Source organism: Oryx dammah, unplaced genomic scaffold, assembly GCF_014754425.2.
Source record: "Oryx dammah isolate SB20612 unplaced genomic scaffold, SCBI_Odam_1.1 HiC_scaffold_20, whole genome shotgun sequence".
NCBI lineage: Eukaryota > Metazoa > Chordata > Mammalia > Artiodactyla > Bovidae > Oryx > Oryx dammah.
In genome coordinates, this window is record NW_024070204.1 from 36,094,597 (window position 1) to 36,373,666 (window position 279,070).

The 279,070-nt window shown below is 39.2% G+C and overlaps 2 protein-coding genes across 6 annotated transcripts; both read right to left on the reverse strand.

Annotated features, from left to right (window-relative positions):
* Positions 1-11,552: 11,552 nt before the first annotated feature.
* FYB1 (FYN binding protein 1) lies at positions 11,553-184,256 on the reverse strand. Of its 4 annotated transcripts, none has more exons than XM_040262371.1 (19): positions 183,945-184,256; positions 108,220-109,381; positions 58,953-59,109; positions 48,067-48,113; positions 45,723-45,742; positions 45,255-45,289; positions 44,146-44,266; positions 40,985-41,144; positions 40,344-40,488; positions 35,225-35,247; positions 34,094-34,160; positions 32,944-33,081; positions 31,281-31,306; positions 29,296-29,362; positions 26,344-26,434; positions 25,173-25,335; positions 16,813-16,846; positions 14,437-14,468; positions 11,553-13,654 (listed from the first exon to the last, which is right to left on the reverse strand). In XM_040262371.1, exons 2-19 carry the CDS (start codon positions 109,352-109,354, stop codon positions 13,632-13,634), a joined length of 2,484 nt encoding a protein of 827 aa, XP_040118305.1. In that variant the 5' UTR covers positions 109,355-109,381; positions 183,945-184,256; the 3' UTR covers positions 11,553-13,631. The 4 variants fall into 4 exon arrangements, with proteins under 4 accessions (XP_040118305.1, XP_040118301.1, XP_040118304.1 ...); XM_040262367.1 differs by lacking the exon at positions 183,945-184,256 and adding an exon at positions 181,401-181,494; XM_040262370.1 differs by lacking the exon at positions 183,945-184,256 and adding an exon at positions 128,243-128,422.
* Positions 184,257-203,564: 19,308 nt separating this feature from the next.
* C9 (complement C9) lies at positions 203,565-265,000 on the reverse strand. 2 transcript variants are annotated; one of them, XM_040262795.1, is made up of 10 exons: positions 264,924-265,000; positions 248,562-248,661; positions 248,014-248,158; positions 247,642-247,789; positions 240,811-240,949; positions 227,314-227,589; positions 218,497-218,737; positions 215,568-215,693; positions 213,038-213,216; positions 203,948-204,171 (listed from the first exon to the last, which is right to left on the reverse strand). In XM_040262795.1, exons 1-10 carry the CDS (start codon positions 264,998-265,000, stop codon positions 203,956-203,958), a joined length of 1,647 nt encoding a protein of 548 aa, XP_040118729.1. In that variant the 3' UTR covers positions 203,948-203,955. The 2 variants fall into 2 exon arrangements, with proteins under 2 accessions (XP_040118728.1, XP_040118729.1); XM_040262794.1 differs by lacking the exons at positions 248,562-248,661; positions 264,924-265,000 and having other exon boundaries at positions 203,565-204,171; positions 248,014-248,401.
* Positions 265,001-279,070: the final 14,070 nt, after the last annotated feature.

Consider the following 279,070-nt stretch of genomic DNA (forward strand, 5'->3'; position numbering starts at 1 on the left):
AGCAGAGCCTACCGTCTAGCTGAGGTGCACGGGCTTCTCACTGTGGTGGCTTCGCTTGTTGCTGAGCCCGGACTCTAGGGAATGTGGGCTTCAGTAGCTGTGGTGTGGCTCCCAGGCTCAAAGCACAGGCTCAATAGTTGTGGCCCATAGGCTTAGTTGCTCCGTGGCATGTGGAATCTTCCAGGACCAGGGATCAAACCCGTGTCCCCTGCATTGGCAGGCAACTTCTTACCACCAGGGACAACCAGTAGTTAGATTTTTTGAAGAATATTTTAATATTAGGTTTTAACAAATTGTGTCTAATATTCCTCATTAACTTTTCTGACCTTTGTAAATTTCTAATTTGTATTTATGTTTTTATTAATCTTTTCCTTTAGTGTTCCTACAAATGATAATTAATTCTTTTAATTTGCTACTATCATGGAGATTTTTAAAAATTATTATGGCTTCTTTTTTAATAATTTATTGGTGCTTTGGGCTTCCCTAGTAGCTCAGCTGGTAAAGAATCTGCCTGCAATGCAAGAGAGCTGGATTCAGTCACTGGGTTGGGAAGATCCCCTGGAGGACAGCGTGGCAAACCACTCCAGTATTCTTGCCTGGAGAATCCCCGTGAACAGAGGAGCCTGGTGGGCTACAGTCCATGGGGTTGCAAAGAGTCAGACACGATTGAGCAACTAAGCACAGCACAGCACAGCACACTGAATTCTTTAAATTTTTTGTAAAAAGTGCTCAGTCTTGAAATTATCTGGTCAGATAGGAAGCAAAGTTCAGCATGAATTTAGCGGAAACAAACGTGAAGCCCTGGAAATGAGACTCAGAACAGATATAAACGAGACCTTAGCACATGATGGAGAGTTGGTCTTGCATTTAGTGAAGACAGTTGAACCAGGCAAAAGTGGTCTGAAGGAGGAGCTTAATTGGGGTGGGGGAAAGATTCACATTTTCAGGTGGATTCAAAGAATTAAACATGGAAAACAAAAGTTCAAACGTTTGGAAGTATAGAATAGCTTCATGAACTGGTAATGATTAGAGTTTCTAAAATAAGATACGCAAGGACTTCCCTGTGGTCCAGTGACTAAGACTTTGTGCTCCCAATGCGTGGGACCGGGGTTCAGTCCTTGGTCAGGAAACAATATCCCACATCCAAAAACTAAAGATCTTGCATGCCACAGCTAAATATCCCACATGATCCAACTAAGACTTGGTGCAACCAAATCAATAAATAAATATTAAAATGAAAAGAAAACAAATTGGAGATACCAAATGGAGAGTTTTCTTGTGCAGGTATCTATTCTTGTGGAGGATGCCCCATTCTAAGATTTAAAAGTACCCCTCCTGGATTATAATGACAGAGAGAACCCTCATATGTGCTCCCACAGAAAGTGACATGAATTTTCACAACAGCATTATTTATGATGCCAAAAACTGGGAATAATCAAACTTAGATGGCTGTTTAAAAATAGAAGTATCTGTGATTTGTTTATTCAAAGAATGATATACCTCTTCCAAACATAATGAGGAGTGACAAAAGCAGGTTGCGGATAAGTAAATATAGTATGATACTAGTTACATCAAATTTTAACAAATAAAAAAAATAGTTACTGATAAATTTTGAAAGATACCTACATATGTAATGAAAGTATAAAGAAATACTTGGGAATGACAAACACCAGAATCAGGCACTGTTTTTTTCTGAGGAGGAAAGGAAGAAATAAAATGTGATTGGAGTGAAGCACACAGGGAGCTTTACATATATTTACAATACTTTATTTAATGATAAAATTCACTTTTAAAAGATGGCTGAGGGAGAAATAAAAACCTGTTATACCATTATTGTAAATGTAAGATTTAAATATTCAATGACATTTATCTTTAGATACTAAGAAAGTTTAGATGAACAAGAAAACACCATCAACTTATAGTCATAGCTTAATTGTGCATAGAAGCCTTGCTCTGATTGCTTACCCACTTTATACCCTAGATGAAGTTTAAATGGTTTTAGCCTACTTGTGAAAAACAAATCTACTTTCAAAGGATATACATTTATTATCTTTTGATAATAAAGATATTAAAAATAATTTGTTCTAAGTTCTAAAGGCAAATTTGAAGTGAAATTCTTCCTTTGTTGGCCTAAAAACAAATCTTAATCTTGTACAAACAGTTGAAACAAGTGTAGATACCTAAAATTGACTGCTTTGAAAGAAACAAAAACTAGGCTGAATGTGTAAATTTTGATATGTTTGCTAAAATGTCCTTCACTATATATTATCTTTTTTTTCCCTGAAGTTATTGTAGACTTAACAGTTCATATTCTTCAAGCTTACCTAACAATAATTACATTTATATTTCAGTCTTGTAAGTCTTTCTCTTGAAACTGGACTCTGTACCTTACTCAGTGCTAAATTTTCTGTTTGTCATCTGTTTTATAATAAAAAAGAACCAACAGTGTTTCTAGTTTCTGACCACTTTGTGCCCTAGTGATAATTTTTATGTCTGCCTTCCTTCCATTTTTTAGTGTTCAGGAAACAGAGGGAGAAGTATGTATCAGATGCACATGGAAAGCAGGTTATCACAGTAACAAGAACTCGGGTGCAAAGTGCAAGCCTCAGTGGCCATGTAACTTGGGGAAAGCACGGATCATCTCTGAGCCTTGTTTCTTCTAGTTGAATGAGCCAGATATAGGGCTGATGATAGGTTGATGATGTAGGTTGATAAGGTTGATGTAGGGTTTAAATGGGACAAATCTCATAGCACTCAGTTCAGTCTAGTACATGGGAAACTTTCAATAAATGTTAATGAATGGTGATGATGATGACAATGCAGCATATATATACTGAAAAAGTTGGCTTAAGGTTCAACATTCAGAAAACTAAGATCATGGCATGCAGTCCTATCACTTCATGGCAAATAGATGGGGAAACAGTGGCTGAGATTATTTTGGGGGCTCCAAAATCACTGCAGATGGTGATTGCAGCCATGAAATTAAAAGACGCTTACTCCTTGGAAGGAAAGTTATGACCAACCTAGACAGCATATTAAAAAACAGAGACATTACTTTGTCAACAAAAGTCCGTCTAGTCAAAGCTGTGGTTTTTTCAGTAGTCATATATGGATGTGAGAGTTGGACTATAAAGAAAGCTGAACGCAGAAGAATTGATGCTTTTGAACTGTGGTGTTGGAGAAGACTCTTGAGAGTCCCTTGGACTGCAAGGAGATCCAACCAGTCCATCCTAAAGGAGATCAGTCCTGGGTGTTCACTGGAAGGACTGATGTTGAAGCTGAAACTCCAATACTTTGGCCACCTGATGTGAAGAGCTGACTCATTTGAAAAGACCTGGATGCTGGGAAAGATCGAAGGCAGGAAGAGAAGGGGATGACAGGGGTTGAGATGGCTGGATGGCATTACCGGCTCAATGGAAATGAGCTTGAGTAAATTCTGGAAGTTGGTGATGGACAGGAGGCCTGGCGTGCTGCGGTTCATGGGGTCTCAAAGAGTCAGACACAATGAGCGACTAAACTGAACTGAACTGAAGTCAATCACATACATAATTATATGTAATTATCTCACTCTTTTAAACAGTGAGATTGGATGGCTTTACCATTTCGATGAATGTATAAAAGACAGAATAATGATAAATAGGCTTATAATGAACATTCACCTTTAACTGCCTCTCAGCTTATTTACCCCGTGTACATTTGGTGACAGATGATGCTGTAGCTGAACTGATTCGGGGTGCTGACAGGACCCTGACAAGCCAGGACAAACCCTTAATGATGTGAGGAGGGCTTGCTTTACCATTTGGCTCATAAAATACACACTTTTGTATCCTTTGCAATTTGATGAGAGAACCACTATTTCTGGAGGAAACTGATTTCTGATCTATTCTTGGTAAATTTTCCTGGCAGGTGCACACATCCCTCAGCTACTTTAAGAAGTGGCTGCTGTAAAAAAGAGTGCAATAACGCCATTTACATGGATGAACCTAGAGATGATCATACTAAGATATGACGCAAACGAACTTATCTACAAAACAGAGACAGATTCACAGACATAGAGAACAGACTTGTGGTGCCAGAGGGTGGGTCAGGGGAGGGTTGGACTCAGAGTTTGGGACTAGAAGATGCAAACTATTGTACGTAGAATGGATAAACAGCAAGGTCCTCCTGTACAGCACAGGGAGCTCTACTTCATATCCTGCAAAACACTATAGTGGAAAAAATATATTTAAAAAAGGAATCGCTCTGCTGTACACCAGAAACTAACACAACATTCTAAGTCAACTATACTTCAACAACCACGAAAAAATTTTTTAAGTGGCTGCTGAAGTTCACAGCTGTATCTCACTCCAGTCACCTTGGCCCAAAGGAACAACGTTCCCCCGAGATGCATTGGAGAATGAGATTGGGAGAGGAGGAAGACTCTGGTAGCCAAAGACTGTTGACAGGGGAACACAAGCCCAGATGCCTTGCTTCAATGAGGGATGAGCATTGCTCCAGCGCTTCCTTGCAGCATCCAGCTGAGCCTGGGCTGCACCTGTATCCGTCCGTGTCTTTGCCTGCCTTCTTTCCTGCACTATCCTGTTTCCTTTTTCCTTACAGATTTCTCCTGGGAGATCTTCCTCAACAGACACCTCACAGAAGAATTCCAGTCTCAAGTTCTGTTTCCAGAGGACCCAACTTAAGAAACCTTTCTAGTAAGTCTACCTTGATAGCCATGTTAGGGACAGGAGAGATTTTTGTCTTCTTTCTCTTCTAGACGAATGCCCAGAAAACTTTATATGTCACTGAATGGTCTGGGGTTTCGGTTTTCTAGTCCTCTATGTTTCTAGTCCTCTATTTCTTGGAAGTTAGTAACCAGCATAGCTTAGCTTACCTCTTTTACATCTATACATATTAAAAACGAGAAACCAAAAGAAAACTTTGGTCCCCTGAGGTGTCTGGGCTGCAACAGACACCTTTTCTTAACGCAGCTTTTACCATTTAGGGTGAAACTCCGACAAGCATATCATATTAAAGTACAACAACCTAACTTTCATCATAACTTTAAAGTTTGCTTTCAATATTACTGCTAGCAATATGATGGTGAGGGAAGCTTCAGTAGCTCATGGCATGTGTTTGTTAAATCAAAAATTTGAAAGGTAAGAGAGAATTTACATGCCTGAATAAAATTCTTCACCAACTTAAAGTTTTGGAAAAATATTAACAATATTTCAAAGATCTATTTCTGAGAACTGAGATAAGAGGGTTGACATTGGTGGTCATAGAAAGTATTTCTTTGCTCACCTTTGTTTATAAGAATCTGACCACAAATGAAGAAAATAGCTTATCTGACCACAAATGAAGAAAATAGCTTATATTAGCAATTGAATATCATTCTCAGCTGGGCAAACCCCAAACCACAATTTTGACTAGATTTCCATTCCAGGACATGGCATTTGCAGTATATCAGAGGCTAAGGAATTTGTATGCATTAGTTTGTTTATGATTGTATTCCTATTAGACCTCTCAATGGCATTTGGTGTTAAAATGGAATCTGGCTGTAACAGACACTAAATAAATTTAGTCCACCATTTACACAAAAAGACTCACTATTGGCAAGTTGGGTAGCTATACAGTGGCCTGTGTTCTGTCTCATTGATTTCGCATCATAAATGGCTGACATTGCAGATGGACCACATGGGTCAAATCTGGCCCATAATAATTTGGGATAATAATTAGGGTTAATTTGTTAGGTCTGAATAGTGCTTTTAAGAAAACTTGAATCAAAAGTAAAAAAAAAAAAAAAAAACACCCTAGGAAGTATATAAACCTTGACATCACTTCTTTTGAAAAATTGAAGACTGTTGACACCAGACTCACAATCCATGAGATTTGAGTCATACATCATTAGCGCTCAGGTGAGAACCAGATGTTGCTGTTCAGTTGCTCAGTCGTGTCCGAATCTTTGTGACCCCATGGACTGCAGCATGCCAGGCTTCACGGTCCATCACTATCTCCTGGAGTTTGCTCTAACTCATATCCATTGAGTTGGTGATGCCATCCAACTACCTCATCCTCTGTTGTCCCCTTCTCCTCCTGCCTTCAATTTATCCTACCATCGGGATTTTTTTCCAGTGAATTGGCTCTTTGCATCAGGTGGTCAAAGTATTGGAGCTTCAACTTCAGCATCAGTCCTTTCAGTTCGGGGTTGATTTCCTTTAGGCTTGACTGGTTTGATCTTGCAGTCCAAGGGACTCTCAAGAGTCTTCTCCAGCATCACAGTTCAAAGGCATCAATTCTTCAGTGCTTAGCCTTTTTTATTGTCCAGGTCTCACATCTGTACATGACTACTGGAAAAAGCATAGCTTTCACTATACAGACCTTTGCAGGCAAAGTAATATCTCTGTCTAGCTTTTAATACACTGTCTAGCTTTTCTTCCACAGAGCAAGCATATTTTAATTTCATGGCTGCAGTCACTGTCCACAATGTTTAAACTCAAATTGGGAAATTGGAGGAAAACTTTAAAAATGGATTGATTACACATGTGTGGACAGTGTGTGTGTGTGGGAACCATAAAGTAAAGAGCAGTACCCTGCTGCTGCTGCTGCTGCTGCTGCTGCTGCTAAGTCGCTTCAGTCATGCCTGACTCTGTGTGACCCCATAGATGGCAGCCCATCAGGCTCCACCGTCCCTGGGATTCTCCAGGCAAGAACACTGGAGTGGGTTACCATTTCCTTTTCCAGTGCATGAAAGTGAAAAGTGAAAGAGTTATGTCCGACTCTTAGCAACCTTATGGACTGCAGCCCACCAGGATCCTCCATCCATGGGATTTTCCAGGCAAGAGTACTGAAGTGGGGTGCCATGAGCAGTACCCTAGAACCAGTAATTTTAGGAGTGACTACAGTCTTGGCCAAAGGAGAGGGAGAAACAGTGGAGCCAGGGAGGCAGCGCGATGGAGAAGCCTGTCTGGCAGAGCTGTGACTTCTCATGGAGGACACACTGAGCTTGTGGACAATGCCTCAGGGAGGAAACCACAGGAATAAATAGCTAAACTTCACTCTCTGTCCCTCTGAGTGTCTGCTAGTGCTCCTCATAGGCTGAATGAAGCTAAGTGAAGGGAGCAGCCCATAAAGGGTAGTCCTGAGGGACACAGAGAAGAACGAAGAAGATTGGAGCAGGGATCTGCATGTCCAAGTAGGAGATTCTCAGTATAATTAGCAACTCACCCCTGTAAACAGGGGATTCCCCTGTAGCTCAGTCAGGAAAGAATCTCCTGTAATTCAGGAGACCCAGGTTCAATTCCTGGGTGGGAAAGATTCCCCTGGAGAAGGAAATGGCAACCCACTCCAGTATTCTTGCCTTCAACCCACTCCATGGGAGAATCCCATGGACAGAGGAGCCCGGCAAGCTATAGTCCATGGGGTCGCAAGAGTCAGACATGACTTAGCAACTAAACCACCACCACCTGTGGACAGAGCTTATATTCCACTGTTTGCCACAGTCCCCACCATTCCTTATTGTCCTCATACCAAAGATAAGTATCAGTTGCCAGTGATCATCATGTTGACATCATGGTGTTTCTTATAGGAGAGAACCATCTCTCTATGTCTCTATCAAAAGTGAGCAAGGAAAGATAGAAGAGCAAATTGTTCAAGAGAACTCAAAATATACAAATATCTATTGATACATTTCTTATCAAGAAATATTGCTAACGTGTTTAATATGCAAACAAAATACACATTTTTCTTTCATACATATACATGCACACATACATACCTTGGCTGCTTTACTCACGAGGTCAGGTTTCCTGTTCTTGGCAGCACTCTGATTTTTGTATTGGGAAATTATCTTCCCACCATTGAATATAGTCTTGCTTGCAAGGATGATTTTTGGTGACTTTCTTTAAATTGGGAGTCAAAGAAGTAAGAGCCTCCCTGCCCCCACCACGTAAGCAAGTACATGACTTAACCACAGTCAATGGATTTCTCTCTCTAGGGACTTTGATTCCATGAGTGAGTTATGCAAAGGCAACAGTTAATTTATGTTGCTTGCAGCCAGGAACCCTGCATTTTTATCTAAACTCGAGTAGGAAAACCATTAACAAGTTGGCGTTTAAACATGCCTTTAAAAAAATTATTTAGTCATTTTTAGCTGCGGTGGGTCCTTGTTGCTGAGCACAGGTTTTCTCTAGTTACAGTGAGTAGGGGCTACTCTCTAGATGCAATGCACAGGTTTTTCCTTGTGGTGGCTTCTGTCATTGTGGAGTATGGGGCTGTAGGCTGTATGAGCTCAGTGGTTGTGGCACACAGGTTTAGTTGCTCTGTGGCATGTAGGATCTTCCCCAACGAAGGATTGAACCAGTGTCTGCTGCATTGCAACACAGACTCTGAACCATTGGACCATCAGGAAAGCCCCTTTTTGACATCTGGAAAACTCTTCTAATTCAATAAGTTGTGAAGACACTTACAGAGGAATTGTTGCATGTGGAAAACCTCCCAAAGATGAGAGGTACCTGTTGCACATTCATTATTTTGCCAAATTTGTAGTTAAAGCTGAAGACTATGACTATGTCCTAGCCTACTCTAGGAGACCATACACACAGCCTAATATTTTCCTTAGTTAAATAGGGTGAAAACTGTCACTGAATTGGAAAATAGACTTGCTGTTCAGTTGCTAAGTCATGTCCCATTCTTTGTGACCCCATAGACTGCAGCATACAAGGCTTCTCTGTCCTCCACTATCTCCTGGAGTTTGCTCAAATTCATGTCCATTGAGTAGGTGATGCTATCTAACCATCTTATATTCTGCCTTATCCTAAAGAAAGTGAAAGTGAAGTGAAGTCGCTCAGTCATGTCCAACTCTTTGTGATCCCATGGACTGTAGTCTACCAGGCTTCTCTGTCCATAGGATTTTCCATGCAAGAATATCGGAGTGGGTTGCCATTTCCTTCTCCAGGGGATCTTCCTGACCCAGAGATCGAACCCAGGTCTCCTGCATTGCAGGCAGATGCTTTACCCTCTGAGCCACCAGGGAATCCTAAAGAAAGGTGAGCACCAAAGAATTGATGCTTTTGAATTGTGGTGCTAGAGAAAACTCTTGAGAGTCCTTTGAACTCAAGGAGATCAAACCAGTCAATCCTAAAGGAGATTAACCCTAAATATTCATTGGAAGAACTGATGCTGAAACTTCAATACTTCGGCCACTTGATTTGAAGAGCTGACTCATTGGAAAGACTAGATGCTGGGAAAGATTGAAGGCAAAAGGGAATAGATGCTTCTATTATAAAAACCAGGATGACTACCTCCCTAGGTGTTTTAGGAGATCTCAAATAAAAAAAAAGATGTCCATCCTGTAACCTGAAACTCAGATGTAGGAACTGGACCTGGTTGAGACATTAGGTTTATTTATTATTACATTATTTATATTTATTGTGTTAAATCTTAAGTGTTTCAATGTTACTTCCAAATTTATTGGTGTTGTTTAGTTGCTAAGTCATGTCTGACTCTTTTGTTACCCCATGGACTGTATCCTGCCAGGCTCTTCTGTTCATGGGATTTCCCAGGCAAGAACACTGGATTGGGTTGCTATTTCCTGCTCCAGGGAATCTTCTCAACCCAGGTATAGGGGTATAAAACAAGTAAGGCAGATTCTTTGCTTTTGAGAAGTTCTGCTTAATGATAAGTCACTGGACATGAAAAGTGAAGGAGCAGAAGCAGAGAAACTTTGGGGTTTTGAGCTTGAGTGAATGGATGATTGATTTGTCATGGAAATAGAATCTATAGGCGGAATCATCAGCTGAAAGGGAAAAGAGGATGAGTTCAGTTTTGAGTCACATGAAGTTAGAGGTACTTGTGGGATATCCACAGAACCTTGACTTGAGAGTAATTGTAGCGGAAACCAGACTGCGGTAAGTTGAAGACTGAATATAACTTGAGAATGTAGTAGAGGGTGAATAGGGGCCAGGGCTTCACATTAAATTCGTATTTGAGTGAGTGAGTGAAGTCGTTCAGTTGTGTCCGGCTCTTTGTGACCCCATGAACTGTAGCCTACCAGGCTCTTCCATCCCTGGGATTTTCCAGGCAAGAATACTGGAGTGGGTTGCCATTTCCTTCTCCAGGAGATCTTCCCGACCCAGGGATTGAACCCAGGTCTCCCGCATTGTAGGCAGACAATATTTAGAGTTAATTAAAAATTGATTGAAACCAACAAGAATCTACTGTGTTGCGCAGGGGATTGTACCCAGTGTTTTATAATAATTATCAAACAATAATTTAATAATAGATTATATACATGCATAACTGAATCACTTTGCAGTACACCTGAAAACTAACACAACATTGTAAATCAACCATACTTCAATTAAAGAAAATTGATTGAAACATTTCTTCACCAGATATTCTGATTCAGTTGATCTGAGGAGGATGTGTATTTTTACAAACTCTCCAGTGCTACGGTGGTCCGTGCAGGTCTTCTGGAAAGCAAACACCAAGATGGAGTGAAAATGCAGCAATATGGGAGAGGCGGGAGGGGCAAATACATGTGTCAGAGGAAATGGGAGGAAGGCAGGGAAGGCTGGAGGAATCAACAGGGAGCAAGGCAAGTCTGAACCCAGAAAGGGAGGAGGAAGAGATGGTTGGGGCAAAGCATCTCAGAGTGCTATGATGGTAAGGAAGGGTTAGCCAGGCTGCTGGAAGGTTTTGTATCTTTCAGGACCAGGCCTGCCACACCCAATTTCTGGGTACATGGGAGCAGTCTATCGGAAGGCTGGCATTGGTAGGACTGGGGCCTTTGGTTAATTAAGCTCTCTGTGGATGAAGGTCCATGAGGCACATTTTCCTGGCTGCCACACATAATCTACTTTTTTGGGGGGCTGAGGCACATCTCATGTGAGGGTCTTTCTTCCTTGACCAGGGATAGAACCCAGGCCCCAAGCATGGAAGCATGGAGACCTAACCACTAGACCACAGGGAATTCCATATACCATACCACTGAAAGACAACAAGGTGAGGAAAAGAAGATAGAACAGACTGTAGTTAGAGGGGTATTTGGATAGTAGGCAAGATTTCCTGTTTTTCTAGCAGGAAAGACTTTAGTATGTTTGTAAGCCTAAAGGAGGGAATTTGCATAACGGGAGAAAAAGACAGAAAAGAGGAAATGTAGGAGCGAAAGAGGGATGGGGAAGAAGTGAGACAGGGAGGCTGAGAATGAAATAATTGTGAAAGAAGAAGACTCCAGAGAAGGCAGGAAAATGTGAGATAACAGGTTGTGGCTTTGACTCGGAGTGGTGATATCTTATTTTCTGGGTTAGTATCTGGATATGGACTAAGGTTGCACCTTGCAGGATATTCGAAGCATTTGCACTTGGTTATCTCAATTTCTATCACAAAACAGGAAGCAGGTCTCAGGGACATCAGTGGTGGAAGGTTTGGTTTGAACCGGAGGTATCCCATCCTCTGAGGCTGAAGCCAAAAGAGATAAGAATGGGCTCAAACACAGTCTTATACAGATATGGGATCAAGTTGTGGGACAGAAAACCTGCTAGCCTTGATTTCTGAATAAGTAGGAGGCAAAGTTATCTGTGAAGGTATTATTTATTTGTCACTCTTCTCACATGACAAAATTCCTTATGTAAAACCAAAACAGAAATAATATTTAGTATATTAAAATTAATACTTCAGATATTTCCTTTATATTAAGGCAATTACCTATTACATAAATCTTTCACAGGCATGATCTGTTTCTTTGCATATGAACCAAAATTCTAAAAGATTCTCTTGATATAATTTAGCATTTTTAAAACTGACATTGTATTGAGTTTATACTATTCTCAGTCAGAAGAAAAAATTACTGGAAACATACTGTCAGTGTATTCTGTATATTTGTTACCTGATTTAACAAACAAAAACCACATTTGGATGACGTAATTTTATCTGGTTTTGAAGTAAATTCATCACATGAGCAAATACTGTCTCCTTCTATCAAAAATTAGGCATCAAAATATTTCATAATTGGAAGAGGTCTTTTAAGATCAGTATCTTCTAATCTGGGGGCCTCAGACTAGAGGAACGATAGTAGTTGATGATCTATTTTTACATTTCAAAGTACCTAATAAAAATCTCACTTAACCCATATGAAGACTTTGAATTCCTTTACAATTACTTGGAATTATTTCAATTCAGAGAGGCTACTCTTCAGACTCTCCAATGGGTGGGCCTTTGCAATATTAAAACACGGGTAATGCATTAATCATTATTTCATCACTGAATTTTAAAAATCAGGAAAAGCTTCTAAAGCACAGGGCTAGGGCAGAGGAGGATTATAGAAGTTAACTGATAGTGAAAACATTGGGAAAAACTGACTTAGTCTAACCCTGAAATTTGCAAATGAGATAACTATTAATAGGAGGAGGATTAATAATTTATCCAATATCACATCAAGGTTCATTAATAGCAGAGCCAGAATTAGGATTTGCTCAATTCATATTTTGTTTGTTTAGTCACTAAGTCCTGTCTGACTCTTTTGTGACCCCATGGACTGTAGCCAGCCAGGCTCCTCTGTCTATGGGATTTTCTAGGCAAGAATACTGGAGTGGGTTGAAGTTGAAAAAGTTTCCTAATATACTTTTTTCTTGGGTGTTAGGTCTCTTCAGTTTGTGTCATGTTTAGTGTTAGCATTTGGAACCCAAATGAGTCACATTTTTGGGGGGGATTGTTTTTGGTTGAGTATGTACTAATATGAAACACCCCAGCCCCAATGCTAGGATTTTTTAATTTGTATGCCCTCTGTTGGCTAACTTCCCAGTAAAGTGGTTTAAAGGTTTTTCCATAGAGGTAACTGAAAAACGAAAACCTTTAAAAGAGTCTTCATAGCAAAGAGGTGCATTAAAGGCTAGTTACTTTCAAACTTCATTCTTCATAATTTTAAGGTAGTCTTCATTCATATCCACTCTAGTTATAAGAGTACTTTAAACAGAATTATACTGTTAGCATACAATTCTACAAAAAAGAAAACATTTTAGACTCTTCACCGTTTTAATCTTAGGTGTGTATAGGAAGTGCATACATTCTCATCAAATAATTAAAACATATTCACAATTAACAAATAGAGACAAACTTTATACAAAAGTTCCACTACTACTATCATTTTTAAAAACATTTAACCCACCAATAAGAGAGGAGACCACCCTGCCTTTTAAAAGCTAGGTAATTTGAATGGAGAATATAAGATATGATCATTAGAAGTACAAACAATAGTTTTCCCTCCTAGGAAAAGTCTAAAAATTTCCTTCCTTATATTTTTTGTTGTTCTTTATGTTTCTTTAGACAACTCAGTCATTTCTTCTCAAATGATTTTTTTAGGAAGAGTTGTCTATTGATGGACTAAAAGAAGTGCCTTCATTGTAGCTGAGGCAGAACTGGGTTTTTAATATTTCTTACATCTCATAAATACAGTCTTCTAAGATGTTGATTAGGCAGAGCTATCACTTTCCAAGTCCAAAATTTCACAATGTATAAAAGTAATTGGAATTTTTGGATAAAAGTACTAAGTAGCTTTGTGCATTCATTTTCTATGGTACTCGATAACAAGCCAATTAAAACCCAGACTTCACAGTGATGTCAAACGAATGCAGCAGAAGGACCAAAACTGAGAGCTAGTCATTGTCATAGATGCAACCTGAGAGGAGAAAACAGAAATTTAAATTAGTTACACAAAATACATATTCTCTAAGTGTTCATACATTGGAAATGTAAATGACTCATACTCTCCTGGTTTAGGATTAAGAAAAAGTAGAATTGGCTCACTTTGTGAAAAAGCAGTTAAATGGAAGACCATATATTTATTTAACACTCATTGCTTAGTGTACTTTTCCAAACAAAGTTTCTGGACAAATCTATTCTCTACCAAAATGAGACTCAGGGTTATTTAATCTGAAACTTTATTAAACATACATTTTGAAAGTAATTCTGGATGAGGCTGAAAATATTAGGCATCAGTAAGAATCGTATATTTAAAAGGAGACTAAAAGGAACATTATACTATGCTTCATTTCAGGTGAGATTAAATTTTTAGATTGTAATTTAGAAGTGTTCAATGCTTAGATAATACTAATAAGTAATACATGTTATGAAATATGTACCTATTTACTGTCTAAGCACAAATATTTTTTGTGGATAAAAGCAATTTTTATTAAGATTCATGGTATAATGAAAAAGTCACTAAATATTTTTATTCTTTTATTTTCAAAGGAAATGAAGAGATTTTCTCTTGATTTCCAGTCATTTACAAAAATAAGTTTTTTTCATTATACCAAGGTATTTACATTTCCTAACATTTTCAGCTAATTCAAGTTCTAATCAGATTGGAAGGCTCTTATTAATCCAGTAAGCTATTTCCAGTATATGTAAGAACAGTAAATTCACCATTCTTCCCTGTGGTGAGTGCCACATGAGACTTACCATCAGCAATATCATCATAAATCTCTCCATCACTGTTAAATAGAAAATAAATTTTACTTTAATGAAATAATCTTCTTAATATTAAAGTAACATTAGGTTAAAAGTTTAATAACATAATTCCATGTGATACAAGGCATTTAAGGATGAGAAGTATTATGATGATGAGTATTACGTGTTATACATTTATAAATGGGAAGAAATTTCATATACATCTGGATCCCCTTTTATTGACTTAATCTAATCTTCTGTTTCATTCTTAAACACACACGCACACACACACCACACACACAACTTATTCCATATCATAGACATACAAAATAGTGAAAACATGCCCCAAGAACACAGACCATGCCTTATTCATCTTTTAATTAAACTATAAGCCTAGCATATATCTGTCCTTGGTTAAGAAATGTTTATTGAACTGAACAAACTGAAAAATCAAAGCACAGTACTCTACTGGGGGCCCTCATCCAAAACTCTAATGAGTTCTTTATGTTTGTTAATATCAGATGTATACTACTTTCATGTGAATTTCAAGTGTTGAAGGAAATACAAAAATATTTGGCATAGGAAATGGGTGTATCATTTTCACAATATTTCTAATTATAATTTGTAAATATTAATTAAAAATATATAAGTATTAGTTACAAAATAAGCAGCCAAGATATGGTTCATAGGTGATTCTTATGTTACATAATTTAAAAAAATGTTTGTGGTTATAGGCAGCATCCCTAATAATAGTTTGTGACTTTTACACATTTTAGGTTTTATCTGATCCTGAATCTTTGTGACATATTCTATTCCATACACACGCTGAGTCCCTCCTATGTACCAGGAGATTTATAAGTAAGACACAGCCTTTATTTCTAGAAGCTGATAAGCTAATGGAGGAGAGAATGACATGCAAGTAATTAAAATAGAGTTATAAATATTAATAGAAACTTGAAATAGAGGACACGGTTTTGAAGTGCAGAAATGTGAGGTGAGTTTGTCACATAGTCCAGACCTACTCGTGGTTCCTGTACTACCTTTGTGCATTTAGAAGCAGCAGGCTTTTCAAATTGCTGCTAATCATGGCAGATGCTGTGAGTTCCCTGTGTCTTCTGTTTGAATCCTTTTTCTGAGATTGAGGAAGGATTTGGCTAATGGAAATTCAATACTAATGCAAATAGGATAGATTTTTTTTTCTACTGTTCATTCAATAAGCATTTATTAACTGTTCACTTCAATAGATGGTAAAGCAATAATTACTTATAGTACACTTTCTGAATTCTCTCTAAATCATTCTGCAATAATCACTGATGAAGATGTGGTCCCATTATTTGTCACACATTCTTTCCTTGACATTTGTATCTTTCATAGAGTAAAGCCCATTTAAAAGTCCAATGTCTACTACTGTGATTAATGCTCTGAAGAAAACAAAAGTGTTATGATTATTTTTCTCTTGATTCTTTACTAGTTTGCTGACAGAGCACTTAACCTGCAGTTGTCTCTTTCTGATGGTGTCAGGTTGTTTATGGATACAGTCTGTGAATCCTCCTTGATTTCTTAATTATGCCGAATTCTGTATATCTCTGGATTGGTATATGACCTACTGTGATAATGGAGCTCATTTCTTAGGCTGGTTTACTTGGAACAGAATCTTATAACATTGGGGCGGGGGAGGGAGAGGGGAGTACTCTGTTAGCACTAGTACCAGACCGTGACAATGTCCTATTCATAAAAATAGAAGAATCATTGACCACTATCTTTTCTTTTTGGCATGCTTCCAAACAAGGCAACTTAATATTCTATGATGCATGGCGTGAGTAAAGAAAAGCCCTCAATTAGGAGCCAAACTATAAACTGTTAACAGGTGATATTTGTACCTACTCTGCAGAGCTATTGATCTCTGATCTATCCAATCAACTGCATTTTTGTTGTTTTGTTTTGTTTTGGCTGTGAAGCATGTGGAATCTTAGATCCCTGATCAGGGATCAAACTGATAACCTCTGCATTGGAAGGTGAAATCTTAACCCCTGGACCGCCAGGGAAATCCCTCAACTACATTAATAGCTAGTGAAAAGCAAAGTATTAATGAAAGTGCTAGCAATTTTGACCTGTATCCAATGTTGCTATGTCTGTCTCCAATGAATATATAAAACCAGCAATGATATAATCATGAATGAGAAGGACTCCTCTTTTAGATTTAAAAGAGTGACTTAAAACTAACTTCATCATGGATACTACCATATTGACATTAGCATAGAGTATTGTTTTAAAATTTATTTATGATAGTCTAGTAGATTATGTTATTTAAATGATATTAAGAATCCTTCCTAAAGAAAAGAATATCATTCTTTGTGAAAGTATAGTAGGAGGAGAAAATAGGCTTACTTGTCCACCAAGTAGCTCCGGAGGACATAACCATCTAAGGAAGAAAAAGAAAATATATTTTAGCAACAATATAAACTTGAAAACTCTCTGCTATTTTTAAAGAAATTGAAATAGAATTTAATAATTAAAAGAATATCATAGAATATATTGAATAATTATATCTATCTCCAAATATGACTCATTTTTATGTGTCCACTTTTCTCTTTCTTTTTTCTCTCTCTCCTGTTTTCCGCCATTTACAATAGTTGCTCCTTCTCCCTTAAATTAAAAACCAATATTTTCTTTTCTAAGCTACTGTATGTTGTAGTCCAAGCTTCTTTTACAGTTTAATCTGTTTCTTCAAGGTGTTGCCCATGTGGCACAATTTTAAGAATTTATTAAGCATAATTTCTCCAGTTATAAGAGTAGGTCACGGGGGTGTGTGCTTAGTCCTTCAGTCATGTCTGACTCTTGGAGACCCCACGGACTGTAGCCTGCCAGGCTCCTCTGTCCATGGGGATTCTCCATGCAAGAACACTGGAGTGGGTTGCATGCCCCACTCTGGGTTGGATCTTCCCAACCCAGGAACCAAACCAGGGTCTCCTGCATTGCAGGCAGATTCTTTTATCAGCTGAACCACAAGGGAAGCCCAGGTCATGGGTAGGGATTTTAAATATCTCCAGGTCTAAGACTTAACTTTTCAATTGTTTTTTACACTGAACAGTCAGAATTATATTCCACTCCCCTTTCAGATCCGCAATCTAGTGGTTACTTGCAGGAGTATGCATTCAAAAAGGTTTCCAAACAGCTGTCTTATAAACAGTGTGAAAGATCTTTCACTATTGCTTTTGCCGCTTGACACAATGTCAATGTTTGTATTTTCATCTTTGATGGAACAAATAATTATTAGAAGAACAGATATCAGAGATTCCAGTGATTCCTCTGTTAAATAGAAAATAGACATTTTATACAAGAAAGCAAATTATTTTTTTCCACTTTATTTTTGCCCCTCTTGAGCAAAATACTCCTAAGAAAAAATACGGACTATTTTTCACAAGAAAGTGTCTGCTGACATCTAATTAATTTACTAGCCTTTATAGCTGTTAGTTTTGTGTTAGCACCTAGTCACTATTGCTTGCTTGCCATTAGTACCGTTTATAGTTTTGCCAATCAGCGTCTAAATAATTTCTTGCACTGAGTCAATTTATTGGTTTTGTTCCACCTCAGATCTGGTTTTGGGTTCTAAATCAGAGTAAATGTGTAAAAAATGACAAAGCAGGAAGTTCATAAATGAAAATTAATACCAATGCTAATAAACTTACTTAAACATATTAATATCATATTGCCACTGACTTAACACACAAAAAGTTTAAGCTAGAATCATATAACTGAAATTGTGCATTAAAATTTAAGGAAACAAACTTTCCCTTGAAATATTCCAGGGTAAAAATACTCCACCAAATATTCTGTCAAGAGATTCACCACTTTTTGATAAAAATTTTTATTAAATTTTTAAATCTTATTTTATAAGAATCATATTTGGAAAATAAAGAATCAAAGTTATCTTTGAATTGCTGTAGCATAGAGGTAATGAAGCATGTGTCAAAATCATAAAAACAGACTAATATTTTTCTTGGAATATGAAAAAATTAGGCCACATTATACCTTCTATTTTACTTCAATTAAAGCAGATGTGGAAAAAGTTAATATAAAGGTCATCTAAAATTAATATCTATGATCCTTGGATTGCCTTTGATTCCACAGTTCTTTCATTTCACAGTAACAAACTTAAAAAATTTTAAGGTTGGACATCATCCATTTAGCATGATTTTTAAAGGGGGATAAGCTCATCTTTAACAAATTCAATTCTCTGTGCATCTCTCAAAAGAGAAACTCTGCAAATAACAGACTTTTAGAACAAACTGCAGATTTTGTATCAGGGTTCCAATAGTGGAAATCTATCTTTACCTGTACCTGTGTTTAGGGCTAACATAAAGTGTGAACCATTTCTACAGACAGTAAGAGTCATAAACTTTATTTTTTCGTTAGTTAAAATTGATGGTTATATTTTCATTTTTAATTTTCTCTTAAAAACAAATTGGAAAATAAAACAATACAAGTGTTCCCATGATATTCATGTTTAAATTAATAATTTAAAAAACGACTGAAGCCTTCAGTGATGAAGTCAATCTCTTTGTTAGTTGTCTGGGCTTTGTAAAGTATCTGAACTAAAATTAAAATGTAGACAATTAGAGAAATATATAAGAAATAAGAAAATATTGCCAAAGATTGGAATTATTCTGGCATCAAATATATTTGTTGTCATTTGTAAAAAATATTTAGAAGGTCAAAAGAAACTAGATCCAAAATAAAGAATATAATCCTCATTTTGGAAATTAAAGGTTTTTATTTTCCGGTGCTAGAGGAGCCTGGCAGGCTACAGTCCATGGGGTTGCAAGAGTCAGACATGACTTAGCAACTACACCACCACCACTATAGGACATTTATTTTTTAAAAACTCAATTATGCTAAAATTGCGTCAACATGGATAAAACACTATCTGTAATTAGGTGTAAAACAGTACTTTCAGTGATCAAAGTTAATAACTCATAATACAGTTTAATTACCTAATCTCACAAAATTAATTATAAAAAATATATTTTCTTAGCTTCTCAAGCCTCTATTACATTTCCTCCTATATCTTGTCTGTTCAAGAGTTCTAACCATTTTTTCGTTTGAGGAAAGCACTAATGTTGCTGCTGTTTTTGTAGTTGTGAGATACATAAACATCAATGACTGGGAACATTATTTGAGAGCGAACATATTAAGGGGTTGGAGAAGGGTTGGTCCTGCGCTGCTCTATTTTAGTTCCCTGAAATGATGTGATCATTTAGGGCTCATTAGCTATAAAATTACTATTAAATAGCATTTCTACAGGGTGAACAACTTTTAATACAGCATAGGCTTTGCTGTCTAGTACCTTTAAAAATCTCTGCTAAAACTTCATTATATTAGAAGCATGATTCACGACAGTGTCAAAACAAGTGTCTTACCATGAGTTTTTATACAATCTCTCCATTATAGTTCCTAGAAACAAATTTTTGTTTGCGGTAGAAAATGTTCTCTTTGCTCACATGTTCCATGTACAACCATCATAGGGAACATTAATGAAAAATACAAACAAATGAAATAAACAGAAGACTCACCGTAGTTCTGAAACATGCAGAGGAGCTGCTGTGTTTAGTTAGCTCTATAATATGATGGACACTGGCACACCAGGGAGTCTCATATATCATGTGAGATTATTATTTGGAAACTTCACATTCATAGAGCAGAACATAGAACACAGTGGCTTGACACAAATGCTTTAAAATATGCGGTGGGGTAGACCTAGTTAAGAAAGTCACACTCACCCCGTATACATGCCAGTTAATTTCTTCCCCTAACGTTTACTTGCTACAGGTCAGATGTGTCCTAGAACTAATGACTGACCTTTCTGAAGGGTGTTGTGAATATAAAATTACCAAGGATATACAAAGCCATCTTTGGAATAAAATGAAAGAAATCGTTGTTCTAATATTTTCAAATTTTTTACTCAGTAAAAATGATGAATTGTATTATTTCCTTATCATTTCATTTGTCGTAAGCAAGGCCAGAAATAAAGTTAAATTTACTCACTTTGGCCTCATGCAGTTTAAAAACAATAAAGTCACACTGCATACTTTTACCCAGGCAAGTGAAACAATGTCCAACTTCAAGAGAAAATGCTCATAGTGGAATAGAAATTAAAAATGAAATGCAGTATAAAATGCTAAATATAAATTATTATCCTAGTGTATTAGAAATGTTCTCTTTCCTCTCTTTTTCTCTCCCTACTTAGTTTTAGGGTTTCAAATCAGATGAATTATTAAATTTCTGAATAAAAATTTTTTTCTTCAGTTAGCATGTGTTGTTTTAAAATGGAAAACAAAATTACCGAAGCAAAGAAATGATCAATTGGATTGGGGACATTCAAAGTACCTTTAAAATTCCCCTTTCTTTGATGCCCAAAGGAAATGGAGAACATTTTGACTACAAATAACTCAGCTCATGTCTCATTCCACACATTTTTGTAGGGAAATTTTCTCCAGTGACAGGAGGTGGGAAAACTCCAGCTTATGAGACATTGAGTTGAGGAAAATGCACAAATATTATCAAGAAATTCTAAACATTTGGGAATGTGCCATCAAATATATATTTAAGATCTCAGTGCCGCTACAATATGCTCTTCTACAAGTCTGTGGGTGAGACTTTTTCAAATGTGCTAATGCCAGTAAAACTGGTTTGTACTCTACTCTACAGTGAGAAGGGATTACTGTTCCTGCTTTAGCCTTGGATTTCTATCATTACAATTATGTTTAAGTAAACTATAGTTTTCTCATTTTTTTTTTGCCAGATTAAAAAAGAATAGAAAGTAAAATGTTAGGATCACCATGGTGCTGGATTGTAAATGCTATTACTGCTAATTACATGTAGAAAAAGGAAAGGAAAGATTTAGAGTCTCTCAAATGATACACAACAAGTGAACGGAATCTCTAAGGCTAAGACAGAGAACTTGTGTCTTAAAACAAGTTAAACTATTCAACAGACTTCTTCCCACAAATGTCAGTATGTCAGATTTTCATCTGGTTAAACAATTGCAGTCTCTAAATTCTTATACTCAATTCAGCGAGTCCCAAACAAGGTACCAGGCAGTGTAGAATGTATTGGCAACACAATGTTGAGAACATTTCATTGAAGTTACTCCCAAACTCAGAATTTAATAAGAGTAATATGTTGTTAAAGCAACAAGGACAATTGCAGCAGTAACAGTAGTGGTATGGTAGAGCAAGGAGAGATTAATTGTGTTAGGGAGGAGGGAGTGAGTGTGCTTCCAATTTTAGATGACAACTGGTTTGTTTTTAATAGATAATTTATGGGCATTCCAAATAGAACAAAATAGTATAGAAGGATGAAATAGCATAATTTACTCAGGGAATGACAAGTCAGTAGTCTGTATTTCTAAAGTATCACCTGTAGATGGGAAATAGTTGAAGAGGGGAAGGCTAGATCATAAAGGATTTTATATACTAACCCTAAAGGCTTCATGTTTTTAAAAATAATATTCGGGTAACAGTGTGGTGAGTGGACTGGCTGAGAGTAATGGTAAGGGAGACATATCTTTTGAAAGGTTATTGGAATAATCCAGATGAGGGAGGGTTAAATCCACACAGCAACGGTCCCAAATCCTATAGTGATATTTGAGGAATGGATCAGAAATTAAGAAAATTTAAAATGTCAAGGATTCAGTTCAGGGAAAGAATAAGGAGCAATTTTGGCAAAATTAATAAAGATAAGAGATTTGGGGAAATAAAAGGGGAATGAAATAAACCTGATCATTGAATTGTGGAATAATGCAATTGAAGATGCTTTTGATGGCCCTCCCATATACTTTCACCTTCATGATTTCAGATTTGTGGGTCGACTTGCAACTGATAGTAATTGCATTTTCTATTTATTTACTGATGACTTTTTTTTTTTCTGGCTTCCAGAACTCTCTTTGTCTGCTTTCTCAGTGTTCTGAATGACTGGCCACACGCCCAGGGGTAGTCTTCAATTCCCAATGGACAGGAGTTGATGTATAAATATCCCTATTTGTTTCCCACCGGATGGGATAACACTGCTGCTTGAGCCTGCCAATGTAGAAATAAGAGATGTGGGTTCAATCCCTGGGCCAGGAAGATCCCCTGGAGGAGGGCATGGTAACCCACTCCAGTATTCTTGCTGGGAGAATCTCATGGACAGAGGAGCCTGGCAGGCTACAGTCTATAGTGTCGCAAAGAGTTGGACACGACTGAAACAACTGAGCGTGCAAGCTCCACCTGCCCAAGTGATACCTCTTTTTGATAACAAGGTTTTATTAGCTGCCTTCTCTTCCCAGTCTACTCTGCCACTTGCCCACGGGAGTTTCTCAGACTCGCCTTCCAACTGGGGAGGCCAAACTAACACACAGTCCAGGCCAAAGAAAGTTTTTAAATAAAAAACAACTAGTTCACAAGACGTAATAAGATGATTTTCATTCTGTTTGAAATGAATCCCAAACCACCAAAGAATTGAATTTGTTATTCGTGAACTTGGGAACTGTAAACTACATTGGTCCTACACCAGGAAAAAAAGAAAAAGATAAAAGTAACAAGGAACCCTTGATTTTATCATGTAATGTTTTCACTTCTCATTTTTAACAGATGATAAATTCTTAAGAGGATGGGAGCCCTCCGGTATTCATAGTAGTATTTAGAATGATTGATGTCCAAATAGAAAATGACAGCAGATTACAAATTATCCCTGAATGGCTGCTGATTTTTCTCCTGTTTAAGGTCTGTTGATTCCTAGATAGGAGTCTGCTCCAAAGTTCTGTTCTTGATGCTGAATCTACATCTGCCTATCTGTATCTATACATGTTTGTTGCTGAGGTCATTTACATCCTGTTACTCAGAGTCTGTTCTGTGGACTAGCAGCATGAATCATGTGAGACCTTGGGAAAACTCCTCACCTCAGATCTACTAAATTAAAGTCTACATTTTTAACAAGAGCTCTGTGAAGTGCATGTACTTTTAAGTCTAGGAGCATTGCTCTAGATGGGGTCTGTTGTTAAGGACAGGAATCTCTGGACAGCAGGTCAAAATAAGCCTGAAACTTGTCCTCTGGAGAAAGGTCCATATAACAAGCATTGGAACAATTGTCTACTGTGAAAAATGTGACATAGTTGGAAAAGCAGAGGGAAAGAAACTATCACCTAGGCCCATCATCCTGTGCATGCGTGCATGTTCATTCACTTCAGTTTGTCCGACTTTCTGTGACCCTGTAAACTGTAGCCTGCCAGTCTCCTCTGTCCACGGGATTCTCCAAGTAAGAACACTGCAGTGGGTTGCCATGCCCTCTTCCAAGAGATCTTCCTGACCCAGGGATTGAACCAGCATCTCTTATGTCTCCTGCATTGGCAAGTGGATTCTTTATCTCTAGCATCACCTGGTAAGCACCCCACTCCATCACCTTAATCAGCCATTATTAGCATTTTAGTTTTATTTACATATTTTTAAAACATGGCTGTAAAGAAATCCTATCCTTTATTAAGCAGGCTTCTTATTTCTGTTACTAATAGATCATGAGCATTTCCTCATGTTATCATAATCATCCTGGAAAATATTCGATTTGGTATATTCATGATAACTTTAATAATTTAAAAATCTTGAGCATTTAAAAAATAGTTTGGCAGCCTTTTAAAGCATGCAGTTATCCTCATTTAAGACTATTCCTTAGAGTGTGTGTGCGCAAATCCTGGATTGAGTGGGGGTATTCTTTGTCTCCTGCAGCTTTGTCTTCAAATGATCTCCCGTGACCTCGTCTTAACACTACATTCCCCTGCCTGTTATCCTTTGTACCCACATTCCATTTTTCCCTTTTACAGCCAACCACACCTTGTCCATAAAAACTTTAGGTCCATTTTCCCCACCCTTGAGTCACTGTGTTTTATTCTTAAAAGATCCATTTTGGTTCCTGTCCCTGAGTCACCTTCCTGTCATTAAAATTGAACTTAAGAGTTTTCCGTGCAGATTTACTGGGCTGATATGGGACAGCCAGGCTGGCTATTCAGTTTTAAATGTGGGACATCATAATTTTGACTTACTCTTCCCTGGACTTTAAATGAAATAAGCTACCTTTTAAAATTGGACAAAAACATTTCCATCTGTCAGCGTAAGTATCTGTCAGAGAGGAAAGGACTGTCTTGTATTTATTTGGAAGAGTAGGTTATATTAAATGTGCCAAATAGGAAATGAAAACAAGTGAATTTGCAAGGTAGGAAAACTGGAAATGCTAGGTGTGACATATGAGATATAATTTTAAAACCAGACCACAGCAAGACTCACTCAGTTCTTTAGCACAGTGGTTACTTTAGTGTACATAGGAACAAACTAGGGAAGACGTACAATCTCTGTCTGACCCCCAGAGCTCATGACTCAGCAAGTCAAATGTGGGGCTAGGGTATTGCGATTGTAATAACCGCATCAGAGTTTTCTGATGCTGGGGGTCTGTGGGACCATATTTCCAGAAACACTAATTTGGCATTATCTTTGCAACTCAGTGCCAAATATAGCAGGTGGGAAATGAAAAAAATTAAAATGAAATACATTGATTCCAGCCCAGCAAGATCTCCAGTTTCTTAATGTAAATTTTCCAGAATTTACAAAGCATGGAATTTACAAAGCATGGAGCAAAAAAGAGTTTGGAGTGATCACTAATAAAACTTGTTTAGCTGTTAAATGCTGGAGCATCATATTTCTGAAGAGTAAGTAGTGACTTACATTTTCCTTCTTCATTCCTGCAGAGAACTTTTGTATCATCTGTGTTTTGTATAACTTCCAGCGATTCTCCAGGCTTTATCTGTAGATCTCTGTTGCCCCACTTTTTAGAAGATAAGGAGGGTGCAACTTTGGTGGAATAGAGGACTCTAATTTCACCATCATACTGGAAACATAAGGGAAAACATTTATTATTGATTGATGTGTATTATTAAAGTAATTCACTTATTGACAGACTTATTAAGAAATTTTGTTAAAAATTTCAGCAAAATTTCATTTTGTTAAAAAAAAAACTAGTTCCTTGTTATCTTTTCAAAAGATAACATAAGAAGATTAAAGAAAACTTTTTTGGAGAAAAATCACTTGCAACCTCACCAACCTAAAATAATAATTATTTTTAAATTTAAAAATTTAAGATGTACATGCATTGATTTGTCACACTCATTTTCTGCAAAATGATTACTATCAAAACTTCAATTCTATTGGTTCAATCACTTTACATAATTACCATTTCTTCTTTGTAGTAAGAACACTTAAGATGTACTCTCTTAGGAATTTTCAAGTATGTAATCCAGTATTGCTGACTATAATCACCATGCTGTAATTAGATCCCTAAACTTACTCATCTTATAACTGAACATTTGTACTCTTTGACAAACAGCTCCCCCTGCTCTCCACCTCTGGTGACCACCATTTTACTCTTGGTTTCTGTGGGTTTGGTTTTTTTAGATTCTACATATAAATGATATTATACAGTATTTGTCTCTGCCTCTTGTCTGACGATTTACTTAGGATAACACTCTTGAGGTCCATCCACATTGTCACAAATGGCAGGACTTGTTTTTCATGATTGAATAATATTTCCTTGTTTTTCATGATTGAATAATATTTCATATCTCTCTATATATCACATCATTTTTAATCATTCTATTTTTAGCTTACCTTCTTATTGAGTTTCAAAGGACAGCTAAATTTAGATGGTTACCACAGTATGTATATTGGGCATGTACAAGAGTTTGCTTAATTTCTTATAGGAATAAATCTAAATCTAAAACAAAGTTTGTAGAAAATAAAGGTGTTGTGATGGATAACTGTGATATTGATAATTACACAGATAAACATCAGTTTTTTCATTAGGGCTTGGAACTTTGTATGATATTTAAATGTAACATACTTTAAATTTTTTCCTGAAGTCTTTTTCTTCTTTTTCTTGCTTTTTTAGCTTCTTAGGGTCTTTTTCTTCGGCTTTGGTCTTGGCTCCTTGACTAGGATGGCAGAACATACATAAAACAGCATTTAGTTTCAAAACATAAAAAGAACAGTGTATAACGGAGAATTCATAGCATTACATTTTTGTTAAATTTCATTTTCAATTAATTTTTTTCTTAGAAATCTAGTACATTCACTGTGATAAATGATGACTTTTCTTAATGTAGAATATTCTTCAAGAGAGTACAGGCTGAGTTAAAATGGAAGTTTGAGATTATCATGTTGAACAATATAAAATGACTGAAGTATAGTTTAAATATTGTTACATATCAGCAATTTCAGATGATCCAACCTATTCTTGAATCCCCTATATTTTTCAACCCTTCCCAAATAATCAAGTGGTTTGGTTAATGTCATAGAAAAACCTTTTTTTTAAAGAAACATTAAAAAAAAAAATTTGACCACGCCATGCAGCTTCCAGGATCTCAGTTCCCTGACCATAGATTGAACCCGTGCCCCAGCACTGAAGGTGCTAAATCCTAACCACTAGACCATGAGGGAATTCCCCCTCAAAGAACACTTTTTGAAAGACTGATTTTCATGGTTTAAAAATTTATCTATATATTAATTTTTTATATCTACTTAAAGTGAAGCCAGGGTTCTATCTCATGATACCAACTAAAGTCAATTACTATAAGAGAAGTCAACTCATCTAAGCTAGTGATTCTCTAGCCTGGTCACAAGTGGGATCACCTGGGAAGTTTTTTTAAAGATACCACTGCCCTTGTCTAAATCCTAGAATTTTTAATTACATTAAATTAATTAAAAAATCTAATTAATTAGGTTGAGTGAGGTCCAGGTACCAACACACATATTTTAAAGCTCCCAGGTGATTTAATCTGCAACCAAGGTTGTGAACCATTCCCCAGGATTAAATATGGTTGCTAGGAAAGGCTGTGAATCTCTGTAGGAAGGAATTTTAAAAAGCAGAATATCTGTGAATAATGACAGTTTTTAAACACTGATATTAATTTTTATTTTGATTACCTAAGATAAAGCTTTGTTTGTAACTGAGCTATTTAAAGTTGAGTTTATTCACTGGGAAGTGAATTAGTATACACTGTCCTGCCCTAAGCTCTGCACTGTCCCTCAGCGCCTTCTGTCTGCAGGCTTCCCTGGTGGCTCAGTAGTAAAACATCTGCCTGCTAATGCAGGAGACACAGATCCCATCCTTGGGTTGGAAAGATCCCTTGGAGAAGGAAATGGCAACCCATTCCAGTATTCTTGCATGGGAAATTCCACGGACAGAGGAACCTGGTGGGCTACAGTCTATAGGGTAGGAAAGTGTCGGACCCAACTGAGCAACTAAACAATACAATCTTCTGTCTGCTGGTGTCCTGGGCAGTGATGGAGTCCCTGGCCCAGATAAGCACACTGGAGCAATCAGAACACACACAAATGTTAAAAAGGCCCCACACGTTCTCTTTAAAGATAGTTTATTGAAATTTATTTTAAAAAATGCAATGCTATGTTAGATAATACACAATTGTCTAAAACTCTGAAAACAAGAATGGGAAATAAAATAGTCCATATTGCATAATGTTGAATCAGCTGGGGCTTGTTTTGCTTAAAGAAAAGGGCCAATGGATGACTCTGGGTTCCTAGAGAGCTATTTAATGGAATGTGGTGGCATTTCTACAGTAATATTAAATACAAAAATGCATTTAAAACTGTCAGGGATAGAAGTGACTTCCCTATGGTGAGGACTATTAGATTTTTCTTTTCACGGAGCACTAAAAAAGGAGAATGATTCTCCTTTCACATTTCTGGTGTGTTTTGCCTGTAGAACTTATCTTCATATATCAATAACAACATATTTCCCCCTCAGTTTCTTTGATCTTGACACTGCATCTTGTTCTGTAAAATTAGTTTAACAATGTTGGTAAAAAATAAATATTTACTTAGAGTTCACTCATGCATTTTTTACCAGTACAGCTCAGAATACACCACTTACTATATTCCACTGATGTTACTTTCATCCTTTAACTGATCAATTCTGAGATCTTTTTATTCATCTTTCCTTTTTCTTGGAAAAGTTAAAGGTGTTCTTGCTTTTAGCATGTTATCAGATCATCTCACATGCTCACTGGAGTACAAGAAAGCATTCTACCATGTTACATTCTATTTCAGAAGAATTTTCAAAAGGTACTCCTCTAGTATTCACTGATTTTAGATTTTCTTATAATTTTTGTCTAAAATTAAACTGAAGCCTTAGGGAAAATAAAGAATGTCACTATTCACTGTTGATTGCTTTTGTTGTTGTTGTTAGTTTGAATGGAACCTTTGAGAATCTGATGCTTTTGTAAACATATGACATAACTTTTAAAAGTCCTTTCAAAATACAATTTTTGCTCTCATTTTTTTCACAAGAAGAAACAATCCTCTTGAGGAGGACAGAGGAGGTTTGAAGCAGGTGGGTTAGGATTTGAGATACAAATTAAGCAATGTCTTCAAGACAAACAACATTTGGGAAAAAGTAAAAATAAAGGGAGGAGATGAATTAGTGAGATCAATTGCTACCAGGCTTTCAGATATTCTCCCAGTGAATGAGAGAATAAATGAACGTAGACATTGGTGGGTCACAGGGCAGAGGACGACCAGGGGACCAGAAGGACCACTGGGGAAGGGGGAAGGGGAAGGGAGAAAAGTGGGGGAGGGGAGAGAGAAAGAGGAGGAGGACCTGGGCTATCCATCCATTCACAAACCTGGCAGAGACAGCAGAGCTGGGATCAGGGAGAGGAGAACAGAGCCAACAGGATGGCACATAGAACAAACGCACCCCATTGGGGTTTTATCCAATTGAATGTTCTTCAACTGTTTGATTTTTATTACTTCACTGTGAGAACCTTTTAATTACCTTATCTCTATTGGAGGAGGAGGAAAATCAGAGGCATCCACATCATCATAAACTTCATCTCCCATGTCTAACAAAAGACAGAATAGCAAATGGTGAAACACTGTTAGTGGACATTTTGATATGAGCATTCAGTGATATTTTTAATATAAAGATTGTTTTGAGGATAACAAAATAACTTTCCCCGAGGTCTCTGTACATTTCTGCTGGATGCATCATCTATTCTTTAAAGGGGAAAGATTTTTCTCTTCCTTGAAGCATGTGTTAAAATTCCCTCAGCAACAACAACAGTGACAATCATTATAACTACTGTTATTAGGAAAAAACCCTCAAGTAGTGACTGAGATTATTTGAAGATCCACAAGTATGATGAACGGCAAGACCAGTTGATTGCTGACAAACAAGTCAATATTCCTGGCCATCGGCAGCAGGTAAAGATATCGAAAAAGTACTCAAGAAACTTCCCTGTGGGGTGCTATGTTAATAGCTATCATTTTACATATATGCTATGTCTTTGTCTATGTATCTATCTACTTATCTATTGATTTGTCTATAACTCTTTTTTACTCACTGATCTTTTCTTCATTAACTTTTACCTTATAGTAATATTACCTGTGGCACTACCTGAAAATAAAATGTGCTTGTGATACCTGAACATTTTGAGAATCAGTATTGGTGGAAAAGTGGCTATGACCTTAACTGCCTCAGGGATTTTTCCAATCTGTAGACACTTTTCTTCCTTCTAGACTTGTTATTAAAGTTAGAAGGAGTGCTGATCCTTTCCGTACCTATTAAGTTGCCCCACAGCAAATTAAGCTGAAGAGATGGCTTGAAAGGAGTACAAATGTTTTAAGGAATGATTAGCACAGAAAGCTTAAAATGCTCTCTAATAGTGGCAAGAATTTGATTTTAACTCCCCCCTTCTGTATATATGTACACACATATACATGCTGTATTTATATGTGCATATTTTCCTTCCACTCAGATTAACTAATTTCACAGCATAAAAACTTGTTCAGCTACCTGAACAATCTAGAATAAATATATAAAAAATAATGACATATCACTGATATTCAGAAGAGGAAAAATTACTGTTCCATGCACATGCACTTAAGACCTAATTAATAAAGACAAAATCAAAACGAGCAACACATTTTTACTTAATTGATCACATTTGTTCCATTTTATACCTACTCTTTGTGGAGCTAAGTTTCTTGAGTACTTTTTAAAAATTATAAGTTAAGATATAAGTTCATCATCAGTTATTAATCAATTTGAGCTAGAGACTTACATATTTTCAAATTGTTAGATGAAAACAAAGTCAGATGAACAGTCTTCAAGAATTGATTATCTCTGTGTTTGGTTTGCTTTTTCAATTTATTTATAAATTAAAATAAACTTTTTGAAAACCTTGAATATTCTTGCAAGATATTTTGTTTTGTTCAAAGAAAATTTCAGAAAAATCCTTTAAGTCTCAGCAAGGGTAAAACATAAGATGATCAAAATTGTACAAAGGAAAAACTATTTGACATTTAGCAGTGGAAAAATTTCCAAAGACAATATAAATGATACATTTTTAAAAATCAAAGAAATTTAGATTCATAAGGATCTTGGTTGCACATAGTGTGGCATGTGTTTAGAAATCTTTTTGCAGAAATCTAATACATCAAACTCTAACTAAATTGGGGTGGGATACATTAGGATTGTTGGGGCCATCTCTACTCATTTGTCCCTTTCTCCACAGTGATCCTGTGACTGGAAGAACTGTTTAAAAATCACTGAAAGTTAAAAATTTCCTTTTCCCACTATTTTACTTTTGAGAAACTGTGACCATCCCAGGTGAAGTTACTTGACAAAGTTACACAATTTATTGTTTTCAGAGTCAGGACTTTAATTCGGATAGCGTGACTAAAGCAATCGTTTCTGCTACCCTATCTGCAAGAAGTGAGATTTAAAATATATTAACACAATTAGTTTTTATTACTTACCCACTTGTTTAGGAGGAGAGGGGAAACTGGAAAGAAAATGAGAACATAATTATAGTCAGACCAATATAAATACAGAAATTGGGTCTTTTATTTAGGAAAGGCATGAATAAGTAACAGCCTTGAGGCTTATAAAGGCTAATTAACCTGTTGAGTATTTTTCCTTTCTCATCCTCCGTTTCTCTGCTGAGTCCCAAGTTTTTGTCAATCAGTTTGGAATTTAGCAAGACTTTTTGTGAACTCTGGTATTGGCCAAACAAATCAAGAATCATGACATCCAGTGGTTTATTTTTCTCACAGCCATTGGACCAATGTTTTTGAATTTGTTCTATGAAGTTTGGGCATATTATCATACCAGAGTAAATGAAACAGTCTAAATATTTCAGAGTCATTGCAGTGTAGCTCCGGATGAAAACTGTTTGACTCAAAGAATAGAAGTGTAGAGTCACAGCAAAAGTCACAGGAATCTTCATATGACCATATGGTCATATGAAGATCACAGTATGACATAATAGTGTTTGATAATATGCACACATATATCCCCAAACAGAAGAAAGGTGAATAAGAGAGGAATAGCCACCGAAACTAGAGAGTGAGAACTTATTAATAGAAGTGATTTGAAATCAGGATTGGGTGACTTTTAGTTGCAACAGAAAAAGACCTCTGTTTTTATTACTTTCTGAACTTTAAACACACAAACACACATAATTGGAAGAATGGTGCACAGTTACACTGAAGTGTGAGAGGTCATTAGTAAAAGTGATTTAAAATCAGAATTAGCTGGTGTGTTATTGAGCAAAAAAAAAAAAATTTGCTTTTATTTCTAAGTGAGGACTACATTTGAGTAATGATACATGAAGAGATTTGCTACGTTTACTTACCATTTTAAGTATCTCGCTTATTGAGTGTTGTTTTAGTGTCTCATAAAAGGATTTAAAATTAGGAATTCTATGTGTAATTGACATCTTATAAAGACTTCTGTTAAAGTGTGGTAAGTCTATTAGCATATATAAAACAATGAAAATTTGAGTGTACTTAAGGTCCTTCAAATTTATACACATGGAACTTATACTAAAGGATTATTTTTTTATAGAAAGATAAAATGTATGCTTTAGTCTTATTTATACAAACTGAAGATACTTAGAATAATTTTAGTATAGGACAAACATGTAATTCAAGTGGAATTAATATATCATTATTGTGAAAGTTACAAAGACTTTAGACACTGTATTTAGAGAAAATAAATTCCAAATTTTGTCCTTTTTTTTTCCTATAAATTAACTTTTAAAAGAGAATGTATATTTTGAATAGTCAGTATAAAATATTATATAGTAAAATGTAGTGTTGGAATTCTGACCTTTTAGATGTGATTTACAGCTTAAAAAAAGGTCCTGCTGAATGGAGGGTGAGTGTATGCGTGTGTGTGTGTGTTTGTGCATGTTTGAATGGAAAACAAAATACATTTTTGATGTATATGATGATCATATGTAAATGCATGAGTTTAAAAGTGACACAATAAATGAGACTAGAATGACTAATAGAAAAACACATTAAAATTTCTTAAGACTGTCCGAATTTGGTTATTGGTTATAAAATATTAGTAGCATTTGATTAAATTATTAGTGTAGTTATTGTGCACTGGGTTTGGTGGTTGTTTGACTCTTACGATGAACCTTCATCATTGTCTGACTCAGAGTCTTTAGGTTTCTCTCGTATACTTTTCTTTTTGTCATCTTTTCCCTTTAACATCTTCAAAATCCCCCAGGACCAGGTGTTACTCTTCTCTTCAACCTGTAGCGTGGAGCTTTGGAGCATGCAGGCATTGATCAGATTTTTTATAATTATACTGTGTTGATCATTCAGGCTGTAAGCTACTTATTGTATTCAACAAGATGAAGCTATTAAGTTTATAAGTCATGGTCTTTGAATACTGCTGTGACTAGGTAAATAGTAGGCAAGTTATTTTCTCCTATTTGGTAGATTTCTTAAACCTTGTTTCTTAAGCCAGTGAGCTGAGTCAAAAGTTTTAAACATCGATTTACCTTTGCTATGATTAAAAGTAAGTTGTTATTAGATTAAAATTTTTAAATATGTATTTAAATTAAAAAATGCACCACTTCAAAAGTTTAAACACCTAAAGGATTAAGTTTTCAATATTGCCACATATAGCCACAGATAAACATATGATCTCAATTTATTTGGATTGCTTACAACTGTGATTATTAAACAAGGGCTTCCCTGGTGGTTCAGATGGTAAAGAATCCACCTGCAATGCAGGAGACCTGGGTTCAATTCCTGGGGTGGGAAGATCCCCTGGAGGAGGGCATGGCAACCCACTCCAATATTCTTGCCTGGAGAATCCCCATGGACAGAGAAGCCTGGCGGGCTACAGTCCATGGGATCCCAAAGACTTGGACACGACTGAACGACAAAGCACAGCACAGCACATGATTATTATACAAAGGCTAGCCATGCAACTACAAACTTTCCAGAGATTGTCACAAAAATGAAGTATTGATTGATAAATAAATGATTGGGAAAGGTTTGAATACTTGTAACCCTTACCCCTTTTCCATTTCACTCCTTTTGACATAGTTGTCAAGGTTCCAAGTGGTATATTCCAAATAATATACCACTTCATTTGAAGTGTGGAATAATTACAATTCCTCATTTGCCATTGCTGTTAATTAAACATTTTTGGTTATGTAACAGGGAATGCTACTTCCTGCTTTTTATTCTAACTAGAAATCAAAACTAGTGACAATTTTAGTATATACAATACTTTGCAAAGAGGCAATTAAGCTGATTATTCTTACCCATCAGCAGCATCCTCCTCTTCTATCCCATCATAAATATCATCATCTGGGGGAGGTGGGAACATCCCTTCATGTGAATTAGGGGGAAAAAAATCTGTTAATTTTGTAATTTGGTCACAAATGCTCACTCAAAATTTGATAATAAATGTCTTATGCAGAAATAAGATATAGAAAGCACCTTATTTTCATATCAATTATTTAAATTAAAGTAGCTTTATTTTCCCACTCTTACACAGAAGTAAATTAATTTTTTAACATCATTTTATAAGGAATTCTTAGAAGTGAACTGTAAAAATATGAGGGATGATATAGAGTACTGTGCATTAGAGTTGATAGAAGTGGGGGAAATAACTGAGAAAAAGTAAAATTAAACAGAGGATGGAGTTGAAACTTATTGTGGAAAAAGAAGGGAAAAGTTGATAAGAAAAACTTAATTAATACTAAGGAGACATTCAGAAAAAAGCATTGATCAAGATGTAAGTAAAGGAAAGCAAATGAAAAGTGACTCTCTAAGCACTGATGGGAGCTGGGATAAAGAAAAGAACGGAAGGTGACTTTTTCATTTCTTTATTTCATTTCATCAAAGGAATATTTCAAAAGTTAAAGCCTTGCTTGATTTGTTATCCTATGTTTGCTATTTGACAAGTATTTATTTAACCAATGTTCACTGACTACCTCCTTTGTAAAAATATGTACAATAAAGTTGAAATTAGATTTTTAAGATGAGAATTTCAGCACTGCCAGGTATTAGCAACCCTTATTTTGTTGATGGGATAATGAGAAGTCTTTAGGAGTCATAGCTATGGTGACTATGTAAGGTCTCATCCAAATAGGGACATTTCTGAAAGTGAAGGGGGATACTACTAGAAATTGTGCTCAGACAACTGCACAAATCAAGACTGCCCTGGGCGCATGGAAGTGGAATCACCCTATGACCCGTAACGTGGAAGAAAGAAGTGACTTGCTCAGGGTCACTCAGTGGCCAGGACTGGACTCCATGCTATTGATTCCCAATCTATTGTTCTTTCTACCACATTAAGATCCCCCTCCTTATTTGCAAACGAGCATTTTGTCAGTAATACACACAAGAACGTCGAAGACTTGAGAAACTGATAAAAGCGGGTATCTTACCTCCACTTCCACTCTGACTGTGGCTAGGAGAAAAAGAGTAGACATTAATTGATATATTAACTATTTAGCTGTCAGGAAAGGAAGTACATATTGAGCAGTTAAATGAGAGAAAAAATAACATTCCAGTCAACAGTTATCAGGATGTTATTTACAATTGTCAAGATATAAAAACAACCTAAATGTCCACCAACAGATGAGTAGATAAAGAAGACGTAGAGTATATACATGATAGAATGTTATTCAGCCATAAAAGAAGAATGAGATTTTGCTATTTGCAACAATACCAGTGGACTTGTGGGGTATTATAATTAGTGCAATAAGTCAGAGAGACAAATACTGTATGTTGTCACTTATATGTGGAATCAAAAAATAAAACAAATGAATAAATATTACAAAACAAAAAGAGACACAGATATGGAGAACAAACTACTGGTTATCAGTGTTGGGGTGGGGGTGGGAGTTTAAGGAGTACAAACTACTATGTATAAAATAAATAAACTATAAGGCTGGATGTCATCACTGACTCGATGGATGTGAGTCTGAGTGAACTCCGGGAGTTGGTGATGGACAGGGAGGCCTGGCGTGCTGCGATTCATGGGGTCGCAGAGTCAGACACGACTGAACGACTGAACTGAACTGAAGGATATATTGTACACTATAGAGAATATAGTCAATATTTTATAATAACTTTAAATGGAGTATAACTTATAAAAACACTGAATCACTTCTATTCCTGAAACTAATATAATATTGTAAATCAGCTACTTTTTAATTAGAAGAAAAGTTATTAGATGTTATATGTGAAAAGGAAGAAAAATTGTTCCTTATTGTAATAGATGAGTAGTAACAAAGCAAAAAAACAAAACAAAACTAATAAGGATCAAGTGAGATTCAGTACTCCATAAAGTTTTCTAAACAATGATATTGTTTGTTTCTAGCATTTTACCATAAGGCAATTTTCAGATTATATAGTATTGCATCACTCCGTAGATGGACTTATTAAAAAAAGAGAGTATTATTCTAGAACCGTTACTGCATTGAATTCATTTTCCTCTCAATATCTTATAATGACAGCATTTAACTTCTAGTCCAATAGCATTACAGTTTTGTTTTGTTTTGTTTTGTTTTTGCAGTATAGGATTCTGCATTACATTTTTTACAAAGGGAATACTTAAAAAAAATTTGAAATCCTATTCATGGGGCCTTTGTAGAGTGTGGCTCCTAATTCTCTAAATCTCTCTTTCTATAACATTCTATACCTCCCCTCTTTTAAAATTGTTTTCTTGCCCATTTCCCCACTAAATTGTGAATTATGTGAAAGCAAAGGAAGTCATCTAGTTCATTTTGCAGAAGAAAAATTGAGGCTCTGAGAAATGAAGTGATACGACCATGTCCACTTTTGATTAACTGAAAAAATGAAATAATTTCAGGGTCCTGCTTTCCTGTATGGACGACATCATTTTTACTACACCTCGCTGTGCCCTCTGTGTCATCATTTTTGCCTTTTAGATAATCTTCCAAGAACAGATATCTGATATTACAATCGTATAATATATTTATACATCATATGTGATCCTTAACCTTTAAGTCAGAATAACTTTAAAGTCTACTGCTAATCTAGAAATAAAAAGTATTTTCACTAACGGAACTTCGGAGAAAAACATGCTATAAATGTCTTAATATACAAATAGAAATGATTTTTTATGAAGCTTAAGTATATTTGCTACTTGCTTACAAACTATTTTCACACTCACTGTCTTCAATGCTTTCCTCTGAGCATGAAGTAAGCATTTAGAACTATGAGAAAAACTGCAAATTTGGGTTGGCTGCCACTTCTGGCAAATACAACATATTCCACCTTGGAGACTTCATATCCAATTTCCAAAGAATTGGGTGATCACAATCAGGAACAAAGGCACTATATATTATTTGAATTCTAGAGCAGTTCTTCATTTTCTCTTTGGAATATAAACCATTGATCTGGTGAGCTAGAGGGAAGGAAAGGAGAGTGTGAGAAAAGACAAGGAAAGAGAAAGAGGAAAGGAGAAATGGCAGGAAAAAGGTTGGGAAACACACCTAGAAGAAAAGTTTTTTATATGATGACTTGTAATTTCCTTTTGTTCAACTTTTCACTTTTATTACAAAAAACTGCTTCACTGAGAAGAAAGGGAGAAGAACAGCTGCCAGGATCTGTGCTTTTTAAGCCTCCTGTCTGCTCTCAGAGTGTGAGGTATACAGTTGGATCTCCTAACCCTGGAGAAATTGGGAACGAGCTGGTCAAGAACCTCCTGATAGGAACCAGGAGGTATATGGGGGAGGGAGAGGAGAGGCTGGTGCTTTCTCTTATTCTTGCCGGAACAAGCTGCCAGCTATACTCAGCATCTCTCCTTGTTCTACTAAGGACAAAGCATGTTCTGTTATAAGATCTCTGCCAGCAGCAGCTGTAGTTTCAAAAAAAAAAAAAAAACACAAAACAACTTGTGTAGAAGTGATGTCTCTTCTTCCATTTTCTTATTAAATATGCATAAAGAAGGAATCAGTTCGCTCAGTCGTGTCCGACTCTTTGCGACCCCATGAATCGCAGCACGCCAGGCCTCCCTGTCCATCACCATCTCCCAGAGTTCACTCAAACTCACGTCCATCGAGTCCGTGATGCCATCCAGCCGTCTCATCCTCTGTTGTCCCCTTCTCCTCCTGCCCCCAATCCCTCCCAATGTCAGAGTCTTTTCTAATGAATCAACTCTTCGCATGAGCTGGCCAAAGTACTGGAGTTTCAGCTTTAGCATCAGTCCTTCCAATGTAATAGATGCTAGTAAATACTGTGGTGCTGTACTTGTTTAAAATATTAATCAGTGAAGCTATACACTTCCTCTAACCCCATTTTATTAAACAGAAGATCCCTTTTCTGCTACATGTTTACTAACTGGAGATGTCTCGTAGAGTTGTGGAATGTATGGTGGTGGTGGTTTAGTCACTAAGCTGTGTCCTACTCGTTGCAGCCCCTGGACTGAATGTAACATGCCAGGCTCTTCTGTCCATGGGACTCCCCAGGCAAGAATACTGGAGTGGGTTGCCATTTCCTTCTCCAGGGGATTTTCCCGACCCAGGGATCAAACCTGGATCTCCTGCATTGGCAGGTGGATTCTTTACTGCTGAACCGCCCTGTGGTATGTACAGACTAGTTAAAATGAAAAAGGTAATGGCATTAATTTGGGAAAGTCACTTATTATGAAAATAATGCTTCATTTTAAGGATATCATCCCTTTTTTGTGGATGTATTTATTTTTTGAGTATTTTCATCAGTGTAAATATATATATATATCTCACTGCTGCTGCTGCTGCTAAGTTGCTTCAGTCGTGTCCGACTCTGTGTGACCCCACAGACGGCAGCCCACCAGGCTCCCCCATCCCTTGGATTCTCCAGGCAAGAACACTGGAGTGGATTGCCATTTCCTTCTCCAATGCATGTAAGTGAAAAGTGAAAGTGAAGTGGAGTTTTTTAAATTCCAAAATAAGAGAAATTGTGTTTTTTTTTAAAGATAAAAGACAAACATAAGGTATAGTGAAGTAGTTCAGTCGTGTCCAACTCTTTGCAACCCCATGGAATGTAGCATGCTGGGCTCCTCCATCCATGGGATTTTCCAGGCAAGAATACTGGAGTGGGTTGCTGTTTCCTTCTCCAGGGGATCTCAGGCAGACTCTGCCATCTGAGCCACCAGGAAAGCCCAACATAAGGTATATATACTGATAATATACATGATAAGACACACTCATGTCCAGAAAATTCTGTAACTCTAAGAATATGGCCATTTGGAACTCTGGTATCAAATTTGACATTTGCTAACTTCAAAGTAGGTCAAGGTGTTTCTTATTACTAAGGTCAATTTACAATCTGTAAACTCCAGTGCATACATGGGATGTTTTGATATGTATTGCATAATTTATGATCATAATATGTTAAGACAGCATTGCTATCAGTCATTTTAGAATGATGAACTGCCAGAAAGCAATATAAGTTTAACTGATGCCATAAGCTCAAAACCATAAAAGGGAAATTTAATTCTTTATATGTTTCATAACTATTAGTTTTAATAAATATTAATATATTTCTATTTTGATCTTTTTACATTTTTAGAATGCTTAATAATAAAAACATTTTTTGCTTTGAAATTTGAGTTATAAAGAATGCAGACACATTTTTTTCTCAAATGAAGATCTTGCATAGATCATGTGGGGAGGTTTCCCTGTTTCACAAAGTGGGCATAAAAAAACGAGGATTCTTCACTGGGTTGGAGATTTCCCTTCTCCTTTTCCTTCAGTTTAAAGAGATTATGGCTCTACCAGGAAAGGGAGATATTGGAGGAAAGAAGGAATGAAAGGAGAACAGAAAAGGAAGAAAAAGAAAGAACAAGGAAGATCAGAGCTAGGAGAAAGAGACAGAAGAGGAGGCACTATAAAGGGAGCTGGAGACGAGAAGGAAGAGAAGGAAAGTACGAGAGAGAAGTTTGCCCTCCCCTTTGATTCCTCTAGAAAGGATGTCTTGATCTGTCCCTCTGCCCCAGAAAGATGGTCCTGTAATTTTTCCAGGGAAGGTCACAAGTTCCAAAGGAAAGTTGAACCCTTAGTTGATTGCTAGGGATCATAGCAGATTGAGCTTTTACATTTTTACTCTTAAAGAGCAAAGTTGTCATAAAAAAGCATTTCTATTTGTTATATTTTCAAATAACAATGACAAATATATTTAGACTCAGATTTCAGAGAAAGCTAACTTTTATATCTCATGCTTCATATTTTACAAAGTCATATGTATTCTAGGCATATCCTTAAAGTCAAATCAGAATGAATATTGCAAAACAGTATTTTGGATTGACAACACATCTGCCAATGGCCCATTACATTTCAAGCAGTATTTAACACAAATAGCCAGAGTAAAATGAAAGACTATAGAGTTTCAAATGAGTTATCATCCATATTGAAGTGATTGTAAATGGTAATTTAATTTAGTGATAGAAAGTAGTAGGAAATTAGGAAAGTAAAATTATAGCATCTTAAAACCCACAATCTCTGACAAAGAGATAGTTTGATTTGATTTGCTTTCCAATTTGTTTTTTACATATACCTGCTAACATTTTCCTGCTCTGCAACGTCATCATACACTTCCTGGTCATCTTCAAAAGGTCTTGACGAAAGAGCACTGAGACAGCCTTTTTTCCGTTTCAAGGAGTCATAGTCAATCTCTACAGCTGTTGTTTTAATATAGCCATCTACCAAAAGGGGAACAATTTATATTCAGATAACTAGTTTAAATATCATAGAGTTGTAAATAAAATATCAATTATACACTTTCTTTTTACATTTTCCCTTTATTTCTTTGCTTGCAATTCTGACTTAAAGACTTGTTGACACGTGCTTCACTGTGCTTTGTCAAAGTCTCATGATGTTGTGCTTTGGGGTAAGTCTGGAGTCTGTTTTCAAGGTTCTAAAGAGATTCAGAAGAAATATTTTTGCTTTCTAACATCAATGAAGAACCTAATGCTCTTTACTCCTCCTTGGGATATTATATTTACATTTTTTCCCATCTAAAAATATTACACAAATGAGGTGAAGATGGAGCTATGCTTGTCATTTAAAATCTTCCTATTTTTGTCTATTCTGTAACATACTCCCAACTGAATGCTTGTGACTAGCTTTGGAAGAATTTTCACATTAAGATTGGCTCAAAAGAAAACACTTTGAAGTCTTAGAAAAATATGCACTCACATGACCCCCTGGCTGTTCTGCCCAGCCATTTTCCTTCAGGGTTGTCTGTGATGCGAATTATTTCAATATTCTCTCCTTGCTTGAAGCTCAGTTCATTCTTTCCTCCTTTGACATCACAGCAAGCTTTTGCTTGATGGATGACTTGAATAGGGCCTGTTAGCTGCAAAGAGGGGAAAAAAAAAATCACAACCAGCTTCTTACTAAGGAATGCAGTTTTGAAAGACTAGGTCCACTACTTGCTAACCTGCTTATTACCAACATTTACAGAACCAGAAGTTGAGGGTGAATGTTATTTCTGGTGAGGGTTCTTATAGGAGGGGCTAGGGGAAAATTGCAGAGGTCGGACAGAACCAGCAAAAATAGGTAAGCACGTGTTCAGGGGCCAGGAGAGAATGGCAGTGATCTGTTGACCTTGGGAACTCTGTAGAAGATTTGAAGAGGAAGTGACTGAAAATCAAACACCACTTATGTATGCGACATCCTGGGTGCTATGTGTTCTTATGGGGTATGCTGGTGTTCTGCTTATTAGACAGAGGTTATTTCCACCTCTGCTTTGTGCAATTATTCTGACGGTTCTCTGCAGGCTTAAAATAGCAAGAGAGAGAGGGTTAGTAGTGGTGGTAGGTTGTACTTGTGAGAAAAACATTTTCTTTCCTTTTTTTCGACTTCATGGTACTTGCTATCTATAAACTTGGAGTAGACATTACCTGCTATAAACAAGATAACAGTTTAGAAATAGCTTTGTGAATAAATATAAATAGCAAACCAATATTATGTGATGTTTTTATAATTAATATCCTTAAGAGTACAGTGGTTTCTTGACAGCAGAGGAGTAATCTAGTTTAGAGCCCATGAATCCTAAAGTCCTATTTCCTAATCTTTTGTCTTTTCAACAGAATTTCTTGAGTCTTTTGATATGCAAATATGCATCATGATTTTTGAAGAAGCTCTACTTTATTTATTGAACTTGTGATGTGATGAATTGTGAGATACCATCATTAATTATATACTATCAAGAAAGTAAACTAGCTTGATTTAAACTTTGATGTGCCAACAATGTTACAATGCATCCTAATTTCAGAATTTTAAAATGTGAAATATTTTGTCATAGAATTAATGAAATGTGGAACTGTATAACAGTTCTCACATTTATTTATTTAAATTTTTTAATTTATTTTATTTATTTATTTTTTAATTTTATTTTTACTTTATTTTACTTTACAATACTGTATTGGTTTTGCCATACATTGACATGAATCCACCATGGGTGTTTACAAGCTCCCAATCCTGAATCCCCCTCCCACCTCCCCCCCCATATCATCTCTCTGGATCATCCCCATGCACCAGCCCCAAGCATCCTGTATCCTGTATTGAACATAGATTGAACATCTATTAACAATTTTGTGGAAGGAATATAGCGTGTGAAGTCCTAGTCTTGACAAATGTTTGAGTTCATGTTTGGTGGTGTGATTTCATATCTTATCTTTTTCTTACTAACAAATATTATTTGAATAAATGAGTGAAACCATCCAAAATTGGCTTCTCCAAAAAAAAAAAAAAACAAACCAAAAAGAAAAGCTTCACATAATTCCTTCATAACTATAAACAACCTCTTCATAAAAAGTATGTTATAAAGATTTTCATTTAAGAAATTAATTTTCCATGTTTTCTACTTGAAAACTATGAACATCGGTAGCCATACATTCTGTATGAGCAAAATATTTTAATAGTCATATTGCAATCTTACTTTTGCTTATATATAGTAAGCAAAATTGACTGAGAGCCTATAATAGATACCACATATTATTTTATTTAATCCCATAACAAACTTTCAGGAGAAATATTGTCTACTCAGTTTAAAAATAAGAATCTGAGGTTCAGAGAAGTTTAGCAATATGTCCACTATTATATAACTCACAAATGCAGCTGGAATTTGAATCCACATCTGTCCAACTGACTCTAAGTTTTACATTTGCCCTGCGCCTGCTGTTGCTTCTTTGTTTCACTATGGTCAATATTCTGGGAAATTATATATAAGCCAGACTTTTATAACTCAAACCATATATTAATGCTCTGGAGGAACTAAATATTTAAAGGAAACTTGATATGAATCCTTTTCAAAGTGAAGAATAGTTTTGTGACTAGATAATCACTCTAAATATAGCTGACATACCAGACCCATACCAGATGGGTCGTGTCGTCAAAGCCTAGCTAAGAGAGTATAGACTGCAAGTATAGTGGTAGTGGTGGTAGCAATACGAGTCATCCAGTTAGAATGAAAGATCAGAGAAGACAGAGGTCAATGAGGAAGAAGGAGAAACAGAAGGTATGAGAAGTCAGCATGTACACAGGCTTAAAGTAAAGGCACAGATGTGAGTCAGGTGTAGACAGCATCAGTCAGGGCGGCTCACGGAGTTTTATTGAGACGGGTCTGCTTAATCCAGACACTTCTGTCCCATGCACCATGATAATACATGCCACAGGGATATGTATGTGTGTAGTCCTGAGCCCATATTTAATCTCTTAGTTGCTCAGTCGTGTCCGACTTTTTGCGAGCCCATGGACTGTAGCCTATCAGGCTCCTCAGTTCATGGAATTTTCCAGGCAAGAGTACTGGAGTGGGTTGTCATTTCCTTCTCCATGGTATCTTCCCGACCCAAGGATCAAACCCAGGTCTCCCGCATTGCAGGCAGACACTTTACCGTCTGAGCCACCAGGGAAGTAGGTTAATATGAAATGCTCAGTCATGTCCAACTCTTCGTGACCCCTCGGACTGTAGCCCATCAGGGTCCTCTGTCCATGAAAATTTCCAGGTATGATGAAACACATAACGAGGAGAGTCAGAATGGATTTGAGTAACTGAGTATTCATTCACCCAACAGACATAAAATTTCTTGAGTTCCCACCTTATTTTGTTTAGATTTTATCCAGATTATAAGCCACATATTTTATTTGGATTTTATTGTGTTACATTTTTAGTGCAGGGATAATGGAGTGTAGCAGACAAAAACATTACTGTTATGAAGGAAGTTACTCTTTAGAAAACAATGATTAAGTAGTTGTCCAACTATGTAAGGTTTCAAAAAATGGTTCCCCCTTTTGTGTGAAAGTTATAAAAAGAGAGGTTACTGTTTTTCACCCATCAGCAAGCAAGCTCTTACTTTAAATTTCTTCTTTATTTCTTGTTCTTTCTTTTCTCTCTCTTTCTGTTCTTTTTTCTCCAGCTCTAATCTCTTCTTTTCCTCCTTTTCTCTTTTCTTCTCTTTTTCTTTGGATGTGTCTCTGTGGATAAAAATTTGGTTGTTTCAGCACCTGCAAGCATTTATGTGTTAGGGCTCAATATTTAGAGAGGTTCCTACCCCAAACAGAAGATAGTATGTGGAACAGAGGTGAAGGTACAAAGCTAAGTCTTGTCAAAATTCCTGGGTGTATGAGACTCTTCTTAAAACCTGCAGGAGGCATTCAAAAGAGGATGCCTTCCAAAGGTCCTGCTACTTTTACAACCCCTGAGGGCAAGTGGAAGGCATTGTTATAAAGGTTCCTGCAGCCTGTCAGCATGAATACAATTAACCGCCCCCACCCCACCCAATCTCTCTCACAAGAGTTCGCTCACTGGTACAAGTTCACATATACGTATTCACTTGTACTCATAGGTACAAATCTTCATTTAGAAACTTTACTCAGTATTAGCTGAATTCTGAGTGGGGAAGATTAACATATTTGAATCAACAAAAGATAAAATAAGAGAAAATGCTCATTTTTATTTTCACTCATTTGCTAAGAAATTTCTTAATCCTGGCCTACGCAGAAACCCATTTGGGAACTCTTTTTAACATTTTTCTTCTCAAGCAGATTAAAACTTTGGCATCCAGTGCTGTGTTAAATCGTCTCTCAGAGCTGAATTTTGAGGTAAAGTACTGCCTAGGTGAGGACATTGTAATATATACACAAATTCATTTGCCCAGACACACGGAGAGCAAGAAATACCGATTCCTGGCCCTGTAATTCCTTGCCTGTGGGCTGTCTAGTGGGTTGCAGAACTCTGACCTCTCACACAATGGCATTTTAACAGAGTCCTCTGTAAAATCCTTAGACAAGAAAGGAATCTTTAGTCCTTTGTATTGAAATAAAGGTTATCATTATATGCCGGTCACTTGAACAGCTGAACTTTCCCCCTCCTAGTATTGAATATCCATTCATTCTCCCTCATACAAATTCTTATATTCATCTTAGAAGAAAAATATCATGGTAAAAAAAATGTTGCTCATACATGTCTTCATATGTTTCTCCTTCACTCTCTTGTTCCTGTCAAGAAAAACATTAATTTAATGATTTACTGCAATTATTCAATAAGGGAACAAATATATACTACATTGCTCAAGTACTCAGTAAAACAAACATACATTTGTGTGTACATTTTGCATATTTAATTTTTTTTTTTCCTTTTTGGAGACAGGAAGCACAGAAAGATTTCATTTTATATCTTGCTATGTAATTCAGATTTGTAGCCAGGCTTCAGTTTCTGTTTAGCATAACAAAATTACTGAGTCAGTGAAATGACTGGTGTTTAATCTCTCAAGCATTTCGGGTGAAATAAGATTGCAATGGAAAAATATTACCATTATTCTTAAGAGTTTTCATTTGTTGGTTTATGTCAGTAGAAAATAAATCACAGTAATTGTTACATATTCTAGTTACAGCAATATAATATGAGAAGAATAAAAAAAGAGAAACTAACCTCATCTAGATTTCCAGTACCTGAAGTGTTTAAAAAAAGGGATAATAATTAAGAAGTGCTTTAATAGAGGATTGTTAGATGTAACATAATACTCAAAACAGTTCATAATGTTAACAGAATCTATACTTTACCAAAGGTTTAGAAGTAGAGAATAGAATATGTGGTTTAGATCCTTACTATGGCTTTTCCAAACCTTGTAACTTATTATAAAATCATTTCATTAGCTTTCATAAAATAATGCAAAAGTGAAAAAAACTGAAGACACTCTTTAGTCTCTTTACGAATGGATGCTGTAAGCATCCACATTTGGTTTTGTGGGCTTGTGTGGAACACAGGCTTTACCCGAAAATCACAAGTTCACACTTTTAGACTCATTTGTTCCCAATGATTTGCTTTCATGTATCAAAAAGATCAAGTTAATTAGATTTTTTAAAAGATATTTTACTGCTCAAGCGTTTAATAATATCAACAAATTTTCAGGTATTAAGACATCATCTAAAACAATAACAATAAAAACCATGTGGAACTGATACATGAATGAATAGACCAGTAGAATAGAACAGAGAGCTCAGAGACAGATAAAATTTACATACACACAAATAGGAACACACCATTTGTTGTTGTTTAGTTTCTAAGTCTTGTCTGACTCTTTTGCAACCCCAGGGACTGTAGCCTGTCAGTCTCCTCTGTCTGTGAGATTTCCCAGGCAAAGAATACTGGAGTGGGTTGCCATTTCCTTCTCCAGGGGATCTTCCTGACCCAGAGGTCAAAGCCAGGAACATTATGTACACACAAACACACTTATGTATGAAAAGACACAAACATACCAATAGAGTTAACATAGTAAATGTGGTATTATAAATTAATGAGAAAAGGGTGAATTTCATAGTATCATAATGGGAAAACTGACTTTGTACATGAGAAAAAAAATCTAGCTTTCTACTAATTCCTCAGAAGTGGACTGCAAACAATCAAAGACTTAACTATAAAGGATAAAGTTAAATAGAAGATAATATTTTTATTTCCTAGGGATAGGAATTCTTAAATAAAACTTTAAAAGTACAAATTACAAAGTAAGTATTAATAAATTTGATTATATCAAAACATATTTATGTTCAATGAAGGACAGTATGGACTAAGTTAATAGATAATGGACAGAATGACAGAAGATATTTGCAATTCCTAAAAGCTGCTGCTGCTAAGTCGCTTCAGTCGTGTCCGACTCTCTGCGACCCCACAGATGGCAGCCCACCAGGCTCCCCCATCTCTGGGATTCTCCAGGCAAGAACACTGGAGTGGGTTGCCATTTCTTTCTCCAATGCATGATAGTGAAAAGTGAAAGTGAAGTCGCTCAGTCGTGTCCGACTCTTAGCGACCCCATGGACTGTAGCCTACCAGGCTCCTCCATCCATGGGATTTTTCAGGCAAGAGTACTGGAGTGGGTTGCCATTGCCTTCTCCACCCTACAACTGACATGGTATTAATATCTGGAATACAAAGGAACTCCTGCAAGTCATCCAGAAAAGGATACCAACCCCAAGAAAAAATGGTCAAGGAATTGGAAGTAGCAACTTAAAGAAGAGAAAACCACAAAGCCTAATAAACAAGTCAAGGTTTTGAACTCAGTAGTAGGCTGAGATATGAAATTGAAACAAGACACTTTATACACAGAAGATTGGAAACAACTGGAAAGCTGCCTCTGCACTGGTGAAAGGCAAGCATCTTGGAATCTTTATGCGCTGGGATGGGACTACACACAGATGAGCTCTTCTGGAAAGAACTCCAGTACTACTCAGTCAGAACGAATATGCCATAGCTTACAAGCAGTCACTCTACTCCCTGATACACATCTTAAAGGAAGGCTCTCAGAGGTTCACATGGGGATATGGACAAGAAGGTGCATTGGAGCATTAATATCATTTCCGTAATAGTAAGTTGGAGGTGAAATATGCATAGGATGTGTACCATGGAGAGCTGTGCAGCAGTTAACAGAAATAAATTAAATATACATATATGCACGGATGAGCCTCACAAAACACATTAGTCTGAGTGTAAAAAAACGACCAGAATGAGCTATAATATACTGTTTATGCAAATTGAAATATATACATATACACATACAACAATACACAAAGAATGTGTACAAAATACATATACACACTAAGTGCATTAAAATATTTTACGCCGATGAGACAGGGAAGGAAAGAGAGTGGGTCGTGATGAGAAAAGGGAATAAATAAGTAAAACAAGAGGACTTGCATGGACTAATGATGATAATGACTCATTAATGACCCTATGAGAATAATTAACTTGAACAAAAAATAAAACATCATTTGCCTCTTACCATCAGAGTGCATGACACTATCTTGATTTTCCTCATTTACAGGGCCTCTGAAAACAAAAGAGAGGAAAAAGTGAAAATGGGATAAGTAGATGCTCCTCTTACAATGAAAAAGAAAAAAATAAAAGGATTATTTAAAAATAACTCTTGGGCTTCCCTGGTGGTCCAGTGGTTGGGAATCTGGCAGGGGACACATGTTTGGTCTGGGAAGATCCCACATGTTGCAGGCACCTAAGCCTGTGCGCCTCAGCTGCTGAAGCCATGCTCCACAACAAGAGAAACCACCAGCACGAGAACCCCATGCACTGCGCTAGAGAGCAGCCTCCACTCACCACAGCCAGAGAAAGGCAGCGAGCAGCAACAAAGACCCAGTGCAGCCAATAATAGTAATAAAAATAACCAAATTTTAAAAAAAAGATAAAATAACTCTTTTCTCTTTCATATCTACTATGATTTAAAACTTCAAAATCAGTAGAACAGGTTTTAGCTTTGTACTGACACTGCTACTGCTGCAAAAAAGTGGAGAATTGGGGAACTTGTGTCCAGTACTGTCCATTCAAAGTGAGCACCTACAATTAATCCATAGTTTCAGGGCAGTAATATGTTTTTCTGTTAAAAAGGACAGTATATCAATAAATGAATTCTGAGTTCTGAAGGCAGATAATTGGCTATACGGTATAGATTTCAAAGGCCATTATTTTCAATCCTGGCTCCTCCCCCCTTTCTAGGTATTCTCCACCTGGCTTTGCTTCTATCAGTTGTGGCTTGGACTCCAAGGTGCTTCATTTCAAACCACTTCACTCCAAGTACTCATAACTGTTATCAATACCTGGGCCCCACGAATCCCTAATGATTTATGGAACCATCTGTATTTTCTATTTCTATTCTTGGGTTGATCAGCACAGCTGGGGAAAATTGCCATCTTACTGATTTGGGAGATTACAAATAATTGACATTCAGTCTCAGCTGCACTCCCAACACTATCCTATAATCTTGTTACACCTTTTTCCTAGTCAATCTTCTCTGACATCATTCTTGATAACTATTCAAGACCTTCACTTCTTCCCTTAAATCTCCTATTTCTCTCCTTTCCTTTATCATTAGATGATTTTGTTTCTTATTTCACTATTTAGCTGTTATTGGGAGTGAACTTTCTTAAGAAAATATGTTCCTTTAACTTCCAAGCTTATCTACAATTACACCCATTCTTACATCTCCAAAGTTCTTCTTTCCATCTGTGTTCTGAATGCTATCTGAATGATCAGTTATTTCATTCCTTTTATTCCTTTTCTTCTGTGTGTCATCATATCATTTATTTATTATTATTATTGTTCTTCTTCTTTCACTCTCCATCCCTAAATATCTCACTATAGTAAGTCCTCTACAAACAAATCTTCAAGTTGCAAGCTTTCAAAGATATAGAAGTGTGTATGTGTTTGCATATCCAGCTATGTCAGGAGTAAGTGAAATTGCAGCTTGCCCTCCGTCTCCTATTGCTGATGATCCTTCAACTCTGCTATCTCCCACCTCTTCTCCCTCCTCCAATTAGTATCTCTTCCTGCCTGTTCACTCAATACCAGCCTCTGTATGTCAGCTATTGTAATGTTTTAGGGTATTTTGAAGACACTGTACCCTAAGTGTAAAAAATTTTTTTTTTTACTTTTTCTGTTTGTTTTTTATGTATTATTTATGTGAAAATATTATAAACCTATTACAGTACAGTACTATATAGCCCATTGTGTTAGTTGGGTACCGAGGCTTGCAGTTACAGCCTAAGCAATACTTACAACCTAGGTTAGAACAAATGAACTTATGAGCCTCCTCTCGGAATGGACCTTGTTCATATGTAAGGGACTTATTATACTGTTTCCTCCCTCAGCCCAAGTTACTCTCATTCATAAAGAACACACATTTCTCTTCACCTTTCTAAGTTCTACACATTACCACAAGGAGATCTTCTTCTTCCTAGTCCAAGTGGGAAAAACTGTCCGTACTCACTTTACTGGCTCTCCTCCCCTTTGTCTCTTCATTGACTGCAGTCTAACTTTCTTTGCTAATCCTTCACTGAAACTACTCTTACGGCTATTTTGCCTTCCTGGAGCTTCTTTTGATTCCATGAGAAATCTCTTCTAGCTCCTGTCTTGTCTCTCTGGTCTCAATCCCACAATTTTTTCTGTGGGTTAGTTTCCTCTGACTTCTCTTTTAATGATGGTGTTCTTTTGTGTTCTTGTCTTGGCTTCCGCATTTTTTTCCTTCTACTTTTGCGCCTAGATGGTCTTACATTCTCACATGCTTCCTCACCTTCACAAAGTATCTTAACGTTGGTGACTTCACACTGAAATGTCTAGCCCATAGAGAATCTCATATTCTTTGTTTCAGACACATCTATCTGTCATCTGCCTATCTATATATTCATCTTTTTATCTGTGTTTGTATGTCCCACTGATGGCTCTATATTAACATCCATGAAGTTGAGGTTTTCCTTTCTCATTTCAGCCTAAATCTATTTTTCCTACTCAGTTTCCTACCTTGGTGAATTGCATCACAAATTCACTTCACCACCCAAGCCTCACTCAAAAAGTGAGAGCCTTTATTTCTCACTCTTTTACAGTGCTATGTCAAATTAATCAAGTTCTGTCAGTTTTACATATTGAATGTCTCCTATAATACACTTTCCCTTCCATCTCTCTCCCCTGTCCTGCTAGACACAAGATCAGGATTCTACCATCACTAGTGTGGAGCCCTGCAGTGGCCTTTGGGATAGTCTTTTAGTAAGGAGAATTGTGCTTCATTTTTTTCTACCCTTAAAGTCCTTTCTTTGTTCAGCTGCCAAAGTGATCTTTCTAAAGTGAAATTAATACCATTTGAAGAATGTGAACGGGAAGAGCCTTGCTATCACTAAGGCCATAAACAAGGCTTAGTGGATGTCCTTGTGACTCTGGAAAAAATACCTTAGATACATATATGTAGTCATAAACTTTTATCTAATAAATTCACTTAAAAAACTGAACATTTAAAAATTAACATATATGCATAGCTTACTATCTAGGTAAGTGTGAATGCCCAGTGAGATTGAGCATGCCATAACACTTGTTTTTCTTCTGAATCTTAGAAGATTCAGAATTAAATACAAAAAGGATGAAGTAATTCAAACCTGTGATACAAAAATCTGTGAAGTAAATTTTCTAATCATTGGGACAATAATGTATGTTCAGTATTTTAAGTGTTTGTTATGTTTAAGAAATTTGTTACATTAAATATTTGAGTTAGGCTTATTATTTTAGTTGAAAACTAAGGACTCTTAAGTGTTGAATGTCTATGATTGCTGGCCTCACAAAACAGAGTTCCCTAAAACTATGAGCTCCTGATTAAAAAAATCCACCATCACTTAGGAAGGAGTCTTATGTCTTACCTAAACAAACAAACAAGCACATTTAGAAAATAGAACGAAATTTGATCAAGCACTTGTCTATATACAACAGCCAGTTTACAGAGGAATGGGGAACACATAAGCTTACTATAAGGAAGCAATCAGCACAGTGTAGACTGTGGGCAACTATAATGCCCACCAACAACTTGATGTATTCAACAAATAACTGCAATAAGTAAAACGGAAGTAATACAAGAGGAACCTATAGCTTGAAAGAGAATTGCAAAACATATAAGCCACAGACTTTGCTTGGATTCTTACTCAAACAAACAAAAAAACCCACACAGGATTTAAGAGCCAACTGAATAGTGGCTTGATGTTTTATATTAAAACAAAGGGTCTGTTTTTAGGAATACCTCCTGAAATATTTATGAATGTAATTATATGATGTTTGATATTAGTTTCAAAATAATATGAGATGAGGGAAGAGGGTATTGTATAGATAAAACAAGATTGGTAGTGAGCTTATAATTGTTGAAGTTGGGGAGGGATATATGGGTACTCATTATATTATTCTCCTTGCCTTTTATATGCTTAACATTTTAAAAAATAAATATGTTTCTTTAAAAGTATCTGAAAAATCCAATTTTAAATGCAATTGGATTATTTAAAGGAACTGGATATGATTTAATAGATTTATGAGTTATTTACAAGTTCTTGGGAGGGTTTTGCTGAGTAAAGTTATGAAATTTGTTCAGTCAGGCATCAGAAATGCTTAAAAATAAAATTCAGTATGTAAATTCATACATGCAATGTCAAACATGTAAACGAGCTTAATTACTTAAGTTTATTATGAGCATAAGTATTGATATGAGAGAATTTAGTCTGAGTTGTCCAATCATTGATCAAAGATCCCCCTGAAAATAATCATTTTTATTGAAATAAAAATTACTGGGTGTATAAATAGCATAACAAATTATGTGCATTTAAGTACTTAAAATAAATTAGGCCTTGTAACTATCAACTTTAGTAAATTGAGTATTAATTAAAAGCATAAGATGTAAAACACCTCAGACATCAAAATACATTGACATCCTATAGAATAAAGTCTATTGTCCTTTTCATAGTGTACAGGTCCTTAAGATCAGTCCTGCTCTTTTACAGTTTTATTTTTCATATTTCCTCTTCTTACATTTTCTTTTCAGATAGTAACACTGAATTCACTTATTCTCTGAAGACTGGTTTCTTGTTTCTCCATGCTTAGCCCAGCTATTGGCCTTCTCTGGAGAAATCCTCCCTTCTCATCATCCCCTGTGGAGGCCTTCCTTAATCTTTAAGATTCTCCTTAAACACTCCCTCCTCTGTGAAGTTATCTCAATTCTCCCAAGCTCATGCAGTTGCTACCTCCATATGTCATACATTGCTCACTATAGAGACTATTCTGGATTACTGTAATTATACAGCAGTTACTTGCAGGTCTCTATTCCTTCACTTCATTTCACTTCATTCCTACTATGAGACCGTAAACCCCTGGTATGATGAGATTATGTCTTTGTTAGTTAATTTATTATTATGACTGTCATTTTTAGGAAGCTGTTCGAATAATTCTTGTTAGGTATAGGACTTTTGACTAAATTAATGCTGTCTTAGTAACACTAAGAAACTAGCATTTATTACTAAAGCAAACTGTTTATTATTTTTGAAAATAATATTAAGTTAAAAAGACTACTGGACTTGCAGTTAACTTCCTGAAACACACAGAAGAGTAACAAATATTTGCAAAATGAAGATCTGTGTAGCATGCTCATTCATATCTACTTACACTTAATTCAAACCATTTATTACTTATAGATAATGTTTACATGCATGCATATATTCATGGACCCAACATTATAGCATTTAAATTTTAGTTTTATATAGGTCTCAATTCAACACATATAGAACAGCAAAATATTCACTAAGTATGAAATAATATTAAGAATAGGAATAACAGTGAAGAATAAAAGGAAGAAAGATGAGGGGGAGAAGGAGGTGAGCGCCGTGGATAGACCCAGATCAAACTGTAAGAAAAAAAAAAAAAGTGTTACAGGCATTGAGAAAAGCCAAACAGAGAGAAACAGACAATCAATGAAACTAGTCACAACCCAAGTCCTAGAAAATGAAGCAGAGGGAGTGGGTGAAAAAGAAAAGGAGGCTTATCAGTTGTTACAGTAAGGATGTCTATACAAGAAGGTCTTCCGCTATAGTTCTTTTTCTACTTTAGCATACATAATTAAAAAAGAAAAGCAAAATTAATTTAATGTTATGACTGTCATGCTCAGAAAGCTATTAGAGCTCTATTTCCTGACTTTTAAAGATGGGAAGCTATTGACCTTTATACCTTATTTGCCATTCATGACCTTTATTCTGTGACTTTAGTATTTGTCAGTTTGATTTTTAAAGACAGAGGAAATCTAAGTGACACTTTGTTCCACGGCTGCCCTCACAGAAAATGAAATCCAGTGAATTTTTCTCTGGAACATGTCTTCCTGTATTTAACGCATGAGAAATTATACAATTATGATGACTTGTTTAAGCCAATGGACTTAGGTCTGTCTGGGAGTGCATGACTGATATGGCAAGTCTCAAACTCCAGAAAATGTTAAATATTTCTAACTAATAAAAAAGGTTACAATTGTGAATTCTTACATTTCCTCTAATTTTAGAGCCAGAAAAATCTTACACTTAGAATGACCTCAAAATAAGATCTGGTTAAACTTTCCTTTCTCAACTTTAGTCATTTCCATTAGTTATTATTTCTTATTATTTCACTTTTCCTGTCTCATTACTATTAATAAGCATGTAATTTGCCTTGTATACTAAAATATTCCACTATTGGTTCTATATTCATATGAATAATCAGTTACATTGTTAAAATTATAATTACTTTTTTTAAGTGGCACCAAGAAATATGTTACCCTAAAGAAGTTGATTTGAACACTGAAAATGATAAATGAGCTCTTCTGACCCATTTCAGTTCCTCTTCCGACATCTGAATAAAATAGAACATGGAGCTAGCTGCTTTCTGACCACTAGGTGGGGAAACAATACAATTTAAAATGCACTATAACTTTGGCTTCAACTACTTTCTTTTAAAATATGTTTATTATTTAAAATTCTCACTTGCCTCCAATTCTTTACATTCTTAAGGAAAATTCTGACCTGAACAATATAATCACAAGTGATTTCTGGGAAGTAGGCAGGTCATAATGGCCATGTGATCTTCTGAAATTCTTTCTTTGATCCACATTAGAACTTCTTTTCCTTGCCTTAAGCAGCACAGACTCAACACCCTCGGGGGATATGTGAAGTTTATCAGTCATTTGTGCCTCTTGAGAGCCAGTCCCTCACCTGAGCACTGGTTCTTTTTCTAACCCTTGGTTCTAGGAATGTACTTCCTCTGTGATCCTAACAGTGTCTGACTTGACGCATGGAGTCTACGCTCATGACAAACATGTATTTATAACTCAGAACTCCCTTCCGGCTCTTCACTTCTTACACCTAATTGCCTCCTCAACATCTCTGCCTGCATGCACACCACAAGCTTTGCACAGCTGGGCTGTCCTGATTTTCCCGACTCCCAAACTTGCTCACATTCAGCCAGTCTCATTCAGTTATGGACGAATCATCCTTGGAGTTACTCAGGCTCAGAACCTTGGAGTCGCCCTGGATCCTCTTTTCCTTTCATACCCCAAGTCCAAATTCTGTGGTCTCTACCTTCAAAGTACATCCAGAATCTGGGCCCCTGTCATCATCTCCACTGCACCATCCTGGTTAGAATATCTTGCCTGCGTTTCTGTAGGATCTGCCTAACTGGTTTTCCTTCTTCAACATTTGCCTACTACCTCTTTTCAGACAACAATTAAGGCAATACTCACAAAACGTGAGCCTGAAAACATCACTGACTGAGCAACTTCACTTTCACTTTTCACTTTCATGCATTGGAGAAGGAAATGGCAACCCACTCCAGTGTTCTTGCCTGGAGAATCCCAGGGACGGGGAAGCCTGGTGGGCTACTGTCTATGGGGTCGCACAGAGTTGGACACGACTGAAGCGACTTGGCAGCTGCAGCAGCCACTCAGGCTCTTCAGCATTTCCCACGTCACTTAGGATAAGAGCCATCATCTCTATCACGACCTGCAGGGCTTGCATGAGTCTGTCTCTAGTACACTTTCCATCTACTCCAGCCTCAGTTACCGCTTTCCGAGTCCCTAGACATTCAAGGACTTTGTCCTGTCTGTCCTCTCTGATTAGAATGGTCTTCCTCCAGATATGTGCATGCTTTAATGCCTTTACTGCCTTGAGTCTTTTCTCAAGTATAACTTCCTATAAGGGGAGCGACCCTCATTTCTCCTTTTAAAGTTGCAACACACTGTCCCCAGCCCTCACACCACCTAACCTACTCTACTTTATCCCATATCACTCGATATTTCCTAAAATTCTATATCCTTTACTAGTTTCTTATTTTTTCCCTTATGTCTCTTGCCACCTGCTTTATGTGAGTAGGGATCTTTATTTTGTTCACTGATATTTCCTGAACTTCTATTACAAAGGCACGAAGTGGTGCCTCACAAAATCATTACTAGAAGGGAGGTGGTGCAAAGTAAAAGCACAGAGACACCCATCTTTCACAATTTTACTTAAAGATCATTCTATAAATTTCCCTCTCACATGAAATATAAATTTGTGAGTCTGACTATCAAGACCCATTTTACTTTCATTTCCTCTTTGTGTCTTTTCTAGCTTCCCCTACTTGGGGGAAAGTTTCCAACCTAGATATTTCTTCATTTTGGATTTTACTTGGGCTCTCTGATGGAAGCCTGAAAGTCTTACACCAAATACCACATTTTTACTTTTGAAAAAATAATCTTCTGACAGATATTCCTTAGCTTTCATCTTCTGATATTTAACTTTTAGATGTGACGGTTCCAGCGTTTCTAGGCAATGTAACCTATAAATTCTTGTTTCTCAGCATCTTTTTTTTTTTCTGAGAATATACATTTTGAAGAGTTGGTAACTCTTAAACGAATCAGATTTTTGAATTAGGAGTCCTTAATAAAATGGAAATAAGGATGAAGTTAAGTTTATTACAACTGATGGATTTGGCTAATTTCTGATGTAAGTAATGTTACAGGCAACAATTTGAACCTGGTTGGTTGGTGGACTCTTTGTGACTTTGTAAGAATTTCCTACAAATGTGGGAAATTGACCAACATCGGTAGCATGCAGTGGTTAAGGCTTCCGGTCTCTTTGAAATTTGTTCTTCCTTCTACAACTGTGTATTCCTCACTTTATCACAGTGGATTCTAGGGGGCAGGTTTACAGAAAAGAGTTAACGTAGCAGGCCTGAAGCTGCTATTTTAAAAAGAATCTTCTACCAAGATAGTCTGTTGGCTTATATCTGGGAACTCAACTTCTAAAGCATTCCTTGCACTGATAGGAAAAGTTGCCTAATGATAAGAGTGCTTTGCTGTGCCAGACTGTATAAACAACACGACTTATGGTGAACACCTGCTTTACTTCTAGAAGTCTGGTATTTTGGTAGTTGCTAGGCAGAAGGTGCCTAGGTGGCAGCTTTCAATAGAAAGATGACTCTAATAGGCTTCCCCAGGAAGCAATGTCACACATGTACTGCATTTTTGTAGCTAGAGAAAGGAGCAGTTTTACTCTGTCCACTGCCAAGTTCAGAAGAGTATGACTAGGATAAATCTTAGCCACAAGTACTCCTGTATGCTAGGTCCTGTGTGTCCTTGCGGTTGATCACCAAACTTAGGACTGGTCCTGGGGACTCTCAAACAACAGGAATAGTGATAAACCCACCTCAATGATTTCTTCAGTCAAAGAATTACCAGTCTTTTTGCCTTATCAAGAATTCATACTCAAGGTATTTACTGAAATTTCTCACTAGAATTACACAGGATCCAGAAGCCTAATTAAAGCCATCTGTTGGGATAGAGTCATTATAATAAGCCTCAAAAGTACTGAGATCAAAATCTAATGGGTTAAATTCTTCAGAGTAGGATAAAGACATAGGATTTAATACATGTGAAAAGAAAGCAATTTATACAGAAATCAAGTTTATGTAAGAGCACATATTAGTTATTTTAATTAAGTTAATATTTATTTGACACTCATTTGTTAGTAGGCAAATGGCTCATATTCTGCTTTGGTAGCTGGCTGTCATATAAACTAGGATTCGTAAACTCGAATGCCTGGAAGGGCATGTGGTTAACATAAATGTAAAATGCAGGTTGTAAGTAAGATAGTAAACTGCTCTAACATCTTCTAGTCAGCTGGGGTTCTGCTTTTAACCAACAGCACCCCCTCACTCCCCATCAAAGCCTAATAAAGTGAAACGTAGCACTAGCCACCCATGACAAGTGTGTTTTCAACTCCTGTTCTAAACTGTAATTATCAGCATTGAAGGAAAGCTGTCAATCAGACATGATATTAACTGAGTCTATCATAAGGATTATGGACATTAAGTACTTTAGATGTAATGAACATCAATCTCGTAGGGGATTGAAGTGAAGGAAAAATAACTGTAGCTAAATATTTTTGGCATATTTGTGGTAAAGGATAACCAGGCCAAACAATTTTTTAGAAGAAGAAATAGAAGATCTACTCTGACTTGCCAACAGAATGTATGCTTGCCATTGTCTATTTCTCTTTAAAACAATATTTCATTCTATCCTAGTCTTCTGCTTGTTTTTTTTTTTTCAACCAGCTCTTCTGGTAAATCACAGATAAAGAGCCTGTGCATAACAACATATACAGTTTTGACATGTCTAAAAAGTACCATCTAAGGAAAGTGAGAGTGGCTTGAATAAGTTTCCTATTTTTTAAATACACAGTCAGAAATCTGGTTACTTAGAGAAATCCTCCATTTTTTTTACTTATAGGAGGTTATTCAGCAGAGTGGTTTAAAGTATACAGGGGACTCAGACTGCTATTGACAGTCTGCTATTGAGAGTCACTTAACCTCTGTAAAGTTCCATTTACTCATCTGTGAAATGATGAAAACACTACCCACTCAATAAAGTCATAAGGATTATATATGTAAAGTGCCTAGCACATTACAGGCTGCCAATAAAATATGGTGGTGGTACTGGTGGTAATGATGGTGGTGATGAAAATGATGGTGGCAGTGATGCTAATGGTAGTGGTGGTGGAAATGATGAAGGTTAAGGAGATGGTGGTTGTGTTGACCTGAAGAATGCTTCAGAGCTTCTAAAAAGGCTCTAGAAATTCTCCTCAAATGAACTCTTAACGGGAAAACCATTGCCAAAGCAGATAAATAAGAATTGCTAAAGGATATGGAGGTGTGATAGCAGCTTGCTAAGCCGTCTCTTCTCCCTGCTAACTGACCACTTCGTAGCTCCACCAGAGTCACATGGAACCCTCAGCACTCAGCCAAGCAAAGTTTGAAAATTCCTGACTAGAGACTGACAAAGAAATGGTGAAATAATCTTTTGCTTACTTGAGGTCTAAGGGAGGTTTAATGTTTCTGGGAGGTAGACTTGGGGCTGGCAATTGTGTTGGGTGAGATGCTGGCAATGGTGGTTGGCTGGATGGATGGGATGGTGGAGGTGGTGGCAGGGCAGTTGTTGAGAAAGTCATTGGTCCTTTGTTGGTACCTACGAAGCAAAACAAAAAATACTGTGAATTAAGACAAATCTTCACCATGCAAGAACTGACCATTCCAAGTATGCAGAAATGAGGATTTTAAACATAATAATGAAGGAAATGCATTGTAGGTTGAATTAATGCTTTAAAGAATTTAATATGCTCAGTATCACGGGACATAGAGTTTTAAATGTTCCATTTCTCCCCACCCCCCACCACCCAGTTTACTGATGTATAATTGACAAATAAAATTTTAAGATATTTAGACTGTATAATGTGATGATTCGATACATATATATATTGTGAAAGGTTTCTCCCCACCAAGTTAATTAATATATTATCACTTCACGTATTTGTCTTTTTGGGAAGGGTGGCGAGAATACTTAAGTTGTACTCTTTTAACAAATTTCAGTTATACAATATAGTGTTATCAACTGTAGTCACCATGTTCTGTTTTAGATCCTCAGACTTTATACATCTTACCCTTTGACCAACCACGTCTCCTTTTCCCCCCCAACTCAGCCCCTGGCAACCGCTTTTCTACTGCTTATATATTATACAAAAAGTTTCCTAATTCTTTTTAGATATTTCTGCCTCTCTTATGGTAATTATTAAAAATACTACCCTCTTAGGAGCCTGGCTACAGTCCACGAGGTCGGAAATAGTCGGACACGACTGAGTGACTTCACTTCACTTCATTCTCTCCTCACTATCATAGTCCTCTTGGAGTTTTAAAAATTGTCCAGTCCCTACCCCCGTGACCTGTGACATTCCTTGACAGGAGAAGATCTCACAGGCCCAACTCATGTTTTCTTTTGCCAGCCATTTTTTTGGGGGTTGAGGTAGGGATAATTAGTTCCCTTATAAATCTGATAAATGAAAATTTCTGATTACATTTATATGTTAGAGATATTTTTGTCTTTTTGTCATAAAGTTTTTTGATATTAAGGCTAACTACTTTTCCTTGAATTCTATTAGTAAATTTTTTCATGGATAATTTGTCACTAGTTACATTTAAGAAGGCCTTCCCTACCCTGAGAACACACAATTATTAACCTTATATTTTCTCCCGTTTCTCATTGGATTCATGTTTTTACATTTAACTTTTAAAAATTATTAGCAATTTATTTTGAAATTAGATGTGAGATCAGGATCTATTTTTATGGGTTTATTATTGTTCTTAAGTCATTTACCAATGTCCCAGGACCATTTGTCTAATAAGGTATTATTACTTACCTCTTCTTTCATAAAACAAATATTAAAAATTCTAGTGAATGAGACTGATGAAAATGCAGCTTGTTATTTTAATTTATAAATAATATGGTTTGATAGAATCATAAGTGACTTGAAAGCTTTACACAAAGAGAGTAAGCCACTGTGAATGGATATTAATAAACCACTGGTGGTTTAGTCACCAAGTCGAGTCCGATTCTTGCCACCCCATGGACTGTAGCCCGCCAGGCCCTCTGCCCATGGGCTTTCCCAGGAAAGAATACTGTAGGACATAGCCATTTCCTTCTCCAGGGGATCTTCCTGACTCAGGGATTGAACGTGGGTCTCTTGCACGGCAAGCAGATTCTTTACCGACTGAGCTACCAGGGAAGCCCCAACAAACCATTATCCAAAGAGGAGAAAAATTATTTATTAGCCATTTTGACATCTTTTCACGGAAAATGTTTTGACAAGTGGGAGACCCCACCACATGAGAGTGATCTATGGCCTAAAGGTGAGAAATTATATACATGGTTTGGGGGATGCTGAACTGGGTAGACTAGAACCCAACCTACCCTGAACTCCGTGTGCTACGGATTTATCTTTACACAGGATTAGGAGGCTTTTTGATGGGGCCGCTGGGGGCGGCCCCCTGCTCTTCTTCTTGCCGGGCATCAACTCCCTCTTCCCTGGTTATAATAACTTGAGCTGTCCAGAAAGTGGGGTGATTGCCTGGGCTTGTAACTCCAAGGGGTCCTCAGGGAACTACGACAGCCATCTCACCACCACCACCAGAGGGCGTGCCTGAGGGCGCAGTCAAACCAGAGGAAAGGAGAGCTGGGTGATGGAGAATTGGATGGTTTGTTTTTTCAAACTACTTTTGGAAAACTGTTAGAGGTAATCTGACGGGCTAAATGAGACACTAAACTATCAGTGTCTTGTTCTTCATTAAGCTTGAGGGAACACACACTAAAGTATTCTTATGTTACACTAGTTTTTAGCAATGGGATATTTTGCTTTGCAAAATCTATGATCACTTTCAAATACTACAAGGAATATATTTGCATGCATACAAAATAATACTAAGGAAAAGCATCTTAGTTTTTTAGGGAGGCAAAAAAACAGGTAGACTTGCCTTACTCTAATATGATTGGCTGTAAAATCTTAATGTAAACTTCAAAAATTGTGCCAAAATATAATTAATAATATCAGAATTCTCAAAAGCAAAAATCTAGTCTGATGTCATGGAAGCAAAGAATGGATATTGAATTATAATAAAGCAAATAAAAAAGAAACAGAAACAATAAATCTATAGGAAATTTCTGAGATTAATTCTAACATTAATAAATCATTTTTTTGCTAGGAACCATTTTAGGCATTTTGCACATGGAATTTTATTTAACTTACATAACACTTCTTTGGCTATTTGTTGTCTAGTTTCCATTTGATAAGTAAGAAAACTACCCAACTTCAGAGAGTCAGTAAGCAACAGAGATGGAATTCAAACTTAGCCAGAATATAAAACTTATTTGATATCTTATGATGTTTGTGCCCTTTCTGCTGTGTTCTGTCCATGCTCTTAAAGTCATGAGATGGAAATTATTGCTAAGTTCAAATGGACGTACTAACAGATTTTCAGAAGTCCACCTTTTCTAATTGGTGCTTTGCCTCTTAGAGAAATATTGAACAACTGTTTTCAGTTTTATTAGGGCAATATTAACTCTGGAGACTATAAAATAATCTAGAAAGGAATTCAAATAAAGTGGTGTTTTGGATACATGTTTCAGAATTTGACAATCAGATAGCAGGAAATAGACATCCAGGAGTTAGTGGAAAATAGGCCCCCAAAGATGGATGACTGATACAGGTTAACAGGGCAAAAAATGTCTCATGATTTGGAATTGAGGAGCTTGAAATAAAATCATAAAAAGATCTAAAATATATGAAATAAAACAAAGGGAAAGAACAACAAGTTTAGAATTTAGTTAGTATCAAGAATTAGAAACTAAAATTTGAGAGTTAACAACCAAAACTCTGATCAATCTATCTATCTATATATTTGGGTCTTACCCCTCAAGTCTCAGAGATATCAATATTGCCTAGGTAGTCTGTGGCTTTACAAGAATTGAAAGACCATTTGGAATTTCTTCCTCCGAGAAATGTGCAGGGATATGGGCCACATGTTAGCAGACAGAGCAAGACTACTGGACAGTCCAGGACCGCTCAGTTGCAGTGAGCTAAGCAGGTAAATTTATATCCTACTGCCCACTCTCATCCCAAGTCAGATTCAGGAATTATGTTCCTGGACCTTTTAATAGGAGCTTAAGGCTTAAGGCCTTAAGTATATTTTCACCCTGCTTATTTAACTTATATGCAGAGTACATCATGAGAAATGCTGGGCTGGATGAAGCACAAGCTGAAATCAATATTGCCAGGATAAATACCAATAACCTCAGATATGCAGATGACACCATTTATGGCAGAAAGCGAAGAAGAACTAAAGAGCCTCTTGATGAAAGTGAAAGAGCAGAGTGAAAAAGTTGGCTTAAAGCTCAACATTCAGAAAACGAAGATCATGGTGTCTGGTCCCATCACTTCATGGCAAAAATAGATGGGGAAACAATGGAAACAGTGACAGATTTTATTTTCTTGGGCTCCAAAATCACTGCAGATGTTGACTGCAGCCATGAAATTAAAGATCCTTGCTCATTGGAAGAAAAGTTATGACCAACCTAGACAGCATATTAAAAAGCAGAGACATTACTTTGCCAGCAAGGTCTGTCTAGTCAAAGCTATGTTTTTTTTTACAGTAGTCATGTATGGATGTGAGACTTGGACTATAAAGAAAGCTGAGCACTGAAGAATTGATGCTTTTAAACTGTGGTTTTGGAGAAGACTCTTGAGAGTCGCTTGACAGCAAGGAGATCCAACCAGACCATACTAAAGGAAATCCTGTCCTGAATATTCATTGGAAGGACTGATGCTAAAGCTGAAACTCCAATACTTTGGCCACCTGATGTGAAGAACTGACTCATTGGAAAAGACCTTGATGCTGGAAAAGATTGAAGGTGGGAGGAGAAGGGGACAACAGAGGATGAGATGGTTGGATGGCATCGCTGGCTCAATGGACATGAGTTTGAGTAAGCTGCGGGAGCTGATGATGGACAGGGAGGCCTGGCATGCTGCAGTCCATGGGGTCACAAAGAGCTGGACACGACTGAGTGACTGCACTGAACTGAACTAAGGCTTCAAGTAGATGCTGGCCATTTTGCTAAAAAGCTGAATGGGAGTTTGACTTACACCTAGTTGTAACACTTGAACTTCCACAAGAGATGTAATAAGTTTGATAATAAAATTCTTAACCATAATTTTAAAGTATGCCTAATAGCAAAAACAAAAGAGAACTGATCGTACTTACAGTAGGGAGCAGTTCATACTGGTTGCAGAAAAATGGGAAGAATTGTGAACGAAGGGGAGCGAAATTGCAGAACTGTCTAGAACATGAAAACAGCTCTCAAAAATCTGGGAAGTTAACAACTTCTGATTTGAATTTTTCATTCTCTTTAATTTTGGGAGCTTAGTAGAGGCCTTACACAAGTCATGTGCTCTGACACATGGGTGGAACACTAGGGCCATTTTACTTGGAGGAAATGCCCAGCAGGGGCCTCCATGAGTCTGCCATCAGTCCCCAGGGGTTATCTGCCCTGCCCTGAAGGGTGGTTCCAAGTTCACTGAAACACCAGCTACCCAAAGTGGTGACGTTATGTCAGGATCTAAAACTATAAATGGAAAAGCAGAATTGAAGGGGAAGGGAAGAATGAGTGGGGAGAAGGGGAGGGGATAATCAATGAAGAAACTTTGACAGTGGTAGTATACTTATATATAGAAAATGGAAATTGTGTTATTTCACAAACTTTGTACTTGAGATTTTTTTTTTTTAATAAATACTGGTTCCTGGTATTGTGACAATACTCTTGTAATGTAAAATCTATGAGGACTCAGGAAATCTACCCCTTAGATTCTGACATTGATGACTTTTGATGAAGAAGGTGCTTGTAACCTTCACGGTCCACGAGGTCTAGGGAGCAACTTGAGTTGCGTTTCTGGATTTCCTTTTCAATCCATGGATTCCTTAAGAAAACCAAAGATACTATGAGGACTTCTCTGGTGGTTCAGTGGCTAAGACATCACATTCCCAATGCAGGGAGCCCGGGCTTGATCCCTGATTAGGGAACTAGATCTTGTATGCCACAGCTAAGAGTTCGCATGCCACAACTAAGGGTTCGCATGCCACAACCGAAAGATCAAAGATCACATGCACTGCAACTAAGCCCCAGTACAGCCAAATAAATAAAATCAATATTAAAACATCCCGAAAAACAATGTATCATATCATCCCCAACTGCCATAAAACCTTGACTGTAGAGTTAATTTCTAATCATGATTTTGTTGGGATGTCTTAGAATTGAGTCAGACGTTAGAAAACTGATTTTACCACCAGCTTTACACCAAACAGTCCTTTATCTTCAGCAAATCATTTAATTTCCATGTGATTTAATTTTTCTACCTGTCAAATGGGAGTGGTATGACCCCAACTATTTCATAAAGGTTTAAAGATTAGATGAGCTGATATGTATCGAAAGCATCTTGAAAAGTCTGAAACATAGTCATAGTATAAACATAAAAGATGATCACATAAGGATGAGGGATGTGACAAATAAAAATCATTACTGAGCTACCCTGACTTGAGTTATTTTGAAACCAATAGTTTGAATTTTTATAAGGTCTTCAGCTATTTATTGGGGAATTATTATGTGCCTGCCCCAAGAACTGATGCTTTTGAACTGTGGTGTTGGAGAAGAGTCTTGAGAGTCCCTTGGACTACAAGGAGATCCAACCAGTCCATTCTGAAGGAGATCAGTCCTGGGTGTTCATTGGAAGAACTCATGTTGAAGCTGAAACTCCAATACTTTGGCCACCTGATGTGAAGAGCTGACTCATTTGGAAAGACCCTGATGCTGGGAAAGATTGAGGGCAGGAGGAGAAGGGGATGACAGAGGATGAGATGGTTGGATGGCATCACCGACTCAAAGGACATGGGTTTGGGTAGACTTCGGCAGTTGGTGATGGATAGGGAGGACTGCAGTGCTGTGGTTCATGGGGTTGCAAAGAGTCGGACATAACTGAGTGACTGAACTGAACTAAACTGCCCCAAGATTTAGCCATTGAACTGGCAATGTGGAATATAAACTTTTATCTTCTATACACCTGCGTAGGTCGACATATGGCTATTGTTCATCCAAATGGGACAAAAAGCTCTAGCAATTGTCTGGTATTTCCTGAGTCTAGGCTGATAAACTCTGCACTAAGAACAATCTAAGTGTATATTAGCAATTGTCTGCCCATGCCAGTCATTTACATCTAACTAAACACAGCTTCTTCAGAATCTGGTCTCACTGAGACCTTATCACATTTACCATAAGAGTTGTTTAAAAGCTCCCCACATTCCCGGACCCTCTCACTCCCTCCTCATTCACCACGGCTACTTTACCTTTTATTTTACCAAGATCATGGAGAACACTCTACTGGACCACCCCCATTTGTTCTAACTTAAAACCTCCTTTCATCTTGCTTCCCTTATTTCCTTTGCCTCTGATTCTCTGGTCATTCTTACCAATACTAACTGCCATTCTTGGTTCATGACATGCCTGCTTTTTTCTAGACTTTGCTCCATTAATCAATAACTCCTTCACTTTCATCAAGTAAAAAACAATTATTAAGCACTTACTCTGTGCTCTGGACTGTCTTTACGATGCACTTCCCATCTTAACGTGGTTTGATCTCCTGTATGTTAAAGAAACACAACAATATCCTTACTTCCTTGTCCCTCACTCTAGTTAACAGCTGCTGTTTCTCATTCCCTTCACAGCCACATTTCTTGAAACAAATGTCTTATATTTGCCACTTCTATATATATCTTTATTGTGCTTCCGTGGCTTCATGGCCAAAGGAAGAATGAAAAGTTCTGGCATAGAGAGTTTTGAATTTGAATTCAGACTTCACCACTCATATTCATTTAATTGTTTACTACTCAATTTTGGGCCATGAGTAAGCTGCTTGACATCCCCAAGTCTTTCTTTTCTCATCTGTGAAATACATATACACCCACCTTGCAGAAGCATCTGGACATTATAGTTCTTAATAAACATTCTTATTCTTCAGTTCAGTTCAGTTCAGCTGCTCAGTCGTGTCCGACTCTTTGCTACCCCATATATTGCAGCACGCCAGGCCTCCCTGTCCATCACCATCTCCCCGAGTTCACTCAGACTCACGTCCATCGAGTCTGTGATGCCATCCAGCCATCTCATCCTCGGTTGTCCCTTTCTCCTCCTGCCCCCAATCCCTCCCAGCATCAGAGTCTTTTCCAATGAGTCAGCTCTTCGCATGAGGTGGCCAAAGTACTGGAGTTGCAGCTTTAGCATCATTCCTTCCAAAGAAATCCCAGGGTTGATCTCCTTCAGAATGGACTGGTTGGATCTCCTTGCAGTCTTAGCTATCACTTAATCTGGCTACATGTCTCTCCATCTCAACTGTAAAAACCAAAACCTTTTCCTCAAACCAATTATGAATAATTAGGATATGCATAATTAGGATATCAGAATGTACTAAGAATCAGGAAGTTTAACTCCTTATTCAGCCCTTCAGGTAACGAACAAACAAACATCGCTTTTACTTTCTTGATTCCTGTGTGTGTATGCTCAGTCGTGTCTGACTCGTTGTGACCCCATAGACTACAGCCTGCCAGGCTCCTCGGTCCATGGAATTTTCCAGGCAAGAATACTGGAGTGGGTTGCCATTTCCTTCTCAATTCTTGATTCCTGAACAACACCAGAAGCAAGTTTTCAGCATGGGAAATGGAATGGTTTGATAGAAAGAATACTTGTGCTGGAATCATTCAGATCTAGGTTTGACTACCAATCCCAACTTGTAGTAGTTGTAGGGCACTGGATAATGTATTTTGCTTTTCTGGGTTTTATATTCCCTGCATGTTAAAATGAGACTACTGCTTCCTAACATGCAGGATGGCTATGAGAATTAGAAATAGTATGTACCTACTATTTCTACGCAACAGGGGTGTTTGCTTAAGAAGTATCCTAGCATCTAGAACCATTTTTTTTCTACATGGGACAGGCTCTTATTAAACCTTCAAGGGCACATTTATGTCTCTATGTGTAGAGAGACTAGGATAATCAAACCTTACTACACTTTTTTTTCTTTTAATTTTTGTTGAGACATAGTTGATGTATAATATCGTGTTAGCTTCAGGTATAGCCTAGTACAATTTCTTTTAAAAATTTTCTAGGGACTTCCTTGGCAGTGCAGTGATTAAGACTCTGGGCTCCCAACGCAGGGGGCGTGGGTTCAATACTTGGTAGGGAAACTCAGAGCTACATGCATGTGTGATCAGTCGTTTCACCCGTGTCCAGCTCTCTGTGACCCTATGAACCATTGCTTGCCAAGCTCCTCTGTCCACAGGATTCTCCAGGTGAGAATGCTGGAGTGGGTTGCCATGCCCTCCTCCAGGGGATCTTCCTGACCCAGGGATCAAACCCGTGTCTCCAGTGTCTGCTGCAGACTCTTTACTGCCGAGCCACCGGGGAAGCCCAAAGATCTACATGGCAAGGCCACACACAAAAAAAGTTTTCTAAACTTCCACTTGTGCTTGAAACAACATGCTATGCTGCACTTGTGACCATTTTGCTACAAGCAAGCTTCTGACAAGCCACCTGTTTTTTTTAAGCGTCGTGTGGTTGCCCTGCTTATACTCTGGCTTGACACCATGCAGCCGAGTGCTGCTGGGAGAACTCTCTCATCTGTATACAGAGCACTCACACATGGGTTCTTATGCTAATTTTATGTTTTTTAAAGTTCCCATAAATTATGTTGTCACTTTTAAATTTAATCTCTTCCTAGTTAAATAGTAAACTGAGGGTGGGTCTCCACTGTCACCATCTGTGTCTGCCCCACAACACTTTACATCTATCATACATAGCAGGGTATTTCATGTCTTACTGATTCGGACTTTCTTTTTCCCTCTCTTTTCCCTTTAGGAAAAAAAATAGTTGAGTGTGGAATAAATATATGCACAGTAAAATGCTTAAGAAAAGATAAGAGGGAATACTGAAAAGAAACATCTCACATTCTAATCCCATCTCCCATTTTCCAAAGACAACTGTTATCAGCCTCATATGTGTCTTTCAAGAAATATCCCATGCATGTTGTCATATAAATTGGACATTAGTACATACAGTATTCTGTACTTTGCTCTTATAACAAACTTTTTTAGAAGATTTCTCTTTACTGGCACAAATAGGGCAATGAAATTTTCATAACTGCGGCATTCTCCATTGCATAGATTTAGTATAATTTATTTGACCCATCTCATAATTGATGGAAATTTTGATTATTTTTTTGAAAATTATTTTATCAAGTAAGAACTATATTGGTTTAAAGAGTATACTTCAGGGACTTTCCTGGCTGCCCTGTGGTTAAGACTACCCCCTCCCAAGGCAGGGGGCACAGGTTCAAACCCTGGTTGGGGAGCTAAGATCTGTGTGGTGCAGACCAAAAAGGAAAAAAAGGAGTACAATTCTATGGAATCTATATGTTTGTATTAGTGCAATCAATCATCATCCTAATCTAATTTTAGGACACATGAATCACCACAGAAATAAAGCTGACCTATTATTTTCCTCACTCCATCCTCTCCCTCTTACTCCTGCCTTAGGCAACCACTGATTTACTTTTGGTCTCAGTGGATTTGTTTATCCTGTGTTCTTCATATTAATAGAATCGTACAATATACGGCCTTTTGTGACTGCTTTTTTCACTTGGTTGTTTTTAAGGTGTTTTTGAGGTTCAATCATGTTGCAGCAGATATCAAGATTTCATTCTTTCTATGGCTGGTTTATATCCCACTGTATGGATACCACATCTACTCATCTATTTTTCAGTTGATGGACTTTTGAATTGTTTTCATTTTTTAGCTGTTACAAATGATGTTGGTATGAACATTTGTGTACAAGTCTTTGTGTGGACATATGTTTTCATTTCTTTTTACTATTAATATATGCCCAGTATAGAATTGTTTAGTAACTGTATGTTTACATTGGGAACTTTAGTTTGTTTTGTATTTTTTGATATCTTTGGATTACTAGACAAGAACAATTACAAAATTATTCTTGTACTTGTATGTTTGATCACAAGTCTAAATATATGTGTAGGGTAAATTCTTAGAAAGTGGAATTCATGGATCGAAAAATAGAACATTAAAGCATTTTGGTAAACAGTGCCATTTGGTAAGAGTTTATCAATTCATGTGTCTTCTAACACAGGAGGATTACACCTGTTTTACCATAACCTCACTAACAGTGAGGTATTATCACATTGTTTTGGTCTTAATTCTGATATGTAAAAAAATGCTATGACATTTTATCTTGCACTTCAATGTTTGCAAGTGGTCTTAAGGATCTGTTCATATGGTTATAAGACATTTTGTGTATATGTGTGTTTCCTTAATATAGTATGTTAGTGATACAGCACTCTATTTAATTAAATTGCTGAAAAAAAGAACTTACTCTTCTATGATTGACAGTTGATCGAATACATTGCTGTTTGATCTAAAATAGAATATCATTTACAATATAGGCATTCAAGTAGATATTGCCATTTATGTCAAAGCATCTTACAAGTTTTCAGAAGATCTTCAGTAGCTTTCAAAGGTAAGAATTTGAAAGTATTTATGAGCCTATCTGGGTCATAGGCTTAGAAAAACTAGTTTTGCAGAATTCTTTTTCTTGCCTAATTCAAAGTCCTCTATTCTTATCTTCAAAGAATTTATAAGCCCATAATGGATGTAAACCCACAGAGGATGGGAAATTTTGGAAATCAATTTAGTTGAAAACAAAGTATTGTAACTATATTAGTGAAAAACTCTTTGCTTTGAAAGCAAACTACCAAGAAAATGTTGGTCAGCTTAGAATATTCCATCAACGTGGAAAGAAAAGTAATACTGAAACGTTCCTGTTTGCATAGATAATTAAGCAGAAATTAAAATGAAGGTGAAGAAGTAGAGATCAAAACAAATACAATCAATTAGAGGAAAATAAGTAAAGAAAGGCTTTGATCACTGTGTTAAACTTCCCCCATCTCAGATCTAACTTTAACATTCAATGTCTCTGAATCTTTTTTAATTCTTAAAAATTTACTTCCCCAATAACTTTGTTGGATATTCACAATTTATGTAGTTATTTTTATAATTAGATGTAATCTTGAAGCGTTAAATGTTTTTATTTATTTTCAGTTCATAAAATGACATGAAATTCAAATCGGGCAGTAATTTGACTGAAGATTGCTGACTTCTGAATCTTTCTTTTTAAAAAAGGTTAAGGGATTTCCCTGGGGGTTCAGAGGTTAAGACTTGAGGCTTTTACTGCCAAGCCCTGGGCTTGATCCCTGGTCAGGCAGCTGAGATCCTGCAAGTAGTGCCGTGTGCGTGTGTGTTAGTCATTCAGTTGTGTCCAACTCTTTTATGATCCCACGGACTGTAGTCCACCAGGCTCCTCTGTCCATGGAAATTCCCAGGCAAGAATACTAGAGAGGGTTGACATTTCCTTCTATAAAATATTATATTAAAAGGAAAAAAGTCAGTGTATAGGAAAAGTTTTTTGTCAGAAGTTGATACTTACAGAGTACCTTTCTTGTGTCTAAGATAGAGTGCATTGGGGCAGAAGACAATAATTGAATTTCTTTTCTTCAAAGGCTAAAATTTTTAAAAAAATATACTTAAACTTATATAGGAGTAAAGGAAGTCCTACCAGAACTCAAGGTTTAGAAAAGTCTCATGAACTGATTGACATGTTGAAAGGATAGTGAATGTTTGAGTCAATCCTCATTTTTAAAATAAAAATCAACATAACCCAGAAATATAACATCTATGAGCAGAGAAGGAGTAAACATTAGTGATGCAGGGATAATATATAGCTTCAGAATATGAGCAAATAGAGGGACATCTAAAGTAGATACTCCAAAGTCAACTTTCAGTGGAAGCCAGGCAGCAACATGCATTTGCATGTATTGCTGGGAATTGACTGGTGAGCAGGAAATTCGAGTCGTCTTGATGGGGTCACTGCTACAGGATTCCAGCCTACTGTAAATACGTGGAGAACAAGTCTAGATTTTTCTGTGAAATCTTCCAATTTTTTAATATTGGCAACTAAGTAAACAAAACAAAACAAACACATCAAACATACACCCCCACCCACCCCAAACTCTACTCACCAAATAAATCTCAGTTTTGGATGACTTTGTGATAGATGTGGAATATTTTGTGAAAATTACTTTGCGATAGATGACTTTTTTTTTTTTTTTAAGTAAGAGGAAGTGCTATAAAGAAAAGGACTATTAAGGGAAATTGCCTGATCATAAGTTTATCCAGGAAGCCAGATTTTTCCTGCTAAAACTGTAAGGTTTTGAAAGGGGTAAATTAGATCATCAGACCAAGCAGATGTGAATTGAGGAGAGAGAATGAGAACTGCCAGTAAAGAAGGCAGAACTTCCTTGTAGTGCATAGACAGAGTATGAAGTGACCAATATCCAGTATAGCTGGAAGCACAGCTGTGTAGACAGAGTGGTTTAACCAGAAGGTTCAATTCAGTTGCACGCTCAGTCTCCCCTCCCCTGGAGGAGTACATGGAAATCCACTCCAGCATTCTTGCTTGGAAAATCCCATGAACAGAGGAGCCTGGTGGGCTGCAGTCCATGGGTTCGCAAATAGTCAGATATGACTGACTGACTAACACTTTCATGCTTACATTAATTTTTTTTTTTAGATTTTCACTAAAATGATAATATAATTAAAAATATATAGAGAGGATCTAAGGGACTCTGAGAATTTCCAAAAGCCTCACATTGAAATACACTACCATGACAGTTCACAACTTAGTCAGATTTGGGAATCACAAATAAAGATTTCTCCACCTTATTTATCTCATCTGTGTGCTTTGCTTAATGATTCTAACTGATCAAACAATACCAAGTTTTACTGTTCCTAAATCTAATTAATAAATTTCTTCACTATTTTATGCAAAGTAAATAATATATCACATTTACATTGTGCATCTAATTTTGTATGAAGTCCAAATATAATAGTAAATTGGTGACATTAATGTAATCAATATAATATTTAACAACCACTCAAATTGATTCCTATTTTGTGTTTTCTTACTCCCTGTACCTTGTATGTGAACAGTTTATATCAGTGTTACCCATGAAACATATTCTGAATTCGTCTTCTTGTCTCTTCCACCCTAGTCCAAGCCATGTCGTTTCTCACCTGAAAGTCTTCTAATCAGTCTTCAGATTTATTCTTATATGCCTACATTTTATGCTCCACACAGCAGTCAAAGAGGAGTCCCAAAATGTAAACTAGATTATAATATTCTTCTTCATAATGCCTCCAATTTCAGTGGCTTCCTATTATAAATTCTGAAGTATGACCTTCTAGAACCCAAGGAGTTTGGTCAGTGCCAACTGTTACAGCCTCATCTTGAACCACTCTCCCTTCACATAGGTATTCTAGCTGACATAAGGGCTTGCTATTTCTTTAACCACATCAAGCTGATTCTTGCCTAAGTAATTGTCACTAACTCCTTTCTGCTCAGATATTCCTTTCCCATATCACTGTGTAATTGGATCCTTTCATCATTCATGACTCTGCCTAAATATTATCTGCTCAGAGACGTCTTCATTGACAATCTCATCTAAAATCGCTTTACCTTGTCTGCTACCTTCTCAATCACTTGGTTGCATCATTGGTTTTATTTTATTCACAACACTAAGCATTCTCTGAATTTGTTTATCCATTTATTTGTGTTTTATCTGCTCTTCCAACTAGGATGTAGGCTATATGAAAGCAAAAACTATATACATCATTCTTATTGCTGTATTCCCAGGCATAAAACTATTTAACTTGTGGACAATGAAGCAAGATAGTGCTGGTAGCCTATAAGAAGTCATATGTGAAACAGCAATACCAGATGCAGATAATATGACTTGCTAAATGCAGATTTTGCAACCATGAAAGTTAGTGATACTGGAATTTTAGCATGATGAAACTGGGGAGGGAAGGATAAGGGGCTTAGTAAAACCCCATTTTGCTCTTTCCACATGTGTCAAGAATTCACAAATGAAATATTTTATGTCCAACATATAATGGACACCAACCCAGTTATCTTGAGGAACTAGGAGATATAAGAAGCTATGCTCATCTAAACTCTCCCAGTCTGATTTCTTCTGATATGTTTTGCTAACACTGTATTACTTATACTTATCTTGGTAAACTTTAACATCTACAACTTGTGTTATAGTGTTCATTTTGACTAAACTTCTAATGCAGTCTTTTGTAGGACTGCTCAAAGGGGCACACTTAACCTAGATTGTGGATAACACCCTTGTTGAAGGGCCAACTGCTACTTTCAGTCAGTTCAGTTCAGTCGCTCAGTCGTGTCCAACTCTTTGCGACCCCATGAATCGCAGCACCCCTCCCTGTCCATCACCAACTCCCCGAGTTCACTCAAACTCACGTCCATCGAGTCATTGATGCCATCCAGCCATCTCATCCTCTGTCGTCCCCTTCTCCTCCTGCCCCCAATCCCTCCCAGCATCAGAGTCTTTTCCAATGAGTCAGCTCTTCGCATGAGGTGGCCAAAGTATTGGAGTTGCAGCTTTAGCAGCATTCCTTTCAAAGGACGCCTAGGGCTGATCTCCTTTAGAATGGACTGGTTGAATCTCCTTGCAGTCCAAGGGACTCTCAAGAGTCTTCTCCAACACCACAGTTCAAAAGCATCAATTCTTCGGCGCTCAGCTTTCTTCACAGTCCAATTCTCACATCCATACATGACTACTGGAAAAACCATAGCCTTGACTAGACGGACCTTTGTTGGCAAAGTAATGTCTCTGCTTTTGAATATGCTATCTAGGTTGGTCATAACTTTCCTCCAAGGAGTAAGCATCTTTTAATTTCATGGCTGCAAACACCATCTGTAGTGATTTTGGAGTCCCCCCAGAATAAAGTCTGACACTGTTTCCACTGTTTCCCCATCTATTTCCCATGAAGTGACGGGACCAGATGCCATGATCTTAGTTTTCTGAATGTTGAGCTTTAAGCCAACTTTCTCACTCTCCTCTTTCACTTTCGTCAAGAGGCTTTTTAGTTCCTCTTCACTTTCTGCTACTTTAGAAGCTAAGAATTATATTTAAAGAAACTCCGTAAGTTAGAGATATTTAACTAGAAATCATTAAACAAGTACAAGCAAGTCAATTACTTAGTGACCAAAAAGTTAGTACATGATGGGGAAGAATTAAGGTATGTACAGCAATCACAGAAAAACTTTCAGGGTTCCCTTATTTCATTATAGGTGATACATTAATAAATTATATAGCATAGCTACATATTTACATCACATGGCTATATATTTATATTGCATAGCTATATATTTATATCACATGGCTATAGTTTAATAAGATCTGGCTATGCTGGGTCTCAGTTGTGGCATGCAGAATCTCTTTTTTTAGTTGCAGCATGTTGGGGTCTAGGGATCTACCATGGATCAAACCTAGGCCCCCTGCACTGGGAGCATGGGGTCTTAGCCACTGGACTACCAGAAAAGTCCCTATTATAGCTATTTTGAAACTTAAAATAGTTAATATTTTTAGATGTTTCAACTTAAATATCATCCTTAGTTCTAAAAAGAAATCACCTTTTAGGCTGTTATTAACTTGTCAGACTTTTCTTGTTCAAAAATTGAGTATAAGGCTGACTATTGAACTTGGATCTGTAGCAGTAGTTTTCAGAATCTAAGAATGACTTGGTGCATATTTAATAAACAGGTTCTAGGAACCCATCTTTAGAGATTCTGATTCAGATGTTCTCAGATGGGGGCTCAGGGATCTGCATTCTTGCCTAGAATCTCAGGGAATTCTGATGCATGTAGACTATGGACCATGCTTTAAGAAACACTAGTTTTGCTATTGTCTCCTTTAAAGAAACAGTGAAACTCAAGCCAGCAAATGTTGGTACTACTGATGTGGTAAAAGGTTTAGATTAAGATAGGAAGAAATGTTTTACATAGATTGCTTAAGGAATCTTAAAAAATAACTTAGAGATAGCATTTATCCATTTTCTTCTACTTAACATTGAACAATATTTCTTAAAGTGTAGACCCAACACTAGTAGTATCAGCATCATTTGAGAACTAGTTAGAAATAGAAATTCTCAGGCCCCATCCCAGATCTAATGAATTTAGAGATTCTGGGGGTGGGTTCCAGAAATCTGCATCTTAACAAGTTTTCCAGGTTGTTCTGACGCACGTCAAGTGTGAGAATCACTGGTGCAGACTAAACGGTGGGGAGCTGGTATGATTCGAAGGGCAACAGGGTAACATAGAAGGCTGTGAAGAGACTGGTAACTTAAGTAGTCATTGTGCTACCAAGGTGTGCAACCTGTTGCCTGGATGCTGGATCCAACCGGGGCTAGACCCCAGTACCTGGAGTGTGCTATTATCACAAATTCTCTTTCTTAAAGCACAACTTGCTTATTTTGTTTTTGACCCTCATATTGGCTACTAGCTGATGCTTTCAGTTTGTACTTTATTTTCAGTTCCTTCTGGTTATTTCTTGTCCTTTCTGTAGGAATCAAGCCTTACAGGATCCAACCATAGTTGTAATAAGAGAACCTGGTGATTATAAAACAGGGAAAATCTCATTAAGATGATACCACACTGAATTAGGAGGTTGGGCTTAACATATACACACCAGATCTTCCCGACCCAGGAATCAAACCTGGGTCTCCCACATTGCAGGTAGACGCTTTACCATCTGAGCTACAAGGGAAGCCCCTAAATGCAAAATAGGTAACCACAAAATCACTGTGGATGGTGACTACAGGCATGGAATTAAAAGATGCTTGCTCCTTGGAAAGAAAGCTATGACAAACCTAGATAGCAAATAAAAAGCAGAGACATCACTTTGCTGACAAAGGTTCATATAGTCAAAGCTTTGGTTTTTCCAGTAGTCATGTATGGACGTGAGAGTTGGTTCATAAAGAAGGCTAAACCACAAAGAATTCATGCTTTCAAACTGTGGTGATGGAGAATACTCTTGAGAGTCCCTTGGACATCAAGGAGATCCAACCAGTCTATCCTAAAGGAAATCAGTCCTGAATATTCATGGCAAGCTGAAGCTCCAATACTTTGGCCACCTGATGTGAAGAGCCAACTCATTTGAAAAGACCTTAATGCTGGAAAAGATTGAGGGCAGGAGGAGAGGGGATGACAGAGGATGAGATGGTTGGATGATATCGCTGACTCAATGGAGATGAGTTTGAGTAAATTTCAGCAGATATTAAAGGACAGGGAAGCCTGGTGTGCTATAGTCCATGGGCGTTCAAAGAGTTGGACACGACTTAGTGACTGAACAACAGCAACTAACCACGACCTACGGTATAGCACAGGGAACAATACTCAAAATTTCGAAGTAGCCTATAAGAGAAAAAAATCTGAAAAAGTATATATATACATATATGAATCACTTTGCTGTATACCGGAAACTAACATGACATTGTAAATCAACCATACTTCAATTAAAGAAAAAAAAAACGTAAAAAAAATGATGATACCACATTACCCCTTTTATAATTGGATGGCTGGGGAAATAAGAAGTAGGGGTGAAGGGTGATAACCACAAAGGCGAAGATCAGCAGATAACTTTAGGAGATGGCAGACTGAAAAGATTGGAGAAAGGAAGGCAAAGTGATTAGGAGCAATCTTTAATGAAATTTTATAGAATACTGACTACCAGTCATCTCTCCATAAAGGAAACAGAACCAGGCAAAGTTAGATTCATGAAGAAGATAGAATTTATTTTGACTACCTATTTGCAGCCATGAAATTAAAAGACGCTTACTCCTTGGAAGAAAAGTTATGACCAACCTAGATAGTATATTCAAAAGCAGAGATATTACTTTGTCGACTAAGGTCCGTCTAGTCAAGGCTATGGTTTTTCCAGTAGTCATGTATGGATGTGAGAGTTGGACTGTGAAGAAGGCTGAGTGCTGAAGAATTGATGCTTTTGAACTGTGGTGTTGGAGAAGACTCTTGAGAGTCCCTTGGACTGCAAGGAGATCCAACCAGTCCATTCTGAAGGAGATCAGCCCTGGAATTTCTTTGGAAGGAATGATGCTAAAGCTGAAACTCCAGTACTTTGGCCACCTCATGCGAAGAGTTGACTCATTGGAAAAGACTTTGATGCTGGGAGGGATTGGGGGCAGGAGGAGAAGGGGACGACCGAGGATGAGATGGCTAGATGGTATCACTGACTCGATGGACGTGAATCTGAGTGAACTCCGGGAGTTGGTGATGGACAGCGAGGCCTGGTGTGCTGTGATTCATGGGGTCGCAAAGAGTTGGACAAAACTAAGCAACTGAACTGAACTGAACTGAACTGATCCTATACCTTTCTGGAGCAAAGAGCCTAAGAATTAGGCTATTACGTCTATTTCTCAAGACAGCCATAAAATTGTAGGACTGAAAGTTCTTGTGAGTTTACTATTTTTGTGCCTTTCACATAATTTGGCATAGAAAATTTGTTGATTGATTATGAAGCTATCTTCCTGCTTCTGCATAGAACTTTGAAACAGAGAATAAGAGAATCACTTATTCTTGTCAGCCTTGTGGGTGACAAAGCACGGAATATCTCTTTAAAAATTCCTCAATTCTGATCAAAGATAAGAAATTATCTGAGGTCCAGTAAGTTTAGTGATTCATGAAGGAATGCAAATCTTAAAATCATGAGGTCCTGATAAAAGAATCTTGTTTTCCTTAGTCAAGTCTCATGTTCTTTCTACCATCCCTGGAAACAAAATCTCTCTCTCTATATATATATGTAATTTGTTTCTAAACCCTAAAGTGATGAAATTTTAGCATCTTCCTTTTGAAAGTTTTTTCAGTATCTCAACATTGAAATAACCAAAAATATACATGTTACTGTCCAAATGAAAGAAGCAGCTAAGGAGAGACTAGACAAAATAGAAAGTCAATAACTAACAGACTTATACGTAAACACATCAGGCAGAACTATTCTCCAGTAAAGAAAGTCTCCCAGTTGTTTTTTTGTGAAAGGGAAGACTGTTATAATTCCCCAAAGTCGTGAGTATATGGTTGCTCACTCACATGTATGTGTGTGCATGTGCGTGCAGAGATGATTCTGGGCGTGAGCGAGGCTGATAAATAACTTCCGGGAAAGAAGGGAATTATTCATAGCTAGATCTCTGGAAGGAAGGAGGAGCTTAGGATTGGAAGATAGAGCAGAGCGGAAATTGACCCAGGCAAACTCTATGTTGAATATTGAGTCTTCTTTGTGGATAATCCAAGAAAATGTCAAGGAAGGGACTCAGTTGGTGGGTGGAAGGTCATGTGTCAACAGCAATCTATTTGATGGGGTTTGGAGAAGACCTCAGTTGATCGATGTCGCTGATATAAGCAGAGAGCTGGGTTTGATTGTGTTGAAATGGTTCTGAGGTGAGAATGTCTCACATGGGCTGGAGCATGGATATGTGATGGTGGGAAATAGTGAGGGACTTCTTTGGACTTCATTGAGCAAAACCCCTGCCGTCTGGAGACAAAAAGAGAAGGAGGACGAAAGTTGCTGCGATAGTATAACATGTGGAATTGCCACTCCATAAGTTCATAATGAGTTCAACTGTTAGTGTGTCTTTTACGTGCAGGTTTCCTACTACATAGGATGTTCCCAGAAGATTTTAAACTGAAGACTCAGACTGCAAAGTGCTCTGCTTGACCATCCTGATAGGAGGCTAGGCAGAAGAGAATATCCACGTGCATCTGCTCAAGGGTCCAAATGGAGGTGGTTGGGCAATACCAGCTTCAAAGGAAGCATTTGGAATTGAGGATGGGGGTGGGAGAGGAGGGGTTGATTTTGGCTGTTCCAGTGGCTAATGAGTGCTACTTGCTTTTCAGTGTCTAGAGATCAAGGAGGTGTGTCTCAGGCTGCTGGTGGCATTCCAAAATTATGAAGACTTCATTTTATACATGAGATCCAGGGGTCTCCAGAGACTGGTGCAGAGCACAGAGCAGCCCCATCTAAATACAGAAATGTAGCATCTTTGCCCCATAGTGGCCCCCTCATGCTTTCCCTCTTTCATTCACAAAATCCCAAGTTACTTCTATCCACCCAAGGACGATATAATTATAAAGGCACACTGACACTGCTCCACTCCCATAATCAGCAAAAGCAATTCTATATTTTCAAACAACTAAACATATAATAACTCCCCACTCTGGATGATCATACGATTAGTCTTCATTTAGCATCAATGATTAGGGGTGGCTTTACTATGAAAGTGCCAGTTTTTGAAAAGATAAACCCCTCTTATCTCTCCAAACAGTCATAAATGGTAGGAAAAAGAAAGTTGGAAACTTGAGAGTTTTTCAGAAGTGAGGCTTTTTGCTCGAGTTAAAAATAAAATAGAAATAGCGACACAACTTCCTGATTTTCAGATTCAAGTCATTTCACGTGCTAGTCATTTGGTTTGCCTTCCCAAGTCTACTTTAATTGAGATGGTGTAGGCAGTGAAAAGTGTACCCGTTAAACCACGACGAAGTTTCACCTTGAGAGACAGGACAAAAACAGGAAGGTAAGAAGTCAGCCTAATTTCCAGAGACTGAGAAGTTACAATTTTAATGAGGCATTATGCACCCATGGGAGGAAGGTTGTAATCCTTCTCTTATGTAGTATTTGTGACTTTAAAAAATGTGGACTCTGGCTCAGGAGCTCTGGCCTTGGCAACCCTAGAAGATCACTTTGTGACAGCTGTCATTATTTCCAGCCATTCATGGCCTACACTTACTATTTCAGGCCCATCCTGAATTTAGTAACATGCCACAGCGGCCTGCAGGCTGGAGCCTAGACACCTATCTGGTTTCCTGAGGGCTGTGGCTAACCTCTGAAGTTTATTGTTTCTGTTGCTGCCTTCTTACTGCCATGCCCCTGCTATCCAGACAGGTCTCTATTTTCCTTCAGGAATTAACAACCAGTCTTGAGATCTGAGACCCACCTATTCCTTTAATTTCAGATTTTCAGAGCTGCAAGGCACCTCAGGGGTGATCCAATTCTACCCTCTCCTTTCGCAGATGAGAAGGTGGTCAAAGAAATTACTTGTCCAAGATCAACTAAAGTTGACAGAGTTGAGGGGAACTCTTGACATTAAACCCAATTTTTATTAACTGCAGGTTGATCAGTTACTACTATTTATGGTGCTGAAACTGGTGGGCATCATAGAATCAGGGAACCATTTAGCATGCAAAACTACCTTTTTTCCAGTAAGTTTTTAACCTTTAGCATTACTTTACTTCCAGCCTTTGAACCTCAAATTTTATATTGAAAAGGGTGCCACCAAAATCACCAATGTCCTTCCTCACCTCTCTCCTGTCCCTGAGGTTGTATGTGCACATGTGTGTGCTCTCTGAGAGAAGGTGTCTTACACAGCTGGCTCTGAACAACAAAGTTGCTGAAGCTGTTAGAAGCTGCAAGAATACCCACTTCCTACTTTACTGGTGACATATTTTTGCAAAGCTGTTCTCACTCAGCTTCCCCATCTCAAGCAAATTAAGAGTTAGAACAGTGACTTCAAATTCCTTTTTATGAAGTTTCTGCTCTGTATAGTAAAACAACTTAGCAAACAAAATATTTTTCACCAGTGAATTTGAATTGCATTTATCTCATGCAGCATTTCCTTCACAGCTAGTTCCTGGGAACATTGGTCCTACTGAGCTATTTTGAGAGAGGGAGGGGAAAAAAAAGAGAGGTCTGTGGTCAAATATGATTTGGAAATTGCTGCAAACTATATTCTCTGCTTGATATTCATAGTGCTCAGTAGTATATTAAAGATCTGACATTAAAAAATTGCCTTTCCTTGCAATATTTCCCAAGCACACTTGAATTGCTTTTCCCCATAATATTTATTAAATCCTGCAGAACTCTCAGTAGATGGGTAATTCTGAGAAAACATTAACCTTTCATTATATCTCAGTGTTCCAAGCACTGAATGGGAATACATTTTTTTTAAGGCTCAAATATTAGAATGCAAAATAAGATTCTGTAGTCAAAAGGCTCAGGGTTCAATTTTGGCCACATCTCTTCTTACTAGTTACATAATTTTGGGTAAATTACTTGTTTCTGTTTTATTGACTATGCCAAAGCCTTTGACTGTATGGTTCACAACAAACTGTGGAAAATTCTAAAAGAGTTGGGAATACCAGACCACCTGACCTGCCTCTTGAGAAACCTATATGCAGGTCAGGAAGCAACAGTTAGAACTGGACATGGAACAACAGACTGGTTCCAAATCGGGAAAGGAGTCCATCAAGGCTGTATATTGTCACCCTGCTTATTTAACTTCTATGCAGAGTACATCATGAGAAATGCTGGGCTGGATGAAGAACAAGCTGAAATCAAGATTGCTGGGAGAAATATCAATAACCTCAGATATGCAGATGACACCACCCTTATGGCAGAAAGTGAAGAAAAACTAAAGAGCCTCTTGATGAAAGTGAAAGAGGAGAGTGAAAAAGTTGGCTTAAAACTCAACATTCAGAAAACTAAGATTATGGCATCCTGACCCATCACTTCATGGCAAATAGATGGCGAAACAGTGTCAGACTTAGTTTTGGGGGGCTCCAAAATCACTGCAGATGGTGATTGAAACCATGAAATTAAAAGATGCATGCTCTTTGGAAGGAAAGTTATGACCAACCTAGATAGCATATTCAAAAGCAGAGACATTACTTTGTCAACAAAGGTCTGTCTAGTCAGGGCTATGGTTTTTCCAGTAGTCATGTATGGATATGAGAATTGGACTATAAAGAAAGCTGAGTGCCAAAGAATTGATGTTTTTGAACTGTGGTGTTGGAGAAGACTCTTGAGAGTCCCTTGGACTGCACGGAGGTCCAACCAGTCCATCCTAAAGGAGATCAGTCCTGGGTGTTCATTGGAAGGACTGATGTTGAAGCTGAAACTCCAATACTTTGGCCACCTGATGTGAAGAACTGATTCGTTTGAAAAGACTCTGATGCTGGGAAAGATTGAGGGCAGGAGAAGAAGGGGACGACAGAGGATGAGACGGTTGGATGGCATCACTGACTCAAGGGACATGAGTTTGAGTAAACTCTGGGAGTTGGTGATGGACAGGGAGGCCTTGAATGCTGCAGTCCATGGGATCGCAAAGAGTCAGACACAACTGAGCAACTGAACTGAACTTAGTTTCTGAGCCTCAGTGTCTTCATTGCAAAATGGGAAAAATTGGAATGGATTATAATATAATATCAGGAGAAAAGGGAAAAAATACTGGTAGAATATCCAAATAAAATAAAGGAACATGAGCAATACTTGGGTTTTTTTTTAACTACATGTGTGCATGCTAAGCTGCTTCAGTTGTGTCCAACTCCCACGCTGTGGACTGCACCCCACCAGGCTCCTCTGTCCATAGGATTCTCCAGGCAAGAATACTGGAGTGGGTTGCCATGCCTTCCTCCAGGGGATCTTCCAGACCTAGGGATTGAACCCATGTCTCTTGTATCTCCTGGAATGGCAGGTGCATTCTTTAGCACTAGTGCCACCTGGGAAGCCCATTTTTTTAAACTACACCAAGATAAAAAAAATACAGAAGTCCTGTCATTATGTTTCTGATAATTATTTTTAATCTTTAAAGAAATATTGCTTGGGAATTTATTATTGGATGTGATAGGACAGATTTTTTTTTCCCTTAAAATCTTTTACCATATTGTAATAGTTTTCTAACAGGTAGCTGATAATTTTCTCAAAATCTTAAGAAATCTCTAAGAAAAATATTATCTTGTAGAACACACAGAAAATTTGCCTAAATCTTAAAAAAGTCTTCCTAGTTCTGACTCCTAGTGAATTGGTTCCCAGAGAAGGTTGTAAGTTGTTTCCCTTGGAAGTGTAGGTTAAACACTTATTTCCATGCTATCTAACAAGAGTCCTTTTAGCCCAGGCTGATAGCAAATAACATTTGTAGGGTACTTCCTATGGGCCAGGCATCTATATTCTCAAAGTTCTGCTTTTGGAAATATTCCTATAATTCCTCAAAAACTTAGAGGTAGGTAGCCTTATTGTTCTCATTCGTAGATGAGGAAACATGCAGATTATTATAACTTGTCCAACGTCTGACAGCTACTGGTGGGCAGAGCTGGGACTGACACCCACATAGCCTGGCTCCAGAAAGCATGTGTCTAACTGCTACGCACCGGCTGAATGGCAAACTCCTGTAGGGGAGCAAGAGACATAGGGTAGAGTAGAAAAAGAGAAAATAAAGAGATGAGATTGTTTCCATTTCTAGGGAAACAAGAACAGTGTGTAGGATTTAATCTTTTCAGTACTTTTTTGTATTTTCCACACCTCGTCACTTCTCCCACAGATACTCTGAGTTACGGAAAAGTCCACCGTGGGGCCCCTGTCAGCTCTCATTTCTCTCCAGATATCTATACGTGCTCATCTCCCTCTCCACCAGCCCTTCTTTTCAGCCTCTTGCCTCTTCCCTCTCCAGTACTCTTGCCTGGCAAATCCCATGGATGGAGGAGCCTGGTGGGCTGCAGTCCATGGGGTCTCGAAGAGTCGGACACGACTGAGCGACTTTACTTTCACTCTTCACTTTCATGCATTGGAGAAGGAAATGGCAACCCGCTCCAGTGTTCTTGCCTGGAGATTCCCAGGGACGGGGAAGCCTGGTGGGCTGCCGTCTCTGGGGTCGCACAGAGTCAGACACGACTGAAGCGACTTAGCAGCAGCAGCCTCTTCCGTCACTGACCTGATTGACACTCTTTTCTGAGAGGGCTGGGGGTGTCTGCTTAGATGTCAGTTCCTCCTCCTTTAATTCCCAAGAATGTTATGACTCACAGTACCCAGTAGCCGGTGCTCTCCTCTCCTTAGAATGTATCAGGGAGAGTATATGTGCCCACTGACTTGTCCACGGCTCCTAGCACGAGACTAGTGTCAGGAGAACAGTGCAGCTTTTGTTACCTCTCTGGCAGGTCCCTAGGGTCCCACACAGCACCTGGCACGTGCTTGGTGCTAAAGAACTGTCTGTGGCTGTCCACAACTGTTGTTATTGTTGTCTAGCTGCTAAGTCTTCTCTGACTCTTTTGCGACCCCATGGACTGTAGCCCTCCAGTCTCCTCTGTCCATGGGATTCTTCAGGCAAGAATACTGGAGTGGGTTGCCATTTCCTCCTCCAGGGGATCTTCCAGACCCAGGGATTGAACCCGCATCTCCCACATTGGCAAGTGGATTCTTTACTGCTGAGCCATCAGTGATGCCCCATTCCCCAATGATTCACCATGTCCAAAATAATTATCCCTCGCCTACAATTTCCTTCTTCTTTGTGCTTAAACAGAAAAATCATGTTTGACCTTACATGCCACTGGGATAAAGGAGGAGGAGTATGCTTCTACTCAAGTTTTGCCTCTTCTGTCCTGTTCCATGTGCCTCATCACCCCTCCTGGGCCCTCCCCTGATGCTTAATTTCTATTCTGACCCTCCCATCCTTCTGTGTGACAAGGCAATCCCTTGTAGAAATACTGATGAACAAATACAGGTTGGGTGTTGACTAAGACTTGGGAAAGTTCCTAAAGTGACCAGTCCCAGAAAGACTATGTGGCCAGAAGGCTCAACAACATCATGGTTATCTGGCCAGGTATTCTGGCCCTTGAGGGATAGAAACACAGATGCTATAGCAACAGATGTTATTCCTGTTACTGTCTCCATGAAGTGGTACCTGGTGGTAGGTGCTACCCACTGAACGCTGGTCTCATTAAAGCTGAGTGTAGTAGAGACAGAAGGCAGCTCGGGAGGACACCATCTCCTTTCTACCACTCCTGCCTTTCCTCTGATTATGTTCTAATTATGGGTAATAAACCCTCTTACTGAAGCTGTCTTATAAACCAGGTTATATTATTCTCTGCTTCCAAATTTCAGTAGTTATCTCACCAGTGTAAGAGATTACATAAGTGATTTTTTTCTACATATTTGGGAACAGAAGTTTAGATATTATCTTGCTCAGTTACTCATTCATTCAAGCAGTGCTTACCAAGCACATAGTACAAAGGCCTTTGGCTCAGTGTGAGAGACTTGAGGATGAATAGGGTATGGTACTTGCTTTCACAGAAGTCACAGTACACAAGAGTTCAGGTACAGAAATAACTAGCACCATGTAACATGTAATTGGCGTGATATTGTTGGTGATATTAATTCAGTTTTGGAGATGTAACTGAGGCACCATTAGATCAGCATGTTCGGTATAATGTTCTGGGATGATGAAAATTTTAAAATCTGTGCTGTCTTATACTATAGTCACTAGCCATAGATGGCTACTGAACATTTAAAATGTGATGATTGCAACTAAATAACTACATTTTAGATTTATTTGGTTAAAGTTAAATTGCTCCCTGTGGCTAATGGCTACTGTCTTGGACAGCACAGATCTAGATAACAGCGTGTCAGACAAGCAGAAATGTAAACACTCAGAAAAGCACTGGGCCCCAAGAGTCACACTGAGCTATCAACAATGTAGAGAGAGAACTGAAACTGCTCTGAGCACCAGACCCTTGTAACTATCTGCCTTTGTGACAGCTCAAGGACTCTCCTGATTGAATGTGTTCAAGAGAAAGATCATGATCTTCTCACATAGCTAACCCATCATTTTCTAGTCGATGTTTCTCTCTGATCCACTCTCTTTTTCCACCTCCACTGCCACCTCTTTTGTCCAAGCTCCTGCCTGGATTACTGCAGTGATCTCTTACTTCTTTATATTGTTTCTAGAACCATCCTTCCCAAACATCGAATCTAGCCAGGTCATACTCATATTTAGGCAAAAGTCCTAAGTCCTTTACATGGTCTATAAATATAAAGTTGGACCCCTGCCTACCTCCCTGGTCCCCTCTTTTACTGCTCTTATTCCTTTCTCTCCATTGCAACCTCACTTACCTTCTTTTCTTTTTTTTGGTCAAAATATTTTACAGCATCATTCACTCATTAAAAATGTTTCTTTGAATTTTTGCCTTTTAAAAGGAGTAGCTAAAAAACTTAATATTTAGCTACTAGCTGTTTTACACACTTAGGAGCATGTGTCAGAAATCTTTTTTTTTTTTTTTAAACTTGAACTTTTATTTATTGTGGTAAAATGCATATAACATAAACTTTACCATTTAAACCAAATTTTTCTCCTTTTTTAAAAGCTTGAAGATTTACAATGCTTTAGTTTTAGGAGTTCAGCGTAGCAATTCAGTCATATATATATATATATATATTTTTTTTTCAGATTCTTATCCCTTATGAATGCATGCATGCTAATTTGCTTTATTTGTGTCAGACTCTGTGACTCTATGGACTGTAGCCCACCAGGCTCCTCTATCCACAGGATTCTCCAGGCAGGAATACTGGAGTCAGTTACTGTGCCCTCCTGCAGGGGATCTTCCAGGACCAGAGATTGAACTTGCATCTCTTACTTCTCTTGCATTGGCAGGAGTGTTCTTTACCACTACTGCCACCTGGGAAGCCCTCTTTTCCTTATAGGAAGTTATAAAATACTGAGTGTAGTTCCTGTGCTATATAACAGGTCCTTCTCACTTTCCTTCTTATTGTCCATTAAACAATGCTAGTGTGAAGGGAGAGCAAGTGGCCTGCACAGATGCTATTAATGTGTGAGTGTGTATGTGTGTGGTTAAATATTATCTACCATTGCCATTTGGTTTCACTAAAATTTGTGGAAGCTCCCAGAGGCACTGTGCAGGTGCATCTAAAAATAGATGCTTTTATTTAAGCCTGAGGTCTATATCTGTTTAAAACAAGTTTTAATTAAACAGAAGGCTTTCAAAGGGACTCAGGTTATGTACATCATTTTAACTAGGTTAGTGTGACCTATGCAGGAACAATGTGGGAAAAGTAAGCTTATTTGAGCACCATCATATCCCTCACTAACTTGTTCATCACAGGCCTAAATCAGGGTAAAAACAGGGAGCCATAATTTAAGATCTTTGAAGGTCAGAGTATATAGCATGTGGGTGATGTGAAATTTTAGTAAAATAAAGTACCCAGCTGGAGGCAGAAGAATGAGTAAGAGAAGACTTTCTTCACAGCATTTCTCTAGAGTAGTTGGCACCTTGGTTTGATGTATTTTGTGTTATTGTTTCTTTTCTGTTTGTAGTTGTTATTAATTTTTTAGGCGCTTCAGGAAAATGTCATTATCCTCAAAAGTTATTCAGGACAGAATTGTCTTCTTAGGCAAAAGGAAACAAGTGTGGGCAGGCCTAGTTCTAAGCAAAACTGAGTTGACAAAGTCCGTCTTCAAAGGTCCCTGTGTCTCCTCTTTGCAATTGTTTCTCCTTTTAGGTACTCTCAAACTCTGGTCCATGAAGAAAAGTTGTTATATTGAAGATGTCTTTTGCCACAACCAAAATCAAGCATAGTCTATGCATTTACCTGTTTGGGCCTATCCTAAGAGCACTTGACTCTTTTAGGAAGATTGGCTGAAATCCCTAGCATGATGGGAGAATAAATGCTGTCCGGAAGTTTTCTCTGATTCTACACAAGCTGACTGACAAGTGCCAGCTCTAGTAGCACTTCAGGCCAGCCCAGCATCTATGACAAAGTTGTATGGAATGATGGTTCAGGCCACCTGCCTGGTTTACCAGTTGTCCTTTTCTTTGATGTCTCTACCTTTCCATTCCTACTCTATCTGGGACTTACCTAAGGAAAATGAGTTTCTAACATTGCTCAAAACAAGCCATTGTTTACTTTAAGACACCAAAAAAGGCCTTTCCCAGGTAAAAAAGGGCTGATTTTAAAAAAAGAAAAAAGAAGAAACAAAACAAAACAAAAAAGATTTAAGTTTTCTCTGTTGTCAACGTGCATAAGCATTTCCTGGGCAGTCATTAAAAATGGAGATAACTTGGCCTCAAAGCCAGAAGTTCTGATTCAGAAAGGTGGCTATGGTGGTGGTAGAATTGTGAGGCAGCAGTGGTTTTGAGTTTTGTAAAGTGCCTAAACCCGTTCTGATGTAAATGGTCAACAGGCCACACCTTAAGAAGTGACAGGTAAAAAGAAAATTTTGTGACAGTTGTCAGGTGAGCTATTCTGAGAAGATGAAAATTTACTTCTAATGGAAGACCCAGTCTGCCACTTAGCAACTTAGAAGAAAACCTAATTTTCAATTATTAGAGAAAACATATTAATGTATTATAAATTGATTTGCGAGGCTAATTTTGTGACCATATGAGAAAATGTGATTAAAACTATCTAAAGCAGATAGCTTCCAAAGTTTTAGGTGTATTGTAATTTAACAAATTGACTGATGAAGTCTAAAACATTTTGGAATGTTGTATGTGAAATAGAATAACAATAAGTTAAAATAATAAACAATTCAAGCATTTTAACCAAAAGAAAGTTTGGTGAACTTTCTTCTACAAGGAAGTATACTTATCCTAATTAAATCAGTAATGTGGTTACCTGTTTAAATTATTTTAAATTACCAAAAGGTAAAAACTTGAAAACAAAAGTTAAATGGGTTATTCTGGTGAATTTGAATATGAAAATAAACTATTAGATAGTATAGTTAATTCAGCTCTCTCTTTTCTATTCACTCACAGAACACAAAAAATCCCAAGGAAATTTCCAAAAAGTTTTTACGTTGGGCGATTAGTCCATTTGAAGACTATGAAAAGACTCTTTTCATATTTGCAGAGAATATTAACAAATGTGCTACTGCTATTGCAAACTGGGCTTTTACTTAAATATTCTTTGTTGAATCAAGATGCTGAAGTAACTTCCATCAGTTCACTGCTGTGACTTAGGAAAAAAAAAAAAAACTCTTTAGTAAATGCATATATCTTTAGACAGTTCATCTTGTGCCCCTAAATTTGTTTAATAGTGAGTGCTATAGAGAGATACCTGATGAATATATGTTTTGAATGAATGTTCATTTAAAAGTGAGAGACTGGGGGGAAAGGCAAGCAGGGATAAACTGGGAGGTTGGAATTAACATATGCAAACTACTATATATAAAATAGATAACTAGAAAAGACCTAATGTGTAGCACAGGGAATTCTACACAATACTCTGTAATGCCCTATATGGAAAAGAATCTAAAAAACAGTGGATATATGTACATGTATATATAGCTGATTCATTTTGCTGTATACTTGAAACTAACAAAACATTGTAAATCAACTATATACTCCAATAAAAAATTTTTTTAAATTCTCCACCAAAATAAAAGTGAGAGATGATGCACAACCTATTCTGATCTATATACCTATAAAATCTTATGGAAATTGTGTCAATTTTACTTATCAAAGATTAGTTAATTTTTATCCCATGGGCATCTTTTGACTAATTTATTGATTTCCCCCCAAGTAAATGGAAAGCACTTCAAGCAAAAACAATTTTGACCCAGCTTTTATTAACCTGGATTCCAGATTATATACTTTTAGCATTTATACCTTAAGTCTGGAATCCAAGTAAAAATCCATTTTTGAGACTATGTAATTTTTACAATGCCAAATAATGAATTATGTGTCCCTTTAAGGTGCTCAGATACATTTTTCAAAGTTCTTTCTTTAGATCTTATAAGTCCTTATAAATAGGGAAGAGTACTCATTATATGTAAACATTGTTTTTCTTGTAACATAATTCAAGAAGCGAAAAGCCCACGTAAACAATTATCTTCTTTAAGATGGTTGTCATTTATTATTACCAGGTGCAAGCTCTACACTGACACGTACATACTATCAACACACAAGGATGGTTGAATTTTTCACTGTTTTCTACACTGTGTAAATTCAAACTTTAGATGATTCTTTTAAGACAGCCTGTTAAGCGCTTTTTCTGATCTTGATGCTTTACAACAGTTAAGTGGCTTACTAATGTTTTCCTCTTAGATATATGATTAAATGTTCCCAGTCAAATGGTTGGTGGATTACCCACCCTAGCAACTCTGCTCACCTCAAATCTCTAGAAATAGTAGAAAAGATTATTGATGAAAACAAAGAAACTGTAAACATACTGTAAAGCAAGAAAGTAAATCCACAATGGACCAGCCATGAGGAATCCCTAAAAGCCATGAAAAATCCCTAAAAACAGATTTGAAGAAGAGATCTACTTAAAGAAGAAGTGAAGTGAAGTGAAGTGAATTCACTCAGTCATGTCTCTTTGCGACCCCATGGACTAGAGCCTATCAGGCTTCTCCATCCATGGGATTTTCCAGGCGAGAATACTGGAGTGGGTTGCTATTTCCTTCTCCAGGGGATCTTCCTGACCCAGGAATCGAACCCGGGTTTCCTGCATTGCAGGCAGACACTTGACCCTCTGAACCACCAGGGAAGAAACAGAAGCTCAAATGGACCACAAGAGAGAGGGCTATGAAAGAGTCAGAGAGCTCTACGCTCAAAAGACAGAGATTGCTGGGGGCAACAAAGGTCTTTTGGGGAGTGCCTGGAGGGAATGAAGCGGTATAAGTATGACCAGAAATCATGGGAACAATGATGGAGTTCTCGGGTGGGAGAAGCTGAGCAGAGCTCCAGAGGTGCAATACCCAGGAGGAAAGGGGTGTCCTGGTGAGGACAAGCCATCAAGGCCCTGTCCCCCAGCACTCAGCTACTCCCTCACTCCACTGAACCCTGTCTTTCCCCCAGAGCCCGCTGCACAAAAACAGAAACAGCAGTCTAACTAAATCTCCACTACCAACCTGCGCACAAAGAATCTCCCCAAATTCAAGAAAGGCCAGCGCCAAGAAAGGAGGACTCTGTAGTGAACAAATGGTTGAACTCACACCTAAGAAGACAGCAATACTTGGATGCAGTATAACTGCATCTCAAAGAGAACCAAGTTAAAACTGTGAAAATGAAAATCTTGCATGCTGCATGGAAGCAAAATAAAAAGTGATTTAAAGTCTGCAACAACTGGATGATGTTCTTATTAGTACTGGTTGATACCTGAGGTGACTGCTGATGAGTCACTATTTTTCAATGAGGTCTTTATTTGAACATTATCTTCATTTCTCCTTTAATAAATGTAATTAAATTTCTGCTAATGATCTGAGTCTTCAGAATACATCAGGAACCTTAATAGTATATTTTATACCTTTTCATCGAATCCTCACAACAATTCCGTGACACAAAATTGATTTCTTATCTCCATTAACAGATGAGAAAACTGGAGGCTTGAGAAGCTAAGAACCCTCCTTAGGGTCATAGTAAGTAGTGGAGCTTGTACTAGACCCTGAGTCTCTAGCAACAGATCTTCTGCTCTGAATTCTCCTTGATGAAAAACAATTGTGTAAACACTTGCATTTTTCAAAACCAAAAAAGACTACTGTCTTTAGAATACATTTCACTTTCTCATAGATCACAGGGTGTTCAGAGCGTTTTCTGCAAGTTCGCATACCAATTTCAACAGCGAGATTAAAAAGAAAGTTTCCAGCTTACAAAAATATAGTGACAAGATTGAAAAAAATCTGTTGTTTTTTTTTTTCCCCATGCTACATCTACCCTTTCCTTCTCTCATTAGGCTTATAAGAGCAGGAATCTGTCTGCAGCATGAAAACTTGAGACAACTTTTCTCCAAACTTGCATGGCTTTGAACATCAACTGAAACAGCACTACAGAGGAAAGTGAAGTGAAGTCGCTCAGTTGTGTCTGACTCTTTGCGACCCTGTGGACTGTAGCCCTCCAGGCTCCTCCATCCATGGGATTCTCCAGGCAAGAATACTGGAGTGGGTTGCCATTTCCTTCTCCAGGGGATCTTCACCACCCAGGGATTGAACCCAGGTCTCCCGCATTGCAGGCAGAGGCTTTAACCTCTGATTCCTTTATTTTAGGACAAACATTTAGTTTTCTTTTGCCTTGGCTAAATTTCTAAGTTCTATGTGAACATAGGCTTATTTTGAAGGTTAGCAAATTAACATACCCAGAGAAGGTAATGGCACCCCACTCCAGTACTCTTGCCTGGAAGATCACATGGGCGGAGGAGCCTGGTGGGCTGTAGTCCATGGGGTTGCTAAGAGTTGGATACGACTGAGAGACTTCACTTTCACTTTTCACTTTCATGCACTGGAGAAAGAAATGGCAACCCACTCCAGTATTCTCACCTGGAGAATCCCACGGACAGAGAAGCCTGGCAGGCTATAGTCCATAGGGCCCCACAAAGTCGTGAGGGATGAGTGAAGTGACTTAGCATGCACAGCACGCACAAGGAGGGGTAACTAGGCCAGTACAGTTGCACTTAGGCACTAATCAGATTCAGAGCATAGATACACCCAGTGCTTTTAACTCTGCTCATCTCTTGGCCCTCCTGGTCAGTTTCAGTGGAGGGGACTCACAATCCCCAAGCATGGAGATCTCCCAAGGAAACAAGTGTGGCCACCCTAGGCAGGACTGTAGGCTCACCTGTTATTCTGGCCGCCATCAATATAGTGGTAGTTCTTACAGTGATACACAATTGTTCAGGTTTCCAAAGTCTCTTTATCTGAGCACTTGCACTTTTCCCTTTGCCTTGAGTACCACCAATGGGGCTTCCCAGGTGGCGCAGTGGTTAAAAACAACAACAACAAAAAAAACAGGCCTGGCAATGCAGAAGATGCAAGAGATGCGGGTTTGATCCTTGGATCAGGAAGAGCTCCAGAGTAGGAAATGGTAACCCACCCCAGTATTCTTGCCTGGAGAATCCCACGGACAGAGGAGACAGGGCTATAGTCCACTGGGTCACACTCAGTGTGACTAGAACACACATACACATACCACCAGTAGTGCTATATAAGGTTTTTTAATTTGATGAATAGTAACTCTAAGTGGCATGTGAAACACAATGCTGAGCTAATCTGACAGCCACTGCAGGGCAGAGGGAAGAAAAGAAATGGAAAGAGAAGAGAATTGAGAACAGAAAAAAGGAAGAAAGGGGATAGAGGGAGCAAGCGGCAAGAGCCCTTGGTGACAGGTGTTCCGTGCGGGTACACTGCACTCCTCCAGGCTGGCCGGCAGCCGGGGTGTACCAGCCAGCTGGTGTGTATGATTTAACCACCAGCCTTTAAAACAGCCTAACTAGTTGAAGCTCCTGAGGGTTCTAAATGCCCCCAGTCACCCCTGGATATCTCTGTCATCCAGCAACACACAGGTTAATGCCTGGTACAGGAAAGACTTTCAAAACTCCAGTACCAGCCACCTAGATGGTAGATATTTGAACAGCACCTTCTCACTTTCCCTAAGCAAGCAAATTTTTAAGATCAACACTTGGATACTATTTGTTTACTTAGATCACTCAGTCACTTCCAAGTTTTGATGTAATCACTAACTTCTAATATCCTGTTTCATTGTTGCAGTATTCCTTTTGTTTACAGGAAAATACCTCTGGCTTAGAAATCCTTCCTCTTCCATTAGTCCCTTTACCCCTCCCTGACTGGAACAGTTCTCATAAACAGCAGTATATCTTAACTGTGGTCCAGAAACAACTTGCAACAGAACCACTTGGTAATGTTGATAACTATTCCGATTCTTGGGTTCTATCTCAGGCTTCTTGAACTAGAAGTTTCAGGGGCATTCCTAAGCAATTTAGAGTTTGAGAAACTTTGAAGGACTAAGACCCAACTTTGATGTTCTCTTCGTTTCTTCTGAGTATATGACATATTCACTGTTGATTGGAACGCCTATCCATTTTGGTCATCTTTTTCTTTAGGACCCATTTAATGTCACAATGATCTGGAAGACATGTAAGGGACATAGGTTTCCATGGCTGTCCTTGTAACATTTTAATTCAGGCAAAAGTCTGAAAACTTGCAAATCCCAGCTCTGACAGAAGAAAACCACTCTCCAGCACTCTTAATTTTTTAAAAATCCCTGGTTATTAGACACTGAAAGTAAACAAAAGAATAAAACTACCTGACTGACTATAGTACCATTTGGAACAATTCAGTTCCTGTACTTCTATCAGGACCAACCAAACTCTCCTGGATCTATTCTATTCATCATCAATTTTTTTTCTAGTAATAAATTGCGTATCAACCGCAATATAAAATAAAACCATTTCCACTGTCCCCACCCCTGGCCATCCCTTCCTGCAAACTCCTTCCACTCTCAAGAGACGGTGAGATGGCCTTTGAATACAAAACTCCTGCTTATGTGCAAGGGAAGACCCCAGCTGAGTTCCAGGATTCGGATTAGAGACAAGTGAACCTTTGTGAATAAGAAAATGGAAAGAGTGTTCTCATTTTTCTTTACCATTGAGAAAGAGGAGTCAAAGAAGTGAGGAAAAGAAAGAAGAAGGTGAGTCACTGTGGTGGGGACAAAAGATTGAGTTGCAAAATGCCCAATTGGTTTTGAAGAATGATGGTTGCCAAAGTTCCATCTTACACCTCTAGCCATGTTAACTGCTGTCTCCACACACACCTTCACTGAAGTCTGTCACTCATGCACACTCTTGCTTTCAGTGAGTGGTTCACAGTAAAAATTAAAGGAAAGAGCCAGGTCTTGTTTGGGTGTTGTGGTATGGAACAGGGTCAGGGCGGCAGTTGCTAAATGATCCCAGTTAGACTCAGGAGCGTAAAGCAAGAAATGACCTTGAGAATTCAGGTCACGTGGGTTATTCCTTTATCTTCTGAGGGGACCATTAAATTTGTCCATGAAACCTAGGTTGGCATTTGGAATGAACTTTATCCAGATTTTTCAGGAGCATGTTAGCAACTTTTATTTCCTACTTTAGCTTTTTCATTTCAAAATCACGTTGACGCATGTATTTAGCCGTGCTTTCTTAGTAGTTCAGAATTCAGTCACCTCTTTGAGCCTCACGCCTCCATAAATCTCAGCTTTTCTGCAGGTTTTATTCCCCAGGCTTCACTGTCCCCAAAATAAAGAGATTTGTGATGGTGGACAGGGATAGAAAAGAATAAGATTTTTTAAAAGGACACATAGCTTAGAAGATGAGAATGAAGAACAAAGCAAGAAAATAGGAGGGAAGCTGATGGTTGGGGGAATGGTGGGCAGAGGAATGTTTGTGTTCCTCTAAAATTTACATGAAACCTAATCCTTATTGTGATGATATTTGGAAACTTTGGGAGGTAATTAGGTTAAGAGAGTGAAGCCCTAGTGAATGGGATGAATGCCTTTAAAAAACAGACCCCAGAGAGCTTTCTAGCTCCTTCTGCCATGTAAGGACACAGAGAGAAAACAGCCACCTATGAACCAGGAAGTGGGCTCTCACCAGACTCTGAATATGTTGATTCTTTGATCTTGGACTTTCCATCCTCCAGAATTGTGAGCAATAAATGTCTGTTGTTGCAAAGTCACCAATTGATGATATTTTTGTAATAGCAGGCTGCACTGCCTAAGAAACTATGTTCATTCAAACAGAGGGACTATTAGACAATCACTCAGAGTCAGTAGAGAAAGCAGGCATTCCTAAGTGGTAGATAGCGATCAAGCAGAAGATAGTGATCTAGAAACCTTACATGCCACTCAGCCAGAGCACGACTAACTCCTCCTCTTGAGGGCTGAGAACTCAAGTCTTCAGAGGAATCAAAGATAGTTTCTTAAAGCGTGAGATTTCCTGCTTGTCAAACTGTTTTTATCTGGTCTACAAAATCCTCTTTAACTGACAGTAACATGAATGACTGAACTGTATTTTATAGACTTGCCTAAAATTCCTTCCATATAAAACAGCTTTTGAAAGAAAATAGCTGAGGAGCCAGTCAAGGCTGTATTGTGTGTGTGTGTGTGTGGTGTGTGTGTGTGTGGCCTTCTTACCCCATCTAGATGAACGAGAAGCTAAAGATTTGAGAATAGGGAGAAGTTGGGGGCTAGACCCTTAATAACTGAGAATACGTGATGTATCTCAACTTGTTTAAGGTGACCATTTGGAAGAGAAATAGGAACGATTGCAGGATTTAAAAACAAACCACTGAGAGGGGCTCTTTTTGGCATTGCTAGAGTAATGCCTAGAAGCTTCTTTCCCCACCTAACAACAGTTGAACAACTTTCATTCTAGATGAGGGGAACAAATACTCAAACACTCCTCGGATCTCTGTGATATTTATCTGCCTTGCCGTTTTACAGGGACAGATTTTTAGCTGCCTGGTTGCAGCAATCCAATCACCACAGGGGTTGCTTCAGAAAATCAGATGATCTATCTTATTGCTCTAAGTAAAGAAAACCAAGAAAAGAGAGTGGCGGGTGTTACGTGGCAAGAACTTCCCTGTGCCCCTCTCTACCTCAACAGACCCACTGTGGCCCCTGGAGAAACACCTGCCTGGTTGCCTGGAGCACGCTCGCCAAAAAAGCTGTTGTGGTGTTCAGGAACACAGCTGCAGAGAGATGCAGACTTCTGTTAACAAATGCAAACAGCTGATTCTACAATGCAAGTTCTTGCTTTGGGGAAAGAAAAACCTCACATGGGTTTTTGTACAGATTGTTTTTTTCGACAACAGATGTCTCATCTTCGGTTACTTTTTCTTGATAGCATCTTTGGGTGTTTTTTTCTACCTGTGCTTTGCCAGACAACATGAAGTATAATCTGTTTTCTTTAGCGGCAATTTAAATGGAAGAGAAATAGGTTTCTTGCCTACGTATTTACTAGTTAATATGTCAGTTGGATTCTCCATCGTATGGACTTTTTTTCTTTTCTGTTTCTCACATGTTGGAAAAACAATCTATTGTTCTAGATGGTTCTCTGGGCTTTAGAACCATGCCAGACCATCAGGATTGTGCTTCAGTTCACTTTAGTCACTCAGTCGATTGTGCTTACTCTATTAATAAAAGGATAAAATATTTTCAGGTATTTTTTTTTTTACAAAATCAAGTAGCTGAATTTCTGCTCATAAGGCATATTTTGCTCCTCTGGAGCTATTCTTGTGTTATCAAAGTTAATTCATTTTGTTTTGAGAATAAAACATACATGCACAGAGAGGTATTTTTTGCATTCGAACTCATCATATTCAAAAATAGCTATTATTGGGAGTTAAAAAAGGAGCCTTCAACGGCAAATGAATATCATGAAATTCCAATTCTTTGAAAAAAATAAAAAGGGTTTTCTTTGGCTGAGAGCTGAAGAATTGATGCTTTCGAACTGTGGTGTTGGAGAAGACTCTTGAGAGTCTCTTGGACTGCAAGGAGATCCAACCAGTCCATTCTGAAGGAGATCAACCCTGGGATTTCTTTGGAAGGAATGATGCTAAAGCTGAAACTCCAGTACCTTGGCCACCTCATGCGAAGAGTTGACTCATTGGAAAAGACTCTGATGCTGGGAGGGATTGGGGGCAGGAGGAGAAGGGGACAACAGAGGATGAGATGGCTAGATGGCATCACTGACTCGATGGACGTGACTCCGAGTGAACTCCAGGAGTTGGTGATGGAGAGAGAGGCCTGGCGTGCTGTGATTCATGGGGTCGCAGAGAGTCGGACACGACTGAGTGACTGAACTGAACTGAACTTGGCTTGGATTGGAAATTATTTTAGCAGATTATATGAAGCAAGGGATCTCTTGTCCAGCAACCTGGACTGAATGTATGTTTGTCCCAATCTTCCTATCTAAGGTTTTTAAAAACTTTTTAAAGTGCAAGCACAATTGAAATTAAGGAAAAGCTTGTAGGTATTTGATTATGAGACTCATATATATTTTTATTTGACTCTTAGCTGTGACTTTATTTTTTACCCCCTTCTGTCCTCAAGTAAATTGCTATTTCATTTTATTGCTTTTATCTCTATGGGTTGCATGTTTAACTTTTGCCAGTTTTATTGAAATATAATTGACATACAGTACTGTGTAGGTTTAAGGAGTCCAACAAAATAATTTGACATATACAGCATGAGAAGATTACCAAAGTAAATTTAATGAACATCCATTATGGAATAAATAAAAATTAAAGAAACAGAAAAATAGTTTTTCCTTGTGATGAAAACTCTTAGGATTTACTCTCTGAACAGCTTTGCATGCTTATTTAAAGAATTAAATACTGTTGACCAAATTTGTTATATAGTAAATAATTTTGTATGCATTTCATACTTTAAGAGTAAGTGAGCCAGTCAGTCATTATAAAACAATATACTCATTTATGTTATAAGTGGCCATAGCTTTTCTGATCTAGCACACATATTACGTGAATGCTAATATAATGCCAGTTGATTGGGCAATATTTCCATATTTTGCTTTGTAAGTGGCTTTAAAATATGCCAATTTCTGCCCCTTGGTCACAGGAAGAATTATTATATCAGGGTAAGTAAGTCATGGTGTGTTGCTCCAAACTGGGTTTTACCGAAATTTCTCTTCTCATAATGAGGAAAAGCAACAGTCCGTCTTACAGGCATGGTGACTATCACTGAAAGGAAGCTTTTTCCTGTGAGTTAAATGATAAGAATGGATAATTGTGTCAAAATTAATATTAAAAGGCTAGTTGGTGTCTGAGCCATTAAGAACGAATTTTGATGCCCCAGCAAGAAAACAGGAACTTCAATATTCTGAGGGGACTTTTGGTGGTGACAGTGACCCTGGAGAGGGGGACTCTGCCTTCCCCAGGAGTCAGCCAGGTGGTCTTTCCCTTTTCCTGGTTCATCTTCCTAGCCAGTATTCAATTCCTCTCTTAGTCTAAACATAAACTGATTGGGTGCTAAGGCTTAAAATATGACTGCTCTCAGGGTATTGTAGTCAGTAGAGGTCAGACGCTATCAACTGTCTGAGGGAAGCCTCCATCGGGTAGCCCCCTCACCCCTCCTTGACTGTGTCCTGAAGACTCCTCAGAATAGGAGACTTGGGGTGGGGGGGTAGGAGGGAGTGGTCATACAAGTGTCCATGCCCGTGAGCCCAGTCCAGAGGGTCCACAACAAAGCTCTCCGTAGGCACTCAGCGTCACATGAGTTTCCTTTCTGCCATCTTGCTGCCTGTCCTGCCAAGGGGTGAACTTCACAAGGTCCTTTTGGAAATACTGCTGACTCCTGGATTATAGCTGAAATACTTAGTTGGTATTGAATAATGAGGGAGGGACTTATAGGATGTCTCTCTTCTAATTACCAAATAAAATAGGAAAAACGAAATAAGGCAAAATAAATATTCTCCCAAACTCAGTTGTAGCCACTGCACAAGAAAAGGAAAATAACTTCATTGAATAAACTTTTAAAATTAGTGACTAAGGGAAGAAACAGAAGAGTCTGGTGCCACAGGAGGCAAGTGAGGCTTCTCACTTGTTATGTGGGCTCAGAAGCAAGATGGGATTGTGGTGGTGGTAGGGGAGACAGTTATTCTAGGGAAACCTATGGATGCTCCCTAATACACACCAGGTTGGAGAAGAGGAATGAATAGCCTGGGGAAGGTCAAGGCAAAGTCTGTAGTATGAAGCCCTAAATACCACAACAGGATTTTCCCAGAGACAGAGCGCGGAATGAGCTGCTATGGTTGGCCTTGTCTGTGCCCATGCTCTAAACAAGATGTCAGAAAATGGAATAGCATTCATGTTCCCTGCAAAGACTGCCCTCAAGACCAGCACAGCTCACCTTCGTTTTGCAGGTGAGCTGATTAAAAGCAATACTCAGAACTCAAATCACAGCTCTGAGGGGAAGAAACATCTATCACACTGGATTAAAGTGAGTAGATGCATTTGTCATCTATCAGTCAGATCAAAAGAAGTGGTGACCCCTCCATGTACATGGACCAGAAAATCTCTGAGAACTAAGAGGAATATCATCTCAGAAAATACTGGTGATAGAATGACTGACACAGATACATCTTGGCTACATTTTAAACCTTAGTAAAGACAGAAACTTCCTTTGGAAATCCAGACAGAAAAGCAAGTCATTTTCAAAGAGGGGAGTTCAGGGTGGTTTCATATTTCTCTACTGCAAAATTATATGCCAAGATATAAAAACAAAGACCATGAAGATTGTTTATAATAGTGATAAAAATAGTGGATAAAAACACCCAAAGCATGCTTTTATAATACAGCAGGGGATAGGTTATTGAAGAGAACAGGGATTAGACTGAGGAGCTGGTTTATTTTAGAAGAACAAAAGAGGTTTAGACCTTGGAGAGGAAAGACCAAGAATGAGAAGATCATAGTATTCGATTCAGCTTTTTCAGTGTTCTGAAATAGCGAGATGTTTCAGAGGAATTTTCCTGGGATGTTTTTAGGTACCTTGTTCTTAGATTCCAAGCACAAAGCAGTGTAGTAATGCTTGAGGAAATCCTGCTGTAAAGGATCCACTCAGCCTCACACTTCTTAAATGTGCTTGAGCACTGAATCCCTTTTTCATGCAGTGGTTAGGATCAACACACACTGATATCAAACATTTTCAAATATACAATCTAATAAGGTAATTTTAAGAGAATACACGTAAAAGGAGAGAGAAAGAGAAGAGACATGAGAATTTCAGAGTCTGTGATGGAAAATCTTGCCCCTCCTAGAAACAAGCGACTAGTTGATGAAAATAACCCAAGCACCTTTTGGTTCCAAGTTAGTGCAGAATGGATTAGTTAAAGTGATACAAATGGAGAGGGAGTGGGTCAGCCACATCATTAGCCCATTGTTATTGCCCACTGGAACTCTGGCCTTACCCCTTCAGTTGTCAAGATGATGAGGTAATCATTCTCTCTCCCTCTCTCTCTCTTTTTTTTTTTTTTTTAATATTTATTTATTTGACTGCACTGGATCTTAGTTGCGGCATGAGGGATCTTTGATTTTTGTTGCAGAATCTTTTAGTTGTAGCATTTAAACTCTCAGTTGTGGCATGTGGGATCTAGGTCCCCAACCAGGGATTGAATTTGGCCCCCTATCATTGGGAGAATGGAGTCTTAGCCACTGGACCACTAGGAAAGTCCCTGAGCTGATCATTCTTAAAACTAACATATGGAAAGATGAGTTTTAGTTTCTCTCTAGCTTTAAAAACAAGACCAGAAAAATGGTTGTATTGAATGTTTCCTGGTAGGTTTTATTAACCCCTATATGCACACCTGCAGTCAAGCTAGGGGTCCTTAACAACTCACACTTTGCTGTGAGGCACACACATTGGTGTCTGGGAGGAAGGCCTTTCACTACTAGTTCAGAAACCAAAAGGAACCACAGAAAAGGTTAGTTCAGAGAACATTTTGATATTTGGATTTTTTTTTTAAGTTTAGGCTTTGGTACCTTCAATGATTCTGGAGAAAAGAAAAGCTATTCATCCCATGCTCAGAAAAGTAACAGGTTATTTTCAAGCTATGGTTACAAGTAAGTAACGGAATAGATCTACAATACGGGTCATTTCGTATAGATATAATATTTATTTTGTATCAAAGCTTCATTCTATTGGGAATAATTCTATTGGAATGGGTTATATAGTTTGTTAAAAGTAGTTGTTAAGCTATAGAAAGTATTCAGTATCACAGTAATCCAAGTCTATGCCCCAACCAGTAACGCTGAAGAAGTTGAAATTGAGTGGTTCTATGAAGACCTATGAGATCTTTTAGAACTAACACCCCTAAAAGATGTCTTTTTCATTATAGGGGACTGGAATTCAAAAGTAGGAAGTCAAGAAACACCTGGGGTAACAGGCAAATTTGGCCTTGGAATGCGGAATGAAGCAGGGCAAAGGCTAATAGAGTTTGGCCAAAAGAATGCACTCGTCCTAGCAAACACCCTCTTCCAACAACACAAGAGAAGACTCTACACATGGACATCACCAGATGGTCAACACCGAAATCAGATTGATTATATTCTTTGCAGCCAAAGATGGAGAAGCTCTGTACAGTCAGCTAAAACAAGACCAGGAGCTGACTGTGGCTCAGATCATGAACTCCTTATTGCCAAATTCAGACTTAAATTGAAGAAAGTACGGAAAACCGCTAGACCATTCAGGTATGACCTAAATCAAATCCCTTATGATTATACAGTGGAAGTGAGAAATAGATTTAAGGGCCTAGATCTGATAGAGTGCTTGATGAACTATGGATGGAGGTTCGTGACATTGTACAGGAGACAGGGATCAAGACCATCCCCATGGAAAAGAAATGCAAAAAAGCAAAATGGCTGTCTGGGGAAGCCTTACAAATAGCTGTGGAAAGAAGAGAAGTGAAAAGCAAAGGAGAAAAGGAAAGATATAAGCATCTGAATGCAGAGTTCCAAAGAATAGCAAGAAGAGATAAGAAAGGCTTCCTCAGCCATCAATGCAAAGAAATAGAGGAAAACAACAGAATGGGAAAGACTAGAGATCTCTTCAAGAAAATTAGAGAAACCAAGGGGACATTTCATGCAAAGATGGGCTTGATAAAGGACAGAAATGGTATGGACCTAACAGAAGCAGAAGATATTAAGAAGAGGAGGCAAGAATACACAGAAGAACTGTATAAAAAAGATCTTCATGACCCAGTTAATCACGATGGTGTAATCACTCACCTAGAGCCAGACATCCTAGAATGTGAAGTCAAGTGGGCCTTAGAAAGGATCACTACAAACAAAGCTAGTGGAGGTGATGGAATACCAGTTGAGCTCTTTCAAATCCTGAAAGATGATGCTGTGAAAGTGCTGCACTCAATATGCCAGCAAATTTGGAAAACTCAGCAGTGGTCCCAAACTGGAAAAGATCAGTTTTCATTCCAATCCCAAAGAAAGGCAATGCCAAAGAATGCTCAAACTACTGCACAATTGCACTCATCTTACATGCTAGTAAAGTAATGCTCAAAATTCTCCAAGCTAGGCTTCAGCAATACGTGATCCGTGAACTTCCTTATGTTCAAGCTGGTTTTAGAAAAGGCAGAGGAACCAGAGATCAAATTGCCAACATCTGCTGGATCATGGAAAAAGCAAAATAGTTCCAGAAAAACATTTATTTCTGCTTTATTGACTATGCCAAAGCCTTTGACTGTGTGGATCACAATAAACTGTAGAAAATTCTGAAAGAGATGGTAATACCAGACCACCTGACCTGCCTCTTGAGAAATCTGTATGCAGGTCAGGAAGCAACAGTTAGAACTGGACATGGAACAACAGACTGGTTCCAAATAGGAAAAGGAGTACGTCAAGGCTGTATATTGTCACCCTGCTTATTTAACTTCTTTGCAGAGTACATCATGAGAAACGCTGGGCTGGAAGAAACACAAGCTGGAATCAAGATTGCCAGGAGAAATATCAATAACCTCAGATATGCAGATCCCACCCTTATGGCAGAAAGTGAAGAGGAACTGTAAAGCCTCTTGATGAAAGTGAAAGAGGAGAGTGAAAAAGTTGGCTTAAAGCTCAACATTCAGAAAACAAAGATCATGGCATCTGGTCCCATCACTTCATCGCAAATAGATGGGGAAACAGTGGAAACAGTGTCAGACTTTATTTTTGGGGGCTCCAAAATCACTGCAGATGGTGATTGCAGCCATGAAATTAAAAGATGCTTACTCCTTGGAAGGAAAGTTATGACCAACCTAGATAGCATATTCAAAAGCAGAGACATTACTTTGCCAACAAAGGTCTGTCTAGTCAAGGCTATGGTTTTTGCAATAGTCATGTATGGATGTGAGAATTGGACTGTGAAGAAGGCTGAGCATCGAAGAATTGATGCCTTTGAACAGTGGTGTTGGAGAAGACTCTTGAGAGTCCCTTGGACTGCAAGGAGATCCAACCAGTCCATCCTAAAGGAGATCAGTCCTGGCTGTTCTTTGGAAGGAATGATGCTAAAGCTGAAACTCCAATACTTTGGCCACCTCATGCAAAGAGTTGACTCACTGGAAAAGACTTTGATGCTGGGAGGGATTGGGGGCAGGAGGAAAAGGGGACGACAGAGGATGAGATGGCTGTAGGGCATCACCGACTCGATAGACCTGAGTTTGAGTGAACTCCAGGAGTTGGTGATGAACAGGGAGGCCTGGCGTGCTGCGATTCATGGGGTCGCAAAGAGTCGGACATGACTGAACGACTGAAATGAACTGAACTGAACTGATAGAGAGTATGAATACTAAATTCCAATTAGACTTTGGTGGGAAGACAAATTTAAACAACTAACAATATATTATTTCTGTGCTCCAAATAGATAATTTTAAATAGACTGTTCTCTGTCTACATAGATCTTATTTATGGTATTTGTAGTATTTATGGTGGTATTTATAGCAAAACAAAAAAATGACAATTTTCAACCAAAGGACAGAGAAAAGGAGAAGGATGAAGATTCTGTGGGTTTCATTTATGCTTGATTTATTATTTCATAATATCTTATATTTCAAGAGGGGAAAGTAGTAGGAGGGTGATGAAGGGGTCACAGGCTCTGAAATCAGAGAGATAGGAGGACTGTGCCCAATGTCCAGGACCAATTTCTGCACCTAGTCACATTGTTGATTTGGGCAAGTCCCCTAACCTCTCTGAGCTTTAGTTTCCAGGTAGAATTCCCATTTCCACTGGTTTCTTAGGAGGAATAAACAGGGGTAACATGTATCTAATATGTAAGAAGTACTCAATCAATGATAAGCATTCTTTTTATTTTTAAAGTTTTTTTTTTTGATGTGGACCATTTTTAAAGTTTTTATTAAAATTGTTAAGAGTATTGCTTCTGTTTTATGATTTGGCTTTTTGACCATGATACATATGGGATTTTAGCTTCCCAAACAGGGATTGAATCCGTGTCCCCCTGCATTGGAAAGCACAGTCTTAACCCCTGGACCATCAGGGAAATCCCCTTACTGGCTGATATACTGGACAAAGATGATAAAAGATGGAAGGTAGATTTGGGAAAGAGGTTTAAGGAATTAAATGTGAACCTGGAAAGGAAGGAATCAGGTAGAAGGCTAAGAAAAAAGTTCTAGAGTTTTGAAAACCTACAGAGTTAGATGAAGCTTCAATTAATTTGAATACTATGATATACTTTCAAACTCTGGTATTTTTTTAACCTTCCTAAACGGAACGCTAAACTACTTAGTATGGAACAATAGCAGTGGTGGGATTAGGAGTCAGCAGACCTGACTATTAAGAAATTCTCTTTGTTCAGGAAACCAGTGTTCGTTTTTGTGATACATATACAGAGTTAATTTCTGCAGCACTGTTTTGAGGAGCAAAAGTTTGAAAATTATACAAATTGTTATATCAATTAGGCAAGTCATCCATTTACCGGAATATTAGGCAGCTCAACAGTAACCTCTTATTAAAATGTGTAAAGATAGGCAGAAATTGTATTTTCATTTTAAAAATACAATCAAAGGATCAAAGCAATGCATACTGAATTTTATTTCTTCAGTAAAAGGCAAGAGGATTAATATCTATATTTATATTTGCTTGGGTAAGCATAAAGAAACTGGACAAATATACTAGAAGAGTGGTTTCTGTGGAGACCCAGCAAATGGTGGAGACTGACTAAAAGTGCTTTTCACTGTATATCATTTTATAGTTGTTTTTGAGCCAGATATAATTTCTACTTAAAAAATCAATTAAAAATTAAATGATTTTTAAAAATTGTGATTGCTGTAAAGGGGTGTTACTCAGAATTAGTTATGAATTGGATTGCTTTATACTGACAACAACTTGATGTCAGTTCAAATAAGATTGAGTTTTGAATTTATGGTTACCTTGGGGGAAAGATGGGGGAAAAACCAGCTAGGGAGCTTGGGACTGACATGTATACACTGCGATATTTAAAATAGATAACCAATAAGGACCTACTGTATTAAGATAGGGAACTCTGTTCAATGTTATGGGGCAGCCTGGATGGGAGGGGAGTTTGGGAGAGAATGGAGACACATATATGTATGGCTGAGTCCCTTTGCCATTCGCCTGAAACTATCACAACATTGCTAATCAACTACACTCCAACATAAAATATTTTTTTAAAAAATTCAGAATCCCACCTCCCACCAAAAAAAAAAAAAAAAAAAAAGATTGAGTTTTGATTTCTGGAAGAGGTGGATGAAGAGGGAACAGTTTGAAGCTTAATATGTATCAAGGAATCAGAGGGTAGAGCTGGGTTACATTGATGAGAAGATTTAGAATCTTAACTGTGTCATGGGACAATTGAGCAGTGGGGAGGCACATCCAGATGGGGACAGGGTTGCAAAGAGAAGGAGAAAAAGGGCAAGAATCAACTTGGCTTCCTGAGCAATTTTGCTTGAGTCTCTGGGAGCTGTATTTCACTGAAAATCAGCTCCAGGCTGACCTTGCTGGGATTACAGAGCCAAAAGAGGGCTTCACTGGTATTTCAATAGCACAACAGCAGATGTTTGAGTACCACCATTCAAACCAGACAGTGCAGTGGAAATAAAGATGGCGGATGTGGAAGAAACCCCTCAAGGATTTCTATTTTGCATCAGGACAATTTTCTTTGACATGAAATCAGAACCATAAAATGGTGGTTATGATAGCTCATTTTCACCTAAGACACCGAAAAATTAAGTCAGGGAATTAGAAATGGTCCTTTAGAAGATTAAAAAAAAAAAAACCCCAAACATTGCTGAGTTATGGATCAGTATTAGAACTAGTGATCCATAACTCAGAAATGTTTGGGTTTTTTTTAAAAAAAAATCTTCTAAAGGACCCTTTCTAATTCCCTGTCTTAATTAGAACCAGCACATGATGGATGACACATAAGGACTCATTCTAGAAAACAGATGATGGGGGGGTCACTCCAAACTTGTTTCTATGTGAGTGATTAATGGGGCATTTGATTACTAATCTGTGGTTTTACATAGAGAATACTGATCTCAGGAAAATGACATATTGCAAAATGCTTCTACAGGACCAAAATAAAACAAACTACCTTTATACTCAGAATTGCTTTAAATAGATCACATTCTTGTAAGTAAAAAGATATATCTAGTAGTGGTGTGGTCACTTGTAACCATCCTTTTCCTTTTCTCATGATAAACAACAATTGCACATTCTTTGCCTAAGGTCTTTATCATTTCAAGCATAAGTGAGCTTCTTTCATCCCTCGGAGGGTTACCAGTCTTTACCAAGTCATTCAGCATCAACTTTTATTGTATGCCATAGCTGGGTGGTAACATTTCTGATAGAAAATTAAACTATTTACCCAGAAGGAAAATAATGTGTCCCTCTGTCTGGCTTATTATCCTAAAGTACTACTTTATCAATCAGGAATGTTCAGAAAACTTCATGCTGACTGAAAAGCAGCAGCTAAAATATAAAACAGTAAGTGCCATTTCATGAGTCCTGTGCATCTCTTCTTTGAATACTGGACTTAGGAGACACATGATAAATTTGTGGACATTTACAATCATTTGTAACAAGGTTTCTCAACCTCTGCTCTGTTGACATTTGGGCCTGGATGATTCTTTGTTGGGAGGAGCTGTCCTGTGTTCAGTAGGGTGTTTGGCATCATCTCTGGCCTCTACTCGCTGGATGCCAGTAGCGCCCTGCAGCTGTGACAGTCAAATGTCCCTCGGGCTCAGCCACTTGGCTCGGAGGTTTGCTCACCTTCTAATGCCTTTGTGGTACGAGAGGGAGCACACCTCACTCTTAATTCAACAGAAATGAAACCCAACAAAGGAAGTAAAGGAATTGGTCATCATTAAGCAAGACTGCCTAGTAATCAAATGGCTGTATTCCTCCCCAAGCCCCCAAATCAGCTCCCTCAAGGCACTTCCTCACAGAATACAACGAAGGATTTCAACTCTCAGATGTCCCAAACCAGATAAAAGAAACCACCAAGGAAAAGTCATCATATACACAGGAGTCCTGGTGATGGAATCATTCCTTGTTACAAATTTTTACCCAGAAGCTAGAACACCCTCTGATGGGAAGCAAAACATATGAAGTAACAAAGGAGAAAAGAACTCACTGTTTCCAGAAGTGGCTTTTCGGAATTTCGACAGGTCAACGTGGGGTGGTCTGCTGGGTTTTGGTGGAGGGGGTCCCAGGGTAAACAAGGAAGGCAGGGGTTTCTGCTTGGGGGTCGCTGAATTCTTGTCCCCCTTTTCCTTGTCTTGACTTTGGCTCCAGGGCCCTGTCGATGTCAGCTTCGAAGGGGTCTTCGAGAACTTGCCTGGAGGAGCCCCAGAGGCCGACTCTTCCTGAGTAATTTTACTCAGGAAGATGTTCTTAGCAGCGTCCATCTTCCTATCTTCTCTTTTCTCTTCAGTATTTTTTGGGAGGCCTCCGGGGGCCCCTCTGTTTGCAGCAGGTTTCAGAACAACTCCAGGAAAAGGAGATACTGACGTCTCACCTCCATGCTCTTTATTCTCTGGCTCTTCCCTGGCTGGTTTCAAAGGGCCAGACTTGGCCTTGGCTGCCAGGGGGGGCAGGGGCCCTCTCTGTAGGGCTGCAGTCTTGGTGGGGCTCTCCTCTTCCTGGGGATCCTCTGTATTCATGGGTGGCTTCTGGCCAAAGACAGGTTTGGGGAAGAGGGGCTTGGGGTCCAGATCTTGTGAGGTTGACAGAAACTTGCCTTTTGCCCCAGCCAACTTTGACAAGACTTGTTTTGGTTCATTTTCCAGGGCTGGAGGCATTGACCCCGGCTTGGGGCCTGGTTTTAAGTCATGGTCTTGGTTTACACTGGGAAGCGAAGGTTTAGTCCCAGGAGGCCAGGGAAATGCAGGTTTGGCATCTTCTTTTGGTAAGTTGATGGGCTTGGGGCCTGCAGGTTTCAGAAATCCTGCTTTCACCTCGGAGTCTCTGGTGGCCGAGTTAGCCTGTGGTCCAAACCTGGGACTCACTCCCGTTGGCTTTAGAAATGGGGGCTTGGGCTCCTTGTCAGGCTTTTCCTCAGGAGATGGTTTCACCCCCAGAGGTGGCTTGGGGGATCCAAACTTGGGCGAGTTGCTCAGTCCTGCAGGAGGGCTCGCATTTCCTTGGTTGTTGAACAAGTTCTTTTTGGCTTGGACTCCTGAAGGAGAGTTTTGTCCTGGGACCTTGAAGGGCCGGCTGTTGATAGAGACCTCCTCCGTGGGGTTGCCCCCTGTGTTAAACTTCGCCATGAGGGACTTCACATCTGCTTTTCCATCCTGCAAGCACAGGGAAGAAACACTTGCTGAGAGCCTGAAGTCTCACTTGCACAATTTAAAATACTACACTTTAAAGGTTTCCTGGTTTGAGGCCTTCAGCGTTGCTGATTGGTTCACGAGATATTGTAACATTTATCTTCCTCTATGGCAAAATAAGTTGTGAGACTTTCTTCAAAGGGGAGGGCTGTGATACACAGACTTCTTTTTTGGTTGTCTTAGACTGACTTGGTATTTTTGTTGTTGTTAAGTCACAACTTCTCTTTCCTTCTTTCCTTTTACTGTTTCTCTAGCTCTCTTGTGGGATTTACTCTGAACTTGGTATTTATCTGTTTTGTTGAACTTGAAAAAAATGTGAAAGTGACTAACAAAAGACTTCTTCCATATTTTACAGCTGAGGCTCTTAAAGAGAAACTGCATTTCAAAAATGAAAGCAAGCTCTTCTGTAAATTTAGGTTGCATGCTTTATACAGCATAGCCACATTTGACATCTCTGTGGTTTTCGAGCCTGTTCTTGTTCATATGTATATTTAAGTCCATCTGTTTGCTCACGGGGAGATGTGGCAGAAAAACCCACTCATTTTTATATATAAGCAATAAAGTGAGTTTTGTTTTACTTATTGATACATATTTAGTATAAATGATTCAGCTGGAACCAGACTAGCAGGCCGACTGCACTTGTTTTCAAGGGGTGTAGAGTCTGGGACACTGGAAAGGTGAGGAGGAAGGGGCTAGAGACTCTCATTTCCAGAAGCTGGTTTCTCCAGTCTGCTGCTACAGCTTTTGTCCCTCTTGTCTAGAATCAGGGTGTTACCTAGGAAAAGGGTGGGCTGTCACCTTCTCTGAGACTATAATCCTAAGTAACCTGGAAAAATTCATGGTGGGTTTCCTTTTTTCTCCCAAAAGCTGGGAGTTGAACTTTTGTAGTTCTTCCAGGAAATTGAAAAAAATAAAATCACAGGTAACCATGACAGTTTCCATTTCTGTGCTTTAAAAATTCACCTAGAAAGGTTTTCTTATTTCCCACACTCACCTATCATTGCCACATGCCCGAGCATATTTCTTCTCTCAAGGCCCCACTCAGATACCAAGAAACCAGAGGTCCTCTCTGGTTGGAAAGAACTGCTTTCTCCTCTTAAGTCGTGTAGCACCAAAGGCACTGTGATATACCCCCACGTTACTTTCTTTCATAATAATAAGAGCTACCGTTTAGTGTGTAAACACATGTGCTTGATTCTGAACCATGCATGTTATCTATGTTGCCCCATGTCATTGTTTTGAAGGATGGCATCGTTTAATTCCATTTCATAGGGAAGAGGACTGAGGTTGAAACTGCAAGAGGATGTGATGGTAAGAGCATGGGAACTTGGTTGCAATCCTCATTGATTCACAGGGCCTCAGTGATACAATCTATACAATGGGGATAATAGCGACTATCTGCCAGAATTGTCATATGTGTTAAAGATGGAGGTTGTGAAGTGGATCCGTGACCCTCAGCCTGGGCTCAATGAAAGGAAACTACTCTTATTAGAAATGTTAAGTAGCATATTCAAGGGCTCACAGCCATAAACTGTAAGGCCAGAGATGCAGATTCAGGTCTGTCTTGGGCTACAAAGTCCAGAAACTGTCTCATTTTCCTTTGTATAGAACCCCTGCAGTTCTAATATATTTGGGGAATTGTTCAGGTTGACACTGAGCTGAATTCTGTGAATGGTGATTTTTAAAAGAAATGGTCCTTTCGTTAAGAATTTCTCTCTGTACTAACCTATAATGTGTGTGTACTTGCAAGATGGAGCTTAGGAACCTAGATAGGAGGAGAAAATCAAGTGGAAGCAGCATTTTCCAGGTTGATTTTACTCCTTTAATTTATTAGCCTATATCCAAGTTGCTGAGAATATCTTGCTTTCTACCTTGCCTCCTTTGACCATTTTTTTAATCCACATGATTTTCTCAAATCCTCAAGAAATCCCTGGGTGTAACAGGCAGGAAGACCAGAGAACCAGGGAGAATCTGGTTGCTGGAAGAAGGAACAGGTGAAGACAAGTTCTGCCTTTGCCTCCTGAGATCATAGCTGTGGAAGACTTTAAATCTTAACACAAAATGGAAAAAGAATTATTAGTACAAAAATTTCCTCAGTTTGCTTTCCTCTATTATGGGACTAGTAAAGCCATGTCATAGGGCTGTTAGGAAGATAAAACAAATCAATATCTGTAGGACATTTTAAAGAGTATCTGGAACTTGGGAGGGTTTCCTATTTTTGCAAAGCAAGTGAAGCCTTGGAAATACATAGTTCACCTCTCTCACTGCATTGGTGACAGAACAGAAACCAAACGGTTTGAGTGACACCTTTTTTAGTCACAGTAACCTCACATCTTGGATTTTGGTTGGAGTGGGGTGGGGTTGGGGGAAATCCATGAAACACACTAACCCATTGTCAAACCGCATGCCCTGCTTTTACTTTAAAAATATGGAAGTGGTTGATTTGGAATTGTAATTTAAGTCCCAGGTGCCAATCCAGACCCAGAATGCAGTGTAACATCAGGGTTAATAGCCCTGGCTCTGAAAATACTGACTTGGGTTCAAACTTCGACCCGACTACTTACTTACTGTGTGACCTAGAGAGTTACTTAACCTTTCTGAAAGTCCATTTTCTTCATCTATAAAATGAGAATTGTAACAGTACCTATTCCTCACTGGGTTTTAGTTTTTTTTAAAAATAAAAGGATTAAATGAGTTAATGCATGTAAATTTTCTTAGACCAAGAATTGCAACATAATATACATTCTATGATTATCTGCCATTGTGATTTTTTTTTTCTAACTCACTAGTCACATAACATCATTTTCTCCAAGTGACCAAATTCTGAAGTTACAATCATTAATGTTATGTCCTAATTTTATATCAGTGTGACTGAAACCAGCATACTGCTGGGTAACATTGTAAAGTTATGATGTTTGAGTTTGGCTTACCTCCCCACCCCTCACCCTGTGCCCCCCAAACTTTAACTGGTTGTTGAAGGACAAGGAAAGAAAGAGCCACAGATTAGCAACAGCACCTGTGTTTACTAATACTTCCCCGGTGGCTCAGTGGTAGAGAACCTGCCTGCAAAGCAGGAGACCCAGGTTCAATCTCTGGGTCTGGAAGATCCCCTGGAGCAGGAAATGCCAACCCATTCCAATACTCTTGCTTGGAGAATTCCATGGACAGAGGAGCCTGGTGGGCTATAGTCCATGGGGTCACAAAGAGTTGGACATGACTGAGTGACTAATATGTTCACTTTCTGAATGGCTCGAAATCCACAACTATTAATCTATTATATGGACTACTTAGGTTTAGAAGTTTTGGTTGTTATCACTCTTAGTAAAATTTTCAACACCCAGGTTCACCCTTCATCTTAACAATAATAGTTGAATTTCTTCCTTAATAATAATGATAGAAAGGCAAAAATGGTTAAAATTTTGTTTTTTTTTACATTCTCCCATATTGATTTCATTATAGACTGAATATTCATTCCATTTTCTAGGGCTCTTTTTACTTTGAGAAAGTTAAAAAGAGGATAAGAACAATGTATTTTATGATAAAGGAAAAAGTAATCCTGCTCTAAAACCTGACTCTCTAAATCCTCCTGGCCCAGGTCTAGGAGGGTCATATACCTAACTTAACAGTACAACACAAGTTTATGCTTATTGTTCTGGAATAATGATTAATAATGCTCCCTTTTATTCTCAAAATTGACCGGCTTTAAACAATAAATTGCATGGAGAGCTTATTCAACTCCTCTCTAGAGTCAGTCAACCACTGTTATCAGTTTCTTATGTATGTTTCTAAACTATGTCTATATTGATAAAAATGTATATAAATAAACACACATACATATTTTCTGTCCCTATGTTTTGTACATGTGGGAAGCTCTGCTTTGTACTTTACTTTTTTCCTGTGTTACACACCAGCTCAGCAAGATAAACCATCAGTAGCCATTCTGATTGGTTCCTAAGTGAGTGTAGTTGTTAAATACTTTCAGTATCAATTCTGCTTTTTTCCCTTAACAATTGATCCATATCAGTGCCTATTACTTACACAGCTTTTTAAAGCCTTACTTTATTTTTTACAACAATTTTAGATTTATGGAAGAATTCAGAAGATAATACAGAGAGTTCTCACATAATTTACATCATTTCTCCTATTATTGACACCTTACATTAGTTTGCAGGATTTTTTAAACTTTTAATGATTTAAGGATCAGGCTTCTGCTTATCCTTAAGAAAAGATATTTCAGAATCTACTGTAGAAGATCTCAGAGTTTAAGATATTTTAAGTAAAACAAACATTTCACCTCAAATTACTTAAAATTTATTTTCCAAAGTTATTTGATGTAATTTGCTATTTTTTTCCATCTGTTAATATATTTGTGCAGATCTTTCTCCACTTATGACGGGGTTTATCACTGCCGTTAGTTGCTAAGTCTTGTGCAACTCTTCTGCGATTTTATGGACTGGAGCTCGCCAGAGTCCTCTGTCCATGGGATTTCCCAGGCAAAGGCTCTGGAGTGGGTGGCCATTTCCCTCTCCAGGGGGTCTTCCTGACCCAGCAGTCAAGCCCATGTCTCCTGTGGCTCCTGCATCGGCAGGCAGAATCTTCACCACTGAGCCACCTGGGAAGCCCTATGATATCCCTATGATAGGGCTGCATCCCAATAAATCCATCACAAACTGAAAATACCTAAAGTGGAAAGTGTATATAATTCACCTCACCTAGAGCACATTTTAGCTTAGCCCAGTCTCCCTTAACTGTGCTCAGAATCCTTACGTTAGCCGTTAGTTGGGCTAAAGCATCCAACACAAAACCTGTTTTATAATAAAGTGTTGAATATCTCATGTAATTTATTGAATACCAAACTGAAAGAAAAACAGGATGGCTGTCTAGGTACAGAGTGGTTGTAAGTGTAGTGGTGTTTAACCTTGTTTACCCTCCTGATTGCTCAGCTGACTGGGAGCTCTGAGCATCACCTGAGGGTACAGTACCACATATCACTAGCCTAGAGAAAGATCAAAAATCAAAATTTGGTTTCTGCTAGATGCATAATTATAATGTTGAACAATTTTAAATTGAACCATTTTAATTCAAGGAATGTCTGTACAATGTTTAGCCAAAACTACTGCCCTTTGCGCTATAATTACATAGATGTAATTGTAGAAATGTTCTTGATAGAAGTTAATTTCCTTTAGACCTCATATTTTCCCCTTCCTGAGAATTATACATCTTCACTGATATAAACTCAACATGTTTTCCACAGTCCCTGGGAAGATGCAAAAATCCTTTAGCTACATCCTCTGAACTTCTAGTTAACAACTCCAGATTCCCAAAAATGTTTTTTGCTTTTAGCAACTTACATAAAGGCAGTGAATCAAGTATATACACTTAAACAAAGACTGAGATGGCATTTAGGACAGACATCAAGAAATTACATATCAAGAAAATGTTTTCTTTTGTAGCTAGTTCATCTACATATTTTCATATGGAAAAATTAGTAATACCCTATCACTGTTATTGGTAACTGGATTTTGCTTGATTTTAAATATGTCTTGGATATTAGGTTAATCCAGTGGTTCTCAAATTGGGGCAGTTTTTGCAATGTCTGCAAACGCCTTTGATTGAAATGGCTGACTGAGAAAGTGCTCTTGACAACTCATGAATAGAGGCCAGAGCTGCTGTTAACCATCCTACAATATCCAGGACTGACCCCTGAAACTAAGAATTATCAGTCCCAACAGTGCTGAGACTGAGAAACTTTGAGCTAATCCTCTTACTCCTGGATTATTAGAAACATCTTACCAGAAAGCCTGTTTTTAATTTTTATAATGCAATACACTCTAAAACCTACAAAAAACTGTAGAGAAACTAAATAATACAAGAGACTATCACTAGATTGTTCTCAAAGTTCCTTGTCTTTCAAGTCTCATTTTTGTAAAGTTTCACTTGTAAAACACAAGCGAAATAAAACCCCCACAAATCTTGGGTAACTAATGGATTTAAAATAATTTTGAAGATTTCTTTGGTGATGCAGTGGATAAGAATCCGCCTGTCCCCTGTGCCAGGGGACACAGGTTTGATCCCTGATTTGAGAAGATTCCACATGCCACAGAGCAACTAAACCTTGAGCCACAACTACTGAGCCTGCATGCTGCAACTACTGTAGCCCGAGTGCCTAGAGCCTGTGCTCCTCAACAAAAGAAGCCACTGCAATGAGAAGCCCGTGCATTGCAACTGGAGAGTAGCCTCTGGTCACCACAACTAGAGACAGCCTGCAGAGAGCAACCAAGACCCAGCGCAGCCAATAAATAATAAAATATAAAATAACTTTGAGCTTGATTTTGCTTCCTTAAGATGTGGTAGTATCACTTTTGTAATTAACTCATGAGGAAAATGAACCCCTAGTATGGATGCTCTTATTCTTTTCTAAATGGAGACCATGGAATAAGAGAAGAAAATGATTTTACTTGATCACATATAATGCTTTTAATCATGAGGAAAGTTGGCAAATAACAATAGTTTATTCAAATCTTTCTCTATGTCTCTGATCCTCTTTGTTCTTTCTTGAATCTCTGATCAATTTTACCACGTATAGATTTTCTTTTTTTATTGCTATGTTGAGATAACATATCATTGCTCAAATACGGTCTGAATTGTTGGTTCTACCTGTGGAACAAAATTAGTTCCTACCACTGTCGCTATTGCCCAGAACAGAACCCCACATAGAGTGATATCAGAGGATAATATGAGGCTGAGAGGAGATGCATATGTAATGGGAAAGTATTCCAGGAAGTCAGCCTTACTCCTGCCCAGTGAAGAGGGAAGGAGGCAGATGAGGGGTGGTGCACTGCACGGGAGAGCCCAGCTCCTGCCGAAGTGATGGCTCATGTTGTTCAAATTTAGGATCCACTCAGCCCAGGACTGACCAGAAGTATAGCAAAAAGACTGAAAAGATAGCACATTCTTCTATAAGCCAGATAAATTTACCACCCCCGAGGTAAGACTAGGCTGGTGAAAATTTGGATTAGACTCATGCAATTCAAACTTTCATAGAACAATAGTAGTATTTAGCTTCATTGATTTCTGTTGCTTAGATTAAAGAAAATAAAACTATATTCTTCAAGACCAAGCCAAGCCTTCCCAAACTTCACACACACACAGATAAGTTGTTTTTTCTCTTTAAATAGACTTGATCTGCTATACCTAGTAAACTTGGAAAAGAGAATTTTTATTTTGAGGGGGATGCAGTTATTTAGTTTGCAAATAAATGTCTTAAAACCCCTTTTTGTTAGAAATTATATAATAAAATGACTTTCATTGTTTTTGATTGTCAGGATAGAGTTCATGGCGGCTGACTAAAAATACAGTACTTATGACAGCTTCTCAAGATGGTAGACAGCAAGTTCTACAATAGACATTGAAACTGAAGTAAAGTCTTTTCATCTCTGTTAACACTGTCTAAATATTTAGATGAATCATAATTTATGTATTTAATGTGTGTACTCTGTTTCCTTAAGGATTTGAAAAATCAGGGACCTGTTTTTTTTTTCCTCAAAAATGTTCCCCCTCTGTCTCTCCCCACTCAAATAAGGACTCCCGTATTTCCTGACACATTTCTTTTCATAACTGCTAATTTATTTTTATTTAAATATTTAAAATATTTTTACAATGTTGTGTTGAAAAGTGAAACTTTAAGTCACTCAGTTGTGTTTAACTCTTTGTGACCCCACTAGTGAGCCCACTAGGCTCCCCTGTCCAGGAGATTGTCCACACAAGAATATGGAGTGGGTAGCCATTCCCACTCCAGGGAATCTTCCTGACCCAGGGATCAGACTCAGGTCTCCTGCATTGCCAGAAGATTCTTTACCATCTGAGCCACCAGGGAAGGACCTAATGTTGTGTTGGTTTCTGCCACACAACAACACAAGTCAGCCACAATTATATGTACATAAACATACTGGCTGATCGGCTGAATTTGTTTGAATTTCTCCATGATTGATCACACAGATGATAGTAAGAGAAACGATTTTCTTAGCTTCTTAAGGAGTGTTGAACCCAGCCATGAATCTGTTCTCAACACCTCCCTGTCTGCTTCACGGCGAATGGGCTGTTATGGATTCCAGCTGGCTGAGCCTCTGATGCTGAAGGGAGCATCAAGCCCCTCTTTAACAGGATGTGGGAACGTGCCTCTCACCACAAATTGAGTTCCTGGGGCAGGAGAGGGCTGCTACAGGCTGGTCAAAGCCCAGGGAGGAGGGGCTGGCAGCGGAAGAAGCAGTGGCAGCCCCCACTGTGACGACCCCTTACATTTTTGTCAGCGACTTGCGAAGGTGGAGAGGGAACGGTAGGTGGCCCACCTCAGCCTCGTGTTGTGAGGTATAATGTAGTAAGAAAACAGCTGGCACGAGTGGGGTCTCTGGTAGCTGTGTGTGCCTGGCTTCCCCCCGGAGGCTAGACTGAGCAGCACCTTGGCAGTAAACCTCTCTCGATGCCACTCTGCATCACCACTCCCTCTTCTGTGATCTCAGGCACCTGCTGCTCTGCCCTCCTTCCTGGTTCCCACTGGGTTCTCCCTTCTGGGCTGAACTGAAGTAGGGGAAGGCCAGGTCACTCAGCAATTGGTAAAGTTTAGCCGGCGAAGGCCCATCTCCCAAATGCTGAGTAACCTTGAACTCTCCAGGTATATTGATCGGTTCGGCTTTTGTGTTCCCTTTGTCCTGAAAGACCAGGTCTGAAAATCACCATCACTTTACAAATTAGAACCTTCAAACATCTTCCTGGTTATCGACCAAATAGCTCCTGCATAAGTACAATTTTGTCTTTGGCATGGCCTCTGATGGCTTAACCATTAATGGATGAGGAAATTAAATATGACTCTTTAAGTATTTCTGAAGTTTGTTCTGTAAATTTTTGACTTCTTGATGTTAGTGGAATGCTGATAGGATGTTGATAATAAACAGTTCTAAAACCATGGGTTTTTGTTATTGTTTCATACAGTTTTTACAGCAAATTTAGCCCACATTTGCTTAGGATATAATTCATTTCAGTTCAGTCACTCAGTCGTGTCCAGCTCATTGTGACCCCGTGCACTGCAGCATGCCAGGCTTCCCTGTCCATCACCAGCTCCCGGAGCTTGCCCAAACTCATGTCCATTGAGTCAGTGATGCCATCCAACTATCTCATCCTCTGTTGTCCTCTTCTCCTCTTGCCTTCAATCTTTCCCAGCATCAGGGTCTTTTCAAATGAGTCAGTTCTTCACATCAGGTGGGCAAAATATTGGAGTTTCAGCTTCAGCATCAGTTCTTCCAATGAATATTCAGGACTGATTTCCTTTAGGATGAACTGGTTGGGTCTCCTTGCAGTTCAAGGGACTCTCAAGAGTCTTCTCCAACACCACAGTTCAAAAGCATCAATTCTTCAGTGCTCAGCTTTCTTTATAGTCCAACTCTCACATCCATACATGACTACTGCAAAAACCATAGCTTTGATTAGATGGACCTTTGTTGGCAAACTAATGTCTCTGCTTTTTAATATGATGTCTAGGTTGGTCATAGTTTTTCTTCCAAGGAGTAAGTGTTTTTTAATTTCATGGCTGCAGTCGCCATCTGCAGTAATTTTGGAGCCCCTCAAAATAAAGTCTGTCACAGTTTCCCCATCTATTTGCCATGAAGTGATGGGACCAGATGCTATGAACTTAGTTTTCTGAATGTTGAGCTTTAAGCCAATTTTTTCACTCTCCTCTTTCACTTTCATCAAGAGGCTCTTTAGTTCTTCTTCACTTTCTGCCATACAGGTGGTGTCATCTGCATATCTGAGGTTATTGATATTTCTCCCAGCAATCTTGATTCCAGTGTGTGCTTCATCTAGCCTGGCATTTCAAATGATGTACTCGCCATATAAATTAAATAAGCAGGGTGACAATATACAGCATTGACTTACTCCTGTCTTGATTAGGAACCAGTCTGTTGTTCCACGTCCGGTTCTAACTTACTTTATAACAAAGCCTTTGTTGTGTGGATCACAACAAACTGTGGAAAATTCTTAAAGAGATGGAAATACGAGACAACCTGATCTGCCTATTGGCCTGCACACAGATTTCTCAGGAGGCAGTTCAGGTGGTCTGGTATTCCCTTCTCTTTAAGAATTTTTCACAGTTTGTTGTGATCCATACAACAAAGGCTTTGGTGTAGTCAATAAAACAAAAGCAGATAATTCACTTAGCCTGCATTAACTATATGAAATCAGAGGGTAATCTCTGAGGAATTTACATTTTGTCTAATGAACTTACAGATAATTGAAGTGTTTTTTTAGATCTCTTTCTGGGGGCTTATTTGGATCTTAGGATAATATTTAATGTGCACATGGTAATACAACATAAGTCATTTCATTTTTCTGTGTCTCCAAGTGTCACCCCAAAGAAATCTTATTTTCATCTACTATTTCTAATGGCTATTCTATTTTCATATAAAAAAAGAGTATGAACCAGCAAAAGAGAACACACTTTGCCAAACACATGAAATTTGAAATAAAACATTCTTGATGGCTGAGAAAGATACTCCTTGGCATAGGAAAAACAGGGCAGAAATGTTCTGTTCTTTTTTTTTCTCAGCCCCCACATCCCTCTCAACACACGTAAACACACGTTGACACCAAGCCTGGAAGTTCCTTTCTGCCCTTGACGGGAAGTTAGAAACTGAAAGGGCAAGGTCTACATGGAGTGGGTGGGGGTGGGGAGAGGAGGCCATCTGTGGGGTTTTCTAGAGACTTCCTTCCCAGCATTGAGAAGTTCTGTGTGACAAGAACCACTTAGAAGAGGAAGATTTCAACAGGCCCATCAAGACAGACAGCAGCTAGCTGCTGGTCAGTGAGGGACCCAGAGTGTGATTTGAGGGGAAAAAAAAAACCTAGACATTAGAAATGGAAGGTTATTGGAGATTCACATCCATCCACAGAGAGATGGATGATTTTTGAAACCTTACTTTACAGAATATGTGGAATCCTTCCCTCATATCTCTTTCTTCTCAACCCATTTCTGTCCCATTTCTTTTGAACTTGGAAGAAAAGGCACTCACTATTTTTAATCAGGATTAAATAATATAATCACTCCACAGTCCTGACCTCACTTGTTTTCGTCTCCTGGAAGTCACAGCAGCAAGACCCTGCCATGAAATGAGCAATTTCTCTCATCTTTGTTGTCATGGGTTCTTTACTGTCGGTTGCACCTTTTCTCATTAAAACTCTGATGTTCTCAATTTCACCCTTTTCATGGTGTATATCCTGCTCTTAACACCTAGCCACTCTCTTTTCTCAGGCACCCTCAATTTTCCAAGGTGCTGCATGACTTCAGCTGCTCTGGGTTTTCACATACCCACTCATACATGCATTTCTTTATTTTCTCCAGAGGGTCCTAGTGATTCCTTGCTAATATGTTAGTTCTGGTATGTGGCACTTTGCCACTATCTAGTTCAAAATCTATGCTTTACCAAGATTATTTATTTAGGGTACAGATGATCTCAATATTTTTCTTTGTTTGCTTGTGTATACAGCAAAAAAACATTCTGGAGTTTGGTATTTTATACCCATTACTAATTCTATTATTAGAACTAATAATCACACTTAAAAACAAAAATTCCACGTGTAATATCTCATTTGATCTTCCCAAAGCCTGGTAAATTCTTCTTGTTATAGAAAGGTATACGGAGTTCAAGCACATGGTAGAACGGAGATCCAAACCCAGACTTTCTACATCTCATGTTCTCCTTACATCATAGAATCATGACTTTCTATCCTTCTTGTGTAGTTTGTATTTGGAGTTTAGAATTTCAGCTCACATACAGGACTTTTTGTTTCTTTTTCTAATCCAAAAAATTTCCCACCAGACCCTAGTAATTTACCCTTCAAGATCCCTTCATCATTGCAGATGATGTGTTAACATCTGTTCTATCAATACCCTGACATGAACAAGGAGAGAGAATGTGACATAGGGGATGTAGGTCTCCGGCCAGAATATTCTGACTGGTTTTGCAACATCACAGATCACCTGGAAAGGGGAAACAGCTAAGAGAAGACAAACAATGGTGCCTGCTTTTTTTGATGTTTGGTCTAAGTGTGTCTGGTGTAGGAGTCGGGGTTTAAGTAGATGACTATATTAGATCTCTTTCCCCTCAAAGAGCTGTTCTCTACAGTCAGTGACGTGAGTCCTGTAACTGTCGGTTTAGGGGTCTGGAGCACCATTCTGGTTTATCTATTGTCCTCTGGGGCTAGTGTTGATTGTTCAGCTGACTGAAACTTCAAGTTTACTACCAGAGGGAAGTTGAAGAAGGATGTGAACCAACATAAAAAAAAATGCTTTTATATTTTCACACAATGAGATTTTTTTTTTCTTTTTATCTAAGTTACAGTGATTGAAAGAGCAAAATCAAAATGACTCCACCCTTCACACCATACACAAAAATAAATTCAAAATGGCTTGAAGACTTAAATAGAAGATGAAAAGTAAGAAAAGTGTGAGTTGCTTAGTTGTGTCCGGCCTTTTGTGACCCCATGGACTGTAGCCTGCCAGACTCCTCTCTCTATGGAATTCTCTAGGCAAGAATACTGGAGTGAGTAGCCATTCCCTTCTCCAGGAGATCTTTCCAACACAGGAATGGAATCTGGATCTCCTGCATTGGCAGGCAGATTCTTTACCACTGAGCCACCAGGGAAACCCTCCAAAATATACAAACAGTTCATACAACTCAAAAAATAAAAAAATAAAAAAAAACCCAATCAAAAGACCTAAATAGACATTTCTCCAAAGAAGACATACAGATGGCCAACAGGTACATGAAAAGGTGCTCAAGACCACTATTAGAGAAATACGAATCAAAACTACAGTGAGGTATCACTTCATACCTGTTGAAATGACCGTCATTAAAAAGTTTACAAATAATAAACACTGGAGTGGATGGAGAGAAAAAGGAATCCTCCCACACTGTTGGTGGGAATGTAATTTGGTGCAGCCAATATGAAGAACAGTGCGGAGGTTTCTTAAAAAGCTAAAAATAGAATTACCATATGATCCTCCAAATCCACACCTGGGCAAATATCTGGAAAAGATGACCACTCTTAATTTGAAAAGATACAAGCACCTCGGTGTTCACTGCAGTGCTATTTATAATAGGCAAGATGTGGAAGCAACCTGAGTGCCCATTAACGGATGGATAAAGAAGATGTGATATATATATATAGCTATATCTGTATATATCGATATATATATATTCCAACATATACACAATGGACTATAGCTTAGCCATAAAAAAGAATAAAATAATGCCATTTGCAGCAACTTGGATGGACCTAGAGATTCTTATACTGAGTGAGGTCAGTCAAATATCATATGATGGTGCCTATAGGTGGAATCTAAAAAATAATGAAAATGAACTTCTTTGTAGAACAGAAACAAACTCACGAACATGAAATTCATGGTTACCAAAGGAGAAAGAGGGAAGAGAGATAAATTAAGAGTACAGGCTCTCCTGGTGTCTCAGTGGTAAAGAATCTGCCTGTTACTGCAAGAGAGGGGGGTTTGATCCCTGGGTCAGGAAGATCCCCTGAAGAAGGGAATGACAACCCACTCCACTATTCTTGCCTGGAAAATCCCATGGACAGAGGAACCTGGTGGGCTACAGTCCACAGGGTCACAAAATAGTTGGAGCTGACTTTGTGAGTAAGCAACAACAACGATGAGATTAACAGATACACAGTACTATGTGCAAAACATAAACGACAAGGCTTTACTGTAGGGCACAGGGAACTATATCCAATGTCTTATAATAAACTGCAATGAAAAATTATATATTTATATGTACATATATATATACACCTGAATCAATTTGCTTTACACCTGAAACTAACACAGTATTGTAAATCCAGTATACTGCTACTGCTAAGGCGCTTCAGTCGTATCTGACTCTGTGCGACCCCATAGATGGCAGCCCACCAGGCTCCCCCGTCCCTGGGATTCTCCAGGCAAGAACACTGGAGTGGGTTGCCATTTCCTTCTCCAATGCATGAAAGTGAAAAGTGAAAGTGAAGTCGCTCAGTCATGTCTGACTCTAAGGGACCCCATGGACTGCAGCCTACCAGACTCCTCCATCCATGGAATTTTCCAGGCAAGAGGACTGGAGTGGAGTGCCATTGCCTTCTCCAAGTATACTTCAATTAAAAAAAAGAAAATGTCTCGAAAGGGAGGAAAAATGGTATTTCAATAATATCAAGCTTATATGTAAACATCTTACTGTTCAGATGAAATTTCGACTCAAAATTTTTTTTAACTTCTAGAATATTTTAAATGCACATGTAAGTGTGACTAACACGTAACAGTGGACCAGTGTCAAATTTCGAATATGAATAAAAACAAAATCGACTTAAGAAGTATAAGCACACTTGTCACTGACTAAAGTTATTTTTTGACTGATGAAGTAAATGCAGATATTTTGAATGGTCTGCTTTGAGGTTGAGACAAGGAAAGAGGCACAGGGTGTGGTGGAATCACCCTGGGGATTTTTTCAAGCTGCACGTGCTAAATGTCCCAATGCATCCTGTTTTGTTTCTTCAAAGATTTCTTTATGGAGAATGACCAGCCCAGCCAGTACAAATGGGAAGGTGTGACATCACCTGGTGTATTTGGACACAAAATGATTCAAAACCACTGGGACCTTGGATCTCTCTTGCTCTTATCCTCACATGTTTATTGAGTTGCTGAAATTCAGTGGCAAGGATTGGAATGTCTCTGGGGGCTACTGTGATTCAGCATGGGCTTCCCTGGTAGCCCAGATGGTAAAGTAACTGCCTACAATGCAGGAAATCTGGGTTTGATCCCTGGGTCAGGAATATCCTCTGAAGAAGGGAATGGCACCCCACTCCAGTGTTCTTGCCTGGAGAATTCCAGGGACAGAAGAGCCTGGTGGGCTAGAGTCCATGGGCTTGCAGAGTCGGACATGACTGAGTGACTTTCCCTTTTTTTTCACTGATTCAGCATGGGTGAATGGAACTGAGGTGCAGAGGCTGACTGCTTGTCTTTTTAAATTTCTGCCCTGTCTTCTCTACTCAACGGAGTCGTTTCAGTGGTAGCAACCTCAAAATATATGTCCATGTCTCAGAACCTGTGCATGTGACCTTATCTGAAACAGAGGGTTTTGTATAATTAGGATCAGATGAGGAGATCATCCTGATTTACCCGGTGGCACTAAATCCAAGGACTCGTGTCCCTGTAAGATAAGATACAGAGGAGGAAAAGACCAGAGAGGATGAGAATGCCATGTGAAGGAGGAGGCAGGCTTGGAGTGATGCAGCCACAGGCCAAAGAATGCTGGAGGCTGCCAGAAACTGTGTGTGTGAGTGTGTGTGTCACTCAGTTGTATCTGACTCTTTGCAACTGTATGAACTGTAGCCTGCCGGGCTCCTCTGTACATGGAATTCTCTAGGCAAGAATAATGGAGTGGGTAGCCATTCTCTTCTCCAGGGGATCTTCCTGACCCAGGGATCGAATTCTGGTCTTCTGTATTGTGGGCAGATTCTTTATCATCTGAGCCACTAGGGAAGCCCCAGAAGTTGCCAGAAGTTGGAAAAGGCAAAAACTGGATTTTCCTCTAGAGCCTTTGGGGACAATGTAGCCTTGTGGACACCCTGATTTTAAAACTTCAGCCTCCAAAACTCTAAGAGAATAAATTTGTGTTGTTGTTAGTCACCTAGTTTGTGATTTGTTATAGGATCCACAAGGAATTAATACACCCACCCTCACAAAGATCCAGGATGCCTTTGTTCTGATTACTCTAAATGTCTGAGCACCTGCATGGGTGCTGTTTAGGATGAAGGGCAGGAAGCATTGTTTCATAATTATCTTTTCTGGGCCACCATAGTTATCATCTCAGAGCGAGGTGTCTCTAGTGGAATGGTCCCTGGCTTGGAACAACAGAATAGAGAATTATTAATACTTATATGCAGTAGGTGAGTTTCAGTGGCATTTACAGGCTCTTGGAAGCAAGATCAGTTACTAGTTTAACCAACATGGGTGGCACAGACTTAGCAACACTACTAATAAAGTACATATTGAATTTGTACAGCTCAAAGATTTTGTTGGTTTCCTGTCATGTTAAGGAGGCTAGTTAGCAGAGATAAAAAACAAAACAAAACACGTTCTGAACTCTTCAAATGTATAAGAAATCCTAGACCAGCTTCTGACGGGGGAATATTCTTCAGTTTCTAGGACTTTCCATTGGGTTCTCATCCTGACCAAATATATACTTGGTCTATTCCTTGTGACTGATACAGTGGTTGCAGCTATAGTTGCTGCCTATTTCTCATCCGCCAGCAGCTGTAGAAATAAATGCCTGGGAGACGCTTGACTCTGGGCTTTGGTAAAAAGAAAGATCAAAATGAATCTTAAAGGTGGGCCAGTTTTAATGGGAAGACTTGCCTTAGATTTACAGTGTTTGAGAAAGAAAAAATAACCTTAATGATTAATGAATTCAAGCTCTTCATTTTGCAGGAAAGGAAAGAGGATATGTGATCCACCCAAGGTCACACAGCTACTTTTGGGCAGAATCAGAATCTGGTTGTCCCGTTTGCTCAACCATTGGGCCCACTGTCCTGCACCGCCTGATCTTTGAGATAGCAGTTTCTGGAGCATCTTCCTCTTAAAAACAGTCATGACAATAGATAATGCTCTGGATTGCCTTCTTTGCTAGGAGCTCATAATAAACCACAAAGAAGTTATTGTTATCCCCATGTTATAGACAAAGAAACCAAGGCATGGGGCAGTTCAGTAATTCACTCAAGGTCCATAGCCTGTGAATGGGAGAGGCCCCATTCAAACTCATTTCTTGATTCTGGAACCATGGTCTTAACCAAAACCCCTGGGACCACAATTTTAACTTTGCCAGTGAACCACAGTCCTCTTCCACATTTTCACCCAGAAGCAGCCGCTACTAACGCCTCAGACCAATGAAAGATCTTGTCTACTTCCCCTGATTTTCTCTCCTTCTCTTTTTCTCCCTCACCCCACCTCACTGCTCTCCTTAACATGCGATTCCAATAGTAGAAAGAAAACATGATTTTTAAGGGACAGTAAGGCTAGAGGGCTTCCCTGGTGGCTCAGCGGTAAAGAATCTGCTTGCCATGAGGGAGACCTGGGTTCGATCCCTAGGTCCTGCCCCTGCAGGAGGGCATGGCATCCTACTCCAGTAGTCTTGCCTGGAGAATCGCCATAGACAGAGGAGCCTGGCGGGCTACAGTCCACGGGGTCGCACAGAGTCAGACGCGACTAAGCAGCAGCAGCAGCAACAAGGCGAGAACAAGCTTCAAGGCAATCGCTTGCACGTATTTAGCCTTTGCGCCACTAGGTGGCGGTGTGACTACTCAATGAGGCTGCTTTTAGAATGCCGGAGCTTTTAGAATTTTTCCCCCAAACGGGCTTTACTAAACGCTGAGTCTAGAGCAGGGGCCTCTGGATTCCTACAGGAGCTGGGAAGCCTTAGAAGTGAGCTGGTAGTTAAATGGATGCAAATAACAAGCAGAAAGCATGGATCTGAACTTTTAACATAATTTTCCAAGATAAATGGAATCCTTCCCAGACATTTCTGTTTGAAACAGAAGCCTAACTTCTTCAGTGTGTCCCATGAATTTACACTAAAATTCCATTGATATTCATGATCATCTTTAATGGAGCATTTTAAAAGATATAGTTTTATTGAAAGGAACCATCTAGTCCTCCTGCCCCTCATTTATCATTAATTTCTAGGAGCATCAGAATATCTAAAGTTTGTGTCCTGCCTTGTATATACATGTTTTGATCAACCTAAAATGCTTCCCAACAGTCTCTCAGCCTGTACATAAAAGCAAATGCATGATTTGGCCTTATGTTCATAAACCCATCTATTTTTCTACACAGAGTAATCTCTAATGTCAAAATATTAAAAGCGGCACATATTAGTGATCTTTAATAATATTTATTACTATTAATACCCAATAAGTATATATAATTTTATACTCACAACAAACCTAGGAGGTAAGTACTATTATTATTCTCATTGTTTTAGCAGAGGAAACTGAGGCACAGAGAGGTTAGGCGACTGGCTGAGTCATGCAGTTGGTAGGAGGCAGAGTAAGAAGTCCATTTTAATTACCTCATTGTAAGTTTAGTTAAAGAGAGTGGGGAAAAAGCACTGTGATATTTTCATGAGAGACCCCAATTCATACAAGAGGGCCAAAGGCACCAACTAAATTTTGGATTTCCTCAGATGACTTGTAGCCCTTGCCATTGGTCCCACTTTGCCACAATTTCTTTTGAGAAGGCAGGGTTGATGGTAGCATAACCCCCTTTCCCTAGTCTGTGTAGGAATTTCACATGAATCCCCACTTCCTGTCAGCTCTTCAGCTTTGGGGAAAAAAATGAAATTTGCTCTTCATCAAAAGTGTAAGACCAGGCTTGTCAGGAGCCAAGACTGACATCAATCATCTGTGCTCAATTAGGACTGTGGTTCCGGTTTTGTTTCAAGACTTCATTTAATGCTAGCAACAGCAGACATTGGAAGAGCCATGTATGAGAAGCCCCATCTAGAACAAATGACAGACACATTTTTATCTGCTTATCACCCTCTGGCTACAATGAAATTGAGCTGTGGTGTCTGATGGCCACCTCTTCTGCTGTTTGCCAACAAAACATGCCTTTCTGTCAATGATTCCAGCCAGCACAATCTGTGCTGCCAGAATTTGGAGGCGGTACATTTTCCTGCTGGGAAAAAAAAAAATCCCGTGTTGATTTGAAAGAGGAAAACTGGGCAGAGCTGTTACCTGACTCCTGCAGAATGAAGTGGGAGGGTGGTCTCACTGAGGAGGTCTTCCAGGGGCCAGGGACTGGACCACTCCTTCCTTTGGGCTGTTGTGTCTGCTCAGGAAGGAGAGTCCAAGCCCTGTGGCACTTTCTGAGCCCTGGCAAGGAGACGTCCAGGGGAACGGTTGAGTGAGCCACGCTTCCCCCCACCCCACCCCACCAGGCTGATTTAGACAAGAAAAGTCCTCTTATGCCCTCAGGATATTGAGTAAGAAGGAGGAGGAAGAGGGGAACTAAAAAGTGTCTACTCAGTCTGAAGGCTTCTGCTGACATTCCCGCCAAGCATGTGATATTTAAAAGGGTGAAACCAAGTCAAGGCTCTCCTGCTGCCCCTATGGCTGTCAAAGGGAGGAACCTGGAAGGCCTTTGGTTCCGTAACCTCCTTGCACTCCCGGGATTGTCCGCCTGCAGTGGAAGTCAAGGACGGGGAGCTGTGATTAAGGAGGTCCTCTCCCTAATATTTGGGACCATATTTGGGACCCAGTTGCATCTGTGGTTGGGAGGTGAATTGGGCTGCTTGACTCTAGGAAGCTAAGGGGGTGAAGCAGGTGGAAAACCCAGCAGATTCACTCGTCTGCTCTTGGCTACTTTTTTTCAAGCTCTGGAGAAAATGGGGTCTTCAAATGACAATCTATGTTAAGAGATTATCATTGGCACAAAATGGGATTATAAGAAATGGTAGCTATTAATCTCCCCTATCATTCATTCATTCATTCATTCATCACTCATCCACATTAAGCATCTACTCTGTGGACCAAGCACTGTGCTAGCCTCGAAAGGTGAATGAGGCAAATCTCTTCTTCCAAGTGGTCATAATCTTGTAGAGTTCATGCTGGGAATGGGCACTTTTCTGCTTCAATAATTTTCTTTTCTTCCATAGGCTTGACACACTTTGTATGCCCAATCTGACTTATGACCTGTTTTACAGAGCCTCGAACTAAGAATGGGTTTCACATTTTTAAAGAGTTGTAAGAAAAACAAAAAAGCAGAAGAACAACAATAATCCATGACAAAGACTGTGAGTGAGTGAGTGATAAGTTGCTCAGTCGTGTCTGACTCTTTGCAGCCCTACAGACCGTATAGTCCGCCAGGCTCCTCTGTCCATGGAATTCTCCAGGCAAGAGTACTGGAGTGGGTTGCCATTTCCTTCTCCAGGGGATCTCCCCCCTCTAGGGACTGAACACCAGTCTCCTGCATTGCAGGCAGATTTTTTTACCATCTGAGTCATCAGGGAAGCTCTGACAAAGACTGTATGTGGTCTGAAATATTTACTATTTGGCCCTTTGCAGAAAAAGTTTGCCAACATGAGTTCTATAGGAAGAGAATTCTTGCTTTTCAGCCAGGCATACAACTACACCAAATAGGATATTTTCCAGCCCCTCTTGACACTAGCTGTGGCCATGTGACTGAGTTCGGGCCAAGAGGGGTCAAGGTGGAAGAGATCTGTAGAGCTTCTGCCTAGTGCTCTTAAGCTGGGCCTGTGATGCTTTTCTCTCCTAGAAGCCTATGCAGGCCTAAGCAGCTCAGGTTCATTGATAACTAGGGCTTATTAATGCCCTGGCAATGGCAGAGTCAGAGTGGAAGGAGGCTGGACCCTGGCACCAGGGAGCACCTTGACCATCCCTGGATTTTACTGGATGGTTACGAAGGAGAGAAAGAGAGAGGAGAAAAATGTGAACTTTTTAATTAATTAATTTATTTTGAGCTGCACTGCATGGCATGTGGGATCATGCCATGTTCCCTGACCAGGGATCAAACCTAAGTCCCCTGCCTTGGAAGTGCAGAGTCTTAATTGCTGGACCACCTGGGAAGTCTCCCAAAATGTTAACTTTTAAAAGTCAGTCTTATGTTTCCTCTCCCCAACAACTTCTTCCTGATACGCAAAACAAAACAAAATCTGCCATGACCCAGAATGTGCCCCGTCTTCCTGGAAGATACTCCCTCTCTTTTCTTTCACCTGGTTCACTCCTGCTGGTGCTCCAAAGCCCAGTGTAGATTGATCACGTCTAACCTCAGTCCCTAAAGACCAGCGAAGGCGGCTGGCTTCCCTCTGTCTTCAGAGCTTTTAGTTGTTGGAATCCGTTTCTCCCTCTAGACCTTGAGCTCTTTGAGGGTGGACTGTGGCTTCTTTGTCTTTGAATCCAAGCTTCTGGTATGTACGTGTCTGTCACACAGAAGGCACTTTATAAATATTGTGAAATGAATTAATTTATTAGAGGCCAAGGGTGGCTACTTGGGGAGGATGCTTTTTTAATGCATTTATCTCAGGAAAAGATGTGTAGCAGTGTCTGCCTCTGAGGGGTAGACATAAATTTAGCTTTCCAAATGAGAAGAAATAGACACACTTAGAAAGATTATATTTTAAAAATTGAATGTTTGATTGGATTTGTGCTTGCTGATAGTGTCTGAATAGGTTTGAAGATTTAATAATAAAAAGCCATGAAGTCAGTTTAGTAACATGATGATTTGTTCCTGAAACCAAGGGAAGTATAGATACTTACTCAAATCTATCTTACTTGAGATGATCTTATCATTATGTAATAATAAACACTCAATTTCCCCCTTATTTTTATAAAGTCTTTATAAAGGAAATATGTGCAAGAATATATTATTTGCCAACGATAACATAATAATGATGATAAAAATGTTATTTGCGTCTCCCTTTCCCCCTCTATCTTATGTAGGTTGTAATCAATAAGTGCAGAAGCAAAAACCACTGTTTTTGGTGTAAACCTCTTTTACCGTATGCTCTTGGTATATGTAACTAATTTTCTGAGCCAGATAATTAATATAAGGCTTTCAAGACATCATATAGCGGTAGTATTTTTCCTCTTCATTTAGAGGAAAGAATACAAGATAAGAGGGGCCTATTTTTCTTCACATATAGTCCTTCTTGAGATGGCATTAACAGAAGGCAGAGCTGGAAAGAATTCGTTGTACAATTATCTTTTTTTTAAGAAACCAACAATGACATGTTGATGTTTGGCATAAACCAGCACAATACTGTAAAGCAATTATCCTGCTATTAAAAATAAATACATAAATAAAACTAAACTAAAAAAAAAAAGAAATCAGTCATGTAACATCGGGTTTGTATTTGAATATCTATTTTTCCTTATTTTTGTACCTACCCCCTAAAGCTTTCCATAAATTACAATAATTTAAGATTTTCTTAAACCATATGTTTGATCTTACATTACATCTGCTGCAGAATCATAGCTAACACCTCAGCGCTTCTGGATGTTTAGCGCTCTGCTCCTCCCCCAGCAAGAACAATTCTAAGCAAATGATGAAGGATTCAATGAATAGCTCATTCTTTGTGCACTTGAATACCAGGCTTTTTCTTCCTCATCCTGGGCAATTTTGTCGTGCAACACAAGGAAATAAAATACTACAGGAGGAAAATTAGTGAGTTGGGAGGTAATGTGATGAGAATGGAGGAATTCAGCTTTCTCAACTCATTATTTCTAGTAGCAGTACCTAGTTCAGAGAAGGAAATGGCAACCCGCTGCAGTGTTCTTGCCTGGAGAATCCCAGGGACAGAGGAGCCTGGTGGGCTGCCGTCTATGGGGTTGCACAGAGTCACACACAACTGAAGCGACTTAGAAGCAGCAGCAGCAGCAGCAGTACCTAGTTAGGATATCAGAACTTCTGTCTTTGTAATCCAGGCACATTCTTCTACTATCCTTATCTCATCCCATCCTCACCTCTACCCTAGGCTGAGCAATCTTACCCCATCTCCATTTGGTAATTACCACCTATAGCACTGGCCTGTTTATACGTATAGCCTGTGAGCAAGCTTGCTTTTCTGATTCTAAATTAAAAGCATGATACTGGATGCTTGGGGCTGGTGCACTGAGACAACCCAGAGGGATGGTACGGGGAGGGAGGAGGGAGTTCAGGATGGGGAACACGTGTATACCTGTGGCGGATTCCTGTTGATGTATGGCAAAACCAATACAATATTGTAAAGTAATTAACCTCCAATTAAAATAAAATAAATTGATATAGAAAAATAAAAAATAAAATGTTTTTGTTGTTGTTTGGTTGCTAAGTCATGTGTGACTCTTTTGAGACCCTGTGAACTGTAGCCTGCCAGGCTCCTCTGTCCATGGGATTTCCCAGGCAAGAAGATTGGAGTGGGTTATCATTTCCTTCTTCAGGGGACCTCCCCAACCCAGGGATGGAGCCCATGTTTCCTGTATTGGCAGGCGGATTCTTTACCACTGAGCCACCAGGGAAGTCCCCTAAATTAAAATATTGTGTGTATTATTGTTGTTACACTTTAGCAGTTATGACTCTTATTGTCCCTCAGTTAAAAAAAAATGATGTATTGCATATTAATGCATATTTATGGCATCTAGAAAAATAATACTGATGAACTTATTTGTAGGGAAAGAATAGAGACGTAGACATAGAGAATGGATTTATGGACACGGGGAAAGAGAGGTTAGGACTAATTGAGAGAGTAGCATTGACATATATACATTATCATGTGTAAAATGGACAGCCAGTAGGAATCTGCTGTTTAATATAGGGAGCCTAGCCTGATGCTCTGTGATGACCTAGAGCGGTGGGATGGGAGGAGAGTGGGAGGCTACAGAGAAAGAAGGCATATATATATCATTATGACTGATTCATGTTTTTGTGTGGAATTAATAAAAATGGCTCAGACAGTAAAGAATCTGCCTGCAATGCAGGAGACCCTGGTTCGATCCCTGGCTCAAGAAGATTCTCTGGAGAAGGAAATGGCAATCCACTCCAATATTCTTGCCTGGAGAATCCCATGGACAGAGGTACAGTCCATGGTATTGCAAAGAATCGGACATGACTGAATCACTAACACTTCCACTTTTCACAATATAAACCAATGCAACATTATAAAGCAATTATCCTCCCATTAAAAATAAATATAAATAAATAAAAAATGATGAACTCCACAGTCTAGTTCTGAAGGGAGTGAGTGACACAAAGCCAAGAGCCAGTCCTGCTGCGTCTCAAGGAGAGGTATTCTGGTTCTGGTGGCTGTGTTGACCCTGCTGTGCCTTTTAAAGCCTCTTGAGATTTACTCAGAACACAAGTCAGAATGTGTTTGGGAGTGAAAATGATTTGGCCTAAGCTGGGCTTTCGCACAATCCCAAGGCTTCCACACAATCCCAAGGCTTCCTTTCCCAGGAGGGTCTGGGTGCAGTGTGAAGACAGACGGCACAGGCTTCTACCTTCTGCTCGCTCAGCACATGAGTGCCTTTGGCAGGAGAACTCGAGCCTCGCTCTGCTCCACACTGAGGAGCACAAGATGAAGCACAAATGAATCCAGAGCTCGGGGCTGCCCTGCTGACAACATATGCCTGGGCATCAGGAGTTCTGTCTCTGAGCCAATGACGTACGATCACAGGTGGTCAAAGGTGGGTATTCCTGGAGTGAGTTCATCACCTGCCGTCAGAAACCACTCTACTCCCAGACACACTGGCAGTTAGGATGAGAGTGGATCACATAGCAGGCAAGTCAAGAAACAGGTTCTGCTTATTTTTCTTGCCTTTAACAGCTAACTCTCAACCCCACCCTTCCTCCCCGCCCCCCAAAACACCTGCACACAAGTCAGAGAACCAGAAAAACAATACAACCTGCAAGATTCAGGACCAGTTCCAGGTTAATGTGTGAAGAAAGGGTGGCTTTTCTCCACTTTCTTCCCCCTTTTCTCCCTCAGACCCCGAATTTCTTCTCAAACCTGCCTTTTTCTTTTTGCTTCTCAGGAAAGCAGAAAATGAGTTACTCAACCTCAAAGATTCTTCCAATACTGAGTGTCTTAAGATTCTAAACATATGTTCAAAACAGGAAAAGGCAGGGAACTTGAACACCTTCCAAGATTTCTGTCACTTGGGGTTCTACCAGTGAGCAGAATCATTTGAAAGAGGCCAGTGATCTCTGAGCAGTGGGCCTGCAAGACCTTCACCCATGTTCCCTCATCTCCTTCTTGAGTCCTTTCCTGAGCTTTGTCATGCAGAAAAGTGGTCATTCAAGACTTTTCACTGTTGTAGGTAGCAAAAAATATGTATTTGAGCATGTGCTCCTAATATCTGGGTATTTATTAGTGATATCTATCTATCTATCTATGTATCCATCCATCCATCTATATTACTTTGGGAATACACTTTATCCATTATGAAATCTAAACAAAAATAAAAAGATGAGATTTTTAAAAAGTATAGTAAATATATAACAATTTCTCTTCATCTTCAACAAACTGTCTTGAAGAGGAGACCACTTAGGAGACCACTGGAGAAGAGGAGAGAGACCACTGGAGAGAGGATGTTGGCAAAGGACCCAGAGCAGCAACAAAACCCGCATGCCTGTGGTTGGGTCCACCCATTCAAATGGGTTAACCACTTGCTTTCTTTAACAGGCAAATCCAGCCACACCCTCTGTCTGATCCACAGCCATCTCACCCCATTCTGAGCTCACTGCATTGCCTTTCCTGGGTCTGAGGCTCTCACCATGGCTCTCCTGACCAGGTAACCACCCAAGGAACGTTATTACCTAAATGTCCAACAGGCACCGCAGCCGCCGATTCCCAGGAGACTGAATTGAGAGCCCAGAAGCAGATTTAGCCTCCTTTCTCTGACTCCCAGGTCCACATCGCCCCGAACATCCTGGTGCTTCGCTATCCTGAGCACTTCGGCTCCTGCCCCAGTGAACTGCCTGCTTCACTTCCTGCCTCTGTAGCTTCAGTGGCCTCTTATGGAATCGCTCTGCCTCCAATCCTCTCTTCTCAGGCCTGCCGAGCATGCTCTTCCTGGATCATGGTTGCTTAAGGCCCTTCAGTGGCTCTCCAATCCTTCAGAAAAAAAATAAAAATGGAAACCCTTCACCACGGATGAGATGAGACTCTCCTTCATCCTCTTTGCCAGATCTTCAGGATGTCACATGGCAGAGCATCTGCTTCTCTCATTTCCATCGGTTTCCCCCTCCTTCTTCATTGGTTAACGCATATCATCATTGAACTCCACTCAGAATCTATGTCCCCCGATGAAGCCTTCTCTGATCTTCCCTCTGGGCTTCAAGAGGATTTATTGTGTCAGTGATAACATTTTATGGTTTGGTCTCACTAGAATTTGCCAGGGCTAGGGCCCAATTCTTAATTTATCTGTGGGTCTTTAGAATAGTAGTTCTCACACTTTAATATTCAGACTAACAGCTGGAGGTGTGTTTTTAAAATAAGTGCAATTCCAGACTGAGTAGGTTTGGGGTAGAGCCCAGCCATGGGCATTTGCAACTAGATTCTTCTTCCAAGTGTTTCTCATCCACCTCCTCCTCCGAGTTTAGCACAGAGGAGGAGCTAAGACTTTCCATTAATAGCAGTGAGAAAAAGAATTTTATTTCCTTCTTTTGTCTTTCCATCCCTGATAATCAAATGCACTAATATGGGCCAGTGTTAGTCCCTCAGACGTGTCTGACTCTTGGTAACCCATGGACTGTAGCCCGCCAGGCTCCTCTGTCCATGGGATTTCCCAGGCAAGAATGCTGGAGTGGGTTGCCATTCCCTTCTCCAAGGGATCTTCCCAACCCAGGGATCAATTCTGGGTCTCGTGCATTGCATGCAGATACTTAACCATTGAGCCACCAGGGAGGCCTGTAATATGGGCCAAGACAGACCATATTGACTCTGCTTTTGGAAGTGGGACCTTTGACAGACTATACCTGGGTACAGAGATGCACCCCGCCCCCTCACCACACACACACACACACACACACACAGTATGAAGCCGACCTGTGGACCTGCTTTTGTTGCCTGTGAGTGTGTGTGTATGTACACACACATACACAAATTTATATAAATCATATTTATTACTAACAATTAAAAATAGTTTAAAAAACACAAGAGGATCTTCTCATGTGCCTCTTAGCCATCTGTATGTCTTCTTTGGAGAAGTACCTATTTAGGTCTTCCACCCATTTTTTGGATTGGGTTGTTTGTATTTTTGATATTGAGCTGTGCATGTGTGCATGCTAAGTCGCTTCAGTCATGTCCTATGAACCTAAGGACTGTAGCCTGCCAGGCTCCTCAATCCATGGGATTTTCTAGGCAAGAGTACTGGAATGGGTTTGGCCTCCTCCAGGGGATCTTCCTGACCCAGGGATTCAACCCTGGTATCCCGCTTTACAGGCAGAGTCTTTACTACTGAGCCACTGGGGAAGCTCCTGATATTAAGCTGCATGAGCTGTTTGTTTATTTTGGAAATTAATCCCTTATCATTTGCATATATTTTCTCCTATTCAGAGGGTTGTCTTATCTTGTTTACAGTTTCCTTTGCTGTGTAAAAGCTTTTAGGTTTAATTAGGTCCCATTTGTTTATTTTTGTTTTTATTTTCATTACTCTAGGAAGTGAGTCAAAAAAGATCTTGCTGCAATTTACGTCCAAGAGTGTTCAGAAATAACAAAACATTGTAAAGCAACTATCCTCCAATAAAAATTAAAAAAAAAAGAGGGTAGGAGAACTCTTCTAGATTGAAAAATACCAAAGAGACATAACAATGAAATGCAATATTTAAGTCTTGACTGGATTCTGATTTGAACAGAAACATGTATAAAATAATGCAGGGGTAATTGGAGAAATTTTCATATGGGCAGTTGAATGATAAAGAAATTGCTACTTTTCTTAGGTGTGATAATGGCATTATAGCTAAAAATGGAGAAGGTGCTTATTCTTAGGAGATATATGGTTAAATTTCTAGAGATGAATTGTCATGATTTGCATAACTTATTTTCGTTGGTTCAGGAAATCATTTATACATATACGTAGAAAGAAAGAAAGTGCTAAGTCATGTCCGAGTCTTGCGATCCTATGAACTGTAGGTTGCCAGGCTCCTCTGTCCGTGGAATTCTCCAGGCAAGAATACTGGAGTGGGTTGCCATTTCCTTCTCCAGGGGAACTTCCTGACCCAAGAATTGAACCCAAGTCTCCCATACTGCTGGTAGATGCTTTATCAACTGAGCTACATGGGAGGTAGCATACATATACATAAAACATGGCAAAAAGTTAACAACTGGGTGAGTCTAGCTGAAGGGAATACAGTTGTTTGCTGTAGTATTGCTTAAGCTTTTCTGTAGATGTAAAACTTAAAAAAAAGGGGGAACATGTAAAAACTAGAGTGATTTCACGTAATTATTCAGATTTGTGGCTTTCCTTGAAAAGTCTGAAAACTTGATTCAAAAATTAACTGAAGTTTCACTGAGCCTCTATGACTTGCTATAACTATACTTAGGAGGCTTCCCTGGTAGTTCAGTGGTAAAGAATCTGCCTGTAATGGAGGAGATCCAGGCTTTATCCTTGGGTTGGGAAGATCCCCTGGAGGAGGGCATGGCAACCCACTCTAGTACTCTTGCCTGGAGAATCTCATGGACTGAGGAGCCTGGCAGGCTATAGTCCATAAAGTTGCAAAGAGTTGGACTCACTGAAGCCAACTGAGCATGCACACACAGCTCACACTTACATAGGGCTTCCAAGGTGGGACTAGTGGTAAAGAAAACCCACCTGCCAATGCAAGAGACACAGGTTCAATCCCTGGGTTAGGAAAATTCCCCTGGAGGAGGGCATGGCAACCCACTCCACTACTCTTGCTTGGAGAATCCCATGGACTGTGGAGCCTGGCAGTCTACCGACCATAGGGTCACAAAGAATCAGTCATGACTGAAGTGACTTACCATGCAGGCATGCATACTTAGATCATTAAAATCACCTCCCTAGCCAGAGGAGGCATTTTATGTGCAATTCATGAGATGGAGGTCAAGAACTCTTGAAGTTCTCCTCCTGGATTCTCTTGCAGGGTTGTGTCTCTTAAATCCAAGACTGACCTTAGGTGTCTTTTGTTGGGGAAAGCTTTCACCTTTCACCTTGAGGAGGCCAAATGGGAACAAGGGAACAGAAGGCTAGGGCTTGCCATGTAGGCTGTGTCTGTTCTTGATACACACAGAGCCTAGAGTGACCAGATCAGGATATGAGGTGAAAGATCCAGGGAGCAGCAGTGGGTGACTCTTAACTGGATCAGTTATCATCTCCATCTTCTGAGATTTGGGATCCTGGCCACACAAGTCAGGATAAACCAGCACTGACCTTGGTGGTTAGAGAATCACAGTGAAATCATGATGGAGACTGTCTTTGGGATGCCATGGTGGGAAATTGGCCTGAGGAGGAATGATGTCTGATTTCAACCCTCTGTATACAGTTTACTCTTTACATATTAAAAAAGACTTCAAGCAAATGTAACAAAAGTCTTGGTTATGGATCCATTGGTATTTGTTGTATACTTCTTTGTGCCCCCCCCCATTTTAAATATTTCTCAAAAATAAACAAAGCAAAATATTACTTCTACCTCCCGAAAGTGTTTCATGTCCTGGACATGAAAACTTTGGAACTGTTGTTGCCTACAGAACTGAAGAAAGCAGAAGTATAAGCTCTCATTTTCCTGAAGATGAAAAACCACAGATTTTAATTTTAAGTCACTAGAGTCAATGTGTTTTGATATGGTGAGTTTCCCCTTAATTTCCCAGCAGTTAAATAAAGAGGTTATGAAAGGAAAATACAAGGCAGAGAATGTGTGAGATCTTTCTTATGTGTGATATAATTTCCCTTTTCTTTTTTCTGACTCTGGAAGCTAATAAAGCAAGATCCCTCCCTTATGATGTAATCTCCCCTCTTTTTTGATTTTGGAAGCTAATAAAATTTAAAAACACAGTTTTAGTACTACAATTGATGAGTCTCTGGGGATTTTAGCTAAATACCTCCTTTTCTCACTATGAAATTAGGTAGGTTCTTTTGGCCCATTCTAATCCTTAGTAATGCATGAAAATAAAGCAGGATAGTAAAAAGGTTTTATCTTGTGGTGACGTCATGCAGAGGGTCCCATCTCTCTGTGAGGGAGGGTATGGCTGCCACACAAGACTGGGCTCAGTTCGGACTGAATATCCTGCTTCATGGACTCATATGTGGCTGGGGCTGATGGAAATAAGCTGGGGTTTAGGATCCCAGGCACGGGGAGCTGAGTCTTTTAGAAGATGAAGACTGATACTCTTTTACTAATGGCAGAACTTAAAACACTAGTAGGACAATGAGCCTTATTGGGATGGGCCTGAGTTTATGCTTTCCCACATGGGACGGCTGGATGTGTGCACAAGATGCTAAGCTGATTTATCCCATAGGCTCTGCAATGTGAATGCAGAAAGCCCAAGGAGAAACCAGCCATCACCCAGAACCAAATGAAAGGACACCAGAAACTATGAACTCTCCTATCAGTTTACAGGCAATCTCAGCAGAATCAGTTGGAACCCAAAACTCTTTAAAGTCTGATGAAGAGGAGTGAGTTTGAGGTATATTCTTGGAGATTCACCTTTTAAATGTATATTTTCCATCACTTAGCAATATAATTTGGCCTGCTCTGTAAAATTGATAATTATGGCTATGTTTATTGAGGATTAACATGTTTCAGGCAAGGCAGATGAGACTTCCTATATATTAGCTAATTTAGTCCTCACATGCCTGCTACGTTTTCCCTGATGCCTCAGCAGGTAAAGAATCCACCTGCAGTGCAGGAGACATGGGTTAGATCCCCAGGTTGGGGCGATCCCCTGGAGAAGGAAATGGCAACCTACTCCAGGTATTCTTGCCTGGAGAATTCCATGGACAGAGGAGCCTTGCAGGCTATATAGTTCATAGGGTTGCACAGAGTCAAGACACGACTGAGCATGAGTGCAAGGATGCTTATTACGTTGATCTTATAGATAAGAGCACTCAGGTTTAGAAAAACAAAGTGAGTGATCTAAGGGCTGAAGAGATCCTCTCCAAACAGGTATATGGGTAATACCTCAAGGTGATATCTCAAGGGCTTCCCTTGTGGCTCAACCGGCAAAAAATCCACCTGCAATGTAGGAGACCTGGGTTCATTCCCTGGGTTGGGAAGATCTCCTGGAGAAGGGAAAGTCTACCTATTCCAGTGATCTGGCGTGGAGAATTCCATGGACTGTATAGTCCATGGGTTGCAGAGTCAGACACAACTGAGTGACTTTCACTTTCAGGCCCTGTGGGTAAGCATTCAGATATAGCCATCGCTGATCTAATGCAGAAATATTTTGGCGCATGTCAATTTCTGTAGCATCTTTCAAGTTATAAAGTAGGTGAAGTGAATTTGCCGTTCACAGCTATATGGCTGGCTCTGGGGTAGTCCTGCCTAGATCAGTGTTTGCTCTGACTTCTACAGCATGGGACACCTAGCAATGATTAGGTTATATTTTGACCACTTTCTGATACTGGTGTAACAGCACAGCACCCAATGTCTGAGATTGGACTATAGCTGATTTTAAAAGTTTTAAAACCTATAGAAGACTTTCTTTTAAATGAAATTTGTGTTAATAGTAGACATAAGTTAAAATCACTCTAGTAGAGGCTGAGGTGTCAGAAACTCATTTCTCCTACCCCAACTTATGGATTCATCTCCTTGAAATTCCTAAGACTCCTTAGAGCAATCTGAAATTACTTTGCTGTAGTGTTAGTAGAGGGACAGGGACTCCTGCTGGCCCCAGGCTAGCCATACTAAGAATGCAACATAATCTTGTACAAATATATTTTCATTTTAAGAAGAAAATATACTAATTTTATATCATGATATTGATTGATATTGATTAGGGAGAGGAGGAAGATAAAGATGAGGAGGAGTGAGAGCTATTAATCAAGAAATATTTACTAAGGGAGACAGTGTGATGAAATAGGCAATGGTGTTTGGCTCAGAGCCAAACAGCTCTAGTTTCCAGCCACAACTGTTGTTGCGCTTGGATTTCTGTGTTATCTTGGATGTATCCTTTCTTAATTTTGAGCCTCAAGTTCGAGGATTAAATTAGATGATTTTTGCAAAAGCACTTAGCATGGTGCTTGGCACATGGAATGTATGGACTAAATGTTGGATCAATCTTTTGCATCTGTACTGAGTACTTTTTAGGTGACAAGGCATTCTATAATCAAAGATGAATAAGGCAAAATCTCCACTCTCAAGAAACTCAAGGCTGTTTGGGGAAGAACAACACATTTTTTTTGAAAATTTGCAGTATAATGATTGGTACAGGCAGTGTATTTCAAGCACCAAATAAGAAGTCCAGGCAAGAAAAATTATTGTGCACTTGGAGTGATCCTGAAATATTGCCTGAGGAGCAGGCAGGGTTTGGTGGGGTGAAAGATGAGAATGGTGGAAACAACGGGGGAAAGCATGCTAATAAGGAGGATCTCAGAGGCTACATAATTCTGGGAGATGAACAGACAAACAGGTAAGTATTTCTCTTCACTGAGCGGGGAACTGAGACAGAGAAGTCTATAGTCTCACAGTCAGCAATTCCCAGCTGCACCCTGTCTGACTGGGTGACAGTCATTAAACCACATAACTGTTGGTGTGGTCTTTGAAGGTGGGTAAGGCAAGGTTGGATCACCAAAATAATAACAGACTTTTTACTTAGGTGATGAGACTTGAAAAGTGGCTATAAGCAGGAGACAAGCCAGAAGACAAGCTTCAGCCAGAGAAGTACATCATCAAACAGTTTGACTTAGTCTGGAATCTTGGGACATGAGTTAAGTGAAAGTGAAAGTGAAAGTGAAGTCGTGTCTGACTCTTTTCGACCCCATGGACTGTAGCCTATCAGGTTCCTCCGTCCATGGGATTTTCCAGGCAAGAGTGTTGGAGTGGATATACATTTCCTTCTCCAGGGGACCTTCCCGACCTAGGAATCAAACCTGCGTCTCCCGCATTGCAGGCAGACGCTTTACCGTCTGAGCCACCAGGGAAGGCCAGGGACATGGATTAGTGTAGAGCAATTAGCAGTGGCAAACCTTCTCTGAGCCTAAGATAGGACTGATTGAAAGAAGGAGTCTGAAAGATATTTATTTGAGAACATACACACACGTGTGCATGCACACACATGCACACACAGGCACATGTAGATGAATACCAATGCTCTTCAATAGTCAGTTTTTATTAAAATGAACATTGCATTCTTGTATAAAAGGGATCAATTTAATATAAATGTTCCTAATAGCCTATATTACCTAAAAGTACATCCTGTGAAGCTAAACAGACTAATAAGGCATTGGAAAGATAGTCAGGGTTAATTTGGACATCAGTCTATCCATTCTCTTTGCAATAACTCACAGCTGCAGCAAGTCTCACAAGTAGCAACCGTATGCTGTGACCACACTCAGCCCAAGTTGCCTACGGACATGCCATGTTCTCAAACTAATATTGAATTGTTATTACCTACTGTAAATCACAGGGAACTCTACTCAGTGCTCTGTAATGATCTATATGGAAAAAGAATTTTAAAAAGAATGAATATATGTATATGTATAACTGATTAACTTTATTATATAGCAGAAAGTAACACTTCATTATAAATCAACTACACTCCAATAAAAATCAACTTAAAAACTGAATTGTAATTGAAAACTACTGTAGATATGACATTTTAAATATTTTATGAAATAAAACAATTTGTATGCAACTGGAAAGAGTTGGCAACTATTTGTCAAATAAATGGTTTGGTTTATGGGAAAAGAGTAAAGACTTAGATGCAAACTCCAAAGAGCTATGGGTAATTAGTTGATTGGATAAATAATAGTGGTCAGCATTTTTAGCAAAGTTTTCTGATCAAGCTTAGAAACAGGGTTCAATTTGCTCTTTTATTTCTTCAGTTAATCATTATCCAGAGGCCATTAATTTTGATTATACTCACCATATTCTAGTACAAAGATTCTCAAAACTACAAAGATTTTCAAAACTACATTGCACACCTAAAAATGTTCATTGCAACACTATTTACAATACTTAAGACATGGAAGCAACATAAATGTCCATCAACAGCTGAGTGGATAATGGATAAAAATGTGGTACATATATATAATGGAATACTACTCAACCATAAAATAGAATGAAATAATGCCATTTGCAGCAATATGGATGGACACAGAGATTATCATACTCAGTGAAGTAAGCCAGGGAAAGACAAATGAGACAAATGTCATATGATATCATATATATGTGGAATCTAAATATATATATACATATGTATATATACAAATGAACCTATTTACAAAACAGAAATAAACTGACAGACATAGAAAACAAACTTATGGTTACCAAAGAGGAAAGGGGTGAATAGGGATAAACTAGGAGTTTGGGACTAACACATACATACTGCACACTATATACAAAATAGATAACCAGCAAGGACCTACTGCACAGCACAGAGAACTATACTTAATATTTTGTAATAACCTATAAAAGAAAAGAATCTGAAAAAGAATATACATATATATACACACACAGCTGAATCACTGAGCTCATATATCTGAAAGTGATACAACACTGTAAATCAACTATACTTAAAAAAAAAAAAGAAATATTAGAAGATCCTAAATAGTTTTCACTAATGTGGATAGTAGCTGAGAACATTTTTGTTTATTAATTCATTTAAAATGACAATAGTAAATTATTACATATTAGCACAGATAACACTTTATGAAAAATATGTTTTCTAAAACAAAAAATTTAATAAGAAGCATAGCACTGTTTTACATTTTTGTAAATGTCTTCAGTGTATGGGGTAATAGAAAACAGCTATATTCTCCTATTTGGTCTACATTCAATCTGTGGTGACATATTCTTTTTTTTGGGGGGGGGTGAAATATGTGATATATGGCCTCATACAAGTATGTATCTGGAAAAGGGAAGTATAACATTAGCTTTTTCATATAATTTTGGGGTCTCTGAGAAATTCCACTGAACATTCATGAGAGAATGAGAATAAAAAAGGCAAATAACATCTTAGTAGTATTATGTAGATAGCATCAATACTGTGGAATACATGAAAAGGAGTTGGTGATTCCCAGGGGTCTTCAGACCACACATTGAGAATCTCTGCTCTAGCCTTTCTCTGGCTTTATGTGGGGCAGATGTATTTCCAGGGGACTTGGGGTTCCCTGTTATCTATAGATGATTCTTCAGGTTAAATAAATAGACATTTCAAATGTATGATACTCAGGCTTGCTGGCATGTTTCTAGGTATTCTAACAGAATCTTCTACCTAGTTCCATTATAAAGGCCCCATGATCACAGCACACATATGTCAGATAGTCTGATTTTGCAGGGAGCTAGGAGGAATCTGAGCTTCCCTGATAGCTCAGTTGCTAAAGAATCTGCCTGCAATGTAGGAGCTGCTGCTGCTGCTGCTAAGTCACTTCAGTTGTGTCCGACTCTGTGCAACCCTATAGACCCCGGTTCAATTCCTGGGTTGGGAAGATCTGTTGGAGGAGCAGTGGGCTATCCATTCCAGTATTCTTGGGCTTCCCTTGTGGCTCAGTTGGTAAAGAATCCGCCTACAATGTGGGAGACCTGGGTTTGATCCCTGGGTTGGGAAGATCCCCTGGAGAAAGGAAAGGCTACCCACTCCAGTATTCTGGCCTAGAGAATTCCATCAACTCTATAGTCTGTGGGGTTGCAAACAGTTAGGCATGACTGAGCAACTTTCAACTATGGGCTTCCCCTGTGGCTCAGCTGGTAAAGAATCCACCTACAATGTAGGAGATCTGGATTTGATGCCTGGTTTGGGAAGATCCCCTGGAGAGGGGGAAGAAAGAAAGAAATAGAGGAAAACAATAGAATGGAAAAGACTAGAGATCTCTTCAAGAAAATTAGAGATACCAAGGGAACATTTCATGCAAAAATGGGCTCGATAAAGGACAGAAATGGTATGGACCTAACAGAAGCAGAAGATGTTAAGAAGAGGTAGCAAGAAAACATGGAAGAAATATACAAAAAAGGTCTTCATGACCCAGATAATCACAATCATGTGATCACTCACCTAGAGCCAGACATCTTGGAATGCGAAGTCAGGTGGGCTTTAGGAAGCATCACTAAGAACAAAGCTAGCAGAGGTGATGGGATTCCAGTTGAGCTATTTCAACTCCTAAAAGATGATGCTGTGAAAGTGCAGCACTCAATATGCCAGCAAATTGGAAAACTCAGCAGTGGTCCCAGGATTGGAAAAGGTCAGTCTTCATTCCAATCCCAAAGAAAGGCAATGCCAAAGAATGCTCAAACTACCACACAACTGCACACATCTCACATGCTAGCAAAGTAATGCTCAAAATTCTCCAAGGCAGGCTTCAACAGTATGTGAACTATGAACTTCCAGATGTTCAAGCTGGATTTAGAAAAGGCAGAGGTCAAATTGCCAACATCTGTTGGATCATTGATAAAGCAAGAGAGTTCCAGAAAAACATCTACTTCTGCTTTATTAAATATGCCAAAGCCTTTGACTGGGTGGATCATGACAAACTATTGAAAATTCTGAAGGAGATGGGAATACCAGACTACCCGACCTGCCTCCTGAGAAATCTGTATGCAGGTCAAGAAGCAACAGTTAGAACTAGACATGGAACAACAGACTGGTTCCAAATAGGGAAAGGAGTATGTCAAGTCTGTATATTGTCACCCTGCTTATTTAACTTATATGCAGAGTACATCATGAGAAATGCTGGACTGGATTGAATGATCCAGTGATCAATGAAGCACAAGCTGGAATCAAGATTGCCAGGAGAAATATCAATTAGCTCAGATATACAGATGGCACCACCCTTATGGCAGAAAGTGAAGAACTAAAGAGCCTCTTGATGAAAGTGAAAGAGGAGAATGAAAAAGTTGGCTTAAAACTCAACTTTCAGAAAACTAAGATCATGGCATCCGGTCCCATCACTTCATGGGAAATAGATGGGGAAACAGTGAGAGACTTTATTTTTGGGAGCTCCAAAACCACCGCAGATGGTGACTGCAGCCATGAAATTAAAAGACATTTACTCCTTGGAAGAAAAGCTTTGACCAACCTAGACATCATATTAAAAAGCAGAGACATTACTTTGCCAACAAAGATCTGTCTAGTCAAGGCTACGGTTTTTCCAGTAGTCATGTATGGATGTGAGAGTTGGACTATAAAGAAAGCTGAGTGCCAAAGTGTTTATGCTTTTGAACTGTGGTGTTGGAGAAGACTCTTGAGAGTCCCTTGGACTGCAAGGAGATCCAGCCAGTCCATCCTAAGGGAAATCAGTCCTGAATGTTCATTGGAAGAACTGATGCTGAAGCTGAAACTCCAATACTTTGGCCACCTGATGTGAAGAACTGACTCGTTGGAAAATACCCCAATGCTGGGAAAGATTGAACGTGGGAGGAGAAGAGGAGGACAGAGGATAAGATGGTTGGATGGCAGCACTGACTCAATGGACATGAGTTTGAGTAAGCTGCGGAGTTGGTGATGGACAGGGATGCCTGGCCTACTGCACTCAATGGGGTCACAAAGAGTTGGACATGACTGAGCAACTGAACTGAACTGAACTAAGGAGGAATTTGAAAAAAGGTCACTCATAGAGGTTGTTTTGTTTTTAATTAATTATGTTTTATTATTAATATGATTGTCTTAGACTTAATTTCAGGTAAGGAGAAATATAATCTTAGATACATTTGATAATTAGCACATATATTAGTTTAGTTTGTGTATTTTAAAATATTTATTGATAAGCAAACAAACTTAATGGTTATCTCCTGTGGGACCTTGTCCCAGTAAATGGGATTATAAAACTGAATCAAACAGTCCTATTGTGCCAAGAAGCTCACAGTCCTTGAAATATGAACAAGTAATAACAAAACCACAGAGTTCATAAACACAAATTGAATAATCAATTTAAATTCTATGGCAGAAAAGAGGCCAATTGGCTGGTGAAGCAATGGAATTGTTTGTTTTATGACTAGGAATGGAGGCAAGAAGTGATGACTGTCAGAAAGCTTGAAATGAAGAGGGAATTATGGATAAGACCCCAAAGAACAGCTTTTAGTTTCCCAGTCAGCGCTGAATCTTAAAAATATTTTTCTTGAGAAGTGAACAAAGGTGACATTTCTACCCTTTGGGCTTAGAAGTGGGTCATTGCACATTTCAAAAATAAATAACTCCTGGGTGATTTGATGCAGATGTCATTTACAGCTGTCCAAGTAGGGGCACAAGGATTGTCAACAATTTGCCACAAATCTGTATTTAGAATTTGGCAGAATTCATGAAATGTAGATTATTTGTGTATAGAAAAGCTTGCTTCCTCATACACTGCTTAAATATTTAGTTGTTTTTTTTAGAATATTTTTGTGGCAGACAACTGAGTGTCCCTATAGGAGCTGCCATCTTTATTCTACACACACTTGTTAAACATTTCTGAGCACTTATTAAGCACCAAGTGTTGAATAAAGGGGTGAATAAAACCTTAAATTAGCTTCTTATTTGCCAGAACTGGTAGTTAATATATCATTTGTTCATGCTGCTGCTGCTAAGTCGCTTCAGTCATGTCCTACCCTGAGCAACCTCATAGATGACAGCCTACCAGACTCCCTCGTCCCTGGGATTCTCCAGGCAAGAATACTGAAGTGGGTTGCCATTTCCTTCTCCATAATATATCATGAGTTGGTATGAATTGCATCAAACATATATTTTTCAACAGAACTACTTATGAACTTTTAGAGGAGTGGTGTCTAATAGGTTTTTTTTTTTTTTGTAATGTAGAAATGCTCTATATCTGTGCTATCTTATGTGTAGCCATTAACCATATTCCACTACTGAGCACTGAAATGTGGCTAGTGCAGCTGAGGAACTGAATTTTAAATTTTATTTACATCTCATTAATTAAAATTTAAATAGCCACATGTAGCTCAGTTCAGTTCAGTCGCTCAGTTGTGTCCGACTCTTTATGACCCCATGAACTGGAGCGTGCCAGGCCTCCCTGTTCATCACCAACTCCCGGAGTTCACTCAGGCTCACATCCATCAAGTCAGTGATGCCATCCAGCCATCTCATCCTCGGTCATCCCCTTCTCCTCCTGCCCCCAATCCCTCCCAGCATCAGAGTCTTTTCGAATGAGCCAACTCTTCGCATGAGCTGGCCAAAGTACTGGAGTTTCAGCTTTAGCATCATTCCTTTCAAAGAACACCTAGGGCTGATCTCTTTTAGAATGGACTGGTTGGATCTCCTTCCAGTCCAAGGGACTCTCAAGAGTCCTCTCCAATACCACAGTTCAAAAGCATCAATTCTTCAGCGCTCAGCCTTCTTCACAGTCCAACTCTCACATCCATACATGACCACTGGAAAAACCATAGCCTTGACTAGACGGACCTTTGTTGGCAAAGTAATGTCTCTGCTTTTGAATATGCTATCTAGGTTGGTCATAACTTTCCTTCCAAGGAGTAAGCGTCTTTTAGTTTCATGGCTGCAATCACCATCTGCAGTGATTTTGGAGCCCCCCAAAATAAAGTCTGACACTGTTTCCACTGTTTCCCCATCTATTTCCCATGAAGTGATGGGACCAGATGCCATGATCTTCGTTTTCTGAATGTTGAGCTTTAAGCCAACTTTTTCACTCTCCTCTTTCACTTTCATCAAGAGGCTTTATAGTTCCTCTTCACTTTCTGCCATAAGCATGGTGTCATCTGCATATCTGAGGTTATTGATATTTCTCCTGGCAATCTTGATTCCAGCTTGTGCTTCTTCCAGCCCAGCGTTTCTCATGATGTACTCTGCATATAAGTTAAATAAGCAGGGTGACAATATACTGCCTTGACGTACTCCTTTTCCTATTTGGAACCAGTCTGTTGTTCTGTGTCCAGTTCTAACTGTTGCTTCCTGACCTGTATATAGGTTTCTCAAGAGGCCAGTCAGGTGGTCTGGTATTCCCATCTCTTTCAGAATTTTCCACAGTTTATTGTGATCCACACAGACAAAGGCTTTCCCTTGTGACTCAGCTGGTAAAGAATCCACCTGCAATGTGGGAGACCAGGGTTTGATCCTGGGGTTGGGAAGATCCCCTGGAGAAGGGAAAGGCTACCCACTCCAGTATTCTGGCCTGGAGAATTCCATGGACTGTATAGTCCGTGGAGTCACAAAAAGTCGAACGCGACTGAGCTGCTTTCACATGTGGCTAGTGGCTACATAATTGGGTAGTACCATTCTAGAGGGCCAGAATCACACACCATACCTTTGTTTTCTAAACCTCTCAGCATCATGAATTCTGGGCATGTAATGGAATTTTAAAAGATACTTTTATATGAAATTATATTAGTCATATTATTATTAAGGCCCAAATCTGGGTTAATGAGAACTTAGCTCACTACTTACTTTGCTCAGAAGTTAAGAATAGATTTAGAAATAATTACTAGAAGATTTATGGAACTAGATCTCTCATTTAAAGTGATCAATTTTCTTGGAAAATCTGCCAGACAGCCTGGACTATCATAAGCTAAAGGAAGCATTGGGGCTTTTTGATATTATAATCTATGAACTGAAAAATTAAGTTATCAAATAACTGGGCAAAAGAGTAAAGGCAAATGCAGAAAATAAAGGCTATTAATGTAAATTCAATTACTTGAACACAGTGTTACATAGCACAGGTGGGCCAAAGGTACTATGATGTTTTGGCAAAAATTTAGAAATTGAGATGTCATATCCACAGAGACAAGTGACACCTAAGATCTATAAGGGATCCAGGTTTTGCAAAGTTTGTCAGCACAGTTGGACAGATGACAGAAGACAAACAGGCAGGCAGCTACATAAAATTGTAAGAATCAGAGACTAACAAAAAACTACCAAAAGATTATCACATGATAGCAAAATTTTAACTGCCCAATTGGGAGTTTGGAAAGAAATGTGAGTTCAGCGTAAACTAAACTCACATTGGACAAAGGCAGTAGAAATAGTGTGTTACCTGAAGTTAGGCTGAGATTTGAAGGCTTAGCTCCTCACTTAATGATCAATTTTTCTTTTTGACCAAGTTGATTATGTTTCAACTTTCTTATTTAGAAAAATTGAAAAAATATTAGCTAACAGGAAAGACTTCTGTGATAGCTGGCACAGGGTCCAACACATAGTAGGTCCTCAAGACTATCAAACTACTAAAGGAATTATGAATTCACTACTACCACCAGGATCTTCTGGATGTAGAACAAATATAAGAAATCTGATGCTGTTGGTGATAGGCAATGAATGTGTGAATTTAACTTGAGGTTGTTGGAAGAATTTGTAAGAGATAAGTTTAACAGGTAAGATGGGCCTAAATAACTTCTCTTCCTTAATGAAATATTGACAAAAGAATTTAGGGTTGATTGTCGTTGGTGATGGAAACAATTACAGGTTCATGCCAGAAGTAGTGGGGAAATAGATTAGTCAGTGACACCACCAATGACGAACCTGTGGGAAAGGCAAGGAAAGCAGTTAAGAGGATGTTAACAATAATCCAAGTGTGAGATAATGACCTGGACTGACCAGGATGGTAGCTGCAGAAATGGAAGTAAAAGAGCAAATATGAGACATTTAGAAGAAAGAATGGACTAAATTTGAACTTCCTAGCTGTGTGTGCCAAGGTGTTACAGGTCAGTTGAGATACTGGTGCACAAAGCCTTGGGGGCTGTGGGGCACCCCTTATCCATCAACAGGCAATAACTTTCAGGCACAAGCAGCCTCTTTTGTTTACCCAACCAATCTAGCATTGTCATTTCTTGTGTGGGACATGACATACAAATTTCTGTACTAAAATGCTTAGTGCCAGTCAGGATATAGGAAAAGAAGGGAAGAGAGAGTTAAAATGACTATAGCACTTTTCATTCTCCAAGACAAGATGGGGAGGTGTTGATGAAAATGGCATAAGTAGGGAAGGGAACTGGTTTAGAGAATTTTGTTTTGGGTATTTCAGGGGCTGTGCATGTGAAACATTTGTGTGAATAGGTTGTTGGGAAAACAGGGTTAGAACAAAGATGAGACTTATCTTTTTTTTTTTTTTTTGGCCACGCCACACAGCACAGCATATGGGATCTTATTTCCTCCACCAGGGATTGAACCCCTGCTCTCAGCAGTGGAAGTACAGAATCTTAATCACTGGACTCCCAGGGAAGTCCTGAGACCTATCTTACAGACAGAAATTATTTGAATTGATAATGTAGTGGTGGTTTAGTCACTAAGTTGTGTCTGACTCTTGCGACCCCGTGGACTGTAGCCCACTAGGGTCTGTCCATAGGCAAGAATATTGGAGTGGGTTGCCATTTTTCTTCTCCAGAGGATCTTCCCAACCCAGGGATCAAACCCAGGTCTCTTGAATTGCAGGCAGATTCTTTAAAAACTGAGCCACCAGGAAAGCCCCCACTGATAATGGAATATAAGCTAAGCTAAGCTAAGCTAAGTCACTTCAATCGTGTCCGAATCTGTGCGACCCCAGAGACGGCAGCCCACCAGGCTTCCCTGTCCCTGGGATTCTCCAGGCAAGAACACTGGAGTGGGTTGCCATTTCCTTCCCCAATGCATGAAAGTGAAAAGTGACAGTGAAGTCACTCAGTCATGTCTGACTCTTAGCAACCCCATGGACTGCAGCCTACCAGGCTCCTCCATCCATGGGATTTTCCAGGCAAGAGTACTGGAGTGGGGTGCCATTACCTTCTCCAAATGGAATATAGTCAACTGCATTGATAGAATGGATCTAAAGACAGCTCAGAGGTTAAAGCATCTGCCTCGAATGCGGGAGACTAGGGTTCGATCCCTGGGTTGGGAAGATCCCCTGGAGAAGGAAATGGCAACCCACTCCAGTACTCTTGCCTGGAGAATCCCATGGACGGAGGAACCTCGTAGGCTACAGTCCCTGGGGTCACAAAGACTGAGCGACTTCACTTTCACTTTCATTTTCAAAGACAAAGCAACTGAACTGAAAGACAAAGGAGACTGAAACAGGTTGATAGCAAACCATTAATTGACATCCTCTGAGTAGGATTTTAACCAAATGCAATTGATAATGGCATATAGTCAACTGCATTTGTTTAAAACCTTACTCATTGGATATGAATTAATAGTTTGCTATCAACTTGTCTCAATCTCCATTGTCTTTAGGTTTGTTCTATTATTTATTTTAATCTTCATGTTAGGCACAAATATGGAAGGATTCTGCTATTTACAAATCATACAAATATGGGAGAACTAGCTAAAAACAGTGGTTGATATAATCAAGATTTGGAATGATTTGTTGACCCTAAACCAAGAAGATAAAAATAAAACAAGTACACCCAACAATGCAAATGTACTTGATGCTACTTAACTGTATGTATACATATAAAATTACTGTGGTTGGGAGTGGGGTGGGGAAGGTAAGTCATAAGGAAGCCTTAGAAGAAAATGAGAATGCTTTGCCCTTTGCTAGGTAAATGTTTTAGTTTCTTCCTTTGGATCTCCCTTAAATAAGTCACTCCTAATTTGACAAAGATCACAATATTTAATTAAGCCAAGATCAATTTGTTTGCAGGGCCTCCCTGGTGACTCAGAGGTAAAAGAAGCTGCCTGCAATGCAGGAGACCTAGGTTCAATCCCAGGTTGGGAAGATCCTCTGGAGGAGGGCATGGCAACCCACTCCAGTGTTCTTGCCTAGAGAATCCCATGGACAGAGGAGTCTGGCGGTCTGCAGTCCACGGGATCACAAAGAGTCAGATATGATTGAAGCTAATGAGCAGCAGCAGCGGCAGCAACTTGTTCGAGTCACTACTGTGGGCCAGTCCACCTGCTTCCTGAAGAAAGGCCAATAAAAAGCAGCTATTGTGTGAGCAGAAAGCTGGACAAGGACAATGCTGTCTCTGTGGTCAGATACAGAACTCTTAACAGGCCTCAGGAAGAGAAAAAAAAAAGAGTTCTCAAGCCCTGTAATTATCTGTGCTTAATGTCTACAGCTCAGAGAAGGCAATGGCACCCCACTCCAGTACTCTAGCCTGGAAAATCCCATGGACAGAGGAGCCTGGTGGGCTGCCGTCTATGCGGTTGCACAGAGTCGGACACTACTGAAGCAACTAAGCAGTATGCAGGCTCCCCCGTCCCTGGGATTCTCCAGGCAAGAACACTGGAGTGGGTTGCCATTTCCTTCTCCAATGCATGAAAGTGAAAAGTGAAAGTGAAGTCGCTCAGTCGTGTCCGACTCTGTATGACCCCATGGACAGCAGCCCACCAGGCTCTTCTGTCCCTGGGATTCTCCAGACAAGAATACTGGAGTGGGTTGCCATTTCCTTCTCCGATGCATGCATGCATGCTAAGTTGCTTCAGTCGTGTCCGACTCTATGCAACCCTATGGACAGAAGCCCACCAGGCTTCTCTGTCCACGGGATTCTCTAGGCAAGAATACCGGAGTGGGTTGCCATCTCTCAAATTTCCTATTTATTTTCACCTCCTTCTCTTCCACTTCCCCTTTACTCTTGTTCCTCAAAACCTAGAATGCTGCTGCTACTGCTGCTGCTAGAGTGAGGAAGAGGTGGTAAAAAGGAAGGGAAATGAGGTTCAGTAGGGTTTCCACCTTATTTCCTTTTTTCTCTCATTTCCAAGGGTGGCTTTGTGCAGGCAAAGCACCAGGTATAGTTGAGCTGATTGTGCTCTGCACAACCTCAGGGCGCACCATTCATAGTGTGGCATGCAACACGAAACACTTGCCAGTGAGAATGAAAAAGAAACATCATTTTGGCTCATCTGATTTGTTTCTTCTACATTTAACTGCTGGAGGGTATCTGTTTATAATTCTGTTCAGAGAATGTTATTTAAAGTGCAATTCTCTTGTAAATTTACATTAAAACCCCAAAGGAAGTTTTATCAGGCCAAGAATTTTGCATTATGCTCCCTCTTGGCTGTAATTCACCCCTAGTCCCCTACTTTTTTAGTCATCCTGAGGCTATGCTGCTAAGATCCTTCAGGATGCTTACATGTTGTTTTTTGTACTCCAGAAATTGTTAAATCATTTTCCTGTTGGCTTTTCACCCCATCTGGTTCAAATAATCCCAACTCTCCTAGGGTGCCCCAAAGTTTTTCTTTTCAATAGACTTCAACGATTTTCTCAAAGCTGTCAAATGCTGGAATCCAGAGTTAATTTCCTTAAAAATTAATTTTTAAAAAAGGTAATGTGTGTGCATGAATTGGGGGAGGGGATGCATCTAATTTGTACAGAATATTTTCCCAACTCAAAATGAGACATGTGATCATAATAGCTATAAATTTCTGCACTAAAGTTGTTGGTAATTATATTTCTCAGTGTTTGTGTGGATGTGTGTGTGTGTGTGTGTGTTTGTGTGTGTGTGTGTATTTGGAAGAGTGAGGCGAAGGAGATGGAAAACATAATTTATCAGGTTTTATTGAGAAAGAAGCAAGAATAAGATGATGGTTAGACGATTATTCCTGTGAATTTTTGAGAGAGTTCTAGCTGAGCATTCTCTATGGTCTCACATGACCCACCAGCTCCTTATATTTCTGGCTGTGCTGCAAGGGTTATGGGATCTTAGCTTCCCAACCACTAAGGATCAAACCCTGGTGGTCTTAACCACTGGGCCACAAGAGAAGTCCCCTGCAACAGCCCCTTAGACCAGAGAGAGCAGAGCTTGGAGTTGCATTTAGGAATACCTGAGATAAGAGGCTTCCTTGAATGGGATATCCCAGCAGGAGGAGGAGGGATAGGCTTTTGTACAGCTTGACAAGCAAAGTTCTTAGCTCCTAGACTATCCTTCTTCAAAGAACACCGCATGTAAGACTCGGAGGGGGCCGTTTTACTTCCACCAGAATTTTAATTTCTTCTTTAGAAATTTCACAGCAATTCTGTATGCCAAAGGGATAAAGAAAATATTTTTTCCCTCTGTTTTGTTTTGTCCATACCTAATATACAGAGAAAAAATACAGTGGTGTACCTCTCTTTGGGGTGAACAGGTGGCTCAGAGAATAAGCATGAGAAAACCCTAAATTAAAGGATGAAGCATAAAGGCAAATGGAAAAGGATTCCTGTGGAAAAGAGAAACCTTAACCTCAGAACTGTTCTATGAGCACATCACTGTGTCTCCCAAATCACAAAGCTGTCATTTTTATTTTTCTTTCTTTCCTGGCTGTGCTGCATGGCTTGTTCCTTAGTTTCTTGACTAGGGATTGAACCTGGACCCTTGACAGTGAGAGCACAGAGTCCTAACCACTGGACCACCAGAGAATTCCCCAAAATTGTCATTTGTAAAAGCCTAAGTATAAGAACTATCTTTCCCCTTGTATGATAACCAAATAAATGTGTGGGAATATAGTATATAATAAACATAATTGTATGATTACAAATCAGCTTAGGTCTGCCAATTTCATTTTTATCATAATGATAACTTCAAATGATCAGGGAACTTTTCCACATCGATATTCTAACCCTGCTAAGTTCCTGTCACACAAAATATCATTTCCTCCTAGGAGAGCTCCAAGTTACACTGTCCACATATTCTTTTCACTTTCTTCCTCTCTTATGTCATGCAGGCAATTGTTCTGAGAGTTAAAAATAGTGAAAAAAATAAAATTCAAAAATCCACAGAGGGAAAAGGTTAAACAACATATAGTATTATCGAGATAAGGGAATATTATTTGTCTATTAAAAAGATGCTAAAGGGGTTCCCTGGTGGTTAAGATGGTAAAGAATCTGCTGCAATGCAGGAGACCCAGGTTCAATCCCTGGGTTGGAAAGATCCTCCGGAGAAGGGAATGGCAACCCACTCCATTCTCCATTGTCTGGAGAATCCCATGGACAGAGGGGCCTGGAGGGCTACGGTCCTTAGGGTCACAAAGAGTTGGACATGACAAAATCACTGCAGATGGTGATTGCAGCCATGAAATTAAAAGACGCTTACTCCTTGGAAGGAAAGTTATGACCAACCTAGACAGCATATTCAAAAGCAGAGACATTACTTTGCCAACTAAGGTCTGTCTAGTCAAGGCTATGGTTTTTCCAGTGGTCATGTATGGATGTGAGAGTTGGACTGTGAAGAAGGCTGAGTGCCGAAGAATTGATGCTTTTGAACTGTGGTGTTGGAGAAGACTCTTGAGAGTCCCTTGGACTGCAAGGAGATCCAACCAGTCCATTCTGAAGGAGATCAGCCCTGGGATTTCTTTGGAAAGAATGATGCTAAAGCTGAAACTCCAATACTTTGGCCACCTCATGCGAAGAGTTGACTCATTGGAGAAGGCTCTGATGCTGGGAGGGATTGGGGGCAGGAGGAGAAGGGGATGACAGAGGATGAGATGGCTGGATGGCATCATGGACTCGATGGACGTGAGTCTGAGTGAACTCCGGGAGTTTGTGATGGACAGGGAGGCCTGGCGTGCCGCGATTCATGCGGTCGCAAAGAGTCGGACACGACTGAGCGACTGAACTGAACTGAACTGAACTGAAGTGACTTAGCACGTATCACATATGCTAGAGTCATGCTATGCTTTTATTAAAGTTTGTTCTTGGGATTCCCTGGTGGCTCAGATAGTAGAGTCTGCCTGCAGGAGACCTGAGTTTGATCCCTGGGTCAGGAAGATCCCCTGGAGAAGGAAACAGCAACCCACCGCAGTATTCTTGCCTGGAAAATCCCATAGACAGAGAAGCCTGGTGCACTACAGTCCATACCGTCTCAAAGAGTACTTAGAAACATGTGAAAGTTTTATCCACTAGCAATGTGTCCTTTTCTAAGTTCTGGGTGTACTTTTCTATATTTTTTCAGGGAGACTATCGTCCCTCTTCTGAGGTTTTAGGAATTTGATCTGGCAACTTAGAAGTAGTCAAAGCATATCTCTTTGGTAGCTCCTGTGTAACAGGAGGAAAATTGTTCCTGTTTAAGGGGGTCCCTACTCTGTGGCCACTCTCTGGGTAGATCAGGAGTCAAGGAGAAACATGCCACAGCAATAATTCATTTTCTAAAACTCAAAGCCTCCTACTCAAGTTCACTGATAATATTTGGTTCTGTCTTCCACATCCTCCAAGAAGCCCCAGCTGTTTCTGAGCCTTAATAGAAAGTATGCTACTGATCTTTTTAATAAGAATTTTGAACCTTCAAAACCATTTTGAAGGGAATCAAGAACTTTCTGACTTTTAGGTTGTGAAAGTATTTGCATTTGAGGTTTGAAGCATTGTAAACAAGACAAAATATCAAATGTCCCATAAGCGCCCATTTGGGGGTAGGCTCAGTGCTAAGAGCTTTTGTGGTGTTTGCTTATTTGATGTTCACTGGCATCCACTTGATGAAAGTGAAAGAGGAGAGTGAAAAAGTTGGCTTAAAGCTCAACATTCAGAAAAAGAAGATCATGGCATCTGGTCCCATCACTTCATGGGAAATAGATGGGGAAACAGTGGAAACAGTGTCAGACTTTATTTTTTGGGGCTCCAAAATCACTGCAGATTGTGACTGCAGCCATGAAATTAAAAGATGCTTACTCCTTGGAAGAAAAGTTTTGACCAACCTAGATAGCATGTTGAAAAGCGGAGACATTACTTTGCTGACTAAGGTCTATCTAGTCAAGGCTATGGTTTTTCCAGTTGTCATATATGGATGTGAGAGTTGGACTGTGAAGAAAGCTGAGTGCCAAAGAATTGATGCTTTTGAACTGTGGTGTTGGAGAAGACTCTTGAGAGTCCCTTGGACTGCAAGGAGATCCAACCAGTCCATTCTGAAGGAGATCAGCCCTGGGATTTCTTTGGAAGGAATGATGCTAAAGCTGAAATTCCAGTACTTTGGCCAGCTCAAGCAAAGAGTTGACTCATTGGAAAAGACTCTGATGCTGGGAGGGATTGGGGGCAGGAGGAGAAGGGGGCGACAGAGGATGAGATGGCTGGATGGCATCACTGACTCAATGGATATGAGTCTGAGTGAACTCTGGGAGATGGTGATGGACAGGGAGGCCTGGCATGCTGCAATTCACGGGGTCACAAAGAGTTGGACACGACTGTGCGACTGAACTGGCATCCACAGGGAAGGCTATCTTTGCCACTATTTTACAGAAGGTGAAACTGGACCACTGAGGGTGAAGCAGTTTGCAAAAGGGGAAGGAGGTAGCAGAAGGTAACGCTTGGATTTGTACACAGACTGTCTGGCCCTAGAGACCATTCACTGTTGATCCAGGAGGCAGATGATTCCTAGGAGTGCGTATGGGCAACACTGACTACTTGGTGAGAGAATAAAAAGAGAAGTGATCTGCTAAACAAACCGCACCGTCATCATGCATTACTTTATCCTTTTTCTCTATATTCTTGATCCTACGGGGATAAGACATTAGACTATAAAAAAGATAGTAGAACCTTAAAAAGCATTTGAAATGGATTAAAATCTTCTGATTTTAAACCTCAACAAATGAAAACACGTCAGTGTTGAGAAAGTGTAAAGCACCTTGAAGTAATTTGTCTTAAAGCGTTCTTAATTCTCCACAAGCCAAAAGGAGTCCCTAAAATTGTCAGTATTTATGGTGGAACTTCAAAAGGAAGTGTCTGGAAGCTTTGCTTTGATATTCTGAACCCTGTGAATGTGTGGAGTTGCAGATTTTTGGCTGACTTTGAAATCCACCTGTCTGGGCTACATTCTCCAACACTCTCAGAACCGACACTGATATTTTTTGGCTGCTCCTCTTAAGGACTGTTGAATGTCATTCTCATTTATGTCACACGCACAATTCAACACACTGGGCTCATGTTGGTAGAAAACTCAAACTCTAGAGTTTCTTGACATCCTTAGTTTAGATCATGTTAAAATTTGCTACGACTAAGTAAAAAACCAGTTAGCTACAGTAGCTAAGGGGTCACAGAAGCCACAAGTAACCCGTGTGTTCTCAAAAAAGGCCCAGTGAACAGATTTCATAGAGGTCAAACAAGTAGGTTGGCAGATTGGTCATGGATTGCTCATTACTACTTTTAGAAGAATGTGGCATTTCTGACTCTAAGTCTCAAAGATGCTATTATGAAAGTGAAATTTAAAATGTGTAAACAAAGTCAGGTGGCTGAGGGGATTGTAATCAGCTATTTTTCCCAGAAAGAAGTCAATATGTCATGGAGTAGGGAGGGGTTACTAGGATATTTTAGCACTTGTACAAGCAGCCATTCTTCATTTGTCAAAGAGCTATCAATGAAGAAAAGAGACTGACATGCTGAAAAAGAAGTTTGAATGTGGAATTAATCTATTTGGCCAGTATTAATTAAGTTTCTGGCACACACTAGCCATTGGATTAAGGGCTTTTTAAGCAGACAAAGATGAGTTGGGCCGGTTCTGCATTCAGGGACTGTTACTCTGGTTAGGGGAGATAGATTAGAGTTTAAAAAAATTTTTTTTCCTGATCATGTGAATAAATATGAGGACACAGTACAAACCCTCAGTTCTTTGTGAAGAGACCAGGGCTTAGAAGTCAGAAAAGCCTCCTCAGAAAAGGTGAGCCTTAATTCACTGTTAAAATGTGTCTCCCAGATAGACAGGGTATTCTAAGTATTTTAAATATTCCCGTTAGGGTGAACAAAGATATTGCTGGTGACATTGTCTAGAATAACTCTGTCTGACGTAGTAGACACTAGTCGCATGTGGCTTTGCTTAAACTTATGTTGATTACAGTGGAATACAGTGTAACATTTAGTTCTTTAGTTTCCCTAGCCACATTTTAAGCACTCAATACCCACACGTGGCTAGTGGCTATCACATTGGACAATGCAGGCACACCTGCTGTCACCGCAGAAATGTCTCCATCACTGCAGAAATGTCTCCATCACTGCAGAAATTTCAACTTTCAGTGCTGGGAAACTGTGAGCAGACAGGCACTGTTGGAAGGTCAGTTTTAAGGGGTGTGTGGCAAGAGCTAAGCCTGGAGATAGGGGTTGCAGGTAAAAGATGGAGGTCTCACATGTCATATCTCAGAGTTCAGTCTGTACCCACTGGGTTAGGCATGAGCAAAATTTTCTGTAAAGGGCCAGATTGTAAATATTCTTGGCTCCTGGGACCACGTCATATTTGTTGAAGCTGTATAATTCTACTGTTGTCGCCTGAGATCAACCACAGTCAATATAGAAATGAATGAGTGTGACCATGTTCCCATAACACTTGATTTGTGAAAACTGAAAATGGGCTGTATTCAGCCCACAGACCACAGTTTGCTGACCCTGCACTACGGCATTAGGAAACCCCCTGAAGGGTTTGAAGCCAGAGAGTTGCATAATGAGATGTGTGCTTTAGAAAGACCATTCCAGTAGCAGAGTAAAGAAGGATTTAAGAAGTATGAGGTGCAAGACTAATAGTCTGGTCCAAAAGGATAAGAGCCTGAATTCCGAATGCAGCCTATGGACTATGGTTGGAGAGAAGGGAATGTTCATGTGCTTTTAAGTTAGGTGGCAATGGAGAGATATTAAACAACATAGAAATATAAGGCAGGGGTGGTTAAGTAGATGGTGGTACACCATCTTGGCTGCACCAAATTATACAATATAAGAAGAAGAACAGATTTGGGGAAAGGTGCGATTCATGGGGTCGCAAAGAGTCGGACACGACTGAGCGACTGAACTGGAACTGGAACTGATGACTTCAGACTGGGTCAGGTGGCATTTGAGATGCCACACATGTGAGTCATTAGCAGAGGGTAGTAGCTGAAGCTTTGAAAGTGACAGAAAATACCCAGGAGGTAGGGCAGGCAGAGTGCTTGCAAATGATGGTACCTTGAGTGTTACCAAAATGGAAGACATGTTCAAAGGGAATTGAGAAAGAATTGTTACTGGCACAGGGAGGAAAACCAGGGAAGGATGGTATTGCAGAAATCAAAGGAAGACTTTCAAGTGCTATTAAGAAGATTAACAAGATTCCATTACGTTTGGCAACTAGGGAGTCATTTTTCGAGCGCTTTCCAGAATAGATTTCAGAAATAAGATATATTAGGTTGGCCAAAAATTTCATTTCGGTTTTTCCATAAGATGTTATGGGAAAATCCCAATCCAATATATCTTATTTCTTATTACCCCCAATAATAAGGAAACTCCTTTTAAAGATGATTAAGTGGGATAATAGCTGTGACTTTCCATGTTCTTGGTTTTCGTGTGTGTGTGTGTGCGTGCATGTATGTGTTCACAAGGGACCCTGGAGTTTTATGTAATAAACACATGGTACATATAATAATAATTTAAAAATGAAATAACAGTTTTAAGACAGAATCATATGATTTGGGAGTGCTCCATTTCACAATTTAATGGTCAAAGAATTAGTCACCCTTTCAATGGAGGAGTGTCAAGTGATGATTTATAGCCACCTCAAAGAGGTTTATATTAGGAAAATATTTTACATGCCTAGTGGATGAATATAACTCACCCAAGCTTTGCATGATTTGTTGTTTAAAATTTTGTCTTAAAATATGGAAAAACTGACAAAAACATGCTGTGGTTTTTAAGAGTACTTCATGAGAGAAAAAGAGTTGGTATTTGTTCCTGAAGGAATTGCTTTAAAGAGCAGGAAAATCTAAGGAACACACATTTCTCTTTGCTTTAAATGACTTTTACTTCTCAGCAAGGGAAAAGTGAAGTGGAATGACAATATACAATAATAATAATAATAACAATAACAATGCAAATAAAAGAAGGAGCCTCTTCATCACCAGTGACTAGTTGGCTCACTGGGTAGATGGAAATACCGTTTCATCATTTTTTTTTAGGTTGCATTAGGCAGCTTGCGGGATCTTAGTTCCTTGACCAAAGATGGAACCCATGCCTACCCCCTGCAGTGGAAGTGCTGAGTCCTAACCACTGGATCACCAGGAAAGTCCCTGGAGTACAGTCTTATCTAGCATTAGAGTTTTACTGACGGCTAACTTTCTTCTGTTTAGACTGCTCTCTATTCTTTGGCAAGACTCTGCCCTGAACTGAAAAGTCATTCTAAGAATATGTGGGGCTACTTGAATAGACAAGAACATCTCTAAAGTGTGATATATGAAAAGTAAATTGAACTCTATACAGAACTACATTGAAAAGGAAAGCTGGATACTGTACACTATTTTTTTTTTTATACTGAGTGACAGAATCACAATAGTAATGTTTGAAGAACTTAATTATAAACTTTACTTAGAAAAATACATGGGTATAAACATCAATGAGTATTGTGACAAAAGAGCAATGATGGAGGGCATAAAGGAGATTAGCTCGATTAGATATCAGAATATATTATACAATAATAATTGAAAAGGTATAATAATACAAGCATAGATATAGATGGCTCAAAAGAAAGCCATAATATGTGATCATCTAAAAATAATAAAAACAGAAATAGAATATCCAAATAACAAAAACAGGGAAATAGAATATCCACATAAATATTATTTTAACTTCACACTTAATTTTGTCTGAGTCATAGTAGATTGCAAATAGAGAGTAGAGTTAAAAGGAAAATCAGCAGAATATCGATTACAGTTTTTATCCAGAAAGGTGCTGACTTCGAGAGAATTTACAGCAGAGGAGACCAGCTCATAAAGGAGATAAACCTACCATGTGACAATAGACAACAGCAATAAAATAAATAAAAAACAAAATATATAAATTATTTGCCCAAATAATATATTTTAAATTAAGAATTTAAATATGAAGATATCATTAAATGTCAATAGATAGCCCTTCACTCCCTGTACATCCATAAATCCTCTGTGAGAGGAAATAGTAACCTAATGTAACTGAAAGTGTTCAACAGCAAGTAAAGAAAATTTATTTAAAATGGTTCTTTAATATTGTCTTGCTGCTGCTACTGCTGCTAAGTCGCTTCAGTCGTGTCCGACTCTGTGCGACCCCATGGACTGCAGCCTACCAGGCTCCTCCGTCCATGGGATTTTCCAGGCAAGAGTACTGGAGTGGGTTGCCATTGCCTTCTCCTGTAACTGCATAGCGAATCACCAATTCAACTTACTGCTATGGGGGAAAAACACCATTTAATGAGACATGAAGACAAAGCACAAACCCGACTAAGGGGACACATGCTCTGGACCACAGCAGGGCTATGACCAGAGCAAGTAGGGGGATGGGGGAGGGGAGATGGATGGGTAAACTACAGCCTTGAGGGCGGCGGGGTCGGGGCTGGGGGGCGGTCTGGATTGACGACAGCTAAGCAGACAACAGGATGGGAACAGGAAATCAAAACCAATCATGAAAACAGACACACCGTCAGAGAACTCCAACAGCAAGGAAAACATACAGAACTGTTCTTTTACAAATATTCGGAAAGAAATCAAGCATGAAACCGCAGAGAAATCATCAAAGAATTTTAAATATTAACCAATTAGCCAGTGATGCAAATTATAAAAACAGTGTGTCAAAAGACCACAAAATGGACTAGTTACTATTAAGTAATTAATGTGAAAAAATTGACTCATTCTTTCAGTGTTTCTATATCCATAAACTACCAAAAAATTAATTACAAAAACAACCAACATTATTATATGCAAGAAAATGTTTATTACACTTTTCTAATTGGAAAAATCCTGGCAATAAAATGTCTAAGTCAATTATGATATCTTAACTTAAATCATTAAAAGAACTATGAGCAACAGGTAACAGCATGGAAGAATGCTCATGAATTAACCTTAGGTGAAAAAATGCTCTGAAAATTATATTTAAATATTTATATAGTTACTTGTAGATAAAGAATGAATGGTCATACAACCTGAGGAAAATAGTTTTGACTGTGGATTATTTCTCTTTTCGAATTTCCTTTAATATATTTTGCTTAACAGACACAAAAAGAAAAAAAATCTGTTGTCCACAGAAGAGGGAAGGAAGCAGAAGTCAACTTGATGTTTTTCATAAAAGGTTAAAGCATTTTTTAATAGAAGGTTAAAGCATATGTCTAAAGAAGGGCTCACAGCATCCATTTAGCACAGTTAACTAGTAATCTGATACTAACCGAGTAACACCCACCTAGAGAAAGCTAAACTCATTTTAATTTATGAAACGATAAGTTCCATCATGCCCTACCTCTAGGCTGTTCTAGTGCCATTTCTTTGTAGTCTAGAGTCAGCCAAGTGGAATGGTTCAAGCATAGGCTCTGGAGAAAGTCTGGGTTTGGACCTTAGTTCTACCACTCATTTACTGGTTGTAAGTTATTTAGCCTTTGGTTTCCAGATCCATAAAAGGGGGTAAAGTAGTATATCTCACAGAATTGTAAGAATTTACTGAACTGATACTTTTAAAACATACCATTGTCTGGTATATAGGAAGCACTTGGTAAAATGTTAACCATTGTTATTATGTTCCTTATTTCCTTAGTACAAAGTTTGAAAAGTGATTCAAATATCCATATAGCTCAGGACAGTGCTATATTAAAAGGAGGGAGATAGAAAAAAAATCTATTTTTATAGTTCTAAAGAAAAGTATACTTTTTATCACCCAGACTATCTAGCCTATTAATCTATTATTTGAGATTCCCTGAAAGTTTTTAATAGGATTAAGATGTTTCTATAAAATAGGAAACCATTTAAAAATTTACCGTGCAAAAAGGTGAACTCAAGGAAACTCCTTGAAGTAGATTTACTAAAGACAATTTTCAAATATGAGACAAGAATATTTCTTTTTGCTCTTAAAGAATCAAAAATCTAGTTTTATTTCCATGAAATAAAAATAGCCATAAAAACTGCCGATACCCATCTAGGGAGCCTGAACCTTCCCCCGCTCTGTTAGAGAATGTACCAAATCACTCATTATGAGCCCTTGGGAAATGTCAATGACAAAATCTAAGATAAAACTTGCAGAGAGGTTGGCTTATATTTTCTGAAATAATTCTATGTGTTATAATTTCTGTGTTTTCCATGATTTAGCTGAAATGGATTGGCACAGATATCCTTATTTTTGAATCAAGTGAGAATTTTGTTTTAAACTACGAAGTTACTCATTAAATCAGGAGGACAGTTTGCCTTAATCAGATTAAGCTCCAGTAAAATTATGAGTCTGACAGCAAACATGTATCGGCAGCTTGGGGTATGCAAGATAACGTGGTAGGATACAAAATAATTGGGGAGAAAACACATTTGAATATTAGAGGTGCTTGATGAGAATTTCAAGGCATTGGCAAGAGAAATGCTGTAGGTAGGACATGGCAAGTCAAGGGGGTGTAAGAGTAGGACAAGAGTGAAAAGTGGAAGGTTTCTTAAAGGAAAAAAATTAGAGCCATGCATTAAAGGAAGGGTCAGAGCTGGGTGGGCAGAGAAGAAAATGGAGAAGTAGCAACAGCTTAGCTACAAGAGGCATATATAGAAGATCTTAAACACTCTCTAGTGGTATGTCTTGAAACATTATTACTAAAATGTTAACTGTGATTTTCTTCAGATAGTAGAACTATTACTGTCCGTACATTTTACTTTCTCATATTTTTGAAAAATATTCATCATCATGCATATCATTTTTATAAGAGGGGAGAACAATAAGGCTATATACATTTAGAGGGGAAAATACTTTTTGCTGATATCTCAGTAGATAAATGGAAGCTGTATAAATAAACATACTGGTTAAGAATATAGGACATGGAGTATTGTACTAAAATTCCCAGCTCTGTTTGCTCAGTCTATTTGACACTTAAAGTTTTTACCCCACTTTTCATTATAAAATATTACAACCGTATCTGAAAGTTTTTTGAAAGTGAATACCAAAATACACCCCCTCTCCTCAGTCTACATTTGTTAGCATTTTTCCACTCTTGTTTTTGCTTTCTATTTATTTATCCATTCATCTTTTTTTTTTTTTTTTGGATGCATTTCAAAGTGAGTTGCAAACATCAATACCCTCTTTGATAGTAAGTTTTAACCACTCACCAGTTTCCTCTGTACACACACACACTAGTCCAGAACGTTTCTGCTGGTTGTTAGGCACTGAAATCTGATCACACTTCCCTTATCTAGATATTGCTTCCAATCCAAACACATCCCGTATCAGCTGCCTACCCAGAAGACCATTTACCAAACTTTACCCTGATTCTATATACCCAGAACTATGGAATTTATTCAACTCATAGAATATTAAAGCCAGAAAGGAAACTATCTGATCTAGGGTCACCAACTCCAATGTTTCCAGGAATTGAGCAGGTAGCTTAAAAAGTGAGTGTCTCCTGTAAAATAATCCAGTGGATTTGGTAATGGAGACTCATTGTGGGGAAGCAACAAGGAGAAACGGAACAACCCAGGGAGCTTGAGAAAACAGAATTGACCCTGGGGCGAGACTCCCAGCCTCAGCCTACAGTTCTAATGGCCTGGCATTTTAACCACAGCTCTTTTTGTCTCCTCTGTGGGTCTAGCACACTTAAAGAAACATATTTGTTAGACTAACTGAAAGAGTACACTGTTAAGTAGAATCTTCCTTTAATTAAAATTACTTATGGATGCAGACTTTATCGTCTACAGTTAAATACAGATCTTAACAGTGCAAACAGTGGCACACATATTACACATGTAAAGATGTGATATATTTCTAGTTTTTCCACATTGCTTGCCCTAGAAGGGAATATTCCTTCATCTCTGGTGGATTAACTACCTGTCCGTGTATCCGTAATGAACCAGAAGAGAACAACCAGTTTTCTCACTGATCAAAGGGTAAATGTAGCGTCATTTCTCAGGAATGTGCCTGCAAATTTCTTTTTTTCTTTCTTTTTGGTCTGTGTGGCTTGCAAATTAAATAGCAGGAGTTACTATGTGGAAGGGGAGAAAAATGGGGATATGTGAGGGTCAGGATGTATAGATATTATGCCTGCTTTTTCATGCCCATTAGCCACATAGATGTTATTTCGCCTGCTTTCTGAAACTTCCTCTCTCCTTGCCCTGCTTATCAAATTCAATCAATGTTTGCTCAAGTTAGCTAACTTTTGCATCTATGGAGAACTGAAACCATCTACTTTTCATTTGTGCAGTAGCTACAGGTGGACTTTGCTTAGAAATCAGAAGGTACAACAAATTCGCCTTCATAGTCTTTCCTTTGTTTGCTTGATAATTAAGGACAGATAGTTTGGAAACTCACTCCTCCCCCAACCCCATCCCTTAGGGAACTAACTTATTAAACAGTGTGTATCTCAGCCTTACTGTGTTGGGATAGCTAGTTCTGCTATTAAAAAAAAAAAAAGAAGAATCTGCCCAGGCCTGAAATGCTGTCTCATGCAGTTGTGAGTACATGTGATAAAATTAGGTTCTTTCGGGTGAATGTCCTTTTGTGATAAAGTCAACTCAACTACTTTCAAAGTTATGATGAATACAATTGCCAGTAGTTCTTTTGGAGTATGCCTGTACACTGACAAACCAAAATGTATTAATGTAAGTTAAGCCTCCTAAGCCTCCCATTAGAGAGTTTTCACTAGATTTCACATGAATTCTTTCAACTAAATGTCTGTCATAGATCAAATTCAGCAGATGTTTATTTCAACTTCTTTTGATCTCTGCCAGTACTTACATAAGGATTCAATTTATTGTTGGCTTATCAGTTTTTGTAGTTAAAATCTGACTAGAAACTAGTGATTCTGAGCTCTGGTTTTACAGTTCCACTAGCTGGTTTTAAAAGGCATATAGTAAAATTCTGAAAATTTTTAATAAAGTTAGTTTTTACTGAATTAATATTTTAAACAGCATATAGCATTTTTTTGGGGAAATTAGTCATATAAAGTAAAAGATCCTAAAATGAAAAAAAAGAGAAAAAAATTTGAATGCTTTTAAAATTCCCATTCTCAAAACACTTATTTTGACTGAATTTTGTTTTGCAAGTTCTTTGCACATTTTACTTATGAGACACATAATCGTTTTAGAAAAATATTGTATAGCTTTTGTTATGCAACAGGCATTACTCTGAAGACATTCATGTGTAAAACTACCTAAGCCTTATAACAACCTTAATAAGTAGTAGGTATAGTTATTCATCTCTTTTTACACACGGGGAAACTTAGGCACAGAGAGGGTAAGCTGATCAAAATCGCATGGCTGCAAATGGGCAGCCCTGAGATTCAAATCCAGGAAGTCCAGCTCTAAACCAGACTCACTTTAAACTCTATTCATTAAAAATTTACCAATTTTCACTTAGGGTTCCTGTTACACTGGGTTAGACTTGGTGTACATGAGCATCAACATGGGTTAAGCAGTAAATAAATAACTAAAGCAAACTTTGGATGTTTGAATCTTTGGGGGGAGCTTAAAAGAAAAAAGTACCTGAGCCCAAGACCAGACCAGCTGAATCAGTAGCTCTGGGGGGTGGCGCTCAGACAATGGTGTCTTTTAAAGTTAAACAGCCAGTTTCAACGTGCTGCCAGGTTGAGAGCCACTGTTTCAAGTTTCTAGCCATCTTATTATAGAGAATCTCAAATTTGAGCAGGCAACAGCATCACAAGGAGGGTGTGTTTAATGTACAAGTGGCTGGGTCCAACTCCCAGAACATATTCAGTCAGTCTTGGGCTCCACCCAAGACTGTTCATTAAGAATCCAGTTCAATGAAGTTGATGTTGCTGGTTTAATGATCACATTTTGAAAAATGCTGTGTTAATAAGTTGGGACAGGGATAAGGGTGGTAATAGAGACCTAGAAGAAACTGGACTAATTCTTCAAGTATCTCATCAACCCTGATGCTGACACATTTCCTCTAGTTTGTTGATTTACGTAATAACATTGATTGAGGATGAGAGAGAAAAGAAAAAGGAAAGATATGACACTAAAGGGAAGTGAGGGACATGACATAGAGAAGAGGAATTACTGGCCTAACCACATGTCAATGACAATATGAAATGAGAAAATTTAACAATAGCAACCCTCAAAAAGAAATGCTCCTTTCTGTGTCAGAAACAGAACTGCACTGAATGAGAGCAAGACTGGAGGGGTGGTGAGGTGGGCTGTTGGTTTAGGGTACAGAAGTATTTATTAATTCAGCTCTTATAGGTAATCTGAGAATCTGAGCTATGCCTGATCTTTGAAACCAAGGGTGGGGACAGATATGCTTTTTCCCATCCTCAGCACCACGAAAGATGACCAAATGATCAACGCGAAGAACTGCCTGAGGATAGACCAGCAGTGCTCAGCTGGGGATGTGAGCTTGGTAGGGGGAGCAGGAATCACGTTTTGTAGTATCTGGAAATGCTTTGTGTTGTCACAATGAGGGGGACAGAGGTGCTGCTAGAGCTAGTGAGCTGGGACCAGAGACGCTGCTAAACATCCTGCAATGTACAACATTGCTAAGTTGAGAAAGGCTGGGCTAGACATAGTCCTAGAACCAGAATCTGGGCCAAGATGCCAGTTGACTTAGTAATGAATATCCTAAATGTGCAAAATTATTGGGGGCCTGAATCAGCTATCAATATAGACCTGTTTCTGGGCTGGAGGAACCTCAGGAAGAAGTAGAAGTAAGCACAACATTGGAGACAGCAAATAGAAAGCAAAAACTAAGCAATCTACCAACAAAACCATCTCAAATTGGTTACCACAGAGTTCCAAAATACAGAAAGAAGACTATAAACAAAAAATAAAAATGCATCAAAATCAACAATTGAAAGATGGATTTGCCTCAATTTAAGCTAAAATAGTAGGACAATCTGAAAGTGACCTTAAGGATACATCAAGTAAAAAAATAAATGAATAATATCTGTAGGAGAGTATGAGAATACTTGAAACAAAAATGGGCAGACATTAGGTAAGAACAGGTGATTACCAAAAAGAACCAATTTTAAAAATTAGAAATAAAAATTTAACCATTGAAACATAAATTCAGTATATGGGATGAACTATAGCTTGGACACAGGTAAAGTGAACAAGTATCTTGGTCTGTCTGGGACTGAGAAGTTTCTGGGACATGGGACTTCAGTGCTAAAACTGGGAAAGTGCTGGGCAAACTGAGACTGTTGGTCACACTAGACATAGATGAAGTGAATGGGAAGATGAAGTTGATAAACGGATTCAGGATTCATCACAGAGGCATAGAGATTAAAAAAATGTGAAAGAGCAGTTATAATCACATAGGATAGATTGAATCTATCCAGCTTTCACTAGAGTAACAGGGATGCTAGAGAAAAAAAAAAACTAGGAAGGAGGAAATGATAGAGTAATAGTTTTTGAAGAAATAATAGGTTAGAATCTTACAGAGTTAAAGAAAATCATTAGACTTTACATCAGGGGTTGACAACTATAGCCCATGGACCAAAGCCAGCCTGCCACCAATGTTTGTGAATAAAGTTTTATTGGAATGCAGCCACAGCCATTTGTTTATGCATTGTCTTCAGCTGCTTTCATGCTACAATGATAGAGCTGAATAGTTGGAACAGAGACCACAAAACCTAAAAAGCCTAAAATATTTACTATTGGCTCTTCACAGAAATGTTGTGGATCCTTGCTTTAACTTGCAACTCTGAGTATCAAGAAGGATAAATAAAAGTCAATTCACATGTCTATGAAGCACAGTAAAGCTGTGAAACATAAAGACAAACATCTTGAAAGGAATAACAGAATTTTACCTACAGGGTAAGACAATTAGACTTATATAGTACATGATTCAGCAACACTGGAAGTCAATGAGCTAAGTCTGTGAAGTGCTGAGGAAAAGTAATATCAGTTTAGAATATTTATATATGGCTAAGCTATCATTTTAGATTGAAATTAAAATGAAACAGTTTTCAGTCATACAAAACTCAATATACATTGTAGTATATAATATTATTCCTCTTTCAAATGGGTACCCATCTCTGCCATTACCCTGAATGCATAAATATGATACATCCCTACATCTCTGTCCTTTTTAGCTGAGGCATGACTATGTAATTTATTCTGGCTGATTAAATGTGAGTAAAAGTGGAGTACATTTCTTCCAAGTAAAAGTGTTAAGAACTAGGAATTGGATTGGAAGTTTATATTAAATGGGTAATTGCATTATATTAAGATTTTGTTGTGTTTGAGAGAATAATAACAGAAATACTAAATAGCAGTAGAAATTGTTAAACAATAAGTAAGAGCAAGTGTACTTGGGTAAGAAGATATATGAATCCAGAGCCCAAGAGTAAGATGTGAGGAATAATGCTATATATGGAGTTTTATGAAGTATACAGATAGAACAATATATGAGAGTTAAGAGCTTAGAAACAGAGTCACACATGTATGGGAACTAGACATACGACAAAGGAAGCAACAGAAGGAAGTAGGTGAAAAAAGAGACTGAACTAGATAGTACTTGACAATCAGTTATCCACAGGTATAAAGACCTCAGTGTTCTTGCCTGGAGAATCCCAGGGACTGGGGAGCCTGGTGGGCTGCCATCTATGGGGTCACACAGATTTGGACACGACTGAAGTGACTTAGCAATAGCAAAGGTGAAAATAAAATCTTTAAAATATTTAGAGGAAAGGTGAGGAAAACAGCTTTAATATTTGAGAGTAGGGAATAACTGTTTAAAACTGACATCAAAGCAGAAATGATAGATTTATTTTAAAAATTGACAGCATTAGATTTAACATTTGCATATTAAAGAGCAACACTAAAAATAAAATAAAAAAGAAGCCATGGATTCAAAGCATAAAATTAGCAATGCATATAACTGGCATGAGCTTCCCTGGTGGTTCAGATGGTAAAGAATCTGCCTGCAATACTGGAGACCCAACACCTGGGTTGGGAAGATCTCCTGGAGAAGGAAATGGCAACCTACGCCAGTATTCTTGCCTGGGAAATTCCATGGACAGAGGAGCCTGGCGGGCTACAGTGAGTCAATGGGTTTGCAAAGAGTTGGACATGACTGTGTGACTAACACGTTCCCTTCATAAATGACATAGAGTTAATGCCTAGAATATATAAGGAATTACTATAAATCAACATGAAAAGATAATCCATAGGAAATGAACAAAGCACATGAGGAGAATTTACAGAATAGGTTACCTGAATGGTCAATAGACTTACAAAAACATGTTCCATCTTAGTAGTGATCAGGAAAATTGAAACAAAAATGAGTTTTGCTATGCCAGCAAGAGTTTAGTTTCCAAAATATACAGACAGCTCATACAAGTCAATATAAAAAAGTGAACAATTCAATCAAAAAATGAGCAGAAGGCCTAAACAGACATTTCTCCAAAGAAGATATTCAGATGACCAACAAGCAAAGCATGTGAAAAGATGCTCAATATCCATGATTATTAAAGAAATGCATATCAAAACTATAATGAGGAATCACCTCATACCGATCAGAATGGCCATCATCAAGTCTACAGGGGAGTTCTCTGGTGGTCCAGTGGTTGAGAATCCACCTTCTAATGCAGGAGACACAAGTTTGATCCCTGGTCAGGGATCTAAGCTCTCACATACCACAGGGCAACTAAGCCTGAGAGACACAACTAGAGAGGTATGTGCACCACAGTTAGAGAAAGCCTGTACATAGCAACGACGACAGAGCACAGCCAGGACAAATAAATAAAAAGAAAGAAAAAGGGTCTGCAAATAAAGCAGGCTGGAAAGGGGGTGGAGAAAAGCGAACCCTCCTACACTGTTGGTGCCGCCACTATGAAAAACAGTATGGAGTTTTGTTTAAAAACAAAAAATAGAGTTACCATATCGTCCAGCAGCCCCATTCCTGGGCAAATATCCAGAAAAGACAAAACCTCTAATTAAAAAAGCACACATAACCAATACAATATTGTAAAGTAATTAGCCTCCAATTAAAAGAAATAAATTTAAATTAAAAAATATATATATATTAAAAAAAAAACACCCAAGTTAGAATACAACCCTGAGATCTGGTTAAATGATCAACACTTTCAATCAGCTTTCAGAGGTCACATGTATCAGTTTCCTTTGAGGCTATCTTAAGAGTCAAATAGAAAACTGAATAAGAGAATTATATACATTTTTATATAATTATATAAATAAAAAACCTAAAAAAAGATAAAAAAAAGCATGCATGAAAACCAATGTTCTTAGTAGCACTATTTGCAATAGTCAAGACATGGGAACAGCATAAATGTCCATGGACAGATGAGTCAACAATGAAGATGTGATATATCTGTATTTATATTTATATTTAATAGACTATTACTCAGTAACAAAAAAGAATTAAACAATGCCATTTACATGCCATTTTACATGGATGGACCTAGAGATTACTATACTAAGTGAAGTAAGTCAGCGAAAGAAGGGCAATTATTATGTGATGTCACTTACACGTGAAATCTAAAAAAATAATGCAAATCAACTTATTTACAAAACATCCTCACAGACATAGAAAGCAAACTTATGGTTACCATAAGGGGAAAGGAGGGGAAGAAATAAACTAGGAGTTTGGGATGAACAGGTGTCCCCCACTATGTATAAAATTGATAGACAATAAGGATTTACCATATAGTGCAGGGAACTATATTCAATATCTTGAGATGACCTGTAGTGTAAAGCAATCTGAAAAAGACTATATTTAGATATATCACTGTGCTGCACACCTGAAACAACAGTATTATAAATCAAGTACAGTTCAATTTAAAAATTTTTAAATAAATAAAGTTTTGCATATAATAATACATTCTCAAAACTCTATCAGTAAATCTGGCAATACCAAGTTTTAGGGATGATGTAGAGAAATGGGAAATCTCATAAAAGATGAGCAAGAGATAAATTGTTACAATGATTTCAGAGAAAAATTTGCTAAATTCAGTAAATTTAAAGGTACCCAGATCCCTTATGCAAAAGAATATTTATTCTAGTAGTGTTTGCGATGGAAAATAATGACAACAAATTCAACATCAGATAATAGATGACTAAATAAATAATATAATTACACAGAAATAAAATAGGTGGAACTAGAGCTGCATGTGTCCAAATGCATATATACTGAAAACATACCAATGTCAAGATAAAAGAATGAAAATGCAGAAATCATAGAAAAGCAAAGTGGGCAATCACTCTTATATGGTATCTTATGGATACAGGCAGATTAAAAATATAAAAACATGTTAGGGAAGGTGAGGTGTCACTCTCAGAGCCGACATTCCTCTACCTGTAGAGGCAGGGGCATGGAACTGGGGAGGGTGAAATGAGGGCTTCAACTTTGCCTTTTTTATTTTTTGAAAAGATGGCAAAATGGCAATAATATGACAAAATGGTACAATAATATGCATGAACTCTGGGTGTGAGTATGTGAACATTTGTCATGCTGTTTGCTTACATGCTACAGTATTTTAAGAAGAGAAGGGTACAGGAGGAAAGAAAGGTCAGATGAAATGCATCTCCAAGAATTAGGGAAATGATATTATATTGAAGTTACCAAACCCGGAGCTGGAGCCCCCACCCATTTGCTTCAAGAGCAAGGCTGCTGAGCATTTAGCGTCTGAGCAAATGTGCTCTAAAGTGCCTCTCATTTCCTCCTCCGTGCATTGACCTGGGCATGAATGAGATCTCGTATAATTTGAACTTTTCAGTCTTGGCTCAAAACTTGCTTGTCATAACAGAGGAGTTTTTTTTTTTTTTTTAACACATTGGTACAGATCTTGCAGCAAAAGGGAGGTCGTTTTGCAGAAGCAGAGGATATACAGATCGAGAGTAGAGAGTAGGCGTGCATGAGAAGGGAGTGTGTGGAGGTATGTGGACTTCTATTTGAGGGTAGTAGCCCGTCATTCAGAACTGTGACTGACCCCCTCCAACTTACATGATAAAAACAAGAACCACTGTTCTCCCTCTCCATGAAAGAACTGGGTAGGAACCCTAGTTCCCAGAGGATTTTTTGTAGCTCAGATTTCATTCTCTAATTTGCCTGGGATACCAGCTCTCAACTGAGCCTCCATTGTAGCCCCTCAAATTATTTGTGGGGTCACAAACTAATTCCCCTCAGAAATCCTTCACAATTTAAACTCTTGGTTGTGTTTAAATCTGGGGCTCACAGTTTTAAAGGATGAGGGAGAAAAAGTCAGTATTGACTTTTTGAAGTCAATTCGAAAAGTTAAATTAATGGAGCCCCCTGTCATGGTCAAGGACATCCGGAAAGGATGTGCATCGGTTCAGAAAAAGCCCTCCTCTCAAAACGTGAATTGGACAATGATACGGACTCCTATGCTTGGGAGTCTTCAGTGGCTGCCAGAGGGGAACAAAATACGATCAAATTCATTGTCATGGCCCTGGAAACCCAGCAACATGTGACAGTTGCCTCTTTCTAGAAGCCACCTCTTTGCCCCTCTCCTCTCCTCCTGCCTCATGTATTCTTGCAGATCCAAGCTCTCTCCTGCCCCTTATCTTTTGTACCTGCCATTTCCTGTGCCTGAAATGCTCTTTACTGCCACATTCCCTGTGCCCAGCTTATTCTCAATCTTCGGTGCTGTAATTCTCAACCTGCACCAGGCCCCACTTTATACATTAAGGTTTCGATTTAACCAGTCTAGGCTGGGGCCTTGAGAATAGGTATGATTGATAAGGTTCTCATGTGATTTCAATGTACAACCAGGGTTGAGAACCAGGGCTTTAGTTTAAACGTCACTGCATCAAAGACCAGACTGCTGTCTAAAGAGGATGTTTCCTTCTTATGTTCTGTCTCAGCTCCTTATTTACCTCCTTCAGAGCTCACTACCTGGTATTTTACTTACATGTTTACTCTAATTGGTGGCTCAGATGGTAAAGAATCTGCTTGCAATGCAGGAGACCTGGGTTTGATCCCTGGGTCGAGAAGATCCCCTGGAATGACTACTCACTCCAGTATTCTTGCCTGGAGAATTCCATGGACAGAGGAGCCTGGTAGGCTACAGTCTATGGGGTCACAAAGAGTCAGAAACGACTGAGCAACTAACATTTTCACTTGACTTTACTTGAATTAGCTTTCCATCTTTCAGGGAATAGTGGTCCTCCAAGTGTGGTCCCTTAACAGCATCAGCATTACCTGAAAATATCACCTAGAGCAAATTTCCAGGCTCCATCTCTGACCCTTCAGGATATTCAGATGTATGTTAAAGTTATATCCACCACATTCAGTGTGCGTTCCAAGAAGTCAGGCCCTCACCATCTTTTTCGCCCTGCATTTTTGTCCAGCAGAGTCCAACAAGGAACAAGGGCTCAATAAGCCTTCATTAAATACAGAATGATAACACATTTCTTCTGTAAGTAGCTCACATGCAAATTGCAAGCTGACTGAAAGGAGCTAAACAATCTAATAAAACCCTCAAACCAATTTTATACTTCATTTCTTAAACATTCTAAGGTTTATTGGTAAAAGATGTTTCCCCTCACTAACTGTGAACATACAAAAATCTGTGCATGATTCTCTGTTTTCTCCTCACTCTTTTTCAGGAAATCTGTGACTTGAAATGTGCCTAAAAGTATTTGTCATGTGGACAGTTATCATTCTATTATTTCCATTTCGGGCTGTGAAGTGAGATAATTTGTTTAAAGTTTCAGATTAAGTTAATTTCCACAAGATCAGATATTTGAGAAGTAGAATCTTACTTTTTTGTCCTTCTGCTTCTAAGATGTAGAATCATACTATAAAGAACATCAAGGAACCCATAGCCAATCCTCTACCCTTATTAAGCAACTTGAGATAGAGCTGGCAAGATCCCACTGCAAAGCCAGCACTCCCCACACCAGGTAGCTGAAACCCATCATTCATTACAGCTTATGTCCTTGTCCTCTCAAAACCCCATGTACTTTTCCACCTAATTCCCACAAGTTTCTACAGTTCCTCTACCAATAAGTTATAGGGAGAGGGTGATAACAGGTGAATTTCTCAATAACCACATGGGCCACCGTGTGGTTCCACCTTCTAATACCTGCTTCCGGCAGTCAACCTGGAAGAGGCGGGCTTAGTTACACCAGTAACAGAGAGCTTAGAGAAAGGCTAATATTTGATCACTGAATCCCTTTTTCTGAGCCCTGGAGTGGAAAGCCACAAAGCCAGTGACCCCTTCAGTCTCCCACCCCAACAGCTCTACAAGAAGATTTCTGTAAAGTGATCATTCTGAAAATAGGATAATTCATAATGGTACTAGCAGAAGTTACAAGCAATGCCTCCCAGATCTAACAGAGGTGGTCACCAGCCTCAGAAAAGGTCCTTGGCACTCCTAAAAACCAGTCCTGGGTTTTCTTAAACCACTATCTTCCTTGGTACCTACTTTTCCTCAGCAGCATAATACAGAAAAGCTCAGGCCTTGAGAGCAGACAGAATTGTGCTCAAATTCCAGTCCCAGTATTCAGCAGCTGTGTGGCTGTGAGTAAGGGAGTCACCCTTCCCAAGAGTCAGTTTTCTCAGATAGAGAACAGGAACAATAGCAGTAACTGTTTGCAAGGAGGTGATAGGGATTTCATGGCAGAAAGTGAAGAAGAACTAAAGAGCCTCTTGAAAGTGAAAGAGGAGAGTGAAAAAGTTGGCTTAAAACTCAACATTCAGAAAACGAAGATCATGGCATCTGGTCCCATCACTTCATGGCAGATAGATGGGGAAACAGTGGAAACAGTGGCTGACTTTATTTTTGGGGGCTTCAAAGTCACTGCAGATGATGACTACAGCCATGAAATTAAAAGACACTTACTCCTTGGAAGGAAAGTTATGACCAACCTAGACAGCATATTCAAAAGCAGAGATATTACTTTGCGAACAAAGGTCCGTCTAGTCAAGGCTATGGTTTTTCCAGTGGTCATGTATGGATGTGAGAATTGGACTATAAAGAAAGCTGAGCACTGAAGTATTGATGCTTTTGAACTGTGGTTTTGGAGAAGACTCTTGAGAGACCCTTGGACTACAAGGAGATCCAACCAGTCCATCCTAAAGAAAATGAGTCCTGAATATTCATTGGAAGGACTGATGCTCAAGCTGAAACTCCAATACTTTGGCTACCTAATATGAAGAACTGACTCATTGAAAAAGACCCTGATGCTGGGAAAGATTGAAGGCTGGAGGAGAAGGGGATGATAGAGGATGAGATGGTTGGATGGCATTGCCAACTCAATGGATATGAGTTTGGGTAAACTCCGGGAGATGGTGGGGACAGAGAGGCCTGGCATGCTGCAGTCTGTTGGGTCGCAAAGAGTCGGACACAACTGAGCAACTGAACTGAACCGAACTGTTAAGGATTTAATGAGATCGTGGATGCCAAGGCTTGGGCTTCCCTTGTGGCTCAGATGGTAAAGAATCTAGCTGCAATGCAGACCTGTATTTGATACCTGGGTTGGGAAGATCCCCTGGAGAAGGGAATGGCAACCAACTCCAGTATTCTTGCCTGCAGAAATCCATGAGCAGAGGAGCCTGGTGGGCTACAGTCTATGGGGTCACAAAGAGTTGGACATGATTGAGTGACTAACACTTTCACTACTTTTTCATGCCAAGGCTCACAAATGTTAATGGCCATTATTATTATCTTCCTGTGTTCACTAGGAGTCTTTATACCTCCTTAGGAAATCACTTATTTGGGGCTGGAGAGAAAGAATCCAACATTCGTTCAGTGTCTGGCGGCTGCCTGCACTTTAATGGGTGCTTTATAATTACAATCTTATTTACTCTTCAAAACAACCTTTCAAGATACTGTCATAATCATCTTCATCATTTTTGGATAAGGAAACAAACTCAGAACTTAAGTGACTTATGAAAAAACCATGCAACTAGAAAACAGAGAATAAGTAGATAGAAATACAGCCTTTGACTCATCTATGATGTTTCCCAAGGAGAAAAAGTAGAAGAGTTTTTTTCCTTCCTTTTATATGCTACCTGCCTTTCTGCAACTTGTTATAGAATGTCAGAGGCAATGTTGGGGAGAGAGAAACTAAAGGAAATCTACTTCCTTTTTAAGTATAACCTTGATAAGCTACAAAGATAGGCATCATATATCTTATTGCAACTGGGAAATTCGTGCACCATGACACTATATAGTTTTGTTGTTTAGTTGCTAAGTTGTGTCCAACTCTTTTGAAGCTCCATGGACTGTAGCCCATCAGGTTTCTCTGTCCATGGGATTTCCCAGGCAAGAATACTGGAGTGGATTGCCATTTCCTTCTACAGGGGATCTTCCTGACCCAGGGATTGAACCTGCATCTCCAGCATTGGCAGGCAGATTCTTTACCACTGAGTCACTAGGGAAGCCCTCACTATATAGTAGGTAAAATCAAAATATGTTGTTTTACAAGAGGGTAACTTGGTTAAAAGTCAAAATATATCTTTTTTTTTTAATCTACCTATTCTTTTAGCATTTCTTGCAATGGAAAATAATTAGGCAACAAACATAAATGAATGTTTATGATAGTCTTATCTGTATGACCATAAAGAAAGTAAAATAAAACAAAAAACAATCTCAATGTCCAACTATATGGAACTGATTAAAATAAATTACGGAATACAATGCAGTCATTAAAAATGATTCATTATTAAAAATACTTTCATAACTCAGATATTATTCAAGATGTTTTAAATTAAAAAACAGATAAGGGAATGGTTTACAAAGTATGATAGTACTTATAGAAAATTATATTTATAAAATACATTTTAAATGACAAAATTCTAGAAGGATCTATACTAATTTAGCAATGATTGCCTCAGGTGATAGAACTATAGAAAATATGTATTGTGTCATTTCTGCATGTCTATATTTCTAAGAAATTTTCTTTAATAATGTGTTACTTTTACAATAAGATTGTGCTCTCTTAAGAAAATATTATGTAGGACATTAAACACACTATCCAATTAAACCTTTCTTTTTTTCTTCTATTACTATCTTGTGTTCCCTAAGAAAATTCAAATAACCCTGTAAATCACAATGCCCTCACTTATTTTTGAAGAGAAGGCAATTAATGTCAAGATCTTTTCTAAGAATCCTAGATCTGCAGGTGGAGTTTGGAAACATTAGTGAAAGTGACAGTCGTTCAGTAGTATATGACTCTTTGCAACCCCATGGACTGAAGCCCGCCAGGCTCCTCTGTCCATAGCATTTCCCAGGCAAGAATACTGGAGTGGGTAGCCATTCTCTTCTTGAGAGGATCTTCCCTCCCCAGGGATCAAACCCAGGTCTCTTGCATTGCAGGCAGATTCTTTACCATCTGAGCCACCTCTGTACTTTCCCCATTTTGGCTTATAAGATTTCAGACTACAAACTCATGCCATGAATTCTTTACCCTGTTCATTCCAGTGCCTACAGAGTGCACTCTCTACCCCCACCAAGTACCTGTAGGGATCATTGCCTTGTCCCCATTTTCCCACTGGGAGGTGGCAAAGGCCATCATCTTCTCCACAAGGAGAGATTTCTCAGTCACAAAGTCATGTTCGACTCTGTGATCCCATGGACTGTAGCCCACCAGGCTCTTCTGTCCACGGAATTTTCTAGGCAAGAATACTGGAGTGGGTTGCCGTTTCCTTCTCCATAAGGAGAGAAGGGGTAACCAATTTCTAGTCTTGTACGAGCTGGAGAGTTGGGGAAAGTCATGTGGAATTAAAAAGTTATCTCTTCTGGACTTTGGGCATCTAAGAACACCACATGTATGAGAGCACAGTCAATTATACCGAGAAATAATAGGAAGCTAGCAGAATATTAATGCTGTAGTTTAGGTTCACTCTGGGTTAAGCTAGTTTTTATGTACCCTGGGAACCCAGTCATGATTTTAAGTGTGCTCCACATAAGGATTTTCTATTAACTGTGGAACACAAACTGTCCCTAAGATTTGGACTATTTGGATTTTGTTTGCTTCTCTTAATTAAAATAATAAAATTCATTTTTTTTCTCTTTCTTTTTTTAAATTTTAGTTTTTGTCCATGTTGTAGGAGCATGTGGGCTCTTCGTTCCCAGATCAGGGATTGAACATGCACCTAGAAGTGCGTAGTCTTTACAACTGGACCACCAGAGAAATCCCCTAAACTGCATTTTTCTAAACAAAAGAACTCCTCTTGTAAAACTTCACTATGTTGTCAAAACAACCCTCATCGTCAGCGATATTGCCCAATGTATATCACTGGAGTTTTCTTCAGGTTTCTAAAGTGCTCATGAAAGGAAACTTGATTGCACTGTGGTTCTAAACCAACCATCTTAAGAAGCAAAGACAAAGAATGTAGCTTTTCTTTCTTTAAGGCATAACTCTTCCCCTGTTCAGAGGCTAGAATCAGAAAAGGGAACTCCTGCAGCCACAGGCTCTCAACTGGTATAATAACGCCTTAGCAACTTTATTAACAAAGGGAACGACAATGAGATAAGCAAAAATTCCAGAGGCTCAGAGGACCTGCCCGTGAGGCACACCCGGCCCTCTCTGCTCTATGTAGAAAAGATCAGATGTTTGCTAGGAGACCAAGGAGAGTCATAAAATCTATTACTTACCATTTTTTTATGAAAGAGTTGATGTGCGTGGCACACAGCGACTCCGAAGATGCTGTAACTCGGACAGTGAATGTGCAAGTTAGCTATGCAGACGGTACTTCCTTTTTTGAACCCTGTGGTCTGTCCAGTTTTCACACATTGATACATAAGGTTTATTTGCATGTTATCTCAGCCCTCAGAACATTTGTGTAACTGGCCAGGTTTATCCAGTTACTATGACTTACTGATATGAAAACAGCTACAGGTAGAGCTTTGAAGTCTTGAAGATTGACACAGAAGTTTTTAAAAGTGTCTGAATAGTAAATTCTGTGTATGTTATTAACCCATTTTATGTATAAAATGAGTTTGTAGAGGATTCATATTAACATGATGACAGTGGTTGACTTCGGTGGTGACATTATTATAAATAATCCTTGTTTTGTACTTTGCTGACTTTTTGACTTTTCAATTTTGAGTATATAATACTTATTTAAAACAGAACTATAATCTTAAAAAGAACAAAATGATATTGATAATTTTAATAATCAATTTCAATGCATTTAAATCTATCTCATGAATATTTAAATGCAGGACATGTTTTAACCTTATCATAGGATGTTATTCATTTCATTAAAAACATAAAGTACATAACAGTCTAGGTTCATGAGTTAATTTTTTGGTAATATTTGTTAGCAACTGACATCTTAATTTGGGGTTGCAAATTTCTAGATCTTGTGTATATTACCACATTAACCTAGAAGAAGGGCATCAATTTTTTTGTTTGATCCTGAACTCATACTAATTACTATCATGACAATAAAAATTCTTTAGTAAGTGGATATTTCCTTTTATTTATTTCTTAAACAAAAATGTTTTTCAAAATTGAGATGTGGGTAGAAATATGGATAGAACCATTGCTAGGACAAGACAGAAAGGCAGAGCAGGGGTCAGTTCCCAGAGGTAGAAAGGAATTTGAGATTGCCTTGAAACTGTAGGTATTTTTAAAATGGGGCTTGAGGATACTCAGGAACTAGGAGAGTAGTCAGAAATTATACTCTCTCTGGCACATCATAAGTACTCAATGAATGAATGGAGGAGGAAGATCAAGGCAAGACAGGTATGAGAAAACTAGGTATTTTTTTTAGACAATAAGACATTGCCAGAAGACCTTGAAATGGAGACATTCTTTAGCATAACCAGAAAGCCTCTCATCCAATATCTGTTGAAATAGTACAAATTAGGTTCTAAAGCAGAAGCTTTTCACCTGGCAGCCCATTAAAATCACCTGGGAAGTTTTAAAAAATCCAAGTTTTCAGGTTTAACCTGAGACCATTAAACAAAGATCTCTAGTTTTGAGCCCCAGGCATCAGTGTTGTTTAATACAGTTCCCCAGGTAGTTTCAAGGTACAGGCAAGCCTGGGCTCTAAAAGGAGGAGCAAGTGACATACTAGGCAGATGACAGATTAGCAGGCAAGATTTGCAAGCAGAAATAAATCCTGATACCCTGACACTGTCTACTACTAAGGTGATCAACCTATTTTCACCACACACTACATAATAATTACTTTTTCTTGATCATTCCATGACTTTTCTCTCTGGACCAGTCACTTGTACAAAAATCACATGATAAACAAAAACTGAGCAATTTCCATTCACAATGTAGTACAAGTCTCTGGTTAAATGAACACTGAGTTTCAATTTATTCACTTGAGTTCCATTTCAGTTTGTGTTTATTTAATATTTCTTAATGTAGTATATTTAAGAAAGGTATTTTGGCTAAGAAGAAACAGGCTAAAGCTCCCATCCATAACTCATAATCCACCAATAAGTTTTTAGTTTTTGGAGCATAATCATTTTACTTCAAAAAACATGTATTTCAATTATCACCTATGTGAGTACATTTCCTGTGAAGTCAATTAAGTATGCAAATCCTTAAGCAGGAAGATGAAACAGGAAATGCAAGAAAGCTGACACAATACAGTGATACCATCTGAAGAAGATAAAGGCGGTTTTTTTTGTGTGTGTGTGGTATAGGCACTGAAATTATTCCTGCTAGCAGAAGGGTGAAGTACCTTAGAGAATGCAAATGTGGTTATAATTTTTCAAATCTCTTTTCATAAATTTGCATTCTGGAGAACTATTTATGTTCAGGCAGTGGTAAAATTAAGCTGTCTCCCTGGTACAAAGTGACAGCTAGATGGAGACTGTGAGGCTCAGAGACAAAGTCAGGGGTGGAGGGACTGGCAAATCCAGCTTCATTTTTTTTAAGTCAGTTTACAAGATGGAGGCAGGGACCACTAATAACAATGTAAGTCACACTGCTTATGCTCCTTATTTAAAAACACTGTCGTTGTTGTATATATCAGGTTTTAAAAGGAGCATGGTTGAAGTTGTTAGCATAAAGGGTAAGAAATACTTAGAAACTCTTACATGATTGATTTCAGCTTTGTAACCTGAATGGCTAACATTTTAGAAAAGAAACAAATGATCATCCACTTTACGTGCTCAACATTCACAAGACTGGACAAGACCCTTGAGATAGAACAAGAGGATGTGGAGTCTCACCTCTTCCAGGAAGCTTTCTCTGCTGCTGGCTCATTCATCTCCCCTTTTTCCTGGATTCCTGCAGAGTGAACCTGGAAATGAAGCTCTTTGATATGTTTGCCTTTTATGGTGCTCCCATTGTATTGGCTGCATTAAGTTTGGCTCCCTAACCAGTTCTGAAATTCCTCCAGTGTGAATTAATTTTTGTACTTCCTTCTGTCACCCTAAGAGCATAGAGTAGCTTTTACTCTTTTTAAAGGTTTTTTGGCTTATGGGTTCCTTTCAGAATCTGATAAAAGCAGTATATAGTTTGCACACTAATTATGCATGTGCACAGCCTTCCTTGAAGCCCATCATTTCTGGGAAGCTGTAGAACTCTTGGCTAAAATATCTTCAAATACTAGGAGATAATCACGATATTGGTGCTTTTCGATGATGAAATGAAAGCACAGAAATGATCAGTGATCCCTTAAATTTCCAAACTAGGGAACTGGTCAGCTGAAACTTCATTATTTTGTAAACTTGTCTCCTTTTATCAACATGAATTTGAACCTTGCCAGGAAAGAACAACTCAAACTCACAAAATAGATTCATAGAAATTCAAGGAAGTTCTAGTCTCCCTGTGTGTGGAGATATGGAGTAGCCAAATGAAAAGTAACAGGAAAAAAGCAGGATAAGAATAAGCCTGTTTTAAAAAATTGTGCAGGAGGAAATGGGTAGCTCCTTGATTTGGTTTATTTCTCTTTCACTTTTCGTTTTGAAAATAAATTTTTTTTCACACTTGTACTTTCTATTTTTGATGAAAGGAGGCCTTAACCCTTTCAGAATATCCATGTACTGGGAAGAAATAACATGTTACACCAGTGAAAAATCAATTTCTCTTCCAATAGAAAGAGAAATCCTATATTTCAATAGGATCATTACCTGAAAACTGGGTTTGCCTCTTGGTAAGTGTTGAGCCAAAAGACACACCAAGCCAAAGCATAGGAGAAAGAAGAATTTTTTACTTGCAACAAGGAGAACATTAAGGATCTTTCCCAAAGCAGTATCAGCTGGAACAGCAACATTGGGGAAGTTTTAAGTTAAGGGTATATACATATTCATGAAGCGGCTTGGACAGTTAACAGTCCAAGCTTTAGTTGGCTGAAGTCACGAGAGTCATCAAAGGTCAACATCATCATCTCTTGTTGTTGTTCCGTTGCTCAGTCACGTCCAACTCTTTGCAACCCCAAGGACTGCAGCACGCCAGGCTTCTCTGTCCTTCACAATCTCTTGGAGTTTGTTCAAACTCATGTCCATTGAATCAGTGATGCCATCCAACTATCTCAGCCTCTGTCATCCCCCTCTACTCCTGCCTTGAATCTTTCCCAGGATCAGAGTCTTTACCAATAAGTTGACTCCGCATCGGGCAGCCAAAGTATTGGAGCTTCAGCATCAGTCCTTCCAATGAATACAGCCTAAGGGGCTCTCAAGAGTCCCTCTTAGGTGATCTGGTGGTTGAAGGCTTCAGGCTAATTTTTACCACTCCCAGTGCAAGACTCCCACTGAACTGCATTCTTTTGTTCCCTTAAGATCATTAATTACTGAGACCTGTTCAAGGACAAACATTGTGGCCAAGCTTAGAGCACAAAATGGTTAAGACAGAAAATGCCTTCTCTTCTGTCAAGAAAGTCATACAGTGTGCTAAGTCGCTTCAGTTGTGTCCTACTCTGTGTGACCCCGTGGACTGCAGCACACCAAGCTTCCTGTCCTGCCAGGCTTCTCTGTCCATGGGATTCTCCAGACTAGAATCCTAGAGTGTGTTGCCATGCCCTCCTCCAGGGAACTTCCCAACACAGGGTCGAACTTGCACCTCTTAGCTCTCCTTCATTGGCAAGTGGGTTCTTTACCACTAGTGCCACCTGGGAAGCCCCTGGAAGAATTCTATGTTATATATTAATTTACATACGACTTTCCTATTTTGCGTATAATTTGTATCTTACCCTCTCTTGAGATTTGGGAACTCCTAAAGTTTTGCAGGGGCTTCCTTGGTGGCTCAGATGGTAAAGAATCTGCCTGCAATGTGAGACACCCAGGTTCGATCCCTGGGTTGGGAAGATCCCCTGGAAAAGGAAATGGCAACCCACTTTAGGATTCTTGCCAGGAGAGTTCCATGGACAGAGGAGCCTGGTGGGCTACAGTCCATGGGGTCACAAAGAGTTGGACACAACTAAGCAACTAACAAATACACAGCTCTGTAGGATTCTGCTGAGTCTTGTAATCCTTTTATCTCACTGGGTCTCTAAGAAAACATTTAACTGGCACCATCAAAATATACACGTTCATTGGGTTGATCATTCTCTTTGAAAATATGTTAATGACAAGTGCAGTTTAATGAATGAAAGAAAGAAAAGTTCCTACATGAAAATAGATCTGTTTTCCTTTTTGTCCTTCCCCATTCATTCATTTGTTCCCATTTTCCTTCCAAACAGAAAAGTGAAGCCAGAAAGATTTGGAAAATAAGTTGATGGGCTTCGGGAATGAATAGACTCAGAGATGATGACAAAGGGGAAAATGGATCACTATCCCATTCTAGAGTTGTTATCCTGTCCCACTGTCGATTGACTGCAGGTGTGAATATTCTCATTTTCTTAGTCTGTTGTTTACCTTCTTACATTTATTTTTAATTGGAGGGTAATCGCTTTATCTGCCGTATAACAACATGAATCAGCCATAAGTATACATTTATCCCTCCCTTTTGAGCCTCCCTTGCATCCTCCCTGTCCAATTTTAAAACAGAACTATTTCCATTTTAGTATGGGATAAATAATGATGAAGCCATACAGCTTTTGTGTGTGTGTACACTCAGAATAGATTTCAAATTTGTTTATCATAGTCAATTTAATAGCATCTCCAGTTTATACTTTTTTCCCTTGAGTTTCTTTCTTTTCTCCTTTTTTTAACTTTAGAATTACTCTATTCTTTCCATTTGATAGATTACTCAACCGCAGTCTTTTTTGCACCCTATTGCTCAAATCAAGATTTGTCAGACAAGAAATCTTCCTAAATACAAAATTATTTATGACTTTATACAAAATTGGCCAGACCTGAGTTAAACTAGTGATAGTTTTCTTTTTGGTCAGAAGGATAGTAGTATTTCTATTTTCAATTCTATAGTACTTTTTGGAACAAAATACTGCTACTTCATAATGCTATATAGAAGATGTAGGAATATCTATAATATAGCTATGAAAACAAACATATTAGAACACAATGTGTGAAATGATTCAATGTCATCTTGATCCTCTTTTCTCTTGTCCTTTCCAAGTAGATTGACTTTAGTAGGCTAGCACATGGTTAAAAAAAAATCATTGATCAACAAATGATACTGGGATATTCACATTGCAAAAGAATGAAATTGGAACCTTACCTTATACCATATACAACAATTAACTCAAAATGAATCAAAGACCTAAACATAAGAACTAATAAAGTATAAGACTCTCAGAAGAAAACATAGGGGAAAGCTTCATGTGACATTGACTTTGGATTCAATGACACCAAAAGCACAGGCAACAAAAGGAAAAGTAGGTGAATTAGAATTCAACTTTAAAAACTTCTTGTAAATCATATATCTGATAAGGAATTACTTTCCAGAATATATAAAGAACTCATACAACTCAACAGCAATGACAACAGCAAACAGACAAAGGACTTAAACAGAAATTTCTCCAAAGAAAATATACTAAAGATCAATAACCACACACAGAGATGCTCAACATCATTAGTAATTACTTAGGGACGTGTAAATTAAAACCACAATGAGATACCACTTCATACCCTACTAGGATAGCTATTATTTTAAAACAAAGTCAAAGTCACAGAGATAGAAAGTAAAATAGTGGCTACCATGGTTGGGGTGGCAGGGAATGGAAAGTTACTGTTTAATGAGAGTTTCAGTTTGGGATGATGAAAAATGTCTGCAGATGAATAGTGGTGATGGTTGCACAATACGAATGTACTTAATGCCACTAAACTGTATTGTTAGAAATTGATCAAATGGTAAATTTTATATAATGTATATTTTGCCTCACACACACAAAAAAGCCTCCCTTAAAAAAAAATCACTGAATCCACCAATTACATAAAGGAGAGTACCAAGCCACTCTGCCATATATTGTTATCCTCCATTTTCAGGTTTAATCCTCTTGGCTGACTAATGTCACATACATTAGAGTCAAACTTGAAAAGATTTATATCAATAGCCTTGCATGATAGCATAACAACAGCAACCACTTATTGCTCTTTGGTGCCAAGGTCTTTATATGCATTATCTCAGTGAATCAACCTAACAGTTCTATGAAGGAGATATTATTATCCCTGGGTGTATCTTGGGGTTTAAGAGTTCAGTAACTTGTCTACTATTAAAAAGCCACACCATTCCATTCTCTTGAACCATTTCACTGCTCTCAGTATAGAAGTTGGTAATGAACATGAGGTGAGGGTGGAGGGGCTAGGAGGGGACTGGTAAACAGAAGGATAGATGGTTGTTCTATAAATTACTTGTGTGTGTTTGTGTATGAGAGAGAGACACATCCACAAACAGAGATAGAGAGACAAAAAGTTTTATTTTCTTTTAAACTAGACTTAGGCTGAGTCTAGTCTTTATTCACCAGTTTGGACAGTTTTTCATAAATATCAAGACACTAACTCAGGAGCTGCTCTTGTGGGGTTTTGGATGCAGTATTCGGTGGTGTTTACAATCAAATACACACTCAAAAGGCCTTGGGGAGATAATGATGTAAAACAAGATATCTCTTGGCAGTGATATAGGTGTATGTCTATTGTGTCATAAGTAGAGTAAATAAGCAACCGAAGTTTTAAGTATAAAAAAGGAAAACAATAAAAATGTAGTGATTTTCTGAAGCTTTCTTTCTCATTAGGCCCAAGGAAACATGAATGCCCATCCAACTTCCCCAGGTCCTTTGGTAATGGCTGGAGCTCAGTAAAATGAACTGAATGTAAAGCCTGAGTGTCAGAGGACTATTCCCCCATACACCCTTCTCTTTGAATTTGTGGGGTGGCCTCTCAGAGGGCCGGTTATACTTTGTTCAATCTGGCAGGACCAAGTGAGGACTTCCCTTCTTAGGAAATCTCAATCCAAGTTGAACCATGTAAGCCTTAGCTTCCAGAGGTCTTCCTCTCCCCCAGTTTCTGGTGATTCATCCTCTGTGCTGATTCCTGCTGGGCAGTTTCTGGTGTCTCAATGGTGCACCCTGCTGGAAATGCTCTACCAGATACGCCACCTCTGGAGCAAGTTGGAGAGTCTCATTGTCAACAGTCAGTCAACCTACACTGTCCCCCCATTTCCAGTAAAGGGACTCTGTTAAATCATTATGCTGACCCTCAGGGATCTCATCAAGGCTCAGCTCTTTTCTTGCTTGACATTTATAATTCACAAGGATGCAAGGAATTCTCAGTAGTTAGTATGGTAACTCTTCCTTGATTCAAAGGCTCTGCATTAGAAATTCTTTCAACAGTGGATTGTCTAGGAACAGACTGTAGTATTTCTATGCATTGAACATCCTAATTCTTTCTGATTGACTCAGACTTCTGGGAGAAGGAAATAGGCACTCTCTTGAGTGCCAATGCTATTTTATACCCTAAAGGGTTGGACATTGTTATTTTTAGAACACCATCTCTGTGTCTTACCTAATATTAAAATACATGTTATATCCAACAGGTTTTTTTCTTTGCTAGGAAAAAAAAAAAAAACACTTGAAAATTGCTTCTTAAATTTTTCTTTTGAGGGGAGACAAGATGGCAGAGGAGTAGGTAGAAACTGAATACATCTCCCTCCACAAAGATGTCAGGAATATATCTTCAGATGCAGAGGATCTCACAGAGAACCAGCTGAGTACTGGCAGGAGTCCCTGACCATCAGAAAGGAAAATAGAGTTTCATGCAAAACTTGGTAGGATGAAGGAAGGAAGCGGGGGACAGGGAGAAGAGTGAGTGGCACCTGATCTGTACCTAGGGGGTGGGTGAGCTGAAGCAGGAGAGACACCTGCATGCAGGTCAATCAGTTGGGACAGAAAGGGAAACATTTGAGGGTGTCAGAGAGTGAAGCAGCTGATTTATGACAGTCTGAATGGATTGAGAATCATAGAAACAATTCGTGCTGTGGTCCTACGTACCCTGAACAGGGAGACAAGTCCACTGAAATGCACCGTGGCTGGGAGCAGGAGCATGGGGATTGGAGAGCAATCCCAAGGCAAGGACAGCTGTTGACTGTGGGAAGATGACCAGAGGGGATGGGAGCGAGGAAGTCGGTGGCGAGGAGTGCCTTTGGAGGAGTGCTGGGCAGCTATGGAGGCAGGGTGTTGAGTCATCGCAAGGGGTGGAGCCATCATGGTTACCTCTCTCTCCCCACACACTAGCGACCAATAGGAAAAGACCTCAGCAAGGGTGGAGCTTTGAATGCCTAACACACTGAGCAATAGTAAAGCACCCCAGTCAGGGGTGCCTTTTGAGTGGCTCCTGTTCTGAGCAGTCAGGACCAGTTAGGGAGGCCCTTTGAACACCACCTACCAGAGACTAGAAGAGAATTCTAATAGTGCTATGTCTTCTGCACTTGTTACTGATGGCTTCCCTATACACCTAGAGCTACTGGGATCCCTGCAATACAAGCAGTGGCACCACCTCCATGCTAGGTCTTCACTGGGGTAGAGCTGCCAGAGGCTAGAAAAGAATCCTTATAGCACCATATCTCCTATGCCTGTGGTTGCTCGCCTCCCTGAGCACTTGGTGCCACTGGGATCCCCACTATACAAGCAGCCACGCCACCTTCACAGCCGGTCCTCACTGGAGCAGACCCAAGTCCTCCAGGGCAGCCTCAGGAGCAAACTTCTGTGGATGACCCATACATAAAAGGGTAAGTAAAGGTGTTAGTTGCCCAGTTGGTCTGAGTCTTTGCAACCCCATGGACTATAGCCCTCCAGGGTCCTCTTTCCATGGAATTTTTCAGGTTAGAATACTGGTGTGGGTTGCCATTCTCTTCTTCAGGGATTTTGATAACCCAGGAATCAAACCTGAGTCTCCTGCTTTGCAGGCAGATTCATTACCGTCTGATCTAAGAGGGAAGCATCCCCATGATTGAGATCCAGGGATGGAATGGCTAAGGAAGAGGTTTGGAAACCTTTCCACCAGCTGTACAAGCTGAAGATTAAATCCACACAATCACCTAGGCAGACTCTGTGTCCATTTCATATATATAAGGATAATGAGCATTCCCAGAGAAGAAAGTACCCTAGCTCTGGCAGCTGTGGACATTGGAGATTAGAACATGCAGGAGTAGGGTCAGATTAGTTTGAGCTAGTTAGTCCCACAGCAGGTCCAAAGACCAGACCTCCAATGCCATATTGGAGGGCTTCCTAGATAGATGGCAGTGGGCTATGGCTCACAGCTGGGAAAAGGACACAGACTGTCCTTTTTGAAACACATAAAAGACAATTATTAGTATTCTTATATTTTGATTTGTCCTGTAGTTCTGGATTTTTTTCTCTGTTGCTATGATTGCTGATTTATTGCTATTATCTCTATTTGGGCATTTGAGAGCTTTTTCTTTTTCTTTTTTTTTTTAAGCACACTTTTTATTTCCTTTTTATGTTTCTAGTTCAACTTTGGCTTTCTACAGTTCTGCATTTTTATGTTTCTTTTGATTTTGTTCCTGTTCTTTCCTTGTTGTTATTATATATATATATTTATATATAAATATAAAATATAATTTTACATTTATATAAATATAATTATATATAAAATATATTTTAATATATTATATAATATATATATCACATATAGATCTTTTAAATATACTTTTATTTAACTTTGCTTTTCCACTTTTCTTTTTTTCACTATGTTTGTTTCTTTTCTTTCCTTTGCTTTATTCCTTACCTGGCATTCTGCTCTGGTCTTTTTTCTGTTTCAGTTCGTTTTTAATTGTTTGATATTTTTCATTTCCTTTGCTCACTGGGTCACTCTCTGGTACTTTGTTTTCTTTGGTATGTTTTGGTTTTGTCTGTGTGTGCGTGTATGTTCCTTTGTTTTTGCTGTTATTTGTCTGAATTTGATTTTACCATTTGTCTGGGGTTTGTTTTTTGTTTCTTGTTATTTTGTTTATTAGTTTTTTGTTTGTTTTAGTACCCTTTATTGCCATAACAAATGGCTTGTCGGGTCTTCATTCTCTGACCAGAGGTTGAGCTTGAGACTCTGGGATGGGAGCACTGAGTTCAGGACACTAGGCTTCTGAAGAAATATGACCTCAAGGAGTATTAATCAATGAGAACTCCCACAAAGACTTTTATCTGTATCCAAGACCTGGCACCACCCCAGTTGCTGGCAGCACCCACCTCAAGATACCTCACCCAAACAACAAGCAATATAAGAACACAAACTCAATCAATCATCAACAGATATCCCAAACACACCGTCTCACACAACCTTGCCCATCAGAGCGGGATAAACTCACCTCCTCCCACCAGAACGCAGACACAAGTCCCTCCCAACATGGAGCCTTCTTAAGCCACTGGACCAACCTCACTCACTGAGGGCAGAGAGCAAAAACAAAGGGAACTATGACCCTATAGCCTGGGGAAAGAGACTTCAAAGCAGTAAGTTAAGAAAATGGAAAGACAGAGAAGTATTGTGCAAGTGAAGGAACAAGGTAAAAATCCACAAGATCAATAAAAGAAATAGGCAAACCACCTGAGAAAGAACACAAAGTAATAATAGTAAAGATCCAAAATCTTGAAAACAGAATGGAGAAAATGTAAGAATACTTAATACATTTAACAAGGACCAAGAAGAAATAAAGAAAAAAGCAAACAGTGTTGAACAACACAATGACTGAAATTAAAAATACTGTGGATGGAATCAAGAGCAGAATAACTGAGGCAGAGGAATGGATAAGTGAGCTGGAAGAATGATGAAAATAACTGCTGAAGAGCAGAATAAAGAAAAATGAATTAAAAATATTGAGGATAGTCTCAGCCACCTCTAGGATAACACTAAGTGCACCAACATTAGAATTATAAGGGGCTCAGAAGAAGAAGAGAAAAGAAAGGGTCTGAGAAAATATTTGAAGAGATTATAGTTGAAAACTTTCCTAACATGGGAAAGTAGTCAATCAAGTCCAAGAAGCTCAGAGAGTCCCATCAGAATAAAACCAAGGAGAAACAAACTAAGACACATATTAATCAAACTAACAAAAATTAAACGCAAAGAAAAAAATACTAAAAGCAACAGGAGGAAAGCAGCAAGTAACATTCAAGGAAAACCCCATAAGCTTAACAGCTGATTTTTCAGCAGAAACTCTACAGGCCAGAAAGGAGTGGCGGGATGTGCTACAGGGAGTGACAAAGAGTCAGACATGACTTAGTGACTGAACAATAACAACAACAATGAAAGGGAAAATCTACAACCAAGAGTGCTCTACTCAGCAAGGATCTCGTTCAAAATTGATGGAAGAATCAAAAGCTTTACAGACAAGTAAAAGTTAACAGAATTCAGCACCATCAAATCAGCTTTAGAACAAACGCTAAAGGAATTTCTTTAAGTAGGAAACATAAGAGAAGGAAAAGACTAACAAAAACAAATCCAAAATAATTAAGAAAATGCCAATAGGAACATATATATGCATAATTGTTTTAAATGTAAATAGGTTAAACACTCTAACCAAAAGACAGAGACTGGCTGAATGGATACAAAAGTAAGACCTATATTTATGCTGTCTATAAGAGATCCACTTCATATCTAGAGACACATACACACTGAAACTGAGAAATTTGACAGTACTGGGAAATTGATAGTAACACAATAATAGTAAGGGACTTTAACACTCCACTAACACCAACGGACAGAGCATCAAGACAGGAAATTAATAAGGGAATACAAGCCTTAAATGACACATTGCCTTAGATGGACCAGTTGATATCTTCAGGATATTACATCCAAATGCAGAAAAATACACTTTTTTTCTCACGTGCACATGGAACATTCTCCATGATAGATCACATCTTGGGTCACAAATCAAGCCTCAGTAAATTTAAGAAAACTGAAATCATATCAAGCATTTTTCTGACCATAATGTTATGAGACTAGATATCAATTATAGGAAAAAAAAAACCCTGTAAAAAACACAGACACATGGAGATTAAATCATATACTCCTAAATAACCAACAGGTTACTGAAGAAATCAAAGAGGACATGAAAAATACCTAGACTAAATGACAATGAAACATGATGATTAAAAACCTATTGGATGCAGTTCTAAGAGGGAAGTTTATAGTAATACAATCCTATCTCCAGAAACAATAAAGACATTGAAAAGACAACATAACCTTACACCTAAATCAACTGAAAGAAAGAACAAAAAAGCCCCAAAGTCAGTAGAAGGAAAGAAATCATAAAAATCAGATCAGAAATAAATGAAATAGAAATGAAAGAAATAATAGTAATGATCAATAAATCTAAAAGCTGGTTCTCTGAGAAGATAAAAAAAATTGACAAACCATTAGCCAGACTCATGAAGAAGAAAAGAGAGAAGAGTCAAATAAACAAAGTTAGAAATGCAAAAGGAGAAGTTACAATAGACAATAAAGAAACACAAAATAAGAGGCTGTTATGAACAACTGTATGCCAATAAAATGGACAACCTGAAAGAAATGGACAGATTCTTAGAAAAGTTCAACCTTCCAAGAATGAATCAGGAAGAAATAGAAATTTTGAACAGACCAATCAAAATCACTGAAATCAAAACTGTGATAGAAAAAAAGTCTCCCCCAAAGCAAAAGCCCAGGGCTTCACAGGTGAATTATATCAAATAATTTTTGATAGAATTCTATCAAAGAATCCTTAGAGACGAGCCAATGCCTGTTCTTCTCAAACACTTCCCAAAAAATTGCAGATGCAGGAACCCTTCCAAATTCGTTCTATAAGGCCACCATCACCCTGATACCAAAGCTAAGGACATCACACACAAAAAAGAAAATTATAGGCCAATATTGCTGAGGAAATAAATGCAAAACTCCTCCACAAAATTCTGGCAAACCGAATCCAACAACACATTAAAAGGATCATACACCATGTTCAAGTTGAGCTTATCCCAGGGATACAAGGACTTTTCAATATTTGCAAATCAATCACAAATGGTGTGATACTTCATATTAATAAATTGAAAATAAAAATCATATGACAATCTCAATAGATGCAGAAAAAGCTCTCAACAAAATTCAGCACCCATTTATGGAAAAAACAAACAAACAAACAAAAAACTCTTCAGAAAATAGACATAGAAGGAACCTACCTCAACATAATAAAGGGCATATATAACAAACCCACAGCAAACATTTTCTCAATGGTGAAAAACTGAAAGCATTTCCTCTGAGATCAGGAACAAGACAAGGGTGCTCACTCTTGCCACTATTATTCAACATAGTTTTGGAAGTCCTAACAATGACAATCAGAGAAGAAAAAGAAATAGAAGGAATTCAGATTGATAATGAAGTAAAATTCTCACTGTTTGCAGACAACATGATACTATACATAGAAAATTCTAAAGATGCTATCAAAAAGTTACTAGAGTTTATCAGTGAATTTAGTAATGTTTCAGGATACAAAATCAATACACAGAATTCCCTTGCATTCCTGTACAGTAACAATAAGAAATCAGAGAAATTAAGAAATCAATTCATTATTGCACCTGAAAGAATAAAATACCTAGGAATAAACCTACCTAAGAAGACAAAAGACCTGTATACACAAAACTATGACACTGATGAAAGAAATCAAAGACAACATAATCAAATGGAGAGATATACCATGTTCTTGGATTGAAAGAATATTGTGAAATTGACTATATTACCCAAATAATCTACAGATTCAGTGCAATCCCTATCAAGTTACCAATGGCATTTTCCACAGAACTAGAATTTTAAAAATCACAATTTGTGTGGAAACACTAAAGATCCCCAAATAGGAAAAAAAAAAAAATCCTGAGGGAGAAAAATGAAGCTAGAGGAATCAATTTTCCTGTCTTCAGGTTAACTACAAAGCTACAGTCATTAAGGCAGTATGGTACTGACATAAAGCAAAAATATAGACCAAGGGAATAAGATAGAAAGCCCAGAGAAAAAACCATGCCCCATGGGCACCTAATCTTTGACAAAAGATGCAAAATACATAATGGAGAAAGGACAGCCTCTTCAATAAGTGATTCTGGGAAAACCGGACTTCTACATGTAAAAGAAAGAAATTAAAACACTTCCTAACCAGACCACCTGACCTGCCTCTTGAGAAACCTATATGCAGGTCAGGAAGCAACAGTTAGAACTAGACATGGAACAACAGACTGGTTCCAAATAGGAAAAGGAGTATGTCAAGGCTGTATATTGTCATCCTGCTCATTTACTTATATGCAGAGTACATCGTGAGAAACCCTGGGCTGGATGAAGCACAAGCTGGAATCAAGATTGCTGGGAGAAATATCAATAACCTCAGATATGCAGATGACACCACCCTTATGGCAGAAAGTGAAGAGGAACTAAAAAGCCTCTTGATGAAAGTGAAAGAGGAGAGTGAAAAAGTTGGCTTAAAGATCAACATTCAGAAAACGAAGATCATGGCATCTGGTCCCATCACTTCATGGCAAATAGATGGGGAAACAGTGGAAACAGTGTCAGATTTTATTTTGGGGGGCTCCAAAATCACTACAGATGGTGACTGCAGTCATAAAATTAAAAGACGCTTACTCCTTGGAAGGAAAGTTATGACCAACCTAGATAGCATACTGAAAAGCAGAGACATTACTTTGCTAACAAAGGTCTGTCTAGTCAAGGCTATGGTTTTTCCAGTGGTCATGTATGGATGTGAGGGTTAGACTGTGAAGAAAGCTGAGCACCGAAGAATTGATGCTTTTGAACTGTGGTGTTGGAGAAGACACTTGAGAGTCCCTTGACCTGCAAGGAGATCCAACCAGTCCATTCTGAAGGAGATCAACCCTGGGATTTCTTTGGAAGGAATGATGCTAAAGCTGAAACTCCAATACTTTGGCCACCTCATGTGAAGAGTTGACTCATTGGAAAAGACTCTGATGCTGGGAGAGATTGGGGGCAGGAGGAGAAGGGGATGACAGAGGATGAGATGGTCAGATGGCATCACTGACTCAATGGATATGAGTTTGAGTGAACTCCAGGAATTGGTGATGGACAGGGAGGCCTGGCGTGCTGCAATTCATGGGGTTGCAAAGAGTCGGACACCACTGAGCGACTGAACTGAACTGAACTGAACACTATACATAAAAATGAACTCAAAATGGATTAAAGACCTAAATATAAGACCAGAAAAAATACAAATCTTAGAGGAAAACATAGGCAGAACACTCTTTGACATAAATCACAGCAAGATCCTCTATGACTTGCCTCCTACAAGTAATGGAAATAAAAATGAAAATAAACAAATGGGACCTAATTAAATTTAAAAGGTTTTGCATAGCAAAAGAAACCATAATTGAGATGAAAAGACAACTCTCAGAATGGGAGAAATTAATTGCAAATAAAGCCACTGACAAAGTATTAATCTCCAAAATATACAAACAGATCATGCAGTTCAATATCAAAAAAACAAACAACTCAATCAAAAAATGGACAGAAAACCTAAACAGATCCAAAGAAGGCATACAGATGGCCGATAAAAACATGACAAAATGCTCAAATAGCTTATTATTAGAGAAATGCAATGAGGTATCATTTCACACTGGTGAGAATGGCCATCATCAAAAAAATCCACAGACCATAAATTCTGGAGAGGGTGTGGAGAAAAGAAGACCCTCTTGAACCGTTGATGGGAATAAAAATGATACAGCCACTGTGGAGAACAGTGCAGAGATTTCTTTAAAAACTAGGAATTAAACTACATAAGACCTAGCAATCCCACTACTGGGCATATACCTTGAGAAAACCACAATACTAAAAGACACATGTACTGCAATATTCATTGAAGCACTATTTACAATATCCAGGACATGGAAACAACCTAGATGTCCCTTGAGAGACAAATGGACAAAGAAATATATACAATGGAATATTACACAGCCTTAAAAAAGGATCAATTTGAGTCAGTTCTAGTGAGGTGGGTGAATCTTTAGCCTGTTATACAGAGTGAAGTAAGTCAAAAAGAGAAAGACAAATATCTTATATTAATGCATATATATGGGATCTAGGAAAATAGTACTGACGAACCTATTTGCAGAGTAGCAACAGAGAGATACACGTAGAGAACAGACTTTGGACAAAGTGGGGGAAGGAGAGGGTGGACAAACTGAGAGAGTAGCACTGAAACATACACATTATCATATGGAAAATAGATGGTCCATATCTATTTTCTGTATTTGCTGTACAATGCAGGGAGCTCAATTTGGTGCTGTGTGACAACCTAGCCGGGTAGGAGGGAGGTTCAAGAGGGAAGGGAGGTATGTGTATCAATAGCTGATTCATGTTGAGGTATGGTAGAAATGAACACAACATTGTGTTGATTATCCTCCAATTAAACAATAAATGAAGCAGTGAAAAAAATTTGCTTTTGAAATTATTTGTATTGTGATCTCTCAACAATCATGTACATTCTTTAGAATTTCTTTGAAATGAGGAAAATTAAATTTATTTACAAAAGTGTGAAAAGTTTATTAATAAAAAGAATATAAATTAGTGAAGACATAAGAATGGGCATTTAAATAAATTTAATTATTTATTAATCATAAATTAGCATTTTAATAATTAAACATTTAATTAAAATTCTATTAATTTTGAGTTCACATTTTTCCCTTGTAGTTTGAGCCTTTCTTCTTTTTCTTCTCCTTCTCCTCCCCCTTTTCCTTCATCTCCTCTTTCTTTTTACTTAAGGATTGTCAGACCTTTTAAAAAACTCTCAGATTTTAAGCACCATGCTGTCTAATGAATAAAAGTGTACAATCAGCTCTGTTGATTAGCTTATTATGTAGGCTGACTTATCTTACACAATTCATAAGGCTACGTATTAAGTTTGGCCATATGAAATTCCTGGGTTTTGTTTTGTTTTTGGTAAAATATGACTGAATAGAGACAATTTCACATGATTTAAGTTAATGGTTTTTGGTTACAAATACATTTTTTCCTCTAGAAGTGTAGAGTTAAATCACAAAGCTAAGACTTAAAAAGCAGAGTTCTGTGCTTGTGGTAGGTGTTCGGCAAGTATTTGCAGAATGAATGTGTGCTCGTATTCACGAATGACTGAACAAGACACAGGAATGTAAACAAGAGCAAAATTGCATGGTTCAGACTAGTGGTAATGGAACTGGCAGAACATATTCATCATATGAAGAACTGTGACAATTACTTTAAAGTCTTTTTAACCAATATTCTCTTTTTAATTCAATTTTGTTTTGCTAGCCAGAGATTGGCATTAGCTGTGTGGGAAAGAAGTCCTGGCATACCTCACTGCTGACTCCTCATTAGGGAATAACAAATGGAAACATCATGGCAATTGAAGGAGAAAAAGAAGCATTGTGGATTTAAGAGAGACTTCAGAGCTTGGTAGGATTTTCATGAAGCATGTTGCTTTTCATTTGGCAGCAACAACTGTCTCTGGAAGGTGCTGTTGTTTTTCTTTCCATATGATCCCAGGGAAACCAACAACTCTATTTTTTTTTCAACTGCAATCGTAGAGAAAAACAAAAGATTATCAAATCTTAATGATTAATAGAGCTTCAATGTTGGGTCAATCCATCACCCATCAATTTATTCATCCTTTTATCCTGTTGAACTATGATATACCAGATACTGTCCAGGTGCTGGAAGACAGTGAGGTTTAAGATATAAGATGCATTTCCAAACTAGAGGGGATGTTCATCTGGTGTTGGGAGAGTAAATGTGATTAGCGCTAAAAGAGCAGGGGGGACTTGCTCAACACGTAGCTAGAAAACGGATGCCTGGAGATGCTAGAGGAGATTTCATCAGAGGTGTTAATTGACCTGGGTCCAGAATAGAGGTTTTTAACCTTGGCTAAATAGATTAGAATAACCAGAGGATTTAAAAGAATAGAGAAAGAAAAGCAAAGGTAGAGAGGGAGAGAAAGAAGAAAAAAAGAACCATGGCAACCCAGGATCCACCACACAGGTTCCAGTTTAATTGATTTGGGGGTGGATATCTGTTTTGTTATATTTCTATTTTGCTCTTAAAAAAAGCTAATAGGTTAATATTGGGTTAATATTGATACAATTAGCAACTAGATTGAGAACCATTGGTCTGGGAGAAGTAGAAACACATAAGGAGAGGGAGGTTGGATTAGTTGAAGGAGGAGAAAGTTGCAGAGTCTTCCACCCTAAGTAAATAGTATGCGAAAAGAAAGATGACATCCTAAGGATTTCAGCCTCATGATGGGGGTCAGTCCAGTGTATGTGGAAATGTGGAATGGAACATTCTGTAGAAAACTGGATGCCTAGAAGTGCTTCCATGAGGGAAAGAGTCAGCAAGAAGGGTTTCATTGTGGTCTAGTGTCTCAGTGAGGAACTCACGGTTAGGTGTGAGAAGTCAGCCAGAAGACACCAGTGTTTTCAAGCATGTGATATATACAGGAGGAGGGACCTTGATTGTCATTATCCATGAATACAAACTGTAGACTCCAAATCAAGAAATTTACATGAAAAACTGGTGCAAAGTGATAAAACAACAGGATATCCCTAGAGACAAACAACCCTAGGATTACCATCTCTACCCAGAATACACAAGGTTCCCACAGGAAACAAATTTCACTGAAGACCAGGCCTGATATAAAAAAACTATTAATACTCAAGGAAGAAAAAAATGCCATGAGAATGAGTACGTATAGAAACTATATATTCTAGGTCAATCTGAGAGAGACTTTTATATGAACATGTTTAGCATGTTCAAAGGGCTTCCCTGGTAGCTCACTAGGTAAAGATTCTGCTTGCAATGCAGGAGATCCAGGTTTGATCCCTGGGTCAGGAAGATCCTCTGGAGAAAGAAATGACAACCCACTCCAGTATTCTTGCCAGAGGAGCCTAGCAGGCTATAGTCCATGGGGTCACAAGAGTTGGACATGACTTAGTGACTAAACCACCACCAGCATGTTCAAAGAAATAGAAATAGGAACATCCAGTAGGCCAGAAAAAAAAAAAAAAACAGACTTAAAAAAAAAGAAAACCACTCAAACAAATAGAAATTAAATTTATTTATAATTAATTATAATTAGTTTATAATTACAATAAATTTGAGAAAATGCTCAGTGGTTATAGGATATAGTCTATATGTAGCTGAAAAAAATAACTGAAAAATTAGAAGACAGAGCTGAAGAAATTACAGAAAGCTGAAGAATATTCCACATATAGAGAAACAGGTAGAAAACAGAGGTCCTGAGTATGAATTTTTTGCTACAAATGCTGCTTGGAATACAGAACATAAGATTGACATTTTAGATAGGTGAGAGACAGAGTTAGTATATAGGATAAATCAGTTATCCTAAAATTTCTGAGAAATATTAACATGTATATTGTCAGCATATTCCTGAGTTTCTGTGTTTGCTAAGAAGGGCAAAAGACACTTGTAATACGAAAATTTTTAAATTTTCTTTGTAAATACAAAAAAAATTTCTGTCAGTTCAGTTGTGTCCGACTCTTTGTGACTCCATGGACTGCAGCACGCCAGCCTCCCTGTCCATCACCAACTCCCAGCATTTACTCAAACTCATGTCCATCGAGTCAGTGATGCCATCCAACCATCTTAGCCTCTGTCGTCCCCTTCTCTTCCTGCTTTCAAACTTTCCTAGCATCAGGATCTTTTCAAATGAGTTAGTTCTTCGCATCAGGTGGCCAAAAGTATTGGAGTTTCAACTTCAGCATCAGTCCTTCCAATGAATATTCGGACTGATTTCATTTAGGATGAACTGGTGGGTTCTCCTTGCAGTCCAAGGGATTCTCAAGCGTCTTCTCCAACACCACAGTTCAAAAGCATCAATTCTTTGGTGCTCAGCCTTCTTTATAGTCCAACTCTCACATCGATACATGACTACTGGAACAACCATAGCTTTGACTAGACAGACCTTTGTTGAAAGTATGGTTGAATGATAAACTTGAGGCTGTGAAATCTTTGAGGAAACTGAATAATTGTTTCAGACATTTTGTTGTAGGAAACTGCTTATTCAATAAAAAAAGTAAGTTATGATTTTCAAAAGAAATTAATCTAGCTAGCTAATCTTGTGATAATTAACAGTTGAGCTAAATCTTACTTATCTATTAGGATTCTAATTAATTCTATCAGAATGAAAGACCTAGCAAATCCTTAGTTTTAGAAAGATGGCTAAAGTTGTTCCTCCTTGAAAAAAGCAAAATATTGAAATATAATTTCAGATGATTAGCTGTAAAAAGTGAATAATCTGTTTTCTTGGTCTGGAGCCCGCCAGACTTCTCTGTCCATGGGATTCTCCAGGCAAGAATACTGGAGTGGTTGAAATTTCCTTCTCCAGGGGAATCTTCCCAACCCAGGGATTGAACCTGAGTCTCCTGCATTGCAGGCCAACTCTACCATCTGAGCCACTGGTGAGGATAGTAAAGTTAAAATTAAAAAATTAATATTCAGTGAATACCATTTATAGAAATTAAAAAACCATCCAAAACAACATTGGATATTTTCCCATTGGCACAGATGTATTTGGAAAAAGTGAAAAATATGGACCAGAAGGAAACACTCCTAACTTAATGAAAGTGACTGTAAGGGGAGGAGGGTAAAAGAAGGCGAGGAAAGGTGAGGAAGATTAAGAAGTACAAAGTATGAGTCAGGGGTACAGAATGTACAGTGTAAGGAACGTAGTCAATAACTATTTAATCTTTCTATGGTGACTGATGATAACTAGATGTATCATGGTGATTCTTTTGAAACGTATAGAAATGTCAAATAACTATGTTGTGTAACAAGAACTAACATAGTGTTATAGGTTGATTACACTTCAAAACCAACCAACCAAACAAACAAACTCATAGGGAAAGAGATCATATTTGTGGCGACCAGAGGATGGGGGTAAGAAGAGGGGAAATTGAATGAAGATGGTCAAAAAAGTAAAAATTTCCAATTATAAGATAAATAACTACTTTTTGGGTTTCCATTTCCTTTTCCAGGGGATCTTCCTGACCCATGGATTAAACCCAGGTCTCCTGCGTTGCAGGCAGCTTCTTTACCATTTGAGCTACAGGGAGGACCTCGGGATATAAGGTACAACATGGTAAATATAATTAATACTGCTGCACATTATATGCAAGTTGTTAATGGAGAAAATCCTGAGTTCTCATCACAAGGAAAACATATTTTTTTCTAATTCTTTAATCTTGTATTAATAGATGAGATGATGGGTCTAACTGACTAACTGACTGTGATAGTCAGGTAAGTGAAATTTAAATCAAATAATTATGTTATACTCAAATTCATACAGTGCTGTACATCAATTATATATCAATAAAATGGGAAGAAGATAGTAACTGTATCTGAGTTGTGTGGGAGACAAGAATCAGCCTGGGCTTTTTGCAGGAAGTACTCTATTGTATCTGTGATTATTTTTCTTATAAAGGGGTTCTGAAGTATTTATTGCATATATATATTTACATATACACACACACATATTCACATGGTGAGTTCCTGGATGTTTGCTTTACTTCTTTAAACTTTTCCCTTTATGTAAAATTTTTATAACTAAAAAAGTAATGCAATCATTACAATTTATTGTCTATAGCTCTATTTAGAGGAAAAGGTAGAGGTTAACTGTGTGCTAAATGACACATAAAGGCTGATTCGTCCATTTCCACTATTCATTCCATTTTTATCTTTTGTTTATATGGCTAATCTAGAAGCTTAGTGAAAATTAACTGAAGAACTAGCTTTCAAATTAAATAACTCCCAAATGCATATTTTTGCCCTTAATGATGTTAAAGAGGTTGTTTTCACCTTTAGAAATTTTCTATTTTTTTATTTCACAGGCAACTCCCTTGAACTCTTTTAGGCAGGAACACACACATTCTCCATCCAGCAGAACCACAGTCCCTCCGTTTTGGCACGGATGGCATTTTCTTGAACTGAATTCACTGATGTAGTCTTCAATGGCTCTTTCCAAATTTTGTTTCTTGAGGTGCGCATCTTTCATTTTCACTGGAATCAGATCATATATCGGAGCCAGCTGCAAGAGAGAAAAACGTTTAATTTTAGGTCTTTTCCTACTGACTAATATTTTAGTTTATGTGATATTTTTGACTAAATTATTTATTCTTTGATTCATTAATTCAACAAAGGCTTATTGAATGATTATTATTGCCAGCTATGATGTTAGCTTCTAAGACTTGGTGGCTCAGATGGTAAACAGCCTGCCTGTAATGTGGGAAACCTGGGTTCAATCCCTGGGTTGGGTAGATCCCCTGGAGAAGTAAATGGCAATCCACTCCAGTATTCTTGCCTGGAATATCCCACGGATGGAGGAGCATGACAGGCAATGGTCGATGGGGTCACAGAGTTGGACACATCTGAGTGACTGACAACAACACGGTGTTAGCTTTTAAGCCTATACTAGGGATCAAAAGTAGCTATGATCTCTGTAACCATGGAGATCCTATTACAGAGATAAAGTGTGTTAGTCACTCAGTCATGTCCAACTCTGTGTGACCCCCATGGACTGTAGCCCGCCAGGCTCCTCTGTCCATGGGATATTCCAGGCAAGAATACTGGAGTGGGTTGCCATTTTCTTCTCTGGGGGGGTCTTCCTGATCCCCATGGATCAAACCTGGGTCTCCTGCATTACAGGTGGATTCTTTACCGTCTGAGCCACCAGGGAAGCCCATTATTGAGGAAAGGAAACGGATACTGCAAGTTAATTTACTGATATATTTATTGCGAATCCTTTTTGCTGCCTAGTTTCTGTCTCCCCCTTCCAGAAGGTAGACAAGTGCTTGCGACCTCTTGTCTAAGAGGAGGATTATGTGTGATGCCAAGTCCAGAATGTCCCTAAAAACAAATTTTTTTATTACCTTTGAGGGAGAGCTTTCCTCCAGTCCAGGAACGGGATAGAGTTAGCATATACTTCAAGTAGCAGGGAACCATAACTAGATCTCTAACAGCTGTTCTGGCAAGTAGCAAAATCTTTGAAGGGCCCCCAGGGAAGGTGGCTATCAGGGACCAGGCTACAGATTTGTCCGTGTCTCCAATGCACAATCTTGGCATGGAAAGTTGGAAACAACTTGATGTCAAGTAAACTTGTAAACTTGAACCATGAGGTCATCAGGGTGACCACAATGGACTAAATACTTACATATATCATATCCTTATTTCCCAATGAGAAACATCTGGACAAGCAAGAACCACCCTGAACCCATTCAACAAATGAATGACAGATGAATTTTCCAGCAGCATGGAAGGGTGGAAATGTCAAATTTAATTATACTTAAATAAATGAAGCAAAGTGATTTATTTTGTACCCTTAAATTCCTGGAGTAAGATACATAGTTGCCACAATTGAATCAGGGAAGTTTGGAAAAGCTTTCCTGAGAAAATGACTATGAAGTTGAGATTTGAGGGTGTAAAGACAAAAAGACTACTCTAGTAATATAGTGCAGAGTTTTAAAAAAATAATTATTACAGTAATGTTACATATATAACACATATAGAATATATAGAGTTATGTTTTATAAATCTATATAAACCATATACGGGCTTCCCAGGTGGCACTAATGGTAAAGAACCCACCTGCCAATGCAGGAGACATAAGAGACTTGGGTTCAATCCCTGGATTGGGAAGATTCCCTGGAGGAGAGCATGACAACCCACTCCAGTAATCTTGCCTGGAGAATCCCATGGACTGAGGAGCCTGGCAGGCTACAGTCCATAGGGTCGCAAATGAGACCCTTTGGTGGCATAGTACTTTGAAATGAGATAGCAAAATTTAGAAGAAATTAGAATCTAAAGACTCAAGAAAGATGAGATTAAAAAATATACCACAAATTCCTGCAGAAGAGTAATGATAGATTAAATAATGTTAACCAATCCTTTTTCTGAGGACAATGAGAAAAGCTGAACAAGTAAATAAAAGTGAAGTTTAAAAATCCACTTGAAGACCCTGGAGAACTAACAAGATAACAAAATATGACTAGACTAAGACCAGGGAGGTGGTGGAAATTCAGTGAGGGGAGATCAGTACTTTTGGGTTAACAGTCCCCTTGACACATTTCCTAAATCAAGAAGAGGAGCTAAGAGGTAGGGCAGCATGTTACTGGGCTGGGAAAAAGATTGGAATTCAGAAACAACAAAGGTAAACAAGTTGTGTTTTTGGCTGAGACTCAAGGACCAGAGCCCTAGAAGTAAGCGGGAATTGGAACTGAGGAAGCCCTGGCAAAGAATGCAGCCAGTTTAAACATAATCCTGAGTAAGTACCCCAGAAACTTTTAAAATATACATATGTATTTTCTTTGGAAGAAAATAAAATCACCTCAAGCCTCAAGCTACTCTGATAGACTCCCTGGCAATATGGGAGATATGAGTTGGATATCTGGTCAGGGAACTAAGATTCTACATGCCACGGGGCAACTAAACTTTTGTGCCTTAGTTACAGAGAAGCTCGCATGCCACAATGAAAGTTCCTGCATGTTGCAATTGAGACTTGACACAGCCCAAAATAAGTAAATAAAAAATAAAATAAAAAACTAGACAAGGGACTTCCCTGGTGGTCCGAGCTTCTACTGCAGGAAATGCAGGTTTGATCCCTGATTGGGGAACAAAGATCCCACATGCCACATGGCACAGCCAATAAAAACAAACTAACAAAAAAGAATGCCACTGGAGGGTGAAAGTCCTCCAATGAAAGAAGACATCTGTAACACTGTTATAGGAGAACAGGCTCATATCCTGAATACATGAAGAACTTCTACAAAGTCCCCACAACTGTCCCTCAGTAGAGTCTTTTATGAATTAGCACGTAGGATTCAGATTCCAACTCTGACATATTTAATTGGAAGAAAGAAACCTCTTAACAGTGTTGCCACATTAGCATAAACAGCATAAGTATGTGGTGGAGTTATTTTGATTTTCAAGAAAAGAAATCCATCTTGTTTTTACCCTTCAAAGGAAAGTCAAGGCCAGATAACTGAAGATACAGGATTAGAGGGTCACAGAGAAAATACAGTTTGGATGAAATTCATAAACAGTGTTCAAAGAGATAAAAAGGAAGGACAGGCAATGGTAAATAGTTTCAGAGGAGCCCCTGGAGTCAAGAATCCTAAAAGAAGACAAAGAACAATGAAAATGCACTTCTTGAAGTTTGCTTTAAGAGCCGTGTTTTTTCCCTCCGATGAACTTTGGCCTTCTGTTAAGTAAGAAAACAGTTTTCATTGTTCTCCCATACTAGCTAACTGTTCTCTTTCTATCATTTTCAGTAGAAGTTTCTTTCTCCCAAGGAAAGATGTCATAGTGAAAATCTGAATCCTACTGCTAATTCATAAAAATTATGAATTATCAGTAGATGTAATCTATCATGTGACATGCTTAAAATACAATGAATTCACAATACAGTTTGGTATTAACTACACTTAAGTTTCTTCATGTCCACTTAATGAAACTATATGAACCAAATGTAGTTTGTTGAAAAAGTGTTTTGTTTTAAACTGCTATATAAGGGAGTTAGGGATGATGTCACTATAACTGTAATGACTATAGTGTAGAACATTGGTGCCACAGCTCTTTAAAATTCTTCTGATGTTTTTTAACATCTGGTGCATCATTCTAACAGTTGCATGATAAACAAAAATGGTAGATCAATTAATTCATTCTTACTCAAAGTTGCTCCAGAAAGAGCTTAATAGAACTTGATATGTGGGTGGATAAGAGCTGCTGAGGGAAATGAGGGAAAGGAGAGTTGAGAATGCATGGCGAAGGCAAGATGAAGGCAAAAGCAACAAAAAAATGCACAAAAGTCATGCAGGAGGCCCCATCAGTGCACAAAGTGAGTCATAAATTTGGTTATATTTCTAGCAAGTTGAATAAGACAACTGGATTTTAAATTACATGCATGTAAGAAAAGCTCACTTGATTCTCAAGAGAAACAAAATGATCCTTGAAACTGAGAATGAAGAGTGATATCTCCCATGAGTTCTCATAAAGGGGACGTTGTATTATGTAATATCCTTTCAGTAAATAAAGCAAGCATAAATTAGCTTTTATAATGCAAAAATAAAACTCTGCAGGAAGTCAATATGCTATATGCTACCTATACTGATCAATCTCTACTACTACTGCTCTGGAAGAAATCATAAACTTTATATCTCTCAGGCAATCCTTACTAAGTGTAATTTCGATCAGTTGACATTTTAATAACTATTTTGTGGCAGTAAGCTAAAGAAACCAAAGTTCAGGATATTCTATTGAGACAAATGTAGGGCCATTTATGTTAATGTTCAGGCAAGAGGGAAATGGGAATAGTATATTTTCATGAAAGCTGAAGACTATGACAAAACCAGTACTGGAAGGGTGACCTAGCTTATCTCCTCTTCAGAGAAGGGCTGAAGGACAATTCTTGGGCTAGGCCAAGACACTCCTCAAGAAGTGATCTGGGGTCTGCTGAAACACACACAAACAAAAGGGTAATCAAAGTGACAGTATTATATTTAATAAGCATGGTCATAGTTACTTTAGTGTGGAAAATAAATATAAATAAAACCAAGTGCTTTGCTTAGAAAATCTCAGTAATATATTTAAACAGCTTTTAATCTAGACTGATGTAACTTCCTCATGTTTCCTCCAAGAGAAACTCTTTGCAACATAAATATCTAGATAATTGATGTAGATTGCTGCTGCTGCTGCTGCCTACAGAGAATTAAATATAAACCAGTTTACTATGGGCAGGGAGGGGCTTTTTCCATTTTTTGCATAATTGAATAGAAAGGCCAATTATTTTATTATGGTCATCCCAGTATTTGGACATGTCATAATACACAGACTATTGTCAATTACCAAAGAATAAATCCATGACTATAGATTGTTCAATTATCTCATGGAAATGCCAGTTAACCAAAGGACCTTACGTTTATAAGAGCAAAATAACTTGGAATCTATTTCAAGATTAAATTAACCTTTATCTAAAGTCTCTTTAGAGGTTTAAAAGCCATACAGAGTCAAAAAGTTCATATTATTTTACTATTTTCGGAATTTCTTCTCTAATAAGATGAATTTAAGAAATGTTTCCTGGTGGACTCACTATGGTTGACTTTTTCTCAGGGAGAACATTAATATGAAAAATCCAAGCTTCCAATTCTTGAAGAAAGAAACATACAGATATTTTAGATAAAATGCCTGAGTGAAAGTGAAAGTCACTCAGTCATGTCTGACTCTTTGCGACCCCATGGACTATATAGTCCGTGGAATATTCAAGGCCAGAATACCGGAGTGGGTAGCTTTTCCCTTCTTCAGGGCATCTTCCCAACCGAGGGATCAAATCCAGGTCTCCCACATTACAGGTGGATTCTTTACCAACTGAGCTATCAGGAAGATGAAATGCCTACTAGTCTGAAAATATGGGAGTCAATAGTTGTCCTTAAAAATATAATATACTGTATTTTGCATCCAGCCAGTAGTACTGAGCCAACAGAGCTGATGAATGTCTTTGAATAATTCTAGTAAATTCAGTAGTAAGTCTTCAGCAGATACTTTATTGTCTTGAGATTTAAAAAATCAGAAGCTCTAGGATATTCTGGATGTCAAGTAGGCCTTAGGAAGCATTACTACAAACAAAGCCATTGGAGATGATGGAATTCCAGCTGAACTATTTAAAATTCCAAAGATGATGCTGTTAAAGTGCTGCACTCAATGTGTCAGCAAAATTGGAAAACTCAGCAGTGGCCACAGGAGTAGAAAAGGTCAGTTTTCATTCCAAACCCAAAGAAGGGTAGTGCAAAAAAAATGTTCAAACTACTGTGCAATTGCTCTCATCTCACATGCTAGCAAGGCTATGGTCAAAATCTTCAAGCCAGGCTTCAGCAGTACATGAAGTGAGAACTTCCAGATGTGCAAGCTGGATTTCAAAGAGGCAGAGGAACCAGAGATCAAATTGCTGACACTTGTTGGATCATGTAGAAAGCAAGGGCGTTCCAGAAAAACATCTTCTGCTTCTTTGACTATGTAAAGCCTTTGTGTGGATCACAACAAACTGGAAAATTCTTAAAGAATTGGTAGTACCAGATCACCTTACCTGTCTCCTGAGAAACCTATATGCCTGTCAAGAAGCAACAGTTAGAAGTGGACATGGAACAATGGACTGGTTCAATATTGTAAAGAAGTATGACAAGACTGTATTGTGTCATCCTGCTTATTTAACTTATATGCAGAGTACATCTTGCAAAATACCAGACTGGATGACTCACAAGCTGGAATCAGGACTGCCAGTGGGAATATCAGCAACCTCATATATACAGATGATACCACTCTAATGGCAGAATGTGAAGAACAATTAAGAGAGTCTCTTGATGAGAGTGAAAAAGGAGAGTAAAAAAGCTGGCTTGAACCTCAATATGATCACTTAATAGCAAGTAGAAGGGGAAAAAGTGGAAGCAGTGACAGATTTTCTTTTATTGGTCTCCAAAATCACTTCAGATGGTGACTGCAGCCATGAAATTAAAAGACACTTGCTCCTTGGAAGGAAAGCTATGACAAACCTAGACAGCATATTAAAAAGCAGAGACGTCACTTTACCAACAAATGTCCATAGAGTCAAAGCTACGGTTTTTCCAGTAGTCATGTATGGATGTGAGAGCTGGACCATAAAGAAGGCTGAGTGTCAAAAAATTGATGTTTTCAAACCATGGTGCTGGAGAAGACTCTTGAAACTCCTTGGAGAGCAAGGAAACCAAACCAGTCAATCCTGAAGGAAATCAATCCTGAATATTCACTGGAAGGACTGATGTTGTAACTCCAATACTTTGGTGATCTAATGTGATCAGCCAGCTCATTGGGAAAGATCCTGATGCTAGAAAAGATTGAAAGCAGAATGGGAAGCGGGTGGTAGACGATGAGATGGTTGGATAGCATCACTGACTCAACGGACATGAAACTGAGCAAATTCCAGGAGATAATGGAGGACAGGGGAGCCTGGCATGCTGCAGTCCATGGGGTTGCAAAGAGTTGGATAGGACTCAGTGACTGAACAACAACAATAGAATATGATAAATTATTATTAAGACCTCCTCAGAGAACAATCTTGGATCCATACAAGAACAGTTGAACTTTGCAGAGATGAGAAGACAAGTCACTTTAGATATCCTTCTGAATGTAAGGGTAGCACAGTGGGAAAGACTTTGTCTGCCAATGCAGGAGACACAAGAGACAGGTTTGATCCCTGGGTTGGGAAGTTCCCCTGGAGGAGGAAATGGCAACTTGTTGCAGTATTCTTGCCTGGAGAATTCCATGGATAGTGGAGTCTGGTGGACTACAGTCCATAGGGTCACAGAGTCAGACACGACTGAGCATGAATGAATGCATGAACTAAATGTAAACTCCTACCTAAATCAATTCTTTTCTTGTCTGTTTGGCACTTGGCTTGTAGGATCTTAGTTCCTGCACCAGAGATCAGACATAGGCCCTTGGCAGTGAAAGTACAGAGTTCTAAACTACTTGATCACCAGGGAATTTTCAACCAATTATTTTCCTGTTTAAGATCTTCTGACAGATTTATTTCACTGAGTTCAAGGTAATGAGTATAAATATTATTTAAATATGACAAAATAAAAGTGGACTCTTCTGATTTTAATTTTGGTTAGTTTTTTTCTTCTCTTTATCCTAGCTTTTGAACAAAATATTTGAAGTCTTTCATGGATGTGTTTGCACATTTACAACTGGCTAGATTTTCATAGATTTCCATCATAATTTTGCAGTTTCTGAGTTTCTCAAACACATAAATGAGGTAGCTTTGGTGGTTTCATTCCCTTTAAAGACAGTAATGAAGAATGAAGAAACCCAATTCTCCAATAACTAGCCCTAGCAAAAATGTCAACATGTTTATAGCTCAAGTTAATAAAATGGAAGTATGGGTCAATCAAAGATAAATTTGACCCGAGGGAAGAAAATTGTGAAACTGACAGGGAAAAAGAGCTCAGACAGTAAAGAATCTGCCTTCAAAGCAGGAGACCTGGGTTCAATTCCTGGGTTGGGAAGATTCCCTGGAGAAGGGAATGGCTACCCACTCAAGTATTCTTACCTGGAGAATCCCATGGACAGAGGAGACTAGTGGGTTACAGTCCATGGGGCTGCAAAGAGTCAAGACTGAGCAACTAAAATTTTACTTTTCACTTTCATAGAAGAAAGTAGGAAAAATACTTTCTAACAATATCAGGAACAAAATAAGCAGTAAAGGAAAACACATACCTTTTTAGTTAGCTTGAGGAGAGAATGATGAGGCTAAATAACATTGTCAGTTATATTTTTTATTTATAGTTATAATGCCATTTTTTCCCCCTTAGGAATAGCACCAGACTGTAAAGTCCCAAAAGGTTTATAAACTGAAGACTATTATGATCAAGAAACAAAAAGGAAAGGATTTCCTAACCATGAGAATTTCTCATCCTTGGTCTTACTTTCTGAGGACTTATGAACTTTTCTTTCACACAGGCCCTTGATAAATATGATTCTCCCGTGTTGAAAAGGGTGGTATGATGTCACCTGAAGGCAAGGAACAACCAGGGCAGATGGAAGGGAACTGACAATTCCTGGGCAACTATTTCGTACCAATCTGTGCCTAGTCTCTATATAAGCAATCATACTAAGTCCTCAAAGTAAACACGTAGCACTGGAGAACTCAGCGTTGCAGATGTCAGAAAATACGACACATCTAGTGAGGAACAGACACTGAGACTCAGTCTGCGAGGGTCTGATGCCCCTTCTGCACCTTTCTTCTATGCCCTGCTGCTTTCAGGGAGGGGGTGTGAGTGAGTGACTCAGAAACTCACATGTCTTTCAGATGAAGTTACATTTAGTCAGAAAATGACAAAATCTTCTATTTGAAAATAAGTATTTCTTACTTTTTGGCTTATGAGCACTGGAGCATCATTTAAGGAAGAGGCCCAATTTACAAAGTCAGTCACATTAATCATTCTGGCTCCTCTGAGAAGTTTCTCTTTCAGTTCAGTTGCATATTTTCTGGTTCCTCCTCTTATGAATGTAATAACATCATCGAAGAGGTCAGCCTCTGGGTTCGTTTCTGAGAAGAGAAAGACGACATAAGTAAAGTGTGTATAGTTCTGTGATATTTGATAAATATTTATTGAACCCTTTCACAAGGTATAGCTCTAGTACATTTATTGAATTTTACTTATAAATATTACTTAGGTAATTTGTTCACCCCAAATCTCCAACGGTAGTTTTTACACTTGATCTTAGCCAAAAGGCCAAGAAGAGATCCAAGGATAATTTTTATTAGTAGACAACTATAGATTTCAATCTTTTTAAAGAAAATATAAATGGAATGATATTTAAGATACATTAATAATTGAAATGAACATGAACTTGGGCAAACTCCAGGAGATGGTGAGGGACAGGGAAGCCTGGTGTGCTGTAGTCCATGGGGTCACAAAGAGTTGGACATGACTGGATGACTGAACACACACAATACAATAATTTAAAGTTCATCACCTAAGCATGGGCACACATGGGGACATGACTTTTTATTAAAAAAAATAAATGTATTTATTTTTGGCTGCACTGGGTCTTCGTTGCTGTATGGGCATTCCCCAGTTGTGATGAGCAGAGGCTAATGTCCAGTTGCAATGCATGGGCTTCTGACTGCAGTGGCTTCCCTCGTTGCGGAGAATGGGCTCTAGAGCTCTGGGCTTCAGCAGTTGTGGTGCGTAGGCTTCGTTGCCCCACAGCATGTGGAGTCTTCCCAGACCAGGAATTGAACCCACATCCCCTGCACTGGTGGGTGGATTCTTAACTACTGGACCACCAGGGAAGTCCAACATGAACCTTGATTGCATGCATTTTTTTTGTTGAAGACTTACCTTCATAATTATATTTTATATAAATTTATGTTGACTATTTTCATATTATACAATATCAAAGAATATGAAAAAAGAATAAAAAAGCACAATTTTTTCCACCACATTTTTTGCATATTTCTCCCTCAGTTTCTCCCAGACCAACGCACTTTTGAAAAGATTTGGGTGAATCATTTACAGCTGTGAATTTTTTGAACTAAAAATCTAATTCCAAGATGATATTTTTATCCTTCCTTATTTTTATAGATGAGAAAACTGAACCTCAGAGGCATGGAGTGACTAGCCCAAGACCACACAGTAAGCTTCAGGGTCAAATTTTGAAATTATGACATTTGATGGCAAGGTCAGCTTTCTTCTCACTTCAGCAGTAGTTTCCATTCATGACCACATGTTTGTGACTGGTATGCTTTTAAAAATATTAGGTTTTCCTCTCCTCTGTTTCTCCACTATCAGCTGACTCTTTAAAGGTGAATCTTAGGCATTTACATTTCTGAGAATGTTCTCAAGTATTTCTGGTCAGAATGAAAAACTGAGAACTCTAACACCACTCTTGATTATAAATCTGCCAGTGATTAGCAACATAGGTACTATTTATACAAAGCAATTTATATTTCTTTAAAAAGTTATGTACTGACTTAATGTTATGGATTAGGGATTTTCCCATTTTCACCCAGTTTTATTTAGATATAATTGACATACAACACTGTGTAAGTTTAAGGTGGACAACATAATGACTTGACATACAAATATATATATTACAAAATGATTGTCACAAAGTTTAGTTAACACACATCACCTCATATGGTTACAAAACTGATTTTTTCCTTATGATGGGACCTTTTAGGATCTATTCTCTTAGTGACTTTCAAACATATCACACAGCAGTGTTAACTAGAGTCATCATGTTGTATATCACATCCACAGTTTGTGTTTATCTTATAACTGGGAGTTTGTACTTTTTGACCAGTTGGGTGAGGATGAATTAGGGATTTTGAGTCAGGTGGAAAATTAGGGTGTTAAGGAGATGGCTTTGGCCTTTTCCTCTCTTGATGGACACAAACAGCACCTCCTCTAGGCCATTCAGAAGCTTTGTTAAAATTAGGGGAAAATAAAGAAAACTTTCCTCAAGATATTTTTCTACTATTGGTATTCTACCATTGTCAAGGTAAATGTACAAATCTACAATGACCACCACCAGAGCTGTGCACTTCAGGGCTCAGCCATGGAATATATGTCCCCAGGTTACTTGTGTTTATAGCCATTTGGGAAACACTATAAAGATAAAATAGCTTTGGGGAATTTCCTGGCAGTCCAGTGGTGAGAACTATATGCTTTTACAACCAAGGGCCCACGTTCAATCCCTGGCCAGAGAACTAAGATCCCACAAGCTAGTGTGGGTCAGCCAAAAAAAAAAAGTAAAATAGCTTTAAACACTTTTAGTTTTTTGTTTTGCTTTTAAATTAAGAGGAGAGACAATAAAGAAGACTCATAGTGACAGGGCAGTTCTCATGGACATTTCTTCCTTTTTTACCCTAGTAAGTTAACTCATACTTACCCATTTGACCCATACCCTTCTTTGAGCAAAGTTTTGAATCAACATTTCCCGTAACTTCAACTCCAGCCTTCACAGACAAATCCAGATCAAACCCGAGGCATTTCTGTACGTCCCTCACTTCAATACCTGTTTAATATATTTAGTTGGAAATTATTCAATAGTATCTATCAATATCATCAATAAATTCCAACTTTGTTATTTTGTAAGAAACATACGGACTTAGATTCCTAGACATTATTACTGAACTCAACTGTAAGGTTATATCTGCCCCACTTTGCCCTCATACTAGAATCTAGTGGTCTCCTTTGACTTTGCTTGTGAACTTAATGGTAAAGGACAAATATATTTACTGCTTGTGAAAAAGAACATGAGTCAGACAAGGGTGGTTATTGTGAAGACCTTTATCTCTAACACCATAAAAGGGAGACAATGTCTAACATGTACTAAATGATTATGTGCCCAGCATCATTCTAAGTATTTTGTGGAATTAACTAACTTAATCCTCACATTAACCTCTTGAGGTAAGCTTTATCATTATCCTCATTTTACAGATGAGGGTACAGGATCATGAAACAGTTAAGGAACCTGCTTTGGGCAGATGATTTAAATACACGACACTTTGTTCTAGTCCTGTGAATACTCTTTAGTAGACACTGGTCATGGGAGCTGACTCACTGTGGTGTGTGGATGCTCCAGTGATAAGGAAGAAAAATCCTAATATTTACTTGAGTATATAGGAAATTATTTCTTTAAGAGTAACTGCCCAGGCCTCAGCTCATTGACCCTATAGTTTTTGCTTTTATTTATCATTTCTGATCACACACACATATATAAACATGTAGTTGTTTGTCCTGGAAGCCAAAATACTTTATGAAAAAAGAAAGGGATAGGCTAAGTTAATCCCATGGTGGATTAGAATCTCAAAGTGAGATTTAGAAGTAGATATCTGGGGTATTTAGTCATTCATTCATTCAGCAAGTGTCTTTGGTGTACCCACAATTAGTGAGAATTCAAGAAATGTTCTGTGGAATTTTCAATAGGAAAGGAGGAAGGAGAATAAAAATGGAAGGCAATGCTAGTAATTCAGAATACTAAATTTCCAACCTTAACCCAAGAAGCATGAGAATTCTAAGATGAGGATGAAAATACCTAAGTGACCCCAAAGCTTAGATTCTTTACCTCAGCTGTGGACCTTTCCATGACCAGGCAGAGTCTGGACATTCCACACTGAAGTGGAGGTTGTGATTTGGTCCTTGGGTGCGGCAAAGTGGAAAAGTAAGAAGCGTGATTCGCTCTTCAAAGACCCAGGGTTGACCTAATCATCTTTGTCTACTAAGGCCAGAAGGTACGTAGATGTAAGTAGGTAGCTCTGAGTTATCCATGATGAAAGATTTCAACCTGTGGGGTTTTTCACCAGCAACTCTTAGCCTGAAGGGCTCTTTGTGATTTGATCACCCTTCTCTTCTGATTTTCAGGTTATTTGAGACACATCCCTTTTGTGCCCCTTCCCCACATGATATCTATCAATATAGCCTACCAGTCAGGGCTCCTAGAGACCTATTTATACCATCTCTCGGGAACAGCCTTGTGAGGCAGTATAAGCCAAGAAACATCATACTCCACTTCCCCTGGCAATGCCTCTACTGGTCCAAGACTGAGGCAGCAAAAGCAATTGGTTCTGGCCATTCATATTTGTTTCATCTACAAAATGTTTATCCACTGTGGGGCAGGTCAGGCTTTAGGATCAGAACTGAACCCCCTTTTATTTTCACTTGACACAGCCAGAGGCTAAGGATAAAAAGCTGTGGAAGTGGTTTCGGCAACATTTCCTTCGCGAAGAGATACATCCCCAAACTTTGAGAACAGAGAAAGGAGATATGCTGACATCTATCACCTCTTTAAAGAGTATTGTAATTAGCCATAATTACCCACAAAATCAATAATTAAAACTTATTAACATGGAAAATTTGCATTTAGTTTATTTTTAAAAGGCTTTGAGGAAGTCTTTAGGCTAGGATTGTAATTATGTAGCTCACAGACCTGTTCTGTACATATGGCAGACACTGATGATCAATAAGAGTCTTTTCTATGATTTCAACTGTGGTCAGAAACCTACTCAATATGGACCCAATTCAACTACCACTCTATGGTTAGAACTGTCACCATATGAAGTAAAACTAATTTTCCACTCTTGCTTTAGACTTATATGTTGTTACCACTGCTTCTTCCTTCCACTCTGGGAGAAACTTTATAACATTTCCTTTCCACTTCTCAAGAATACTTTGAAGATAATTGGCACACATATAACTGAACCAGTCTACAGATTAAGCGAGAGGCTATGTAAATGATGTCTCTTGTACTTTCTTTTCCCTTGTAAATAGTGCTGTGGACTGTGCTAAGTCGCTTCAGTCAGGTCCGACTCTTTGTGACCCCACAGACTGTAGCCCACCAGGCTCCTCTGTTCTTGGGATTCTCTAGGCAAGAATACTGGAGTGGGTTGCCATGCCTTCCTTAGGTCTACTCCCAACCCAGGGATAGCCGCTGTGTCTCTTAGGTCTCCTGCATTGGCAGTGGGTACTTTATCACTAGCCCCACCTGGGAAGCCCTTTGTAAATAGCACTTCACTAAAAGAAGCATCACTAAATAACATTATATTGCAATATGAATTTGTGCATTTCTCAGTAGCCTTCCTGAGTAGTACATGGCCAAATGATCTTGTTTGAGGTGGAAGTCAACTTGCTGTTTGATAGGATTTTAGAGGCCAAAAGGCAGGAAAAGAATTTTTTCAAAGAAGCAGGTTATAGAACTCTACCACTATTTTTAGTGCTAACCACTGGAAGAGGTTAGTGCTAACCACTGGAAGAGGTTAGTGCTAGAAACTGGTTGATTCGAACAACATTGGAAGCTAGAGCTCTATTTCTCAGTATACCTTTCTGCTCCATGGACTTTTTATCCAAAACATATATTAGTTCATAGAGTCCTCCAAGAGACCCAGAGCTACTGTAGTGGGTTCCATAGGTTTCCAAAAATGCAAAATATTCCCCCTTTTCATAAGTTTTTGGCAGAGCATTTATAGAATCCAAGAAAGTTGTTTGCAGCATGACATCCCGACTTCTCATCACAAATCTTCCCAGGTGAACTTTTCCTTTTACATGCAGAAACATTTTTTCCTTTATTGAAGAGCAGAAGAAAAGAAACATGAATTTTATCACCCTTATTTCAAATTCAAAACTCACAAAATTTAGAATTTCCATAGTCAATATGCTTTTTAGCCATGACAGCAAGGTAACACTTTAACCCATTTGAATGACAAAATTAAAATCCTATCAAAAGTGTTGATGAAGATGTACAGAAAATAGAACTCTCATGCATTGCTGGTGGAAGGGTAAATGGTACAATCACTTTGGAGAACTGTTTGGCAGTTTCTAAAAAAAAGTCAACACTCCCATGGCCAGCAAATTCATTTCTACATAAGATCAGGAAGAGCAGTTCACAAAAAGATCTTTAAGAGGCTTTTATAGCAACTTGAGCAGAATAGCTTAAAATGGAAAATGACAAATGTCCACTGACAGGAGAATTAATAGACAAATTGTCGTCTATTCACACAAAAGAATACTAGTTAGCAATAAAAAGGAATGAACTACTGATACAGGCAACAATACAAATAAACCTCAAAAATATTTTCCTGAGTGAAATATACACCAAAGAGTTTATACTGTATGTGTGCATGTGTGTATGGCTGTTTCAGTCATGTCCAGCTCTTTGCAACCCCGTGGACTAAAGCCTGCAAGGCTCCTCTGTCCATGGGGTTCTCCAAGCAAGAATACTGCAGTGGGTTGTCATACCCTCCTCCAGGGGATCTTCCCAGCCCAGAGATTGACCCTGTCTCTTACGCTCCTGTGTTGGCAGGAGGGTTCTTTACCACCAGTGACACCTGGGAAACCCATATACTCTCTGACTCTATTGTATTTATATAAAGTTCTAGAATAGGTGAAACTAAGCTGTGGTCAGAGAAATCTGGTCAGCAGTTGACTCCTAAGTGGTAGGGGATTGATTCAAAGGGCATGAGGGAATTTTCTTGAGGTGATGGAAATATTTTGCATTTGTTTGAGGAGGTGGTTACAAAGGTGGATATAACAGTCAAAATTCATGGAACTGTATGCTAAAATATTTTCATTTTATGTTATGTAAATTATATCTCACTAAGGTGACTTAAAATGTTAACAATGGAAGGATATGTAGACATTATATATCTTATTTTACATACAAGGAAACTGGGATACAAAGGTATCAAATTATTTTCCCCAAGTCTGTGGCAAAGATTGGTACTGAAAACCTGGGTCTCAGGCCTTTCTGTGCCTTCTCCTAAGTCCTCTGAATGTTTGATAACAGGGAAAGACAGACAATATTTGAAGAAGTAGTTTTCAAGTCAATCTAAACACCTCAGCACTTAAATGTTCCCAGGGATGATGGCTTACATTTCCTAAGGAAAACTGGGGCAGCGACAAAGAGCTATGTGTGATTCAATGCTATAGACTGTCCCAGGCGAAACTAAACCACAACTGAGATCCCATGATTTTGTGGAAGGTTCTTTTAAAATTTGCCTGCCGTAGTTGTGGTGAATACGTGTTGATTGCATAGGAGTTTAAACCATTTTATTTTTTTTAAAGGTGAATCTTGGTATGTATGAACATCACAGCAAATTTGTTATGTTTTAGAAGCACAGCTGTTGACACTGCGGGACTTAACTTCAACTGATACTGGGTGATTCAGTATCTAACAAGAATCTTAAAGAAAATTATTCCATATTTATATGTTTTCCATTTGGTGAATTGATAATCATTCTTAACAGAATCTCAAAGATGCACAAAACATATTTAAATTTCTTTTCATTTGCTAAAATTGAGAGGTGTATCTTGTCAGAAAGACATTATATTCTTTGGTTCAGCTTATGTTAGAGGTAGATCTTGGATCATTCCCATCTAAATCCATTCTTGTTTCTTCCATCTTAAGGGAATAAAAATAATTTCTTGGTTTTACTTGTCTGACCACTTGCCATCCATTTCTTTGCCCTCATTGTGTTTAGTCTCTTAGTCATGTCTGACTCTTAGTGACTCCACAGACTGTAGACCACCAGCCTCCTCTGTCCATGAGGATTCTCCAGGCAAGAATTCTGGAGTGGCTGCCATGCCCTCTTCCGGGGATCTTCCCAACCCAGATACTGAACCCAGGTTTCCCGCATTGTGGGTTGATTCTTTACCATCTGAGCCACCAGGGAAGCTCAAGAATACTGGAGTGGGTATTCTACCTTCTCCAGGAAATCTCCCCAACCCAGTAATTGAACCTGTATTCAGACCTGAATGCAGGGGTCTCCTGCATTGCAGGCAGATTCCTTACCAGATGAGCTACCAGGGAAGCCCAGTTAGAAGCAAAATTCCTTTAAAGAGTTTTCTAGTCTGGTTGTTTCCATTTCTTCTCTTCCCATTTTCTCTTAAATCTAACCCAGTCATGCTGCTGCCCTCTCCACTCCCAACAAACTTCTCTTTTATTCAAAACCTCTTCTGAAGGTGCCAGTGATCTTTATAATGCTAAAGCCAGTGGTCACGTCTATATATCCTCTTTCGTATATTAGTACATTTGACATAGTTCATCACTCTTTTCTTTTTTGCCATCTAGAATAGTGCTTCTTAAAGCATACAGTATAAATATCTAGAGAATCTTGTCAAAATGCAGTTCTGACTCAGTAGTTTTGTTGTAGGGTCTGAGATCCTAACTTCCCAGTGACGTTGCTTCTACTGGTCACAGAACACACTTTGAGTAATTAGGTTCTATGGCACTACCCTGGCTACATTCTTCTTTCCTTCACTCCTTGTTCCCCAGACTACTTTCTATTGAAGTTTCTTGAGTTTAGTCTTTGATCTTCCCTTTTCTAACCACACTAATTTTTTAGTGGTCTCGCCAAGGCCTGCAACTTGAAGCACCATCTATATATTTTGTTGTTCAGTTGCTTAATTGTGTCTCACTCTGTGGGATCCATGGATTGTAGCACACCAGACTCCTCTGTCTTCCACCATCTCCCACAGTTAGCTCAAATTCATGAGCATTGAGTTGGGGATGCTATCTAACCATCTCATCCTCTGCCACCTACTTCTCCTATTACACTCAATCTTTCCCAGCATCAGGGAAATGAGTGGGCTTTTCTCATCAGTTGGCCAAAGTATTGGAGCTTCAACTTTACTAACCGTCCTTCCAATGTATGTTCAGGATTGATTTCTTTTAGGATTGACTGGTTTGATCTTCTTGCTGTCTCAAGAGTCATCTGCAGCACCACAATTCCAAAATATCAATTCTTTGGCTCTCAGCCTCCTCTATGGTCAAACTCTCACATCCATACATGACTACTGGAAAAATCATAGCTTTGACTATATGGACTTTTGTTAGCACAGTGATCTCTCTATGCTGTCTAAGTTTGTCATAGGTTTCCTCCTAAGGAGCAAGCGTCTTTTAATTTCATGACTGCAGTCAACTTCTGCGGTGATTTTGGAGCCCAAGGAAAGATAATCTATCACTTCTCCTTCTTTTCCCCTCTACTTCCCATGCAGTGATGGGACCAGATGCCATGATCTTAGCTTTTTTATGTCGAGTTTCAAGCCAGCTTTTTTTACTCTCCTTTTCATCCCCATCAAGAAGCTCTTTATTTCCTCTTCACTTTCTGCTCTTACAGTGGTATCATCTGCATATCTGAGGTTGTTGATATTTCTCCTAGCAATCTTGATTCCAGTTTGCGAGTCATCTAGCCCAGCATTTCACATGATGTACTCTGCATATAAGTTAAATAAGCAGGGTGACAATATATAGCCTTTTTGTACTCCTTTCCCAATTTTGAACCAGTCAGTTATGTTCCATGTAAAGTTCTAACTCTTGCTGCTTGACACATATACAGGTTTCTCAGGAGATGGGTAGGGTGGTCTGGTACTCCCAACTATATAAGAATTTCCCACAGTTTGCTGTGATCTACAAGGTCAAAGGCTTTGGCATAGTCAATGAAGGAGAAATAGATGTTTTTCTAGAACTCCCTTGCTTTCTCCATGATCCAACGGATGCTGGCAATTTGATCTCTGGTTCCTCTGCCTCTTTGAAACACAGCTTGTTCATCTGGAATTTCTTAGTTCATGGACTGCTAAAGCCTAACTTGAAGGGTTTTTAGTATAACCTTGCTAGCATGTGAAATGAGTGCAATTTTACAGTAGTTTGAACATTCTTTTGCATTGTCCTTCTTTGGGATTGGAATGAAAAATGACATTTTCCAGTACTTTGGCCACTGCTGAGTTTCCTGAATTTGCTGACATACTGATTGCAACACTTTAACAGCAACATCTTTTAGGAATTGAAATAGCTCAGCTGGAATTCCATCACCTCCACTAGCTTTTTTGTAGTAATGCTTCCTAAATCTCACTTGATTTCACACTCCAAGATATCCAGCCTTAGATGAGTGACAACACCATCTGGGTTACTAAGGCCTTTTTTTGTATAGTTCTTTTCTGTATTCTTGCCACTTCTTTGCTTCTGTTAAGTCTTAACCATTTCTGTCCTTTATTGTGCCCACCCTTGCATGAAATGTTCCCTTGATTTCTCCAATTTTCCTGAATAGATCTCTGGTCTTTCCCATTCTATTGTTTTCCTCTGTTTCTTTGCATTGTTCATTTAAGAAGGCCTTCTTAGCTCACCTTACTATTCTCTGGAACTCTGCATTCGGTTGGATATATCTTTCCCCTTCTCCTTTGCCTTTACTATCTCTTCTTTCCTCAGCTTTGTAAAGCCTCCTCAGACAAACAGTTCACCTTCTTGCATTTATTTTCTTCGGAATGGTTTTGGTCACTGGCTCCTGTACAATGTTATGAGCCTCCATCCATAGTTCTTCAGGCACTCTTATCAGATCTAATCCCTTGAATCTATTCATCACCTCCACTGTATAATCATAAGGGATTGGATTCAGGTCATACCTGAATGATCTAGTGGTTTTCTCTACTTTCTTCTTTTTAAACCTGAATTTTGCAATAAGAAACTCATGATTTGAGTCACAATCAGCTCCAGTCTTGTTTTTGCTGATTGCATAGAGCTTCTCTATCTTTTGTTGCAAAGAACATAATCTGATTCTGGTACTGACCATCTGGTGATGTCCATGTGCAGAGTCATCTCTTGAGTTGCTGGAAAAGGGTGTTTGCTATGACCAGTGTGTTCCCTTGACAAAACTCTGTTAGCCTTTGCCCTGCTTCATTTTGTACTCCAAGGCCAAACTTGCCTGTTATTCTGGATGTCTCTTGACTTCCTACTTTTGCCTTCTAAACCCCTATGATGAAAGGGAGATCAAACCAAACAATCCTAAAGGAAATCAGTCCTGATTATTCATTGGACAGACTGATGCTGAAACTGAAGCTCCAATACTTTGGCCAACTGATGCAAAGAACTGACTCATTAGAAAAGAACCTGATGCGGGAAAGATTGAAGGCAGGAGGAGAAGGGGATGACAGAGGATGAGATGGTTGGATGGCATCACTGACTCAATGGACATGAGTTTGAGCAAGTTGCAGGAGTTGGTGATGGACAGGGAAGCCTGTCATGCTGCAGTCCATGGTGTTGCAAAGAGCTGGACATGACTGAGCAAGTGAACTGATGATGAAAAGGACATCTGACATTAAGTGTCAGTTCTAAGAAGGCATTGTAGGTCTTCATAGAACCAGTCATCTTCAGTTTCTTTGGCCTTAATGGTTGGGGCACAGACTTGGGTTACTGTGATGTTGAATGGTTTGCCTTTGAAACAAACTGAGATTATTCTATTGTTTTTGAGATTGTACCCAAGTACTGCATTTCAGATTCTTTTGTTGACTATTTGGTCTACTTCATTTCTACTAAGGGCTTCTTGTCTACAGTAGTAGATATAATGGTCATCTGAATTAAATTTGCCCATTCCCATCCATTTTAGTTCACTGATTCCTAAGATGTCAGTGTTCAATCTTGTCCTCTTCTGTTTGACCACGTCCAATTTACCTTGATTCATTGGACCTAACATTCCTCGTCCTTATGCAATATTAAATCCTATGACTTTAAGCACCATCTATTTATTAACAGCTTGTGATTCAGCTGGTAAAGAATCTGCCTGCAATGTGGGAGACCTGGATTCGACCCCTGTGTTGGGAAGATCCCCTGGAGAAGGGAAAGGCCACCCACTCCAGTATTCTGGCCTGGAGAATTTCATGGACTGTATAGTCCATGGGGTCTCAAAGAGTCAGACATGACTGAGCGACTTTCACTTTCTCAAACTTAAAGCTTAATTCCAGACCTCCTTTCCAAATGTCAGACTCATAACATCAACTTACTACTTTATGTTGCCAATGGAATGTCAAATAGACATCTCAAACATAATCTAAAACTTAACTACTGGTCTTCTTCTCCAAACCTGCTCTACCTGAAGTTTTCTCCATCTCAGCTGATAGCAACTCCATTCTTCTGGTTGCTCAGAGCAAAAACTGAGTCATGTTTGACTCTACAACTGTCCTTTTCTGAAATGCCATCATCTCTCACCTAGATTCTTGCAATAGGTTTTAACAAATCTTCTTGCTTTTGCTACTAACTTTCATAATCTTGTCCCAATAATATCCAGAGTAGTCATTTAAAATATATTAAAATATGTCAATCTTCTATTCAAAACATTCCAATGGTCCCTCATGTCACTCATTGAAAAAAATCAAACTCTTATCATAGGCTGTGAGGCCTTTTTTAAAATCTGATTCAAGGTAACCTCACTAACTTTTTCTCCTGCTGCTTTACTTTGGCCCAATGTGCAAGTATGTTCCCATCTTAGGGACTTGTCTTTAATAGATCCTTCTGCCAGTTATATTTGACTATTTCCTCTCCTTCAAATCTTTATTCAGATCTTATCTTCTCAGTGAAGCCTATCCTAAACTTCTTATTAATTTTTTATTTTAATTTTTTTGTGCTGAGCTGGGTTTTCATTGCAGTAAATGTGTTTCTCTAGTGTTCTTGCCTAGAGAATCCCAGGGACAGGGGAGCCTAGTAGGCTGCTGTCTCTGGGGTCACACAGAGTCGGACACGACTAAAGCGACTTAGCAGCAGCAGCAGCAGCAGCAGTTGTGCACAGGATCAGTAGTTGTAGTGTGCAAACTTAGCTGCCCAGTGGCATGTGGATTTTATTTTCTTGACTAGGTATTGAACCCAAGTTCTTTGCATTAGAAGGCAGATGCTTAATCACTGAACTACCAGTGGAGTCCCCTAAGTTTCTTTTTAAATATTGCCACCGCTCAGGACTCCTAATTGCCTTATGCTACTCTATTCTCTCTTCATTTTATTCTATAGCACCTGTCATTTTTAAAATAGTCTATAGCTTCCCTTTTTGGCTGTTATGCTTATTTTTAATCTGTCTTCCCTGCTAAACTTTCAGCTCCATGAGAATAAGAATCTTTGTTAGCTTGGTTCACAAATGTATTCTAAGCACCTAGAACAGTGTCTGGCCACATAGTAAGTCCACAATTAAGTAGTTGTTGAATGACTTCAAGGATTTTCCAACTGCACTCTTTGAGTGAGTGTGCATGTGAATAGAGGCAATGTACTGACCTATAAAAAACAGTTATACTGTTGCTGGGGATTGGGGGGCAGATGGAGGGAAGGGCTAGTTAGGGAATTTGGGATGGACACGTATACACTGCTGTATTCAAAACGGATAATCAACAAGGACCGAGTGTATAGCACATGGAACTCCGTTCAATGTTATGTGGCAGGGGAGTTTGGGGGAGAATGGATACATGTATATATGTATGGTTGAGTCCCTTCACTGTTCACCTGAAGCTATCACAACATTGTTAATAGGCTATAGCACAATACGAAAGTTAAAAAAAAATTATACAATTAGGCATAATATAAATACTAACAGTGAAGGAGTATTATTTTTTAAGTGGAAGGAGTATACCTAAACAGGTGATTGTGATATCAGAAAAGGGAGAGTGAGCATTTTACCAGCATCATACTGATTACAGAAAGTATATTCTATATTTATCCCAAAGATGAAACAAACCACTAAATCTAGATTAAATATTAAAAAATGAACACATTTTCAAAGTGTCAGATTAAATGTATGATTACAAAGTAAGCAGACAATTTCATACTCAATGTATATAATTTCATGGCATTGTTACTTTAGAAATACACTTTAGAGTAAGTAGTCATCATTCTAAGACATTGCAATGAATTACCAAAAAATTCCTGAGCATGATTTAATTCTGAAGAGAATATAGATTAAATAGTCTGCTACCACAATATCAGTCAAAAAGAATGTTCTGAATTCTTCTCTCTTTTTTTGGCTGCACCACAGGCATGTGGAATCTTAGCTACCCCTAACTAGGAATCGAACCCATGCCCATTACAGTGGAAGCACAAAGTCTTAACCCTTGTATCGCCAGAGGAGTCCCAAAAAGTATACTCTGAATTCTTAATATGCTTGTTCTGTTTGTAACCACAAACACTCACATCACTACTAAATTGAAGGGATTTTTCTCCAGTTAACTTTCTTCCTCTGGATCCTCTAGCTACCTACACATTTGAAGATTTGTTGAGTATTATTTTTCTTTATCTTATGAGCACTATCTTTTCTAAACAATTAAACTTTAAAAAGCATGCTTGGTTAGTTTTCAAAATATTCCATTATATTTTCTATACTAAAGTTTGATCTTACCTTCTTAGCCGAATATGACATCAACAGTCTGTAAATATCCTCTTTGGAATATGTAAATCGAAACGTAGCCTCAGCAGCCAGCTTGGAAGGACTTGAGGTGTTTTCTTTGTCAGAATGTTCTAAATCTATACATTTATGCTTTTCAATTGCTTCAACAGGTGTATATTTTATAGTTAAATCTGCATTAACATTTAATGTCTTCTCTTTGATAATAGTTCTGAGCACCTGAATCTCTTCTTCATGATTTTCAGTTCTGAAATTCTTGTCAGCTTTGGTCTAAGAGAAAATATTCAAAAAACCACCCACAATAAATAGAAAAAGACTAAAATCAGGCAATTTATTTGAAAGAGAGTAGAGCAAAGAAGTTAAGAGTGAAGGCACAAAAGTGAGACTGCCAGTATTTAAATACAGATTTGATAACCTTGAGAACATTACACAATAACCTCTCTGTGCCCAGTTTGGTTCCCAGTCTATAAAATAGGGATATTCACCTCACCTGGCCCAAAGGTTGTTATGAGAAATCAATGAAATAAAGCATATGAAGGGCTTAGAACATAGCAAGCTTTCAAAAGTTAACATATTAATAATTAAAAAGCAAGTTGCATAACAGATCACATGTAAAATATATTCCCATTTGTGTAAAAAAAGAAAGAAAAAAATGATAAAGCTAACCTAGATAGCATATTCAAAAGCAGAGATATTACTTTGCCGACTAAGGTCCGTCTAGTCAAGGCTATGTTTTTTCCAGTAGTCATGTATGGATGTGAGAGTTGGACTGAAGAAGGCTGAGCGTCGAAGAATTGATGTGTTTGAACTGTGGTGTTGGAGAAGACTCTTGAGAGTCCCTTGGACTGCAAGGAGATCCAACCAGTCCATTCTGAAGGAGATCAGCCCTGGGATTTCTTTGGAAGGAATGATGCTAAAGCTGAAAGTCCAGTACTTTGGCCAGCTCATGAGAAGAGTTGACTCATTGGAAAAGATCCTGATGCTGGGAGGGATTGGGGGCAGGAGGAGAAGGGGACAACAGAGGATGAGATGGCTGGATGGCATCACCGACTCGATGGACGTGAGTTTGAGTGAACTCCGGGAGTTGGTGATGGACAGAGAGGCCTGGTGTGCTGCGATTCATGGGGTTGCAAAGAGTCGGACACGACTGAGCGACTGAACTGAACTGAACCCTTCAGAAGCCTTATATACCAGGCACTGTTTTGAGCATTTTACACATGTTAATTAATTTAAGTAGAAATTTCAAGACTTGAGCCCTGTTCTGCCTCTTAACCTTTTCACTCCACTGCCTAATCGAAAAAAATAAAAATTAAAAATAAAAATAAAAACTTCTATGTGCATAGAAAATTGCTGGAAAAATAGACACACAGAGTGTTCACCCTTGAGAAGGGGAACTGTGAATAGATAGATCTCTGGAGTAGTGGCAGGCTTGTTTTTTTCTTGCATTATCTTTTATGTTGTTTGGACATTTTGATTTTTTTTAACCACGCTCATTTTTGCACAAAAAAGACTGAACTAAACAACCTGGTTGTTTAGTTAAAACTAATTTAGCTAAAACAACCTAGATGTTTAGTTAGCTGTTTAATTAAAACTTTCTATTAAAACACCCAAACTTATTTACAAAACAGACTCTCAGACATAGAAAACAAACTTATGGCTACCAAAGAGGAAAGGATGGGAGAGGGATAAATTAGGAGCTTGGGTTTAACAGATAACACACTACTATATGTAAAATAGATAATCAACAAGGTCTTACTGTATAGCACAAGAAACTATATTTAACATCTTGTAATCTATAATAGAAAAGAATTTTTAAAAGAATATATATATATATATATATATCTGAATCAGCTTTCTGTTCACCAGAAATTAACATAACATTGTAAATTGACTACACTTCAATAAAACAAAACTTTCTTTGCCAACTTGGTTACTGTCAGGCATCAGTGGGAGAGCTGTTAATCTGGACAATTAAACTCTCTTTCCAGAGGTCCCCTGAAGCAGGCTGCAACTCTTGTCTGGGAAAACACTCATCTCTTTAGTCAGTGACACAGATGGGACTTCATAGCATACATTGAGTGACTTTTATGCACGGTGAATGGTAAGGTCTGAATGTATATGTCTCCCCTTAAATTCACATGTTAAAATCCTAATGCCCAATGGGATGGCATTATTAATAGAAGGTGGGGCCAGTGGAAGGAGCCTTCATGAAAAGATTAGTGCTTTTATAAAAGTGACTCCACAGAACTCCCTAGTCCCTGGAAACCATGTGAGGATTACAGCAAGAAGTCTGTAACCCAGAAGAGGGCCCTCACTTGGCCCTGCCAGCACTTTGATCTGAGATGCCAGCCTCCAGGGCTGTGAGCAGCAAATTTCTGTTGTTTCAAAGCTACCTGGTCCCTGGTATTTCATTACAGCAACCCAAGAAGACTAAGACAAGAAACTCAAAGTTATCATCTAATGGGAAAGACTGAAATGTATATAATTTTCTTTAAAGGAAAGTGCTCAATGCAAAGGGGAAGAGTAACCTAACCATGTCAATTCCCTGCTTAAAATCTTTGTCTTCCCTGCCTTTGAGATAAAATCTAAACTAGATTTGTTCCAAGTTAGTTTCTCCCTGTCTATACTCCAGCCCGCTGATCTCCTTTCCACTGCCTATGTTTCCTCCCACCACAGGGCTCTTTTATGTTGTGTTTACTTTCTGGAAACTTCTGTACTTCCCCTGCCTCCTCCACCTTCCCATTACACAAACATTATACACACTCATACACACATACGTACTATATATCCCTCGGTCTGGTGAATCCCCACTACTATCTCAAGTCTGAGCTTAAACATTACTTCTTTAGGGAGATGTTTCCTCATCCCACCGACTAACAAATCTGTTTCCTATAAGCTTTCATGGTTCTTCTTACAAAATGAAAAACTCTTCCCTTTTATAATTGCTTACTTAATAGACCTTCAGATGGTAAACTCCTAGAAGTCAGGGACTATACCCATCTTACCCACATGCCACTATAGTTTCACCATTTAGTAAATTACCTGGTGAAAAGTGGATGACAATAAAAATTTTATTAAATTTAATATGCAGCTCCAATATAGCTAATATAACATATGTATTGAGTGCTTACTCTGTGTCAGTAGTTGCTAAAAGTATTTTACATAAATGTTTAATTTCCTATCTTTTAATTTCTTGAATTATCCCCATTTTACTGATAAGAAGATAAAGGTTAAAAAAATGCATCCAAGATCATACAGCTAGGGAGTGGCCCAGTCAGCAATGAAACCCAGGAAGTCGGATTCCAGGGCAGAATTGTTCATTTTTATGTTACACTGCCAAAGAGGGCTTGACAAATTCTCTGTGGTAAATGAAGAAAAGGTTCATGGAAAAGGTTTTCTTGAACATTTGGCCTTGAAAAATTAATACATATATATATTATGGAATAATATTATATGTTATATTAAACTGAATCACTTTACTGTATACCAGAAACTAACACAGCATTGTTAATCAACTATACTTCGATTAACAAAAAGAAAGAGAAATGAATAAATTTCTATTACCTTGAAATCTAAGGCTAGTAGAAGCAGTTGAAGACAATTCCACTCAGTTTTCCATTCTGAGAAGTGCCAAAGCTGAAGAAAATGGCACCAGAAAGCTATCTCTCCCTAACTCTTCTAGAAGGCTAAGGTCTTCCTAGTTCATTGTCTTCTAATTGGCTGTAGGATTAGAGTGGCGTAATTTGTTGTCTCTTGTGCTTACATCTGAATTGGCTAGAAAGAAACTGGCCCTGGGCAAGGATCAACTTAGCAGTGTGAAGGACTGCTTGCTGGTATAAAGGAATATTAGTCAGGGTGTCAATTAGAATGTTGAATGGTCCTATTACACTATGCTAGGATGGTAGTAGTGAGTAAAGTCTGAAATAGTGAGGGTTGGGTCACACCCCAGAAAGCCTAGAGACAAGAGCTAGATTCAGTTCAGTTCGGTAGCTCAGTCGTGTCTGACTCTTTGCAACCCCATGAATCGCAGCACACCAGGCCTCCCTGTCCAGCACCAACTCCCAGAGTTCACTCAGACTCACATCCATCGAGTCAGTGATGCCATCCAGCCATCTCATCCTCTGTCGTCCCCTTCTCCTCCTGCCCCCAGTCCCTCCCAGCATCAGTCTTTTCCAATGAGTCAACACTTCGCATGAGGTGGCCAAAGTACTGGACTTTCAGCTTTAGCATCATTTCTTCCAAAGAACACCCAAGACTGATCTCCTTCAGAATGGACTGGTTGGATCTCCTTGTAGTCCAAGGGACTCTCAAGAGTTTTCTCCAGTACCACAGTTCAGAAGCATCAATTCTTCAGCGCTCAGCTTTCTTTATAGTCCAACTCTCACATCCATACATGACAACTGGAAAAACCATAGCCTTGACTAGACGGACCTTTGTTGGCAAAGTAATGTCTCTGCCTTTGAATATGCTATCTAGATTGGTCATAATTTTCCTTCCAAGGAGTAAGCATCTTTTAATTTCATGGCTGCAGTCACCATCTGCAGTGATTTTGGAGCCCAGAAAAATAAAGTCTGATACTGTTTCCACTGTTTCCCCATCTATTTCCCATGAAGTGATGGGACCAGATGCCATGATCTTAGTTTTATGAATGTTGAGCTTTAAGCCAACTTTTTCACTCTCCACTTTCACTTTCATCCAGAGGCTCTTTAGTTCTTCACTTTCTGCCATAAGGGTGGTGTCATTTGCATATCTGAGGTTATTGATATTTCTCCCAGCAATCTTGATTCCAGCTTGTGCTTCTTCCAGCCCAGTGTTTCTCATGATGTACTCTGCATAGAAGTTAAATAAGCAGGGTGACAATATACAGCATGTACATATTCCTTTCCCGATATGGAACCAGTCTGTTGTTCCATGTCCAGTTCTAACTGTTGCTTCCTGACCTGCATATAGGTTTCTCAAGAGGCAGGTCAGGTAGTCTGGTATTTCCATCTCTTGAAGAATTTCCCACAGTTTATTGTGATCCACAGAGTCAAAGGCTTTGGCATAGTCAATAAAGCAGAAATAGATGTTTTTTTGGAACTCTCTTGCTTTTTCCATGATCCAGCAGATGTTGGCAATTTGATCTCTGGTTCCCCTGCCTTTTCTAAAACCAGCTTGAACATCTGGAAGTCCACGGTTCACATATTGTTGAAGCCTGGCTTGGAGAATTTTGAGCATTACTTTACTAGCATGTGAGATGAGTGCAATTGTGTGGTAGTTTGAGTATTCTTTGGCATTGCCTTTCTTTGAGATTGGAATGAAAACTGACCTTTTCCAGTCCTGTGGCCACTACTGCATTTTCCAAATTTGCTGGCATATTGAGTGCAGCACTTTCACAGCATCATCTTTCAGGATTTGAAATAGCTCAACTGGAATTCCATCACCTCCACTAGCTTTGCTCATAGTGATGCTTTGTAAGGCCCACTTGACTTCACATTCTAAGATGTCTAGCTCTAGATTAGTGATCACATCATCATGATTATCTGGGTCGTGAAGATCTTTTTTGTACAATTCTGTGTATTTGAAGATCTTTTTGGTACAGTTCTTCTGTGTATTCTTGCCATCTCTTCTTAATATCTTCTGCTTCTGTTAGGTCCCTACGTTTTCTGTCCTTTATTGAGTCCATTTTTGCATGAAATGTTCCTTTGGTATCTCTAATTTTCTGGAAGAGATCTCTAGTCTTTCCCATTCTATTGTTTGCCTCTATTTCTTTGCATTGACTGCTTAGGAAAGCTTTCTTATCTTTCCTTGCTATTCTTTGGAACTCTGCATTCAAATGGGTATATCTTTCCTTTTCTCCTTTGCTTTTCACTTCCCTTCTTTTCACAGCTATTTATAAGGCCTCCCTAGACAGCTATTTTGGATTTCTTTTTCTTGAGGATTGTCTTGATTCCTGTCTTCTGCACAATGCCATGAACCTCCATCCATAGTTCATCAGGCACTCTGTCTATCAGATCTAGTCCCTTAAATCTATTTCTCACTTCCACTGTACAGTCATAAGGTCTTCTCTGCCTATATCTTCAATATTGGCATGTTCTAGAATTCCATTCTCTCTGTTCTTTCCTCTCATTATACACCTCCTGGATTGGCCTTAAGCACTCTCAAGACTTCAGTGATGCTCTGGTATATGCTGATGGTACCTAAATTTCTGTCTCCAGTTCAAACTCCACCCTCACATTAATATATTTTATATAATCTATTTTGGGCAAGATAACTCTACCTAGAAGTCAATCATTATCTTCTTGGAATTAACTCTTCTTTGGGAAGATTCCCCATCTCCTCTTCCAATACACACACACACACACACACACAGATATCTCAGGTCTTCTCTGATGGCCTACCATCCACTGGAGGTCTCCTTTGACTTTTTGTCTGCATATTTTTCATCTATGGTGAGTTTACTTTGTGCTGGACCCTGTTCTAAGCACTCTGCACATATTAACACATTTGCTACTGGTTCTGCTAAGTCACGTCAGTCGTGTCCAACTCTGTGCGACCGCATAGACGGCAGCCCACCAGGCTCCTCTGTCCCTGGGATTCTCCAGGCCAGAACACTGGAGTGGGTTGCCATTTCCTTCTCCAATGCAGGAAAGTGGAAAGTGAAAGGGAAGTCGCTCAGTCGTGTCCGACTCCTAGCGACCCCATGGACTGTAGCCCACCAGGCTCCTCTGTCCATGGGACTTTCCAGGCAAGAGTACTGGAGTGGGGTGCCATTGCCTTCTCCAATTAACACATTTAACCTTTTCCAAATTCCTATGAAGTGTGTATTATTATTATCCCACTTTATGATAAGAAACTGAGATTCAGGAAAGATAATTTGCCTGGAGTCATGTGGATGGTAAGTGAAGGAATTTATCAGAATTCAAACCCAAGAAGTCTTATTCAGAACTGAGCACTTGACCTTATGCTCTACTGTCTCCAGTTCATTACTGAACTGTTAGTTCTTAAGACTGAGCTGCATCTCATGTCTCCTTGTCTGCCTCTAGTATTACAGATGCAGTTCAGTTTTTCATCATCTCCTTGGACCATAAAATAGCCTTCTTCAGTTATTATCTCTGTTGTCTCCTCAAAATTCATCTCCACAAAACACAAAGTCCATGTTATGCTCCTTAGTGGTTCCTTTAACATCCTCACGATTATGCCCAAGTTACTTAGTATGGCATATGAGTAACTTCATAATTTGACTCCTACCTATGACTCCAAATTTGAATCCATAATAAGTTCATTGTAGACTTGACCTCTTGTTTCCCAAGAATATCAATACATAACAAATAAACTAGCATGTAAATATATAATAAATTTTATTTGTTCACTGCAAAGTTTTCTAAATGGGTTCAAACTGCCTGTAGAGAGAGTAGTTGGAATGTTTCTTAAGCCTGTTTTCACTTCCTGTCAACTTTAATGGCAATTCCAATTACATATTCACTTGAATATGGGTTATTCCCTCCTTTAAAAAAAAGCATTTGCTTTCTAAAGCAAGAGTGTCAGTATTCTGCATGCATTTATTTACTAATCCAGTAATCATTTATTTCCCTGGAGGAGGAACTGCAACCCACTACACTATTCTTATCTGGAAAATCTCATGTTCAGAGAAGCCTGGTGGGCTATAATCCATGGGGTTGCAAAGAGTCAGACATGAACTGAATGACTGAACACACAATTATTTATTTAGCATGATATATGATGTTAGTTTCTCAGGATTCCATGGTAAATAAAATGACTAGAAACTCAACTAAAGGTAGATAGGATACAGCAAAATCAACACCTGAAGAGAAAGAAAAAGCAAAGGCTATTGGATAATTTGCAGAAGAAGCATCTAACCAAAATAAAAGGTTCAGAGGAGAAAGCTGAGGGTGGTGTGGCCATTAAAAGCCAGATGAAGAATGACCTTTTCCTCCCTGCCAAGGAAATTGATCATTATCTGGAAGGCTATAGGCAGACAACACCAAATTTAAGCAACAGAGGGATAAGGTCAGATTTATCATATATCTTCATACTGAAGTGAGTGGAATGAATTGAAACTGAGCAAAACTAGAGGTCTCAGACTGATAGGAGGACTAATAGTAGCCCAGATGGAAATGATGAGAGCCCAAGGCAGTGGGCATGGCAATGGGAATGGGGAAGAAGAAACAGAGATAAGAAACTTGACAAAATAATGGAACTTGCAGACTGATTGCATGTTGTGGGCTTTGAGGGAGATGCACCTGTAGAGGTCTTTAGGAAGATTTCCAGACTTTTGAGTTTAATGATTAGGAAGATATTGTTTCATTTGCCAAGTAGAGAATTCAAAAGCAAGAAACAGAGGATTGGGAATAAGATGGGATATAAGGCTTGGATTTGTGAACTGTGTAATGTTTGCAGTCAACTAGCTACGCAGACCAACTTTAAAGTGAAAGTCAAAGCCGCTCAGTCCTGTCTGACTCTTTGCGACCCCATGGACTTCAGTCCATGGAATTCTCCAGGCCAGAATACTGGAGTGGGTAGCCTTTCCCTTTTCCAGGGGATCTTCTCAACCCAGGGATCGAACCCAGGTCTCCCACATTGCAGGCAGATTCTTTACCAGCTGAGCCATAACACAGACCAACCTAGACAGCATATTATAAAGCAGAGACATTACTTTGCCAACAAAGCTCTAGTCAAGGCTATGGTTTTTCCAGTAGTCATGTATGGATGTGAGAGTTGGACCATAAAGAGAGCTGAGTGCTAAAGAATTGATGCTTTTGAACTGTGGTGTTGGAGAAGACATTTGAGAGTCCCTTGGACTGCAAGGAGATCAAACCAGTCCATCCTAAAGGAAATCATCCTGAATATTCATTGGAAGGACTGATGGTGAAGTTGAAACTCCAATACTTTGGCCACCTGGAGTGGAGAAACTGGAGTGGAGAACTAACTCCTTGGAAAAGATCCTGATGTTGGGAAAGATTGAAGGCAGGAGGAAAAGGGGACAACAGAGGATGAGATGGTTGGATGGCATCACCGACTCAATGGACATGAGTTTGAGTGAGCTCCGGGAGTTGGTGATGGACAGGGAAGCCTGGCGTGGTGCAGTCCATGGGGTCACAAAGAGTCAGACAGGACTGAGCAACTGAACTGAGTTACACAGAAACCTAGTTCAGAGGGAGACCTGGGCCATAGATACAGTGTTTGTAAGCCATCAGGATGGAGGGGAAATCTAAAGCCACAGGAGGGAATGAAATCACCCAATGTAGAGAGAGACTGTGAAATAAGATAGCAACTCTGGTAGCAGCAATATTTAAGGGCTGTTTCAAGTAAAGGGAACTCAATGAAGTTTAAGATGAACTTTGGTGAAAACAGTTTGGGTAACAAGATAACAGAGGTGTTATGGGCTGAACTGTGATCCCCCAAAAGCCACATGCTGAAATTCCTGATTTCAATTACCCCAAAATGTGATGGCATTTTGAGACAGAATCTTCAAAAACGTTATTAAGTTAAAATGAGGTCATTAGGATGGGTTGTAATCCAGTATGACCGGTGACCTTATGAAAAAGGGAGATTAGAATCAGTCCAGCATGGAGGAAAGACCATGCGGAGATACAGAAGATAGCCCCCTACTGTCAAGGAGAGGGACCTCCGGGGAAACCGACCCTGTTGACATCTTGATCTTAGACTTTCAGCCTCCAGAACTGTGAGAAAATAAATGTCTGCTGTTTAAACCATCCAGCTTGTGGTGCTTTGTGATGGTAGCCCTAGGAAACAAATCCAGTTGGGGAATTCAAAATTTTGCTATCTCAAAAATTGAGATAGCAAGTGTAGATGAGAAGAGTATGTAGAGATGAGGGCATCCTTTCTGTGTTTTTGTTTTTTAAATGAGAATCTTAAAGATATTTATGTATTAAGGACAGGGTGGAAAATGAGAGAGACAGAGGTTGAACTGAGCATCAAATAAATTCGTACATAAGTACAACTTTGAAGAAAAAAAAAAACCTGAGAAGATTCTTATCTGTGGCTTGGATATTCTCTGTCCAGTTGGAGCTCCTGCCATCTAATAAGGTAGGCAGAACAATAAGGTAAAGAGCTGGAGGAGGTTGTCTAACATTTTAAACTACCCTGTGGAGAGTGGGGAGGTGTGTGGGCCTGCTGAGAAGGGGGGAAGACCTGGGTGTGGCTATAACGCTACCCGTTCCTGAATTATTAGCACAATTTTCTCTATGGTGCCCAGCAAGGTAAGTTTATGTAGAAAAATAATAGGGTTCATCCAAAGATGGAGTTTTTCTAGAAGGAGTAGAAAGCAAGGACAATGATAATACTATCAAGAGTGGTCAAAAATGGATATAGATTGATTAGAGGAAAAAAACTGAACATAGGAGGAGCAAAACAGAGTGGAAGGAAAATAAATGCCCCCAAACTGGGTCTGCTGCTGCTGCTGCTAAGTCGCTTCAGTCGTGTCCGACTCTGTACGACGCCAGAGACAGCAGCCCACCAGGCTCCCCTGTCACTGGGACTCTCCAGGCAAGAACACTGGAGTGGGTTGCCATTTCCTTCTCTCAAAACTGGGTCTAGATGGGGTTTAAGACTAGATTAGTGGCCACAAGGGAGGATGAGAACTGAGCGACTGGATAGTTGTGATGAGGCAAAACATTAAATGTTTCAGATTTCAGAGGCAGCATAGTTTAAGGCTGTGTCTAGAAAATTAGTGACTCTACCAGAGTAGATATAGGAAGTTAAGAGGCCCTCATCTCTTGGCTCACACCTGTTACTAACCTTACGGGGAGGCTAACAGGCTGGTGATCGTGACAAAGAAAAACTGTACAGTCCAGACCTGAGAACTAAAATAAATAAATAAAAAAACACAATAACCCTTCTTGCATCAGCAATGACAAAGGTTCCCTTCTTTGATATACTCTTTCAAAGAAAGTAGAACATGTGTAATACTTCTTAGAAAGATAAAAACTCCCCTTCAAAAAATATGCTTAAAGGAGGTTAACCTGGCATGATGGGAAACATCAATAATCCAGAATGTTCCCTGAGATTTGTGGAAAACTGATTTCTTTTTTTTTTTTTTTATTTTTTTTGTGATGGTTTCACCAGGATTCAGAAAGCTGTAGCAGATCAGACCAGCAGGAAAACTGATTTCTTTATGGACTTACAGGTACTAAAAATATGACAGCATGCGTAGGGGGGAAAGAATGTCAGTCAGATATTTGAGACATTAAACATCTTTAATATTCACAAGACAGGATGATCACTTCAGGTTGCAATGGGTAGGGACTGATTTACAACATTGTTAGAAAGAAAAGGAATACTAACTACAATTATGGAAAAGTAATATGTTTCTCAAACTGATGGGATTGACAGCAATAATAAAGGACATTGTCATGACTAAATAAAGTAAATTTTATGGATCACCAACGGAACCATGTAAAAAACAGATTATTGTAGTTACTGGATCAGAGTAAGTTATTTATTATTCTTTATTATAGCTTGTTTAAAACAAAAATGAATCTCTAAAAGTGATGAATGCTATTCTTTTGAAAGGGAGCAGGTACAGTCTGTGGATCATTTTAGAGAATTTAGGTGACTTACAGGAAGGCAGTAGGCTTGAGCTGGCATTTTGTAGAGTAAAAATCACTCTAGGAGATAATTTCACTAGAACTGGGGATGGGGGGTTTTGAGGTCAGTGAGAATAACCACTCACATCAGTCAAGCAGGTGTTACAAAGGGGACATGAAGGAAAATAAGTCTAGAGACGTTCTTGGTAGGTTAGCCAAAACCAAACCTCAAGAGTGTGGCAGCAGGGTACTCAGTCCTTAAATCAGCACTAAATTAATATGCCAGCAAATTTGGAAAACTCAGCAGTGGCCACAGGACTGGAAAAGGTCAGTTTTCATTCCAATTCCAAAGAAAGGCAATTCCAAAGAATACTCAAACTACCGCACAATTGCACTCATCTCACATGCTAGCAAAGTAGTGCTCAAAATTCTCCAAGCCAGGCTTCAGCAATACATGAACTGTGAACTTCCTGATGTTCAAGCTGGTTTTAGAAAAGGCAGAGGAACCAGAGATCAAATTGCCAACATCCTCTGGATCATCAAAAAAGCAAGAGAGTTCCAGAAAAACATCTACTTCTGCTTTATTGACTATGCCAAAGCCTTTGACTGTGTGGATCACAAGAAACTGTGGAAAATTCTGAGAGAGATGGGAATACCAGACCACTTGACCTGCCTCTTGAGAAATCTGTATGCAGGTCAGGAAGCAGCGGTTAGAACTGGACATGGAACAACAGACTGGTTCCAAATAGGAAAAGGAGTATGTCAAGGCTGTATATTGTCACCCTGCTTATTTAACTTCTATGCAGAGTACATCATAAGAAATGCTGGACTGGAAGAAACACATGCTGGAATCAAGATTGCCGGGAGAAATGTCAATCACCTCAGATATGCAGATGACACCACCCTTATGGCAGAAAGTGAAGAGGAACTAAAAGGCCTCTTGATGAACGTGAAAGTGGAGAGTGAAAAAGTTGGCCTAAAGCTCAACACTCAGAAAACAAAGATCATGTCATCCGGTCCCATCACTTCATGGCAAATAGATGGGAAAACAGTGGAAACAGTGTCAGACTTTATTTTTCTGGGCTCCAAAATCACTGCAGATGATGATTGCAGCAATGAAATTAAAAGACACTTACTCCTTGGAAGAAAAGTTATGACCAACCTAGATAGTATATTCAAAAGCAGAGACATTACTTTGCCGACTAAGGTCTGTCTAGTCAAGGCTATGGTTTTTCCAGTGGTCATGTATGGATGTGAGAGTTGCACTGTGAAGAAGGCTGAGTGCCGAAGAATTGATGCTTTTGAACTGTGATGCTGGAGAAGACTCTTGAGAGTCCCTTGGACTGCAAGGAGATCCAACCAGTCCATTCTGAAGGAGATCAGCCCTGGGATTTCTTTGGAAGGAATGATGCTAAGCTGCAACTCCAGTACTTTGGGCACCTCATGCTAAGAGTTGACTCATTGGAGAAGGCTCTGATGCTGGGAGGGATTGGGGGCAGGAGGAGAAGGGGACGACAGAGGATGAGATGGCTGGATGGCATCACTGACTCGATGAACATGAGTCTGAGTGAACTCCGGGAGTTGATAATGGACAGGGAGACCTGGTGTGCTGCGATTCATGGGGTTGCAAAGAGTCGGACATGACTGAGGGACTGAACTGAACTGAAATTTAATTTTTAGTTTCATCAGAATCTTAGATGATTCTTTTCACAGAGATGAGGTATTTGCCAAAACTCTACCACTAACTACATGCTGCTGAGGATTGATCACAGACTGCTGTATATTATCTAAAGAGACTCAAGCTATACCTCTTCTTTAAGTCAATCTTATGTTCACGTTGAATTTTCATTGTACTGATTTTTTCACATCATTTAGAATGAAACTTATGGAAGCAATTGGTCAGCTAAAGCTGAACAATGTATTTTCTTCTAAGAAGACTTACGTCATAGCTCAGTGAAGCCACGTTCCAGGGCTTGCGGTAGTACGTCAAGGTGTTGCCATCCCAAACACGGTCACAGAGTCCATTGTAGTACTGGTTGTCAAAAGGGGTGCTGAGCGGATCCATGCCTAAGATGTTGATCCTGAGAGTGAACAGAGTAGCGTCAGGCATGGAGATACTGGAGCGAGTGCCAAGCAGCCCTCGGGAACTGAGAGAGGAGAGCTTCAGTTCATTGTGTCCCCACAACCGGTGTGATGGTGTGATAGAGTCAGGAACAGAAGTAAGAACCTGGTCACCTCTACCTGTGTCCGGGTGGGAAGTACACCTTAGGAAGGTCTTATAAACTCTTTTAGGCAATTAGGCCACTGTTGAGACCAATGAAAGAAATTCAATAAGTAGGAAGCAAGGGGCCATCTGGCTGTTAGAGTTGAATTCTCACTGAAGTAACTCTTGGTTAAACTCCCTTGGTGAACTATAAGCCAATGCTACAATATCACCTCTTAAAATTATCTGAGAACAGAGCATCTCGGGGGGAGTATAACATATGCATATGAGTTTTAATCTATGAATCAACATGGGACCTCTTTCTCTCCCCATTCTCTTTAAATTTAAACATTTTCCTCCAGCTGTCTCATTGTCACAAACCTTGTTCCCTCCAGAATTATTTTATTCTTATTACACTTTTCCAAGAGGAACACAAAAATGTCATCATCTGGCAAGGCGTTCTCAAAAGTTCTCCTTTTTTCTCCTAGCAAAATATTGTTATTTGGCAAATTTTAATTCAGAAATAAGAATCTTGTTTAGCCTAAAAAATATTGACTTTGATTTGTAGGCCAAAAATCAATATATGAACAAGAAACAGTTCATTCTTTGTGAAGTGTTAATTGGTGAAACAGTCCTTGCTGTCTAGACTGTATCTGGAATAAATGGCCCCAGGGCAGACAGGCCAAAATAGAGGTTTGCTTCTCATATCCATAATGTAGCTTGGCACAAAAGCATAAATATGCTCTAAGCAAAACTCTAAGCCAAAGCTATTGCTCTGGACCACGTCCCTCAGTCCAATGAGCTGGATTACAAATCTGGATGTTGGTTTCAAGAGCAATTTGTCAAAGGGTTTGGATAGTAAACCCATTGCTAATGCAAGAAAAATAATTGGAAAAGTATCCTATTTCCAATGGGTTAGTTAAAAATAACATCTTTATATAAACAGCACATTCTTAATAAACTTTGAATCTACAAAGAAGATGAACATTATAGCTCAACTTAATGAAAGGCAAGTTAAGGAAATGATTTAGTAATATCTTTCTCAAGGCTGATTGTATAGTTAGAATCAAATCCTTCTCACTATTTGCCCCACCAAAAGTACCTTTCATGAAAAATACTATGGCCCTAAATTTCTAGTAAAGGGCCAAACAGTAGACTTAGTTGAACAAGGAAGAGAGGAAAACAGAAATGCTATATATCTAGTTTACATTCTTAAACATCTTATACTGGATGGGAGATTAGACTTTTGACTTCAGCTTTTCACCCATCCTTGTATTCACAGACGTGAACAATAAATATTTTTTTAAAATATTGCTAAAGTTTCGATACAAATACATAGAATACTGGAAATAAGTGATCTGTGTTTCTTAAACAAGACCTCAAGTATTTTATTCTGTCGTGAACTTGTCTTCCATGTATCTTATTAACAATGACCCTGTACCTCTTTGTATTTAATGAATAATGACATTGAATTGGCTTATAATGATGCAAAGAGTCAACTCATTGGAAAAGACCCTGATGCTGGGAAATATTGAAGACAAAAGAAGAGGGCAGCAGGGGATAAGACGGTTACATAGCATCACCGATTCAATGGACATGAACTTGAACAAACTCTAGGAGATAGTAAAGAACAGAGAAGTCTGGCATGCTGCAGTTCATGGAGTTCACAAAGTTCATGCAGTTCGTAAACAGTAGGCCATGATTTAGCAACTGAACAACATCAATAATGGTGATGTACTCTTGACTGTTGTATCTATGAGTAGAGTAGTGTTTGTAATAAACAATGGATAATATTAAGATAGTTAATATAGTTTTTGATTTCATTAAAATTATATTCAAGGTAGGAGTTGCATACAATCACCAATTTCAAACAATAGTCCAAGGATGAATGTGCATGTACCAAATGGATAGTACAGGTAAGTGATGTACAAAGTTCCCAAGAGAAGGAGGTCCCCATGGCAGGGTTGTAAAAATGGTTTTAGAAGGAGTATCATGCTTTGATTTGAGTTTTGAAGATGGGGTCTAGAGGGCAGAAGGAATGAGTGTACAAAATACTGTAAGTGGAGGGACTGCTCTGGTGGTCCAGTGGCTAAGACTCTGCATTCTCAATGACCAGGGTTTGAACCCTGGTCAGGGAACTAGATTCCACATTCTGCAACTAAGAGCTCTTGTGCCACAACTAAAGATCTCAGAGTGCTGCAACTAAGACCTACTGCAGCCAAGTACATTTAAAATATTAAAAATGTTCTGTAGGTAGAAATATATATAGCATATTTTTGGGTGGTAGTCTTCAGATTTTCTGGTCGTCTAATCTAATAAATCATGCCTCCTTGTACGGTTTTAGTTTGACATCTAAATTGTCTCCTTTTAAGTTTAAGTAGTTGCAAAGGATAAATTGATGAAAGTTAAAGAGGAGAGTGAAAAAGTTGGCATATTAAGAAGCAGAGACATTACTTTGCCAACAAAGGTCTGTCTAGTCAAGGCTATGGTTTTTCCAGTGGTCATGTATGAATGTGAGAGTTGGACTAAAAAGAAAGCTGAGCACCAAAGAACTGATGCTTTTGAACTGTGGTGTTGGAGAAGACTCTTGAGAGTCCCTTGGACTGCAAGGAGATCAAACCAGTCAATCTTAAAGGAAATCAGTCCTAAATATTCATTGGAAGGACTGATGCTGAAGCTGAAACTCCAATATTTTGGCCACTTGATGTGAAGAACTGACTCATTAGAAAAGACCCTGATGGTGGGAAAGATTGAAGGCGGGAGGAGAAGGGGACGATAGAGGATGAGATGTTTGGATGGCATCACCGACTTAATGGACATGAGTTTGAGCAAGCTCTGGGAGTTGGTGACGGACAGGGAAGCTGGTGTGCTGCAGTATAGGGGGTCACGAAGAGTCAGACACGACTGAGCGACTGAACTGAACTAAAGGATAAGTTTCCCAGCATGCTGTAAATATTTACACTTTAAAATATAATTATTGTGCTTCTTTTAAAAATAAATGGCATGTAAATTCTGTAGTGATAGCAGGTATCAAGTAATGACAATGTTTATATTTCTTTAACAGCTGATTGTTTTATGGTATTCCTTTTAATTCTTCTTTTTAAAAAAATAAACTTTATTTCTTAGAGGATTTTTAGGTTCATGGCAAAATGAGTAGATAATAGAGTTCCCATATTCCCCCACCCTCTTTTATGCTTTAATCTATATTTCTATTTCATTTCTGCTATAGAATTTTAACCGAATTAATGGATTTTTTATGCATGGAAGTTTTAATTGATCACTTTTTCACACTTTGCTATACTCAAAAGATATTAATTGAAGTTTTAAAAACATTAAATATTCTTTGATCATAAGGTCTAAGTGTTGAATAAATTCTTCTGGATTGAGTTACCGTTTCTAGTAGTACATTTAAACATATTAAAATTTAGCAATATTTAATAAACATAAAATTTTTATTGGAAAAGCATCTCTCAGTGAAATGAATGGGGCTTCTTTTTAATTAATTGATTAGTTACTATACCCATGTTAGAATATTACTTACTGCTAGAAAAAACATAGGGCTCAGTATTGACTTTTCATTTTTATAGATGTAACTGCTGAGAAACTTTATGCACATAAGTAAGTAGATAAGAATAGAAGGAATTATGTCATAGCAATGTCACTCAATTCCTCGATCTTCTGAGTTTTATGCCAAAAAAAGAACACATACTAGTCTTTAGTTAAATGTTATTTTTATAGTCCATTACCTTAAAATTGATTAGGACATCTTTAAATGCTGTTGGTAAAAAGAATTGGAGACCACTTGACTTATAAGGCCTTAGAGTCCAAGTACAACTGAGTACAAAACTTGGAATTGTTTCTTGGTTTTTCTGTCTCATAGGGAAATATGAGATGGGTGAGGGATGTACTCTTCTTTTGGGAAGTGGGAGTTAGATTGTGAAAGAAGAGGTGAGACAGGAGAGTGGGTTTGGCAACTGAATGGATGATCCTGAATCTTCAAGCTTATCAGTTAAAAATCTGTATGTAAGGAATCGAAGATTTATTATTAGTTACATTAGTTAAGTAACTAATAGTTGGGGAAACTGTTATTGTAAAACTCACCTATCTCCCCACTGAAAAGTCTTTTTGCACCCCACAGTGAAGGGTTTTGTTCTATGGAACAGCAAATTGCCCAGTTGGCTGGATCCATTTGGAAAGTTACAATGAAGCTGATCCACAGACTAAAGGACCACTAAGGAAGAAATGTTTCAAAACTTTTGACTTGGTTCCATCACTACAGAGACAGCCAGTCTAGTCTAGAATGAGCCAATTTTTTTTCTGCCAAGAAACATGAAAACTTCTCATGGATGGAATGTCATCGCTTGGGAAATAAAAAGCATGTGTTCTTTGGCAGCACTTGGAGATGGCTGTTTTTACACCTGCACCTAAAACCCAAGGCAATTCCAATTTACCAGGTGAGCCGAAGAGCAGGCTCCCTCCACAGAAGTGGTGTTATGCTTAGATCACACACAGAAGTGACTCCTTGTGTATAGGACATCATTTACAGCTGGTATGGATTTTTTTTTTCTCCAATGGCTGCAAGATGGGTTGGGGATTTCCCTTAAACTCTTCTGAAGAATCTCAGATACCAAGAGGCTGAAATATTTGTGATACAAGTGAATTTTCCTGGCATTAGAATTTAAGTGAGAGTCCTTCAAATGAAAACAACTATAAATTTAATTAATTTATGAGTACTTGTGACTTTCATGTATAAAAGAATCTGACTGTATATGACTGATATTACTTGGTGAGGTTTTCCAAACTGGAGAGTTTATAAGCATGTAGCTATGATCAGTTTGTTTATTCCTATTATCTCTATTTCAGTATAGTCCCATAACCACATATAAGCATAATGGAGATATATAGTATTGACACATAAATATGTAACATCAATGGTATTGAAGAATATCATGATTACTGATATAACAGCATGCTATTTTGAAATTGATTGTTAAATATTAATTACTGATTTATACTACTCTCTATAGTGTTAATTCAAATATTTGGGTAATAAATAACTACTTAAGGAGTTTCATTTTCTAAGATTAGTTATGCTTTGAAGTTAGGGAGTTGACTTATGGGCTTTGTAGTGATGTGGGAGGAATGATGTGGGTAGTGATGGGAATGTGGGAAGAAAGGGTTAGGTGACATGATGAAAAAAAACCATAGTTTTCTATCGGTCAGGGAAACTTGGGTTTTAGTTCTGCTAGCAACTAATATCAGAGAAGGCAATGGCAACCCTCTCCAGTACTCTTGCCTGGCAAATCCCATGGGCGGAGGAGCCTGGTGGGCTGCAGTCCATGGGGTCACACAGAGTCGGACACGACTGAGCGACTTCACTTTCCCTTTTCACTTTCATGCATTGGAGACAGAAATAGCAACTCACTCCAGTGTTCTTGCCTGGAGAATCCCAGGGACGGGGGAGCCTGGGGGGCTGCTGTCTATGGAGTCACACAGAGTCAGACACGACTGAAGCGACTTAGCAGCAGCAGCAACTAACATGCCAAAAGGCCTTGTTTATTTTACTTAGTTCTTATCTATAAAGTGAATATAACGCCGCCCCTAACTATCTCACAGGATTTTTATGAATAGCTAAGAGAGGGAATGCGCAAAAAGATTTGGAAAAATTTAAAGTATTATGCTCATCACCAGCCCTGATCAAGGTAAGGCAGGAGGTATTTAAGGAGTCTTGGCTGCTCTCTGGGATGCCTCATTGGGAAACTCCCTGGCAGATACCACAGAATGAATTTTCTCTTTGTGTACAAAAGAAACCTATAGATTGCAAATGATTGTTTTTCAGCCAAGAGGGCTACGATTTCTGTATCCTTTCCCTAGAAAATCAGATGTAGATTTGCATCAGGTGAGAATCCGTAACACAAGTAATGCCCTGCTTGGAGCCTGTTTGTTTAGTTCAGAGAGAAAACTTTCTTAGATTCCACATAAAGCAATAATTGTATGGAAATGAGTGAAACTTCAGCTCTGTAATGAGAAGCAGAGTCTCAACACCAGCCTCACAAGGCATCAGAACTACTCCCGCTGATCTTTACCTCTTGGGCCAACTCCAGAATGCTGGGACCCCCTGAGAACTTATACCCAGGCAGAGATCCAAGAAAAGTTCCAAAAGAACTTTTCCAGTCTTCCTGGGCATTCAAATATTTGAATCGAATTACCATACCTAATACTGGCAATTCAACTTCAAAAGTTAATGTGTCGTTTCAGTCTTGCTATCATCTTCCACAGGTTGATAACCAAGGGGTCTCCTCTCCTATTGACCTCAGAAGTAATCACCTATTATTCTGATAGTCTAATCTATTCCATAGACACCTACTGAAGCCAGGTAGTTTGTCCAAATTATCTTGAGATGCTGATTCAGCACTTAACTTCTTTCAAGCTCAAATGTAATGTAGATAGAATACAGACCCAGAGGCCACTCTTTGTACTGGTTCAAACCATCTACCACTCCAGCATGGCAAGAGAGGTGGGGATCATTTTCACTCATCCTCATCTGCAAGTATAAACGGGAGTACAGACCCATATCCTGCCGTCCGTCCCAGCTCTGACTCTTCTACCACTCTGTTGCGGCAAGGGGGACGAGGATCACGTTCACAGTTATCCTCATCTGAAAAGTCTCCGCAGTCATTGTCATCATTACACAGAAGTCGATTCTTTATGCATCTGCCTGCAATCAAAATCAGGAAAGACAGAAAGACACTGTGTATCTCATGCCAATTTTATTTCTTTCTGAAGTTATCAAACATCCTTTAAAGTTAGAGAGGAGTGATCACACATTATATTTGGATTGTTTTGTATCCACACTTGGAAGTATGAGGGTCAGGAAGCACGTTTCCTTCTTTTTGCTTATAAAGGCACACAGAAACCCATACCAGGCCATGGGAGGATTACCTGTACCACACTGAAAATCGTTGCCACAGTCATCCTCGGGGTCTTCGCAAGCCTCTGTGGGTACACACTGCCGTCGGTCTCCCACAGCGTCCACACACCTTCGCCCATTAAACTGTCCAAAGATCTCAATGCTCCTTGAACGAAACTGCACAGAAACAGCTGGAAATGTTAGCGTTTCTAAGGCCAAAAAGGGCTTCTGATCTAAAACTGCATCCACACCACTGCAGACCTCTAACCACCAGTGAGTCAAAGGTTTTAAGATGGAAGCCTGAAACATAGTCCCTGACCTCTCTTGAAGGAACACCTCGTGGTTGGCAGGCTCTTGTATAGAATATGGTTCCTCGTGACATTTGTTCAGCCAACTGTGCAGCATTCAGGTTTCCCAGTAAGGTTAGCCTAATCCATTTAGATATTTTCCTTTCATTCTGAGTTCAGAACACAGCTGGTGGTGGTGGGGTGGGGAGATGAGACTCCTACCTCTTTGTCATTTTCCTGGCAATACAGTTGCCATCTGGGGACACCAGTGGGGAATGGCAAAGAATACTTACCATCTGTTTGAGGCAAGGGTCACATTTCGACCACTCACTCCAGGAACTCATTCTGCAGTCTATGGGAAATGGTGTGCCGTCTCTTTCTTCCTTGTCGTAACTAAGATAATAAAACATACCTGTTAATAATGACCATTATGCGTGCTTGTTTCCAAGAAGTCTTCACAAACCAGATTAATTTATTTACTTCTTTTTCTCTTTTGAACCTCAGTACTTATCCTTTTACTCCATCTCTCGTTTGACACTTGATCACATGCTGTATTGTATTTTCAACTCAACTTTTTTGTTTAATCCTTGTATTGCATTATAATTGAACCTTCAGCCTAAGGTGAAGAAAACTAGTAAGTCATCCAGCTCAGGAATTTCTCACTGATTAGTCTTATTTTTTCAAATAGTGTACAGACTCACTGAAGCTAGGAACAATCGTTCACTCTGCGCCCCTCAGAGAGTCTGGCAAAACTTCAAGTTGCCCTATTTCCTTGCACGTTTAAGCCAGTCCACCCAGCCATTCCTGTGGCAAGCACTTCATAAATCAAGCTTTCCCACCCCTGCGATTTGTATGTCCTGAACTTACAGCATCACACTCCATGTCAGGACTCATTCCTCATCCTTTTTGAATTTCAGTGTATACTTTTTGGCACTTTTAACCTTCCCTCTCACCCCTAGCTGTGCTTTTCTGGCTTTGAACTTTTCTTTCTGTCTTGGTTCACCATTCCAGGCTCTCCCAGTTGAAGCATCACCTTGAATTACCGTCTTATTCAATGGCCGAAAGAAAACCAAGAACAGAAGGTATGAAACAAGAATCCTATAAACTTCCTGCCCCATTTTCCTGAAGTGGCACCTGTCCTTTTCATAATGCAGCTTTTAATTTTTATTTTGGAGGGATGGTAAGGCCAATCCCTCCTCCAAAGCTCTAGTTGTCAGCATCTCTTTGAGCCTTAACTGAGTATTTCCTCCATTAAAAACTCTCCTTCACTACCAGCTCCTTTCCATTTGTAGTAGAATGTATTCAAGTCCTTGACATTAAATGTAAACAAATGAGTGAACAAATAGAACACTCTTTCTGAACCTTACTTTTTATTCCAGCTACTCTCACTTCCCCCCGGCCTTCGCAATGACACTTTAAGCAATTCCTAGAGATATATTTCTGTTTCTCTCTGTTCCAAAATAATAATACGTCTCAGTTCCTCCTTTTAACTACCTCCCAAATTCTCTCATTTTTTGGTGGCCAGCTTTCTGGAAAAAGTAGTTTGCACTCTGGTATTGGAAGAAAAGCTATGACCAACCTAGATAGCATATTCAAAAGCAGAGACATTACTTTGCTGACTAAGGTCCGTCTAGTCAAGGCTATGGTTTTTCCTGTGGTCATGTATGGATGTGAGAGTTGGAATGTGAAGAAGGCTGAGCGCCAAAGAATTAATGCTTTTGAAGTGTGGTTTTGGAGAAGACTTTTGAGAGTCCCTTGGACTGCAAGGAGATCCAACCAGTCCATTCTGAAGGAGATCAACCCTGGGATTTCTTTGGAAGGAATGATGCTAAAGCTGAAACTCCAGTACTTTTGGCCACCTCATGCAAAGAGTTGACTCATTGGAAAAGACTCTGATGCTGGGAGAGATTGGGGGCAGGAGGAGAAGGGGACGACAGAGGATGAGATGGCTGGATGGCATCACTGACTCGATGGACGTGAGTCTGAGTGAACTCTGGGAGTTGGTAATGGACAGGGGGGCCTGGCATGCTGCAATTCATGGGATCGCAGAGTCGGACACGACTGAGCGACTGAACTGAACTAACTATTTTGTTCCTTACCTTCCAATCACAGCTCAACTCTCCTGTACTAAGGTCATTGCTTTTGCCAAAGTCGACAGTGACTCCAAGAGGCCTTCTCCCTTGGTCCCCTTTAGTCCTTACCTCACTGACCACTTCACAGCCATCAGTGAGGTTGACCACTCTTGCTCTTTAAGATAGTCTCTTTCCTTGGACTGAATGACACCAGGCCCCTTTCATTGATTTTTTTCCCCTTTGTCCTTTGCTCTTACTCTCCTGGGCAGATTCCTTGTCTTTTGGCAGTCTCAGAAATGCTGTTTTTTCTCAAGTTGCTGTCCTTGGATTTCTTTTTCTCTCTACATTTTCCCCAAGGGTTTGGTGTCCATGTTTATGTAAGGACACCCAGAGATAAGTCTGCAGCCCAGAAATCTCTTCTGAATTTTAAACCCTTGGATATAACCCCTAATTGGAGATCTACATGTGAATGTATTCATGGCTCGTGAACTTAAGAGTGTGTGTTTTCTATGTGTCCAACTCTTTGTGACCCCGTGGACTGTAGCCCACCAGGCTCTTCTGTCCATGGGATTCTCCAGGCAAGAATACTGGAGTGGATTGCCATGCCCTTCTCCAGGGGATCTTCCCTACCCAGGGATCCAACCCAGGTCTCCTGCATTGCAAGCAGATTTTTACCGTCTGAGCTACAGAGAAGATTCCATGAACTTAATGTTTCTCCAAACAAACCCAGTACTTCTTCTCTCAAGGTTGTTCCTCCTGTATTTATTGCCTTGGTAAACAGTGTCTCCATTTGTGCAATCACCCTAACCAGAGACTACAGTGGTATTTGTGTTATCGAACCTCATCCCCCAAATAGAATCAACCACTAAAACATTTTCTTTATCACTGTAAATGACTCTCAAATCCTTCTACCCTTCATCTTTTCCAGACATTTCTCTGGTCTACAAAAACATTTTATCTCTCCTAGATGACAGCAATTTCTTTCTAATCTGGTTTCCAGAAACCATCTGTAAAGAAATTTTTAAAATGCAAAGCTGATTTTTCATTCCCCTACTGAAACTCTTCAGTAGTTTCTCTCTGTTTTGAAAATAAAGTCTGAATTTCTTGACATAATACGGTAGGCAGAGTAACAACCCCTAAAGACATCTGTGTCTTAATCCCCAGAATCAGTGAATATGTTACTTCACAAAGATACTCTGAGCATGCGATTAAGAGGAGATTATTCTCTATTTAATCTGGATGAGCCCATTCCAATCATGTGAGCTCTTAAAAGCAGAAGAGTGGTTCAGAGAGATATGCAGTCTGAGTGGCAGGAAAAATTCAAAGCATGAAGAATGACTCCACCCACTGTTGCTGGGTCTGAAGATAGGAGTTTCACTAAGGAATGCAGGCAGCCCCTGGAAGCTGGAAGATGCAGGGAAATAGATTCTCCCCTAGAGCCTCTAGAGAGGATTCTAGCCCCACCAGAGCCTTGATTTTAGCCCAGTGAGACCCGATTCAGACGTCTGACCTATACAACTGCAAGATAATAAATCTGTGTTGTTTTAAGCCACTAATATGTGATCATTTGCTATAATTGTAATAGGAAACTAAGACATGTAGTTTGGAGCACTCTACATGGCCCATCTTCTAAGTCTTCAACTCCACTTTTCCCTCTAGCCACACTGAACTGGAAAGGCCCAAGATAAGCACATTTTCTCACATCTTTAGGCTTTTAAATCTACTGTTTCCTATTCACCGAACTGATCTTATTTTCAACATAGATTTTTTCCTCAGAGAACTTCCCCTAACTCTTCATGTAATTTACTTTTTCATGTACATATTCTTATAGCATCTTGTTCTTCCCTATATAAGTGTCATAAGTGCCTTGCAATGACATATTTCATTTAATCAATTTATCTATTCACTTTTTTATTCATTCATCAAATATTTATTGTCAACTATTTGCTAGGCTTTAAGGATACAATGGTATCCAAAACAACCAAACAAAATAAAACAGAAACCATGATCCTCCAACTAACAGAACTTATGTCCTAGATAAAAACATCAGTGAGCTAAGGAAATTCTCAGTCTTGCTCAGCTTGCATATCAAGTGTCTGGAACATAATGGGTACTCAGCAGATGTTTTATGAATGAATAAATGAATAAGCACATGAAAAAGAAGAAAGTTCTTGATCTTTGGTCTAGGACAGACTCAGGTCTGTGTTTCTCTAGGCTCTGATCTCCTGGTGAACCACTTATATTATATTCTTACAAGACTTGCTTGTCATTCAGCAACCTTCATGACTGAAGATACCATTTTTGTAAGTCTGACCTTTGCCTATATCATTCAGAAAATCAGGACACTTGATAAGCTTCAGTCTTCTAAAAGTACAGGTTAAAAACATTTAAGACAAGCTGCCAAAACTCCTTAAAGAACCTGATTTCATGGAAGTTTGAATATTTACATCTATTTAAGACCACATGGCTGAAAAATTCTCTGAGAGAACTTTTCCATTAAACTAAATCCTCGTCTGGAACTGACCAGCCCTAATCAAGAGGCAATGGTGGATGACCTTTATGACCTAGAGAAACAGGAAGGTCTCACTACTGATTGCATATCACAATCCTCCAATAGTGAAAATAGGAATTGTAAAATTATAACCCCCCATTCCACACTAATTAAATCAAGCTTTCTAAGGATGGGCTTCAGGCACCAATGTTTTTTAAAAGTATCCCAGATTACTCTCACATTCACATGAAGTTGAGAAAAACAGCTTGGCACGATCTGGTGGATATCTATGAAATCTGGGATGTAAGGGGGTGTCCATTGCACTGCATAATTCAAACTTGAGATCACTACTGACCTGAGTCACTGCACTGGTTTATCACTGGTTTTAGGAATCACTCTAGGCTTTACCTATGAATGTACTTATGGATCTTTGTAATCTACAAATCTAGCCTTTCTAGTATTAGTTAGGCCTGCTGCCTTCAACTGGATTATTTGTTTCTGTCTTTTTTTTTTGTATTTATCACTTACTTAGAATATCATGTTAGCATTTTGTTTCAGTGTCTTCCCCAAAGAGATTAATTCCTTGGTTTTAGAAATAACACCCTAAATATACCAGTGGTATGACACATTATGTACCCAATATGTCAGCAAATCTGGAAGACCCAGCAGTGGCCACAGTATGGAAAAGGTCAATCTCCATCCTAATTCCTAAGAAGGGTAGTACTAAAGAATGTTCTAACTATTGGACAATTGCACTCATTTTCCATGCTAGCAAGGTCACGCTTAAAATATGGCATGCTAGGCTTCAGCATTATGTGACCCAAGAACTTCCAGATGTCCAAACTGGGTTTAGAAAAGGCAGAGGAACCAGAGGATCAAGTTGCCACATTTGCTGGATCATAGAGAAAGCAAGGGAATTCTAGAAAAACATCCATCTCTTTTTCATCCACTATGCTAAAGTTTTTGACTGTGTGGATCATAACAAATGGTGGAAAGCTCTTAAAGAGATGGGAATACCAGACCATCTTACCTGTCTCCTGAGAAACCTGTATGTGGGTCAAGAAGCAACAGTTAGAACCCTGTGTGGAACAAGTGATTGGTTCAAGATTGAGAAAGCAGTACAACAGGGCTGTCTGCTGTCACCCTGTTTGTTTAACCTATATGATGAGCACATCATGAGAAATGCCGGGCTGGATGAGTTACAAGCTGGAAACAAGATAGGTGGGAGAAACATCAACAATCTCAGATATGTGGATGATACCACTTTAATGGCAGAAATTGAAGAGGCACTAAAGAGCCTCTCGATGAGGGTGAAGGAGGAGAGTGAAAGAGTCAGCTTAAAACTAAATATTGAGAAAACTAAGATCATGGCATCCAGCCCTACTACTTCACGGCAAATAGAAGGGGGGGAGGTGGAAGTTGTGACAAATTTCCTCTTCTTGGGCTCTAAAATCACTGCAGATGGTGACTGGAGCCATGAAATCAAAGGCTGTTGCTTCTTGACAGGAAAGCTATGATAGACCTAGATGGTGTGTTGAAAAGCAGAGACATTATTCTGCTGACAAATGTCCATATAGTCAAGGCTATGGTCTTCCCAGTGGTCATGTACAGTTGTGAGAGCTGTACGGTAAAGAAGGCGGAGTGCAGAATTGATGCCTTCAAACTGTGGTGCTGGAGAAGACTCCTGAAAGTCCCTTGGGCAGAAAGGAGACCAAACCAGTCAATCTGAAGGGAAATCAACCCTGAATACTTTGTTGGAAGGGCTGATGCTGAAGCTGAAGCTCCAGTATTTTGGTCATCTGATGTGAACAGCTGACTCATTGGAAAAGTCCCTGAAACATTGAGGGCAGAAGGAGAAGAAGGCATCAGAGGATGAGATGGCTGGATGGCATCACGGATAAAATGGACAAGAACTTGGGCAAACTTCAGAGGATGGTGAGGGACAGGGAGGCCTGGCGTGCTGCAATCCACGGGGCACAAAGAGTTGGACACAAGTGGGAGACTGAACAACCTGTCACCTTACTCTTTCTCACCTGCTGTTGAGACCAGCTTCAGTGAGGAACTCGTTCGGAGAGTATGGTACAGACTTGGGGATTATGAATGGAAAGTAAAACTCACTGCAAATACTGTAGAGTGACTTACAGTCCTTTGTTTGGCAATCCTAGAGTGCAGTCAGTACTGGGGACCAACCAGAAAGACTGTTCATGATGTCACACATCAGTGACTAGGACCCTGCTCCCGTGATGCTAGCATTGACTATAGAAGTTTCTCTAACATCCTTCACGTTACTAGTAGCCCCGCATTAACAATGTTCACACTAATTGACGCACACTTTGGACTTAGAACAGAGCACCAGGTGTTTGCCTTTGATCTTTTATTGCCCTCCTAGACCGTGATTTCAATTCATCCTCTGAATGATCCAACCCGGTCCCATGGGTAGGTCTTCACAGATCCCACTCGCCTCAGAAGGACTTACACTCCTCTAAATGTCAAGCTCAGTGTATTTTTTTGTTTGCTAGGACTGCCATAACAAAGTACACAGGCTTAAACAACAGAAATGTATAGGTGTCAGCATAAAATGTATAGGTGTCTGTATAAATGTTGAATTCTTCTGAGGCCTCTCTCCTTGCTTTGTAGGTAAGGACACCAATTATAGTGGATTAGGGCCTGCCCTAACAACCCCCCAATGCAGTTACATTCTGAAGTACTGGGAGTTAGAATCTCAGCATATAAATTTTGGAGGGACACAATTCAGCCCATAACACTTAATAAAAGTTTTTTGATTAAGCAGTGTTTTATGTTTTCCACTATTTTTTTTAGACCATTTCCAAAGCTTATTTTCTCAAAAAAAAAAAAAAAAAAAAACCCCACCACCAAAAACCTTTGTTTTACCACTGAGGGTAAATTCTACAGGTGTTATCAGTTATATTTTACAGACAGGAACCTAAAAACAGAAAATTATTCTGCTTATTCAAAGTTTGACAGTTAGTAGCAAAACTGGGTTAAGAATCTCTGTCTCGCCACTCTTTCCTGCTGTTATTTAATTGCTAAGTCATGTCCAGCTCTTTTGTGACCCTATGGACTATAGCTCCCCAGGCTCCTCTGTCTCTGAGATTCTCTAGGCAAGAATACTGGAGTGGGTTGCCATTTCCTTCTCCAGGGGATTTTCCCCACCCAGGGATCCAAGCCTCGTCTCCTGCATTGGCAAGTGTATTCTTTGCCACTGAGCCTCAGCTACACTTTCACTTCCTCTCTTATGCTATCTTTTCTCCCCACCTCAAATCCTCTTTGAAATAATCTAAAGAGTCATAGTTTATTCCATAGTTTATGGATGTAAGTCTGATGATTGTTAGACATTTAGAGATACATTAATAAGAATATATTTAATTTTTAAATATAGCAGCTCTAGGTAAAGATCAGCAATTAGGCAATCTAGTTCTTGCCTGGATGTATTTTTAAAGCTTATATTCAGGTTAGCCATGAAGTTCACACCCAAATGAATTTTTTGGCCAACCCAATATATAAATGTTGTCAAACTGAACAAAACTGAAAATTACTGAAAAGTGTGTGAACACCTGAATGTTTTGCCTTCATGCACCAGATACCTGGATATTTAGAGGCAAAATAAAGATAGGGTTGAGGGAATTATTAGGAGGAAAAAACAGATTATGCAAGAGGAATGTGTTATTGAAATAAAAGCACTCCATAAATATTAAGAAAGAAGGTGAGTAATCTTGGATAGCTCCTTTTGTGCCCAGTACCCCCTCCCCAGACCCTTAGACAGACAATCTTTTGTAGCACAAAGACTGTGTCTGTACAAAGTCTACCACCTGCCTTTCACCCTGCTGAGCTATTAGGCTGAGTGGAGAAGTATTAATAATGCATTTTCCAGATTCTTAGATGAAATGTGTTTATCAAGTAAAGCCTGCTTCCAAGTGTTTCAATCTCAGCTTGAAAGTCATTTCCTAGATCAAAGAGATGTACATTAACTTGGCAGGGGGTCTAAATCTGGACCAGAAATGCATTAAATGAAGAGCCACTGATGTACACCTGGTTGCATCTCCCTGCCATGAAGAGAGGTTTCCAGCTTCAGAAAACAAAAACCTCAGGAAAGTAGTTCACACCCCAGGACACTTTGTGGTGGGCCCAGGCAAGAAAACGCCTGCTGTAGCAAGGAATCCTTTTGTCAATAAATAAGACAATGTGGCTCCTTTGAGTGAAGAAATATAAACTAACAGGACTGCATTCTTAACCCATGGATCCTCCCGCTTGTTTATTTCCTGTGGTTCATCAGGTTGAAGAAAAAAATATAACAGCAGTGGTCACTACTCGGAAATTTTAGGTCATCTCCTGGTTTCCCAAGTCTTAGTTAAGAGCTTCTCTCATGTACTCCCAATGAGCCAATATTCAGCAATATTTATGGAGGATCTGCTCTGTGTCAGGAATTGTCCTGGAGACTGGGGCCACGAGATAACATCTTGACCATCATGGAGCCTATGTTCCAGTGGGTGAGATACAATAAAAGAGTATCCTAAAAATGCAATATGCAGTATAAGAGATATGAGCTGTGAAGGAAAATAAACCAGGGTAAGAGGACAAAAAGTGCCATCGGCTGGGGTGGAGGTGGGGGTTTCTTGCAGAGGGTGGTGACTGAACCCTCTCAGAGAAGGTGTGCGTGTGTGCTCAGCCACTCCGTCATGTCTGACTCTTTGTGACTCCGTGGACTGGAGCCTGCCAGGCTCCTCTGTCCATGGTGGTGCTTTACAAATGCGTTCACAATTTTTTTCATGTTAAGACTATCAAAGATGGGATCTATGTGACCCCTTTTGAAGCTGGTGGTGTCTTTGTCAATGCCTTTGATAAGTAGAACACAGGGGAAGTGAGCCTGTATGACTTAAGGCTAGGTTGGAGAAGGCAATGGCACCCCACTCCAGTACTCTTGCCTGGAAAATCCCATGGACGGAGGAGCCTGGTAGGCTGCAGTCCATGGGGTCGCTGAGGGTTGGACATGACTGAGCGACTTCACTTTCACTTTTCACTGTCATGTATTGGAGAAGGAAATGGCAACCCACTCCCGTGTTCTTGCCGGGAGAATCTCAGGGATGGGGGAGCCTGGTGGGCTGCCGTCTATGGGGTCACACAGAGTCGGACACGACTGAAGCGACTTAGCAGCAGCAGCAGCAGAGAAGCCCATGCAAGGTCTGCTGGTTTATCTAAAGACACTGGCCCTAGGAGCCTTTTTACCAATATGTATGAGGCCAGCTAGCCTAAGCCCACCATGTGGAAAGTACACACATACGTGTGTACACACACACACACACACAAGATTTCTAAGGAGAATCAATTGCTCCAGTCCCCCAGCTGCTTGGGTCTTCTCAGCTCAAGTAACAAACATGAGTGAAGTTGTCATGATGACCTCAGCCCCAGCCACATTTGCCTACATCCATATGAGAGATCCACAACAACCACTCAACTGAGCCACATCAACACCGAATTCGAGTCAAAGAAATAATTGGTATTGTTTTAAGCTCCTGTTTTGTAATGATTTGTTACACAGTAAAGAAAAAAAATGATACCAGGAGCTGCTATTTGTTTTGATACCTGAATGAATTCAGAGAGAAAGTATGTGAGGGTCTGGAAGAAGAGTGTTCTGTGCTAAAGGAGTAAGTGCAAAGGGCCTGAGATGGCATGTTGGAGGTACAGCCTATGGAACAGAGTGACCACAAAGGAGAGTGAGATGCATCTGGAGAAACAGGCAGGAGCCACTCATGGCTTGTTGGCTGTGACGAGGAGGTTGCATTTGATCCTCAGCTTTTTGGGAATCCTTAGAGGAATATGATAACAGTAGCAACACTGAGATTTGTGTTTTCAAAAGATTCCCTGGTTGTTGGATGGGTAGTTGACTACTGCCGAGTGGACAAGAGTGGATGCAGGGCAGAAAGGATAGTGATTTGAGCTAGTGTGGTCACAGTAGAGACAGTGAGAACTGGGCAGATTTGAGGCATATTTTAAAGGTAATACCAACCAGACATACAGTTACATTGCATGTAGCAATGACCCTAATAGAGGAATCAAGTACGGTTCCCAGGTTTTGACTTAGTAACTTGGTGAGTAGGGCTTCCCAGGTGGCACAGATGTAAAGACTCCACCTGCCAATGCAGGAGACACAAGAGATGAAAGTTCGATCCCTGGGTTGGGAAGGTCCCTTAGAGTAGGAAATGGCAGCCCACTTCAATATTCTTGCCTGGAAAATTCCATGGACAGAGGAGCCTGGGGGGCTATAGTCCATGAGGTCGCAAAGAGCAGGACATGATTGAGTGACTGAGCTCACACAACACAGACAACATGACTCGATGAGTAGTGGTGCAGGTTGGGTGGGGGTGGGAGGAGAAATCAGTAAGTCTGTTCTGGACATGTTTAGTTTGGGGTGCTTGTGATATTTTCAAGAAGAGATGTTGACTAAGTAATTGGACATTGGTGTTGGGACCTAACAAACGCCATGATAGGCTTCAGGGACTAAGGTAGGACTCACGGGAAAAGCTGAGTCATTGCCTAGTGAGGTCATCCCCGCAGATGCCAGGACTTGTCTAATCAGCATACTCCCCGTAACCTGGTTTGAGTTTATCAGGACGTAAAAGACATCCCCCTGCAGCCAATAGTCAATTAGTAAATACCAGGAAACCCCTGCAGCCAATAAAGATTAGCCAATTAGTAAATACTAGGAAACTCCTGCAGCCAATCAGCCCTTGCCAACTCTCTGTCTTTGTTTTAAAACCTATAAATACTGCTGTAAATCTGGGCTTGGGGCTCCTTGCTCCACTCCACTGCGTTGGATGTGGCGGGAGCCCTAGCTCGAGCTAGAAATAAAACCCCTTCATGCTTTTGCATTGCTGTGGACGTCTTATTCTCTCAGTTTTGGGGACTCAGACTCTGGGCATAACAATTGGGCTCAGGAAAGAGATCTGTATCCTAGATATAAACTTGAGAGTTGTCAGAATATAGGTTAGGTGACATTTCTCACCATGAGGCTGGAAGTGAGTGGTGTGTCTGGAGTAAGGCTGAGGACTGAGACAACATTTAACGGAAATGTTATAACACATCTGAAAGCTGATGGGAACGATTTGGTACAAAGGGAGATACTCTTGATGTCAAAGAGTGGGCAGAGTTAAAGGAGCAGTTTTTAGTGAGGCTGGAGCTGATGAAGCCAGTGCACAAGTGACCGGTTAGGCTCAGGGAATGTGTTGCCTTTAGCACTGTGGGCCTCAGAGAATTTGGCTGAATTGCTCTTGCCATTTACTTGTTGATATTCCTCACTAGATTGTAAGCTCACTGAGGGCAGAGACCTCAGTAACAGGCTCTATATTACACTATATCTCCCGAAGCAACACTTGGCCCATGTTGCAAAGTCAAAAAATAACTCCTGTATTAAATGAGTGAATAAATAAAAGACCATACTTGACCAAGAATAGTTCATAAATAAATATCTATTAACTTGTATTAAATATAGATATTAAAAACACAGATGGATACAACCAAACAGGGAGATTTGGGATATTTTCTATTTTGTGGTTTTTGGCTGTGCTGCATGGTCTATGGGATCTTAGTTCTCCAACCAGGGATTAACCCCACAACCCCTGCAGTGAAAGCATGGGGTCCTAACCACTGGACTACAGGGGAATTCCTTGGATATTTTCAATTTAACAGTCAGGCCTAAATTTTCTAATAATGAGTGTTTGGGTATTTTTCCAGATTGCTAAGTTTAATTAAAATAAATTGAATGATAATTGCTAACTTTTGTGAGTGCTTAGTTTATGTCAGAATCTCTTCTAAGTTTTATATTCATTATCTCATTTAATTTTTACATCAGCCTTATGAGGTATCTTCTACTAGTATCATCATACTTGAAAGATAATAAACTAAGCCACAGTAACAATGAGTAATTTTTCTCAGGTTACATAGAAGCTTCTTGGTGGCAGAGCTGGGATTCAAACCCAGGCAATTTATTTCCAGAACCGCCATACCCAGCTACTCTCTGGATTCCTAACTCCCAGTCTAGAATTTCTTAACTGTTAGAAAAATGAATAATAAAGTAAATATGACTACTAGAAACATGCCACATATACAGCCAAAAGATGAATGACAAAACTGGGAAAGATGTTTATTATTCATACCAGAAATAAAGGATGACTAATATATAAAGTCATCATAGAAATCTCTAAGAGACTAAGTTGAAAAATGGGCAAAGAATATAGTTAATGGAAAACAAAACAATTCATACATACAGCCTTTAAACATATGAAAAGATGTATAGCCTGATGAAGAGAAAGGCAAATTAATTCTATTCAAAGATACTATTTTTTACCTATGAGTTCTGCAAATATAAAACTTGGCCTACAGCAAAGCTTCAGAGAAACAAGCACTTTTATACTTGGCTGACAAAATCGCAAAATAATACCCACCCATGGGACTGTGTGGCAATTTCAGCAAAATCTTGAAGCAAAACCTTTTGACCCAGTGATATATATTAATATCACTTCTGGGAATTAATCCTCAGGTACAATTATCCATTTTCAAAATGCTATATGAATAAGGATATTCATTGCAACACGGCTTATATTAATAATACAAAGTTGGAAACAACCCAAGTGTTGGTCAATAAAAGACAAGTTCTCTGAACTCTATATCCATACAATGGAAAATTAATCATTTGTGAGAGGAGGAAGTTCCTTTCAACTGATGCAGAAAAGTCTCCAGGATGTATTGCAAAATGTGAAAGAAGAAAAGCAAAGTACAAGATAATGTATATGATATGATACCTTTTATGAAAGAAAGGGAGAGAGTAAGATTATAGTCAGCTCTATGCTTTAATCCACATAAAGACATACTGGAAGGACACACAGGAAAGTAAAAAGGTGGTTCCGTGTTGGGAAAGTGTGAGGTGAGGCAGGGCGTGTTCTAAGTACTTTATATGTAACACAAATCTCATGAGAAGTCAACACTTCTCAGGGTTTATTTGTTATTTTTTTGATATTTGAACCATGTTATTTACAAATGAAAAGGAAGAAACTAACAATAGCTATACTCATAGCACACTCTGCGTGCTGGTCACTTTGCCAGGCACATTGCGTTTGTTATCTCGGCTTTCTCACAGCAGGTCCCAGTGTCATTTCCCTTGTGCAGGTGCTAGGAACAGGTTTAGAGAAGTTAAGGAAGTTGCTGAGGGTCACATAGCTAGTGAACTGCAAACCTCAAACTCAAGCTGCCTGGCTCTGGAACCCACATTATGAGCTGTTATTCTACTTATACAGTGGTTTTTGTTGTTTTGCTTTTAAAAAATATTTCTAGTCTACCTTGGGAGTCACAAGAGATGATGTGCCATGACCTAGTCTCATAGGCACGATTGTGTTTGCAAACAAATGATCATTGAAAATCCCCAATGGTTCGCCAGTTGCAATAGCGATCGCTTCAGATAAAGTGTCTGCAGTGTCTCTCCCCTGAATACTGGTTGTAAGTCCCTCTCCTCCTCTCCTAAAGCAGAAAGCATATCAAAGTGAAAGGAATACCAAGGTTATTACTTGAAGGAACACTTCACATTTATTGAGTTCTTACAGCACGCTGGGCACAGATATTGTAAGTCAATTACAGGTAAAGAGATTTAATGTCTACATCGAAACTTATTAGATAAGAACCATTATTTTCACTGGGGCTTCCCAGGTGGTGCTAGTGGTAAAGAACCTGCCTGCCAATGCAGGAGACATAAGAGATTCAAGTTCGGTCCCTGGGTCGGGAAGATCCCCTGGAGGAGGGCATGGCAACCCACTCCAATATTCTTGCCTGGGAAATCCCCACGGACAGAGGATCCTGGCAGGCTACAGTCCATGGGGTTGCAAAGAGTCGGACATGACTGAACAACTAAACACACACACGCACGTGTGCACACATGTATGCACACACACACACACACACACACACCATCTTACAGATGAAGGAACCAAGGTACAGAGAGGTTGAGTAACAGTTCAGAAAGGTTGGCCAGAGTTGTATTGTTACTAAGTAAGTAATGGCACCTCAACTTGAGCTTGAAAATTCTGGCTCCAGAGGACTGCTCTGTTCTGATCAAATTTGTATTTTAAAATTGTTTGCAAACACATTTCTTTGGCTGAACTATGTGTCTCACTCCATGACTGGTCTGAACACTCTGTTTGACTTCAATCCTATATCAAAGGGCTGAGCACAGTGTTCGGAACAGGGCAGCCTCACCAACCTCCTGAGGGCATAGCAATGAGAGTGACTGCAGCCCAACCCCAGCCAGTGGTGCAGCTGCTTAGAGCTGGGGGGCAGCCAAGGGGCCTTTCTGGTCCTCTCTGAAACTGCAGGGCATGACCAGAACCTACGGGATCCAAACTTCAAAGCCATGGAAGCCTTCCCAACGGCCTCTCATTCTTGATCAGCAGGAGTCATGATCTAGGAATGTGGGTTGTTTAAATTATTTTTTAACTTAAGAAAGGGTCAGGGTAAGTATAAGAGGGCTAAAACAACTTTCAGTAACTGGCTTCCTCAAACCCCTTTGTACCTGATGTCTAGTAAATGCAAATAATGCTTCTTAGATAATATGGGAAGAGGTAGTGATGGGATAAAGGAAAGCCTGGTGAAGCACTTCACCCAAGCCCAGGCTGGTCCGTGTAGCATGTCTGTGTGTCCCCTCCTGGAAGATGCAGCCGTGTGAGCAAACTTCACATGTCTGATGCGGCCAACAGAATTGTAGCCTCCACAGCAGCGGGGAGGCAGGCAGTGATGTGCTTGAGATAGGCATCAGCACCCAAATGGAATTTGGTGAACCTGAGAGTCAAATGGGCTTCCCAGGTGGCTCAGTGGTAAAGAATCCACTTGCCAATGCAGGGGACCTGAGTTCAATCCCTCCAGGGTCAGGAATATCCCCTGCAGAAGGAACTGGCAACCCACTCTAGTATCCTTGCCTGGAGAATCTTATGGAGAGAAGAGTCTGGTGGGCTATAGTTCATGGGGTGGCAAAAAGTTGGACATGACTGAATGATTGAACAATACCACTGAGTCATATGACTGAAGGGACAGTGTAGTTGATTTCCCCAGGCTGTATTGTCAAAGGGTGGGATATTTTCATACTGTCACCAGATGGGATCATGCTGTATCAGATGACGCAGGACTGTGTGTTCTCTAACCATTCTGAATTACAATGTAGATGGTCAATAAGCACATCTTGTTTGGTTGGTTTATGTTCTGGATTGGCTTGAAATGGGCTTCCTGTTCCCAATTAGGATCAGAGCAAAAGAAGAGAAAGTGTTTTTGCTGGAAGCCTGGCTTACAGGTCTGCACCATGGTAATTTTTCCTGAATGGAAGAAAACACTCCCCTAAACCTAAAGACAAAATGTGTGCCTCTGGATACCTTTTGGGATGTCAAGGAAGAGAAGGAAATTGGCCAACCTCTGCCTGGTGTGGAGACAAAGGCAGGATGTAGCCAATTATTGAGAGTGTTAGACATGGAGGCAGAGTGTGGGAGAGATTTATTTCCTTAAACTTCTCAGACCCTAGATAATGATGCGTGCATATGTGCTAGTCATTTGCAACCCAGCGGACTAAACCATCAGGCTCCTCTGTCCATGGGATTCTCCAGGCAAGGATACTGGAGTGGGTTGCCATGCCCTCCTCCAGGGGATTTTCCCAACCCAGGGATCAAACCTGCACTTCCTGCATTGCAGGCGGATTCTTTAGTGCTGAGCCACCAGGGAAGCCCCCTAGAAACTGATAAACCCAGGTTTATTATATCCTAGTAAAAACCAGCTTTGTTTCTTAAGTCCAGTATTTCAAGAATATCTCAGTCTTAACATTTAAATACCTTGTTTAAAAGAAACCCTTGGGAATGGCAGCAGGTCTCCTGAAAAAACTCTGAAAAACATATCTGAGCTTTTTCTCATTCTTTTTCAAAGTTTAGATTCTCTGGTTCCATATCTTAATGTGAGTGAAAAAGTTTTACCTACTTTGCTGCTATAGAAGCAGATCCAGAAATGGCAAAACCTGCAGGGAAATTCCAGAGACAGAGAGAAAAGTGACTCACCTGGGAGTGGGCCCCGCTCTCAGGAGACTTATTTCTAGAATGCATATTGCAAAGGCGAGCCTCTGGCAGGCAGACATTTGCACTAGCGAGATAGCTCCCGGAGTGGAATGGCCAGACAGTTCCTGGAAGACACTTATTTGCAAAGGACTGGGGAACAATTATTGTTTGTTTTTGCTCAGGATTTCTTTAGAATTGGGCTTCCTGGGTGCCAAAGTCCAATCAGAGGAGAGTCATTTCGTAACTTGGGGCCTACTGTTGTGGCCAAGAGTATATTTATCAATTGTATATTCAAGTGAGGAGCCCATGACTGCTAAATGGCTGAGATGTGTTGAAAACAAAAACCCAACAGACAGACAACTCCAGTGGTGCTCATTTTCAGAGACTCTGGGAGGGATCATGAGGGACTGCGTAATTTGGAGGAAAAAGGTCTGTGGATAATTCTTATAGAGGCAGAAACTCAAAATTAGTAAAAGAATTGCACTGACTAGAAACGGAATTACAGACATAGCTGTTGCCCTCTGAGGATGAACTGTGTGGTATTTCCACATGGACAGATAGTAAAATGCATTTACAAACTGACATCTTTTTATAAGTGAAGTGAGTCATTTTGAAGAATCCAGGTACGTTCCCTAAGGCCTTTCCAGTGTCTTCCAGAAGGACATGGTGTCTTTATCTAAGAAGCACACCTGTCAGCAAGATAGATTCTAAGATGGAATTACTTGCTCCAACCCATCAGAAAGAATTTTTTCCCCTCATTTTCACATTCTTCAGAACTTGTGAAAAGGGCAGGCTATTTTGGAAGTACTGGAGAAGGGGGATATCACAGATGCTTTTAAAACACTGGTTGCATAAGAGAATGACTTGGGGGACCTGTGAATAAACACTGATGGCAGCCCACTCCCACCTGATACTAATAATTGATCCAGGATGGGACCCTGCCTCAGTATTTTTTAAAATTTTATTTAATTTTGGCTGTGCTAGGTCTTTGTTGCTTTGCTTGGGCTTTCTCTAGTTGTGGCAGGAGGGGCTACTCTTCCTTGTGGTGCTCGGGCTTCTCTTGCTGAAAGCACAGGCTCTAGAGCACAGGCTCAGGAGTTTCGGTGCACAGGCTTAGTTGTTCCATGACATGTGGAATCTTCCTGGGCCAGGGATTGAATCCATGTCCTCTGCATTGACAGGTGGATTTTTATCCACTGCGCCACTGGGGTCGTCTTCCATCAGTATTTTTTAAATTTTGCTGGATCATTCAAATGTGTGACCAGGGTTGAGATTTTGAATGATCACCTTGAGAAGAAACACAGGAGGTACAATATGTTATTGATGTTTAGCACAGAGTCAGACACGGCAGAAGCGACTTAGCAGCAGCAGCAAGGGGACTTCATGGGCTTCCCTGGTAGCTCAGCTGATAAAGAATCTGCCTGCAATGCAGGAGACCCCAGTTTGATTCCTGGGTTGGGAAGATCCCCTGGAGGAGGGCATGGCAACCCACTCCAGTATTCTTGCCTGGAGAATCCCCATGGACAGAGGAGCCTGGTGGGCTACAATTCATGGGGTTACAAAAAGTCAGACACGACTGAGCAACTAAGCACAGCACAGCACAAGGGGACTTCATAAGTACTCATTAATTAAAAATAGGAAAAATTTAAACATTAGTACATACCAAGGCCGGCAAAACACAGAGTAGAGTTGGGAAGCTAGTTTTCCAGTACTGCCTACCTTTTTCATCTTCTCTATTATCTTATCTAGAGTAAGAGTTAACTACTTTCATCACTCTTTCCTGCCCCCTCTTTAAAAAATTTTATTTTCTTTTTTATACAGAGCAAGAGCTTTCTAATGGGATTAATTTCATCAGTTCCTAAGTCTGCTGTGTAGACAATTTACACGGTCAATATGTAGATCTTGTAGAATTGCCAAGTAATGAGGCAATTCGAACGTGTGTGATGACACTTGTAACTACATTGATGAATAAATTTTTCCCAAAGGGCTCTGCTTGGGAATACTTGCTAATGACAAGTGGGCTGTATCTAGATATAGTGTAAATCTTTCAGATATAATGGAGGAGTTTTGAACCCCTTCTCTTACATGGCCTCTCTGAATCCTGCCAGGATATTTGTGGAAAGAAGGTCTTGGAAGCAGGCATGGTAGAATGATGCTTTATGCCATTAGACTTAAAGGTAATTGATTAGACTTTGTGATAATTGACTCGTCAATTAGATGTAACTGGAGACTAAAAGGGCTTCCCAGGTGGCGCTAGTGGTAAAGAATCCATCTGCCAATTCTTGAGACCTAAGAGATGCTGGTTCAATTCCTGGGTTGGGAAGATCCCCTGGAGGAGGGCATAGTAACCCACTCCAGTACTCCTGGCTAAAGAATTCTTGGACAGAGTAGCCTGGCAGGCTACAGTCCATAGGGTTGCACCGAATCAGACATGACTGAAGTGACTAAGCAGCCACAGGAAATTGAAATGTCACCTCTCTCCTTGGAGACTGACTCACTGGAGGTGGAAATGGATAGAGGTATTTCTTAGCTGACTGGTTTCAATATTGAATTGCTCTGTAGAAGTTATTTTTTTTCCCCATGGTTCAGGAAAAATGTAATGAAGAAAAGTAATGGGAGTGGCAAAGTATAATAATAATGTACTGTATTAATAATAATTACAAAAATATAGTGTGTCTTACATTTTTGTAGCATTTTTAACTCTTCTTTGCCCTTAACAGTATCATGTATTGGACATTTTTTGAAATGAGATTTGTGTTTCCATGTGTATTTCAAGGAAATGAGGCATAGTGATGCATTGGACTAGAGAAATGAAAATGATAGCATTTTAAATTTGTTTTTTTTTAATTTAATTTTATTATTATTATTATTTTTTACTTTACAATATTGTATTGGTTTTACCATATATCAACATGAATCTGCCATGGGTGTACACGTGTTTAAATTTGGTAACGCTTAGTGGCTTCCAGAGAACAGGATGAATAAATGTTTATGAAACTTCTCTAATGTGCCAGGTTGTATGTGTCATCTCATGTAATCCTCAAGATAACCCATTTATACAGTTGAGGAAGCTGAGGTTCACTGAGATAACCCCATTTGTCCAGCATCACCCACCCTCAGTGCTGAGTAGCTGGAATTTGAACGTGGTGAATCTTAGGCTTTTCCTACCACATCACCAGTTCTGTTGGTACTATTCTAATTCGTCTGGTCTTGAGCTCAGTCAGGTCCAGCTCTTTGCAATTCCCTGGACTGTAGCCTGCCAAGATCTTCTTGGTCTTCAAGATACATGAGATTTCCCAGGCAAGAATACTGGAGTGGGTTGCCACTTCCTTCTCCAGGAGATCTTTCCGACCCAGGGATTGAACCCGTGTCTTTTTACCACATGGGTCTTCCTTTACCTTCAATTTGTTGCAGCCTGCCTTTTACTCCACTGAAGACCTCCATATTGGTGAATGTGAGGTACATTTTTTTGGCCCTGTCTTTGTCTCATAGAAGCATTTGACCCTACGGGCTGCTCTTATGCCTCAAAGTTCTCTGTTCCTTTGGCTTTTATGATACAGCATTTCCTGTTCTTCCACTTTTCATTTGTTAACTCCTCTCCCTGGAAGGTCAGGGAAGTCTGGCGTGCCACGGTCCTTGGGGTCACAGTCAGACACGACTTAGTGACCGACAGCAACTTCCTCATCCATCAGATGCTCCTTGTCCATCCAGCAGATGCTACTATTCCCCTTCTTTCCTCAATCTCTACCTACTTTTCTTATCTACTCTTAAGGTTACACCCATTATTTAGAACCAGCAGTCTCAAGAGGTGGTCTGTTGGAACCAGAAGTCTCAAAAGACAGTCTGTTGAAGCTCCTTTACCAAAATCTGGGTTCTTGTTTTGAAAGTATAGATATCTGGAAGTGATTATTTTAAAAGATGTCAAATGTATTGTGTTACTTTCCAGCTTAACAATCTTCAAGTGTTTCTAAGAAATGGATTTTAATCTGTGTTAAGTTGAACTTGTTGTGTCTAAAATCAAACGCATACTTCTTGCCCTGTCCCTGTCAAGGAAGTTCTTCTTATATTCCCTATTTCATTAATGAGTCACCATTCCCCTGTTTTTCTGTTTCTATATCTCAAAGTCATCTTTGTCTTTTATTGCATTACTATTCTGATAGTGTATGAAATGTTAAGCAGTTACTTCACAGTTATTTTATGGTTACTGAATGATCAGTTGATTTCATTTATTTTAGGTATTTATATATTTGGCTTTGGAACTTGAGACTCTGACAAAAAGGAACTAGTATTTGAGGACCAAACTATATACAGACTCATTAGTTAACAATATGTAAACCCAGGTAAATAGAATAAGGGATGATGCTTTGCAAATCTTAAATTCTCTTTAATTTTATCTTTTAAAATTATGCTTTTTTGACAGTTCACAATTTTAGGGCTGAACACTGAGGCATGCCCAGGGAGGATGGTGAAATATAGAAGCAATCGACTCCCTGTGAATATCAAAGCACTGTGGACAGCACAAGCGATAGTACAGAGAATGCTGTTCCTCAAAAATTATAAGAAGGAAAGAACTAGGAGTCAGAGGAGCAGGCTTGGAGATGTGAGCTCTGAGTCACTACTTCAGGCCAGAATGAGGCCAATATGTTAAGCAGCTTGAGGTCACAGACAGATGCTTCAGTCCTTGCCATTTTGAACTCTGGAGAACAACTTCCAGACTTTCTCAGTTTGGGGCAAAAAAGCTAACTTGAAGTAAAAGTATTTGTGCTGTGTGTTTGAGCAGAGAAGGAGCAACTGATCTGGCTTCCTAAGTTTCTTTGACTGCCGTGTGTCACAGTGGATATTTGTTCCCCTCTGTCCTGAGGAGAAGCCCCTGGAGGAGGGCATGGCAATCCACTCGAGTATTTTTGCCTGGAGAAGCCCCATGGGCAGAGGAGCCTGGGGGGCTACAGTCAGCCCACAGGGTTGCAGAGTCGGACCCGACTGAAGTGGCTTCGCATGCATGCATGTCCTGAGAAGGGACGAGGTGGGTAGTGGCAGGCTTGCTGTGTCAAGGACAGAATGACTCTGGGGCTGAGAGAAGCGTTAGGAAGGCGTTCACAGTCAAATCTCGGGAGTCAGCATCAGTGAGGGCCAAGGTGAGGGTCCATGCAGCAGGGTGGTCCACCAGGCCCGGTAGACTCCCCCAATTTCATGAAGAAGACCAGATCCGACATTCTTCAGTCAAAAATTCTAGCTACAGATACCAAGATGTCAGTGCCCAGGTAGATGAGATAAATGCTATAAATACTGGAAGGAGGATTGTTTAAGGACCTATCTGAGGGTCTAAACTTCTTTCTCAACACCTCCCTCCACACCTCCCAGAAAACTAAACTGCATCATGGAGAGGAGCAGGAAGAAGGGAAAGAAATCTACAACACTGTTTACATATGAGAAAGAGAGAGTGTTACCTAGCACAGAAACCCTAACGCCTGGACTGAGGTTCTAGGACCCGACTCTGCATCCAGGAGAGTGGAGACTTGTCAGGAAGACCAGATTCATAGGAATAAAGGAAGGAGGAAAGGAACGGAGGGAAGGAGAAAGAAAGGAAGGAAAGAAGAGACAAAAGAATGTGGATATATTTTTCTTTCTGCACTTGAGTGTGAAAGTGATAGTCCCTCAGTCATGTCTGACTCTTTGTGACCCCATGCACTGTAGCCCCCAGGCTTCTCTGTCCATGGGATTTTCCAGGCAAGAATACTGGAGTGGGTTGCCCTTTCCTTCTCCTCTTACCAATCCAGGGATCCAACCCAGGTCTCCTGCATTGCACGCAGTCTTTAAGATCTGAGCCACCAGGGAAGCACCTAAATGTAGTGTAAGCAAAATTTTGTCTTCTCTAAACATGTTTTACTAATCCTTCTTCTCTAGGGATGGGGCTAGTCCATAGCTATAGATGATTTAAGTCAGGAACTTCATCTTGTTTCTGGTCCAGCATTGTCTTCATTTTTTCCCTCTCTACTGACTTGAACTTTTCCTTGTCTTGGGGTTTTGTATGACTCATTGATGGACTGTAAGAAATCTCCCTGCTTTAGGTTCACCTGGTCAGTTTCCATTCTCTATAAGTCTAGAGTTTTTGTTTGTCAAATTAGAAGCTGAAGAAAGTCGCCACCACTGAAGAACTGAGGAGGAGAGAATAAGAAAGCACTGTAAAGGAAGAATAATTAAACCGTGTGTCATCAACCCATAGCTTTGATCCACTTCACGAAGAACATGATACATTAACTGGCCGTTGGGTTGTAAAAAAATTGTCCAATTTTATAACAGTAGTGCTGTTATAAAATGTGTGAACAGCTTTCTCCACTGACTGTGAACCATGCACCTGGTCTGACCATGAGATGATGCGGGAGAGTTTGCTTTTTACAATGTAGAAGAAATTGGAAGACTATTACTCATAACTCATCATTCACTGTGAACAGTCTGATTAGAAATACTTCAACATGCTGATGGGAAATATCTGAATTAGAATAAACTGAGCACGAGGTTAAGACGGTTGTTGCATTTGTAACAGCCAGAAAATTTACACTTTGAAGTGATAATTTATTTTACCCCGAAAATGAGCTCTGAAAGAGTCAAAGTCTGTAAGCGTTTTGGTTATAGGACGTGGAAGAGGAGAGAAATACTGTAGAGAGAATACAGTCTGGGTAAACATAAGACACGCCAGTCTAAAGCCAAAGACACCAGTTTTTGGAGGGAGTTGGGTGGTTAAGTGGTTAACTCGAGGTTAAGTGCAAGGGCACTCGGCCCGGGGTTAGGTTTCCACTTCAGCCACTTACTGGCTATGCGACTTTGGGCAATGACTCAAGTTCTTTGTGCCTCAGTGTCCTTTTCTAGGAAATGTTCGCAGTCAGTAGCAGCAGCCCACTTGATAGAGTTAATATGAAATTAAATTGTTTATTTTTATACTCTCAGAAGAGCTTCTGCCTGTGATAAATGCTGGGTAGGTGTTTTCTGTTATCATTCCATGACTTCTGTGGACCATCCCTGAATCCACTGCTCTTGCTTTTCAAGTCTGGCAGTGTTGTGCTTGCAGTGAAGTAAAATGAAGAATTGTAAAGCCGGTTAGAAAGTAATTACTCAGGAGTTTCACAGTCCTCCCCTCAGGATCCCTTCAACTGAAATGGCACATCCCTTTGAGTTCAAATTAGGTTTGTATTAGCATAAAGCCTCCCACGAAGAGACTTGTAGTTCCCCGCCCACTTCTATTTGATTCTGTTTGGTAACCTCCTGGCATTAACACACAGAGACTAGTCCTCGGCATTCTTTAGCTTCTACTTGCTAGTCAAAGTGCCTCACCATTAACTTTGCTGAATATGCTCTACAATTGTGCTTCTCTTCTGCCCTTAGGGTGTTGTGGAGTCAAAGACTGCCTCCATCTGCGTTGGGAGGTCAGCCAACTTGGGGTTAAACAATGACCTGGGCTTGTGGGAAGCACATTAGCTAATCCATCATCCATTTCTAAGTTCTCTGGCCAGGACTGGTTTCAAGACCATGTGAGATAGCCCAGGGGTCAACACTCAGGCAGGCCTCAGGCTTGGTTTAATGCTCAGGCAGCTGCCATCTTGAAATTCTGAATTTTATGTTGGGACTCTTGTTTTGAAAGTTAAGTTTGATGGTAAAGTAGAACATGTGCACAAACAGAAGGAATATGCACTGTGCGTTCCTCCTTCCATGGCACCCCATTTGCACAGAGTAATTATGTTGCCCTGTGAGCATAGGATTCAAGGATTCAAGTGGATTCATGATGTGTGGGAGTTCAGTGAATCCAAGCAAAAGTGAGTATAAGGTGAGACATAACACACTTTACGTTTAAGACTGAGTAAGTGGGGGGTTAAGAGAGGGTGGGGGCTAGGTAACACTGACAGCCCTGAGAAGTCACACTCTCTGAACCAGAACTTGCTTCCAACACACACCTGCATGCGTGCTCAGTCATGTCTGACTCTTTGCAACCCTATGGACTCCTCTGTCCATGGGATTCCACACACAAATCTCCACAAATGACCAGGAAACATCAGTAAAGGAACACTTTATTACTAGTGTTCCTTCTGTGCATTAGCATCCATGTAACGCTGCAAGTGATGGTTGGATGGCATCACCGACTCTATTGACAAGAGTTTGAGTAAGTTCTTGGAGTTGGTGATGGACAGGGAAGCCTGGCATGCTGCAGTCTATAGGGTCGCAAAGAGTCGGACACGACTGAGTGACTGAACTGAACTGAACACTGAAGGCAACAACATAGAAGGAAAGAAAAAGATAGAGCAACACTTATTTTCTTTTCTTCTGTTTTACTCATAAGTGAGATATGCTGGTGAGATACACATGCAGGAAGAAGTGAATTAAAGACAATTGAGCTAATTTTGTGCAGTGTTTCTAATGGTTCTGGTAGGAATGAAATGCATGCAAAAGAGGGGCAGGAGGAGAAGGGGCAACAGAAGATGAGACAATTGGACGGCATCACTGACTCAATGGACATGAGTTTGAGCAAACTCCAAGAGATAGTGAAGGACAGGAAGCTGGGCCTGCTGCAGTCCACGGGGTCACAAAGAGTCAGACATGACTGAGTGACTGAACAATAGCAACATGTGCATATATGACTTATGAAACATAAATTGTATAATTTCAGTGATTCCACATATGAATTAAAGATTATAGGTAAAATTCATACTAATATTTTAACATTTTAATTTTTCTTTACTTAGAACAACATTAAATGACAAACAAAATACCTCATATTAAGAGAGCAATTTCATAAGAAAGGAGAGAGCTTTATATTTTACTGCCTTTAATAGGGTTTTTACCCTGCTTTGAACCATGGAGATTCCTCCATCTGTATTTTGCCCTGGGGCGCACGAATGAAACAGCCAGCCCTGCCTCTTCCTTAACTCCCTTTACCATTTTTTGTGCTGAGTTGTTCAGTCATATCTGACTCTTTGCAACCCCATGGACTGTAGCCCCCTCCAGGCTCCTCTGTCCATAAGATTCTCCAGGCAAGAATACTGGAGTGGTTTGCCATTCTGGTAAAGCTAAAAACTTGGTTTCCCAGCCTCCCTTGCACCTCATAGTGACCATTTGACCACATTCTGACCAATGAGCCATAGTTGGAGTCCACTAGAAAGCCTTGGAGAAAACCGAAATGCTTAGTATGAGAAGCAGATATTGACTGCACCACCTTTCCACTTCAGCTCTCCTTGAATGGTTAACATCCCATTCAAGAGCTACATGCCATCTTGTGACCATTAAGAAACAAACTGAAGAGCAGAAAGCCAAAGCTACAAAAGTTGGAGTGAAAAGTTAAGAGTCTGTGTCCTTGAGGGTCTTGTTGAGTTGCTGAGGCAGCATCAGCAGCCATCAATCTAGACTTTTATAGGAAAAAAATAACCCTTACTAATTTTAGCCACTATGAGCCTTTCCATTACTGTTGTCTGTTCATTATGAGTGGACATGTGGGCCATAAACTGCCTGCCTTGCCCAAGGTCTTTCATCAGAAAGAGGCAGTTCCTCCTGTTTTTAGCCCTCTTCTTTCCACCATCAAGACTCAGTGAACCAGGTTCACTGGCCAGTGAGGGAGACAAGAAGGCACATGTCACACTGACCCTTCCTTCTCTTCCTCCTCCTTCTCTGCTAGCTCCTGTGCTCCAACATCCCTCTTAGCTGCCCTCAAACAACAGGTTCTGTGATGATCCATCAGCATAAGTAAGTACCTGGTGGAGGCAGCCTCAGACATACTCCAGAAACATCCCAAATCCAGCCTCAGCCCAGTTGGTTGACCCTGTAACTTTTGGAACAGCAATCACTTTCCTTTCTTACAGGTAAAGTAAGATAATAGGGACTGAAGTCAAGCATACACAAGAATACACAGAAAAATTATACAAAAAATATCTTAATGACTCAGATAACCATGGTGGTGTGATCACTAATCTAGAGCCAGACATCCTGGAATGCAAAGTCAAGTGGGCCTTAGAAAGTATCACTGTGAACAAAGCTAGTGGAGGTGATGGAATTCCAGTTGAGCTATTTCAAATCCTAACAGATGATACTGTGAAAGTGCTGCATTCAATATGCCAGCAAATTTGGAAAATGCAGCAGTGGCCACAGGACTGGAAAAGGTCACTTTTCATTCCAATCCCAAAGAAAGACAATGCCAAAGAATGCTCAAACTACCGCACAATTGCACTCATCTTACACGCTAGCAAAGTAACGCTCAAAATTCTCCAAGCCAGGCTTCAACAGTACATGAACTGTGTACGTCCAGATGTTCAAGCTGGATTTAGAAAAGGCAGAGGAATCAGAGATTAAATTGCCAACATCCACTGGATCATTGAAAAAGCAAGAGAGTTCCAGAAAAACATCTACTTCTGCTTTATTGACTATGCCAAAGCCTTTGACTGTGTGGATCACATAAACTGTGGGAAATTCTTCCAGAGATGGGAATATCAGACCACCTGACCTGCCTTCTGAGAAATCTGTATGCGGGTCAAGAAACAACAGTTAGAACTGGACATGGAACAACGGACTGGTTCCAAATAGGAAAAAGAGTACATCAAGGCTGTATATTGTTACCTTGCTTATTTAACATATATGCAGAGTACATCATGAGAAATACTGGACTGAATGAAGCACAAGCTGGAATCAAGATTGCCGGGAGAAATATCAATAACCTCAGATATGCAGATGACACCACCCTTATGGCAGAAAGTGAAGAAGAACTAAAGAGCCTCTTGATGAAAGTGAAAGAGGAGAGTGAAAAAATTGGCTTAAAACTCAACATTCAGAAAACTATGTTCATAGCATCTGGTCCCATCACTTCATGGCAAATAGATGAGGAAACAATGGAAACAGTGAGATACTTTATTTTTCTGGGCTCCAAAATCACTGCAGATGGTGATGGCAGCCAAGAAATCAAAAGACAGTTGCTCCTTGGAAGAAAAGCTATGACCAACCTAGACAGCATATTAAAAAGCAGAGATATTACTTTGCCAACAAAGGTCCATCTAGTCAAAGCTATGGTTTTTGCAGTAGTCATTTATGGATGTGAGAGTTGGCCTATAAAGAAAGCTGAGCACAGAAAAACTGATGCTTTTGAACTGTGGTGTTGGAGAAGACTCTTGAGAGTCCCTTGGACAGCAAGGAGATCCAACCAGTCCATCCTAAAGGAAATCAGTCCTGAATATTTATTGGAAGGACTAATGTTGAAGCTGAAACTCCAATACTTTGGGCACCTGATGGGAAGAACTGATTCACTGGAAAAGACCCTGATGCTGGGAAAGATTGAAGGTGGGAGGAGAAGGGGAGGACAGAGGATGAGATGGCTGGATGGGATCACCGACTCAACGGACATGAGTTTGAGTAGGCTCTGGGAGTTGGTAATGGACAGGGAAGCCTTGCATGCTGCAGTCCATGGGGTTGCAAAGAGTCAGGCATGACTGAGTGACTGCACTGAACTTAACTGAACTGAAGTCAAGCAAATAAAAATGAATTGACAGAAAACTCCACAACTAATGTTAGGGAAAACTCAGTCATGAAGACCTTCAGAGGTGATTTTTTTTTTTTTTTCTTTTCTTGTCTAACCACATCATCTTTGGTCATGATAGAAGCCCAGTTTCTTTGCCACTGAGCAGTTGTCTCCCTGGAGACTGGCTCTTTTATGATCTTCAGCACATGGTGAGTGAGTGAAGTTGCTCAGTCGTGTCCAACTCTTTGCAACCCCATGGACTGTAGCCCACCAGGCTCCTCCATCCATGGAATTTTCCAGGCAAGAGTACTGGAGTGGGTTTCCATTTCCTTCTCCAGGGGATCTTCCCGACCCAGGGATCGAACCAGGGTCTCCACATTGTAGGCAGACGCTTTACCGTCTGAGCCACCAGGGAATCCCCAACACATGGCAGAGGTCTAGTAATTAAGCACATTCAGAGAAGCAAGAGAGAATGAGGGGCTAAGCCCCTCACTGAGTGAGATGATACAAGGCTGAGCCTTGTTCATCAGCACTATTGTAATTAGGACCCATTAAGAGGGCTGCTGCCACCACAGCCTGTGTGTGTCCACATTTGGCATAACAACTTAGAACATGAGACTTAGTTGTTTTTAACAGAAGGGAGTTTGTTAAAACATAACATTTCCCAGCAATAATCTAGCATTTTATTATTTAGCAATCTCCTCCAAAGGTTACAATAGCTTAAATATTTACCAAGGACTGTTGGGGAGCTCTTGTCTTTCACTAGGAGACTTTATATTGAACCCATTCCAGGAATACGGGTCAGAGTCCTCACTCATCAGTTTATTGCAGGGTCAACCAAATGCCTGAGTTAGCTACATCCCTCTATTCTTTCCCCTCCCTGCTGTCAGCACAGGAAAGACACAGAATCACACTCTGGTTCTTGAGACACAGTGTTAATACTTTGATGGAGGAATTTGAAACCACTGACTGAAAAGATCTCCCTACAGAGCTGAATAAGACCTCAATAGCCAGAATATGGTCACATGACCACTGCTAGGGACAAGGGAGGCTGGGAGATCAAGCTTTCAGCTTTACCAACTTCTATAGTAAAGGTAGTTAAGACATACAGTTTTACGGTAATATACCATGGAAACCACTCACTTAAAGAATTGAAGCAGATTGTAGCCATTTTAAAGCACAATGCCATTCTCAGATGAGCTGGAACAGTAATAGATCCCATCTTGCTGAATTACAGTGGCAAGAGAATAAAGTTATATTGTGTAAATGGTAAAGTACTTCACAAATGCAAGATTATTTTGAGAAAATTAATACCTTCTCTCTTTGTATCGGTTATGTGTGAGAGATTGGAAGGCACACTGGCTGTTAAAGTTCAGCTTTTAGCTTAGATTTATGTGATGCTTCGATGAAACCTTTTCTCAAGGATAACAGTTTTACCGTAAAAGCTGAATTCCCGGCTTAGAGGTGTAAACACCACGGCTACTGTGCTGTGCTTAGTCACTCCATCATGTCTGACTCTTTGCAACCCCCTGTACTGTAGCCCACCAGGCTCCTCTGTCCATGGGGATTCTCCAGACAAGAATACTAGAATGGGTTGCCATTCCCTCCTCCAGGGCATCTTCCCAACACAGGGATTTAATCCAGGTCTCCGGCATTGCAGGCGGATTCTTTACCATCTGAGCCACCAGGGAAGCCCAAAACACTGGAGTGTGTAGATTACCCCTTTTCCAGGGGATCTTCCTGACCCAGGAATTGAACCAGGGTCTCTTGCATTGCAGGCGGATTCTTTACCAACTGAGGCACCAAGGAAGCTACTGCTGCTACTAAGAGACTCTAAAGAGGTCTGTTTCCACTTCACAGGGACACTTCAGGAGGCACCTCCCTCTGCTTGGTTAACAGCAGTTACTGCTGCACTGAAGTGAATGTTATCCCCTTGTACACACGAGCAAAGGTTAACCTCTGGCAAGAGCTTGCTTAAACCACATGGAAATATCACACAGGTTCAGTGGGTTAGATACACTGCAGAGCATTTGGATACACCATGTAATCTGTGCAACATATTCTTATCAGCAGCCCTTTCCAGCTCATCTGTGGTTTACTGGAAGCTGCTTACATGTGGAGTCTGTTTCTCTATATTCTACTCAGAAACAGATCAAAAGTTTCAGTTAAAAGGAAAGGTAAGGCAGTACTATCAATATCCCAGAACAGTAAATGCCAATCAATGACACTTATTCTCTCAAGTTCATCTGATTACTTGGAGATGTCAAGTTTAACGCCAAGACTTCTACACTCAAGCAGTATCTGCTTTGGGGTCATCTGTTTTGTAGCTCTAGGTCTTGAAATGAATGAGAGCCTTGAATGTCTTATTTTTTTTTAAACAAGAGAGAGTGTTTAAGAGTGTCCTGGTGCTAAAGACATTTGACCATCAGCTTGCCCACCTCACTTAGAAACTTAGAAGCTCTTCTGAGTAGCTTACAGAAGCTTGAACCAGTCCACAGAGCTGTGTTTTGACAAAGTCAAACATCACTGAATAAAGAACAGGGGAGGAAAGGGTAAAAGGCATGAACCAATAGTTCACTAATGAATGATTTTTATACTAGACATAATTGAGGTTGTTCTGGCATAGGTCTTATCCACTGGACTCCCACTAAACTCCCAGGAAAGG

Coding starts and splice junctions, on each gene's coding strand:
- FYB1 (XM_040262367.1), bottom strand. Junction 45,743..48,066: donor TAGTGTCATGCACTCTGATG/GTAAGAGGCAAA, acceptor TAAACACTTCAG/GTACTGGAAATCTAGATGAG. Junction 40,489..40,984: donor CAGAACAGCCAGGGGGTCAT/GTGAGTGCATAT, acceptor CCCTTTTGGTAG/ATGGCTATATTAAAACAACA.
- C9 (XM_040262794.1), bottom strand. CDS start 248,386: ATGCTGCACAGTTGGCTGAACAAATGTCACGAGGAACCATATTCTATA. Junction 247,790..248,013: donor CGATTTTCAGTGTGGTACAG/GTAATCCTCCCA, acceptor TTTTGATTGCAG/GCAGATGCATAAAGAATCGA. Junction 204,172..213,037: donor CAGTGCTCATAAGCCAAAAA/GTAAGAAATACT, acceptor TCTCTCTTGCAG/CTGGCTCCGATATATGATCT.